Source organism: Gopherus flavomarginatus, chromosome 9 (assembly GCF_025201925.1).
Source record: "Gopherus flavomarginatus isolate rGopFla2 chromosome 9, rGopFla2.mat.asm, whole genome shotgun sequence".
In the NCBI taxonomy this organism is placed as follows: Eukaryota; Metazoa; Chordata; order Testudines; family Testudinidae; genus Gopherus; species Gopherus flavomarginatus.
The window spans coordinates 33,661,330-33,921,077 of record NC_066625.1 but is presented as its reverse complement, the minus strand read 5'-3'; the positions used below and the strand labels follow the sequence as shown (position 1 = coordinate 33,921,077).

The following is a 259,748-nucleotide window of genomic DNA, read 5'->3' as shown; positions in this document are numbered from 1 at the left end:
CTGTGTGTGTGTGTGAGAAAGGGTTGTTTATGTAACTGGGTGTAGAAAATCAGGGTTACAGCTACAAGCACCACAATAGTGGACTCCAAATTACCTCTGCCTAATTGCACAAATTCTCAAGAGTCTTTTTTCTGCAAAACATTCTCTCCTGCTCCCTTTGGGTATGTCTACATTGCAATAAAACCCCCCATGGCCCTGTGTCTCAGAGCCCAGGTCGATTAACTCAGGCTCATGGGGCTCGCGCTGTGTAGATGTTCAGGCTCACGCTGGAGCCTGAGCTCTGAAACCCCCTCACCTCATGGTGTTTTGAAGCCCAGGATTCAACCTGAGCCTAAACATCTCCACTAAAATTTTTAGCCCTGCAGCCCAAGCCCTGCGAGCCTGAGCCAGCTGACCCGGGTGATCCCTGGCCATGCTGTGGGTCTTTTATTGCAGTTTACACATACCTCGTATGGCAGTTGCATTTAGCTTCAAAGCTATTTCATGAAATATCATTGGAAATACACAAAATTGAGAGATCCATGCAAATTCATGTTTTTTGTCTACCCCTGCCAAAGCTATATCGAGAGGCCATTATGATTATTTATATATATATTACCTAGGAGCCCTAGTCATGGACCAGGTCTCCATTGTGCTAGGCGCTGTACAGACACATCTATAACCCATGCGTCAGAACAGTATTCATAGAATCATAGACTTTAAGGTCAGAAGGGACCATTATGATCATCTACTCTGACCTCCTGCACAACACAAGCCACAGAATCTCACTCACCCACTCCTGTATCAAACCCCTAATCTATGTCTGAGCTATTGAAGTCCTCAAATCATAATTTAAAGACTTCAAGGTACAGAGAATCCTCCAGCAAGTGACCTGTGCCCCATGCTGCAGAGGAAGGCGAAAAACCCCCAGGGCCTCTGCCAATTTGCCCTGGAGGAAAATTCCTTCCCGACCCCAAATATGGTGATCAGCTAAACCCTGTGCATGTGTTCAAGACTCACCAGTCAGACACCCAGGAAAGAATTCTCTGTAGTAACTCGGATCCCCCCCCATTTAACATCCCATCACAAGCCATTGGGCATATTTACCGCTAGTAGTCAAAGACCAATCTCATTATACCATCCCCTCCATAAGCTTATCAAGCTTAATCTTGAAGCCAGAGATGTGTTTTGCCCCCACTACTTCCCTTGGAAGGCTGTTCCAGAAATACAGAGTTAATCTTCATGGGCCACAATCTCTACAAGTCACAAGCAAATAATGAAAGTGTCGTGATATCACAGTGCCTGAAGTCACTGCACCTCTGACCTCTCCATGACCTCATCGGGTAGGCACTGTAAACCCAGGTCTGTGGGCTCCATGCTTGTGGACTTGGTGTTTCCAAGCACTTGAGCATCTACACTACACTGGAAATCCAGATTTACAATTGCTGAACCCAGATCTCATAGCCATGCTAACTCAGCCATACTGCACTGCATAGCCCTTCTGACTTAGGTCTGTGGCTTGACCTGCATCCACACTGCAGAATGACAGGGCTCCGACCGACTCAGCAAGACTTGGGCTGTGACCCACTCTCCTCGCAGGATCTGCAGGCCTGAGTCCAAAGGGGTTCCTGGCCTGATTCCAACTGATTTGTGTGTGAATGAAAGTGATCCTTAGACTCAGGTTTGAGACCGAGGCCAGGTTTACAGGGCAGTATAGACATACCAACTGAGGCCACCCCACTTAGGTCTCAGGCCTCAAGCTGCCATCGTTCTCAGGGTACAGTCCTGTATTTCTCTCCTCCTAGATGGGGCTGGAATTCCTCCTGCAAATTCATTTAGCAAGTCTGAGTTTAGTTCAGCTCCTGCCACCCTGTTACCTAAGGGGTAATGGCACAGTTAACCAGTGACTAGCCAGCTCTCACAAGGCAAAGTACTATTTATTCAGGACAAAAGCATTTCAGAGAAAACATATTTTAAAAACCAGAAACAGCTTATACACAGGCTTGGCTTATAAGCTAACACCCAACTTCCACATGGAGGGCCTGAAAGCAACAAAATACTTTGAACCCTTCCCACAGGGTCTGTCCCTCTTGGTCAAACCCTATAAAAAACGGATGAAATCCAAATTCTCACTATAGTTACTTCTATTTGATTTACATCACTCTCAGTCTGTCAAAGCATCCCTTGAGAGAAAATCCACTCCTGGTTGTAGCTGTTGCCTAGTCTATGCCATATTGTGTTGATCTGGCTCTGAGGAGATGGCCCTTGATGAAATAAATTTCTTTGATGCTCTTTCTATTTAGATTTAAATTATGAACAAGATCAAGATTTTTCCACATAAGAGATTCATTGCACACACAGAGCAATACACTCTCCTTGAAGACTAAACCCTAATGGCTTAGTTATTACAAACCTTGATGTCTTGCTATTGGAAGACACATGATAAATTTCTATCTGAACCATAGGAATAGTTTGATTTCTATATTTGGAAGAGTGGAGGGCTTACTACTATTAATAATAGCTATAGGTCTAATTTCTGGATTTACTGATTGTTAGTGATACTTAAATTACAGTGTACTTGAAGTCACAAATACAGTTTATGTTCATTATTTAATCACCCTTAATTTTTTCTTTTAATTTAATTATTTGACGTTTACCAGCTACCTCTTAAAAATCAACATTATCATAAAAACTAATTCTTGAATAAACAGAACTGAGCAGTTTCATGTAACTATGAATCGTGTCTCCCTGGTTTTAGAGATACACAAACATTGTTATAATATAGAAATACTGTATTTACCTTAATGTGGATGCAATCGTATTTCCCTTCAGTTAGCATAAATGCCCAATGTTTCCTGGAATCAACTTTGCAGTTAAATTGGCTTCTGTGTGAAGAAGAGCCAGTGAAAAAAATCTTTCTTCCCCCATGGTTGAATGAAATCAGTTTCTAATCTGTCTGTTAGGGTTCCCTCCCCACGCTGAACTCTGGGGTACAGATGTGGGGACCTGCATGAAAGACCCTCTAAGCTTATATTCCACCAGCTTAGGTTAAAATTTCCCCAGAGTTCAGAGTAGGGAGGGAACCCTGACATGGTGGCAGAGGTGGGATGCTATGAGATAGTTAACAGCTCGCAGGCGCTCTTGGACCGTAAATGGCCCATCCCACGACACTTCCATCTTATGGGCCGGGAGTGCCTTCAAGACCATGACCGAGTCTCCTACTTTGAAGGAACGCTCTCTGGCATGTTTATCATACCAGGCTTTTTCCTCTTCCCGAGCATCTTTTAGGTTTTCTCTAGCTAGGACTAAAGAGTCTCGGAGGGAGTTTTGCAGGTTGTTTACAAAGTCCAGAGTGTTAGTTCCTGGAGAAGGCGTAAACCTCTCCCATTGCTGCTTCAACAGTTGTAATGGCCCCTTAACCTCATGGCCATACACAAGTTCAAATGGTGAAAACCCTAAACTGGGATGTGGTACAGCCCTGTAGCAAAGAGCAACTGCTGCAACACTAGGTCCCAATCACTGGAGTGCTCATTTACAAATGTATGTATCATGGCCCCCAAAGTTCCATTAAACTTCTCCACCAGGCCATTTGTTTGATGGTGGTAAGGGGTGGCAACCAAGTGGTTCTCCCCATATGCTTCCCAAAGGCTTTTCATGGTCCCTACCTGGAAATTAGTTCCCGAATCCATACGGATGTTGGTAGAGGCAACCTACCGTGGCAAAAATGTCTATTAGTGCATGGCTTATGCTTTTGGCCTTGGTGTTGCTTAGAGCTACTGCTTCTGGCCATAGGGTGGCAAAATCCAAGGAAGTCAGTATGCACTGCTTTCCTCTGGGTGTCTTTTTTGGAAAAGGACCCAGAATATCCACAGCTACTTGATGAAATGAAACCTCAATTATGGAGAGTGGCTGGAGAGGGGCTTCGGCCAGGTCTTGCGATTTTCCCAGTCTTTGGCGCACCTCACAAGACCAGACATAGGTAGAAACGTCCTTGCCCATTCCCTCCCAGTGGAGGGACTTCCCCAAATGGTCTTTGGTCTTGTCCACCCCAGCATGGCCACTAGGATGATCATGGGCTAAGCTCAAGAGCTTTACCCGGTACTTAGTTGGAACTACCAGCTCTCTTTGAGGATGCCAGTCTTCCTACTGCCCACCAGAAAGAGTTTCCTTATATAAAAGTCCTCTTTCTACAACAAACTGGGATTGATTAGAAGAGCTGAGAGGTGGTGGGTTGCTCCGTGCCGCCATCCAAGCTCCCTGGAGGCTTTCATCTGCTTCCTGCTCTGCCTGGAATTGTTCCCTTGATGCTGGAGACATCAGTTCCTCACTGGCTTGTGGACCTGGGCTTGGTCCCTTTGGAAGCAATGTAGGTGATGGGCTGTTTCTGTTGACTGTGAACCACTCTCTGCTGGTGCACTGCATTGTATTTCAGGCTCCGGCTGAGCCTCTTGTGTAGGTTTATCTGCTGCTGCCAGTGCAGACTCGGTGGTGACCTCTGGCGTTGGAGTTGTAGATGGGATTGCAAGCACTGGATTTAGTGCTGGCAATGGTTCTGGTGCTGGTTGCTCCGCCAGTTCCGGTTCTGGGATTGGTTTTTGGTTGGGTCTCTGCAACTGGATCCACTACTGCTGTCGCAGACGTTGGCATGGGGTCCGGTTCCACCACCTCAGTCTCAGTCTCCGGTAATACAGACGGGGCCCTTGTAGAAGGCTTAGGAACGGAGCTAGATGTAAAGGCTTGCTTAGCCTGGCTGCAGATGACCATTCCCACGTCTTGGCTAGCTTCACATGGTTGGCCAAGTCTTCCCCCAGCAGCATGGGAATGGAATAATCATCATAGACTGCAAAAGTCCACATTCCTGACCAGCCCTTGTACTGGACAGGCAACTTGGCTATAAGCAAGTTTAAAGAGTTTGACATGAAGGGTTGAATCATCACTTGGGCCTCTGGGTTGATGAATTTGGGGTCCACTGAGGATTGGTGGATAGCTGATACCTGTACTCCAGTGTCCCTCCAGGCGGTAACCTTCTTCCCACCCACACTCACAGTTTCCCACTCGCTCTGAGGGTATCTGGGAGGCAACTGGGCCTGAGGACTTTTGATGTGATTCCAGTGTAATGAACTGCAATCTGTTTGGGTTCTTGGGGCAGTTGGCCTTCACATGCCCCAGCACATTACATTTAAAACATCGCCCAGCTGACTGGTCACTGGGGCGAGGTGAGTTGCTGGAGACTGGGGTGGTGGGACGATAAGGTGCTTGGGATTTTCCTTGGAATGTAGGTGGGGCCTTGAGTTGCCACCGGTGGTAGGGTATTGTTTAAGGTTGCCCCTTCTGATATCGGCTCCAACTGCTACTAGTTTTTTTCTTTTCCGCCACGTCCACCTATTTGGTTCCAATCTCCCCCCACCTTGATTACAGTTTGGGGCTTCCCATCTAGGATGTCCCTTTCTATTTCCTCTGGAACATCCTCTAAGAACTGTTCCATTTGCATTAGGAAGCACAGATCTCCAGAGATTTAAGACTTGCTCCTGATATCCAGGCATCCCAATTTTTTACAGTGTGGTAGGCATCTCAGGAAAATCCCACATCTGGTTTCTACCTTAGGACTCTGAACCGACAACAGGCATGGTCAGGTGTTAGCCCCATTCTAATTCTGGCCTTTTTTAAAAAAAGTTTGTAGCTGTTCATGTGTTCCTTAGGCATTTCAGCTGCCACCTCTGCTAAGGGTCCACTGAGCTGCGGCCTCAGCTCCACTATATACTGGTCTATAGAGATGCTGTAGCCAAGGCAGGCCCCTTCGAAATTTTCTAAGAAGGCCTCTGTATCATCGCCTACCTTGTAGGTGGGGAATTTTTTGGAGTGGGGAGCGATACCTGGAGAAGGATTGTAAGGGTTATCTGGTAGACCCAGCTTAGCCCTTTCCAGATCTAAGCACTTCAACTCTAACTCCATATCCAAGCATTTTGCCTCCATATCCATCTCTAAGCATTTCACCTCCAAGCATCTCCTCCACTTCCAACTCCAAGTGCTTTAAGGACATATAACTTTCATGTTCTTTCTGTCTCTCTTCAGCTTCCAATCTGGCTAATTCTAGTTTCTTTTGGACCTCACTTTCCGTCATCCTAGCCTTCCTGCACTTAGTCTAGCCTAATCCGAGAGCTAGAAAGAAAAAAAAAAAACACCTTGTGAATTCCCTTGCTGTAATTTAACTCCTCTGCCTCCAGGCAAAGAAAAAAAAACTCCAGCTGCTCTCAGCCAAAAAAAAAAAAATCCCTGGTTTTCAATCAGCCAAAAGAAAAAATATTTTTAAAATCCTGAGGTCTGTGCTTCTGATTCAGAATGATCCCACCACACTGCCACCATGTCAGAGTTCTCTCCCTACTCTGAACTCTGGGATACAGATGTGGGGACCCACATGAAAGACTCCCTAAGCTTACTTCTGCCAGCTTAGGTTAAAAACTTCCCCAAGGCACAAATACTTTCCTTGTCCTTGGACGGTATTGCTGCCACCACCAAGTGAGTTAGACAAAGATTCAGGAAAAGGACCACTTGGAGCCCTATCCCCCCCCCAAAAGAATCCCCCAATCCCCTTCACCCACTTTCCTGGGGGGCACCAACTGTTAGGTTAACAAGGTGAGCGCAGACCAAATCCCTGGTTTTTAGAACACTGAAAATCAATCAGGTTCTTAAAATAAGAATTTTATTTAAAAAAAAAAAAAGTAAAAGAATCACACATGCAAAATCAGGATGGAAGATAACTTTACAGAGTAAATAAAAAGATTTAAAACCCAGAGGATTCCCCTCAGAATCTGCTTCCCAGTTACAAAACAAGAATAAAATTACCTTTTAGAATAGGGAAAATTCACAAGCTAAAACAAAAGGTAATCTAACGCATTTCCTTGTTATTACTTACCATTTGTAATCTTAGATGCTTATTTCAGGTAGGGTTTTAGGAGATGATTTTTTTCCCTGCCCTAGTCCCTCTCTGTCTCGAGAGAAAACAACAAAGAGAGCACAAACAAAAACCTCCCCCACAGATTTGAAAGGATCTTCTTCTCTTATTGGTCCTTTTGGTCAGGTGCCAACCAGTCATTTGAGCTTCTTAACCCCTTACAGGTAAAGGAGGGATTTTATGCTACCCTTAGTAGTATGTTTATGACAGTCTCATTGCAGAAAAGCTTCGTTCCAATGTGGCTGTCCTGACAGGTAATGTGGCAGCTAACTGAATGTGTTGGTAATAGTTTTGGGTACGTAATCTGAGACATTTCTTCTTGAAGTCTTTGAAAGGTAAGCGGAGATTCCGTATTGGTATGAATGTCCATTTCTCCAGCTGCAAGGTGAGGATTTATATTGAGTGGGTCTGCATATTTCTGCAAGAGTGGATGAATGCCATTTTTTCACACCTTAAATACTGTGTCACCTGCTTCAGGAATTTCTTTTGATTCTTTTGAGAATCATCTCTTTAACTGCAATGATGACATCCAAAACAGGAAGGTACAACTGCTGATGCCACCTGTTTTTTTCAGGTGCAGTTACAGTCTTAGGCATTTCACGTGCATTTATTGCTTCTTATACATGCTCTCTTTGACCCAACGTTATTGGGACAATGAAGTCCCTAAGAGCTGCTAAGGCTTTTACTACTCTTTTGCTTTTTGGCGAGTGAAGCATGTCTTCATCTGGCACTGCACTGTTATGGTCTTGACAGTATTCTGTAATTTCTTTCCACATTTCATTCCAGCCTTCTTCACCTCTGCGTTTCTCAAAGTACACTTTCGTTTTCTCTGTGATAGGTGAAGCTTTTGCAAGTGTGATGTCGATACCTTGAAGTCCTTTGTGAGTAATATGATCTTTCATAATATGCTGAAAGATAAGCAAGCATGCAATAAATGAAACTCCAGGCATGTGATGATAAAGGCTGTTGGCTCCCACAGACCTCTTTTTGCCTTGTTCACTCAGATCTTGTAGACACTGCATGATGGCAGTGTGTTGTGATTTTTTTTTCTGCAAACACACTTCTCCACTTACATGCCAAACACATATCACTAGGCTGCATGATCTCTTGATGTTTAAGACCCAAAGCTGTGTGCATGTCAAGAAAATTCTGGTGATTGTTTGGCTCCATAAAGACTGGATACAATTTCTCAAGTACATTTAAAAAGCCCACAGCACTATGACATAAGATTGTGCAACCATCGGCACATTCTGCAACCCACTCATCTCCAAAGCTGTCTTTATGGCAGTATAGATGCTATTTGCATTTTGGGAAGATGAACAATTGATAAAAGCATAGGAACCTTTCTTTAATCTCTAGGTTTTCTGCATATCTGATGCAAACTGAAAGATCCTCTGTCTTAACTAACCCAGCTTCATCTGCAATTATGGGGGTGGGGGTGTCGGGGGTGGTAAACCGTCTTATTCCCTGCCTGTACAATTTCTTTGCAAACCAAATCTGCACAAATCTGCAGCACTTTGTTTTGAAAGTTATTTTGTAATTAAAATAACTTGCCTGCATTTTCTTTAAAGTTTCATCATACTTTGAAAACAAATCATAAACTTCATGGAAATTCCCTTTCAATTTAGATTCCTTTCCCTCATCATGCCCTCAAAACGGTAAACCAAGTTTCGAACGTAACTTGACACTATCACAAGCCTTAGTAAAATAATCCCAGTTTCTCTCAACAGTACTTTTGTGGCTTGCCAAAAGCTTGACTGCTACTGATCCAGTTTCTTCACTATGTTTGAAGCACTTCACACGAACCTGGGAAACAGCATGTTTAAATGATTTTTCAGAGATTTTTCTTCCAGTCTTGCACACCTTTTTTGATAAATGAACCATCCACATAGCCTGTTTCAGAGTAGATGTGATGGCAGGGAAAGCAGAATACACCATTTTGTTGAACATAATATTCAACCCAAGGAAATTTGTTGTAATGGAAAACTGAAAAAGAATGGTTGTGTTTCCCAAACAATCTCAGAAAATCAGGCAAATGTGGTTGATTAGGCCCATTGCTTTTTCCTCCAAGATCTGTAGGAACAGTTACACTTCTCATGCCATCTTTAGTAGTACCTATGCTGAGAGAACCTGTACTCACTGCACCCAAAGATTCAAGATCCAGAACTGAGGAAGATGGTGGCAGGGCCTGGCCTGGAGATGTTGTAAAATCCTGCTGTGAATCAGCTACCAGAGGTTCAACAGTCACTTTCACAAAACAATTCCAAATATCCATTTTCGTTTTTTCTTGGTTTTTAGATAGGTCTGGAATCGCAGGTGTGTGGAAAATGATGGGGTTTTAAAAAAATTTGAATTGTAAACTACTGAAAAATAAAGCAACATATACAGTTTGAGGGTGGAGGGAAACTCCCTTTCAGGCCCCCCACAATCTCCACCCCTGGTCTGAACTATCCATTTCTTCTTTTGGGGGATTTATGTCACAGTATTAAGATTATTATAGTGACTGCTCTCCCAAAGGCCACAGAATGGTTTGTGATATCTTAGATTGTAAATTCTTTGTGGCAGAGCCTGTATCCTCAAACACATTTGTACAGGCACCCTGACCTGTGTGCTATCGCAATATCAATATTAAATAACAATCTATGATTGTTCTAACAATTGAATAACTTTCTGAACATTTCCCTTTTTAGCTGAAAGTTTCCATGCTTGCTTTCTGCTGGAAGGTGATTTAAAAGCAAATCGTGAGCAAAATCCCTTCCGCCATTTTGAAATAGTGCAAACATCTAAATTTTCCCAGGGGATAACTCAAAGATATAAAAACTGTGAAACTTCAAACTGGCCAGGTAAATTGGCCTTCATAAGCAATAAGTACTTTCCTACAGAGAACAAAGTTGGGAAGCCTTGAAAAAGAGTGAGTGCAGAACTGACTGACTAGATTTGGGCAGTGGGAAGTAGAATTGCTTGGATGTAAGCGCTGAGTTGATCATGAGCAGAACTGTAGCAGGAAGGTTGGATAACCAGCTGGTGTAGTGGTCAGGTTGTGGCTTTATGGTTTCTGCCAGCCTAGTCATCCCAGAGGAGCCCCCAGCTGCATCCTTCATCGCCCCACATGCTCTCTGTGACAGTCTGTACCTTGGGGGAGCGCTCTCTAACCCTCATATTCCTCATTTATATATGATTGTAATCTTGCATGTAAAGCAGGCCATGTGAGGTATCAAGGGAAAGGTTATGATCTGCTGAAAGTCATTTTTCTATCCATATATGTATATCATTAATGCACGTGAAGTTATGAGAATTGTATTGTATGGTTGTCACTAAGGCCACATCTACACTGCAAAGTTACAGCACTGGCAGTTACAGTGCTGCTCAGAGAGCACTGAAGGAAAACTGTTGTGTATTCACCCTGGCAGCTGCCTGCACAATAGCGTGTTCACGCTTGCAGCACTTCTGGCGCTATTTGGAGCGGTGCACTCTTGGCAGCTATCCCATGGAGCACCTCTTTCTCTTTTGCCGCTAAGTCTTGTGGGAAGGTGGAAGGGGTTGTGGGGCATCCTGGGTTCTGTCCCAATGCCCCATGATGCATTGCTTCGCATCCCAGTAATCACTGTGCTTCCCTCCACATTTGTTGCCATCTTTCAATGGTTTGTGTACTGCATGCCCTGCCCTGCCTCTTTCTGGCTGCAGGAACGGATCCCAAGCTGTTGACAAGAATGCTGTTCACACTTACCAACGCGTCATGAGTGGCAGTGGAGTTATTCCTTAAACTACAATGGCAAGAGGAGTGTGACATTGATCTCGCCACACGTAGTAGCTATGATACCAAAATGCTTATGGCATTCACGAAGGTACTGACCACAGTGGAACGCCGCTTTTGGGCTCGGGAAATAAGCACTGAGTGGTGAGATCACATCATGATGCATGTCTGGGATGACAAGCAGTGGCTGCAGAACTTTTGCATGAGGAAAGCCACAGTCATGAGACTGTGTGATGAGCTCGCCCCATCCCTGTGGGCGCAAGGACACAAGAATGAGAGCTGTCCTGTCTCTGGAGAAGCGTGTGATGATTGCACTGTGGAAGCTGGCTACTCGAGACTGCTACTGATCGGTTGTTAGCCAGTTCAAAGTTGACCATTGGAGTCGTGTTGATGCAAGTGTGCAGGGCAATTAATCACATCTTCCTCCAAAAGACCATGACTCTGGGCAACGAGCGTGACAGTGTGGATGGCTTTCCACAAATGGGCTTCCCTAACTGCAGAGAAGTGATAGATGGCATACTCATTCCAATTCTGGCGCAGACCACCTAGCACATTAATCACAATGAGTATTTCTCTGTGGTTCTCCATGCACTTGTGGATCACCGTGGGCATTTCACAGACCTTAATGCAGACTGGTCCAGAAAGGTGCATGACACACACATCTTTTGGAACACTGGCCTGTTCAAGAAGCTGCAAGCAGGGACTTTCTTCCCAGACCAGAAGATCACTGTAGTGGAAGTCGAAATGCCCATTGTGATCCCAGGAGACCCTGCCTACCCCTTAATGCCGTGGCTCATGAAGCCATACCCAGGGCAACTTGACAGCAACAAGGAGCGGTTCAACAACAGGCTGAGCAAGTGGAGAATGCCTGTGGAGTGTGCATTTAGCCGTTTAAAAGCCTGCTGGTGATGCCTGTATGGGAAGCTGGACATGACCAATGACATTATTCCTATGCTTATAGCTGCATGCTGTATGCTCCATAATGTTTATGAAGGGAAGGGTGAAAGCTCCACTCAGGGCTGAACCACAGAGGCTCAATGCCTGGAGGCTGAGTTTGGACAGCCAGAGACCAGGGCTATTAGAGGGGCACAGCACAGGGCCATAAGGACCAGGGATGCCTTGAGGCAGCAATTTGAAGCTGAAAGCCACCAGTATTTGTTGCTATGCTTGGGATTGCAGTGCTTGTAATGTTAGGAGGTGATTGGTGCACATGATGCAAGAAGGGGCCTTAACATAACTGTATGTTGCTTTGCAGTGCTCTTTTTGCTTTTACTTAACAGAATAAAGATTGCTTTCAAACAAACAATTCTTTTATTGAAAGACAACAACCAGAGAAGAGAGTCAAACGAAAAAAATTCATCAGCAGGGAGGGGGGAACGGGAGGTCTCAAAAGGAGGAGGGGTCCCAGGATGGCTACAGATTTGTGGATGTCCAGGGATCTTACCCAACCTCCTTCTTTGGAGTACGATGCAGTGGGTGCTGTACTTCAGTAGGGCCAAACTGCAGATGGATGGGTGTTGAGTGCAGTGGGTGTTGGGAGTCCACACTGCTGGACTGTGGGGAGGGAGGAGTAGAATGCTGCAAGTAGAGAGCGGAGCCAGGAGGTTGATAAGAGTGTGCTGGTGGTGTAGGGAGGGCACATGGGAAAATCATTTTGTGATAGTAGCTTCAGGGAAGGGTGGGTGCAGAGCTGCTTGGTTTCAAGAGCTAGTATCACCTGGAGCATGTCTGCTTGGTGCTCCATAACTGTTGAGAGCTGCTTTCTGGCTTCTTTCTGGGGTGCCATGTTCTTCTTTCATTCCCTCCTCTCGCTGTCCCACCACTCCTTCAATTCCTTTTTCTTGGCAGCAGAGTGCATCATAACCTCATGCAGAAAGTCCTCCTTCATTCTTCTTGGACACTTTCTAATTCTTTGCAACTGTTCTGCTGCCGATAAGGTAGGCTGGCCTCCCAAGGTCATGTCTGTGAAGTTTAAATGCAACATTTTACAGAAGCAGTATTTTTTGCAACACAGACACCACAGTTTCAGTGCTTTAAAACACAGCCAGTACTCACACACCTGTCACTAACTGGCTGACCCCAGGCAAGCACACATAAGCCAGAACACCCCCAAAATGATCAATAGCTGCAGGGACAGGGTAAATCACTATTCCCAGACCCTGCTGGACACTAGGCATGTGGCTCTTGGGCACTTGGGGAGAACTAGGTAGGGTAGGCCTGATAATAATTCCTGTCCCCACACTTTCCACAGGAGGTTATCATTATGGAAGATATCCTGCCGCTAAGGGTGAGCAGGGAATCAAAGGAGGGTCTTCTCCAAGCCTGCAGCTTCCACCCTGGCCCCTATGCAGCTCGCCTGTGTGCAACTATGGTCCTTCCCCCTCCTCCCACCCCATGATGGCACAGTGGCACGGAAAAGTTACCATTAATGGGGCAAGAAACAAAGCAGCTTTGCTGAGGAACCTGTGGGAGCAGATTGCCCAGTATCTCCATGAATGTTTCCTGGAGATCAATGAGGGAGATTCATGTGAAGTGAGGGAGATTCATGTGAAGTGAGGGAGTCTATCAACAGCCTGTTCCACCACTCAAACTAGGCATGAGGTGGGAGACAAGCCTGCTTTCTACAACCCTCCTGCCCCCAACAACTCGCTTCAGCAATTCCCAAAATCAGATCTACTTACCAGGGGCCTCCTCTCCTGTTTGCGCGTCACCAATATCCAACGGCTGTAACTGGCTAGGCGCCTATGGGGTAGAAAAGATCTCCTGACTGCATGCATGTCTGGCCTCCGCGTCATCCTCTGCCTCTGGTTCCCCCTCCCACTTTTCATCCAAGATTGCCTCCTCCTGGCTCGGTCCACTCTCAACTGCCAATGAAGCTATCAAGGTATCCACAGGGGACTTCGCAGTGGAGGCAGTGGCGTAGCCAGGTTCTAACATCAGGGGAAGCGAACACATAAAAAAGGTGCCACCCATCACCGTATCAAATTACTAGTTACATACCTTTTAAATTTGTTATACATATTCATTTTGTACTTAAAATAAAAACACAAGAATATTGTTTTATAAATACGTGTGTTATTTTGAATTTAAAATATAAAAAAAGGTTTACAGTATTGTATATAAAATCAGAACATAATAAAACATGTTCTGATTTTATATACAATACTGTAAACCTTTTTTAATATTTTAAATACAAAATAATACACATACTTATAAAACATCATTCTTGTGTGGCCCCTGAAAGCAGGCAGCACACAGGAGCAAGGCAGGGGAGGCACAGTCCCCCGCATGAGAGAGACAGTCAGACAGAGGTGGGCAGGGTCTGTTGGGGGTTCGCATTGGGGAGAGGGGGTAGGGGGCTGCACTGGGAGACTCTCCAACGCAGCACCTAGCCATGCTGGCTCTGTGCATCATGAGGCCATTCGGGAAGAAGGAGGCAGCGAGAGAGAGGCCAAGGAGGAGGTGCCCTTCCCCTCCCAGCTGGATCTGTGAGTCCCTGATCTCGCAGAGTCTCAGTGCTGCAGGCACCCAGCCCCCAGCAGTGCAAGCTAGAGGGGCTGATACAGAGAAGTCAGGACCAGTCAGAGCACTTCTCATGTCATCATGAAAACTCGCTCCTGGAAAGCTGGGTGAGGTAATATGGAGGGGTGCAGGTAAATATATATCAAGGTGGATGAAGTAATATATTTTTTATTGGATCAGCTTCTGTTGGTGAGAGAGACATGCTTTTGAGCTTTCACAGAACTCTTCTTCAGAAAGAAGAAAGAACTCCATGAAAGCTCCAAAGCTTGTCTGTCTCTCTGTCACCAACAAAAGTTGCTCCAATAAAAGATATCACCTCACCCACCTTGTGGCTCTAATTTCCTAGGAACAACAGGGCTACACCAACCCAGCATACAAAAATGCAAGATTCACATGAACAGCAGAGTGACCACCATCACACTAGGACACTATTTTCACGATTCATCTTAGCATAATGTCATCATCACACCAAGGCAGTAGCACTATCAGCACTAGCACAATGGGATCCACACAGCAGGATAGTAGTGTCAGTTTAGATCTCAGTCTGTGAATCCATCCCCACTAAACTAAGTCCAAAGTTTCAGCTAAACACAAGGGCACCTGCAAATAGCTGTATTAACAGCAGGATCTACACTGGCACAACAGGAGGAGTTGCTCCCAAGCCCAGTGCAAGGCAATATGGGATCCAGGCACCAGGTCCTTAGAACCAGAATTTGTACTCACAGGAGAGTGGGATGAAATTAGAGAAGTTACAGAAGGCAACTCCCAAGAAACAAGGCATTGACCAAATGGCTGGGTGGATGTTAAACAACCCTCACAAGCCATTGTGTGCAGCGAGTGAATGGCAATTAGTAACTTAATAACCACCATCACCAGAGAATTACTCAACCGTGGGACTCAGCAGTGCCTGCCCCTCCTCCCAACATGATCACAAGCCCTTCCCTTAGGAGACAATTCAGGTTTCTCCTGATAGGAGAGGGAAAATCAGGCTACCTCTCCCTGCCCCCCAACATGGTGCCTGGACTTGTGTTTGCCAGAGCACATGGACTAAACTAAACATACATACTACAACAGCAGATAGTTCGTTCAAGCCTTTCCTTGGGAGACAATTCCATCCACACCCCCAAGGCAGAGATTGTACTGCTCTGAAGATTTCCCCTGATAGTCTCAGTTTTCCTCTCCTACCCCCCACCCCATCCCTTCCCCACTGCCTCTTCCCTTCCACCCCTCACCCCCAAGAGACAGTCACCCAGATGCCAGGGAGGGGGAACCAAGCACACTACATGGCCACTGTCTCTGAGAGGCAGGCATCTCTGTCTGGGCAGGAAGGGCAAGTAGGGACACCCCACCCCACAGGAGACATGCCTTACCCCCCTCCAACAATGCCTGTTCTGGTCCAGCTGCCCAGGTGCAGGGGATGTTTTTGGAGATGCCTCTGGCTGAGCCCCCTGCCCCCCACCATGCAGATGGCCATCCCACCAGCAGCCAGGTGCTGGATCTCACAGCCACCTGGGGGGTTTCCAGTTCCCCCCCACAAACCACAAGAAAGACCCCCTTTGAAATACACTTACCAGCTGCTGCTACTGGCTGCCTTTAGTTGGGTGAGAGGTTAGCAGCTGCTGCTGCAGAGCCAGAGAAAGCACACTTGCTACAGTGCCACAAGAAGCAGGTAGGAGAAGGAGGTGGGGTCTCTCAGCTGCTCAGCCCCTTGCTCCAGGAGCGGTTCCCCTCGCTGATTAGCTGGTGGCCAAAAACCAGCTAAACAGTGAGCACTTGCCCCCACCAAACAGCTGATGGCTTGTGGGCCCCATAAACTGTTGACAGGTGGGTGGGTGCCCCTGCCCCTTATAGGGGCATGCCCTGACTGACCGCCTTCTTCCCCAAGGCCCCAGCCTCTCCTCTTCCCCAGGAGCCCAGCTTGCTGGAGTTCAATTCTTTCCCCCTCCCCTCACTAATTAGCTGTCCGTCTCCCTCCTGCTGGGAGATAGCTAATCAGCGAGGCAGGGTTTATGCAGCACACTAGGGGAAGCCAGCAAAGCCTGCCTGCAGGAGCCCAGCTTGCTGGAGCTCAGTTCTTCCCCTCCCCTCTCTGCCCTGGAATCAGTTGTCTCTCTCCTGCTGGGAGACACAGCTGATCGGCCGGGGCGGGGTATGCAGGAAGCTGGGCAGGCCAAGCTTCAGAGCGGAGCATGGGCCCCGCCACTGGCGCCATGGTAACCATGCCTAAGGCGGGACTTTTTTGAAAATATATTGAGGGGAAGCAGCTGCTTCCCCTGCACCCCACTAGCTACGCCACTGAGTGGAGGTAGGGTCGCCACAGAGTATTGCATCCAGCTCTTTGTAGAACTGGCAGCTCATGGGTGCAGCACCAGAGCAGTGGTTTTTCTCCCATGCCTTGTGGTAGGCATTCTGCAGCTCCTTCACTTTTACCCTACACTGCAATGTGCCCCTGTCATGGCCCTTTTCTATCATGCATCTAGAAATCTGTCCATAGGTATCATAATTCCTACGGCTGGAGCGCAGCTGGGACTGCACAGTCTCCTCTCCCCAAATGCGAATGAGGTCCAGCAGCTCAGCATTGCTCCAAGCGGGGGATCACCTGGTCCGTGGAGCAGGCATGGCCATCTGGAAAGATGCACTGACACCACTGCATGCATCACTGAGCAAATAGGAAGGGGACTTTCAAATTTGCAAAGGAATGTATGGAGTGGGGCTGACAGTTGGTCACCTGAGGGCAGGGCAGTAGAGTTCAAACTGATGGCCAGAGAGATGAGAACAGGCATTGTGGGACACCTCATGGAGGCCAATTGCAGCACTGTAATCGCCCCAGTTTCTACACTGGGACAACAGAACTGTAGCTACAGTGCAGAAAGCTCTATGCCTCTTGTCGAGGTGGGTTTTTTTAGAGCGCTGCGTCTGCACAGTTTCTGCGCACTAAAGGCATGGCTACACTTGCAGATGTAGAGCACTGTGAGTTAAACCTGCCTTTGGAGACCACAGTAGGGAAAGTGCTGCAGTCTGTGCACACTGACAGCTGCTTGCGCACTGGTGTGGCCATATTTGCGGCACTTGCAGCGGCATTGGGAGTGGTGCATTATGGGCAGCTATCCCAGAGAGCATCTCTTCCCATTCTGGCACTGTGGCTTGTGAGAAGGGGGCGGGGCATTCTGGGTCCTGTCCCAAAGCCCTTTGATGCATCAGTTCGCATCCCAGCATTCTCTATGCTTCCATCCACATTTGGCCCTATCTTTCAACATTTTTTGTACTGTATGCACTGTCTTCCCTTTCTGTCTGCGGGAATGGAGCCCGAACTGCTGAGGAGAATGCTGACAAGTCTCGCCAGCAAGTCACATTTGGCAGTCGAGTTATTCCTTGGGATCCAAAGTAACAGTGAGGGCTCCAACGATGATATTGACTGGAGTAACGCATACGACATGAGTTTGCTTGTGGCATTCGTGGACATGCTCACCACCATGGAACACCACTTTTGGGCTCAGGAAACAAGCACTGAATGGTGGGATCACATCATCATGCAAGTCTGGGATGATGAGCAGTGGCTGCAAAACTTTCGGATGAGAAAAGCCACTTTCATGGGACTGTGTGAGAGCTCGCCCCCACCCCATGGCGCAAGGACACGAGATTGAGAGCTGTCCTGTTGGTGGAGAAGCGAGTGGCTATGGTAATCTGGAAGCTGGCAACTCCAGACAGCTACCAATCGGTCGCTAACCAGTTTGGAGTGGGAAAGTCGACTGTTGGAATCGTGTTGATGCAAGTTTGCAGGGCCATTAATCACATCCTGCTCAGAAGAACCATGACTCTGTGTAACGTGCAGAACATTGTGGATGGCTTTCCACAAATGGGTTTCCCTAACTGCGGAGGAGCTATAGATGGCACGCATATTCCAATTCTGGCACCAGCCCACCTAACCTCAGAGTATGTTAAACGGAAGGGGTATTTCTCTATGGTTCTCCAAGTGCTTGTGGATCACCGTGGGCATTTCATTGACATTAACGCAGGTTGGCCCAGAAAGGTGCATGATGCACGCATCTTTTGGAACACTGGCCTGTTCAGGAAGCTGCAAGCCGGGACTTTTTTCCCAGACCAGAAGATCACCATAGGGGAAGTCGAAATGCCCATTTTGATCCTTGGAGACCCTGCTTACCTTTTAATGCCGTGGCTCATGAAACCCTACACAGGGAGCCTTGACAGCAGCAAGGAGTGGTTCAACAACAGGCTGAGCCGGTGCAGAATGAATGACTGTGGAGTGTGGCTGTTTAAAGGGCCGCTGGCACACTTTGTATGGGAAGCTAGACCTGGCCAATAACAGCATCTCCATGGTTGTATCCGCATGCTGTACCCTCCATAACATTTGTGAAGGGAAGTGTGAATGTGAGTGGACTCAGCCCTGTGGCGCCTCCTGCTGGTCTCTCAGGGAATTAGCTTGATTTCCAGCCCGGAGCGCCCTCTGCAAGCCAGTGAGCCACCACTGCTTGGCCCTCATGTCCCTCTATGGACTCCAGTGCCCTGTTAGCTGGTGTGCTGCCCCCTGGCAGTAATCTCTTTCCCTCAGGGTCTCCCCCCTAGGTAATCCCCACCCATTATCCCCAACTTGCCTCAGTATAAGGCTACTGCCAGACATCGTCTAGCCCCCACACCCTGGGGCAGACTGCAGTATCAGCCTGCTCATCATTGGCAAGGTTGGGTTTGAACCTGCTGCCTTTGCCTAACCCTGGGCTGCCCTCTCCAACCTCCAGTACCTGTTGGCCTTGTGCTGGGCCGCAGCCTAGAGCTTTCCAGGCTGGAACTCCTCAGCCTCTCCCCAGCCCGGCTTCACTCAGGTACCCTGTCTCTAGCTCCCTGCAGCCAGGCCCTTCTCCCTCTACAGGAAGAGGGAGACTGTTTGGGCTCCTGGCTCACAGCCTTTTTATAAAGGCCAGCTGTGGCCTGATTGCAGCGTGGCCCAGCTGTGGCCTGATTGGGGCGTGGCCCAGCTGTGGCCTGATTGGGGCGTGGCCCAGCTGTGGCCTGATTGCGGCGTGGCCCAGCTGTGGCTTCTTCCCCAATCAGCCCAGCTTTTAGAGCTGCAGCCCTCTCCAGGGTTGCTTTTTAAACCCCTCAGGGCAGGAGCGGGTAACCACCCCGCTACAGTGAACAATTCACTCAGACATGGAACTAGGAAATTCAACACCTGGAGGCTGAATTTGAACAGCCAGAGAGTAGAGCTATTAGAGGCCCAGTGTGGGGCTGCAAGGATTAGGGATGCCTTGAGGGAGCAATTTGAGGCTGAAAGCCACCAGTAATGTCTGGTGCCCTGCACGGGAGTGAAGTGCAGTGGTTCCAATGTTAGTAGGAAACTGTGTTTCCTACGCTGACTTGCAGTGCCTGTTTCTTTCCTGGGCTAAGGTGTCTTTTACTTTATGCAATAATAAAGAATGTTTTCAGAGCCAAAAAATCCATTAATTGAACAGAAATTCATTTACTGAAAAGAAACACAACTGCTTGGGAAACAGAAAGGGCAAGGGGGTGGGTAGGGAACGGTACAAACACAGATTTGTGTATATCCTGTTATAATACTCATTCTTCCTCTCTGGAGTGCTGTGCAATGAGTGCTGCACTTCAGGATGACTATACTGCATGGTGACGGGAGTTGATTATAGGGTAAGGATTGTAGTTTTCAGGGCTGCGTGGTGAAGCTACCGGTGCTGGAGGCAGCTGGTGGTGGTAAAAACCTGAATGTTGGGGAAAGTGGGTTGGAGGTGAAATGGGAGCACAAGGGAAAAAGTTTTGGGACAAGGGCTGCAGGCGGTGGCAGGAGCAGTAATGCTCCACCTGCATGGCTACGAGCACCTGGATAGAGTCTGCGTGACGCTCCATTATGCTTATCAGCCAGTCAGTGCTTTTCTGCAGGAGCACAGTGCTTTTGTGCTGTGCTCCTCGTTCTGCTAGCAGATCCTCCTGTCACTCTTCTGCCACTCCTGCACTTTTTGATTTTCATTACTTGAATGCTGCATTACTTCATGCAACATGTCTTCCTTGCTTCTATGTGGCCTTGTCATAAACAGATAGCTAAGGGTTAATGTCTCTTACACCTGGAAAGAAGTAACCTGAAACACCTGACCAGAGGACCAATCAGGAAACCAGACTTTTTCAAATCTGGGTGGAGGGAAGTTTGTGTCTGAGTTCTTTGTCTTCTGCCTGTACGCTCTCTCGGCTATGAGAGGATTTCTATCTCCTGCCTTTCTAATCTTCTGTTTCCCAGTTGTAAGTACAAAAGATCAGATAGTGATTTATATGGTTTTTTTGTATTTACATGTGTGTAGTTGCTGGAGTGTTTTGAATTGTATTCTTTTTGAATAAGGCTGTTTATTCATATTTCTTTTAAGCAATTGACCCTGTATTTGTCACCTTAATACAGAGAGACCATTTTTATGTATTTTTCTTTCTTTTTACATAAAGCTTTCTTTTAAGACCTGTTGGAGTTTTTCTTTAGTGGGGAACTCCAGGGAATTGAGTCTGTGCTCACCAGGGAATTGGTGGGAGGAAGAAGTCAGGGGGAAATCTGTGTGTGTTAGATTTACTAGCCTGACTTTGCATTCCCTCTGGGTGAAGAGGGAAGCACTTCTGTTTCCAGGACTGGAAATAGGGAGGGAACACCTGGAGGGGGGGAAGGGAAATGGTTTATTCCCCTTTGTTGTGAGACTCAAGGGATTTGGGTCTTGGGGTCCCCATGGAAGGTTTTTGGGGGGACCAGAGTGCCCCAAAACACTCTAATTTTTTGGGTGGTGGCAGCTTTACCAGGTCCAAGCTGGTAACTAAGCTTGGAGGTTTTCATGCTAATCCCCATATTTTGGATGCTAAGGTCCAAATCTGGGACTAGGTTATGACATGGTGGCAGCATTTGTGGGAAAGATAGAATCCAGAAGCCAGTAGGAATATTATATTTTTCTTTTCTCTGCTAGGGGCTTTTAAGCAGAGACAGTTTGATTTTAAAAGGAACCAGAGAGATTTTTTTTCTCTGCTCTCTCTTGCAGTTGTGGCTTGCATATTAAGCAAGGAACCATTAAGGAGCTATTACGGGTCTTTTGTCAGACAATAGCACTCCCATTAGGGGGCAATTACCAGCACTATACACATGCAAATAAAGTGGTTTTTCTGGTTTACTTTACATTTAAAAGATTAGCTAGAGGAAGAAAGGGAAAAAGGCACTGTTGCTAGGCAGACCCCAGGAGGCAACAGAGAACCTGCAGTTCATACAACAAACACCAGAGGCCACCCCAACACAAGAAAACAGGAATCATGACTTCCAAGGAAAAAAGGGAGGCAGAAGAACAATTCAAAGAAGCTGAACACAGGCGACAACTGGAAATAAAACAAAAAGAGATGGAACTAAGAGAAAGAGAGGCAGCCTACAAAAGAGAACAAGCAGCCAGAGAGGCAGCCTACAAAAGAGAGCAAGAAGCCAAAGATGCAGACCACCAAAAACAGCTGGAACTCCAGAGGGAAGCCCACCGACAGGCCATGGAATTAGAAAAGGCTAAGCAAAACACAGCCAACCCTAACAACCCTGCGCCAATGATTGTTCCACAGCACAGGAAATTTCCCACCTACAAGGCAGGTGATGACACTGAGGCCTTCTTAGAAAATTTTGAAAGAGCCTGTCTTGGGTACCGCATCTCTGAAGACCAGTACATGGTAGAATTGAGGCCACAGCTCAGTGGACCTTTAGCAGAGGTGGCAGCTGAAATGCCTAAGGAGAACATGAACGACTATAAACTTTTTCAAACCAAGGCCAGATACAGAATGGGGATAACCCCGGATCATGCCTGTCGGTGTTTCAGAACCCAAAAGTGGAAACCAGATGTGTCATTTCCCAAACACGCCTACTATGTTGGGAAAAATTATGAGGCCTGGATATCAGGACACAATGTTAAATCCTTGGAAGAACTGCACCTCCTCATACAAATGGAGCAGTTCTTGGATGGTGTTCCTGAGGACATAACATGGTACATACAAGATGGAAAACCCAAAAATCTCACCAAGGCGGGGGAGATTGGAGCCAGATGGATGGAAGTGGCAGAAAGCAAGAAAGCTACTGTCAAGGGGAACGAATACCCCAGGGGGCACACCGACCATAAACCCTACAACCAGGGACAGCCAAAGACCCCACATACAACCCAAGTAAAGCCACAGACGCCCTATTCTTCCACCTCACCAGTCTCCAGTAATTCACCTCGACCCAGTGACCCATCAGATGGAAGATGCTTTAAGTGTAATGAACTGGGACATATCAAGGCCAACTGCCCAAAGACCGCCAACCGAGTGCAGTTCATTACACCACCATCAAACCAAAGATCCCCAGGCCCAGATGCCTCTCAAATACCCTTGGAGCGAAGGGAAAATTTGAGAGTGGGTGGAAAGAAGGTTACTGCGTGGAGAGACACGGGGGCACAAGTGTCAGCTATCCACCAATCCTTCTTAGACCCCAAATTCATCAACCCAAAGGCCCAAGTGACAATTTACCCCTTCATGTCACAAGCTGTAGACTTGCCTACAGCTAAACTGCCTGTCCAGTACAAAGGCTGGTCAGGAATGTGGAATTTTGCAGTCTATGACAACTATCCCATCCCCATGCTACTGGGGGAAGACTTGGCCAACCAAGTGAAACGGGCCAAGAGAGTGGGAATGGTTACACGCAGCCAAACCAGGCAAGCTTCCAGACCCATTCCTGTTCCTGAGCCATCCACAAACGCCCCATCTGTGTTACCAGAGACCCAGACAGAGGTAGTGGACCCGCATTCCATGCCAACCACTGAAACAGCCACAGCACCTCCGGTCCCAGGCCCGGAACTGGAACAGCAACCAGCACCAGCAAGTGCAACCACATCTTCAAACTCAACGCCAGAGGGCGTCAGCGAGCCAGAACTGGCAGAAGCAACAGATAGCCATATCCAAAAGTCTCAGCCAGAGCCTGAAATACCCTCAGGTGCGCCAGCGGAGAGCGGTTCACCAGCAACGGAAACAACCCCATCACCTACATCGCTTCCAGAGGGACCAAGCCCAAGTCCACAGTCTGAGGAAGAACTGGTGACCCCAGCCTCAAGGGAACAGTTCCAGACTGAGAAGGAAGCAGATGACAGCCTGCAGAAAGCTTGGGCGGCGGCATGGAGCACCCCACCGCCTCTCAGCTCTTCTAATCGATCCCGGTTTGTTATAGACCAAGGACTTCTATACAAGGAGATTCTTTCTGGTGGACACTGGGAAGAATGGCAGCCACAAAAACAGTTGGTGGTTCCAACTAAGTACCGGGGGAAGCTCTTAAGCTTAGCCCATGATCATCCCAGTGGCCATGCTGGGGTGAACAGAACCAAGGACCGGTTGGGGAAGTCCTTCCACTGGGAGGGGATGGGCAAAAATGTTGCCAAGTATGTCTGGTCTTGTGAAGTATGCCAAAGAGTGGGAAAACCCCAAGACCAGGTCAAGGCCCCTCTCCAGCCACTCCCCATAATTGAGGTCCCATTTCAGCGAGTAGCTGTGGATATTCTGGGTCCTGTCCCAAAAAAGACACCCAGAGGAAAGCAGTACGTACTGACTTTCGTGGACTTTGCTACCCGATGGCCGGAAGCTGTAGCTCTAGGCAACACCAGGGCTAACACTGTGTGCCTGGCCCTAACAGATATTTTTGCCAGGGTAGGTTGGCCCTCCGACATCCTTACAGATTCAGGATCTAATTTCCTGGCAGTGATCTTGCAAAAACTCTGGGAAACTCATGAGGTGAACCCCTTGGTTGCCACCCCGTACCACCATCAAACCAATGGCCTGGTGGAAAGGTTTAATGGAACTTTGGGGGCCATGATATGTAAATTTGTCAACGAACACTCCAATAATTGGGACCTAGTGTTGCAGCAGTTGCTGTTTGCCTACAGGGCTGTACCACATCCCAGTTTAGGGTTTTCACCGTTTGAACTTGTGTATGGTCACAAGGTTAAGGGGCCATTACAGTTAGTGAAGCAGCAATGGAAGGGGTTTACGCCTTCTCCAGAAACTAACATTCTGGACTTTGTAAGCAACCTACAAAGCATCCTCCGACACTCTTTAGCCCTTGCTAAAGAGAACCTAAAGGATGCTCAGGAAGAGCAAAAGGCCTGATATGACAGACATGCCAGAGAACGTTCCTTCAAGGTAGGAGACCAGGTTATGGTCTTGAAGGCGCAACAGGCCCATAAGATGGAAGCATCATGGGAAGGGCCATTCACGGTCCAAGAGCGCCTGGGAACTGTGAACTACCTGATAGCATTTCCCAATTCCTCACTAAAGCCCAGAGTGTACCATGTTAATTCTCTCAAGCCTTTCTATTCCAGAGACTTACAGGTTTGTAAGTTTACAGTCCAGGGAGATGATGCTGAGTGGCCTCACGGTGTCTACTACGATGGGAAAAAAGACGGTGGCGTGGAAGAGGTGAACCTCTCAACCACCCTGGAATGTCTGCAGCGGCGACAAATCAAGGAGCTGTGCACTAGTTTCGCCCATGTTCTCAGCCACCCCAGGACAGACTGAACAGGCATACCACTCCATTGACACAGGTAATGCTCACCCCATTAGAACCCCACCCTACCGGATGTCTCCTCATGCCCAAGCTGCTATAGAACGGGAGATCCAGAACATGCTACAGATGGGTATAATCTGCTCACCTACCAGTGCATGGGCATCTCCAGTGGTTCTGGTACCCAAACCAGATGGGGAAATATGCTTTTGTGTGGACTACCGTAAGCTAAATGCGGTAACTCGTCCGGACAACTATCCAATGCCACGCACCGATGACCTATTGGAGAAGTTGGGATGTGCCCAGTTCATCTCTACAATAGACTTAACCAAGGGGTACTGGCAAGTACCGCTAGATGAACCTGCCAAGGACAGGTCAGCATTCGTCACCCATGCGGGGGTGTATGAATTTAATGTCCTTCCTTTCGGCCTTCGAAATGCACCCGCCACCTTCCAGAGGCTGGTAGATGGTCTACTAGCAGGACTGGGAGAATATGCAGTTGCCTACCTTGATGATGTGGCCATTTTTTCAGACTCCTGGCCCGAACACCTAATACACCTGGAAAAGGTCTTTGAGCGCATCAGGCAGACTGGACTAACTGTTAAGGCCAAAAAGTGTCAAATAGGCCAAAACAGAGTGACTTACCTGGGGCACCAGGTAAGGTCAAGGAGCCATAAACCCCCTACAGGCCAAGGTGGATGCTATCCAAAAGTGGCCTGTCCCAAAGTCAAAGAAACAGGCTCAATCCTTCTTAGGCTTGGCCGGGTACTACAGGTGATTTGTACCACACTACAGCCAAATCGCTGCCCCACTGACCGACCTGACCAAAAAGACCCAGCCAAATGCAGTCAAGTGGACTGATGAGTGTCAAAAGGCCTTTACCCAACTTAAGGCAACGCTCATGTCTGACCCTGTGCTCAGGGCCCCGAACTTTGACAAGCCATTCCTAGTAACCACGGATGCATCTGAGCGTGGTATAGGAGCAGTTCTCATGCAGGAAGCAACGGATCACAACTTCCATCCTGTCGTGTTTCTCAGCAAGAAACTGTCTGAGAGGGAAAGTCACTGGTCAGTCAGTGAAAAGGAATGCTATGCCATTGTGTACGCCCTGGAAAAGCTACGCCCATATGTTTGGGGACGGCGGTTCCAGCTACAAACTGACCATGCTGCACTAAAGTGGCTTCATACTGCCAAGGGGAACAACAAGAAATTTCTTCGTTGGAGTTTAGCTCTCCAAGATTTTGATTTTCAAATTCAGCACATCTCAGGAGCTTCTAACAAAGTAGCTGATGCACTCTCCCATGAGAGTTTCCCAGAATCCAGTAGTTAAAAAGTGTTCTTAAAATGTAGAAGTCTGTTAGTTATATACTTAGTGGTATATGTAAAGGTGCATGTGTTGTATTAATCTGTTATTTTAAAGTTCTAGGAGGAAATCGCCGCCAGTGAGCTTCCCCATTGTCTGCAATTTGGGGGGCATGTCATAAACAGATAGCTAAGGGTTAATGTCTCTTACACCTGGAAAGAAGTAACCTGAAACACCTGACCAGAGGACCAATCAGGAAACCAGACTTTTTCAAATCTGGGTGGAGGGAAGTTTGTGTCTGAGTTCTTTGTCTTCTGCCTGTACGCTCTCTCAGCTATGAGAGGATTTCTATCTCCTGCCTTTCTAATCTTCTGTTTCCCAGTTGTAAGTACAAAAGATCAGATAGTGATTTATATGGTTTTTTTTGTATTTACATGTGTGTAGTTGCTGGAGTGTTTTGAATTGTATTCTTTTTGAATAAGGCTGTTTATTCATATTTCTTTTAAGCAATTGACCCTGTATTTGTCACCTTAATACAGAGAGACCATTTTTATGTATTTTTCTTTCTTTTTACATAAAGCTTTCTTTTAAGACCTGTTGGAGTTTTTCTTTAGTGGGGAACTCCAGGGAATTGAGTCTGTGCTCACCAGGGAATTGGTGGGAGGAAGAAGTCAGGGGGAAATCTGTGTGTGTTAGATTTACTAGCCTGACTTTGCATTCCCTCTGGGTGAAGAGGGAAGCACTTCTGTTTCCAGGACTGGAAATAGGGAGGGAACACCTGGAGGGGGGGAAGGGAAATGGTTTATTCCCCTTTGTTGTGAGACTCAAGGGATTTGGGTCTTGGGGTCCCCATGGAAGGTTTTTGGGGGGACCAGAGTGCCCCAAAACACTCTAATTTTTTGGGTGGTGGCAGCTTTACCAGGTCCAAGCTGGTAACTAAGCTTGGAGGTTTTCATGCTAACCCCCATATTTTGGATGCTAAGGTCCAAATCTGGGACTAGGTTATGACAGGCCTCTTTCTGATTCTTTGGAGTCTTTCGGCCAGTGATAACATGGACGGCTGAGATCTCAAGGTTGCATCTGTAAAGGCAAAATCCAACCCTTAACAGAGGCAGCATTGTTCGCACCAGACAGAGCAATGATTCCCTTGTACTTAAGAGCAAGTACAGTCTACTCAGTAACATAATTTGCCCATTCCAAAGTGAGTGCACATAAACCCACGGGAGCTCCAAAATGGTGAGCAAGCACAGAGTCAAGTGTGACTGATTGTTTCACAGCTGTACTGTCCTCTGGCTTTCTGTGCCATGGGGAGAGCCAACAGTGGCAGGGGGCCCCTATACAGAACACTGTCCCCATATTTTCCACAGGAGTTAATCCTGGAAGATGTCTCACTGCTGAGGGTCTTCTACTGCAATGCAGCTTCTGCCCTGGCCCATATGCAGCTTGCCTGTGTGCAGCAGTGCTTCCCCCACCCCTCATGGCACAGTAGCATGGACAAGTTAGCCTTACTGGGACAAGGACCACAGTGGCTCTCCCGAGAAACCTGCGCAAGCGCATTGCCCAAGTTCTGGATGAGACCTTTGAAGAGATTACAGAGGCCTATTACCACGATGTGCGAGAGCCCATCAATGCCCTATCTAGGCATGCATGCAGCCCTAATCCACCTCGCCCCAAGAGCCCACACCGAATAACTTCCTTCCCAAAATAAAAGCCGCTTACCGGGAACCTCCTCTGGTGTTTGTCCTTCCTCAATCACTGGCTGCCAAATCTAGCTACCTTCCTCCTGGCTTGAGAACAGCTGCTGAGTGCATGCATCTAGGGATGCCGGGGGTGTCTTCCTCCACCTCAGCACCCTCACTCCCGCTTTCCTCCTCCTCCTCCTCCTGCCTTGTTGAACTGGGCTCTGAAGTGTCCATGGTGGTACTCGGAGTGGAGGTGAGGTCGCCCCCAAGTATCGCTTCCAACTCTTTGTAGAAACGGCAGGTCACGGGGGCAGCACCAGAGCAGTTTGCCTCGCAGGCTTTGCAGTAGGCATTCCACATCTCCTTCACTTTAATCCTGCACTGCAGTGCATCCCAGTCATGGCCCCTTTCCATCATGTCCCTTGATATCTGCCTGAAGGTATCATAATTCCTACGGCTGGAGCACAGCTGGGGCTGGACAACTTTCTCCCCCTAAACACTGATGAGGTCCAGCACGTCACCATTGCTCAATACTGGGGATCGCCTGGTGCGTGGAGGCATGGTCACCTGGAAAGATTCACTGAGAATGCTCCACACCTGGCTGAGCAAACAAGAAGGGGTTTTTCAAAAGTCCCAGAGAATTTAAGGGCGGGTCTGACGGTTGGTCACCTGAAGGCAGGGCAGTAGAGTTCAAAGTGATGACCAGAATGGCTAGAACAGGCATTGTGGGACACTTCTGGAGGCCAATCAGAGTGCATTAACAGGACAGGTCGTCCACACTGGCACCACGGCGCTCCAGCTGGGGCGCAGCAAACTTTATTCCACTTGCTGAGGTGGAGTACCAGGAACGCTGTAGCCACGGAGTCAGAGCACTCTACGTACCTTGCCAGTGTGAACAGGGAGTGAGCTAGTGTGCACAGGTCTCCTTTATTGCACACTAACTTGCAAATGTAGCCAAGCCCTAAGTGACTTGGCAGTGTGTACGCCTCGGGAGTTACAGCGCTCAAAGTTGCTTTACTGCGCACAAACTTGCCAATGTAGATGGGGCCTAAAACATGCTGTAAGTTAGGGGATGAGCCAGATATTAGCCCCAGAGAGATAACAGCAAGGAAAGTAACCAACACCCTGGCGGGGTGTCAAACAACCCCCTCAACAGCCATCGTCCAGCAAGGGAGCTACAATTCGATGACACACCTGTATGAAGCCACACCAGGGGAATTGCTCAAACTTTCCTGGGGACTCAACAATGCCCACAAAACATGCCTGGACTTGTGTTCTACAATCACATGGTTCTGAGAGTATAAAACAGAACATGGGGAGGGGGCATGGTTGGTCTTTCTCCTGCCCCCACCTGTGCAACAAACAACAAGGACACTGAAGACTTGAGACTCCAACAGAGGAGACTGGCCAGATTTCAAGAGTGAAATCTGTGTACTATGAACTGTAATATCCAATGGGCTGAGAAAATCTGCTTAATCTAGATATTGCCCAGTATAATGGGGCTGAGAGTTTAGATCGTGTGCTTACATTTTATTTTATTTTGATAACCATCTCTGACTTTTGGCCTATCACTTAAAATCTATCTTTTATAGTAAATAAATTTGTTTAACTGTTTATCTTTACCAGTGAGTTTGCCTGAAGTGTGTGGCAAATCTGCAAATTTTGCAAAGGCTGCTATATGTCCACTTTCCATTGATGAAGTGGTGAACCAATTAATAAATTTGCGCTGCTTGTCTTGAACTGTGCAACACGGTATATTCCTGAGATACAGTGCTGGGAGCTGGGGGGATTTGGCTTGTCCCTTTCCCTGGCCCACCCACTCCACCAGCTCCTGACATAGGGCCCTAAGGGTCTATCAGAACATCCAGCCCACTTATTGAGTTGCCCAAATTACGTTTTCCCTGTGTTACTTCCTAACAGCCTGGTGCTCCTCAATTTGGGATATGGTCGCTGGCTTAGCAGGCTCTTCTCAGTCTCTATGTTCAATCAATCAATCTCTTTTAGGGCTTTCAGCTCCCAAAGGGTGGAATGAGAGAAATCCAAGTCCCTGCTGCTAGAACAGCCTGTGCAAAGCCGTTGCCACTCCTGACACAACTCTCAGCATCAGCCTTCCCTCCTGGTGCCACATGCACCTCATTCCCCACTTTTCCTGGGCTACCAGTGTCCCTTTAAACTGTTCTTCTGTTGGGAACATGCACTGCACCTGTTGAGAGGTGGGGCCTCCCTAGCCCAGTAGTGCTTTACTCCCAGCCCTGCTTCAGTGTGGGGCTTATAGACCCCATCACACACACACACCATCGGATTTGGAGTCACTGGGTCTGCCTGTTTCAGCAGTAACCCCTCCCCTCCAGACCTGTCCCATAAAAATAAGTCTGCATTTTTATTATCTTGACTGACTTGATGCTGTACTTCAAAGCAATATAGTTGCAGGGATAAATATCACTGCATGACTCAGGCATGGTGGTCCTTCCTGGATGGTAGCCATCGGAGGGGCACGTGATCCATCACTAGCTGGAATGGTCTGCCCACAGTTAGTAATGTAAGGCCTCCACAGCCCCTTTTACCACTAAAGCCTCCTTCTCTATCACCACATAGGTGGATTTCAGGGAAACAGATTCCTGCTAAGATATAGGATAGAATGTTCCTCTCCTCACACTTCCTGCCACAGTGCGGCTCCAACACCAATGTCCAATGTGTCTGTAAAATAAAAGGTTTTGAAACATCAGAGTGAAATAAAATATGTTCCTGACCAGCCTTTTTTAATGCCCTGAAGGCCTCGTTGCAGGCTTCGGTCCACTGGATCTTCCTCTCTTAGCATCATTTACTAGGTCTGTTATGGGTATGGCTATCGTGGCAAAGCTGGGTTTGAACTGACTACTAGCCCCAGGAGGTGACCTACTTGTTTCTTTATAGAGAGGATCAGGCATTTTGCCCAGCTTTTACCTTCCCATCTAAGGTGTAACTGTCCCCCACCCACCATATATCCCAGGTAGTTCACTTCACAGTTGTCTAATTGACATGTCGCCTGCTTAGCTGTCAGCTTGGTCTCTTGGAGTGCCTGTAGGGCCGTTGTGAGGTGTTTGTGAGGTCGTCCAGGTCCTGCTGTAGATGATGATCTCATTGATATACAGCTCCATACTGACTATGTGGGTGCAATACTGTGACATACCGGGGTCCAATCTAGACCAGTCAGGGGTTGCGTCACCCCTGTCCTTGAGTGCCTTATAATACCTTGCTGATAGTATTTCTCACATGGGCTGCTCACAAAGAGCCTTCTAGCATGCAGGTCCCACCCTGAGTGTCTGTGTGCAGCTGCAGCCTGCCAGCCACTCTTGGATTACACGCTGGCTCTCAGCGGCCTTAGTTGTACTGTAGGGTGACCCCAGCACACTCCTGGTCCTGGGTTTCCCTCCAGCAATGTATGTCTTCTACTGGCCAGCCCTCTCCTGGACAGTCTAACTATAATAAGTCTGTTAGACTTTTAAGGGAATAATACATCAGTTTACCACCTTAAATGGAGTTACCCAGACATTTTAACTTAAACACTCTGGATTAGTTAAAAACAAGTTTATTAACTACAAAGAGAGAGATTTTAAGTGAGTACAAGCAATGAGGCATAAGAATCAGAAATGGTTACAAGAAAAATAAAGATAAAATGCTTCCTAGTCCCTAACTAAAACTATATTAGATTTAAAGCAAAGTCTCCCACCATGTGCTTCCAAAAGCATTACTGACCAAACTCTTCAGGTCAGGACTCCTCCCCCAGAGTCCAACAGCTGCTTCTTTTGTCTTCTCAGGTGCATAGAGTGAGATGGACAGGAAGAGAGAGGAAGGATCTCTTGGAGTGTTTTTCCCTCTTTTTTATAGTTTCAGTCCCTCTTTGAAAAGCATTTCTAGCTGAGAACCATGAGATGGGGGGCTGGTGGAGGAAGGAGACCTCATGCTGTTTCTCTGCTAAGACGCAGATCTCTTTGACCTTCCCCACTTCCTTGCCAAAGAATGGCCTCTTGATAAGTGACAGCTCATCAGCTTTGTTGACAGCTGGCTGGGGTGTCAGCTTGCCCTTTGTCTTTGAGAAACTGGTTTAGCCTCTCCCCAGACTTATCTGGGAAATACACATCAGTCATGATTTCAGCTTATATTCATAACTTTACACTTAACGTTGCTACATGTATTATACCATGATGTTACTGATCAGCAAATTATGAGTTTTTAAATTATATCTCACAAGACATGCCTTGTACAAAGATTACAATAGTGAGTAAGCTGTGAATACAGGAGTTCATTCCATCACAAATACCTTATCCATTAACCTCTGGAACATAACCACTACCCCATGCAGACCAGAGGGCATGGTTCTAAACTGGAATAAGCTCAGAGGCACATAGCAGGCCATCTTCTCCCTAAATTCAGGGGCAAGGGGAATCAGACAATACCCCTTGGTTAGACTGAAGGTGGATATGTATCTGGAAACTCCCAGCCACTCCAGAAATTAATAGACTTGCTGCGTGGGATAGCCGTCTAATTTGGATATTGCATTCACTTTTCAAAAGTCTATGCCGAACCGTGATGAGTCATCCCATTCGGGCATGAGCACTATCGGACTTCACCACTCACTGTGTGACTCCTCAATGACCCTCCTGGCCAACATGTTTTGTAGCTCCCATATTTTTCTGGGTAATGGTCTCATACTTTCACGCACTTTCTGGCTGGGTTCAGTCCCTATATGAGGAATACTGAGTGCATCTACCATGGCGTCTCTGAAAACACGCAGGGTAAGAAGCTGATGAGTTTGTGTATCTTCTGTTCCTGTTTTGATCACAAACCTTCCCTAATTGATACAGTCCCCCTAGCAGGAGTGCCACGCAGTCTCCCAGTTGGAGTTCTCTGATACGGGTGCCCTTGTTATAGTACTTCTGGTCATGTTGCACCTTCAACAAGTTCTCCTTTGAAAACTCACTCAAGGATGTTAGGTTGTCTCTTAATCGTATTTCATACTGCGCTGAGTTAATGGACTGTGACTCCTGTCCTTCCAATGTTTCGCAAATCAGATCTAATATTCCCAGGGGTTGTTGCCCATATAGTAACTCAAATGGGGGAAATCCCATAGAAGCTTGGGGAACTACCCAGATGGAGAACAGAAAGGATGGGAGGTTAGAGTTGATCCCAGTAACGAATATAGGAGGCCACGAATGTCTTCAGCATCTTTTACAAAGTTTTATTAAAATGCTTCACCAGCCTGTCAGTCTTTGCATGAAAGCCCTAAGAAAACCCATTTATCTTGAGCAAATTGCATAGTTCCTTCATTAGCTATGACATAAAATTGGTTCCCTGGTCAGTGATATTTCTTTAGGAATCCCCACCCAGGCAAATACTTTCATCAGTTTGGCGATGATGGCTGCCACCTTTGTGGAGTGGAGGGGCATTGACTCAGAGTAGCATGTAGTGTAGTCCATTGATCACTAAGATATATTGGTGCCCTGCTGTGCTTTTAATCAATCCCTATTAATCAATCCCTACCCTTTTGAATGGGGTCCCTACCATGGGAAAGGGTACTAGAGAGGTCTTAGGGACCTGCCTTAGCCTTGCCAGCTGACATTTTGGGACATGAAGCACACGTCCTGCACTTGCTTGTGGACACCTTTTTTCAGTTTTTTTTCCTGCCCAAGATGTCCTCCGCTTGAGCCTCTTGTGTCTTCTGTTCGTCCCTCTTTCCCCTCCGGGGACACCCCTTCTCCTAATCCCAGTAGTTCCCAGAAGAACTTCCAGTCTCACCAATTATCATGGGGTAAGCTAAATTCGGGGCCACTCCTATGCAAGTAGTAGCTGAGGGGTTCTGTATCAATAACTGGCAGTGGTGCAAGTAGAATTCATTTCTTACCGGTGTGCTGCAGCAACTAACGGGGGCACATGATCTCCTCACATCACCCCACCCTGCCCCTAACCCAGAGCCCCGCACTCTCCTCCTCCCCTCCCCTTCCATCCCACGTTACCCCCGGGGAGGGAGGAGGCTCTGTCCTCCTCCTACTGTGTCGGAGACTTCTGAACCGCAGGGCTCTCCAGAACCTCAGCAGCAAAAGGAGAACTTGGGTCCAATGGGAGCCCCACGCTGGAAGCTCCTCTGGTGCAGCTGTACTGGTACTGCCCCCAGCCCTGTTCTCCAGCAGGGCTGCCTACAGATCTCAGACAGGAGATGCTAGATGCAGCTGTGTGCAAGGGCTGGGGGAGGTATAGCCACGCTGGAGGAGCTGCTGACGTGGGGCTGCCTGGTGGCCCCACATTCTGTTCCTCCTGTGTCTTTCCAGTATGGCATACACCCTACAGGCTATAAATATCTAACTGGTGTGGCGTACTGGACCGTACTGCCCTACTTGCACCATTGATAACTGGACTTGCCTTATGAGTATGGATGTACATCCCCATGGATGTATATGGTGGTCAAAGGTTCTCCATGACCCCTGGCCAGGTGTTCTCTGACAATTGTCTGACTATAGTCCAGGTCTACTAAGCCTTGGACCCTGATCCCATTATCCTGTACCAGAACCACCAGTTTCTCCAAACCCCTCTGGTGGGCTCTGGATTCCACTACCCAGACCTGTCTGTAGCTGCAGTCCATATATGGGCAATCTCATTGGAAGTGATCCAGCTGACCGTAGGTGAAGCATTTGCCTGACTGGGAAGGTGCTTCAATTGTTTGGGCTCCCCCTTGCATGGTGTTCCCATGGGTGGGGCCCTCAGGCCATGCTGGAACCGCCCTCCTAGCCTCTCTCTCCATGGATAAACTCCTGTGGTCAGTCTCTGCTCAGTTGGTCCCATCCCTTTTGGAGTGGCAGCCAGGCTCCCCTTGTACTTCCCCTCCTTGCTTCCCTCCCCCCTCCCCCCGGTCACCTGAGTTGGCCAGCGTTGAGTTGAGTCCCCTTCTGGTGTTTTGCAGGCAGGCCTGTTGATCACCAAATGGTTCTCAGTCAACATCACTGCTTCCAACAGGGTCTTCAGTCGATATTGTATTACTCACCTCCAAATGGGAGGATCTGGAGGAATTGCTCTAACATGATCTTCCCCACCACCTGTATTGCTGTCTTTTCCTTGGGCTGGAGCCACTGTCAGAAGCATTCCTTTAGGATCTGTGCTAATGCCCTAGGTCAGACACCAGGAGCAGATGTCTCTCATTGAAATCTCTAGTGATGAGCCTCGTTGGAGATGCCAAAAGCATCCAACATGGCTGCCTTGAGAATAACCCTGTGCCACTGCAGTTTCTAGGTTCCAGTATATGGCCTGCACCGTCCCTGTTATGTATGGAGCAATCAGGACCACCCAGCTCTCCACTGGCCAACAGGCTGCCATAGTGACTCTCTTGAATGTCACCAGGAAGGCTTCAGGCTTGTCATCTGGTCCATTTTTGTCAGCTTCAGGGAAGGCTGGGAACTTGGTAGTCGTTCTTCCCAGGCACATTAGATGGCACTGTCTAGAGTTGCAGTTGTGTCACCACCCTGCTGCTGTTGCTGCTCCCTTTGTTGTGTAGCCAACTCCTGAATAAGTTTTTGCTGCTGCTACTCTTGTTGCAGGGCCTGTTGTTGTTTCACCAACTGCAACAGCAATGGGTTTGCTGCTGCTGTTGATTCTCAACATCCCATTTTAACAATTTGTCCAGTCCCACCTCTACAAGTTATTTTTTAAAGGTCTCTTTCATACCAAAGAACCTAAAATGCCTGCATTCTCTACCAGTGATGTAGTAGGAAGGGGCAATGACCAGTTGGCCTAAGATCAGGCTGTGGCCTTATGGTTTCTGCTGGTCTAGTTGCCCAGAGGAAGCCTGATTGCAGCCTTGATCACCGCTGTGTGCTCTGATTGCTTACCCAGAGTTTTTGTCACTGCAGAGGAATGGGGGCAAGGGGCATGGTAGGGGAGCCCAGGACCACCCACTCCACCGAGTCCCAACCCAGGGCCCTAGGGGTTCATCAAAGCATCCAGCCCATCCCAAATCCAGTTATCCCAAATTATGTTTTCCCCTCAGTCACTTCCTACCAGTCGGGAGCTCCTCAGTTTGGGCAAGGGTCACTGGTTTAGCAGGCTCTCCTTAGCCTCCTAGTATCTTGTTCAATGAATCAAACTCTTTCAGTACCAGGCTACTTTTAAATCTGTTATTGAATGTCCAGGGAGATTGAAGTGTTCTCATACTGGCTTTTGTATGTTACCGTTCCTGATGTCTGATTTGTGTCCATTTATTCTTTTACGTAGAGACTGTCTGGTTTGGCCAATGTACATGGCAGAGGGGCATTGCTAGCACATGATGGCATATATCACATTAGTAGATGTGCAGGTGAAGGAGCCCCTGACGGTGTGGCTGATGTGGTTCATTACAAAAGCCATTAGGAGAATACTTCAATCTCTCTGGACATTCAATAACAGATTTAAAAGTAGCCATCCTTCAACAAAAAGAACTTCAAAAACAGACTTCAAAGAGAAACTGCAGAGCTACAAATCATTTGCAAACTTAATACCATTAATTTGGGCTTAAATAGGGACTGGGAGTGGCTGGCTCATTACAAAAGCAATTTTCTCTCTCTTGGTATTGACACCTGTCATAAACAGATAGCTAAGGGTTAACGTCTCTTACACCTGGAAAGAAGTACCTGAAACACCTGACCAGAGGACCAATCAGGAAACCAGACTTTTTCAGATCTGGGTGGAGGGAAGTTTGTGTGTGAGTCCTTTGTTCTTTGGTCTTCTGCCTATCTCCCTCTCGGCTATGGGAAGGATTTCTGTTTCCTGCTTTCTAATCTTCTGTTTCCAAGTTGTAAGTACAAATATAGTAAGGCAGTAAGGGTTCTATTGTTTTTCTTTTGTATTTACATGGGTATAGTTGCTGGATTGTATTCTTTTTAAATAAGGCTGTTTATTCATATTTCTTTTAAGCAATTGACCCTGTATTTGTCACCTTAATACAAAGAGACCATTTTTTATGTATTTTTCTTTCTTTTTACATAAAGCTTTCTTTTTAAGACCTGTTGAAGTTTTTCTTTAGTGGGGAACTCCAGGGAATTGAGTCTGTGCTCACCAGGAAATTGGTGGGAGGAAGAAGTCAGGGGGAAATCTGTGTGTGCTAGATTTACTAGCCTGACTTTGCATTCCCTCTGGGTGAGGGGGGAAGAGAAATTAGCTCTCGGTACTTCTGTTTTCCAAGGCTGGAAACGGGGAGGGTGAAATCCCTCTGTTTAGATTCACGGAGCTTGTTTCTGTGTATCTCTCCAGGAACACCTGGAGGGGGGAAGGGAAAAGATTTATTTCCTTTTGTTGTGAGACTCAAGGGATTTGGGTCTTGGGGTCCCCAGGGAAGGTTTGGGGGGACCAGAGTGCCCCAAAACACTCTACTTTTTTGGGTGGTGGCAGCTTTACCAGGTCCAAACTGGTAACTAAGCTTGGAGGTTTTCATGCTAACCCCCATATTTTGGACGCTAAGGTCCAAATCTGGGACTAGGTTTTGACAACACCTCCTCATCAATTTTGGGGAGTGCACCACATCCACCCTGACTGAACTGGCCTTTTCAACACTGGTTCTCCACTTGTAAGGTAACTCTCTTCTCTTCATGTGCCAATATGCCTGTATCTGTAATTTTCACTCCATGCAGCTGAAGAAATGGGTTTTTTTTACCCACAAAAGCTTATGTCCAAATAAATCTGTTAATCTCTTTTAGGGCTTTCAGCTTCTAACAGGGGTCAGCAGAAATCCAGGTCCCTGCCGCTAGAGCAGCCTTCACAAACTTGTTGCCATTCCTGACACAATTCTCAGCATCTGCCTTGTTTCCTGGTGCTACATGCATCATTCCTCCCCTTTCCCAGGGCTACGAGTGTCCTTTTAACTGTTCTTCTACCGGGAACATACCAGTATCTGTTGAGGGGCAGGGCCTCTCTAGCTCACTAATGCTCTACTCCCAGCCCTGGTTCAGTGTGGGGCCTGTAGACCCTGTCTCAAGAACTGATTTATTAGACATATTTATGGAAATTAAATAAATATGGGTTTTAGGGAAAGAGGGGCAAAGCAAGTATTTGTCAAGGTCTCCTTCTCACTCTTCCTCCAGACCATATGAATGAGAGCTGAAATTCATGAATAACAGAGACACTAACTCTGGCCATTCCCCAGACAGCTCTGGGACATGCGGTATGTGGCAGTGGGAAGATTTTAATGGTTGATTTGTGTGTGCATAAGGGAAGCTGAGGAAGAAATGAGGGCTCTTTCCTCACTAACTGCTTTACCTCCAGCTGGTTTAAGAAAACTTAAATATCATAATATCCAGAATAATGTAAAATACCCGCTACCTCGATATAACGCCACCCGATATGAATTTGGACATAACATGGTAAAGCAGTGCTCCGGGGTGGGAGGGCTGCACACTCCGGTGGATCAAAGCAAGTTCAATATAACACGGTTTCACCTACAACGCGGTAAGATTTTTTTGGCTCCCAAGGACAGCATTATATTGAGGTGGAGGTGTATAATTAAAATATAAGTGTAGAACACATAAAATACACATCATTAGCCAACCAATGGAATTCAGTCTTGTAGGAGATAATCAATGTGCATAATGAGGATGGTGTTTTTTGTAAATACTTAATTTTTTTATAAAAACCATCCCGATGTGTAGGAAGAATAGTAAATATGGCAGGCAACCTGCTTGGCTTAACAGTGTAATCCTTGCTGACCTTAAACACAAAAAAGAAGCTTACAAGAAGTGGAAGCTTGGACAAATGACCAGAGAGGAGTATAAAAATATTGCTCAGGCATGCAGGACTGAAATCAGGAAGGCCAAATCACACTTGGAGTTGCAGCTAGCAAGAGATGTTAAGAGTAACAAGAAAGGTTTCTTCAGGTATGTTAGCAACAAGAAGAAAGTCAAGGAAAGTGTGGGCCCCTTACTGAAAGGGGGAGGCAACCTAGTGACAGAGGATATGGAAAAAGCTAATGTACTCAATGCTTTTTTTGCCTCTGTCTTCACAAACAAGGTCAGCTCCCAGACTGCTGCACTGGGCAGCACAGTATGGGGAGAAGGTGACCAGCCCTCTGTAGAGAAAGAAGTGGTTAGGGACTATTTAGAAAAACTGGACGAGCACAAGTCCATGGGGCCGGATGCGTTGCATCCGAGAGTGCTAAAGGAGTTAGCAGATGTGTTTGCGGAGCCATTGGCCATTATCTTTGAAAACTCATGGCAAATGGGGGAGGTCCTGGATGACTGGAAAAAGGCTAATGTAGTGCCCATCTTTAAAAAAGGGAAGGAGGAGGATCCGGGGAACTACAGGCCAGTCAACCTCACCTCAGTCCCTGGAAAAATCACGGAGCAAGTCCTCAAGGAATCAATTCTGAAGCACTTAGAGCAGAGGAAGGTGATCAGGAACAGTCAGCATGGATTCACCAAGGGCAAGTCATGCCTGACTAACCTAATTGCCTTCTATGAGGAGATAACTGGCTCTGTGGATGAGGGGAAAGCAGTGGATGTGTTATTCCTTGACTTTAGCAAAGCTTTTGACACGATCTCCCACAGTATTCTTGCCAGCAAGTTAAAGAAGTATGGGCTGGATGATTGGACTAGAAGGTGGATAGAAAGCTGGCTAGATCGTCGGGCTCAACAGGTAGTGATCAATGGCTCCATGTCTAGTTGGCAACTTGTTTCAAGTGCAGTGCCCCAAGGGTCGGTCCTGCGGCCGGTTTGGTTCAATATCTTCATTAATGATCTGGAGGATGGCATGGACTGCACTCTCAACAACTTTGCAGATGACACTAAACTTGGAGGAGTGGTAGATACGCTGGAGGGTAGGGATAAGATACAGAGGGACCTAGACAAATTAGAGGACTGGACCAAAAGAAACCCAATGAGGTTCAACAAGGACAAGTGCAGAGTCCTGCACTTAGGACAGAAGAATCCCATGCACTGTTACAGTCTAGGGACCGAATGGCTAGGAAGCAGTTCTGCAGAAAAGGACCTAGGGGTTACAGTGGACGAGAAGCTGGATATGAGTCAACAGTGTGCCATTGTTGCCAAGAAGGCTGATGGCATTTTGGGCTGTATAAGTAGAGGCATTGCCAGCAGATCGAGGGATGTGATCATTCCCCTCTATTCGACATTGGTGAGGCCTCATCTGGAGTACTGTGTCCAGTTTTGGGCCCCATACTACAAGAGGGATGTGGAAAAAATTGGAGAGAGTCCAGCAGAGGGCAACAAAAATGATTAGGGGGCTGAAGCACATGATTTATGAGGAGAGGCTGAGGGAACTAGGATTGTTTAGTCTGCAGAAGAGAAGGATGAGGGGGGATTTGATAGCTGCTTTCAACTACCTGAAAGGGGGTTCCAAAGAGGATGGATCTAGACTGTTCTCAATGGTACCCGATGACAGAACAAGAAGTAATGGTCTCAAGTAGCAGTGGGGGAGGTTTAGGCTGGCTATTAGGAAAAACTTTTTCACTCAGAGAGTGGTGAAGCACTGGAATGGGTTACCTAGGGAGGTGGTGGAATCTCCTTCCTCAGAGATTTTTAAGGTCAGGCTTGACAAAGCCCTGGCTGGGATTATTTAGTTGGGAATTGGTCCTGATTTGAGCAGGGGGTTGGACTAGATGACCTCCTGAGATCCCTTCCAACCCTAATATTCTATGATTCTATGACTAACAAAAACATCTGTAGCTCTGCAAACCAAGGTGCCAATGCTACAAAGACTTATGGTATGTAAATTGTTGCAGGATTGGGGCCTAAATAAAAATAATACAATCTCATGCTTCAGAGAATAAATTGATAATTTGAGAGGATTAATTAGGATTTCTTCCCCAGTTCATACAACCTTGCACATTGGTGCATCCCAGCTATGGTTAATACTTGATAGTTCAGACAAAGCGGAACAAAATGTAAACAAATTATGATGCATCTGGCCAAATGTACAATAGTGAACATTTGCAGTAAACTTGCTTTGACCTTTATGGTAATGATTTTACACCCCAAAGCGTGAGACCTTATTACTCCTGTCTTATACATAATTTATCATACAAAAATATTATTTTTGGCCTTAAAATTATCCAGCTGCTTTTTAAATCCAGCTATAGTATTTAACTTTCTGATCCCCTCCAGAAGCAATTTTCAGAGGCAAATTACACACTGTGCAAAAATGTTGTTTTTTTTTTAATTTGGTTTTAAATTTTCCTGCCATTAATGTCATATTATGAGACATCATAAAAAGAGGGATTGATAATTTTTTTTCTAAACTTCAACATTGTAAGTGGAGTGCACCAATTAAGTCTCTTTAACTTTTCTTTTCCAGTTGATATAATCCCAGTTTTTCCAGTAACATATGTTACCATAACTATAATCATCCATCTTGCCTTTCTCTGGATCCTTTCAATTTCAGCTATATCTTCTATAAAATGAAGTAATAATAATAATTATTACTATTAGTAGTAGTAGACTACAGGCCCCCATCAGTATAGGGCGGGGGGCTCATTGTGCTAGGTGCTGTACAAATACATAATGAATACTGGATGAATGGGCTATAAGGTGGATAGAAAGCTGGCTAGATCATCAGGCTCAACAGGTAGTGACCAATGGCTCCATGCCTAGCTGGCAGCCGGTATCAAGCGGAGTGCCCCAAGGGTCAGTCCTGGGGCCGGTTTTGTTCAATATCTTCATTAATGATCTGGAGGATGGCATGGACTGCACCCTCAGCAAGTTTGCAGATGACACTAAACTGGGAGGAGTTTAAACTGGGAGGATACGCTGGAGGGAGGGATAGGATACAGAGAGACCTAGACAAATTAGAGGATTGGGCCAAAAGAAATCTGATGAGGTTCAACAAGGATAAGTGCAGAGTCCTGTACTTGGGACGGAAGAATCCCATGCAATGGGACCAAGTGGCTAGGCAGCAGTTCTGCAAAAAAGGACCTAGGGGTTACAGTAGACGAGAAGCTGGATATGAGTCAATAGTGTGCCATTGTTGCCAAGAAGACTAATGGCATTTTGAGCTGTATAAGTAGGAGCATTGCCAGCAGATTGAGGGACATGATCAATCCCCTCTATTCAGCATTGGTGAGGCCTCATCTGTAGTACTGTGTCCAGTTTTGGGCCCCACACTACAAGGAGGATGTGGAAAAAATTGGAAAGAGTCCAGCGGAGGGCAACAAAAATGATTAGGGGACTGGAGCACATGATTTATGAGGAGAGGCTGAGGGAACTGGGATTCTTTAGTCTGCAGAAGAGAAGAATGAAGGGGGGTTTTGATAGCTGCTTTCAACTACCTGAAAGGGGGTTCCAAAGAGGATGGATCTAGAATGTTCTCAGTGGTACCAGATGATAAAACAAGGAGTAATGGTCTCAAGTTGCAGTGGGGGAAGGTTTAGGTTGGATATTAGGAAAAACTTTTTCACTAGAAGGGTGGTGAAGCACTGGAATGGGTTACCTAGGGAGGTGGTGGAATCTCCTTTCTTAGAGGTTTTTAAGAGAGCTGATAGGTAAGATCCCATGGGAATCAAGACTGAGGGGAAAAACAACTGAGGAGAGTTGGCAGTTTTTCAAAGGGACACCATTAAGGGCCCAAAAGCAAGCTATTCCGACGGTTAGGAAAGATAGAAAATGTGGCAAAAGACCACCTTGGCTTAACCACGAGATCTTGCGTGACCTACAAAATAAAAAGGCGTCATATAAAAAATGGAAACTAGGTCAGATTACAAAGGACGAATATAGGCAAATAACACAGGAATGCAGAGGCAAGATTAGAAAGGCAAAGGCACAAAATGAGCTCAAACTAGTTTTGGGAATAAAGGGAAAAAAGAAGACTTTTTATCAATACATTAGAAGCAAGAGGAAGACCAAGGACAGGGTAGGCCCACTGCTCAGTGAGGAGGGGGAAACAGTAACGGGAGACTTGGAAATGGCCGAAATGCTTAATGACTTCTTTGTTTCGGTCTTCACTGAGAAGTCTGAAGGAATGTCTAATATAGTGAATGTTTACGAGAAGAGGGTAGGTTTAGAAGATAAAATAAAAAAAGAGCAAGTAAAAAATCACTTAGAAAAGTTAGATGCCTGCAAGTCACCAGGGCCTGATGAAATGCATCCTAGAATACTCAAGGAGTTAATAGAGGAGGTATCTGAGCCTCTAGCTATTATCTTTGGGAAATCATGGGAGACGGGGGAGATTCCAGAAGACTGGAAAAGGGCAAATATAGTGCCCTTCTATAAAAAGGGAAATAAAAACAACCCAGGAAACTATAGACCAGTTAGTTTAACTTCTGTGCCAGGGAAGATAATGGAGCAAGTAATTAAAGAAATCATCTGCAAACACTTGGAAGGCGGTAAGGTGATAGGGAATAGGCAGCATGGATTTGTAAAGAACAAATCGTATCAAACTAATCTGATAGCATTCTTTGATAGGATAACGAGCCTTATGGATAAGGGAGAAGCGGTGGATATGATATACCTAGACTTTAGTAAGGCATTTGATACGGTCTCGCATGATATTCTTATAGATAAACTAGGAAAGTACAATTTAGATGGGGCTACTATAAGGTGGGTGCATAACTGGCTGGATAATCGTACTCAGAGAGTAGTTATTAATGGCTCCCAATCCTGCTGGAAAGGTATAACAAGTGGGGTTCCGCAGGGGTCTGTTTTGGGACCGGCTCTGTTCAATATCTTCATCAACGATTTAGATGTTGGCATAGAAAGTACACTTATTAAGTTTGCAGATGATACCAAACTGGGAGGGATTGCAACTGCTTTGGAGGACAGGGTCAAAATTCAAAATGATCTGGACAAATTGGAGAAATGGTCTGAGGTAAACAGGATGAAGTTCAATAAAGACAAATGCAAAGTGCTCCACTTTGAAAGGAACAATCAGTTTCACACATACAGAATGGGAAGAGACTGTCTAGGAAGGAGTATGGCAGAAGGAGATCTAGGGGTCATAGTGGACAACAAGCTTAATATGAGTCAACAGTGTGATACTGTTGCAAAAAAAGCAAACGTGATTCTGGGATGCATTAACAGGTGTGTGGTAAACAAGACACGAGAAGTCATTCTTCCGCTTTACTCTGCGCTGGTTAGGCCTCAACTGGAGTATTGTGTCCAGTTCTGGGCACCGCATTTCAAGAAAGATGTGGAGAAATTGGAGAGGGTCCAGAGAAGAGCAACGAGAATGATTAAAGGTCTTGAGAACATGACCTACGAAGGAAGGCTGAAACAATTGGGTTTGTTTAGTTTGGAAAAGAGAAGACTGAGAGGGGTCATGATAGCAGTTTTCAGGTATCTAAAAGGGTGTCATCAGGAGGAGGGAGAAAACTTGTTCACCTTAGCCTCCAATGATAGAACAAGAAGCAATGGGCTTAAACTGCAGCAAGGGAGATTTAGGTTGGACATTAGGAAAAAGTTCCTAACTGTCAGGGTAGTTAAACACTGGAACAGATTGCCTAGGGAAGTTGTGGAATCTCCAACTCTGGACATATTTAAGAGTAGGTTAGATAAATGTCTATTAGGGATGGTCTAGACAGTATTTGGTCCTGCCATGAGGGCAGGGGACTGGACTCGATGACCTCTCGAGGTCCCTTCCAGTCCTAGAGTCTATGAGTCTATGAGTCTATAAGGTCAGGCTTGACAAAGCCCTGGCTGGGATGATTTAGTTGGGGATTAGATCCTGCTTTGAGCAGGGGGTTGGACTAGATGACCTCCTGAGGTACCTTCCAACACTGATATTCTATGATAATTGAAGGCAGTTCCTTTAAGAGTTTAAAATCTAAGGCTATAATCCATGTGGGTAAAAATCAATAGGGATCCATGCAGGTTACTTGGATTGTAAACTGTCTGGGTAAGGACCTATCTTTTTGTTCATAGAATCATAGAATCGTAGAATATCAGGGTTGCAATATCAGGTTGTTCTGCATGTATAGCACCTACCTCGAGGATTATGATATGTTCCACATATTTTGCTATCCTTTTCACAATGTATCCAAATATCACTTTGATTTTCTAACTGCTTCTGTGCTTTGGAGAAACATCTTCATGGAGCTATATCAGAATGACTCCGGAGCTACTATGCCACTGCGATAACCACTATCTTTGCTGAAACACCAGGGATTGAACAACGGTCCCTTAAAGTTAAAAGCACAAGCTGCTATGCTTGAGCAGAAGAACCAAAGCTTTATACCTATGGTCTTTAACAACTCATATCCTCTGCAGATTGGCACAGAGCAGGACCTCTAACACACATACACCAGTGGGTTACCCCACCACCACTTGCAAATCCATATGATATCTACACACAAGTTTTATCATCATCTTTTGAATCAGAATATATTGGCAAAAACAATGAAGAGTCCTTTTGGCACCTTAGAGACTAACAAATTTATTTGGGCATAAGCTTTGGTGGGCTAAAACCCACTTAATCAGATACATATATTGGGTTAGTACTAGAGGCAGGATGCTGTGAACTGCTGTAATTGACTCTGGTAAATCCTTTGTTTTCAAGACCATTGACCACACCTGGTGGAAATGAGAGAACGCTAGGGTAAGGATTGACCAAAGCCATGGTGCAAAATTCACTGACTGGGCATTATGAAAAATAGCAAAAGTCGTAGGGGAGTTGAGGATACCGCAGTCCCATTTCACTTCTGACAAACAGTATGCCCCAATTTCTCTCCTAGCTGCTGAATCCTTCTTCTTTCCTTCTTTCATTTATTTATTTTGTTAAAACTAGATTGCAAGTTGTTTAGGACAGGGACTGTGTCTTCAGGAGTATTTGTGCCAATATGCAGAGGTGATGCGATGGGTGTGCACACATTGCATGGAACAGCAAGGGGGTGCACAGGTAGATTGGTGTTGTGGAGAGGCTGTCTGGCGTGTACACATGCTGTGGAATGGCAGCATGAGGCTGAAAAGGTGGGTGTGCAAGAACTGCAGTGAAGCAGCATGATAGATATGTGAGCAAGTGTTGCGTGGAGGTCTGGATGCTGCAGGGATTGGGTATATGTGGATGGAGAGCATCATATAGACATTTTGGTACCATAGGGAGGCAGCCTGGGAGCTGTGGGTGGACACCATGGGGAAGTCATGGAGTGGGCACAGGCTGGTGCTGTGGGAAGGTATGGACACCACAGAGAGGCTGCATGAGGTGGCATTATGGAGAAAACAGTATGGGGAGCATGGGGGGGCATTATGAGGTGGAAGAGAGTATGGGTGAATGTTGCTAAGAGGTTTGTGTGCTGTGGGTAGGCAGCATGGTGGATTGTGCACCATATCACACCAGTGAGATGGGGTGTGGGCACCATGGAGATGTAGCCTGTGGGCAAGAGATTTGGCTCTACAGCAGGGGTGGGCAAACTACGGCCCGCGAGCTGGATCCGGCCCCTCAGGGAGCCTGCCCTGGTGCCGGTGTGTGCCGCTGCCACCCCAGAGCGGCTTGAGATAAGCAGGGCTAGACCCTGAATCCCTCCTGTACCCCGACCCCCAACTCCCTGCCCTAAGCCCCTGCCTGCACCTCACACCCCAACTCCCTGCCCTGAGCCCCCTCATACACCCCACACTCCTCCTGCACCCTGCCCTTAGCTCCCTGCTGCATCCTGCACCCCTCATGCACCCCAACCCCCTACCCTGAGCCCCAGCCATACCCTGCACCCCTGCCCTGAACCCCCTCCTGCACTCTGCACTGCAACCCCCTTCCCTGAGCTCCCTCATACACTCCACACCTCTCCTCTGCCCCAATCCCTTGCCCTGAGCCCCTTCCCACACACCGCACCCCTTCCTACATCCCACACTCCCTCCCACACCCTAACTCCCTACCCTGGCCCTGCATACTATTTCCCCGCCCAGATGTGGCACTTGGCCCAAAAAGTTTGGTCACCCCTGCTCTACAGGAAGGTAGCATGTGAAGGATATGGGCAGATACGGCAATGAAGAGGCAGTGTTGTGGCCTATTGCACTAGTATTATAGGTGAGTAGCATGGTGCACAGGCTTGTACTCCAGGTCTCCCAAGGCAACAAAAGTCCAGCTTGATGTTCTTTGTAAATGTTGGTGAGTGCTGCACTCTGTTGTACCAGTGCTATGGGTCCGTGGGAGTGTGTTGGCACGGGGAGAGTATGCGCTGCCCTGATGGGGACACGAGTGGCAAGCTGGGAGAGGAGGCAGGAGTGCTCTCTCTGAGAAGACTATGGGGTGGATGCCGCCCCCTGTTGCACTGGTCCTACAGAAGGCAGGCACACAGGGTGGGGTCAGGGGCAGTGCAGGGAGGTAGTCTTTGAGGGGTGCATATGCTTGGTGGGTGCTGTTGCAGCAGTGGGACAGCAGAGTGCCCATCCTATGTGGCTCCAGGTGATAGGCCCCTGGGTAATTTAGTAGGAGCCAGATGGGAGGGATTAATTTGCATGTTTATTTACATACAATTGCATCCTTTCCTCCCACAGCCAGAAGCCCCTTGGCAACTCAGGCTCAGTTCGGCTCTTTCCGGCAGCACTCGTGTCTTTACGGGAGCGGCGGAGAGGGGCGTGCCCGTGCGCGGTGACGCAAAACGCAGGCCCCGCCCCCGCCCCGCCCCCATGGTCCCTGGAAAAGAGAAGAGAAAAAAAAACTTTTTTTTTTAATTGAGGAATCAACAGCCGCCATCTTGTCGCGGAGCCGGAGCGCGGCGCGGGCGGGAGCGGGGCCGGGCCAGGCCGGGCCAGGGCAGCGGGGCCGCCCGCCGGGGCACGGGCAGCCGCACGGAGCGCCGCGGAGGGGCAGACGGGCTCGGCCAGCGGGGCAGCGCCAGCCGGGGGGCGAGCCGGGCGCCGCCGCCGGGACCAGGAGCAGTGGCCGCCGCGGCCGCCGCGCTGCGCTCATTGTTTTTCTTGCCGGCGGTGGCGGCTGCTCCTGGGCGGGCGGGGGTCGAGGGGCCGAGCGAGGGCCCGGCGCGGGGCCGGGGCGAGTCCCCCGCTCGGAGGGGAGGGGACGGGGCGAGGAGGAGCGGGGTGGGGGGGCGCTGTGCTCCCTGAGTGACTGACTGAGCCGCCATCCGGGCACCTCCTCGCTCGGCAGGGAGGGGGAGCGGCCGGGAGGAGCGAGCCAGGCAGGGAGGGGGCGCTGGGCTCTCTCCCCACCCCGCCCCGAGCCCTCCTCCCTGCGGCCTGCTGCGGCGGCGGCCCGGCCCGGGCATGGGGCAGCGGGGGCCGCCGCCGGCCGAGCACTGAGCGGCGCTGTTGCTCGGCCGAGTTTTCCCGGGCGCTCAGCGCGGAGTCTCAGCTGGCGGCTGCCCGAGGCCGGGAGCGCAGAATCTGGGCGGCCCCGGCGGGCGGCGCGGGGCTGGAGCTGTGACCGCCGAGCCAGCTACCATGGCGGAGAACTTACTGGACGGGCCGCCCAACCCGAAGCGAGCCAAGCTCAACTCGCCGGGCTTCTCCGCCAGCGACAGCACAGGTGAGAGGGCCGGGGGCAGAGGGGGGCGGGTGGGTCGGTAGCCCAGCGCTGGAGCTCGCAGCTCCACTTCCTCGGAACCGGGCAGGGGGCGACTTCATGGGGGTCGCTTATACACCAGAGCCGCCGGCTCCTGGGGGTGCGCCAGGCATTCCCCAGGTGCAGACCCTGCTACGAGATCGGGAGAAACGCGCTTCCTCGCGGAACCGGCCGGGTGACTCACACTTAGCGGGGTCCCCGCCCCCCTGCCAGCTGACAGAGCCGACAGGGCAAGAGCGGAGGCTGCCCTAGTCGGAGAGCCACAGCCTGCAGCTGACTCCCGGGGCTCTTCCAGCTGAGCTCCATGGTCGCTGGGTCGGACCCTGTGTGTAGCTTCAGCCCCTAACCTTAGATCTATAAACAGCGAGGGGCTCTAGGGCGTAGTAAGAGCTGACTGAAACGAGGGGGGTTGTTCCAGCCTCACCTTGCGCTTGTTTGTGCCTGAGAAACAAGTGTAAGTTAACGATAGAGCCAACCAGAACTTCAGAATTTCTGTGTTTGTCTCAGACTGAGGCAACATCTTCAACGGCTTTGTTGGTTTCTCAGGTAAACGGACATTCAGACAGATTTATTCCTGCATAGCCTGTGCATGTATAACTTCGTCAAAACCGCATAGTTACTCAGTGTGATGGAATAGCTCCTGTCTGTTCAGAAATGTGGTATAAACATGTGGGAATAAGTGTGAAGTGCTTCGGAGAAGTAGGTGTTTTTCGTTCACAGTAACTGCTTTCAAAAAAGTTTTGGCTTTGGACAATAGTGTGTGTTTTTTTTTCCCACAGCATATGATATCGTTTTTAAACACATTGGGGCAGAGTATTTTATGGGCTGTCAAATTTCCTCCCTTAAAATATAATTCTGTGCAGTACACATGCATTTCTTTTGTGTGTGCATCCAGTTTCATCCTTGAATGTATTATCATGCCCGTTCTTAACTAAAAGCTAGGTTTAATAAATGATCAGCTCAGTCTGCTCTGAGCAATTTTTGTTAAAAAAAAAATTGCATATCTTCTTAAGCATTTCACTTGTATGGTACATTATCTTGTATATATGAAACCCCCCACTAGTTTTGTAATGTTTACACATTAATGTGGGGTAAATTTGACAGTGGGTTGTCTTTCAGCCACCTTTACTTTTCTCTGAGCCTTTCACATAACAGGTGGGGAGCAGAGGAACACTTGAAAAAGAAAATGTACAAAAATTGGCTGAAGAACTCTAGGTCAGGTGTAGTACTTAGCCATTTTAAGTCTTTTTTTTGGAACTGATGAGTTGACAGTGAATGACAGTACACTGCTGTGAAATGCACCATGTAAACTAAAAAAATTGAAATAACTTTTTCTAAGTTTTCAGTCACAATCTTTCAGTTGTAACAATAATAGGTAAAATATTTGAAACTGAATTTTGAAGGTGATAATTTTGGATGTTTTAATTTTAAAGAGAAACTATGTGCTAATTTTGCAAACTTACTTATGCATGTGGGTAGTCTCTGAACGAAATCACTCCGGTAGAAGAAGTTAAGCATGTGCAAAAGTGTTTGTGGAGTTAGGGCCTTGGTCAAGGGAAAAATGACAGTGACAGAGCAAGTACTACATGTCTGACAAATAGGAATATCTTAGTAGGCACAATGTCTGAAATAACTTTAAAGATAAAAATTAAAATTAAAAAAGTTGCAGGTAGCATTGGTTTTGTTGTTGATCTTAAGTATCTTGAAAGTGCTTTTTCCAATTGAATGTTTTTATATGTATTGCCACTGCTAGTAAGCAAAAAAATTGTTAGGGTTCTTATGTAAAATATTACTCAAAACTCTGAACTTCAAGTGGGATCTTCCTGCCTGTTGGTTTAATAATAAAGTTGTGTTGCAACTGTGAAAGTTGCCTTTAGCCAGTTGCTCTGATTGATAGGTTTGAGTGATGTGCCCTCAAAAGCAGCAGGCTGTATATTTACTATTGAATGACGAATAAAGCCCCAGTCCTGGAAATGCTTACAGACATGCTTAATTTTACTCTAGTGAGTAGTCCCATTGCAGGTTTAGACTAAATATTTAATGAAAATACCATTATTTATAGCTAAATTCTTCCTTGTTTCTCTTTCACATGCTGCTTTCTGTAGCAGTTAGTAGATTTAAGCAGCCCGTTTTTCCTTGAGATTAGAATATGTAGAATTTTGGTTCTTTCCATTTATTCTAGGGTGCTGTAAGAACTGTTTGAGGCAAATCTTCCTTAGTGTATTGGAGTAATGTTTGTGTGATTGAAGTTAGAAATGTTGTGAACTTTTTTGTTAATGTCATAGTTCTATAAATTTTAAAATTACACTTTGATGTAGCATTTTATTGACAGTAGAAAATCAAGATATATTGATAGAATTAATACAGTGTATATGGCATAAGTCAGTATATTAGTTGGATTACTCAGGTGCTTGTGTTCTTACAACAGCAACACAGTACACTAATCAAAGCTAGTTACTGGGAATACAGCTAGCTGCCCACTAATTGCCAAGTTTCATCCGTATAACTAAGCTAATTAGTAAAATATCCACAGGAAAGGGTTTTCATTTATCTACCTAACCAGGAGGAAGGATCAGTGCATTTTTGTTTCTGTATAATTATTTCTTTCTTAAATACTAAGTGACTTTCTTGTTGCACAACTTTAAGCCTTTAACTCTCGTTTCATCTCGTATTTCATAACACCTAAGTTGCAATGTCTTTAAAAATATTTAATGTAAAAAGTAGGTTTATGGTAACTTGGTTATTGCAGTCTGTTAATTTTAATCTTTGAGGGCCATAATCATTTAGTATGTTGTCAGTATTCACATTTTGGCATGATGTACAGTAAACCATCCAGATTTTTAAATTAACATCTCTGGAGCCAATGCATGCTGTGTGAGCACTGATGATATATTAATTAAAGATGCAGCAAAATGGGCATTCCTTAAGATGCCTAAAAGCACCAATATAATGTGGCTGCTGTGATTTTTTTTTTTTAAACTACTGTATACTATGGTGCAAACAAGGGAATGCGTCTGTATTTGTTAAATGCCTTGCAGACTTCGAGTGCAGTAGAAATATATTATTTTCCAGAACTAACAATTACAGTCATTCAGATTGTTTGTTTTATTTTATAATCTTTAACATTTTAAATGTTTATAAAATAAAACACTCACATGATTTAGGGAAGTTAGGATGGCTCAAGTGAGTTAAGTTGCAGTTTCAACATTGAATTGCCTGGTGTTTTTTTTAGAACTTCAAATTATGTACTGATTAAGAATTGTCTGTTTCTTAAACATCCAAACAAGTAGTTGTGACAATTAATGAAGTTTTGTGACTGTCCAGTGTATAAATTTTAAACATAAATATTTTAGTATATTTCAAATTGTTTAAAATAGAAAAAAATTGACCTTGTTATGAATGAATTTGCATAATTTTAAATTTACTAGCTGTATTTCCTACTCATTTTTTTAAACTAAAACACTTTTAAGAAGTGAAACTATACATGTATACACATTTTACTTAGACCTTTTTTTTTCTGCGCTGTACCCAAGAAATATGGATATGCACTTCAGGTATCATTTCTTTCAGTTTAAAAGAAGTTAGTTTAATAAAAATCATCCAGCTTTTAAGGCCCTGGAATCTTTAAGATAATACCTTCTATTTAAACTAAACCAGATTATGGGAGTAAATATTCATATACCTAACTGTGAATTCATATGACTTTACAAAGTGGTTTAAACCTAACTCCTTTTTATGCCATGTGAACATTTGTGTGGGTGTGTATGCTTTAAAAGCATTAACTGTTACGCACAGCTAATAAAATTTGCTTCTATGAAACTTATTGCCTGTATGATCAAATGTGCAAACACAAAAGGTCACTTGTACAAGACTTTTTCTTGGATTTACATTCATGTACAGTCCCAGCAGTAGTTCGCACATTTGAATTCTGATGAGAAAAAATTATGAAATAAATGCTTCGGGGGGGAGGTACAGCTGAAGAACAAATGCTTTATATTGTGTTTTTAAATTGTTCTATAGAATGTATTACATTCATTTGCAACACATTGTATTCCATTATCCTGAAAACTTTTTCCATGGCACTTAAAGCATAAAATAAAGCTCAGTCTTTTGCAGGTATATTGGTTCTTAAGGCTGGCCAGGTATATGTATAGTGGTGGGGAGCAGGGGAGGGAATCATGAAAGGAGGCATGTTTAAGTGGGTTGAGCTGAGTGGTTGTTTTTGTGTGTTTTTTTTTAAAATGATTTTATCGTGTCAAAAAGTTTCTTCCCTGTGGACCTATAGAACTCAGTGCCATAAGATATAATTCAGACGAAGAGCTCAGTAGGATTCAAAAATGGATTATGTGTTTGGATGAGAACACCCAGAGTTACACTAGATAGGATGATAAAATATAAATAAGATAAAAACTTATGCATTGGGATATAAGGAAAACATACTAACAGCATGATGTTCAGAAGAGAAATCCCACTTGGCATCTTATTCCAAAATTATCCATTATGGGGTTTCTTGCACTGTCCTGTAAAGCATATGATGATAACTCGTGTCAGAGGTAGGATACTAAATGGATTACAGGTCTGATCTTGCATGGAAATTCATATGGAAGGTATTCTGTGCTTTGCATTGTTAATTTGGAATTCATTTTAAAATTATATTTTGAATTCTAATTGTACATGTGCCCAGAAGTTTATCAATGTGTGCATTTTTTATGGTTTTATAAATTTCAGGATAAATTCTGCCTTGTGCTGTGCTGTGGAACAGGCACATTACTCATGTGTAATCCTCTGCAGAACATAGACAGAAATCTAGGGCAGGAGTTCTCAAACTGGGGGTTGTGAGGTTGTTCCATGGGGGGTCACGAACTGTCAGCCTTCACCCCAAACCTCGCTTTGCCTCAAGCATTTATAATAGTGTTAAATACATAAAGTGTTTTAAATGTATGGGGGGGGGGGGAGGTTGCACTCAGAAGCTTGCTATGTGAAAGGAATCACCAGTAAAAATATTTGAGATCCACTGATCTAGGGGTTGTGCATGAGGAGGCACACTTTGCTGCACCTTTGAGGTCTCCTGCTATCTGTTAGGGTAATTCTTGAAGTTTTTTTTGTAGAGGTGATTCAATTTCTATTCCTGCTGTAGTTTCCTGTCTTGGTCATAACCCTGTGTCTATACTATCACAGTTATTTCCACAGCAATCAGTGGGATGTATCAAACAGAATATTATGACTTCAGATGAAGAATAAGCGGCCAGAAGAGATGAACTATTAAACAATAATCTTGTTTTCATGGAAATGTCTCTAATAATAAAATGTGAAGAAAGATGCATAAAAAAATCTTGCTACGTAAGCAGAATTTTGTTTTTATGAAACATCAGCAGACGAAATTCAGATTATGGCCCTGTGCAGTGAAATAACTGGGACAGCTTAGGAATCTGACTTATTCTCCTTTACTTGGTTTACACTTTCAATGTGAAAAACTTCTGTTAATTCATTCAGGTTACAAGCATCATAGACTGTGCAAAAACTGTATAGCAACCAGAAGAGAACTGGCTTCAGAGTGTCACATATCAGAGGGGTAGCCGTGTTAGTCTGGATCTGTAAAAGTGGCAAAGAGTTCTGTGGCACCTTACAGAGTAACAAACGTTTTGGAGCATTCGACGAAGTGGGTATTCACCCGCAAAAGCTCATGCTCCAATACATTTGTTAGTCTATAAGGTGCCACAGAACTCTTTGCTGCTGGTAGTCGTGTTAGTTTGTATCAGCAAAAACAATGAGGAGTCCTCCTTGGTTTTGCAGAAGAGAACTGTCATCTTGATTATTACAGCAAATTTCTAAATATTAAATTCTGAACCAGATGTAATTAATACAATCTGTCAGTACTCCACTTCATCTTGCATTTACCTTCTCCTTTGACACACAAGAAAAATAAGTTCCTACTCCAAAATTTAAACTGCTTGGTAAATACAATGTACACTTCTAGTGCAATAACTTTTCAGTATTCATATAATAAAATAACAGGTGTATAAGCATAGTATCAAGTATGACCTGGTGAGAATTCCCAGAGTAAGTCCGATACAGTAACTCCTCACTTAACGTTGTAGTTATGTTCCTAAAAAATGCAACTTTAAGCAAAACGATGTTAAGTGAATCCAATTTCCCCATAAGAATTAATGTAAATGGAGAGTGGTGTTTAGGTTCCAGGGAAATGTTTCTTTGCCAGACAAAAGTTGTTATATGCAATTTAATACAGGTATTTAACAGCCTGGCAGCGCCCCATCAGCTCCTCTACTCCCCACCCCCCAGCGCCTCCCACTCGTCGGTGAACCCCAGGGATCAGTGCCTTCCCCCTGCTCTCCCCACCTCCTGCCCGGGGCAATCAGCTGTCTTGTGGTATTCAGGAGGCTTGGGGGAGGAGTGAGGATGCGGCGCTGCGGGGCAGGAACGGCATAGGGGAGCTGCCAGCTGTGGACAAAGCAGGTGTCCAAATGACATTATAGGGAGCATTGCACATCTTTAAACTACCATGTTCTGTAATAGAGCAGGGATGTAACATCGAAAGAACATTAAACAAGAGGATGTTAAGTGGGGAGTTACTGTATAGCAAAATGAACTGTTTTGTCAGAGAGGTGAAAGGCCTACATCATCCCCACCAATCACATCGGTAGAAATAATATAGTTCTTATCTGTTAAAAGCATATTTGATGTAACATTTTGGGGCAGCAGCCTTCTCTTGCGCAATGAGAAGGAAGTTGGAGCATCGTAGGTCAGGATACATTTTTCTGCCATATATAAGCAGGCATCTCACTATTTCAGGAGTTACCATTATTCATAATGATAAATTGGAGTGTGTTCACTTTCTGCTTTTGTGTACTCTTATGGAATAAAGCTATGAGTAAATACAAAACTAGGATCTTGTAAATACTGAATTTGAATCTATTCTGTAGTAGCAACAGCCCCCCCCCCCCCCCCCCGCAATTTCAGAGATACAGTTCAAAGATGTACAGAACCTTTGTATGGTTATACAGGATAAGAGCCAATGAGGGGCTGACCATCTTGATGGTGCTGACTAGCCTCAACTCATTGAAGTCAATGAGACTTGAGACTACTTGGCTTCTTGCAGGTTCAGGAGCATAGTGCTTTACACAGGTTTGACTGTCATTCTGGTACGATGATGTTGATATTTTTATGCAGCACATTGAAAGTTGAAGGTTTTTTACAGTAAAATGTATAAAATCACTGTTTCCAAATGTGCGCTTGTGATCTCTTCCTTATGTATATTTGGTATATGCTTCAGTGCTGTATGCTTTTGCACAGGCTCTCAAAGCTAAATTGCCAAGCAAAGAAAAAAGTGCCCTTCAGGGATTTAGAATTTAACATAAAAATACAACATTTGAGGCCACATTTATACAGCCTAAAGGAGCAGTAAAGAACATAAGTTTTGTTTCATTGTTAATTTTTACAGTGTGTCATGGGTTTGCTGGTTTATAATGTTGCTTAAAATTATCCTTTATAGTAGGTTACGGTAACAATGATTAAATTACATCTAAATATGTGTATTGTATATCTACTTTAAGAAGACAGTTTGTGGGAGAGACTTTCAGCCCTCGTCCAGACTAACCCGCGGCATCGGCGGGTTAAAATCGATTGCTCGGGGATCGATATATCGCGTCTAGTCTGGACGCGGTGTATCGATCCCCGAGCGCGCTTACATCGATTCCGGAACTCCATCAATCCGAACGGAGTTCCGGAATCGACACGGAGAGCCGCGGACATCGATGCAGCGCCGTCCAGACTGGTGAGTACCTCGATTTTAGAAATTCGACTTCAGCTACGTTATTCACGTAGCTGAAGTTGCGTATCTAAAATCGATTTTAATTCCTAGTCTGGACGTGGCCTTAGAATATAATGTGTATATATAATAAGGGTATAGTTTCATTAAATTGATGTATCCTTTTAGATGAAGGAATGTAAACCCCACATTTTCTTGAATGGAAATAAATGCTTTAGGAGCTTTTGTGATTCAAAGGGAGATAAGAGCAGGTAGACTTTTCACCCCTTTAATGTTGCCAGTTGCTGAAAAAATAATTTGAAGCTAATTTAAAAACACAGTAAACAGTAACTATTGTGCTACATGTCTGACGTTTAACAGTAATTTTACAGTTATGCAGCACAACAAATATTTGCCTGGCAAGAGAATTTCCTCCCCTTGAGTTAGTATCTGCTCATTCTTCAGAGGTAGGTTTTGTCTCCTTCACTACACTATGGCCATGGCTACACCTACAGCTGTACAGCGCTGGGAGTTACAGCTGTCTTCGTACAGCTGTGTAGGGAAAGCGCTGCAGTGTGGCCATACTGACAACTACCAGCGCTGCAGTGTGGCCACATTTGCAGCATTTGCAGCGCTGTTGGGAGTGGTGCTTTGTGGGCAGCTATCCCACAGAGCACCTCATCCCATTTTGGCGCCGTGGGTTGTGGGAAGGGGACGGACAGGTGCGGGTCATTCCGCTTCCTGTCGCAACGCCCCGTGGCGCATTGCTTCACATCCCAGCAGTCACAGTTTTTCCGTCCACATTTGGCGCCATTGTGAGTTTCCCAACGGTTTCTGTGCAGCGCGATTTCTGTGGAAAATGGAGCCCGAGCTGCTGAGGACTTTGCTGATGACTGTCGCCTGCACATCACGTTTGACAGTTGAGCTATTCCTTCAGCTCCAAAGTGATAGTGAGAAGTCCGACGATGATATCGAGTCACCTGACGCATGTGACACTAAATTGCTTGTGGCATTCACGGAAATGCTCAGCGCTGTGGAATGCCGCTTTTGGGCTTGGGAAACAAGCACTGAGTGGTGGGATCACATCGTCATGGAAGTCTGGGATGATGAGTAGTGGCTGCAAAACTTTTGGATGAGAAAAGCCACTTTCATGGGACTGTGTGAGGAGCTCGCCCCCACACTGCGGCGCAAGGACACGAGATTGAGAGCTGCCCTGCCGGTAGAGAAGCGGGTGGCTATTGCAATCTGGAAGCTGGCAACTCCAAACAGCTACCGATCGTTCGCGAACCAGTTTGGAGTGGGAAAGTCGACCGTTGGAATTGTGTTGATGCAAGTTTGCAGCTCCATTAATCGCATCCTGCTAAGAAGAACCATGACTCTGGGGAACGTGCAGGACATTGTGGATGGCTTTGCACAAATGAGTTTCCCTAACTGTGGAGGCGCGATAGATGGGACACACATTCCTATTCTGGCACCACACCACCTGGCATCTGAGCACATTAATCGGAACGGGTATTTCTCTATGGTTCTACAGGCGCTTGTGGATCACCGTGGGCATTTCATTGACATTAACACAGGCTGGCCTGGAAAGGTGCATGATGCACGCATCTTTCGGAACAGTGGCCTGTTCAGGAAGATGCAGGCCGGGACTTTTTTCCCAGACTGGAAGATCACAGTAGGGGACGTCGAAATGCCCATTGTGATCCTTGGAGACCCCGCTTACCCATTAATGCCTTGGCTCATGAAACCATATACAGGGAAGCTTGACAGGAGCAAGGACCGGTTCAACTACAGGCTGAGCTGGTGCAGAATGATGTGGAGTGTGCTTTTGACCATTTAAAAGGGCGCTGGAGATTTCTGTATGGGAAGCTAGACTTGGGGGAAAGCAGCATCCCTGCACTTACATCCGCTTGTTGTACCCTCCATAATATTTGTGAAGGGAAGGGTGAAACATTCAGTCAGGAATGGACCTCCGAGGTTCAACGCCGGGAGGCTGAGTTTGCACGACCAGAGAGCAGGGCTACTAGAGAGGCCCAGCACAGGGCTGCAAGGATTAGGGATGCCTTGAGGGAGGAGTTTGAGGCTGAAAACCAACAGTAATGTTTGGTGCCTTGCACGGGAGTGAAGTGCAGTGGTTACAATAGTAGGAATCTCTCTTTCCTAAAATGATTTGCAATGCATGTTTCTTTCCTGGGCTATGGTATCTTTCACTTTCTGCAATAATAAAGACTGTTTTCAAAGACAAGAATTCATTTATTGAAAAGAAAATAACTTTCTTGACAGACACACAACATTTTGGGAACCTAAAATGGGAGGGGGTGGGGTGGTGAACTGTACAGTCACAGGTTTGAATATGTCCTGTCTGGAGTGCTGTGCAATGACTGGTGCACTTCAGGATGAAAATACTGCATGGTAATGGGGGTTGAGTGCAGAGGGTAAGGGTTGTAGTTCTCAGGGCTGGTTGGTGAACTTACAGGTGTTGAGGGCAGCTGGTGGTGGTAAGAACCTGGATGCTGGGGAAGGGGATTTGGAGCTGACATTGGGGCACAAGGGAAAGAGCTTTGGGACGGGGGTGGGCCGGCACGGTAGTGCTCTGCCTGCATGGCTAGGAGTGACTGGATACAATCCGTTTGGCGCGCTAGGATGCTTATCAGCTGCTTTGTGCTTTTCTTCTTAGACGCTGCGTTTCTCTGGCGGAGCCTGCTTTCCCTTTGTCTCCAGTCCTGCAGTTTTTTACTCTCTCTGGCGGAGTGATCCATAACTGCTTTAAGCATGTCGTCTTTTCTTTTTCGCTGCTTCTTCCTGAGGTTTTGTAGCCTCTGCCCAGTGGATGATACGGGCAGTGCAGTAGTCAAGGACACTGTTCGAAAGACAAAAATGACAACAGTTAAAACAGGACACAGGCAGCATTGTTTATAATCTCACCCAGACAGTTATTCCCACACAGTGAAGGAGTTTACAGTCTTCACTTTAGCATACTTTTCCCATACCAAACAGAGTGCAGCTAACCCACAGGAGGCAGGAAATGGTGAGTAAGGGGGAATGATTGCTTCAGGGATGTGCAGGGTTTTCTGTGCGTTGGGGAAAGCAAAATGCTGCAGGAGGCACCTACACTGAGCACACTCCCAACATTTTCTATAGGAGTTAATCCTGGAAGATATCTCGCTGCTGCGGGTCACCTGGAAAGAGCGGGAGGGTCTTCTACAGCAATGCGGATTCCGCCCTGGCCCCTGTGCAGCCCCCACCCCTCGCGGCACAGTGGCACGGACACGTTAGCCTGACTGGGACAAGGACCACAGTGGCTCTCCCTATAAACTTGCACAAGCGCATTGCCCACACTCTGGCAGAAACTTTTGAAGAGATTACTGAGGCCGATTACTGCAACGTGATAGACCACATCAGTGGGCTATTCCACATCTAGGCAGGCATGCATGCATGCAGCCCTAACCCCCGCTCCTCTCCCGAAACATTTGCATCCTGAAACTAAAAGCTGCTTACCGGGAACCCGCTCCTCTGCTTGTCCTTCACCAACTAGTTCCAGCTGCTGCGACTGGCTACCTTCCTTCTGGCTTGAGAAGAGCTCCTGGCTGCATGCCTCCTGGGACTCCGGGGTGTCTCCCCTCACTCTCCGCTTCCTCCCCCCCTTCCCCCTCCTCTAACCTACCCTCCCTCCCCCGCTCTGAAGTGTCCATCGTGGTCGTCGGATTGGCAGTGGGGTCACCCCCAAGTATTGCGTCCAGCTCCTTGTAAAAACGGCAGGTCGTGGGGGCAGCACCTGAGTGGCGGTTTTCCTCGTGGGCTTTGCAATAGGCACTCCGCAGCTCCTTTACTTTAACACTGCACTGCACTGCGTCCTGGTCATGGCCCCTTTCCAGCATGGCCCTTGAGATCTGCCCATAGGTATCGTAATTCCTATGGCTGGAGCGCAGCTGTGACTGCACAGCTTCCTCACCCCAAACACTGATGAGGTCCAGCAACTTGCCATTGCTCCATGCTGGGGCTCATTTGGCGCGTGGAGGCATGGTCACCTGGAAAGATTCACTGATTGATTGTACTCCACATCTGGCTGAGCAAACAGGAAGGGGATTTTTAAAATTTGTGGGGCATTTAAAGGGCGGGTCACCTGAGGCCAGGGCAGTAGAGTGCAAACTGATGAGCAGAGTGGCTGAACAGGCATTATGGGATACCTCTGAATACCTCGGAGGCCAATTACAGCGCTTTTGTTGGCTACACTTGCGGAGCAGCGCTGCATCACCAGCGCTGCAATCCTTATACCCCAAGCAGAGCAGGAGTACAGCCAGCGCTGCAGTCAGGGAGATGCAGCGCTGTATGTGCCTTGCAAGTGTGAACGGTGAGTAAGTTGCAGCGCTGGTGGTGGGTTTACAGCGCTGCAACTCTCCAGTGTAGCCAAGGCCAAAGTGGAGGCTGCAGAGCTGTCAGTTTGTGGAGGCTAAACCAAAGGGACTCGCCTGTTGACTTTTTGTCCCATACAGTTTGTGCATTTCATGCTCCTTTCAGTAAGAATCAGCTTTTAATTTTAAGCATTCTTTTCTCATAATTCCACCTTTTTTAGAGGAACAGAATCAACTTAAATTTTATGTGTGAAAATGTTTTACCTGCTGTTACAAGCAAGGCTGAAAAAATACGTTCGCTGTGTCACTTGTGGTGAGACAGGAAGCTTTCCTAGGTGAGTAATAAATTTTGAGATTTCATTTTAAAACCCTGAAATTTCTAGTCTTTATGGTTGTAAAGATAATCTTACACTAAGTTTATGTTTGGAACTAATAGTGTGTCTTTCTGGTCAGTGGACAGATAGCTTCAGTGCCCTTTCTGCTGTTCAGAGCTTTTGCAAGCTACAGCAAATAAAAAATTGGACATGTTTTTTGGCTGTAGCTTTTCGGAATCCAGTGGGCAGCTTGATGTGACAAAAATCACATCAGTTTTGCTGCTGCTTTTGAAATATGAGCAATAGCAGAGGGAGGATCTGGAATTACTCACTGCACCCAGGGGGACTGAGAGGATCTGAGTGGTGAAGGTACCCCTCTAGCAGCAGCCAGAGAAGGGATGGAGCTGTGGAGAATGCACATCTCTCGGCAGCAGGAGGCTCTTTGGTGTCAGAGGGAAGCAGAGCAAGTGTGCTGCTTTTACCTTTCAGCTGTTAGATAAAGTTTTTGTGGAATCCAGTTGAGACACCTAATCAGAAGTTGATTTGAAAGATTACTTCCTACTCCAATGATGAGTCTATGGCAAGCATCTTGATAGGAATTCCACTGCTATCTTCTTTCTGGCAGCTCGAGGTAGGGGAAGGTTGGTTTCTCACCTGGGCATTCCCCCAGTTTTTCATTTTTACTTCTGGCTGTTAACTGTGAATGTGTTACGGGGAGCCTGGAAGGAGAGAGAAGTTAGAAAAATCTAGTAGACAGACATTTTGGGGAGATGAGACAGTCTGGGATACAGTTCATAGAGGGTGAGAATTAAGAGGAAATACATTGAAGACCATTCAGGAAAAGATACATTAAAGAGGTGTGAAGCCAAAAGGGAAAGATAATGTGGAAAAAAGCAATAGATTTATAGAAAGTTATGTTTAAAAAAAGATTAAATAGAAAGTTGACTGCCTCGTTAGTTTAAATATAGCGTACACCAATTGTATTGTTTGGGATGTGGCTTCTGGACTTATTGGAGTGAAGGGTTTTTTTTAACCCTGACTGGTATTCTTAAACCTCAGGCTAGTACATGTCAGATACATTTTTGAAGTAGCAAATGTGACCCTTTATATTGTAAGTGAAAGTTTATAGAAAAAAACATTTTATTTAAATCTTTCAATTATTTTACTTTGTGCAATCAGTTTCAATATTTGAGGAGTGAGTCAGTTCCTCCTTTGTTCGGGTTTTTCACACAGCAGCCAGGGACAGGGCAAAAGATTTTTAAAAATAGGAAAATGTTGGCCCTAAAACTACTTTTAACTCAAATTTGGAGGTTAACTACATTTTGAGTTGGCAGTGTCCTTTTTATCTCTAACCATTTACACCACACATCTCCACTTTTATTCAAAGATCTGAGTGCCGTTCCTCTTGTCTGGAACACCACTGTGCTGCTAGAAGAGAAGATGGCAGAATAAAAGGAGACCATCCCTGCCCAAAGTTCTAAGTCACCCTCTCTATTATATTGGAGGGATTGCAGGGAGACTGTTCTGTGCTCATGGCCTCGCTCTGTTTGTGGCCTTCTTCTCAGTAGGCTCCCTAATAAGCTGGATTCTTTTGGAAAGATGGGCCTATTCATGGTATCAGTTTTATTTCTCTAGAGTAACCATAGAAGAGAGCCTTGGTAACTGATGCACTGTTCAGATATGGACAAACCATATTCTGTCTTTCCACCTGATCCCCAATTCAAGAAGGGTGTTCAGAAGTTCAAGTGCAAAGGAGTCTGGATAGTTATCCAGTCATCTCTTCTGTTATGCAGGCTGTGGCTTACCAGATTCCATTTTCAAGATAAATACTACTTTTGGATGCAGTCATTTTTACACAGTTTTTTCAGGGAAAAAAATCCACTAACCAGGTATATCCCAAGAATAGGAAAAAATTCACATTCTTCTGTAGAAAAGCCAGGAGCTTTCAGGAAAAAAATCAAATCAGTTGTTTTTTTTAATTTGTTCATTTTCTTTCTCATAAAAAACCAACCTTCCACACAAACTTCCTTGTGGCTGGACTTTACAAAAACTGGACAAGCCGTTTACAACACACACTTTGCTTCCCTACAAAGGAAAAAGGACACTAAACTATCTAAACTACTACACGCCACAAGGGGCCACGACAGTGGTTCCCTTAACCTACCCAGCAATATTGTTAATCTTTTCAGCTATTCTCTTAGCCCAGCAAAAGAGTGTGTCCTATCTTAGGGCCTCTCCTTCTGCCCCTCCACCCCCACGAACATGATACAGTTCTGTGGTGACCTAGAATCCTATTTTTGACGTCTCTGACTCAAGGAATATTTCCAACGCACCTCTGAACAACACACTAACGCACAGAGCCCTTCCTACCAACACTACAAAAAGGAGGATTTTGGGTGGCCTCCTTCCAAAGGTCGAAACAACAGACTGGACTTCTACATAGAGTGCTTCCGCTGACGTGCACGGGCTGAAATTGTGGGAAAGCAGCATCCCTTGCTGTGTAACCTCAGCTGTGCAGAACACAGTGCCATCCACAGCCTCAGAAACAACTCTGACATTATAATCAAAAAGTTTGACAAAGGAGGTGCTGCCATCATCATGGACAGGTTGGAATATGAATGAAAGGCTGCTAGGCAGCTCTCTAACACCACATCCTACAAGCCATTACCCTCTGATCCCACTGAGGGTTACCAAAAGAAATTACATCATCTGCTCAAGAAACTTCCTGAAAAAGCACAAGAGCAATCTGCACGGACACCCCTAGAACTGCAATAGGGTATTCTATCTGCTACCCAAGATCCATAAACCTGGAAATTCTGGACGCCCCATTATCTGAGGCATTGGCACCCTGACAACAGGATAGTCTGGCTATGTAGACTCCCTCCTCAGGCCCTACGCTACTAGCACTCCTAGCTATCTTCTAAACACTACTGACTTCCTGAGGAAACTACAGTCCATTGGTGATCTTCCAGAAAACACCATCCTAGACACTGTGGATGTAGAAGCCCTCTACACCAACATTCTGCACAAAGATGGAGTAGAAGCCGTCAGGAACAGTATCCCCGATAATGTCACAGCAAACCTTGTGACTGAACTTTTATGACTTTGTCTTCACCCATAACTATTTCACATTTGGGGACAACATATACCTTCAAATCAGCAGCACTGCTATGGGTACCGGCATGGCCCCACAGTATGCCAACATTTTTATGGCTGACTCAGAACGCTTCCTCAGCTCTCGTCCCCTAACGCCCCTGCTCTACTTGCACTACATTGATGACATCTTCATCATTTGGACCCATGGAAAAGAAGCCCTTGAGGAATTCCACCATGGTTTCAACAATTTCCACCCCAGCATCAGCCTCAGCTTGGACTAGTCCACACAAGAAGTCCACTTCCTGGACACTACAGTGCTAATAAGCGATGGTCCCATAAACACCACCCTATACCGGAAGCCTACTGACTGCTATACTTACCTACATGCCTCCAACTTTCATCCAGACCACACCACACGATCCATTGTCCACAGCCAAGCTCTACGATACAATCACATTTGCTCCAACCTCTCAGATAGAGATCTTGTAGGTGTTTGTCTCTATCAAGCATTCTTACAACTACAATACCCACCTGCTGAAGTGAAAAAACAGATTGACAGAGCCAGACGAGTACCCAGAAGTCACCTACTATAGGACAGACCCAACAAAGAAAGTAACAGAACGCCACTAGCCGCCCCCTTCAACCTCCAACTAAAACCTCTCCAGTGCATCATCAAGGATCTACAACCTATCCTGAAGGACGATCCATCACTCTCACAGGTCTTGGGAGACAGGCCAGTCCTTGCTTGCAGACAGCCTCCCAACCTGAAGCAAATACTCACCAGCAACCACACAACAAAAACACTAACCCAGGAACCTATCCTTGCAACAAAGCCTGTTGCCAACTCTGTCCATGTATCTATTCAGGGGACACCATCATAGGACCTAATCCCATGAGCCATGCTATCAGAGGCTCGTTCACCTGCACATCTGCCAATGTGATATATGCCATCATGTGCCAACAGTGCCCCTCAGCCATGTACATTGGCCAAACCGGACAGTCTCTGTGCAGAAGAATGTCTGAATTATAACATTAAAAAACCAGTCAGAGAACACTTTAGTCTTCCTGGTCACTCGATTACAGACCTAAAAGTCACAATATTACAACAAAAAAACTTCAAAAACAGACTCCACTGAGAGACTGCTAAATTGGAATTAATTTGGAAAATGGACACCATTAAATTAGGCTTGAATAGAGGCTGGGAGTGGATGGGTCATTACACGACGTAAAACTATTTCCCCATGTTTATTCCCCCCCCCCCCAACACTGTTCCTCATACCTTCTTATCAACTTCTGCAAATGGACCATTTTGATTACCACTACAAAAAGTTTTTTTCTCTTCTCCTGGTAATAGCTCACCTTAACTGATCACTCTCATTAGAGTGTGTATGGTAACACCCATTGTTTCATGTTCTCTGTGTGTATATATATCTTCCTACTGAATTTTCCACTGCATGCATCCGATGAAGTGGGTTTTAGCCCACCTAAACTTATGCTCAAATAAATGTGTTTGTCTCTAAGGTGCCACAAGAACTCCTGTTCTTTTTGCGGATACAGACTAACACGGCTGCTGCTCTGAAACTGTTCATTTTCTTTGAACGGCTACTACACTCATTCCTTTAAATGCACATGGTCTGTATGTGTATCTGTTATATAATTTTGATACTGGAAATAGGCTCTAATATTTTTGTGAGTGAAATTTTAACTGTTCTAAAAGGTTGAGTGTTGAGGACCAAAATGTGCTTATGCCTGTTAGGAAACAATAAGACAGTTTTATTAAACTGGGAGCCTAGAGGTAATGGGAATGGGACAGACTGGAGAGAGCAGAATGGGTAGTGGATTTCTGTTTATCTTGGAAATCCAACGTTGACACAGATCAGTGGAAGGTTATGCGGTAAAATCTGAAATGCCCCACCCTGATTTTGGTAGTTTCACCTGCCTGTTATGCTAAATAGCATCAAATGAACAATTAAAAAAAAAAGCAGTCTAAGTATTTTTCTCAGAATATAATCTTCCAGGAAGATCTAAGCTTGTATATCCACTAAATACTGCATATGGAAAAACAGGAAAAAATAAACAAAGAGCTAAAGAATCAACTGTGAAATTAATGGATGGTGGTTGGTTGAACACAAGAAATGACCTGATAGTAGTAGTAAGTAATAGTAAGTGTTCATACAAGGGAAAATGTGTCCCTTCTAAATGCTATTGATTCTCTCTCCCAGAAGAAAATGGCAGCGGAAGTGTCCAAGCTGCTGAAGATGCCATCCAAGAATGGAGAAAAAAGTATGATGTCTTTTTCTTTTTCTTCTCAGAAAAGATACAAACAAAAAATGGAAATAGATTAGAGAACTTTTCCAGTGCAGCCATCCAAACATCTAATGCATGAGTATTCCATACACTATTTACTACTGTCGCCACAAGGCTTTATACCTAATGTACAGTGTGGGAGCTTTGTCTCTGTAACAGCCATCAGGTCCAAGATTACAAGATTTACCCCAGGCATGAAATATATCATGATTTTTCCAGACTTTTATTGCTTTAACCCCAATCCCAGAATCCTTTGTAGGATTAGGGTTGAGGTGCCTTGGATGGATATTGAATGGAGCGAATCATAGAAGATTAGGGTTGGAAGAGACCTTAGGAGGTCATATAGTCCAACCCGCTGCTCAAAGCAGGACCAACCCCAACTAAATCATCCCAGCCAGGGCGTTGTCAAGCTGGTTCTTAAAAACCTCTAAAGGTGGAGATTCCACAGCCTCCTAGTGAAATAGTTTTTCTAGTATCCAACCTAGACTTCCTCCACAGAGTGCTTCAGCTTCTTGCCCCTTCCCTTCTGTCCATCCCTTCTGCACTGCTTGCTTCAAGGACGCATAATTGTAAAATGGCATGAAACCATTTGAGTGATTTGATGGGGGTGAGATGGGGTGCAAGTGGTCCAAAGTAGCTGACTCTTTTTTCCATTTTAAACATACTTCCCTGGATCAGTGTGTGGGTTGTGATTTTTGTTTGTTTTTTAAAGGGGAGGGAGTCATTAAGTGGCATTGGGGGAGGCATGGCAGAATGAGCTAGCAGAGCTTCTACTTCCCTCTCATTTCACTTTCCCTTAGAACTTAGTAACTGCTGGGGTTTTGGCAAATTTAGCATTGTCTGTTGCCCCTTGGAGGCACAATCTCAGTTTGAGACATGCTGATCTAGATGTATGAAGTACCTTAATCTCTATCAAAGACTGTCTTTCCCTCACCCCACTAATCGCGTCAGCACTGCTCGCTATATACCACCTGTTAAGGATAGGAGCACTAATCTGAGAGACTTTCCTTATCTTAGTTTCCTCAAACTAGTCTGTTGCTCCACCAACCTTCCCTGAAGCCAAGGACCTTAACTGTTCTTTATTTACATTTATCTTTCTAGGGTCGTTAGTCTTAAGAGACACTTTGCTTGCATTTACCATAATTTTAGTATGGGTTTTAGCTTTGAGAGTGCCGTATTTTAGACAGGAGTCAGTGAGACAGGAGCCAGCCTGTGCCGCCACCTTGTAGGGCCACCCAGAGGATTCGGGGGCCTGGGGCAAAGCAATTTTGGGGGCCCCTTCCATAAAAAAAAGTTCCAATACTATAGAATACTATATTCTCGTGAGGGCCCCGGGCCTGGGGCAAATTGCCCCACTTGCCCCCCACTCTGGGCAGCCCTGCCTTCATGACAGCTCTGCTGCTTCCTAGTGACTGAACTGGAGGATCAGCAGTCTCTAGTTCTGTAACAAGGAAGAAACATTTTTGTTTTCAGTAAGTATGGAATAGAGTAAACTTAAAAAAAGAAACTGATGTCTTTGTAAAAAGAAAAGGCAACCCTTACTGATTATTGGGAGTGAAGGGAAGCAAGCTATTCTCCAAACACTGAAGTTAATTCTTTCTGAATTTAAGGTAGTTGGATTATTTTCAGTCTCATACACAATGTGACATACCAGTACCTAAATTTGGTTACACAAATGGCAAGAATGTTAATTTTAAACTGACCTCATAAAACAGCCCCAAATAATTAACTAAACATTAACATGTAGAGACAGAGATGTGGCCATCGTATTCTGTCTGGGTATTGATTTATTACTTCACTGCTTTTTCTGATTAGATTACAATTTGAATTTAAAAGGTTGTTTCAATTAATTTTTTCAAAAATATAAAAGCAGTTGTACATTTAACTTTCATAAAGTTAAATTAAAAAATACAAAAGAGAAAATAATTAGCTTTAGAAAGTGTTTGTATAAATTCTCTGTAGTTTAGGATATGTCTTCTCTGAATATGTGACAGCTGTGCTGCTCTCGCATTTCATTGTAGACACTACCTATCCCGGGGGAAGGGTTCTCCTGTCAGCATAGATAGTCCACCTCCCCAAGAGATGGTGGAATTCTTTTGTTGACCAAGCACTGTCTTCACCTGGGGTTAGGTCGATATAGTTGTCTGTCTCGGGGGTGGATTTTTCACGTCCCTGAGAGATATAGCTGTGCTGATGTAAGATCCCAGCGTAGACCATCCCTTAGTCTAGAAAAACACTACTTTATACAAGGTCAGTGTTGCAAAGAAAAACTTGGTAGTAAGTAGTTTATCTCTGAATGTCAGGTTCATTATAGGCTGCTATTGAAAATACTAAGTGTTGGTAGCAATTACTGATGTGTCTTTGTGGTTATGTGCTCTAGATGTAGGATCCTTTTCTTTTGGTGATCAGAAGGTTTTGGATTCATCACAAAAACCTGTGGTTCCTCAAAAATGAGATTCTAGCAGTATCCACCAAAATCATGAGATGGGCTTAAAAATCGTGATATTTTACAGATTGAATTTTGAGTCTGTAGGGTGCACTTGGGTTACAGTTGTAAACTGTTCTGCGCAATGAAGGGACAGAAACTTCTTGTATATTAAAGCTGAAATTCTCACTGAATCACATTCCTGTAAGGGCTGGGGCTCCTAAGAAAAACACCAAATATTGTGACATTTGTGATTAAAATTGCAAGAGTTGGCAACACTGATTTTTCTTCTGGTATGTCTTCACTGCAGAGTTAGCCTGGGCTCTTACTTGGGTGTTGGCCCTTACCACTCTCTCATTCTCTTCCCCCGCCCCCCATCAGAGTTAAGAGGTGCTTGGAAGTTTGAAAACTGGGCTAGCTGGCACAGCTGAGGTTGTGGGTTAGGGCTGGTCCACACTAGGGGGGGGAAATCGATCTTAGATACGCAACTTCAGTGACGTGAATAACGTAGCTGAAGTCGAATATCTAAGATCGAATTACTCACCCGTCCAGGCGGCGCGGGATCGATGTCCGCGGCTCTCCATGTCAATTCCGGAACTCCGTTGGGGTTGATGGAGTTCCGGAATCGATATAAGCACGCTCGGGGATCGATATATCGCGTCTAGATTAGACGCGATATATCGATCCCCGAGCAATTGATTTTAACCCGCCGATACGGTGGGTAGTCTGGACGTACCCTTAGAGTGTGAGTTCTGCTTTCACTCAAGTTGATAACCTCCCTGCTTTGAAGTGAGCGCAGAGGCTAAATCAGTTGATTGTAGATAGTGCTTCAGTGCCTTCCAACATTTCCCTCTGTGCCTGGAAGGGCTGACAGAATATCCCACAATTCATTGAGAAAGAACCATAGAGCTTACTGCAGCCCAGAGAACTGTGGGATGCCCCCCAGAAAGTCTAGCAATGTACAAGGAAGCGTGCAGCACCAGTGAGGACACAGTAACTTGGACAGGGTTTTGCAAGGTGACTGTTCACACCCGGCAGGCTAATGGAGGTATTCAGACCTGGATGCTGATCACTCAGGCTAACTGACTGATGTGAAGACCTGCATTTTTTGGATTTAGAACCAAGAAGTTTTACTTCAGTCTCTTGATAACTGCTGACAGTCCTTGGATTTGAAAATGACAGACATTATAGAAACAAAAGTTCGAATGTAAACAATTGTTTGAGATTAAGGAGTTTTTTTGGGGCGGGGGGCGGGGAGTGAGTGTGTTCATCTAACCTGAGAATTGGGTCACTTACTCAGCCATTTTGTCAAGGAGAATTTTTTTATAGCTGCTGAGATAATCACTTGCTTTTATGGATTTGTAGCAAAAGTGCACCTGCAAACTTGTGTTCTATTGCATTTTATAACTATTTTAAAATAGATCTGGTATGTTGATGGGTTTTTTTAGTGAACACAGCACTACTGACTGAAATATAAAAACAGGAAATGGAATCATTATCTTAATGGGAGTTGAATACTGAATGTTTACAGATCTACGGTGTTAAGCTTTATGTTTATTTTTTCTTACATGCTTGCTTTTGATTGTCAATAAGACACTAATTCCATTGTTTAGGATAATTTGTCTCATTTTGCAGGGCATCAGGAATGGATAATATCTTTTTAGGTGTTCAGCGGATGTCTTCTGTTGCATTTTCTTATCTTTTATATCATGTTTATAAAGATTCTTCCAGTCCTTATGGTGTGTGAGTACTTGACTCTCAGGTCTCCCAAGAGCATGCACAGTGAGCAAGGAAGATGAAGCTTACGGTACTTACATTATGCTTTCCATCTGTTGGTATCCGAGCTTTGCAGAGCATCATTATCCTCATTTTGTGAATGGAGAAACTGGTTATGTCTGCACTACACAGACTGTACTGGCATAGCTATGCTGTTGTACACCTGAAGTGTAAATACGCCCTATACTGACCAAAAGCTTTTTTTCTGTCCGTTGTAGGAACACCACTTCCCCAAATGAAGTTAGCTGAGTTGATGGAAGCCATCTTTTGTCAGCATCGCTGTATCTACACTGGAGGATGTGTCAGCATAGCTGTGTTGGTCAGTGATACATTTTTTTCACTCTCCTGACCAACATAGTTGTGTAATTTTTCAGTGTAGAGGAGGCCTTAGTTACAGAGAAGTTAGTAGCTAAAACTTCCAAATTTGGGTGCCTACAGGTTATACCTAAGCCCATATAAAGGCATCTAAATAAATGGGAATTGCAGATGCTCAGCAGCATTGAAAACTAAGTCATTTATTTAGTTGCTTAAGTATAGATTTGTGTCTAGCTTTTTGGCACCCAAGAAAATTTTGGCCTTACTGACTTGCTGAAGACCATGGTTAAGGCTGTGATTTTGTCACGGAGGTTACTGGAAGTCATGGAATCCATGACTTTCAAAGCTCTCCGTGACTTCAGCCTGTGAGGCTGGGAGCTGCAGGGTCCTGTTGCCACCTGCCGCGGTAGTAAGCTATGAGGTACTCAGCTGCCACGGCAGCTCCCCGACCACTGCAGCGGCAGCAGAGGTGCCCCGGCAGCTCCCTGACCACTGTGGTGGCGGTGGCGGCAGGGGTGCCCCCACAACCCCCTGCTACCACATATGGGCAGGGGGACACTAGCAGCTCCCCTCTACAGCAGCGACAGGGAGGCCCCAGGAACTCTGAGCCCCCACAGGGAATAGGGGCCCCCGAACTCCCAACCACTCGCAGCTGCCCCAGTCCCTTCCCGGATTATCATGGATATTTTTAGTAAAAGTCAGGGACAGGTCACAGGCTTCCATGAATTTTTCTTTGTTGCCTCTGACCTGTCCCGACTTCTTCTAAGAATATCCATGACAAAATCTTAGCCTTAACCATGGTTGGTGGCAGTGACTGTTCCCTTTTTCCCCTCTGCCCTGTTTTTCAAATCAAGTGAAAGTAAAAGCCAAAACAGCATCTTATGTTGTCTTTTCCCATTCTCCTTCTGTTTTCATCTCCTTTTTATTTCTCTTTTTATTCCTCAAGTATGTAGCATCAGCAATTTTATAAGCTGGGCTTTAAAATAATGTATACTTCGCTAACATTTGGGAAGTTTGGCTGGGCAAGTGCCATTATCCTCTTCAGCATCTACATTTTCGTTAGAAAGGAAAAAAAACCTTGTAGCCCTTATGGTTTTGATGGTAAGCTTCAAACATGGGCCCGGTATAAACTGATGTGTTGTTGACTTCCTGTGGCTGCGGACAGATGGCTTCATTAGAACTGGAAAAAGTATAGAGAAGGGCAACAAAAATGATTATGGGTATGGAACCCATATGAAGAGAGATTAAAAAGACTGCAACTGTTCATCTTCGAAAAGAGACTACTAAGGGGGATAGATATGACAAAGGTCTATAAAATCATTAATCATGTGAAGAAAGCAAATAAGGAAGTGTTATTTACCCCTTCATATAATTTCATTGGGCAACCCCTGGTTCATGGGTTACCCAATGAAATTAAAAGTGAAATACTCCTTCACACAATGCACAGTCAACCTATGGAAACTCACTTTCAGGGGATTTTGTGAACCTCAAAAATATATTGGGGCTAAAAAAAAAAAATTAGATAAGTTCATGGAGGATAGTTACATGAGTGGCCGTTAGCCAAGATGATCAGGGATGCAACCTCATTCTCTGGGTGTCCCTAAACCTCTGATTGCAGGAAACTGGGATTGGATGGCGGTATATGGATCATTCAGTAATAGCCCTGTTCAGAAGAAATTAACAGAAGTATTGGCCTCTGTTGGAGGACAAGACACTGGGGTAGATAACTCTGCAGGCTGTGGCCCACCAAGCTCCCCTCCAGCATGCCTCATCCCTGCTCTTCTGCTTACCTCCAGGCACTTCCCTGCTGCCAAACAGCTGTGCTTAGCACTTTCCAGGAGAGCTAGGGGAGGAGCGGGGGAGCTGCGTGCTCAGGGGAGGAGGCGGGGAGGGGTGGGGATTGGGGAAGGGATTGGAATAGGGGCAGTGAAGGGGCGGAGTTGGGATGGGAACTTTGGGGAAGGGGTTGAAATGAGGGCGGGGAAGGGGTGGGAAGAGGCATGGCAGGGGCAGGGCCTCATGGAAGGGGTGGGGAGAGTATCAGAGATGCGGTCTTTGGGCCAATGTACTGGTCCTCACGTGGCCCTTATGGTGATCTGAGTTTGAGATCCCTGCCCTAGCTGGCTCATATGTATAAGTACCTTCGCAGGGAGAAAATACTAGATACTAACAGGTCCTTGTCTCTAGCAGAGTAATGGCTGGAAGCAGAAGCCAGGCAAATTTAAACTAGAAGTAAGGCCCATGTTCTTAACAATGCGTGATTAACCGTTGGAACAAGTTACTAAGATAAGTGGTAGAGTCTCTGTCTCTTCATATCTTCAAATCAAGACTGGATACATTTCTGGAAGACATGTTTTAGCCAGTCAAACACAAATTATTGGGCGCAGTATATGGGTAACTGTGTGAAATATAATGGCCTGTGATGTATGGGAGGTTTGACTAGATGATCTAATGGTCCCTTCTGGTTCTAAATTCCATCTGTGAAAATGACTCTCATTTTTTTTTGTAATCCAAATAAGTTCTACAATACAGGGTTTGTTCTTAAAACCGTGGTTTTCAATCTTTTTTCATTTGTGGACCCCTAAACATTTTTGAATGGAGGTGCATAACCCTTTGGAAATCTTAGACATAGTCTGTGGACCCCCAAGGTCTGTGCAGCACAGTTTGAAACCCACTGTTCTAGAATATGAATTATGTGCCTCCCTCAATGACAAACTGCTGACCTGATGGATACATATGCCCTGTGCTAAAATGTTTCATTTAATAAAAACCTGTCTGTTAACATTCATAACTAATAGTATTGGGAAGGGACCATTTTGGTAAAGGGGTATGTGCAGAAAGGAGGGTGGTAATCTGGGGAAGGGGAACTGAGTTAAGGTTAAGATTGTAGTATGTGGTAGTGGTAAAGTGGGTGGGGGAATAGAGGTTGAGTACTATTAGGCTTTGTGTTTTTCCACTTCCTTTTGGAATTATGTCACTTGTGTAGCAACCTTAATTATTGCATAATTAATTCTTGTGTGTAAGCTTATTGGCATAGGCCAGTTTTTTATGAAGCTAGTATTCTAATGTGTATAGACATCAGAGTGATTTATTTTAAACTTGTAAGCATCTAGAACTGTATATAGTTATTTAAATAATCAAGATACATAAATTAAAATTATGGGGAAATTCCTCTTCAAGTGACAGCTCCTAGTAATGTTGGACATATACAAAGTCAACTATTCATTTATTCAGAATACCCAAATCAGTACATGAGTATGTTGGTTTAATAATTAAAAAAATAGCTCTGGTTTAATATGAAAGTGAAATGGCTGAACAATGAAGGCCCTTTTCCAATTGTGAAATCACTCTTAAAGCAAGATGGGAATTGTTTTACAGTTTGACGTTGGGGGGGTTGTCCCCTTTTATCATTATTTTATATAATATGGTCACTATCTGCAGGAATATTCTTATGGCCATTTAAATAAAAACCCGAAATAGTGGGTATTTTTGAAGGTATTAGCACATTAACTTTGAAAATACTAGTATGAGGAAAATAATGTAGTTCTTCTGTATAATGTTTTTGGCATGATTCATCCTTCACATACTCTAGTTATTTGATATTGAAAAATGTTGATGAGGGCATTTTTAAAAGGTCCTTTTAAGTTAGGACATAGAATGATAGGACTGGAAGGGACCTTGACAGTTCATCTAGTCTTATCTCTTGTACTCCTGGCAGGAGTGAGTATTATCTAGACCATCCCTGACAGTTGTTTGTCTAATCTGCTCTAAAAATCTCTAAAGATGGAGATTCCACAACCTCCCTGCGCAGTTTACTCCAATGCTTAACCACCTTGGCAGAATGTTTTTTCTAACATCCAACCTAAACCTCCCTTGCTGCAATTTAAGCCCATTGCTTTTGTTCTATCCTAAGCAGTTATGAAAAACAATTTTCTCCCTCTTCCTTGTAACAACCTTTTATGTACTTGAAAACTGTTATGATATCCCCTCTCAGTTTTCTCTTCTCCAGATCAAACAAACCCAGTTTTTTCAGTCTTCCCTCATACGTCACGTTTTCTAGACCTTTAATCATTTTTGTTGCTCTTCTTTGGACATTCTCCAGTTTGTCTGCATCTTTCCTGAAATGTGGTGCCCAGAATGGACATAATATTCCAGTTGAGGCCTAATCAGCACAGAGTAGAGCAGAATAATTGCTTTTTGTGTCTTGCTTTCAACACTACTACTTATACATCCCAGAGTGATGTTTGCTTTTTTGCAACACTGTAACACTGTTGACTCATATTTAGCCTGTGGTCCACTATGACCCCCAGATCCGTTTCTGCAGTACTCCTTCCTAGGCAGTCATTTCCCATTTTGTATGTGTGGAACTGATTGCTCCTTCCTAAATGGAGTACTTTGCATTTGTCTTTATTGAATTTCATCCTATTTACTTCAGACCATTTCTCCGGTTTGTCCAGATCATTTCGAATTTTAATCCTATCCTCCCAAGCACTTGCAACCCCTTCCAGTTTGATGTTGTCCACGTACTTTATGTGTGTGCTTTCTATGCCATTATCTAAATCATTGATGAAGATACTGAGCAGAACTGGACCCAGAACTGATCCCTGCGGGACCTCATTCGTTATGTCCTGCCAGCATGACTGTGAACCACTGATAACTACTCTCTGGGAACAGTTTTCCAACCAGTTTTGCACCCATCTTAGAGTAGCTCCATCTAGGTTGCATTTCCTTTGTTTGTTTATGAGAGAGTCGTGCAAGACAGTATCAAAAGCTTTGCTAAAGTCAAGATATACCACGTCTACCACTCCTCACCCCCATCCACAAGGCTTGTTACCCATCAAAGAAAGCTATCAGGTTGATTTGACACAGTTTGTTCTTAGCAAATCCATGCTGACTGTTACTTATCACCTTATTATCTTCCACATGTTTGAAAATTGATTGCTTAATTATTTGCTCCATTATCTTTCTGGGTGCAGAAGTTAACCTGCTCTGTAATTCCCTGGGTTGTCCTTATTTTCTTTTTGTAGATGGTCATTATATTTGGTCTTTTCCAGTCATCTGGAATATCTCCAGTCTTCCATGACTTTTCAAAGGCCTGGTCTACAATATGTGTTCAAACCGAATTTAGCAGCTTTAAACCGACTTAACCCTGCACCTGTCCACACAACAGGCCCTTTATATCGATATAAAGAGCTCTTTAAACCGATTTCTATACTCTTCTACGACGAGAGGAGTAGCGCTGAAATCGGTATTGCCATGTCTGGTTAGGGTTCGTGTGGCCGCAAATCGACAGTATTGGCCTCCGGGCGGTATCCCGCAGTGCACCATTGTGACCGCTCTGGAAAGCAATCTGAACTTGGATGCACTGGCCAGGTAGACAGGAAAAGCTCCGCAAACTTTTGAATTTCATTTCCTGTTTGCCCAGCGTGGAGCTCTGATCAGCACGGGTGGCGATGCAGTCCCAAATCCAAAAAGAGCTCCAGCATGGACTGTATGGGAGATACTGGATCTGATCGCTGTATGGGGAGACAAATCTGTTCTATCAGAGCTCCGTTACAGAAGACGAAATGCCAAAGCATTTGAAAAAATCTCCAGGCTATGCTAGACAGAGGCCACAGCAGGGACTCAGCACAGTGCTGTGTGACAAGTGTAATGGAAAGCCAAAGAATCAGATGGACACTCATGGAGGGAGAGAGGGGTTACTGAGGACTCCAGCTATCCCACAGTCCCCGAAAAGCATTTGCATTCTTGGCTGAGCTCCCAATGCCTGAAGAGTCAAAAACATTTCCCAGGTGTTTCAGGGAATATGTCGTCAATTTACGCCCGTTTCCACCCCCCACGGAGAGAAAAGAGGGAAAAAAAGTTTCTCGCCTTTTTTCAGTGTCACCCTATATCTACTGCATGCTGCTGGTAGATGGGGTGCTGCAGTGCTGAACACCAGCATCCCCTTCCTGGTGGCAAACATACAATATGACTGCTATCCATCGTCGTCATCAGCCCCGTGAGTGCTCCTGGCTGGCCTCGGTGAGATCAGCTGGGGGCACCTGGGTAAAAATGAGTGACTCCCAGTCATTCCCGGCAGATGGTACAGAACGACTGGTAACCGTCTTCATCATAGCAGCTGGAGGCTGAGCTCCATCAGCCCCCGCCCCCCTTTCATATTTAAAGAAAAGATTTTGTACTGCCTGGACTATCATAGCAGCTGAAGGCTTCCTCCCCTGATTTTATCTCACTAAAAAGTCAGTGTTTCTTATTCCTGGATTCTTTATTACTTCATCACACAAATCGGGGGACACTGTCACGGTAGCCCAGGAGGGTTGGGAGAGGAGGGAAGCAACGGGTGGGGTTGCTGCAGGGGCACCCTCTAGAATGGCATGCAGCTCATTTCTGCAGGATCTCTGGGGCTCTGACATGGAGCGGCTGTGCCCTCTGGTTCTCTAGTACATTTGCCCCATATTCTAGGCAGGACTGACTCTGTTTTTAGACAAAACATAAAGAAGGGTATGACCCGGGGAGTCATTCCCATTTTTGTCCATGCGCCCCCGGCCGAACTCAGCGATGCCAGCCAGGAGCACCCATGACAGCAGCAGACGGTACAAAATGACTGATAAATGTCATCTCATCGCCAATTTACAATGGCATGGCAGACGGTGCAATAGGGATGGTAACCGTCTCTGCTACCTTGCAAAGGCAAATGAATGCTGCTGTGTAGCACTGCAGTACTGCGTCTGTCAGCAGTATCCAGTACACATACAGTGACAATGACAAAAGGCAAAACGGGCTTCATGGTTGCTATCCTATGGTGTCTGCCAGGGCAATCCAGGGAAAAAGGGCGTGAAATGATTGTCTGCCGTTTGCTTTCACGGAGGAAGGCTTGAGTGACGATATTTACCCAGAATCACCCGCAACATTGTTTTTGCATTGGGATCTCAACCCAGAATTCCAATGGGTGGGGGAGACTGCGGGAACTATGGGATAGCTACGGGATAGCTAACCACAGTGCAACGCTCTACAAATCGACGCTAGCTTCGGACCATGGACGCACACCGCCCGATTAATAGGCTTAGTGTGGCCGCGTGCACTTGACTTTATACAATCTGTTTTATAAAACCGGTTTATGTAAAATCGGAATAATCCCGTAGTGTACACATACCCAAAGATAATTGCTAATGGCTCAGATATCTCCTCAGTCAGCTCCTTGAATATTCTACGATGTATTTCATCAGGCCCTGGTGACTTGAAGACATCTACTTTGTCTAAGTAATTTTCACCTTGTTCTTTCCCTATTTTAGCCTCTTCTGATCCAACCTCATTTTCACTGGTATTCACTATGTTAGCTGCCCAGTCACCACCAACCTTCTTGGTGAAAACTGAAACAAAGAAGTCATTTAGCACCTCTGCCATTTCCACATTTTCTGTTTATTATTGTTCTCCCCTTCCCCCCTCTGCCTCCCAATTGCGTAACAGGCCTACTCTGTCAATGGTCGTCTTCTTGCTTTTAATGTATTTGTAGACTGTTTTCTTGTTACCCTTATTTCTCTAGCTAGTTTGATCTCATTTTGTGCCTTAGCCTTTCTAATCTTGTCCCTACATACTTGTGTTATTTCCTTATATTCATCCTTTGTAATTTGACCTAGTTTCCACTTTTTGTAGGACTCTTGATTTATAGATCATTGAAGATCTCCTGGTTAAGCCAAGGTGGTCTCTTGCCATACTTCCTATCTTTCCTACCCAATGGGATAGTTTTCTCTTGTGCCCTTAATAATGTCTCTTTGAAAAACTGCCAGCTGTCTTCAATTGTTTTTCTCCTTAGACTTGCTTTCCATGGGATCTTGCCTACAAACTCCCTGAGTTTGCTAAAGTCTGCCTTCTTAAAATCCATTCTTTATTTTGCTGTTCTCCCTCCTACCATTCCTTAGAATCATGAACTCATCATTTCGTGATCACTTTCACCCAAGCTGCCTTCCACTTTCAAATTCTCAACCAGTTCTTCCCTACTTTTTTAAATCAAATCTAGAACAGCCTCTCTCCTAGTAGCTTTCTCCACCTTCTGAAATAAAAAATTGTGTCTAGTACATTCCAAGAACTTGTTGGATGATCTGCACCCTGCTGTGTTGTTTTTCTCAACAGATGTCTGAGTAGTTGAAGTCCCCCATTATCACCAAGTGCTATGTTTTGGATGATTTTGTGTCTTATTTAAAACAGGGTGGATTTTATTTCAATCAGTAGTCAGGAAGACTTGGTTTAATCATGGATTTCTACATAAAAGTGCATTCTTGTTGGTTGTTATAACCTTAATATATTTTCTTCACAACTCAGAGATAGATGTAGGTTTCATTTTTAGAAGGTACACCATTATACATTTTCAGAGTGATTTATTTTGAAAACTTTTCAGATTACTTTTACAGCTATATGCGAAAATGAATGATTGTTTGGTTATATCATTTACCAAAGGTAATTGAAGCAGATATTCATGAAGTCATTGGGAGGTGAACTTTCTCCAATTCAACAGGTTAATCATTAATATTTGGAGACTTTTCTTGCCATGCGTGTATTAGGAGGAGAACATCACCCAACAGACATTGAAATTGTTTTATTTAACTAAAACAGCAATATTATATGTTTGCTGTTGAAGAAAAAAAATCCAGAATAATATTTTAGCAAAACAAGCATATGAATTTTTGAATTTAGTTAAACATTCAAGTTATTTAAAATAGGTTTGTTTTTTCAAAATTTGTTTTTAACTAAAATAGTTAAATGAATTATTTAAAAAAACAAAAAACAAAAATTAAATTGACTATGTCAGCCAGGTCAACATGAGAAACTTAAAATACTGGCTTCTGCAGCTAAATCAGTTGCCTTCACCTTCATTTTCCTGTTTGTAATCTGGAAACGAAAAACAAGCTTTCTGCATTTTCAGGTCCCACATGATTTCTCAGTTTGGAATGAATTAATCCAAAGAGAGAGAATATTCTTTCTACACCGGCAGAAGAAGCTACTGCTGTTAAAAGTGAGATTATCACTTCAACGGTCTCTGAATCCAAGTGCTTAAGTGACTTCCACCAGTTCACTGGTGTGACTTTCTTTAAATCATCAGCAAACATATATTTCTTGGAAGTTTCACCCTTAGCTCTGAAGTTTATTATCGTTGGCATTATGGAGGGGTGATTGCTGGATGTCCATGTCATAGCCAACTCCTCTTCTTCAGCAGTTAAGGTTTGACCCTGGTACCGAGTATTGAGAATATTTGCAAGAAACTGAGCTGGAGATAATGCTTATTCCATTCCTTTTTTTAATGCTTGTAATTTAACTCTGTCTTTGCATATTTCTCTTTTTTAGATCTCACTCAATTCCTTCCAAATTTCAACAGCATCAGCAATAAAACAGCTATTTCCCTGCATTTTGTTGAAGGCTATGGAAATAAGTTTCAGGGTACTCAGCATGTTTTCAACATTTCTCTTAAGCCCAATGCTGAGAACTTTGGCCGTGACAGTGCTATCTATTTTTTCATGATTTTGTTCACAAATTGTCATCAGATTAGATTAGTTCTTGATATAGTGCTCAAAACAGTCCACTACTGAGTTCCATTGCATGTCTTGTGGGAGAGTTAGCTTGATTCCTCCCACTTTTTTCAGAGCAGCTGCTGCAGAGTGGTTTTAACAGAAGTATTTTGCAATTTCAACAACATTAGCCTTTATTTCTGGAATGCTGAAGTCTTTGGCTAGGAAGTGCATCAAATGAGCATTACAACCATATGTTGTTAGCTTGGGATTCTCTCGGAAATAGTTTCTTCTCATCTTGGATACATTTGCAGCATTGTCTGTGACCAAGCTGCATATTAGACATTGGAATTTTTTTCACAGTTTGTTATAGCTTTTACTGCCACTTCTTGTAAGTATTCTGCTGTGTGTGCATTTCCTGATGTATCAATTGTTTCTGTAAGGAAGACATTCCCTTCTTCAGTTGTCACACAAGCACATACAACAGGATCATTGTGGACATTGCTCCACCCATCAAGACTCAGGTTAACAATTTTACCCTCTAGACCTGTTGCACACTGCTCAATTTCTCTTTCATATGCTTTATCAAGCAATTTGCCTGCGACATCTGCTCTGTTGGGTGGACTGTATCCTGGTCTTACTTCACTAACATGGTTCAGTCATTGTGGCTTTTCAGTCATATGGAAAGGAGAGTTTGTTGCATAAACAACTGAGCAATTTTTTCATCAATTACCTCTTTTTGGAATCTGCTGGTTCTTATCACAAACTTATCTATGGTTGTTTGTGGATGATGGAGATTATTTTTTTTTCCTTTTTGCTACAGGTGATATACTGTGGTTATGTGACATACATGAAGTGATTTGAAACACTGTCATTGGCAGATAGGTCTGAAACTATAGAAAATGATGGTGATCTTGAAGATGGATAGTTTCCGAATCCTGTATGTTGAGGATGGATTCTCCTAAACAAAATAAGTCAATGCAGTTATTTAATTATTATTATTACCATACTGCTCATTTAGTATTACTCATTGAGTTCACTGACACTCAGTACTACTATAAAGGTGAAATTGTAAAAGGAAGATCTGCCTATTTCAGCTATTTATATTTTATCATAGTTGCTGCCGTTAGAAGTTTTCCCTTCTAATGAGTGAATGGTATGGTAGATTTCAAATCAATGAAGGCTATGCTCGGAAAGACCTCAAGACTTCTGGAATATGCTGCTCCTGTCCCTCCCTTCTCACATTTATTTCCAGATTTCTTCTCCTCGTCCAAATCTATTCCATCTACAACAATCTTCTATTCATTGAACTTTTTGAAACTTTGCACTTTTGAGAGAGGTAAGGGATTGACTCTGTGTACACAAATTTGCAGGGGGACAGTAGGGTTGAGGTCTGTTGTTTCTCATCTCTCTCTCTATTTAAAAACACTTTTTTTGCTCTTAACAAGCATGTTATCTCTGGAGACACAAATCCACAGTTTGAGAACTGCAAAACTAAGCATCTCTGATGGTATCTTCTAGATTGAGCACTGAGTCCTATTTAGTAGATAGAAAGTTTAACCTAAATAATCTATCCAGAAGTCCCTGGAACCCCATAAGATTGGGTCCTGAATCCATGAACTACTATAACTCATTTACAAAACTTTTCTTAAACATTACATGAATATATTGTCTCATACTATAGTTTATAATCCCTATTCCATAATGAGATATCTTTGAGCTATAATATATCTTAATTAAAACTATCTTTAGATAGGTTTTTTCCTCAAAAAGCATTTTATCAAAGAAATCCAATATTTTGATTTAAAAAAAATACTCATTTTTATCCACTCTCGTTTAAAAAAAGCCTCAATCCCCTCTTCTTCCTGGTTAAGTTGTCTGCAGTAGACACCTACCATGATATCACCCATGTTTTTTTACCTCTTTTATCTTTATCCAGATACTTTCAACAAGTCTGTCTCCTATTTCCATTTCAACCTCAGTCCAAGTGTATACATTTTTAATAAGGCAATACCTCCTCCCTTTTTTTTGCTGTACCCTTCTATACCAGCATTCCAGCCATGCATATTCTGCCAGGTCAGTCTGTGATGCCAGCTGTGTCATAGCTGTGTTAATTTACTAGCATTTTGTGTTCTTCCTGATTATTCACCATACTTCTTGCATTAGTATACGCATATTTAAGATACTGATTTGATTCGCACCCTCTCCCCCTCCCCATTCTGTCATTTTTCTCCTTTATCCCTGTTATAACAGTCCATGCTCCTCCCAAATTCCAAATCTTCTCCCAGGCCTCCATGTTTTTGACTTACCTGTTGACTTTGGTCACCTGCCCCGTCCATACCTAGTTTAAAGTCCTCACTAGGTTAGCCAGTCTGTATCCAAATATGCTCTTCCCCTTCCTTGATAGGTGGACCCCATCTTTGCTTAGCAGTCTTTTTCTTCCTGGGACAGCATCCTGTGGTCAAGGTAGCTGAAGTCCTCCTGGCAACACTATCCTCACAGCCAGGCATTCACCTCCATGATATAGCAGGTTCTGCCTGGGCCCCTACCCTGGACTGGAAGGATCGAAGAGAACATCACCTGCGCTTTCAGCTCCTTTACCCTTACTCTCAGAGCCCTGTAGTCACGTCTGATCTGCTGAGGGTCATACCTCACAGTATCATTAGTGCTCACATGGATGAGTAGCATCGGGTAGTAGGCAGAGGGCTGGATGATCCTCGACAATCCCTCTGTAGCATCTCAGATACAGGACCCTGGCAGGCAGTTTACCTCCTGGGATGCCATGTCAGGATGACAAATAGGTGCCTCTGTCCCCCTCAGAAGAGAGTCACCAACCACCACTATCCTACGTTTCCTTCTGGGAGTGGTGGCTGCGATCCTCCCAGCCTTGGGGGTACATGGCTGCTTCTCCTCCACCTTTGTGAGTAGTTTCTCATCGCTTGTTGCCAGGGCAGCATATCTGTTTTCCATCACCATGGTAGGTGGGTGGGTTGGAAGTATAGGTGGAGCACTGCCTGGTGCCAGAAGTAACCAACTGCTGGTGTTCTCCCTGTGACAGAACCATATCATCCTCCCCTGGTGGTGTGACAGCAATCCTCTGTAGCTGGATAGCTTCCTCAGCGTTGGATGTCTCCATGTGAAATCTCCACATAATCTTCATGAATTTGAGTTCTTAAGCTGCGAGCCCTATTGTAGGACAGTGCTGTGCTTAGAATGTGTCAGATGGAACAGCATTTATATTGTAATATACTTTACTGGCCTAACTGTAGAAGTGATGGGGTGTGTGTGTGTGTGTGAGAGATATATTTTTTTAATTTTTGTTTTGGGGTGGGGGGGGTGTCAGATGTATGTATTAGGAAGTGACTGGCTTAGACGTTAAGGTCAGAAGGGACCATTATGACCTTCTAGTTTGACCTGCACAACACAGGCCACAGAATCTCACCCACCCACTCCTGTAACAAACCCCTGGCCTATGTCTGAGCTATTGAAGTCCTCAATTTGTGGTTTAAAGACTTAAAGGTGCAGAGAATCCTCCAGCAAGTGACCTGTGCCCCACATTGCAGAGGAAGGCAAAAAAAACCCCAGGGCCTCTGCCAATCTGCCCTGGAGGAAAATTCCTTCCCGACCCCAAATATGGCGATCAGCTAAACCCTGAGCATGTGTTCAAGACTCATTAGCCAGACACCCAGGAAAGAATTCTCTGTAGTAACTCAGATCCCACCCCATTTAACATCCCATCACAAGCCATTGGGCATATTTACCGCTAATAGTCAAAGATCAATTAATTGCCAAAATTAGGCTATCCCATCATACCATCCCTTCCATAAACTTAGGCTTGAAGCCAGATGTGTCTTTTGCCTCCATTGCTCCCTTTGGAAGGCTATTCCAGAACTTCACTCCTCTGATGGTTAGAAACCTTCATCTAATTTCAAGTCTAAACTTCAGTTTATATCCCTTTGTTCTTGTGTCCACTTTGGTACTGAGCTTAAATAATTCCTCTCTCTCTCCCTGGTATTTATCCCTCTGATATATTTATAGAGAGCAATCATATCTCTCCACAACCTTCTTTTGATTAGGCTAAAGAAGCCAAGCTCTTCAAGTCTCCTTTCATAAGACAGGTTTTCCATTCCTCAGATCATCCTAGTAACTCTTTTCTATACCTGTTCTAGTTTGAATTCATCTTCTTAAACATGGGAGACCAGAACTGTACACAATATTCCAGATGAGGTCTCACCAGTGCCTTGTGTAACAGTACTAACACCTCCTTATCTCTGCTGGAAGTACTTGGCTTGATGCATCCCAAGACTGCATTAGCTTTTTTCACAGCCATATCACATTGGTGGTTCATAGTCATCCTGTGATCAACCAATACTTCGAGGTCCTTCTCCTCCTTTGTTACTTCCAACTGATGCATTCCCAGTTTATAACAAAAATTCTTGTTATTAATCCCTAAATGCATGACCTTGCACTTTTCACTAGTAAATTTCATCCTATTACTATTACTCCAGTTTACAAGGTCATCCAGATCTTCCTGTAGGATATCCCAGTCCCTATCTGTATTGGCAATGCTCCCAGCTTCGTGTCATCCACAAACTTTATTAGCATATTTCCACTTTTTGTGCCAAGGTCAATAATAAAAAGATTGGTCTCAAAACCGATCCCTGAGGAACTCCACTAGTAACCTCCTTCCAGTAACCTCCTGACAGTTCACCTTTCAGTATGACCCATTGTAGTCTCTCCTTTAACCAGTTCCTTATCCACCTTTTCAGTTTTCATATTGAGCCCCATCTTTTCCAGTTTAGCTAATAATTCCCCATGCGGAACCGTATCAAATGCGTTACTAGGCAGACTTGAATAAAGGGAAGACTTACATGAAGAGCAGTTTAGTTTGCCAGTTATCTCCTGTTCCATGCTGAATTTGCAAATGTTTGAGGAAGCTAACATTGTTAAACGTATTTTCTTTTGTTTGATGCTGTAGTGAAGTCATAACTGATGTTTTGCAAAACAACAGCAACAAAAATTTAGGACAAATATGTACGTTTAGTGGGGAGTACTTCCACTTAATCTGCCTTACAGAGTTTGTCACTTTGCATACTTTTCAGTGCAGATGCACTTCCCATATGAAAACAATCTATAATTACTGGTGCATCTGCAGTCATTCTTTCTCTGTGGAGATATTGGTGGATATTAATGTATAATATTGTCGTAAAATAAGGCATACATTCTTGGATTTGTGTTAACCTATAATGTCTCTTGTTATGGTTAAAATACAGCTATTTGAACAAATAGACTACAGTCACTTTTGTCTGTTCAGCGTATTTGGTGTCTTATGTAAATTTCTGTTTAACTTGTAGATTTTGGATCTCTGTTTGACTTGGAAAATGATCTTCCTGATGAGCTGATCCCCAATGGAGAGTTAAGCCTTCTAAACAGCAGTGGGAATCTTGTTCCAGATGCAGCTTCCAAACACAAACAACTTTCTGAACTTCTAAGGGGAAACGGTAGCTCTACCCTAAATCCTGGAATTGGAAATGTGAACTCAAATAGCCCTGTCCAGCAGGGAGTTGGTAGCCAAGTCCAAGGGCAATCCAACAGTGCTAACATTAGTAATCTGGGTGCTATGGGTAAGAGCCCTTTAAACCAGGGAGACTCTTCTGCCTCAAGCCTTGCAAAGCAGGCAGCCAGCACTTCTGGACCTACCACACCTACATCACAAGCACTGAACTCTCAAGCACAAAAGCAAGTGGGGATGGTGACAAGCAGCCCTGCAACATCACAGACTGGACCTGGGATATGTATGAATGCTAATTTCAGTCAGACTCACCAGGGTCTTCTCAACAGTAACTCTGGCCACAATTTAATGAATCAGCCCCAGCAAGGACAAGGGCAGGTAATGAATGGATCTCTTGGGGCAGCTGGAAGAGGAAGGGGAGCGGGAATGCAATATTCTGCCCCTTCCATGCAAGGGAATGCAGGCAGTGTGCTGGCAGAGACTTTAACCCAAGCATCACCACAGATGGCTGGTCACACAGGCCTGAACACAGCACAGACAGGAGCAATGGCAAAAGTATGTACCTATAACTTCTATCTGTCTAGATGCATGTTTTTCCTCCAGGTATCTGAGAAACTGATTTTAGTAACTGATAGAAATTCAGGTGCCTTGAAAGTATTTTCGTTTTTTCAGTTTTTATTAGGTGTAAATTAGATATTCCTGGTTCATGTAAAACTAAGATACAAGACTTTTTGTAGTGATTAGTGTAATTTAACTGACTGTGCTAAAGATCCTAAACAGATCACAGCTCTGAGCGGAAGAGGAAACTTTGTGCTTAAGTAATCTATTTATCATGTGAAAATTTTAAAGGTTTCATGCTTACAGTAGGATGTGTTAATTTAAAGAAAATTGGGTTTTGAAGTTACATAGAATTTATAGTCTTAGGTTAATTTTAAAATGTATCAAGTCTTTTCAGCAATTAATGTTTCACTGTTTAAAAAAGATTCTGATTCGACTCTGATTCTCTTATAGCTCATTGCATTCCATTGTGTGTAGTAAGAAAAATAAGAGGAAAAAAAATGCATCGTGAATTCTGCACTTATCAGTTTCAGGCATTAGGATGTTCTGAAATTGAGACAATAAAAACAGTGCTTTTCATTGTACCATCATAAATGAAAATGTCTGTTTAGAATCTCTAAACTAGGACAAAATCTTGCTAGTAAGTTATTGGAAGAGAAGAATTTAGTGGTCCAAAAAAGAGAAAAGGTAACTTGCTGGCCATTTCTGTATGCTTCACTCTAGCAAACAGAAGAAGTGTATATTTAAATCTAAGCAGGTTTAGTACTGATAAAGACGCTGGACTGACAGACTTGCAGATATGTACCTGTTTACAGAAAAATTACAGAATAATCAAACTTCTCCATACTGCCATGTCAGTGTGATTCCACTGAAGACTTTGGCTTCTTTGCTTAAAGACAGGTACCAGTTAGCAGAATTATAGTGACCGTTTTTGTGATGCAGATATCCTGTCTGTCAGAGGGCTATGAGACCATCAGAGATGGTACAAGTGTGTGACTGGCAAGTCACCCATTTATAGCTTCCTTTTTCCTCTCTCCCCCTACAGCTGAAGAGCAGAATCAGAGTTTTTGTATTTATTGTGTTTATTGATCTGGTCTATAACAAATCTCCTATTGATGGGTGGGGAAAAGTCATGTTTCACAAGTTAAGCAAAACTGCTATTGTCAGTCTTCTTTCATACAGGAATCTCAGGGACCCCACTTTTGTATTTTGTTGCTGTAGTTACGACTTTGAGATATTGGAAAAGTGTAAAAGTCGTGCTAGTTTTGGAGACTGACATCCTATTCAGCCACTGAACACTGAAAAAGACAGGTTCAATTTCCATTCCCACTCAGTTCTTTACACTTCTGCTGAAACGGCAAACAAGAATGCATTGAGTAGTTTGGTAATGTAGCTACATATCCCCTTGGGTTCTGTTCTGAAGACTGTTCATTTCATATTGGCCACTAGGCTAAACATGACATGGGAAGAGCATGTTTTCTGTGTGAAGTCTAGTCTACCAGCCACTTCACTCCTTCAGCAGCTAGGAGTGCAGAGCTTTCCAGTAGGGAATTTCCCTGGACCCTGTCTGAGGGTTGGGGATTATTTTAGTATCACTCTTGGCTGCAGTGTGTTAAATTTTGTTGGTTCGTTGCTGACAGAAGTTGGGGCACAAATTCTTCTCTTCCCTGTTGGGGGATGATTTTCTTTATTTTAAAGAAGGGAAGCTTAAAGGTCTAAACAGATTGGCAGCATGATGTAAAGCTGAGCACACTGATCAGTCTATGGACCTAAACATTTAAATGTGCTTTGTATAAAGATTAACTGCTATAATTACAGGAAAAGAATGGTTATTGGGAGGTAACTAGAGAAAGGAGTAGGTGATTATTTTCAGTAACTAGATTTGTTTTTCTCTGAAATGTGTGGAAACGGAATGAAAATATCTAATTATTTGGCTTATTTCCATTTTTTAAAAAGTAATCCATTGGAGCAGGTTTCTTTAGCTTCTACACATGTGTGCGTTATGTAGGTTATAACTCACTTGTATGCACTTAAGGTGAAATGGGGCAGAGGTCCTTACGTGGGCCCTCTGCCTGGGGTTAATTTTACTAGTTTTAGCTAAGGATTACTTATCTTCCTACTGTATTTTCCACTGCATGCATCTGATGTTTAAGCTCAAATAAATTTGTTAGTCTCTAAGGGGCCACAAGTACTCCTCATTCTTTTTGCTGATACAGACTAACACAGCTACCACTCTGAAACCTGTCACCATGCAAGGCACTGCACTTAGCTGTATGAAGTGGAAATCCATGAACTTAATGAAAAAACTTGTAAAGATACAGACAGACATCCTCTTCCTTTCCAAATGAAAACAGATGGACATCATACCAAAAGGACTGAAGGTAAAAAATCCATTACAATCTACATACCATACAGACTATGCTGACGGATTATGGCTCTCACTCTCAGAGAAACCACAGAACCACCTGATCAACATCCTATACATCAAATGGAGAGATCAAGAATGAGCTCACAAAACTGGATACTCTCATAAAAAAACAACCTTCCACACAAACTTCCTTGTGGCTGGACTTTACAAAAATTAGACAAGCCATTTACAACACACACTTTGCTTCTCTACCAAGGAAAAAGGACACTAAACTATCTGAACTACTACATGCCACATGGGGCCACGACAGTGGTTCCCTTAACCCACCCAACAATATTGTTAATCCATCCAGTTATACTCTGAACCCAGCAGAAGAATCTATCTTATCTCGGGGCCTCTCCTTCTGTCCCTCCACCCCCACGAACATGATACAGTTCTGTGGTGATCTAGAATCTTACTTTCGATGTCTCTGACTCAAAGAATATTTCCAGCATACTAACCCACAGAAACCTTCCTACCAACACTACAAAAAGAAGGATTCTGGGTGGACTCCTCCCGAAGGTCGAAACAACAGATTGGACTTCTACATAGAGTGCTTCCGCTGACGTGCACGGGCTGAAATTGTGGGAAAGCAGCATCACTTGCCGTGTAACCTCAGCCATGCAGAACACAACGCCATCCACAGCCTCAGGAACAACTCTGACATCATAATCAAAGAGGCTGACAAAGGAGGTGCCGTCATCATCATGAACAGGTCGGAATATGAACGAGAGGCTACTAGGCAGCTCTCCAACACCACATTCTACAGACCTTTACCCTCTGATCCCACTGAGAGTTACCAAAAGAAACTACACTATCTGTTCAAGAAACTCCCTGAAAAAGCACAAGAACAAATCTGCACAGACACACCCCTAGACCCCGATCAGGGGTATTCTGTCTGTTACCCAAGATCCATAAACCTGGAAATCCTGGACACTCCATCTCAAGCATTGGCACCCTGACAGCAGGATTGTCTGGCTATGTAGACTTTCTCCTTAGGCCCTACGTTACCAACACTCCTAGCTATCTTCTAGACACTGCTGACTTCCTGAGGAAACTACAGTCCATTGGTGATCTTCCAGAAAACACCATCCTAGAACTATAGATGTAGAAGCCCTCTACACCATATTCCGCTCAAAGATGGACTACAAGCCGTCAGGAACTGTATCCCCAATAATGTCACGGCAGAGCTGGGGGCTGAAGAATAAATGGACACAAATCAGATGTCAAGAATTATAACATTCAAAAACCCATAGGAGAACACTTCAGCCTCACTGGTCACTCAATTACAGACCTCAAAGTCGCAATACTCCAACAAAAAAATCTTCAGAAACAGACTCCAACAAGAAACTGCTGAATTGGAATTAATTTGCAAACTGGTCACCATTAAATTAGGTTTTACTCTGTGTAATGACCCATCCACTCCCAGTCTTTATTCAAGCCTATTTCCCCATGCTAATTTATTCCCCTACTGTTATTCCACCTTCTTGTCCACTGTTTGAAATGGGCCATCCTGATTATCACTAGAAACATTTTTTTTCTCCTGATAATAGCCCATCTTAATTGATTACTCTAGTCATAGCTAGTAGGGCAACACCCATTTTTTCATGTCCTCTGTGTATATATATCTTCCTACTGTATTTTCCACTGCATGCATCCAGTGAAGTGGGTTTTAGCTCACAAAAGCTTATGCTCAAATTGTTAGTTTCTAAGTTGCCACAAGTACTCCTGTTCTTTTTATCAAGCTGAATGGAGGTCATGTGACTTCTGCTTTTTTATTCTGTGATGCCATTTTATTTTTCTTTTTTTCAAAAGAATTTATCAGTGACATACATTTCAAACAGTCAGGAAGACAAGTTCTCTACTGCAGAGACCTTACAATCTGTGGCCCTGATCTCGCAATGCATTGAGTTCTAAACTGAGTATGTGGAAAAGTGTGGTTTGCTTAGTGCAGCAAAAAGAAGGCTGAGAGATTGACTTCTCTGGATAAATACATTAGGGGGTAAATACTAGGGAGGGTGAAGAGCTGTTTAAGCTGAAGGATACTGTTGGTACAAGAACAAATTACTATAAATTAGCCATGAACAAATTCAGGCTGGAAATAGAAGGAGGCCATCAGAGGGGTCAGGTTCTGGAATAGCCTGCCAATAGGAATTGTGGTGGCAAACAGCTTTTTTAGTTTTAAGAAGAGCTGGACAAATTTAGTGTGGTTGTATGACAGGTTGCTTGTGATGGTTGGGGGCAGGGCTCAACAGCGCTGGACTCACTTCTGGCTTATGTCTTATGTTCCTAAAAGCTCATGCTTCAGGGTTTCAGCCAGATTTCTGCAGGGGTCAGAAAGATTAGCACTTTCCTCTTTCCCCCTGGGGGAAAAAATAGTATTCTAGTGTTTTTTAACCCCTTCCTCTGAGAGCATAGGGAAGGCCACGGATGGAGGGGAAGGCCAGGGCTCTGAGATGTCACTGAGCATTCTCTCTGATGCTTGCCTGGCTGATTCTTATATGCTCAGGATCTGACTGATTGCAATATGTGAGGCCAGGAAGGAATTTTAGATTAGTAGTGACCTTGAGGAGGGGTTTGCATGTAGTTGTGGGTCACTTGCCAGGGTTATCTGGGTATATCTTAATCATTTCTCTGCCGTTGTGGGGACCTCTGGCATTGGTGCACCTTGGTTCCTTGGGGGCCTTGGTACCTACTGTGGCACATAATATTGAAGCTTCTTATGGGCTGTTCGACTTTGGTCTAATTTTGGTTGTTGGATTTAGGGTGTAGGTGCTCGGTGGTATTGGTGGCCTGTGCTACATGGGAGGTCAGACTACATGATGTGGTGGTCCCTTCTGGCCTTACACTCTTTGATTCTATGAGAAAGACCTGGACCTAATTGTGGTTTAGTTTTAGAAAAACAAAGCAAATGTTAGGTTGCATAAGGAAATGGAAAATAATACTGAAAATATAATACCATTATCTAAATTAGTGGTGTGCCCTCACATAGAATAAATACTGTGTTCAGTTCTGATCATCCTGTCTCAAATAAGAAGTTATGGCAGAGAGTGAATTCAGAGGTGCATGGTGAGAATAGTTAAAGGCACAGAAACATTTCCATGTGGAAAGTGGAAAGATTGGGTCTGTTAACCATAGAGGACGTGAATAAAAGAGGACAGGATCAAAGTGTATAATACTGGGTTACAGTGAAGGTAAATCAGGCACTAATACTCGTACCCTTGAAAGAAAAGAACTAGGAGAACTACAGCAAAATTGAAAAAAGGAATTTCAAGCATTGCACAACTAGCCCTGTGGAACTCATTTGTCACTTGATATGTGTGACATTTTCATTAGCCTTCCTCTTTATTATCCACATTTTAATCTTCAATTGTTCGTTTATTAAGACAATAAAACACAGTAAGCTGTTTCTGCATCCTAAGTATACTAATTCAGAACTGATGGTTCTCCTTTGAGTGATTATGAATCTATACGTTCCACCGTAGGCATATGTGTACCCAGTACAGTCAAGTTGGAGACTTTTGCCAACAGTACAGCTGGATTGCACATATGCTCCTACCCTCCTCATGCACAGAGCAGGAGACGTGGCTGCTGCCTCCCTCTCAGTTCCTTCTTACCACCTGTGGTGGGAGTTGGAGCTTCCTGTCACTCGTGAGCCTTGGTTAACCAGTTTAGAAAGAGAAATTCTCATTTGGTATTTAGTTATAGTATTAGTTGGTTTTGGACTTTTTTGGTATGCAGTAATCCCTTGAATTTAAACAATGTGCCATGTGTTATCCTTATCACTGGTAGACATAATAGTTACCTGATTTGTTTTGGTGAGGGATCTATGAGGGACAAATGCCATCTCTGTACCATGCCCCCCATGAGAATGAAAAAACAGGAATGTCTGCCTTAAGGTTCATCATCTTGAAAAAATGACATGTCCCTCCTCAGGGCCTGACCCTCACCACGAGAAAGCAGAGAGCTCCTCTACGAGGAGTGCCCTATTTGGTTCCCACTGCTTTAAAGCCTCCTTTGAATGAGGAATGTAGATCTTCCTCCTCTCCTACAGCTTCCTCAGAGTGCTCAAAGCCTTCTGAGGCTGATGGGCCATGCTCCTTGTCTCTCAGAAAAGCACAAAAATAGTCCTCTGGTACAGTCAGTCTTGTCGTAAGCAACACACTCACCAGTAGTCTGAGGTGGCACTGTCAAATACGGATCCAGTGGGGCTGCCAAACATATTTCACAAAGACAATGTTTCTCTTAGGCATAAAGTTGGGGTCTGGCCTAAGGTTATATCTGCGTTCCACTTCAGTCAGACCATTCATCTTCTGGTATGTGTTCCAAAACCTTGCTCTAGTAAAGTCATTGAGAAGTTTCCTACTTTGGATGTTGGAGGGCTATATATATGTGATCCACAAAAGTTTTTTAGGTTATCTCCTAGACTCTTTGTAGGCTCATTCTACCCCAAACTTTTTAGTTGTTCGGCAAATGAACAGTCAAGGAAGTTGTTCCCCAAGTCTATGCTGAAATACAGGGAATTTAAGAGACTGGATTTATATAGTGAAAGGCCTATACTACTGAGAGCCTTCAAATGAGGGTGTCATACTATCAGGCTTTATTGTTTAAGTATTCCTTTATTAATTGGTCACGAATTTTCTGTATTCACAAACCAGTTGTCAGAGGATTATAAAGAGCGGTTCTTGATCATTGCCTCTGAAGGTCACTTCACTGCCTGGACATCTCTCGAAGGCTATCAGTGCATCTAACGTGGCTTTATCTTCAGTGGTGACAGGCATCTCAAAGAAGTGTTCTTCTTCATTGCAGGCCACCAGCATCCAAAAGGAACTATGGATTTGCTATTTGAGGGCACTAAGTTGTTTTTTCAGAAGACCAGTGATGCCATGCGCATGTTAAGAGTCCCATATAACTTTTCATGCTCTGGGAGTTTATACCCTAGTGATGAACACGACAAGCACAGCATAGACATTGCTACTATTCAAGACTTCAGGATGTCTCTAGATGGAGAGATAAACCTCCTATACATCACCTGTCAGCTCTGTCCCCAGCAGGTCATTCTCCTAGATCTGGGCTTCATTAGGGTCATCTTGTCATCACAGTTGTGGACAGCATACAGACTATGAATCATCTAAAAAAATTCGACATCTCCCTTCATCCCCCAGTTTGGAAATCATCTATCTTTCTTTTACAGTGAAAGGACAGCAATGCTTTTTGACAGTTGGGATCTCAGCACTGTGCAGGAGGGAAATGTTATCTAGTTCACTTCCGTCCTCTTCCCAAACCCCGCTTCCCATCCCTTTTCTGGGACCCATTTCACAAGGCTATATTAATGTTAAGAGACTTTTAGTCTCTCTTTGATCAGAGAGCAATAGCAGAAATTACTTACCAACACAGAGGGAAAGGGTTTTATTCTCGTTATTTCCTGATTCCCCAAAAGGGAAGCTGTCTTTGGCTCCTCCTAGATATAAGAAAGTTGAACATATCAAGAAAATCAAGTTCAGTGGTTACCCTTGCATCTATTATTCCATCCATAGTGATGAGGGATTGGTATGCTGCCTTCAATCCTGGCCACAGAAAGTATCTTCGATACGTAGTAGGGAATGTGCACTACCAGTACATGGTTCTGCTCTTTGTTGAAAGAAGTAAAGGGGAACTGATTACAGACCAGCGTGTATATCGCTGCATTTCTGACTTTATCAAGCTCTGTTATAATCTAGCAAATATTCTTCCTTCTAGAATAACGATCCATTCTGCAAGGGCTCATTCCAGTTCATCGGCCTTCTTGAATAACATACTGATGTGGACGTTGGCAAGGGAGCAGTGTGGTCATTGGTACATACTTTCTCCAGACACTGTTATCACTCATGCTTTCCTGGGCAATGCCAATTTTGGCAAGTCAGTGCTACAGTCTCTCCTCATGTAATCCCTGTAAGGGAATAGCTGATGAGTCACCTTCACTAGAATGTATTTGTGCACTATCAGTTGAAGGATTGAACATTGGTTTCTTTCCTGTTCCGTAACTACAGTTCTTTGAGATTGCTCTGCATACATACATTATACAACTGTCTCACCATCCCCCTAGTTCAGGTATTAGACGGCTGGGTGAAGGAACAGGGAGGCAGCAGCTATGCCCCTTTATGCCCTTTGCTCACTGCACAGGGACGCGTTTGTCTCCTAGTGTTACTGCTGGCAAAAGTCTCCAACTTGAGTTCATTGGGTGCACATAAACCTACACTGGAACGTATATGTGCACAGCACATCTCAAAGAGCAGTTACCATACAGGGAAGTAACCATTTTTTTGCACCTTAGCTTTTAGTTTTGAGGGCCTTTCAGGATTGCTCTGCTCTGATCACCTCTCTTTCCATTTTTCTTCTCACTGGTGTCAGTCACAGTAGTTCATTCCATGTTAATGGAGCTTTTTTGGTTTTTCTTTTTCTCATCATCTCAATGATAGAGGGGAAAATTTGAGAAAGTTCACAGAGGCACTTTCTCCCTGTTTTGAAGCTGAAACTTCTTCTGAACACCAGTGGGAGTTGGATTGGCATTTACATTGAACTACATCACTGTGCCCTTGGGATCACACATGTCCTGTCCATCCACATTAATGTGTCCTGAATTCTCCTAAGATCTTGGAGGATAAAGCTTGCCTTTGAGTCAGGACTAGAAATGCGCATGGTGAGTGATCTGACAGTAGGCTTCCAGACCTTTGAGAGAAGCACATTTTTTTTCCCATGCTCTTCACTCCTTGGCTATTCAGTCCCAGGAAGATGTAGCCAAATTAAAAGGATATTGGAAAAGAGCAACAAAAATGTCTAGGCAGTTACAAAGGGATTTACTTACATGGGACAAATATAAGCAAGATGTGCAGAGAATGGCTAAACAGTTTTAACACCTAGCAGTCAATCAATATACTGGAAGAGTATCAGCACCAAGAGTAAATATTTAGATACAACTAGAGCTAATGTGTTGAACATCAGAAAAAAATTCATCACATGAGATCTGTTAGGCTGGGAGATACTGTCCCAAGTGCAGTGGTTGGAAAGCATTATCACTTGGACCACTTTAAAATAGACAAAACGAAGCGCTATAAATATATGGTAAGGAACAATCTTGTAGTCTCCGTGGAATGACCTAGATTAACTAGTATTCTTCTATGAATAGTGTCCCTGTGGGTGCTCCACTGTAGGTGTATCTGCGCCTCTAATCGGAGAATTTAGGTAACTGTGTCCGTTCAGCCCACACATGCACTCTCCCTCCCTGCTGGTCTGCCTCCAGGCTATCTAGTACCGCGCAGGCGAACCTCCCTAAGTTTTTTCTTGTCCGCCTTTGGCCAGGCACCGAGTAAGTAGTCCCTTCCTTCTTGGCATTGATAAGTGCTTAGTAGAAGCAGTAAATGTTCTTAGACTTTCCATTTTTCCTTTTAAAAAATATTTTTCTTTCACGTTTCCTGCCCTTGTTCAGGGAGGATCACTTCACAGGCATTTAGTAGTTGAATTAAGTTTTTCAGTTCTTCAAATTAAAAAAACAAAAACCACACCTTTCACGTTTCCCTGCCTTTTGGGGGTGATTTCCCCAGGAGAGGCATATCTGGTTCCCCTGGCTTCAAGGAGTGCCTCTCTTGCAATGAGGCAATCCCAATAACAAACAGATACTTTCATTGTGTCTGGTGCCTGGAGGACACGCACATTCTTTCTGCCAGAAGCTAAAGGCAAGATCTCATATGAACTCGGAGCTGAAATTAAACTACTCCTAATGGAGGGTGCTCTTCAGCCGCTGACTGAACCTAGTTCTCCAGGACAAAGATTGTCTATAGAGCCTTCAACATCCAGAGGGGTAGAGTTGTGAAAGAAATTGTCTGGTTCACCTCTCGTCCCCTCTCCCCCGCAAAGCCTCCAGAAAAAGGGCTCCAAGCCCTCAAGCTTGAGTCCTTGGCCAGCCAGAGGGGATCCCTGGTGGCCACCTCGGTACTGATGGCTCTGAAGCACAGTACCCAGAAAAATCAGGGAACTGCCTGTATGAGCTCTGCGGCACTGCCTAAGGACCTGATGGGCACAGGTGTGGAGGCAGTGTCACCACCTCCCAGAGATAAAGACAGAGACCGAGCAGTCTCTAAAAGATCAGCACAGACAAAACCATCTTTGTTCAGAGTGTGGCAAAACACCCTCATCGTAGGGTTCCTCCCGTAAACAACTTGTGATACCAACGAGTTGACACCGACACTCAACAATACCGAGTGTATCAACAGTACTGCAAGAGTTCTGTTCTTGAGGGAGCTGGCAGTCACCGAAGAACCAGAATCCCCACTACTTGGCACTAGAGCCCTGGTTCCAAGCATGTCTCGGTCCTCTGACCATTTACCCAGTGCCCCAGTCAGCACCACCCTTCTCCAGCGAGGAATCTGTCATCTTGGTCACTTTCCATCTTTCCCTGTTCTCTCAGAGTGTCCCACCATTGCAACATCACGGACCTCCCCAACCGTTCCCTTATGCCAACCTTCCATCAGGTACAGTCCTCCGTGAGCGCCACTGCTACCATTTCTCCCCTTTTCCCCCGTGGCCATATTGGGATCCGTGGGTTACGTATGGATTTGTACCTTGCGAGCATCCATTATCTCTCAAAGAATCCATCAGGCGGTCTCTACAGCTTCAGTGTCCAGGCTCCCAGAGCCTGAGGAAGAAACTTTTGAAGGGCAGGAGGCCAGACTTTGAAGTGGAGACTACCCCACCAGCAAACTTCCTACTCACCATATGAGGCTGTGGTGCCCCCTCCTTCATTACTAGCTGATGACTTGAGGCTGTTTCAGGACCTTACCAAGAGGGTGGCAGTTGAGCTTCAAATTCCTGTACAGGTTGTGATAGATAATGTTTTCACCTCTTAGCTCAGAGAGCCAAGAAGCTTAACGAGGTGCTCCTGGATCCTTCCAAGGTTATCTGGCAGACACCATTTTCCATTGCACCAACGTGCAAGAGCTGACAAGAAGTACTGTGTCCCTGCTAAAGAGGCAGACTTCCTCTCTATGTATCCTCAACCTAACTTTATTGTTGTGGATGCATAATGCACAGGGAGAACAATATCTTGCCAAATCAACTTCATATGATAGACTGAAAGATGCTAGACCTGTATGGGAGGAAGGCGTATATGTCGGTGACCTTACAATTCAGGCTGTCGAACTACAAGCTGTAATGGCTAAGAAGGAATACATAAATTATGGGAAACTCAACACATTTATTGACTGCTTGCCCGAGGTGCAAAAAGAACAATATCGGGCCATTGTTAAAGAGGGTAAGTTAGTAGCTAGAATAGTGCTACAGAAGGCCCTAGATGCTGCGGATATGGCGACCTGATCAGTCTTGAAGGCAATGGTAATGGGACAAGCATCCTAGCTACACCTTTCCAAGGAAGTGCAGAGTGCAGATGATGGTTGAGGACTTCCTGCTTGAAGGGCCCAAACTCTTTGCCAATAAGACTGATGTGTCACTTCACATGTTAAAGGACTTCAGGGCCATGTTCTGCTCCCTGGGAATCTACACAGTGGGACAGAAGAGAAAATATGGTTAACAACCTCCTCACAGATCCCAAACACCTGAGTTCCCACTGTCAAAGTAGTAGTACGAGTCACAGCATAAGGCCCCGGATGCAAGAGGAAACAGTCAGCCACTCAGTTTTCGACCTCTCAACCCTCATCCTCTAAATATCAGTTTTGATGCTTTAGTTGAGGCCCTGAACATCAGCAGCCATTTTTGCAAGGGATGGTTATCTATGGACCTTCCATGTCCCTTTGGAAGTTGCCTTACCCTCTTCTACAGAGTTAGGAGAACATCAACTTTGACAAATGGGTCTTGGAGATTTTTTCAAAGGGTTACTCCATCCACCTCAGATCCCTCCCCCAAACCCACCTTCCAACCCTATCCCTCTTCAGGGACCCTTTTAACTTGAGTCTACTTCATCAGAAAATAGATCTGCTATGCCTAGGGCCATAGAACCAGTCCCTGTTCGTCTGTATTTCCCAATCCCCCAGGTGAACGGATGTTAGAGACCCATACTAGATCTGAGGGCATTGAACAAATACATGAAGTTCAAGAAAGTCACGCAAATAGCCATTATTCCAACTCTGGAGCAAGGAGATTGGTTTTTGGCCCTGATCGTCTTCCATTTAAATCTAGCCATCTCGCAGTAGGTTCCTCCAGTTTCCTTTGGGCAGGACCATTGTCAGTATAGAGTGCTCCCATCCACACCCAGGGTATTCTCCAAGGTTGTCTTCATAGTGGCACAACTGCAAACATTGGGTATTGTTATCTATCCATATGTGGAAGACTGGGCTCTTTGGTCAAGGATGCCTTGTATATAGGCCACCCAGATGACTATGCGCATATTTGCACAATGGTCTACAGCTCAATACTCAGAAATTGATCTTCACCCCGATACACTTGGAGTTCTTTGGGGCCGAGCTCGATGCAGTACAAGCAAGAGCATTTTTCTCTCCACATAGATTGGCCACTCATGACTCTCATAGAAACAGTCCAAGCCAGCCCACAAACATTGGCCAGGAATTGTCTGCGACTTCTTGAACACGTGGCAGTCTGCACTTTTGTGACTCCACACATCTAGTTGTTGAAGAAATGTTTGTAGATGTGGCTCAGATCTGTCTGCTCCCTGAGCAGAAATGCCCTGGATTGGTGGAAGTAGCCTTCCAGTGTCCATGTGGGTATTCCATTCATACAACCCCACCAATGCTGACCGTAACACTAGACACCTCCCTGAGAGGTTGGGGAGCCCCTCTTAAATGACCACGAAGTCCAGGGCAAGTAGTCTTCCTCAGAAGCAGCACTCCATATCAACTTCTTGAAACGAAGAGCTGTCAGAAATGCCTGCACACATTCTCTCTCCCATTCATCAGGGATATTCACACAAAAGTCATGACACAGTATAACCTGCATGTTTTACATAAATCACAAAGGGGGCGCCAGATCACCCTCCCTTTGTGCAGAAGTGATAAAACTTTAGAATTGGTGTATCCGCCACAGCGTGTTCATGTCAGCCGCTTGCCTGCCAGGGATACACAAATCCGACAGTCTTTCGGAATTTCTCCCACGGTCATGAATGGGAAACGAATCCTGCAATTCTTCATGACATTCAACCTCACAATAGATCTCTTTGCCACTTACTGCTCCCTATTACACCTATCCATGAAGATGGCATTTCTGGTGGCCATTACTTAGCTCGAAGGATAGGGGAGAAGATGGCATTGATGGCACGCCTGCTATTCATGGTCTTCTTTAAGGACAAAGTCACCATGAGGCCACACCTCAAGTTCCTCCTCAGGGTAACCTCATCTTTCCATGAGACCTGGCAAATTCATCTCTCTGTATTTTTTCCAAAACTACATCATGCCAGTAGGGAGGCCACACTACATATGCTGGATGTTAGGAGGGCCCTAGCATTCTACTTGGACAGGACTAAGGATTTTAGGAAATCTCCCAGACTTTTCCTTTCAGTCGTGCAAAAATCCAAGGGCTCCACAATATCACCCCACAGACTCTCCAAATGGTTCTCCAGTTGTATTAATCATTGTTACTATGTTTGGAACCTGCAACCCCCTTCAGGAATCCACACATACTCCACAAGATCCATTTCCACTTCGATCGCATTTTTTAAAGATGTCCCCATCTCTGAAATCTTCAGGGCAGCAACTTAGGCCTCTGCCCATACTTTCGCAGAATACTACGCGTTTACCTATGACTCAGCCTGTGATACCGTCTTTGGCTCCACAGTGTTATCGTCAATAATTGACTCAATTCCAAAGTTCTAGCCCTCCATGGGGGATACTGCTGTGACATCACCTTTAGTGGAGCTCCCATAGGGATCCTACTCAAAGACGTTATTCACCTTGTGCAGTAATGATGGTTCTTCAAGTTGTGTCCCCCTGTGGGTGCTCCACGACGTGCCCCCCTCCCTTCTGCTTTGGAGTTCTCAACAAGGGACTCTGTGGTAGCAAAGGAACTGAAGGCAGTGCTAGATAGCCTCGAGGCAGGCCATGAGGGAGGGAGAGCGCATGTGCAGGATGAACGGACACTGCCACCTGAATTCTCCGATTAGAGGCACAGATGCACCTATAGTGGAGCACCTATAGGGACACTTCCTCTTCTTCTCCATTCCTAATTTTTCTATTCCTCCAGAGTTTATAGAGCCTTGACACCTAGAGTCAAATTTAATTCTAAGGACTTGGCCTACTTTTCTAAGCTACTAGCAAAAGTATATCGTTTTAACTCAGAACAAACCCTGAAACCTCCTACACGCACACCCCCTCAGTCTTTCCAGTTGACAGACCAGTGGGTACATCTATTTCGTCTGTCTGGAATCTCTGTATTCCAAACTTTCTTCTTCACTGTGTATGTGAGCTTCTGCAAGATGCCTGGAGCTAAACAGCCTCTTAAAAGGCATCTTTGCCAAGGAAAACCCAGCAGTCACATCAGATACTAGCAACTCTTCCCTTTGTGTGGTGAGCAGTTTTACACCTAAATAATCCAAAGATGAGAAAATTGATAGGGTAGTCAGTCTGTTCAGACATCCAGTGGGCTCTGCTAAAATGAGACAGACTTGGTTATGTTGGATTAATCAAGAAGGGTCATTCTATAATATCACCTAGCAACAAGCAATCCTCATGTTTCACAGAATGCTCTTTGCACCTCCTCAGCACGTACTCTAGTTCTAATGGTGACTTAAAACAAGGCTCAATGCTTGGATTTAAAGAGTCTTCTGTTGCTAAATTGTGTTTGCAGCTCTTCTGCCCTACATAATTTTTTGGAGCAGGACCTGAGTTTACTCAGCCAATTTCTCCTGCTGGCTTTATAAGGTAGTTGAATGTATTCAAGACCCAAGGATCAGAATAATTGATGGATCAAAAATGAAGGAAATGCCGAAGGTCTGAGATTCCTTCTCTCCTTCCTCACCTGCTTTTGTGGCATGTTCCTTTTGCCCCATGTGCACCACTGTTGCTTCTTCTGTGGGTCAGCCTTGGGTTCTCTCCCTGGGCTGGCTTTTAACAGCTGTAAAACCTGACGTTGTCTCTCATTTAAACAGCTCTTGGTTTTAGATGAGGAGCTCTGCCTCTTAAACTTGCCCAGGCAAACCGCTTAAGGTTCTGAGACCTCACAGAAGACTTGGACAGTATTCTACCTGTGTCTCAGTAAGATTTTCAGCAGACCCAGCCCTCAGTCATCCTAGCACCTTTGAATTTCTTCAAATAGCTTGCTGTCTTAGAAACAGTCCTGGTCTACCAGACCTTGTCCCAAAAAGGGAAATGCCTCAAGAAGAGTGGCAGCCAGCTCACTTTCTTGTCTCCTACAAGGCAGACACTGAGCTGCTCGATTATTCAGTTCACCTTAAAAATAAAACCCTTCCTCATAGCCTTAAACTAAAGATGACGCACAGACTTCTTCACCCTTGTTTTCTTTCTGGTACCTGGAGAAAATCAGACTTCAAATGGGCCTTTCTGGAGTGAAGCAAGCTATCATCAGGGCCAAGTTTATACCAGTTACGACTAGGAAAGTCAGTCAGGTTCCCCACAAGATTCTTTTCTGCCTCTCAGACAAACCTAGGACCAGCTCAGAAAATTTCCGACATAGTGGACGGAGGAGTGCCCTCAAAACCATAGTGGACTGGAAGAAAGCTCATTTTCCCTCCCTGGCCTGTGTAGTTTCCACGTGCAGAGCCCTTTAAATAGCCTTCCCCATGTTTCATCTATAGCTTGAGAGGTTTCTTAAGGGCATAGCAAACCTCTTTCCACAACCCAGGCTTCCCACTCCCTAGTGGGATCTCAATCTAGGCTTAAAAGGACTGATTAGACCGCCACTTGTTCACTAACTCACCTTTCCGTGTAGACGGTGTTCCTCATTGCTATCACCTCTGCCAGAAATGTAGGGGAGATAATGGTTTTGATGGAGCATCCCCCTTTTCATGTGTTCTTCCCTGACAAGGGCACACTTACACCACATCCAAAGTTCACTCCCAAGGTGACTTCTGCATTTCACATTAATCAGCTTATTTAGCTTCCAGCCTTTTATCCCAAACCCAATGGGGATAACAGGGAAGCCATCCTCTATACGCTCGATGTGAGAATAGTCTTGCCTTCTATTTGGACAGGGCGAGGGCTTTCAGGAAATCTGAGATTTTTTCTCTCCATTGCACATTGGTCAAAAGGTACAGTGATCTCAATTCAGACACTCTCTAAGTGGGTCTACACTGTATTAAACTCTGTTACTAATTGCATAATGTAGCACTCCCATCTTCAGTATGATGCGTTCTATGAGATTGGTCCCCTCTTCCATCACCTTCTCCAAGAAATCTGCAGAGTGGCTACCTGGGCATCTGCTCATACCTTTGCAGAACACTGTGCCATCCTGGGGGATTTGGCTGCAGTCTCCAAATATGGTGCCACAATACTATCATCTATATCAGCTCTGAAGATCCAGCCTCCAGTGCTGAGTACGGCTCGGGAGTCGCCTACAGCAGAGCACCCACAGGGACGCTGCTTGAAGAAGAGGAAGTTACTCATCTTGTGCAGTTGTGATGATTCTTCAAGATATGTCTCTATGGGTGCTCCAGGACCTACCCTCCTCCCTTTACTTCGACATTCTAGTAGTTGACTCTGAGGTAGAGAAGGAACTGAGAAGCGCATGCTGGCTAGTCTCATGGCAGGTGAGGAGCAGCGCAAGCATGGGCGGGATGGACTTCAACCAGAGTTCTCCAGTCAGCAGCTTGGAATTCTGTAAAAAGAACCACATTTTTCTCCACCTCTCTGAAGAAGGCATATTATTCAAATAGGGACACATTCTGATGGTGGACAACTAGGAAGGCTGTTACTATGGAGTTTTCCAGGGGGGCTGTTCCTTTGGAGCTTTCCAGAGGTCCATAAGGTTGAAGGCGCACTCAATACTTCTTTTATTTTTTTAACTGAGGTGAAGTGGCATCTTCTGTCAGTTTTTCAAGATGCTTTTCCCAGTAAGACTGGATGCTTTCTGGAGGTTATGGTTTAGTCAAACATGAGTGTTTGGGCTCAGTACAAGGAGTAGGTGGATGAAATAGTATGGTCTGGCCTTAAAATCTGTGACTTTATAAACCACCACACTCCCCCTTCTGATCTTATTCATATTTTGAAATTTATTTTTGTCATCAATAACTACCTGAGGAAGCTGACACAGGTTACAGCAAAAATCTTAAAAAAAAAAAACAAAAAAACCCACACTTTAAAAAATATATATACACCCCCATTATAATCCTAAAAATGCAAACATCCTCCTGAATCAGTACCCTAAACACTCTAAAGGAGTATTGCCCAGTTCACTTCAAAATTAACCCTGGCTTTACTGGTCACTGAAAGAACTCATGTAGTTAACAGTTTAGTTTTCCAATGTAATATGTGAGATCTAGATACATATTGCTTCAACAAAATAGATATTTGGATGAAGAAATCTATGGGTTGCAGCACAAGCAAGGTTGTTTGATTATTTTTTTTTTAATTTTTTCTTTCTCTTTCCTTTCCTTCTTTATATGTTTTTTTGTTTGAGGCTTGGTCAGTTGAGATCAAAATTGGTCTAAAGGTGTGTCGGGTTTTTTCCCCCACTTTGAACTTTAGAGTACAAATGTGGGGACCTGCATGAACACTTCTAAGCCTAATTACTAGCTTAGATCTGGTAACACTGCCACCAGCCAGAAATTCAGTGTCTGGCGCACTCCCTGTCCCTCCCCCGCCCCAAACTTTCCCCTCCCTGGGTTGCCTTGAGAGGCTTCACCAATTCCCTAGTGAACACAGGTCCAAACCCCTTGGATCTTAAAACGAGGAGGAATTAACCATCCCCCCCTCCTTTTCCCCCACCAGTCCCTGGTGAGTCCAGACCCAGTCCCCTTGGATCTTAAAACGAGGAAAAATCAATCAGGTTCTTAAAAAAAAAAAAAGAAAAAGCTTTTAATTAAAGAAAGAAAAGGTAAAAATCATCTCTGTAAAATCAGGATGGAAAATACTTTACAGGGTACTCAGATTCATATAGCCCAAAGGAAACCCCCTCTAGCCTTAGATTCAAAGTTACAGCAAACAGAGGTAAAAATCCTTCCAGTAAAAAGAAACATTTACAGGTTGAGAAAACAAACATAAGACTAACACGCCTTGCCTAGCTGATTAGTTACAAGTTTGAAACATGAGAGACTGATTTAGAAAGATTTGGAGAGCCTGGATGTATGTCTGGTCCCTCTTAGTCCCAAGAGCGAACAACGAACAAAACAAAAAGCACAAACAAAGACTTCCCTCCACCAAGATTTGAAAGTATCTTGTGCCCCTATTGGTCCTCTGGTCAGGTGTCAGCCAGGTTTACTGAGCTTCTTAACCCTTTACAGGTAAAAGAGACATTAACCCTTAACCATCTGTTTATGACAAGGTGCAGAAAGAGAAATGTAACGTGATTGGATTTCTGTTTTCTCTGTACCAATTCAAAATAATCCTATCCCTTATTTATTGTGAGACTTATCATAAGCCAATTCAGTTGTAAGTCACAATATAACAGGGTGGATAAAAATCAATTATATTTAAAATATATATTTAAAAATTTTAAATATTTTTTTAAATTAAAAAAACCTTGTTGAAAATTTAATTTGAAATTGAGACACTAAATTTAGGCGTTTACACAGGCTAATTTCTTAAAATCATGTATATAAATTTTACTGCATCAGTGAGCACTCTTCAAATTTTAATGAGTTAAAAGATACTGCTTTTTAACTATATAAAGAACAAAAGGAAAAACATCTTTAACTTATGAGGTCAAGTCAGACTTTATAAATGCCACAATGTCATGTATTGCGTTAAGTATCTATTTTTGGTTTTGACGGTGGAGGGAAGTGGTGGTTATTTACATTTTTCTAAATGTAAGTACTTTCAGTTTCTGTTTCACAGAAAAGCTTTTGCTTTAATTTTAGTTTCAATTTAGCTAACAGGTGCAGAGAATATTTTCTTCATTTGGACTAGTTTCATTCAAAGTTGAGAAAGTGATTAATAGTTGAGAAATCAGGAAAGCTTCAAATCTGTGATTTAAAATGAGGTGAGACAGGATATCTACTAATTCTAAAACACAAAGGACGTAGGGCCAGATTTTCAAAGGTATTTAGGTACCAAAATACCTGTGAAAATCTGGCCCATAATGACCAAACCAATCCCTCATTTTTCTGTTATCTACAGCTTGAGTTTGCTTTTCATCGATTCCAAATTTTTGTCCAAATGAGCTTGATACCATATCAGAGGGTTTTTTTTTAAAATTATCTTGCAGTCTTAAATGCATCACCCACCATTTTCTAGTATGAATTATTTTTTAAAATTCAGAATTTGAGTAAATGAGTGTGCTGAACTATAAAATTGCTTAAATAAATACTGCATCCTCCTGGTTAGCAAAAAGTACCTAATGTGATGAAAAGGTTTGTTTTTTAGTTGCAGATCAACATGTTTTATTGGTTACAGCAGCCAATGAGAGTGAATCTTTATTTAGGAAAATAACTGAAGTTTTTATATTAAATGAGATTAAAATCAATTATTCAAATCAAGGTTTCCTACTCGCTGATTTAAATCATGGTGATGTTGGTGATCGCTGATGTAAATCAGTTCATCCTGTGGTGCACGAGTTCAGTTTTGTTGGATTTTAAAATTGTTACTCTTAAGTGCATATTGTAGTAGAGAGAGAGTTTCTAAGAGTGTGGACTGAAGGAAAGGGAGAGCTTTGAGTAGGAGAGTAATCTTAGAATGCACCAAAATTGTGTGGTTAGTGTCTACCAAGGAGGAATAACCAATCCAGCCTTTTAAAATTGATGTACAGAGAGGCAGAAATAGAATTGTTACTTCCTAGTTAGACTTTGTGGTAAATAGAACGGTAGATAATACACTATCAATATTTTTATAAGAAAATAAGTAATGTAACTGCACGTAATTGTTCAACTGGTGATGTTTTGACATCATGCTAATTTTAGGCAAACTGAAGAAATGTGGAAAGAATTAACTGTTCTGAGGATCAAGAAGCCTCTGATTTCCTCTTACATGGGTAACATTTTCATTGAAAATGTAGTTATGGCATTTGTCTTGTATGTCTTAAGGAGTGTACAGTACTGAACACTGTTGATGCAGAAATACAATATGTTCCCTGTTTAAGCACCTTTCCCAGTTAAATGGTGTCTTGTCTGGTAACAGATTTAAACCTAATGACACTTGCTGATTGCTGCTTAATGGAGACATCTTGGGGAGGCGGGAGGGGGAGGGAAGTGTTTCCTAGATTTTCTGTATGTTCCAGTCATGCGATGGTGGTATTTGATCCTCCAATAGCTTTCAATCCATGTATATCTGTGAAATTTACATAGTGTCTGAATTGCTTTATCATTGACTTCCTGTTAATTTGCTTCTACCACTCCAACTGTGACTATATCTTCACTCTTTGTTAAGCAAGAGGTAAGCAGTCAGGGGGCAGGTTAACCTGTGGTAGTCTTAACTTGCAATAGTGCAACTACATTACTGTGCTATATATTGCTGCGACAAGTAAAACAGTTATCTGGGCATGTATCTCAAGCTTCGCAGTGCTACAGCTCACTGCACCAATCTGTGCTTACATTTGCATGGACAACTTGTCTGCTCACTGTGGGGGTTGTGAGAGGAAATGACCTACACCAGTAAAATTTAATTTCCTGGCATGTTCTCTCCAGGAATCTCTCTGTCTCACTGTATGTATGCGAGGAAACCATTTGAGATTACGTTATGTTCCTTCCCCACGGACAGAGTCTTCTTTCTGCCCTGTCTTTGCGTGGGCTGTCTCCTCCCTCCCCTCACTTTTAAAAGAGTCCTCTATTATAGGCAGTAGGGATATAAATACAGTTTAAAAATAACTGTGTAACTTATTAAAATCTGTAGGTTAAACGGTTAACCATTAAGCAGTTCACATGGGCAGGGGACTCGGGGTGCAGATTTTACGCAGGGTCCCAGCTGCTGGGGTCCTACGTGCCTGGGGCCAGCAGTGGAATTTAATCCTTAACCGAAACCAATAAGACTGCTTATTAGTTAACCGGTTAAACTTTTACGTCCCTAATAAGCAGCAGCTTCATCACTGCTGTACGTGTATCTTGGGTTTTTCCCACCCTCTGGTAGGAATTGTGTATTATGCAGTACTCAACTGCCTCAGTTTCCCCACACTGAGGGATGTGTGTGAAGCTGGAGAAATTGCAAACTGCAAGTAGGAAGCTGAGCAGAGGCAGGTTGATAGTCAACTTCTAGTTAAGGGGTTTATGAGAAGGGATTGGAGGACCATCAGATCTCAATTGTTGAGATGGCCCGTGGTTGTACGTCTTCACTGCAGTTACCTCAGGGTAGCAATATGTACTGACAGCTACCTGCCCTATAGTTCAGGGAGGGAGTGTTGGCTACTGTGCTGTGATTCTGACAGAGGTGTGCGCAAACATGGAGCGTGTTAAGGGCAAAACCTTTGGTTGAGCCTGAGTTAAATCTGCTGTGAAGACCAGCCCTGTATGTACTGGACTGCCAAACTGGGTGTCTAAGCTACCCTACTTCTGTCAGTGATAAGGAGCAGGTCCAATTCCTATCCCAGTGCAAATAGTACCTCTTCTCAACTCCACAGGACAGTCTAATAACATTATAGACTTGCCAAAACTCTGCAGCTCTCTGCTGAAAGTGTCCTTTCATCTAATCTTTAATTCTTGTTCATTGGGGCAAAAGTCAAATTGGGACACCGTCATTAAGATCTTATTGTAGTGGAGAAGTATTTTTGTGTTTAGTGTACTTACATACAGAAACACATAAGACATGAGAATTGATTGGGTGATTTTGTAATGGAGCTAAAACATTTTAAAGTGAAATTCTATTCTAAAATGTTGTGTAAGAATGATCAGTTCTTACTCCACAGATCGGTTTCCTGTAGATACTAATAAGATTAGGTGACTTGTAGTGACAAATGAGTTTTTAGTACTTTTTCGCTTGTTACTCTTTTTGGAACCAGCATAGCTGAAAGACAGTGAGCTGGATCCTATTTTTTGTGCAACAGAATTGTTTACTAAATTCCAGTTATGCTTGTGCATACCCACTGAAGACAGTAGTGGTGGTAATTGAGTACGCAATCTGAGTGTAATAGTTTGCACAGGTGTGTCCTAAGTACAGTTTGGCTTGCATAGTATTTATTAGAAGTAATCCGTAAGAGAGTAACCTATCTTGTTACTTGTAAAATGAGCACACTTAATCTGGAAAGTCAGATAGTAAACCAAAAATGACCTTTTTAGAATCTTTCAAAGTAGAACTACACTTTAAATGGTAGTTTACTGCAGTGGTTCTCAACCTTTTTCTTTCTGAATCCCCCCTCCCCCTCACCCCCAACATGCTATTAAAAACTCCATGGCCTAGCTGTGCCACAACAACTGTTTTTCTGTATGTGAAAGCCAGGGCTGGCCTTACGGGGTAGCAAGCAAGGCGATTGCTCAGGCTTTGGCCAGCCCTGGGTGGTGGGGCTTGGGGCCCCGGGCTTCAGTCCCATGCAGTGGGGCTTTGGCTTTCTGCCTTGGGCCCCAGCGAGTCTAATATTGGCCCTGCTTGGCAGACCCCCTTAAACGTGCTCACAACCCCCCGAGGAGTCCCCGGACCCCTGGTGGAGAACTGCTCATCTACTGGAAATTGCAGTAGTTTAATGTGAATCATTCACAAATGAGAGCTTTGTCACTAATTGCGAATCAGATTGGATTTGTTTTGCAGTATTACTAGAAATATGAATATGAATGTGGTTCCCAAATTCTTTAATCTTAAATAGTCCACACGTGGCAGAAGTGTAGTTCTGATTTTTCAGGCTTACCAGTCATTATTCCTGAATACCTTTCTGCTGCTGTTCAGCTTCTAATTTTTTTTACCCTTTAGTGGTATGAATCAGATGCTGAGGAGGGGGAACATATATGAATTTAAATGTTAATCAGTAGAAATTAGGAAGTGCATGGGTAGCTGAATGTCAGGAACAAGTAGCTTTATCGTAAGTTTTTTCTAATAAAGTATAATCACTTATAAATTCTGTTATACAGTAGCACTTTTCTGCCAAGACATTTTAGCATCTTGAAAGATTTCTGTTTGCTTGTTTCTGGTAGTTGGCAACAAAGTGTGAACCTGTACAGAATGGTGTAATTAGAAACAGGTTTGAAGAGATGTCAAGGCAGCCAGCATAATGGTGTATAGGTTGAATGCTAGTAGCTCAGTTCCTTGGAAAGTAATGATATTTGCCAATAGACTAAAGTTTCAAAACCACTGTGTATAGTGTGCTACAGCAGAGTCAACTGAAATGGGCTGCGTGTGGGATGGAGGAAGGAGTACATTTAGCAGAAATATTTCAACAAATTCAAAAACACTGTCCCATATGTATTTTTAACAGTCTTATTTCTGTCTTCTGAATTTTCGGTGTGGCTATTTTTGAGAATTTAATTTGAATTTTTATTTCAAAAATTGGAAAACATTCTAGTTTTGAAAATAATCCCATGCAACTAAGATGACCAATCAGAGGTTACATACTGATGAAGTGAAAAATGGAAATAGAAGAAATATTTTAAGTAACAACAAGCAGGCTAAATTTGACAAACTTTAAATAGGAAAACATAGATTTAAAAAGAAAACCTTGCTCTTAAAAAAAGAAATCTGACTGGCTCTAGTCTAGAGTAACATAATTGTTGGATTTTTACTGTTCAACACTATAAGGAAAAGATAAATGCTAAAATTGTCATGGACCTTCTCTTCCCTTGCCTCTCAGGCCAGGTCCACACTACAGTGTTAAATCGATTTAAACAGCGTTAAATCAATTTAACGCTGTACCCGTCCACACTACAAGGCACTTAAAATCGATTAGTGTGGACGGAAATCGAAGTTATTGGTCCCATTCTTTTACTGATCTACCTAGAGTGCACCGCTCCGGAAATCGATGGTAGCCTGGGACCATGGACGCACACCACCGAAGTAATGTGCCCTAATGTGGATGCGTAAAATCGATTTTATAAAATCTGTTTTATAAAATCGATTTTATTTCGATTTTACTCTGTAGTGTGGACGTGGCCTCAGAGTCACTCTGAGGAAATAATCATCCTTACATGTTGATTTGGTTAGCAAATCTCAATTCTTTGTCTGGTTGGTGTTGACAGGCAGTTTTGACTATTGTGAGAAATGTACATTGTCAGGTTTTCGTGAATGTTGTTGGATGAATTTTCTTTTTTCCTTTCCTCCTCCTTTCAGCCAAACAAATTCCCCTTTTTTAAATTCTTGAGATGAAAAAATGACACACAAAATGCTACACTCTAGCTTACAAAAAAAATTCTCACTGCTGTGGGTTCGCAATATATCTTGTGTTCTGAAGAGCATGAAGATCTGAAATACTTTGTAGAATTGTATTGCTTGAACAGGTAGCAATTTAAATATTATTTGTACTGTCTGTATTTATAGGGTTGCCTCAAAGGCAAAGTCATCTACATAGCAGTACATCCAAAGAGTCATATATGCCACATTTCTGAATATGCATTCCATATATACTAAAGTTACAAAATGAAGTTAAGATAAAGTAGATGCTTAGCAGCCATCACTGTGATTTTTCTATTTTGGAATGTTTGTTTAGATGTTTGAAGTTGCTACTAAATAAGAACCACATACTTTACTGTGAAATGGCTTTAGTAGCTCCCCTTGGATAGTGCACATCACAATACCAAGGATGAAGCACATGAGAGCTGAGCATTCTTGGTTAAGAGGCTCTGGCTGTGGAATGAAGTTTTAGAGGAGATTAGGCAAATCTGGAGTCTGGGCGTCTTTTGCAAATGTTGCAAATCCTCCTCCTTGGACAAAGTATTTCCACTATAACCAGAATAACACTCACAGTACTAACTCCCCCTTCCACCTGCCCATTTACCCCGCTCCCCCAAACAAATCAACCAAACAAAATCATAAGTGCTACCACAAGTGTAGCTTGTATGCTCTTAAAGAGAGGAGCCAGAGAGTAGGTCATTACAGCTTACTTACTGTTAAAATGTGGGCCCTAGGTTAAAATGTGTTTGTGTATGATGCCATGAGGTAACTGTGTAAGCTATTATGAGCAATCCTCAGCATGCGTAACTAATTTGCTCCTGCAGTTTGTTGCATTTTCAGTGTTCATTTTAAACAAGACCGTCAATGTAGAAGCTTTTGAAAAGCCACAGAGTAGGTCTTTTGTCAGCTCCATATGGATTGTTACATCCTCATTATTGCTTTTCAGATATTTGCATAGAATGACTGTAAAAACAATGTATTGTCTCTAGTTTCAGTGTCTTCAAAAGACACACATACTTTTGTTAGACCATTTAAAAATATTCACATTAATAAACTTATAAAATTACACATTTAGTATAATATTTCTTGGTGTTTCTGATTAGGAACAGCTGTAATGACAGCAAGGTACTAGTTTTGTGTGATATGGCTGTTTTGAGTAACCTGTAAGGGTGATGTCTTGTGTAATTCTTTGTGTGGACTTCTCCATTATTTTCTCTTGCATTTGATCTACTGCTCTGGATTGAAATAATTCTGAGGACATTTCTGTCCTATCCATCTTGAATAAAGGCTTTTTGTTTATATTTGGAAATGTAATCTCCCCGTTACGACATACTTGCTGAACCTGTCCATGACTCCTGTAGCATATTTACCTCTGCTAAGGAGAATAGGTACTTCCTCTTCTGCTCCAAGATTCCTTTGCTCAAGGTAATGGATTTTCTCCCTCCCCTCCTCTCCCTTCCCGCCCACCTAATTGAAGACATTTTTAACTTCCCCCGTTATCTCTTCTTTTCAGACACTTGTTCATCAGAGGAAATGCTGCTGAAACTATCTGATCTGTCATATGGCTCAAACACTCAAGAATGGGCAGTGGGCAAATTGTGCAGGATGAAAGAAAGTTATTTTCCTTCATATAGTAATTGATCTAGAGGTACTGCCTGTCTTCCCCCTCTGTTAAGGTGGTTGAGTCTTGACATGCAACCATCTATTTTTTCTCTACCTATCTTCAAAACATCCTTAAGAGCTTTAAACTTGATTTGGACTTCCAGAATTGCTGATTGTAAGTGGATTTGGCAGTGTCTTCGCATTCTTAGATTGTCTCCTTTCAGGGCCTGTTGGACATATGTGGAAAGGGCTGTCAGGAAGACATTTGATATAGAAGTTACAGAAACAGGCCTGGCATTGTTGTTCTGTGTTTTCAGAGCTACTGTCCAGTGCCTTACAGAAATGTAGCTAGCCAGAAGCCTGTGCCTGACTTGTTGACTGAGGACAAACTGTAGATCCTAGTTGGGAAAATCATCTTCATTAGGATCCCAAGTTTCCTTTGGAATATTTTGATATGACGAAGAAGTTTGTCAGGATACACGAGAAAGCTGTGGTATAGGAAAAAAAAAAATCTCTAAATAATCCACAAATAGATTAGCACATGAGGGTACCATACTAGTACCCATGGGGGCTTCTTTTAAGGTAAAACTTCAAATCTGATTATTTTTTTAAAATATCATTTAGATTAAATTGAAATGTTCACCTATTGTATTGGTCATTTAAAAATGATTAAATACTTTAATGCCATGAGCATGAAGTATAAAGGGTCTTTACATCTAAAGTAGCCAAACACTATTTCTTAAGACTATTAGTAACAGATAATATATTTTTTAATCCCTAAGAAGTGTTGGTAATGATAGAAAATACTTTGTAGACTGGAGAAAGTAATGTGTACAAAACAGGAGGATTACAAGTTCTTGAATCAAGAAATACCAAGTTTCCTCATCAAACCATTTCTAAAACTCCTATTCAAAATACTAAGTCTTTCATATGAGATCCATATTTTAATTTTTAAAAATGCTGACTTAATATTACTATTGTATGTATTGTGGTAGCTCCTAGAGATCTAGACTAGGTTGGGTCCTCATTGTGCTAGGCACTGTACACAGAATAGTATTGGATGAAACTCCTATTTTATCATCTATTACAAGAATAGGAGCCCTTTGTCTGCAGGTTGAGTTATGATAGCGTGACAGGGTGAAGGTCTGAGGCCTGCCTGCCTGTAACATGATTCAGCAAGGGTTTAAAGGAAGGGGTGTTCCACCTTTCCAGTCAGGGGGAGTTGCAAAGGGAAAGGGCTCTTGGCCCCGACAGTCTGTTTTGGTCAGGGAAATAGCTTAGTTCTCTGTTACTTTTGAGTTTTGTATTCGAAGAATAAACTGTGCCCTGAGGCACAGGCCTGAAGGAGACATAGACATGACTCTGGTCCTTTCCTGGGCTAGTGAGGGAGCTCACTTACCCACATTCTGCACCACAGATATGTTAGTTGCCACAGCCTGAAGGTAGAAATGGATCCTGAAGTGCCATTGATGTCTGGGGGAACACGATCACTAGCAGCTCTTGGCACAACAACAGTAACAGTACAGACAGCTGCAGCAATAATGGTTGTAATTGCAGCAACATAAGTTCCAACAGAAACAGGAAAGCAAGTAGCGGTGACTTCAACTACTGGATCAGGATGACTGGGACTCATAATTTTGGTGTGATGCCTCAGTTACCCTTCAATGGGGTAGGTGGGATTTCTCACTAATATGGGGCCAGAGGACAATCATGATGCCTTCTAGAAGATCTGTGAACTGGTGTCAGCTGCCTACTGATGGGCCCAAGAAATGTGGACCATCAAAATTGCCCCCTACTTCACAGGGGGAGTTCCAGGCATATTGTGCTATGGGTAGGATCTCAGCAAAGCACCATGGAGAGCTGGAAGCAAGGAAGGATTTCTGTGCTGGTTAAGACAGGAACAGTTTGTCCCAGAATCTTTGTCTTGAGCAGTATCTCAACAACTGTTGGATTTTTGCTCTTAGTGGCTGAAGTTGGATATATGGTCCCCAGAGGAAATCAAGGAGGTGATGGCACTGAAGCAGTTTTTCAGCTCTCACCAGCAGGGCCCAAAGAGTGGACCTGCCATCATGCCTGAATGAGGTGGCAGTGTGCCTCACGGAGAATTTGCTGGAGGCAGAACTGGACTTCAGGGCTATTGAAAGATTTCTGAGCAGGATCAGTGGTGGCTGGTTTTATGGGGGTGGCCCAGGATTACAAGGCTTCCTCCAGGAAGGGTTCTTCTGGTCCACAGGGCCTGATTATGATGCCTAAGGAGGTTGAGACCCAAGTTAGCCCTCAGTGTTAGGCCTGGGGTAAAGACTGGAGAAGAGAGACATATGGTGAGAGCATTCCTGTCAAAGAGAAGGTGGGGGGTGAGAAGCTACATGATTGGGTAGTCCCCTACTTTGCTTCCTCCGTGGGCAGGAAGGCTGAGAGTACTAGTATTGCCCTAGTATGGAATGTAATTATGCCCAAGTGTGTGACTCTCTGAAACCCGAGGTGATCCACATGGTCCAAAAGTTATGAAGTTCCAGTCATAGTGATGGGAACAGAGGTGTTTGTGGAGGAACAGCTGATAACCTCTGAGACTCTTTGGCTATATGTAGGCTGCATCAAGAGGAACATCTTGTCCTATATCATGATCAAAGTTAGGTTGTCTGTGGGAGGCTGGAATACAGAAATGAGAATAGCCATAGTAGACCTTGTAGCCAACCTAGTGGTATTGGGCTGGACCTGGTGCCCCATAACCACTTTCTTAAAGGAAGCAGTTGGGATAGACGCAGAGATAGTGTCAACACTCAAGGGGCGAATTAGCCAGAAGAGAGATTTCTCTTCTCTGGTTCTGAACTCTGCAGTCCTTGGCCCAAGTTTCAAGGGCATCCTCTTTGTGCTCGGAGTGAGGCTCTTGGGAGACCAAGGGGCCACAGGGAAAAGTTGGGAAAGTCACAGCGGTGTTATGTAATCTGGACCTTATGGGATGCCCCTTTAAGCACTGGACTTCTCAGGTCCCTGCTCAGGCAGGTGCTCAGTCCATCGCTAGCAGGCCTGATTTTATTCAAAGTGAGAGGGATGGTGCAGTGTTCAGGTGTCTGTGAGGACTGGCTAGGGTGAATGGGGTACTTTCAGTGCTGAATGGGATTCTCAGTACACCCCCCACTTTTGAGCTCGAGGGGGGCATCCTGATAAGAGTGGTCCAGGATATTCAGACAGGAATATGACAAACTCATCCTTGTCCCCAAACCATACCAGAGAAGGGTATCGTACCTAGTACATGATGTATGGTGGGCAGGCCATTGACAGGGAGAGGAGACCCAGGAGCGGGTGCTGGCTTGAATCAAGGCCTGCCCATAAAGGGCGGTAAGGGGAAGACCCTGCTGGAATCTCCAGTCCCCACTATAAAACAAGTGAAATCTTTCCTTTGGTTAGGAGGGATATTACTGCCACTTTGCCAAGTTTTCCACAGTAACTGCTCACTTAATGAACTTCCTGCACACGAAGGCACCCTACAAGATACATTGGTCTCTAGCTTGTGCAGATCCTTTTGGGGGCAATCAGATGGATCCTCTGCAGTGAATTGATTCTGCAGCTCTTGATTTCTGCACATCAAGACAGGATACTTTCATGGATACTCCTTCATGGAGAGGACAGCTGCTCGGTGATCAAGAGAGTGTTTAGTAGTAAAAAGGGCTTGTGATAGATTAGATGATCTAATGGTCCCGTCTGGCCTTAAACTCAGAATTTGAATTTATCCTACAGACAAATGCCTCTGAGGTCTGTCTACACTACAGAGTGAAGTCAAAATAAGGTGGCTTACACTGACGTAATAACTCAACCTCCACGAGAGGCATAGGGCTTATGTCGGTATAGTTAAGGTAATGCAGTGTCTGTGTAGACACTTCATTACTTACTTTGGCTGTTGGCTGTCTTGTCGATTTCACAGCTCCATGCTGGAGCTGTGAAATTGACAAGACAGCCAGGCAACTAGAACCTGGCTGCCTTGAGCTTCCTACTCCTAACCGGGCTCCTGCCTGCAGGCTCCCTGCTCAGGGAGCCAAGAAGCACAGGTGGCTGGAAGGAGGGTAGCGTGGACATCAGCCAGTGCAGTAATTACAGCAGTGGATATTGGTTGACCTAACACAGAGCTGTAGTGTCGATGTGCCCTGAGCAGAGGCTTGAGGCCATTCTGTCACAGGTCCTAGATGAAGGCAAAAACATCTGGTGTTAGCTCAGTACAGAACTCATTTCTGGAGAGGACAGTTGCTTGGTGGTCAAGAGAGTGTTTAGTGGTAAAATGGGCAGTTAGGACCTTAGAGTATTACATCCTTGGAGCACCTTTTACTCTGATAATCAGCCACACCGCTCTGAAATGGCTGCAGTCTGAGGAGGAGGCCAGTGCCAGGCTGACAAGCTGGTGTCTAGCTCTGCATCACTGTGTTTTCACAGTACACCACAGGTCTGATGCAATCTATGTAAATGTGGATTTCTTCTCCCAGGAAGGGTGAAGCTTGTTGGACAGAGTGTTTTGGACCCAGTCTTGGACAGAGATGAGTGTGTGAGATATAGAGTGAAACAGCCAAAAAAGGGTTGAGAGGTCACGTAATTTAGTGTTGGTTTAAAGGAAGGTGCATGCCCCTTTTCAGTGTGAAGTTCATTAAATCACCAATTTTAATCTTGTTTTCTTGTACTTTTCAATTGTTTTCTTAAAAAAAAAAATAATAAATTGATTCTCACTGGTAACTCTTAGCACTGGTTGAGTAATTATACATGACCTTTACGCTAGATTTGCTAATAAGGAGGCTACATAATATGCATACAGATTTAAGTAAGTATGTATGGCTTACATATAATAGCTTATTTAGAGCCTGAATTTTTACTTTTTTTATTGTTAGAAAATGGTGCAATTCTTATAAGAATTTTTTAGTTGGAATTTGTGTCAAGCCATACTTAGTTTTATTAACTAAAAACATCTTAAATGTACTAGATACATTTAAAGTTTGTCAAAACATACTTTGCATTTAAAACTAACTGATGTATTAAAGGAATCATTATCTGTAACTAAGTGAACTGCTTGTTTTTGGTCATCGTGTCCTGGACTTTAGAGCTATTAGAGCTCATCTTCTTGCACCTAATTAGAAGAGGAAAACAAGTTTTCCTGCTTTTTCATTGTGCAAATGGGTTTCTTAAATTCAAATCAACTAGTCATTGAACTGAATTAGTTGATTTTAAAATTTGGGCAGCAAACATGTACTGCTTAATATATTTAATTTAAATAGCTCGAATTGACCAAGTTGTCAACCACACTTTAGGTGTAGAAGGAAGTTGTCTGCGATAGAGTACAGGGTAATGCTGTAAAGCTCCCAAAAACTGATGTAAAGAACTTGACAAAGCTCTGGATCCAGAGAGGAAGCCAGGGAATGGACTGAGGGAGGAGAGTTTCATGGTTGTAATGAAGCAAGAGGTGATAGTTTCTGGCTGCTGCAGGGTTTTGGATAGAAGGGAAGAGAGATCAGAAAGAGAGAGGGTGGCCAGAGTGGACGTGATTATAGTAGTAGAGATGAGTTGAAAGCCAAGATGTGGAATAGAGTTTTAGCAGTTGAGGGAAATTCTGATTTTAGTCAGATAATAAAAAATGGAGAAGTTGGACTTGGTAAGAGTTTGGATATGTCAGCCTAGTGAAAGAGGAGGCAAAAATGATACATCTTTCAGTCTTGCTGAGACAAGCATAGTCCATTTTATCTTTTTTTCCTCTCAAGCCCACTTCTCTTTTCCCCCTTTTCCAAAGTGTCTCAAGAAGTATTTTGACATACCAAACCATATTAATCTCTTAGCATCTAATGTGTGCCTAAAGTGTACCAGTCTCCTTATATCAAACCCAATGTGGTATTCGTTAGTGCTCTGGGACATAAAATAGGTTTTGTATGGGTCATAATTTTCATACCATGCCAATTCCCCACTGGTGTCCAGAGAATGATCCTTACTGTATTGATGGGGAGGGAGAGGAATAGCTCAGTGGTTTGAGCATTGGCCTGCTAAACCCAGGGTTGTGAGTTCAGTCCTTGAGGGGGTCGTTGGGGGATTGGTCCTGCTTTGAGCAGGGGGTTGGACTAGATGATCTCTTGAGGTCCCTTCCAACCCTAATAATCTATAATTCTATGCCATAGTAGGAGACTTAGCACAAAACGAATATGAATCTAAAAAAAGATGTTTTTCTAACTGTGAGCCAGGCACGTTCCCTGGAGAATCAGAGAGTTGTTCTGGGTTCTCTACTTCCCACCCACCATAGTAAAGATTCTGGTGGTCAGATTATGCCTGTGGTGATACCTGTGCATCTTCATTGGGTTTTCACAGGTGTAACTGACAATAAAAATAATTTAGTGAACAGTTTTGATACACAGGGAATGGAATTTGGCTGGCACTGCAGAATTAGACATTACTAAACTTGTCAGTAATTCAGCAGCTCTGACCCTGAATATAAAAAGATGGTGATACCTTTTCCACAGATTTTTTTTTACGGTAAGCTGTACTTTAAGATACACACTAACCTACCAGTAAGTTGCAGCAGCATGCACAGCATTCCCTCCAAGCACTTGCATCCCTGGTCTCTGTAACTTTTACATTCATGTAATTTACACCACCCATGAGTATGGCTTACTGAGTTTTACTGAGCAATGGAATAACTATTATGAAAGCAAACAGGCAGTGATGCAGCAGTAGATGCAGAGTGATGCAGAAGAAAGACTAGGATAGAGAATTTGTTTTAACAAAGGTGGGAGTGGGTGAGACAGGCCACACAAAGAATGGAGTGAGGAGAGAATTTAAGATTGAACTCTCAGAGACTTATGGGGCCAGAAGGGAGACATAGAGCCATGAAAGGAGACTGAAAAAGAATTAAGGTACAAGGATGTAATAGAGTTGCAAAAGGGCAAGAAAGGGAGGTTCTCAAGAAAAAGGGGATGGTCCACAGCATTGAGTAAAGAAAATCTGGTTTGTGGGAGTTTTTTGGTGACCTTAGTGCTGGTAGTTTCAGATAGAGAGGGATGAGTGGAAGCCAGATTGAAGTTCAAGAGGAGCCGTAACCTGTGAAGCAGATCTGTACCCCCAGATGGTAAATCCAGGGAAGACTTTGCCTATTAATTGTAGATATTGCTGCCTTTTGAGAAGCAAACTTGCCAAACTCCTTGAAAAAACTCAGTTCTTCATGATTGGACCGAGAGTTTCACATTGCAGTATATATACTATCACCGTATGTAGTGGAAAAACTCTGTTACACTTTTTATCTTGTTTTTGGTGATCTGTAATTAAAAAGTATGATTTTTCTGAACTACTAACTCTCCAGAAATTTGAGACATATGAAAAAGCAGATCTGTTGAGAATGGTGGTTATTTTTTGTTGCTCACAGGTATGTGGGTTGAGGAAGCGCAGTGCTGAATTGGAACAATCTGGGTTTCATTCACTTTAATGCTGTTGGTTTCGCAGTCTGAAAAATAAGCAAAAATACTGTAGAGATTTTGCATTTTAGATTCTGAATAAATTTGCAAGCTTGTTTTGAGATTTAACAAGCCAGGATTAATTGACAAACTTTTTGAAATGGTTAACTACTTTAAAATCTTCAAATACATAACTAGGAAGCACAGAATTACCCCATATTTTTGTTGTGTGAAAGTGCTTGGCCTTAGGTGGGTCCTCTAGGTTCCTGCCTTCGTTGCTTTTTTTCATCTTTCTTGTTCATATTGGTGTTACCTGCTTGGCCAAGAAAAAGTGAAACGAGTTCTCTCCAAAGCAGTTACTGTCATTCTGTAGTTGCTGGAGGAGTTGTTGTAAGAAGATTATGAACTGCACTTCTTTTTGGACCCAGAGTACTGCCTCTGTAGCGTTGCTGACTCTAGAAGATCCATTCTGATTCTGACCTGCTATCTGGCACCAGGTTGCTCTGCTACTGAAAAAAACACACCATGCTGGTCTTCCCTTTGTTTGTTTGAAATTAGTTTTTAAACATGATGGCAAAATGCAAAAAATAAATAAATAAAAATTGAATTATATTATGTCCATTCCTTTGTCTCTGGAAATCATAATATAGTTGCTAATATGTATTCTTTGTGTGGCTTTGACTAAAGCGGTAATGGTACAATTATTTTATGATAAGTCTGTAGACAGTAAAATACAACTATATATTCCTGACAAACTACTGTTGCATATGTCCCCTTTCCCAACTTTGGCTTTATTTTGTACTCTCTATTTTTATTGGAGGAAAAACGTGACTTTTAGACTGAAATATAAGAGAAGAAAAGAAATTTTCACCTCTTCTGAGTTTTTTTTTCTGTTTTTCTACTACCTTTGAAGAACTTCCACCATAAAAATGAAGTCTTATGGTAGTCTTTAAATTTTAATAGCAGTTTAAATAAATGTTTTAAGCCAATTCTCATAACATTAGCTTCCAGTGTTATAGAGAATGTTGTTCCTCTTACTAGTCCCAGACTGAGTAATGATTTTCTTTGTTCTAAGGTACATTAATACATATCTGTTAATGCACAATTTGACTTTTTGCTTAGGTAGAAGGCAGGTATAAGGGGTTTGAAAATTTTTGTCCCTTTATAATGGTCTCCTTCCTGGTAGTTTGAAAGGCTATTTTCTGCATGGTAGTAAAACATTTGTTTTAATTTTGAAGCAATGATAATTAAAATCAAAGTGTGAAAGTAACGGTGATATACCAAGTACTCAGGTTAAGAAATTCCAAACGTTAAGTTTGCTCCAGCAATGCTGAATTTGGCAAGTTTATATCTGAAACATGACATAGTAAGCTTCACATTGTAAAGGACAGAAGAATTGGAAATTATGGGTGGTGCATGTGATACTATAGGTTAATAGCACACCACTTTCCATTTTAAAACAGTTTTTTTCAGTTGCTTATAACTTGGCCAGACTTAAACTACTTGGGCTCACATTTTCTATTCTAGGTTTCTACCTGAGATAGGTCTTTTAAAAAAGTTTTCAGCTAAAACAGATTGCCATTTCTGAGAGGGAGGTTTTGGGAAAAAATAGTTTTGCCTGTGTTTAAAAAATATCTTAAAATAGTTATATTTGCGGCTCCATGTTTTGGAGCAGAGACTTGAAATTTGGCAGGGGGCATATTGGTTTTGTGTCAAAGATGTGCCTTTTGCTGTCCCTCTGAAAATTCACTCAAAGTTGGCGAAGTTCAGGGTGGATTTGATTTAAATCACTAGTCAGGAAGACTCAATTTAATCGTGGGTTTCTACATAAAAGTGCATTCTTGTTATTTATAACTTTAATACATATTCACAACTCAGAGATAGATGTAGATTTCGTTTTTAGAAGGTCATACTATACATTATTAAAGTGATTTTTTGGAAAACTTTTCAGATTACTTTTACAGCTATATGAGAAAATGAATGATTGTTTGGTTATTTCATTTACCAAAGGTAATTGAAGCCTATATTTATGAAATCATTGGGAAGTGAACTGTCGCCAATTCAACAGGTTAATCATTAATATTTGGAGGATTTTCTTGCCATGCTGTATTAGAAGGAGAACATCAGCCGACAGACATTTAAATTGTTTTATTTAACTAAAACATGTTATATATTCTGGATTTTTTTCCTTCAACAGCAAACATATAATATTTTAACAAAACAAGCATATGAATTTTTGAATTTAGTTAAACATTCAAGTTTTTTAAAATCAGGTTTGTTTTTGTTAAAATTGTTTTTAACTAAAATAATTAAATGAAATATTCTTTAAAAAAAAATTAAATCGACTGTCAGCCAGGTCAACATGAGAAACTTAAAATATTGCCTTCTGTAGCTAATTCAGTTGTCTTCACTTTCATTTTCCTGTTTGTTCTTAATCTGGAAAAGAAGAACAAACTTTCCTGCTTTTTCAGGTCCCAAATGATTTCTCAATTTGGAATGAATTAGTCTAAAGGAAGAAAATATTTTTTCTACACTGGCAGAAGAAGCTACTGCTGTTGAGTGAGATTATCACTTCAGCAGTCTCTGAATTACGGTGACCAGACAGCAAATGTGAAAAATCGGGATGGGGGTAAGGGGTAATAGGAGCCTGTATAAGAAAAAGCCTCCAAAATCGGGACTGTCCCTATAAAATCGGGACACCTGGACACCCTACTCTGAATCCAAGTGCTTAAGTGACTTCCACCAGTTCACTGGTGTGACTTTCTTTAAAACATCATCAGCAAACATATATCTCTTGAACGTTTCACCCTTAGCTCTGAAGTTTATTATAGTTGGCATTATGGAGGGATGATTGCTGGATGCCCATGTCATAGCCAACTCCTCTTCTTGAGCAGTTAAGGTTTGACCCTGGTACAGAGTATTGAGAATATTTGCAAGAAAACGAGCTGGAGATAGTGCTTGTCTCATTCGTTTTTTTAATACTTGTAATTTAACTCTCTCATTGTATATTTCTCTTTTTAAGCTCTCACTCAGTTCCTTCCAAATTTCAACAGCATCAGCAATAGAACAGCTATTTCCCTGCATTTTGTTGAAGGCCACAGAAATAGGCTTCAGGGTACTCAGCATGTGTTCAACATTTCCCTTAAGCCCAATGTTGAGAACTTTGGCTGTGACAGTGCCATCTATTTTTTTACAGTTCTGTTCACAAACTGTCATCAAATTAGGCCAGTTCTTGATATAGGGCTCAAAACAGTCCACTACTGAGTTCTATTGCACATCTTGTGGGAGAGTTAGCTTGATTTCTCCCACTTTTTTCAGAGCAGCTGCTGCAGAATGGTTGTTATGGAACCTAAATAATCTATACAGAAGCCCCTGAACCCCATAAGATTAGTTCCCTAATCTATGAACTATTGGAACTCATTTACAAAACTTTTTTTATACATTACATGAATATATTGTCTCATACTATAGAATTAGAATGTATAATCCCTATTTCGTGATGAGATATCTTTGCGCTATAATGTATCTTAATTAAAACTCTGTTTAGATAGGTGTTTTCCTCAAATGCATTTTATCAAAAAAAAAATCACACATTGATTTTTATCCACCCTGGCTAAGTTAGAAGCCTTTGAAATATCTTGGTGCACATGCTCAGTAAAGATTTGTTGCTCTTAGAGTGCTTGCTCATGTAAGGTGTGTGTGCTCACCACATGCACTGGTGCCAGAAATTTTTCCCTTAGTGGTATCCGAAAGGGACTGGCTCTGGCACCCTCTGGAGTGGTGCGCATATGTATCAGGATAAGGGACACCGCCAGCTCCCCCCCCTCCTTCAGTTACTTCTTACCACCAGTGACAGTGCTGCAACATGTTGAGAAGGAAAGCTTGCCAAGGCAACTGTGCCTAGTTGTGAATTCTCTTATATATAGTTCTTAGATAGTTTGTGTAGTGTATTAGTTCCCTTCAGTGTATGTTAGAAATAGTTAGTCCCCTGTGGGACTTAACCTAGGAATGGGCCATGCCCCGGTTCCCAGGCTTTAAGCCTTGGGACTGCTGCAGAAAACCTATTCCAGTCAGTGATTCTCCATCAAAGCTGTCTGAAGTGTTTCGGGGAGACCCACTTGAGCTACTAGTGTCACATTTGTAAGAGTTTCAAGCCATGTACCAAACAGTAGTGAGACATTTAATGTAGAGCGTTCCTTATGGAGTCAGCCCTCGCAGCGGTCTCGGATCTGGCTCAGTTCTGCTCCAAGGACACAGCTTCAGTGCAGAGCATGCCACCAGCCTCCGACTGGCACCAATCCCCATGCCTGGTACCGGCTAAAAAAGCAGAGACAGGCCAGGAAAGGGCATTCTCCTACATCTCATAAAGGGAAGGAGAGAGGCCAGGAAAGGGCATTCTCCTACATCTCATAAAGGGAAGGAGAGAGGCCAGGAAAGGGCATTCTCCTACATCTCATAAAGGGAAGGAGAGAGGCCAGGAAAGGGCATTCTCCTGCATCTCATAAAGGGAGGGCAGATCTCCTCCGGCTGGTGGCCAGGCTTCAGCACCTGTTCAGCTGTCAAGCCCACTTTGTGACCCATCTGCCACCCTGGGAAGGGGTAGAGGCATGTGGCAATGCTGTCCACGCCGGAGGCCTTTTAAGCTGCTATGGACATATTGTCTCTTCTGGTGCTGCCCACCCAAGCCAGCGAGGTGCCCAGTTTGAGGGATAAACCCACTCTGGGGTCTTTCCAGCAGTCCCCATAGGTACGGCACCATTTCCCGACTCGGGGAGTGCCTCGCCAGTGCTCACCAGAGTAACACCGCCAATTTACCTGTCAGAGTTCCTGGCTTTGTTCCCTGGACTCTATGCAGTGTTCCCTGGGATCCCAGCATCGTTCACTGGCTGTGTGGTGCAGACCTGTGGAGGCGTGTTGCCAGTCCTGGAGTCTCGGCACTGGTCCCTGAAGTGGTTGGGTTGATCTCCAAGCTCATGGCATCGCTCCAGAGGTCCAGATGCCTGTCCTCAGAGTCACATCACTGGTCTCTGGTACAGATCCCCATGGGCAAGGCGTCGATCCCCTGAGCCAGGACACTGATCCTCTTGCTTCCTATCCACGGAGTGACTCCACTCTCAAAGCATAAGTCATTGATTGCTGGGGTACTGTTGCTGATCCACCGAATGCTGTCACCAGAGGCATGACATGAGGAGTTGTCTTCCTGGTGCAGGTCACTGGTGGAAACTCACAGAGCAGGCCGATGGGATTGGGGTAGACAGGCGGCTTCGGTACCGTCCTGGTCCCCTAGATGATTCTCTCCCTCCTCAGGCTCAGAGAGTGAGGAGGGAGTTCTACTGGCAGGCCAGGGCTACCCACTGGGGGCGTCGGCGTTCCCATCAGGACCACACCAGTGCCCACATGGCCCCAAGGTTAATGACTGGCTCCCTGGCAGCTATGGAACCCCTAGGGTTTCCCCAGCCATCACAGAGACACTGATCAGTCTCAGGGGCATCTGAGAAATGGTCAGTGACAGTCTCCTGCAATAGCGGGACCTTCCCATGCCATCCCCCAGGATGATATAAAAGCCTACCAGAAGCTTCTTAAGAGGATGGCTTTGAACCTGGAGTTAGAGGACTTGGCAGAGCCCTCCAACTCTGTTTGATATGTTAATTGGAGCAGCCCTCTCCAGGGTGGCATTGCCCATCCATAAAGGCGTGGTAAAGCTGATCAAAACCTTGTGGCAAACTCCCTTTTCCCTATTTCCTGTTTCCACGTGGGCAGAGAGGAAGTATTACATCACCGCTAAGGGATTTGAATACCTATATACACACACCACTCCTAGCTCACTGATGGTGTTGGCAGCCAATGAGTGTGATAGATAGGGCCAACCAGGATCGACCCCTAAGAATAAGAAGGTGAAGAGGCTCGATCTCTTTGGCAGAAAAATGTATACGATGGCCCAGCTTCCAGTTAAGAGTGCCAATCATCGGGCCCTACTTGGCTGCTACAACTTTAACATTTGGCAGTCCATGGCCACGTTTGTGGATTTGCTGCCAGAGGAGCTCTGAAAGGAGTTTCTGGCTGTTCTGCTGAGGTCAGAGCTGTGGCCAGGGCATCCCTCCAAGTGGCCTCAGATGCAGCGGACTCCGCGGCCCGGACCATGGCTTCGGCCCTTTCCATAAGTCGTGTATCCTGGGTGAAGTCTTCGGGCCTGTGGGTGAAGGTTCAGCAGTCCATCCAGGACCTCCCTTTTAATGGCCTGGCAAGTTACAAGGCCTGAAAAGACTCTAGGGTTATCTTGTACTCACTGGGCCTTTACATGCTAGCTCCTGTGAGAAAAAGCAGTTCCAGCCACAGCACTCCCACAGGTTCGGGGATCAGTCCCGAACAGAGTCTGTCGGCAGGACCAACAGCTCGTCTGAGCTCTACCTGCAACCAGCGGGGTGATAAGCAGGCATTTTGAGGGTGCTCTCCAGGGTGACTTTCCAGCCTGTGACCTGGATCCAGCATCCCTATTTTTTCCCCAACCATTTGTCTCCCTTCCTGGGCCTCTATAACGTCAGACCAGTGGGTCCTCAGCACAGTAATGGAGGGGGAGGGGTGCACCTTCCAGTTTATTCCTACTTCTCTCTTCTACTGCCCCTCCCGGTCCCTCTTCAGGGACCCTTCTCAAGAGCATCTGCTCGCTCAGGAAGTGTAGGGCCTTCTGTGAGTGGGAGCTGTGGAGGAAATCTCTCTTCACTTAAGGGGGAAAGGATTTTACTCCCATTATTTTTTGATCCCAAAGACCAATGGGGATACATCCCATCCTCGATCTGCAGAGCCTAACAAGTATCTCAAAAAGCTGAAGTTCCGCATGGTCTCCCTGGCCTCCATCATTGTCTCCCTGGCCTCCATCATTCCTTCCCTGGATCTGGAAGACTGGTACGCTGCCCTCAACGTGAAAGGCGCTTACTTTCACATATTGATCTTTCATGGACACAGGGGGTTCCTATGTTTCATAGTTGGGACCCCACCACCAATTCACAGTGCTCCCCTTTGGCTTAGCAATGGCGTCACGGGTGTTTACGAAGTGCATGTTGGTGTTGGCAGCCTACCTCGGATGTCGGGGTATTCAGATCTATCCCTGTCTCGATGACTGGCTCATCAAGGGTCGGTCCAGGTCCAGCACAGTATTGAGACGTTGCGAGCCACTTGTCAAGCTCTAGGCCTGTTGATAAATGAACACATATCAACGTTGGTTCCGGTTCAAAGGATAGAGTTTATCAGAGCAGTCCTTGACTCTATCTTAGCCAGAGCCTTCCTTCCAGAGGTCAGGTTCAGGGCAATGTCAGATCTGATTCCTAAAGTCACGGCCACGCGCTCAGCACTGTCTCAAATTATTGGGGCACATGGCCCACATGCATGTACGTGGTTCGGTACACGAGACTCAAACTACACCCTCCAGATGTGGCTGGTGTTGGTCTACTCCCCGGCCAGGCATCACCTGGACATGCTCCCCGTGATCCCACCACGGGTACTTACTTCCCTGCAATGGTGGTCCAACTTGGTGGTGATGTTGGAAGGTGTGCCATTTGCAAGCCTGTGACCCATGATCTCCCTGATATCGGATGCAGCCAACCTCAGATGGGGAGCGCATCTTGGTACACTGCGAACGCAGGGCTATCGTTAGGAGAGGAGCTCACATTTTACATAAACATCAGGGAGCTCAGAGCCATCCGTCTAGCTTGCGTGGTGTTATTTCCTCACCTAGCCGGTTGTGGAAGGTTGCATTCCTTGTAGCTATTACCTCGGCGAGACATATCTCCAAAATTAAAGTCCTTATTTGGGAGCCCCCTTACATAGTATTCTACAAAGACATGGGTCCAACTGCGGCCCCATCCAGCCTTCCTGCCAAAGGTGGTGTCATACTTCCATGTCAACCAGGATCTCTTCCTCTTGGTGTTCTGTCCGAAGCCCCTCATGACCAATGAGGAGAGGTGGCAGCACGCTCTAGATGTCAGGCACACCCTGTCATTCTACCAGGAGCGCACCAAGCCCTTCTGCAGATCAGATCAGCTTTTTTATTGCAATAGCTGACAGGATGGAAGGGCCTTCCGGTGTTCTCCCAGAGGATTTCAGATTAGATCACCACCTGTGTCCATACTCGTTACAAGTTGGTGCAGGCTGTGCCTCCACCGATACTGAAGACTCACTTGACTAGGGTTCAGGTGTCTTCGGCTGCCTTCCTGGTGCACGTCCCAATCCAGGACATCTGCAGGGCCGCAATGTGATCTTCCGTACTCACATGATGCGTTACACCATCACCCAGCAAGCCAGGGGTGATGCTGGATTTGGCAGAGCTGTGTTGCAATCAACATGTCCATGAACTCCTACCCACCGCCACTTGTACTACTTGGGAGTCACCTACAATAGAATGGACATGAGCAAGCACTCAAAGAAGAAAAGACGGTTACCTTTCGTAACTGTTCTTTGAGATGTTTTGCTCATGTTCATTCCATGACCTACCCTCCTTCCTCTCTGTTGGAGTTTCTGGCAAGAAAGAACTGAGGGAGGGGGGAGCCGGTGGTGCCCTTATACTGGCACATACATGTGCCACTCAAGAGGGTGCCAAAGCCAGTCCCCTGCAGATACCACTGAGGGAAAAACTTCTGGTACAATGCATGTGGCGAGCACACACAACTACAATGGAATGGACATGAACGACGAGTCTTGAAGAGCAACAGTTACGAAAGGTAACAGTCTTTTAGAGTTTGGCACCTAATTTCTCTGAAGATTGTCTGTAGTCAGCAGGCTCTTTTTTCCTTCACAGCTCCTGTATGGCTACTGAAATGTGCATGGCTTCTTTCCCCCTGCTGCCCCCCCGAACCTCACAGAGTGACTGAGCATACTCCATCCTGGGGCTGCAGGGGCTGAACAAGACTTCCCCTGCAATTACTCCTTCAGGCTGCTGTGGCACAGAGAGCACCAGAACTGAGAGAAGAGAGACAGTCCTCTACTCTCAAAACTCCCTCTGCTGGCACAATTTTTTCCTGCTGAAAAAAATAGTCTTTAATTACATGATTACACACTATCATAATGCATTTGCACCGGGAGCACAAATTAAGGCTGGAGAGGCAGCCTTAAATATGCCGTTTCCTAATTTGAGTGCTTGACTTTGCAACCTTAACGTTCTCCTAGTTTAGCTTGTTTTGAATGGACATTCTATGTAGAATATGGCTAAGTTAATGTTCCTGAAGCAACCTTAACTTTTAGAGTGTTCTGATCTGAATGCTTGTTCACTCTGGTGACTGTACGGCCTCCTAGGAAAGTCTGTGTTCGATCTATTGCTCTGGATAAAAGTAATGTGTGTTCTTGTCCTGTAAAGTTGAATTGCAGTCTGAGTGTCTACTTTTTATTTATTTTAATACTGTAATAACTTCTCCATCTGGACTGCTCTCTGAACTAACCCCACTGTTTTTTGCCTCAGAGGAGGAGAGTCAATGTGTTTTTTTTTTTCCTTGTTCCATGTAAGGTCCTTTTCCAAGGAATTCTCTTGTTCTAATAAACTAGTTCCCTTTATTTTTCTCCAGAGAAGAGAAGATTCCGAACTGTGATAGATTCCCTTCAAATGAGATCTGACCACTCTGTGTAGTGCAAAAGGACTGGAATCTGGTTGCAAATGACCAGTAGGGAATTCAGAGTGGTCGGAGCTGTGTGCTGGCATAAGCTCCTATGAATGTCTCCTTTGCCAGCTACATAAAAGCAAGTAGTGTTGCAGAATTGGGAGATGCTTAATGGACCCTTTGCCTGTGGTTTAACTTAAAGTAGCCTCTCACTGAGGAGAGGGCCAGTGTTGATCACCCTACAGAATCAGGGAGCCATAACCAGCTCTGACAGCCCTTCCTCACCTGTACTGAGTTCACAGTCAGGGGGCTCTTACACTTGTAAGCCCAAACACAGTTCTTCTCAGGTAGGGAGACTATGCCTTTTTGATTGGTGCTTGGCCGCGTGCTAAACAGGCGGCTCTTGCTTTCCTCTGGCCCAGCCCCCTAACCAATCAACTATACTAATGCAGCACCTTAGAGTTGGGAAAGGCTTGCGAGACTTCCTGCCCAGTAACTCTGTCCATGCTGAGTGCTTCATAGCTGGCTGGCTAGGTGACTGTTTTACTCCCTTCCCCTAATGACAGTAAGGTATGCATGGAGAGGTGCAAAGCTGAGTCAGTGATCTGTTTAATTTGTCATCCAGTTACTAAGTACAGAACACCTAGCATTTGCTTCCTGTTTCTTGTTTTAAGCATATTCAGCAGTGCTAGAGGGAGGGAGAGGGAGAGAATCCTGCTCAGTAGCATCCACTGGGAAAGGCAGAAAGCTGACCTGACCTTGAAGACGGATAACTTTCTCCCTTTAAAGCCTTCCCTCACTTTTTCCTCCTATTGCCAGAGGTGATTCTGTAGGAGGGTAAAGAACCAGGGCATGGGAACGCTAGAGTGTGTGTGTGGGAGGAAGGGCAAATGAGATCAATGGAAAGGGAAACTGGAGGTTGTTAAATATTTAAAATCTGGATCTTCAAATGTTTGAATTTACACATATGTAAGACTTTTGAAAAGTGATGATGGGGATGTGTATAGAATTCCTCCCCCGATAAGAAAGTTGTTTTCTTGACTTGTCACACTGATTTGCTGTCATGGATTTTATAAAGCTAGTGATAGAAAAGAGGGATTAAATTATCTTGCTCTTTCCCTGCCAAAGGAATAAATTCCCTACAGTATATTTAAGTGATTTTCTCCAGTGTAGTTCTGAATGACTCCAGTGATAGGGCTTCCACCATTTCTCTTGAGAGACTCTTCCACAAGCAAATAGATCTTATGGATAGACAATGTTTGTTACTCATACAAGGGAAATTTTGTGTTCTGCTGGCTATTGTTACATTTATTTGTTTTTTGTAATTTATGGCAAGGGTGCAAAGAAGCTGAGACAGGTGTCCTTTTTACATTTTTGTGTTAATCTAAATAAACACATTCTACTTCGCTTTTTTTCTGTTTCATGTTTATAGTTCTTGTTAAACTCCCCATGTGTGAACCTAACAATTCCTCTCTTGTACTACAGTAGAAATCCTCCTAAGTCCTTGTACGTTTTTGCCAATGGTATATAAAAGAATACACTCATATTAAACTTGGCTGCTATAAATACAAGAGAAAATAAGCAATCTCCACACTTCATAATCAGGCCCCTCCCGTCTTCCATCCCCATTTCATCCTTGTTTGGAAGACAAACTCATAACCTTTAAAAAATGTTATTTATGGCTATCAATTAAATATCTCATAAATTGATTGCTTATGTAAACTTATACTCAGAATTTCTTATTGGGTTAGTATGCCATATCTGATGTAAAGTAGGGTTTCTGGTAAAATTTCAAAATGTTTCAACAAATAAAAGAATAAAAAATTACTATGTACTCCTTTATTTCCCCATGTGCAATTTGTGTACAGAGTTGCATCTCCTGCACAAAAGAGCACACACAAAAGTTATCTGCTTTGGGGGTCTGTTTTGTCAATGCGTTATTGGAAAGAGTAACTCTTTTCCTTCAGAGTTTTATTATGCTTTTATAAATTGTACTGCAACAAATAAGGTTGACACAAAGGGCATATGAATAGAACCAGGTGTCCAAATTTTATTGCCTGATCAGATAACTTAGAGACGAATGAGTGACCCCACAATGTCAGGGGGAGGGTTTTTTAGCTGTATGGATTAAAGAATATGAAGATGGATACTTACATCTGCTTTTATTATATTAAAAATGTTTGTAGATAAATAAAAGTTAATAGTAATATATTTGTTTCTATTCCAGATGGGAATGACAGGTAACACTAGTCCCTTCGGGCAGCCCTTTAGTCAAGCTGGAGGGCAGCAGATGGGAGCTACAGGCGTGAACCCTCAGTTACCAAACAAGCCAGGCATGGCAAATAATTTGCCTCCCTTTCCTACTGACATCAAGAGTACTTCAGTTACCAGTGTGCCAAATATGGTAAGTTGCATTTAACTCATGTCATTTTCCCCTTCCTTGTTATGCATCTTCAAAATATATTCCAAGTCCTAATGAATAAAGTTATGTCTAGTAAAAACTGAATTCACATCATACTAGTTTAGATTTTAATGAACGATATTGAAAACTCATGAATCTGATTTTTTTTCCTCAGTGGCATTGGTCAGCAAAATGTTAAAGGTGAATTGTAAAACAAAAATGAGGTAAGTTCCAAATATGTAAAGTGTGCTCGCTATCCAGCCTGTAGTGAGCATGAAAGACAGAAATAAGTCTAACAGGATGCTGGGCTCGATGGACCATTGGTCTGACCTGGTTTGGCTACTCTTATGTAACTAGCATCCACCCTCTCAATAGCTTTTCACCTCAGAAACTGGTACTTTTTGTTTCATTGAAGATATCGCAGAATTCATTGTTCTCTGGTATCACAGACAGTAGGAATTGCATGGGTTCCTCTGAGACAGTATTACTTTCTGTCATATCTCCAGTAAACTGGGAAATAATCAAGAAGGTGGGGTGGGGCTTTAGAAACTTATATAAAATTTCTTTCTGTGCTCAGTAACCCCCATTATTAGTTACCAGGAGCATTTAGTAAAAAGTTCTGTCCTTAAAAGGGGACACTACGAACTTGCATTTTTTGAAATATTTTCTTTGAGTACCCCTAAATAGTATGCTCTGCATTTTTAAAAATTATTAAAACTAAAATTAAGGGGGGAGCTGTCTCTGTTCCCTGCTGATGTTCAGAATTGAGCGTATCTAAGAGCAACATCACTGACTGTGCTCAGGCGTGCACCTTTCCTTTTCTTTTCGTGCACACTATCACCTGCTGCCTCTTCAGTCTTACACTTTCAGCTACAGCAGAAGTAAAGGTGAGTCTGTAGTTTGGGGAAGGATTTGCACACTCAAAGAAACAGTGAAACTGAATTCACTAAATGCTGTCAAATGCACCCAGCAAACTGAAAAATAGAAGATATTTTCCTTTAATCTTAGGGATTCTTTATAAAAATATTGCTACAAAATTTTCAATTTGAGAACCTCCCTCTACATCAGTGTTCATTTTTGTTTTGCAGATCACCTTTAAGAAAAAGCTTCTTTACCAAAATAATCAGCTCCTTCCTAATTTTTTCTAGCTATTAGAATGCTGCTATAAAGGCAACACTGGATTGTGGCATCGCTGAATGAAGGCACAGCTGATTAGAGAGGAGGAGGAGCTTTTTTAATACAATTTTGGAACTCAAAGCAAAAGGAGAAACAGGATGGAAAACAATCAATTACAACAGTTTTTCCTAAAATGATTACTGAAAAATTTGTTGAGCTTTATAAATCAAGTCATCCTTAAAGTTATAAGAGAAGTCGGCCAATTCAGTTCTTTATACTGTTTGGTATGTAATCATAAGGCTACTTCTAGAATAAGTTTCAGTGGTTCTCAAACTGTGGGTCGGGATCCCAAAGTGGGTTGTGATCCCATTTTAATGGGGTTGCCAGGGCTGGCTTAGACTTGCTGGGGTCCAGGGCCAAAGCCCAAGCCCCATCACCTGAGGCCAAAACCTGAGGATTTCTGCCCTGCGTGTTGGGATTCAGGTTACAGGCCCCCCTGCCTGGGGCTGAAACCCTTGTGCTTCAGCTTTGCCAACCCCCTCTTGCCCACGGCATTGGGGCTTGGGCGGGCTCAAGCTTTGGTCCCTTCTCCTTCTCCCTTCTCTTTTATTGTCAGAAGGGGATCACGGTGCAATGAAGTTTGAGAACCTCTGAGTTAGGTAACTAGAAACTTGTTTATATTGGTGGTGAACTTATGGTAAGGTCCAGTATCTTAGATTGTGGTATCGTTACTTCATAAACTGTGTTTTCACATTTATTACTGCAAAGTTAAAGTGCCCTATTGTGCTTAAAATTTATCTAACTGTGCCTGCTGTCATCTTACTGTTAGTAAGAGATGCCACTTCCATCCACAGTCTTGACAAAAGACTGAGAGCAAGTGCATTTTGACCACTGTATTGTATTTTAAATGAGAGTTGTGTTTTAAAAATGCCATTATAAAATGAAATGCCCTTTTCATACAGATTTTTAGAATTTCACTGTGGTATTGGTCACCTTTTAGAACATTGAAGCAACAAATTTGCTTTGCAAGGTTCAGCCATGGTTTCTGAAACATTACTGAACTTACTTTGATCCTCTCTGCACTTGCCATTTAAACTTCACACTGGTTCACCTCATCTGCATTTTCAGCAATGGGTAAATTTTCTAATAATATAGACAAAGTTTGTGTGTACACAGTTGTGCAGTAAATTAATTCTCCAGGTATGCTGTATTATTTGTCACAAAGGGTTGTATTTGGTTTTAACCTTGTACACTGAGTCCCAAAATAGATGCGAGAAATGTTGTGTTATGTAAGTTCTATCTGCGCCACTACAAGTGTGTGTAAATTCCTAAAACAGCTAAAGTTTTGTTTTACATACAAAGTGGACTGTTCGCTGATAGAGTGAATACTGTCTCTAGTATCATTTTGGCTCTGATATGGGAAGTCCACTGTTGAATGCTCTCATGTTTCCGCTGTGCAAAACAAATGACTTTTAGTTAGTGCAAATTGCTTGTGAGAATAGTTCTTGTTAGTATACTTTTTTAAAAATATAATTTACTTTGGAAATTGTGGATGTTTAGAATATTGTAAGTTTGCAGTTTCATGTGATATTTTCTGTGCTTGCTGCTTCACAAAGTAAAATTAAAATATCACTACTTGCTTTAGTATCTCTCAATGTATTAAGAATAATGTAATTGAATTGCTGGTATAGTTTCTATGGAAACTACGAATTCAGTTACGTTTTATGCTCTTAAACATGATACCAGTTACTGTAGAAACTGATAAAGCCTCTCCATGAGATGCAAATTACTTACTGTTGGTTGACACTAGAAACATTGCCATTCTTTAGCAAAAGCATTGATGCACAGATTTCATCCTTGTCTTCTGGATAACTCTCTTAAATCTAGCAGGAATTTCAGGAATCCTTGCTTTAGGCTGTGTCTGAAAAGAAATGTGAATGGGCAGGAGAGGATATAAATCTCAGTCTTCCAGGTCTTAGTCCCATCCAGTTGTCAGAGGAGTGCTCCTTCATCTCTTGTTTACATTGTCTTAAAAATCTATATTTTGGTGGTGTGTTTATAGAAGGGGGCTGCTTGACACCTGGTAAAGTCAGGACCTTGTTTATAATTCAATTATGAAGCCATTTGCACAGCTGCATAATTCCTTTTTGAAACTTCAGTTTAATGCTATAGAATCTAAATACTTCTACGGGCAGTTGGGTTCTGGAAATTATCCGTCAGGGATACTCCATAGAATTTCGCTCTTTTCTGCTTCACAAACTCCCTTCCTGGTCCCACATTGAGGACCACTCTCATGAGGTGATTCTTCAACATGAGGTAGAATCCCTTTTGCACTGAGGGGCAATAGAGCGTATCCCACCTCATCATGGGACGGGGATCTACTCCCTGTATTTTCAATTTCCAAAAAAGACAGAGGGTGGAGTCTCATCCTGACCTTTGGCAATTCAACATCTTTATTTGAAAGCTGAAATTCTGGTTATAGTGGCATTGGTAATCTCTTCCCTTCAGGAAAGGATGTGGTTCACAGCTCTTGACACAAAGGACATGTATTTCCACAGGGACCTTAATCCATCACACAGGAAGTTCCTGCATTTTACGTTTGGCCAGGAACTGTTTCAGGCCCTCCCTTTTAGGCTCACTACAGCACCCAGAACATTTACGAAGGTTTCCTCTGTGGTAGCAGCCCAGATGAAGCACCAGGGCTTGTTTCCATACCTAGATGACTGACTACTGGTAGACCACGCTCGTTAGGTGGTCAGGTCAGCGACAAGGCTTCTCGTACAACTTCTATCAGCCATAGATGTTTGCATAAACAAAGAAAAGTCCTTTTTGTTACCCACAAGGACAATAAATTTCATGGGGGCGACATTGGACTTAGTTTCTGCAAGAGCATTTCGCCCCACAGACAGGATTCATAAAATAACCAATGTGATTTCATGCGTTACCTGCAGACTACAAACTACAGTGCACAGGTATCTTTCACTGTTAAGCTCAGGGCCGCATGCACTTACATGATTCTGTTTGTCAGACTCCACTTGTGGTGTCTGCAAGCTTGGCTCCATTCAATCTGCCAACTGAACAAGGACCACATTAATCCCAAGGTGACTGTTTCCACCAGAGTTAGCACCTCCTTCATTTGTTGGTCATGGTGTGCGTTCCCATGGGATGCTCACTGTACAACCACATTGGTCAGGGTACCTGGACCTCATGAGAGAACAGGCTACATACAAACATACTGGAAATGAGATCAGTCTGCCTTGCTTGCAAAGCCTCCCTTCCACTCATATGCTTATTCCGTGTACAGATAATGTTGGACAGCATCACCATGGTGGTATATATCAACCAACAGGGAGGAGCAAAATCTCATTTCCTCGCCTGGAAGCTATCAGACTTTGAAACTGGTGTGTCAGGAAGCACATCACGATACAGGCCGCCTATATCCCCAGTATTCACAACTCCCTTGCAGACAGACTAAGCAGAAGCTTCTTGGCAGACTGTGAATGGGAGGTTCATGACAATCCTAAGTGAGATACTTACACAGTGGGGTACTCCAATCCTAAGTGAGTAAATGAGATACTTACACAGTGGGGTACTCCAATATTTGAATCCCAGGCTAACAGAAAGCTCCCCTTATTTTGTTCCAGAGGAGCCGTGGGTTGTGACTCCCAAGGCAAGGCTCTTTTACTGCCTTGGACAAATGGCCTCAGATATGCCTTTCCTCCCATTTTCCTTCTTGTACAAGTTGTGGGGAAGAGATCTCATGACAGAACCAGTATCATTCTCCTAGCAGCCTACTGGGCCAAACAGTTCTGGTTCATGGAACTTCTAAAGATGTCTGCCTGCCCACCCACGAATCAGGGTTCGCCCATTCCCAGATCTCCTAACCCAGGATGGGGCGAGGGGAAATAAAGCAACCCAATCTGGGCTCACTCCACCTCATGATCTAGTGTTTGGATGGGTGTCAGAAATAGAATGCTCATGGGATCACCCTTAGTTCTCAGCAAGTACACCTAGCAGTGATTAGTGCCTTCCTCCCTCCAGGATGGTCCATCTTTACTCACCCTGCTTCAGCACAATTTGTGAAAGGCCTGATCAGGACCTTCTCAGTAGTGTTTAATCTTACACATCAATGAGGCCTTAACCTTGTCCTGTGGACACTCTCAGGTCTGCCCTTTGAACCCATGGCAACGTGTGCCATGACCAGCCTATCTATGAAGGTGGCTTTTTGAGGCTGTCATTTCTGCTAGGAAGGTCAGGAAGCTTGGAGCCATCATGGTGGATCCTCCTTATACAGTGTTTCACAAAGAAAAGGTTTCTCTTCAACTATACCCTGGATTTCTCCCTCAAATTGTTTGAGTTCCACCTCAATGAAATTATATTTACCTGTATTGTTCCCAAAACCCCACATTTCCTCTGAAGAGAAGAGACCCCACTCCCTTGATGTCTGGCATGCCCTGACATTCTACCTGAAAAGCGCCAAACCTATTAGGAAATTACCTGAAACTTTTTGTTGCCATAGCAAAGAGATTGTATCGGCAAGCCAGAATCTCCCAGAGGATTTCTAAGTGGGTTTTGGGATGCATCTTGGAGTTCTATAAGATAGCAAAAATTCCTTTCCCTGGGACTGTCACAACTCATTCCACACAAGTAGACATGATGTGGAGGCAGCTTGTATCTGATGTCCTGCTACAAGGAGACTACCTGGAGTTCTAGCCCCATGTTTGCAACACACTACACTCTAGTTCATGCCTCAGTTGCAGATGGGATCGGAAATGCAATGCCTCAGACAGCGATGGGATCAGAAGTATTGCAAGCATCTTTGTTACCAGCTTCCTCCCACCCACCTCCAGTCTGAACAGGGCTTACCAGTCGCCCCCATGTGGAATACACATAATTAGTAGCACTCAAAGTGGAGGTTACTTACTCTACTGTAGCTTCTTCGAGATGTGTAGTCCCTATCTGTATTCTACTACCCACCCTTTGTCCCATCTCCTTTGGATGCTGTTGAGTTTGGGGTAAGAAGAGGAACTGGAGGGGCATCAACCTGCACTGCTTCTTCTACCCTCGGTTGGGAGCACAATGAGAGCTACTGTGCATGTGCGGGCCTATGGACTCTGCTTTGAAGAATTTCTAGATTTGGGCACGTGGTGCACATGCGCATACCCACATATGTGGTTTCTATCTGAATTCCACATTTTGAAATAACCTCCACTTTCAGTGACTGTCCTAGTATCACATAGGAACTGTGTGGCAGAGGTAGGGATAGAATATAGTTCTTCTTTGAGTGGTTGTTCATGTCCATTCAAAGTAGGTGTGCGCGTATTGTGTGCACGCCAGCTGGAAGATTTTCCCTAGCAGTGTCCGTAGTGTCGACCCGGGCGCCCCCTGGAGTGGCGCCACTATGGCGCCCTTTAAAGGGGCTTGCAGACCCTCCACCCCCTCAGTTCCTTCTTACCGCTGGTGACGGCTAGCTGGAACTTCTCTTGCATAGCAAGTTGGCAGTGTCCTCTCCTTACTATTTAGTCCGTGTATTCAGTCATATTATAATTAGTTAGATAGATCTTTGTATATAATTTTTCATAGTTGGGGGATACCGCCCCCCAGAGTCTTTATTGCTCGCTGGGGCATGCCCGGGTCCCCTGGGTTCAAACTCTGCAAGGACTGTGGGAAATTCATGCCCAAGAGTGACCTGCACTCTGCATGTTTGAGGTGCCTCGGAGAGAGTCACCAAAAGGACCGGTGCTCTATCTGTAGAGGCTTCCACCCGTGAACTCTTAAGGACAGGGCTCAAAGACTTAGAGTCCTCCTGATGGAGGCGGTCCTGCGACCACCCTCGGACCCAGAACCGTCTGAGGCGGGGCCCAGCATGTTGTCCTTAGTGCGGAGTGCCCCGGCACCGACATCAGGACTTAGGGCCCAGCCCAAGTCGTCAAAAACCTGACACCGGACGGAGTCGGGTCATAGGAAGTCGGCCACAGTGCGGCACCGCTCACCTTCGCCTGTGCCCGCCAAGAGAGAGAAGCCGGTAAGGGATCGGTCACCCCACCAGGATCCGAAGTCCACACCGTCCGCGGGTGTAAGCGGACAGGCTGGGCAACAGCCCTCCACGGTTCAGTCGACTCCTGCACCACAGAGAGGGCGGTCGAGTCCAGACCAGCCTAACTCCCTGGACCACAGCGGAGACATATGTCCCCCGTCGATGCCGGAGGCGTTCAAGGCGGCCTCAGACCTAATGGGCCTCCCGGCACCGGCCTCCCCGCATCGTAGGGAGTTGCCTACTGTGGTCCCTCCACCAGTACAGTCTAGAGGCAAGCCAGCCATGCTATCGCCTCCCTCCCCGCACCGTGCTGTGAAGGCAGCACCGGACCAGAGGAGAGGCTCCCCCCAGATCCTCGTACTCAGAGACCTCAGACTCAGAGGCAGACTCCTATCACTCCAGCCAGTCACGGAGCAGGAGATCGGTTTTGGGGGTGAGCCACCAACGTTACCCGCAGTGGCAGCAACAATGGCAGCCGCCCTCGCAGTGGCCGTTTTGGACTCCCTAGGCCTACCATCAGTCGGTAGGCCAGGCATTTGGCCCTCGGTCATGGTCAGCTTCGATGTCCTCGACGTCGGTGGCCCAGACGCAGCTGCCTCCCCCACCGTCGCCGGGCAGGAGTGTGCCATTGTCAAGTTCAGCACCCCCTAACCGGGCAGCGACACTGGCAGCGGCTCCAGTTCGGGCTCCGCCGGCACCACATGATACACCAAGTCGCTCACTGGTGACCCCTGTACCGGCCGCAGTGCCACATTTAGACTCGGAACCGGCACCGCAACCTCAGTACCACGTGCCGCAGGACCCCGAGGGGCCGCATGCACCGGAGGAAGGGCCACTCCATGTGATCTCCTCGTCGTCCTCCCCGGACGAGGCAGTCTCGGGCACGGTTGCAGCACCGGCCCTAGAGGACACTCAAATCCTCCAACAGTTGCTTCGGTGAGCAGCTCAAAGCCTCACAATCCAAGCGGAGGAGATTGAGGTGGACGTGGACCCTGTAGTGGACATTCTGGCCCCCTCAGGGCCATCCAGGGTGGCCCTCCCGCTGATAAAGACTATAGCGGATATGTCCCGCACCCTGTAGCAAACACCAGCCTCATTGGCCCCCACTGCCAAGAGGACGGAGTGGCACTACTTCGTCCCTTCTAAAAAGAATGAACACCTGTACATCCACCCTCCCCCTGACTCCCTGGTAGTAGACGAGGCTAACCAGTGGAGGAGGACAAACTGATCTCTCGAGCCTCCCTCCAGGCCGCCTTAAATGCGACGGACTCAGCCTCTTGCACCCTGGCCATGGCACTGGTCATGCGGCAGGGAGCCTGGCTCCAGGTCTCAGACCTGCCCTGTGAGGTCCAGCAGACAATTCAAGACCTCCCCTTCGAAGGGCAGATGCTATTTTTGGAGAAAACGGACAAACGTTTCCATAGCTTAAAGGACTCAAGGGCCACACTTCGCTCGCTGGGCTTGCATACCTCCGCGACCCAGCGCAGACAATTTTAGGCCTCAGACGGCCCCTCGCACATACCAGCCACAGACTCGCCAGGATCTGGGGCACAGGCGGGGCAGAAATGGCAGGAGTCGTCACCAGCGCCACCCCTCCGGCCAGGTGTCTAGCCAATCCAGACCACTATCTGGACCTAGACCCCTTATTTGATGATATGGTCGAGGACGACCTACCGATAGAGACTCTGGATCCTTCCAACCCTACCTTTGGGTCACATCTGTCCCACTTCTACAGTGCCTGGTCCCGAATTACATCGGACAAATGGGTGCTCCGCACAGTAGAGAGGGGATATTCTGTCCAGTTCTCCTCCCTTCTGCCCCACCAACCCCCCTCCCCATCCCTCTTCAGGGACTCTTCTCACAAGCAACTTCTAATTCAAGAAGTGAAGTCCCTCACAGAGGCAGGGGCAGTGAAGGAAGTCCCGCAGGAGCTCAGGGGCAAAGGCTTCTATTCCCGGTATTTCCTAATACCGAAGGCAAAAGGGGACTTGAGACCCATCCTAGACTTGCAGCAGGTGAACAAGATTGTGCCAAAACTCAAGTTCCGCACGGTCCCTGTGTCCTTGTTCTTCCCCTCCCTGGATCCAGGAGATTGGTATGCTGCCCTCGACTTAAAGGATGCCTATTTCCACATTGCCATAATTCCACGGCACCGTTGGTACCTCAGATTCGTTGTGACCGACATCTATCTGCAGTTCACGGTGCTCCCATTCGGCCTGTCAGCTGCTCCCAGCGTCTTCACAAAGTGCATGTTGGTAGTGGGGGCCTTCCTGCGCAGGCTGGGCATCCAGGTATTCCCCTAGCTGGATGACTGGCTCACAGAGTGCCACTCCAAGGAGCAGATAGAGACCCAGGTATTGTTCATCAGGCGGACCTTTCTCGATCTTGGCCTCCTCCTGAATGAAACCAAATCCACCCTGTCTCCGATGCAACAAATAGAGTTCATAGGAGCGGGTCTGGACTCCACCCACGCCAAAGTGTACCTGCCAGAGTCCAGGTTCCGTGCAATTTCTGAACTCATCCTTGGACTGCACCGTGCCCCGGTTACCATGATGCCAGTTTGCCTCCGGCTGTTGGGCCACGTGATGGCGTGCACCTATGTGGTGGTCCATGTCAGACTCTGGCTTCACCCGCTGCAGTCCTGGTTGGCAACAGTTTATCGTCCAGTCAGGGACCCCCTGAACTCAGTGGTGTCCGTTCCCTGCTTGGTGCTGAGCTTGCTACGGTGGTGGCTTGACCCACGGGAAGTCTGCATGGGTGTCCTCTTTGCTGCCCCGCAACCCTTCCTCCCCCTGGTGACGGATGCCTCGGATTGAGGTTGGGGAGCGCACCTGGGATGCCTCAAGACACAGGGCTTGTGGTTACCGGAGGACCTCGAGTTGCGTATCAATATCAGGGAGCTGAGAGCAGTCCGCCTGGCGTATTTGACCTTCCTGTCTGGCCTGGCAGGCAGGTGTGTTTCAGTCCTTTTGGACAACACGGCGGCAGTTTTTTATATCAACAAACAGGAGGGTGCACGCTCCTCTCCCCTCTGCAGAAAAGCCCTCGCGCTGTGGGATTTCTGCGTTCACAATGCCACTCAGCTGACAGCGTTCTATCTTCTGGGGGAGCAGAACGGTTTGGTGGACACCCTCAGCAGCTCATTCCAGGGTCACAAGTGGCCCCTCCGATGGGATGTGGTGCGCTCAATTTTCCAGCTCTGGGGCTTTCCCCAGTTAGACCTGTTTGCTTCAAGGGAAAACAGGAAGTGCCGACGGTTTTGCTTCCTCCTGGGCTGCAGTCGGGGGTCTCTGTCAGACGCCTTCCTACAGACATGGGAGGACAGTCTGCTCTATATCTTCCCTCCGATCCCCCTGGTACACAGGGTGCTTTTAAAGATTCGCAGGGATCATGCCAGGTGAATCCTGATAGTTCCGACATGGCTGCGCAAGCATCGGTACACGTCACTCCTGCACATGTCAGTTCAGGCGCCCCTGACGCTGCCCCTACTCCTGGACTTGATCACACAGGACCGGGGCTCCCTCCACCATCCGAACCTTGAGTCCCTTCACCTCACAGCCTGGATGTTCCATGGCTGAACCCGGTGGAGTTGCAGTGTTCCCAGCAGGTCAGACAGGTGCTGCTAGGTAGCAGGAAACCATCCACCAGGGCCAGCTACCTGGCTACATGGAAGCGCTTCTATATGGTCAGGTCAGCGGGGTCACCAGTTCCCGCTGTCCTTGTCTGTTTGCTTCACCTAAGACAACTGGGCCTCTCCATTTCCTCCATTCGCGTTCACTTGGCGACCCATATCCGCTTTTCATCTGGGAGAGGAGGAGTGCCTCGGTGTTTGCGAACCTGCTAGTTGGACGTTTCCTCAAGGGTATGGACAGGCTCTTCCCTCATGTGCATCAGCCGACCCCTGCTTGGGACCTGAATCTGGTCCTCTCGGGGCCTCCCTTTGAGCCTCTGGCTTCGTGCTCCCTGCTGTACCTATCATATAAAACCACCTTCCTGGTGGCGATCACCTCGGCCCGACGGGAGTCGGAGCTTCGAGCGTTAACGTCAGAGCCCTCGTACACAGTTTTCTACAAGGACAAGGTCCAACTTAGACCTCATCTGGCTTTCCTACCCAAGTTCGTTTTGCAGTTCCACATAGGCCAAGATATCTTTCTCCTGGTGTTTTATCTGAAACCACACACCTCCAGCGAAGAGCGGAGGCTACGCTCCCTGGATGTCCGCAGGGCCTTGGCTTTTTACATAGAGCATACCAAGCTGTTCAGACGCTCAACCCAGCTCTTCGTCGCAGTGGCAGCAAGGATGAAGGGGCTCCCGGTCTCCTCTCAGCGAATCTCTTTGTGGATCGCGACCTGCATCCGGGAATACTACTGCATAGCTAAGACCCCTGTCCCTCCGGTCACGGCCCACTCCACTAGGGCGCAGGCCTCCTCTGCAACTTTCCTGGCTCAGGTTCCGACTCAGGAGATTTGTGGAGCGGCCACGTGGTCCTCCATCCACACGTTCTCGTCTCACTATGCCATCACGCACCAGGCAAGGGATGACGCAGCCTTCGGGCGTACAGTTCTCCAGTCAGAAGTGATCTCCGACTCCTAAGGTTAGGCTTGTGAGTCATGTGGACATGAACAACCACTCGAAGAAAAAATGATTACCCACCTTTTAGTAACTGTTGTTCTTTGAGATGTGTTGTTCATGTCCATTCCAACACCCACCTTCCTGCCCCTCTGTTGGAGTGCCAGCAAGAAGGAACTGAGGGGGTGGAGGGTCGGCGGGCCCCTTTATAGGGCGCTGTGGTGGCGCCACTCCAGGGGTCGCCCGGGCCGACCCTACGGACGCTGCTAGGGAAAATCTTCCAGCTGGCGTGCACTTGGCACGTGCACACCTACTTTGAATGGACATGAACAACATATCTCGAAGAACAACAGTTACTAAAAGGTGGGTAATCGTTTTTTCTTCAGGCAGGCATTCAGTTGCCTTAAGTATGAGAGACCATCCTTTCTCTTTCTTTATTCACTACATATCTTGAAACTTCTGCAACAAATGAGTCAGGAGTCCTACAAGCAACAGCCTCATTCACTGTACTACTTTGATTTCTCAGAGCGTGGTCTGTCCTGTAAACTGATTGATTGAAACAGGAATTCTATGGAAATAGTAGTATGTTATCATATAGCTAAAAACTATGTCATGATGCAAACACATAAGGGAGCAAATTAAGGTGGCACAGGAAACCATAGTACTGGCATTTCCTAATTTTTGAGCACTTGATTTTCCAATCTTAATGTCCTTTTAATGTAGTTTGTGTGTAATTTCCTAGCTTTATAAAAAACAAATTCCTTCATGTGGAATCATCATAACTTCAACTGGGTATCAGCAGAGTTAGAACCTTTAGATCCACAGCCTAGACCTCCAAATTCATGTTAATAGCCCTGCCCTTAAAAGACAGCTTTCTTTTGATAGTGAAAGTTGTTCTTTGAAGGATTAAGGATTATTGCATTGCTTCCAAAGCCTACCTTAGAAGAGGTCTAGATAACCTAAGGGTGGAATCCAGCAGGAATGAATCCAGGGAGACTGTAGCCTGCTGTTCAGGAAAAAGGGGTGAAGCCACTTGAGGAAGAAAGCAAGCTTTATCAAGGTTGACTTCTTTCAGTGCCAAAGAGGTAACAAGGAGACCCGTTACATTTTAAATGGTCAGCCTTAGGGTAAAAGGGTCTAGGCACAGAGTCTTAGCATCAGGACAAGCTAAGGAACTTTTTCTCTTCCTGGGTGCAAACAATATCGGAGCAGTGGATACTGGAGCTACATCCATTGTTCTCAATAATGGCACTGGATTGATAGAGATGTATATTATGAAAATATCTTTTTGCATGTAAGGAACAAAAAGTATCTTTTTAATAGCTCTTTTTCAGAAATGTTGGGGGAGATAACCAGCTGTAATTAACTGATATAAGCATTGTATAACCTCTCGTCACACTATGTAGATTCCAGCAGTGAGAGCTATCTGAGTATCCAGAACCCCAGAGGGAGAGCCTGAAGCCTCTCATGACTGTCACAGAATACAATCAGAATTGTTTTCAGTGCAGAGATTTTGGGGTTGAATAGTTACTGGGAAAAAGGGAATTCCCTCAAACCTCAACTTCAAAGAATGCTGCAAACATGGTGATAGACCTTATTGAGATTTAGCATGATTTTAGTTGTCTTTGTTTTAGAGTTGTAATGGTGGATCAAGCATCATGACTCATGCTTCTATTGGGGATATTGAGGTGTGATTCCACCCTATATTATTAAAAGAAGGAATTAAGCAACATTCTGCGAGTTATGGCATTCACAGCACTGTGCAACTGAGCTACATGAGTTTTTGTGACCACCCTTTATTTGTCAGACTGTTTTGCAAACCCCAGCACATTGGCTATAAGACTGAGTAACAGAGTGCCTTTTTGCATTTTTTCTATCAGGCTGACCCAATTTTTTCAGTGCATCCATTTCTGCATGAATCAAGGCTTAGGAGTATTTTCTTCAAGGAATCACAGATACATCTATAATGTTCTCAGTGGGCTGGTTAGACAATGATTGATATGCCTGGGGGTTTGGCTACTGTACATTACAAATACAAGTTTAGATTTTACAATTACTCTTCTGACCAGCAGATGGAGTTCAAGAATATTAATTAAAGAGCTAATATAACCATCCAGTCCTTAGCTTTCTCAGTTGTTTTCTCTAATGTGAATTGGAGCAGCTCTTCTCCTTCTGGTTTAACAGTTTGTCAGAATGTTATATAGCATACTTAGTCTGCTGAATCTCTGCATTTGATCTTGCATGTTCCTCTATGCTCGCTCTCAATAAACACGGTTGTTTCTTTTCGTTTTGCATAATGTAGTGATTTTGGTAGAAGAAATGATGAAATTGAGAAGGTTTCACCCTGCCTGTAGGGGAGTATATAAAGAGCTCAAATAATTTTAGATGTTGTCTACAAAAAGTTTCTGTGGCTCAGCTCAATTTTCAGTAGTATTTTAAAGCAACTATAATTTAACAAAATATCTTCCCAGTAATTGAGTTTTCTGTCATGCAGTGAAATTAAGCAATGTGTAATCCTGACTATTATAACCAACTGAGCAAAAGCTGCCAGTGAAAAGTTGTGACTAAGAGGACTAATGTGATTCTTGGATGTACAAATGGGACTATCAGGTTAGGAGTAGGGAGGGAAACGTGGAATTTCCTTTGAGTGCTGGTCCTGGTGTGTATTCCACAAATTAAATATGAGAGTGCACCATGCACCTAAGACCAGAAAATCTTGCAAGTAGCTTCCATTGGTCCACAGCTGCATATTGGATTTCCTTGTGCTCAGCACTGAGACTATAAGGGGAGGTGTGAATCGGCCATCTCTTCAGTTTCTTTTCACTGCTGTCTGGCCTGAGTCTGAATCCTCAGCCCGGAGCTATTCTCTCATTGTCTTAATCTCTCTAAATATAATTGTAAATGATGTTAGTGTTTTCATAGTATTCTTATAGTTAGTGTAGCTTTGTTTTTCCCCACCCCAGGGACCATCTCTCTTACGTTTTGAGAGTAGGACTGTGCCCAGAATCACATGATTTAAAAACTATCTTGTGTTCTTGCTCCTTCTCAGTCAGCAACTACCAACAGTACTGCCTTTACTGCTTTACTTCCCACCCCAGACCTGACAGGGATAAGAGCTCTGACTGAGGAGGTACCTCATGGAGAAAGCCATGAGACCCAGTCAGATTCATGCCAGGAGATGCCCCTATACAACTGCTACAGTCCTCGAGCAGCGTACCTCCAAGCATGAGTTCTGAAGCAGAGGCTGGATCAGATAAATCTACCCATTATCCATCCATGAGCCAGAGTTTGCTTCCACTGGTACCAGTAGTACCTCTGATGGAGATAGATCCAGCTGCCTTGTTGGCTGAATCCAATGTCCAGGACAAACTACCATCTCCCAGAGAGGTTAGTCCAGACAGGTTTTTTGAGAGTTTCCTGGACCCATCCTCCATGCAAGTAGGATTACTCTCCAAGGGATCATGGATACCTCGTGCCTTCCCCCACACCAAACCAATGTTCAACCCTTCATACCGGCCCTATTGCAGTCCTTGGAATCTTTATACATCACAGCTTGGATCTGTGCATTCTAGCAGAGTGCCACATTGTCCCTCTCCTCCTAGGCAATTAGAGTGGTATAGCATACACTTGTACTGTACTCTACCCTTAAAAGGGCTGAGAAACATTACTTTCATACCTGCAAAAGGGGAAGAATTCTTGTTCACCTTCTCTGCCCCCAAATCCCTAGTAGTACAAGCAGCCACAGATGAATCCAGGTAGCAACACCCTAAAGCCATCCCTGTGGACAAGGGAGTGAAAGGCCTGGATCTTCTGAGGAGGAAGGTATTCACATCCACTAGCATTCAGTTCTCAGCATCTCTAACTACCAGTGCCTGTTAGCAAAATATGACTTTATGAACTACTTGAAGTTCCTGGAGTTCAAAGACAAACTCCCCCAGGAGGACAGGGCCCAATTCCAAACCCTTGTTAAGGAAGGTAGCCTCTGTGCAGCTTGCAATAAGATTTTAGCTGTGGACACATCTGATACCACAGTAGTAATGTAGTTTATTGTTTCACACTTTGGGGTTCCCCAGGGAGATTCAGAACACCATAGAGGTCTTTTCAGCAAGAAAATAGACAAGTCTTTGTGCTCATTAAAAGACTCCAGAACAGCCCTCCTCTTTCTGGGTATTCATGAGCCCCAAAGAAGCATCATCATAAACAGGTTTATAAGCAGAGACTCCTTTCACAGCCTTTCTATCACCAATAAGAATATGAACCACCACACAAGTATCAGAGTACAGATGACAAGGTATGCCAAACTATCCACCTTGGTGATAGCCAACCAACCTCAACCACCTGCTAAAAGCTATTTTTGACAGGATGCTTGAGAGCTGCCACCTTATGAGGCCATTCCCACCTGTTTCTGTAGTCCATTTTGGTGGCTTTGTGAGGGGGAGAGATAGCTCAGTGATTTGAGCATCAGCCTGCTAAACCCAGGGTTGTGAGTTCAATCCTTGAGGGGGCCACTTAGGGATATGGGGCAAAAATCTGACTGGGGATTGGTCCTGCTTTGAACAGGGGTTTGGACTAGATGACCTTCTGAGGTCCCTTCCAACCCTAGTCTTCTATGATTCTATACCTTGCCCTCAACTGGAGGGCTATAACAGTGGACCTGTGAGTCCTAGATACCATCCAGTCTGGCTACACAATCAACTTTGTTTACCCACCTCCTCCCATGAGGAGACCCTTCAGCAGGAGGTGGAATTTTTCCTTGAATGAGGAGCTATAGACAAAGTGCCATATCAGCATCAAGGGAAAGAGTTTTATTGTATTTCTTAGTTCCCAAGAAAAAGGGAGGACGGAGGCCCATTCTTGACATCATTTTTATTCTCAAACTAAAATTCTGCATGGTTATGCTGGCATCAATAATTCTCTCCTTGGAGAAGGACCCATGGTTTGCAGCTCTTGACGTGAAAAATGATTCTTGTCAAATGGACCCACTGACCGATCCCTCAAAGGATTCCTGAGGTTTCTGGTGCGGCAGGAGCACTGCCAGTTCAGAGTACCACAGTACAGGCTGGCAACGGCATCCAGGGTCTTCATGAATGTTGTCTTAATGTTAGTAGCACACATGAGAGAAAATGGCTACACCATCTTCTTTCACTTGGACCACTGGCTTCAAACAGGCAGATGCCCATCGGAAGTTCAGTCAGCAACCTTATCCTTGCTCTACTTCCCGGCATCCTTGGAATCTGCGTATACATGGAAAAATCTATTCTGACTCCTGTGTAGCTCATAGAGTTTATAGTGGTGACCCTGGATTCAACTGCAGCCAGTTCCTATCTCCCTGCAAACAGATTCCATGCCATGAACAGTTTGATAAGACACTCACAGACGTTGAGCAACAGTGTGGATCTGTCTCTTTCTTTGGCCACATGGCCTCCTGAATGTGTGTAATGCCATTAGATACTAAAGCTGTCAGTTTGAGAGTAGATACAGAGTGCTGTCCTTGCTGAGGATGAAGGCATCAAAATTTTAACAGGAGAGGCAGAAATACTTTTCACTATAAAGAATCTAGCAACAGCAGGTTACTTTTCCAGGTTGGCTAAATGTTATCAAGATAGGAATAATCTCTGACTTTTGAAAATGGGTGACTAAATCTATATTTAGACTCTTAAATAACTGTCTTGTTTCCAAGTGATGAGCACACTCTTCTCTCGTTGAAATCAAGTTTCACCTGTTTTATCTTACACATTAATGCTGATCTCAGTTACATTTATGTGGAAATTTACTTGATAACATATGAAAACAAAATGTTTTCTCATAGTCACAGATGCAAACCCAGGTACAGCAGGTGGGCATTGTACCAACACAAGCAATGGCAGCTGGACCAACAGCAGATCCTGAGAAACGCAAACTGATACAGCAGCAACTGGTTCTACTGCTTCATGCCCACAAATGTCAGAGACGAGAGCAAGCAAATGGAGAGGTGCGAGCCTGTGCTCTCCCACACTGTCGAACCATGAAGAATGTCCTCAACCACATGACACATTGTCAAGCTGGGAAAGCCTGTCAAGGTAAGAGCAAATTTTTCAGACGGTCAATAGAAGAGTTCTTTACTACTCTCAGTGGGTTTTTTCTCTGCTGTTTTTGCCAGCTGACAGTGACTTTTTCCCCTGGCATAAAAGTCCCTTTCTTTAAATATCTGCTACGCCTTTTTGCCTTTTTCCTCTTCCGGTGTTGCCACTTGTTACCGCCATCATACAGTTGTTCTTATCAGAAAGAATAAAATATTTAGTCTTTCAAGGTCACTGTTGATACTATTTTACTCCTGAAAGAGTAGCATGTTTCACTTCTCCCATTACAGATCAAGGATGTCACATCTGCAGCGTACCTGATCTCTGCTAGCTTAGCATGTGGAAGCCATTAGATTGTTGTTGAACTAGTTTCCTTCATTTCAGAGCAGCTGAACTAGTTTTCTGCATCTCAGAGCAGCATACTTATTAATGTACTTTCCAGAGAAAGAGGTGTTCATTATTTGTTCAAGTCCTGATATTTTGTTGAGTTGTATTTGGGATTTTGGTGTTTATAGCACTATTTAGTAAAGAAAATTGAGGGTATTGGAAATGGAATGAGTTTATTCAGAGACATAAAACCAGATTTAAAGCTAAATTTTATTGCTTCACTTTTTTGATAGTTGCTCATTGTGCATCTTCACGACAAATCATCTCTCACTGGAAGAATTGTACTCGGCATGATTGTCCTGTGTGCCTCCCTTTGAAAAATGCCAGTGACAAAAGAAACCAACAACGTAAGTGATCATTTCTATTTTTCAGCTACTGTACAAACGTTAGAATAACATAGATAAAACAGACTGAATCAAATATACAGTACTATGTAGGACTTTGAGTTATAGTGGTTTGATAAACTCATTTGCTGTATATGATATTCTGTTATAAAAATACATTTGGGCTGTCCCCTTTTTGGTCATTATATTCAAATCATTACTTTGAATACTTGATTTGTGACAAAGGGAAATTCCCAGTCCAGAAAGACAACATCCATTTTGCCAAGACAGGACAACTTCTAGCTGTCATTTTGTATTAAGGTAGGTCATTCAAATTATTAGTGGGTCTAGTTTATTATTCCCATAAATTGTGCGATTCATTATCTGCGCACAGATGGCACTTGAGACGAAGTAAGATTCGTTCCTATGTTTCATAATATCAGAAATAATTTCAAGTCTGGTCCTTAGCCAAGGGTGCCATTGATCAATGTAGGACAAACACATTTGCATAAATGGAAACACGTTTGTGGAGAGGCAGGTCCCATGCATGTGTCCCAGCGATTAATCCTAAGAAGTAAAACTGCATTGTATTGTGTATTTACCCTAAAGAAACGGACTGAATGGCTGAAATTCTAGTAAACCTTCTTGCGAACTCCACCATAATAATTTGTGAACTCCACCATAATAGCTTAATATTACAGTTAGGTAATATTTATTTTTCAACTTAGGGTCTTTTGTGGGGGTGTCCTCGAAGCAGATAATTGTTGAAATTATATTGGTGGGTTTTAAAGGGTTGCTGGGCAGGATTAAAATAAACGGAGATAGAAGATCTAATAGTGTGCATGCTACAGTCTGTTAAATGGTATCACACAAAAAGTAAATTTGAAAAGGCTATAAAAGAAAAGTCTCAAGTCATCGAGGGAGGTGGTGGGAAATAACTAAGGGTCAGGGAAGAACTGCATAGTTGAGTAGTTGTACTTTGAAAGAGCTCTACTTAGTTCTGCTTTAGGCTGAGATCACAAGGAAAGTGAGGCAAGCTAATAAGCCATGTAAGAAAGAGGTGGAAGAGTTTCACTGAAGGCAAAGGGAGTTAAGACTGGAAAGAAGCTACCAAAAAAGTGATTCTACCATTCTCTTATGTTTACGTTAGCTTAGGTTAAAAAATTCCTGCGCAAGTTACTCAGATTTGGAACATCTTGATAAATTTGGACCAAGTTGATACATTTAAACAGTAATAAGTCACCAGGACAGTTGGCATTCACCCAAGAGTTCTAAAGGAGCTCAGATATGAAATTGCAGAACTAACAACTGTGGTATGTAAGCTATCTCTTAAATCAGCCTCTGGTATCAGATGACTGGAGGATAGCTAATTTGTCACCAATTTTTTAAAAAGGCTCCAGAGGCGATCCTGGCAATTATGTGCTGGTAAGCCTAACTTCAGTACCACGCAAATTGATTGAAACTATAGTAAAGAACAGAATGATCAGACAGAAAGATTAACACAGTTTGTTGGGGAAGAGTCAACATGGTTTTTGTAAAGGGAAATCATGCCTCACAAATCTATTAGAATTCTTTGAAGAGGTCAACAAGTCTGTGGACAAGGGTGATTCAATGGATATAGTGTACTTGGACTTTCAGAAAGCTGTTGACAAGATCCCTCACCGAAGGCTCTTAGGCAAAGTAAGCAGTCATGGGATAACAGGAAAGGTCCTCTCGTGGATCATAACTAGTTAAAAGATAGGATGCAAAGGGTAGAAATAAATAGTCAGTTTTTGGAATGGAGAGAGGTAAATAGTGATGTCCCCCAGGAATCTGTACTGGGGCAAGTGCTGTTCAACATATTCCTAAATGATCTGGAAAAAGAGGTGAACAGTGAGGTGGCAAAGCTTGCAGATGATACAAAATTACTCAAGATAGTTAAGTCAAGTCCACAAAGACTTACAAAGGGATCTCTCACAACTGAGTGACTGGGCAATATTGATAAATGCAAAATAATGCCCATTGGGCAATGTAATATACTCAGGAAAAAGATCTTGGAATCATTGTGAATAACACATCTACTCAATGTGCAGCAGCAGTCAAACAAACTAACCGAATATTAGGAACCTTTAGGAAAGGGATAGATAATAAGACAGAAAATATCATAGTGTCGCTATATAAATGCATGGTATGCTCACATCTTGAATATTACATACAGTTCTGGTCACCTCATCTCAAAGATATATTAAAATTGGGAAAAGATACAGAGAAGGACAACAAAAATGATTAGGGGGTTGGAACGTCTGGAGAGGTTAAAAAGACTGGAACTATTCAGCTTTGAAAATAAACTACTAAGGGGGGATGTGATAGAGGTCTATAAAATTATGAATGATGTGGAGAAAGTGAATAAGGAAGTGTTATTTACCCCTTCATATAACACAAGAAGCAGGGGGTCACTCAATGAAATGAATAGGCAGCAGGTTTAAAACAAACAAAAGGAAGTACTTCTTCACACGACGTATAGTCAACCTGTGGAACTTGTTGCCAGGGGATGTTGTGAAGGCCAAAATAATAACATGGTTCAAAAAGAGCTAGATAAGTTCTAGGAGGATAGACCACTCAATGGCTATTAGCCAAGATGGTCATGGATGCAAAACTGTGTTCTGGGTGTCCCTAGCCTCTGACTACCAGAAGTTCAGAGTGGATTACAGGGAGTTGATCACTCAATAATTGCCTGCTCTGTTCATTCCCTCTGAAGCACCTGATATTGGCCACTGCTGGAAGACTGGTTAGTGGGCCAGATGGATGATTGGTCTGACCCAGTTAGGCCATTCCTATGAATAGATAATATAAATTAATGAGTTTTGAGGAATATAATTAGCCCTTTTATGCTGACTGTTGCTAGTTTTACTAGTCTCCTCCCTGGTCTCACATTCTTTTAGGCATGGCTAATTGCTAGTGATTCATTTCTGCGATAACTGATTTTTGAGGCATTTGCTGATAGTTTTAATTTAAAAAATAGCAGCTTTAATGTCTGATCAAATCCGGTGAGAAATCCATTCACAGCATTTGCTCTCAAGTTACTAACTACAGAGTTTCTAGCAGTCATAATGCAGGTGTTATCATGGTGATCTTCTAATTTAAGTCACTGCAGAATACTTGGCTGTGCATTGTTCATACATTCATTGTTTTGTCACTTGTGTGATTTATCAAACCAGTAAAAGCACTTGAATTAAAATAAATGTTACGTAAAAAGCAGTCTTTTTGTTATTAGATCTCTGAGTAAGATGTATTGGCTTGGATGCAACAGAAAGATGGAGGGTAACTGCAGAATTTTCCTTTTTTTCTTGGAAGAGGAAGGCAATGCAAATCTCAGATCCTACCTCCTTTTCCTCAATTTGTTCGTAATTCAACACTACTCACCATTAGTACTTACTGCCTAACAGTGCACTGATGTGCAAAATTCTTCAATCTGAAATGCATGTCTAAGTGATACGCATGACTTCTCGTGGCTTGTACAAAGCTAAAAAAATTAAGTTTGTGAATATTTACATTTTATTTATTTAGATTTAGAACACAAAGGCGCACCTGTCTCACGCTTTAGGCCCTCTTAATGTAATATTAAAATTCAGTTAAATTAATGAGGTGCATCTGAAAATTGGCACATTGTTTACATCCTCAGGTATCATGTTGCTAAACATTGGTGTGCTGGTTCACAACATCCCAAATTAAATTATGCTTGCTTTTAGATGTGATTGCTTGTCACATCTCCCGTAATTGTTAAAAATGTCCATGGCAGAAAATGATGGAAAAAACTGAAAAAGAAAGGAATGGAAAGAGCAGTAACTTTTACTTCTCTATCAAGTTGTGATGCAAACAGGGTAATGTTTCAGGATCAGGATAGCCATCTGGTGAGCCATGAGAGTACTAGAATCTGTAGCCCTGTTACATTATCTGTCTTAAAATTTGAACTTTGAATCCCTGTTGCATCTGTGCTGGGCTTTTATGTGGCTCCATCTTCTGAATTTTTGAGTCTGTGCTTCCCAATTTTGGAGCATGCTGGATCAGTCACACCTCACTGGTATCTGGAACAGTTCAAACTCCTTTTGAGTTCTAGAGGATCATTTTGAAGCAGAGATGCTATATACAAATACAGCACAGATGCATGTTGGTTCTCAGAACTATCTTTTAAAGATAGGGAAGGGGCAGCTTAAAGGGGGAAAGAGCACAAAACGTAGGAAGATCTGGTGGATACCTCCTCCCTGTAACAACCACCTCACACTTGCTGATCCCCAAGATTCTGAAATCTTCTTATACCCTGTAGTAACTCATGTTCCAGCCAGACACTCCCCCATTTCATTAACCTTTCTCACTCCTGGGACAAATGCATCTACCTAGCCTCCAACCCCAATTCCCAAGATCTTCATGATCCACTGTAGCAGATTTTCTAAAATCTTTACACCTGTGCATGTGTAAACCTTTTCATTTCTGGAACCCTCTATATTGCTGCAAGAATCCAGTGCCTCACATGCTTATCAAATGAGTGGTGTTAAGCTATATCTTTTTAGGGTATCTTACTGAAGTCTCTGAATGTTTTGGATTTTCTACAAGGAATGTATGTATCTGATTTCAACTACATCCTTGATATAAAATGTAATCTTAAGTACCCTTATATACTCGTTCATAAGCCGAATTTTTTTAGTAAAAAAGGGAAGCACCAGAGACGGGAGTTGGATTATGAATGGGTACAGAAAGGGAGAAGTGGGACAGAGCCCCTCCCCCCAACAAAGAGGGCAAGGAGAGGCAGCACAGCCAACAGAGCCAGAAGGGAAGAGATGAGGCCAGAGTCTCTCCACTTCTGGCCACGCTGCTCTCCCCCCAGTCTCTGAAGCAGCTGCGGGACTGGCAGGCTGCAGATGTGCCGCTCGGCCCTGCCCCCCAGAGCAGGCTGTGGTCGCACTGCCCGGCCTGCTGGAGTACGCTGTAGCTGTGCCGCCTGGTCCAGCCCGCTGGAACATGCTGCGGCTGCGCCACCCAGTCTGGCCCGCCACGCTGCTGAGCCTGCTGAAGCAGCTCCAGCGAGGCAAGAGACATCCTCCCCAGCTAAGGTGGGAAGGGATGGGATGGGGAGAGTCTGGGGGTCCCGGGCTAGGGGTGGGGGTCATGTAGGGGGTGGTCACAGGGGTTACTCCCCTGACTCCCAGCTCTGCGCGCGTGCACACACCCAAAAATAAGTTTCCCCACTAGTTGTGTTCCCAGCCTGTCAGTGTAAGCAGCTGGCACACTGGGACACTGTTTACTTAGGTTTTACCTCCGTGCCTGCAGCTGCTCAAGGTAAACAAACCATCTCGGCCCACCAGTGGCTTATCCTAATGGCCCAGGAGCCAAAGTTTGCTGACCCCTGAATTATAGGATCGGCTTATGAAGAGGTTATAAAAAATTTCCATTTTTACTTATCCATCTTGGGGGTGGGGAGAGTCGGCTTGTAAACGAACCGGCTTGTGATTGAGTATATATGGTTACTTATTTTTATTATTAGAGGTAGCACCACCTATTATTACAGTTGTATGACACTTCCTCTTATAAGACCCTGTTTTCAGTTGCTTATCCTTTGAAAAACTTTTAGCCATTTGGACTAAAGTTTTCCATGCCAAGTGTCTGTGTCAGCTTGAGCTTTTTTTGGAAAATTTCAGATAAAATGGTTAAGAAATTTCCAAGAATGAGGCTAGGGAAAATTGCATTGCTGTGCCCATATTTAAAAAAAAAAATCTTGACCTTTTGGACATGTCTGGTGCCTCCATGCTTTGAAGTAGGGGCTTAATTTGGCAAGGGGATGTTAAAGAGATGACTACTTCTGTCCCTTGAAAATTTGTGCACATTTGGACTAGCTTACGAACCTATGAAAAATTGCAATTCACACAGTCTCAGCAGAGACTTCGTTGATTTTTAGCAGTTAAATCTCTGAAGATTCTGTACTCACTAAGCCTACATGAGCCTCACTACTCCTAGTGTTGCCCAACCTCACATACGCCATCCCTACAGAGCAACTGAGGACTCTGCATCCCCTCACAACTCCTACATGTGATTTGATATTCACATGTGCCATCCTCATAGAGCGACTGTGCATGCTCCAGCCAAGGGCTGTGGGGACAAGAATACTTACCCTGTAATGAATGTTCCCAGTTTCTGTGGGCCAGGGTGGGGCCGGGCACCAGAACTGAAAGCAGAGACTCTGTATTTCCTGTACTCTCAATGATCCCATGCTGGCACTTAAGCATCATGTCTGAGGAGGAAATGGTGTGATTCAACTGCAAAGGGGACAAAAGTGAGGGTGAGGGAGAGAAGGGTGAGACAAGGAGTCTGGGACTGGAGTTTGGGGAGAGAAACTGTGACCAGAAGTTGGTGGGGAGGCTGTAGTGGAGGAGTGAGGAGTAGTCTGGGATTGCTTGGGCAGCAAAGCTGGGACTAAAAGCTGGGGGTGGAGAATGGAACTGGTTGGGCAAGGACTATGGGTTTGGAAGCCATGTGGTGGGAGTCTGGATCCTGCCTGCTTGAGGACGAAGACTGGGACTGGAAGCTAGGAGGAGACTTCGACTGTGAGCAAGTGTCATGGATATAGGTTGGAAGGTTTTTGTTTTTTAAATGAAGGAAAAAACCACTATTGCTGCAAGTTTTTTCTGCTTTGGTAAACATGCACGTAAGCTTGAAACTTTTGAAGTACACTGTCCTTCGAAACTGCATGCATGCTGCCTATATGCTAGTGTCCCACTATCTCAGGGCATATGAAGGGGCATAACCCCAACCACCACTCTCTTCTTCTTGACCATCATTAGCAACAATCTAGAAATGATGTCCATTGCTTCATTGTTAGTCCTCTTCTTTTCTTCTCCTTGGGAAAACTTTGCTTTTTCATTAAAATAGTTAATTATTATTAAAAACAGTGTTAGTTTTCCTCTGTTGAGTGTTTACGTTTTCTTTAGGTTCCATTGAGTTTCCTCAGCACTGATGTGGGTGCTCCTATATTGGTAGAAACTAAGACAGTAGGCTTCAAACAGTGCCTCTCGTGAGAATTTAACATCTCTCTTGGAGAACCACACAGGATGTCTTTGGTTTAAGAAACGGGCACCTTTCAGATTGGTGCTCAATTCATAAATCCATTTCTACTCACCTTTGTTACACCCAGGAGAGCTGACTCAGACTAAGCTTCTTAGACGAGGCCATGTGAGTATCTGTCTTAGGAGCAGAAATGCCAGCGGAATCCGGTCTGAGATCCTGGTCGCACTCAGCTGAGTCTGAATCTAGAAGAGTGTTCTGAGCCTAAAGACACTTTGGCATAGTTTGATCTGACTTATGCTTTCCAGACCCCAGTGCCAAAGATGAGGCATCTTCACAAATCCTGTTAACCTCACAATCCCATTCGCAGAAGCTCAGAATTGTGAACATGAAGGGATTGACTCCTCTTCCAGCTGCTGCCTCAGGTTCTGTGTTGAATTTTTGAGGCAGGCCTATAGAGTCTTCAGAAAACTGATGTCACTTGGTAGCTGGGCCCTTTAAAGGGAACTAAACTCAACTCCACCTGTGACACAATTTGCTTGCCTCTCCAGATGGAGAAAATGGGTAATGGCAGGTGACAGGCCTTTTGGGGAAGAGGTAAGAAAAGGCCTATGGAAGAGTCCTCTTCCTCTCCCCCCCCACCCCCCCCCAAAAAAAAGTGGGGAGAGACAGGTCTCTCCAGAGGATGATGGGAAACTGGACACAGAAGGGCTGGAAGAAGATCCTCCAAATCTAAGTCACCCAAATGCCCCTCTCTAGAGGAGTAGGCTTACCTAGTTTCCTACATGACTGAGGCACTCTAACTTACAGTAATGGAGAGTGAGACCCCCATGATATTCCTCCTCCAGAGATGACTCCCTTTCAGTTCACCTTTCTATCATAAAGATAGTCAAGATAGATTGTGCTGATCTACATGCTTCTACAACAATCCCAAGGTCATTTCGGAAGCTGTACAAGCTGGAATTCTCCTTCTATAAGATCTGTGATTTTCAGCTGAAAATGGGCCAAACCATTTCTTCTCACAGCTTGCCCTCAAATCCGGTGTCTCCCTTAAGAATCCATTTGAAAGGAAAGTGAAGAACTCTGTCAGATACACCTAGAAGCTAGGTTGCCCAGATTTATAGCACAGTTGACATCTTTGCATTGCAAGAAATGGGCCAGTAGATTTTTTTTTTTTGAGAGTTCTAATATGCTTTTCTCTTTTAAGATTCTCTCTCTCCTCTCCATTGACTGCACATGCATTAGGCAGCTGGTTTGGTCTTGAACCTAAAATCAGTACTTCAAAGCAAGAGAGTCTCATATTGTGTAGGACTGAAACTTGTTTCTCTAATTTGGCTCTTCAGACGATAGGAAAGCCCAAGTTTATTTAAACTAAAATGTGTGTGTGGATATATATATATATCATATTTCATTTACTTGCATGAAAGATGCCTTCTATTGCTGTATCAATCTCATTTGGACTTTTTTCTCTTACCTCATTAATCCCACACTCCACCTCCCTTTTTTATTGTATCTTTTTAATTTTTTAGCCCTTCTTGGGTCTCCAGCTGGTGGAATCCAGAATTCAATTGGCTCTGTTGGAACGGGCCAGCAGAGTACTCCTTCATTAAGTAATCCTAATCCGATTGACCCCAGCTCCATGCAGCGAGCCTATGCTGCTCTTGGACTACCATATGGCAACCAGCCACAGACACAGTTGCAGCCGCAGGTACAAGGCCAACAACCAGCACAGCCTCAAGCTCACCAGCAAATGAGGACCATAAATCCACTAGGTAGGTGAAGAAAATAGCAGTAGAAATGTGTTCTGTAATAATAAACTTAATTGCAGCCTAATCCAGAAAATGAGGAAAGTTCAGGCATACTGATATGATTGCATATAGATAATGACTTTTTTGTTTAGATTGAGTAATGAAACAAAATTTTATCTTTAAGCATACGTTCATTCAATCTGTTAGAAAAGTAGGAAGTTCAGTTTATGCCAGATATAGCTGATGATAGCTACTTTCGGAAAAGTATGATTAGCAGTTAAACATATCACAGATTTTGTTGTTGCTCATAGTGCTGTTTGTATTTAGGCATAATTCCTTATGGATTTTATCTTGTTTAATAAAGCATGTAAATCACCCATATTAAGATTGTTCCGCTTCAGCAGATACTAGATAGACTGAGTCAATATGATGGATAAATTGTCAGCACTGTTATGTTCTCTCTTGTGGTTATGTAAGCTCATCTCAGATCTCATGACTTTAGAATTTTAACTGTCAGTTTTATAATGAAAACAAGTGTGCCAAAAATTATAGTATTTCTAATTTCCGTTGATGAGTAGTTTATTTCAGGAAATGCCACAAGAATTAGATGTTCATGCACACGTGTTTATCATATATAACAAAAAAAAAAAGTTTATTTCTCATTTCTTAACCAAGATCAAAATGCCATTTATGTGACATTTATTATCAAAATTCTGAAGTAATACCTAAGGACACCAGTTTTGTTTCATTTTTTCCCAAAGGAGCTAACCAGATGAACCTTTCTGCAGGAGGGATAACAACAGACCAGCAAGCTAGTTTAATCTCAGAAACTACTCTTCCAACATCCCTGGGGACAACGAAGTAATGCACGCATTTTATATTCTTGCTATTTTAAAGATTTGTTTGCATAGAGTGTAAGTTTTTAAATGAAGAATATGCATTGTGCGATATGATTTTATCGTCGTATCTTCTGTTGTAACAATTAATGCTGCTCTTTGGCCACACGCTTTCCCACCCCCATTGCCATTTCAAACCTGCACAGCTCCCAGCACAATTTTTCTTCAAACTTTTGACTTGAAAATGCATTTCTAAAAGTAGAAAATTTTATTCTTCTTTGAGTGCTTGCTCATATCCATTCCAATTAGGTGTGCGTGCGCTGCGTGCACGTTCGTCGGAAGATTTTTACCCTAGCAACACCCGGCGGGTCGGCAGGGCGCCCCCTGGTGTGGTGCCGCTATGGCACCGGATATATACCCCTGCCGACCCATCCGCTCCTCAGTTCCTTCTTACCGCCCGTGTCGGTCGTTGGAACAGAGGAGCGTGGCTTAGCTGATCTCCACTTCCCTAGCTATTCACCGTTCTAGTACTTATTGTGTATATATAGTTGTATAGTTATAGTTGTAGTTTATACTTTATTAACCTTTATTAACGTAGTTAGTGTATATACTTAGAGGGTTGGGGATTAGCCCCTTCCCCTCTCCCAGTGCCCAGGCCCATGCCTGGTTCACCGGGCTTCAAACCGTGCTCGGCCTGCCGCCGGCCGATGCCAACGGGAGACCCTCACGACTCCTGCCTGAAGTGCCTGGGGGAATCCCGTCTCACAGATAAGTGCCGGATTTGCAAATCATTTAAGCCGCGGACAAAAAAGGAGCGAGACTTTCGCCTTAAGCAGCTCCTAATGGAGGCGGCCCTCACTCCTCCAGCCTCGGCACTGAGTGCCGCACAGTCCGCACCGGGGAGAAGTGCCTCGTCGGCACCGGAGAGTGCCGGCACCGCCAAGACGCCCTGGCACCAGCCGGCACCGGCACAGAAGACAGCCCGGCACTGCTCCCTCTCCCCACGTGCCAAGAAGGCCAAGGCTCCTGTGGCTCTGTCATAAACAGATAGCTAAGGGTTAATGTCTCTTTCACCTGAAGCACCTGACCAGAGGACCAATCAGGAAACCGGATTTTTTCAACTTTGGGTGGAGGGAATTGAGTGTCTAAGGTCTTTGTTTTCCGTCTGCCTGCCTTCTCTGAGCTTTGGAGAAGTAGCTCTACTTTCTAGTCTTCTGTTTCTAAGTGTAAGGACAAAGAGATCAGATAGTAAGTTCTATGGTTTTCTTTTCTTTGGTATTTGCATGAATATAAGTGCTGGAGTGCTTTGATTTGTATTCTTTTTGAATAAGGCTGTTTATTCAATATTCTTTTAAGAAATTGCCCTGTATTGTGTCATCTTAATACAGAGAGACTATTTGTATTTTTTCTTTCTTTTTTTATATAAAGCTTTCTTTTAAGACCTGTTGGAGTTTTTCTTTACTGCAGGGAAATTGAGTCTGTACTCACCAGGGAATTGGTGGGAGGAAGAAATCAGGGGAGATCTGTGTGTGTTGAAGTGGCTAGCCTGATTTTGCATTCCCTCTGGGTGAAGAGGAAAGTACTTTTTGTTTCCAGGATTGGGAACAGAGAGGGAGATTCACTCTGTTTGGATTCACAGAGCTTGTGTCTGTGTATCTCTCCAGGAGCATCTGGAGGGGGGAAGGGAAAAAGGATTATTTCCCTTTGTTGTGAGACTCAAGGGATTTGGGTCTTGGGGTCCCCAGGGAAGGTTTTTCAGAGGGACCAGAGTGCCCCAAAACACTCTAATTTTTTGGGTGGTGGCAGCAGGTACCAGGTCCAAGCTGGTAACTAAGCTTGGAGGTTTTCATGCTAACCCCCAGATTTTGGACGCTAAGGTCCAAATCTGGGACTAAGGTTATTACAGGCTCCAATACCCGCGCCGCAGTCAGAGCATCAGCCAAGACCGAGTCGCCCAGCACCAACAATTGCCGCAGCACCAGCGATCCCGGCACCATTGATTCCGGCCATGCAAGAGCCGTCAAGTCTGGTGCGTGACAGCTCCCCGGCACATGCCTCGGTAGAGCTTCTCGTTCCCACCACGCCAGAGACCTTTTCAACGGTGAGGGAACTCATTGCTCTAACAGAGCCACCCTCCCTCAACTCCCGGCACCGCCGGTACGGGTTGTTGCGTCAGTGGGGAAGCCGGCCCTGGTCAGGCCACCTTCCATCGATGCCGCAGGCAGGCACCACTCGAGGTCTTGCCAGCGTTCCCGATCTCGCCGCCGGTTCCGGTCCAGGCACCGCTCGCAGTCCCGGTACCGGTCCCCTTCTCGGTACTGGTTGTACTTGCGGCACCGCTCAAGATCCCACTCCCCGCACCGGTACTCTAGACGGTGATCCAGCTCCCGGCACTGTTCTCGCCGCAGCCGCTCTCACCACCGAGCTTCACGATCCCGGTCGACCTCCCGGCACTGCACTGGTCGCAGGTCCCGGTCAACCTCTGGGCACCGGTACGACTCCCGGTACTGCTCTCCGGCACGGCACGATGTACTGTACCCTGCGCATGGGGCCCCTCCTCACGTGCATTCTGCTCCGCCATGGCCATCCCGGCACCCATCTGAGTCTTCGCACGCTGACAGCGCCGTGTATGGGGACTCAGACCCGCAGAACCGTCTCCTTCAGGAGGCTCAGGGCATGGAACAAGCACCTCAGTGGTCCTTCTGGACGCCTTGGGCATATCATCAGGCCCAAGGCGAGCCTGCAGTACCATCTCGTTCCGCCCTGTCGGAACACCGAGCACCAGAGGCCACTGTTAGCCGCCATCCTCCAGCGGGTACAGACGACTCGGCTCTGGGGCCGGACCCTCGGGTGTTCCCGGACCCTGATGTTCCTCAAGAACAGGAGTCACTGCATGATCCAGTCATGCCGGGTCTGTCTTCCTCTTCATCACCAGACGAGGCAGTGGCTGGTACCAACTCATCAGGCCCGCCCCCGATTGACCTCCGAGCCCACGAGGACCTTCTAAGGCGAGTCGCCTTAAATATCAACCTCCAGGTGGAGGAGGTCCCAGAGGTGGAGGACCCGGTCATAGACATATTGTCGGCAGATGCGCCAACTCGCGTGGCTTTGCCATTCATACGGTCTATCCAAGCCAAAGCAGACACCATTTGGCAATCTCCGGCGTCTATCCCTCCTACGGCCAGAGGCGTGGAAAGGAAGTACATGGTATCCTCTAAAGAGTACGAATATTTATATACTCATCCTCCACCATGCTCTCTGGTCGTTCAATCTGTGAATGAGAGAGAGCTCCATGGCCAACAAGCTCCTGCCTCAAAATCGCGGGAGGCTATAAGGATGGATCTATTGGGGCGTAAAGTCTACTCCACCGGACGCCTCCAACTGCGAGTGGCCAACCAACAGGCCCTACTCAGCAGATACAATTATAACACCTGGCAGTCGGTGGGTAAATTCGTTGAACTGGTTCCACAGGACTCCTGCCCAGAATTCCAAGCCCTTCTGGAGGAGGGGAAGAAAGTGGCACGGACTTCCCTGCAGGCCTTGCTCGACGCTGCTGATTCGGCTGCCAGAACTGTGACCTCGGGCATTACAATGAGGAGAATATCATGGTTGCAGGTCTTGGGTCTACCTCCCAAACTGCAACACACTATTCAGGACCTTCCGTTTGAGGGACAGGGCCTTTTCTCTCAGAAAACGGACCCTAGACTCCAGAGTCTCAAAGACAATCGAGTCATAATGCGTTCCCTCGGGATGCATACTCCGCAAACCCAAAGACGGTCCTTCTGTACCCAGCCTCAGCGCCCTTATCCCCCGCCCAGGCCACGAGAAGACTTTAACAGGAGCCGTGGTCACGGGAACCGCAGGAGACAATCAGGTTCCCAAGGGGGCCAGAATAACGCTCCCGCCAAACCATCTTCGGGACCAAAATCGAAATTTTGAAGGTGCGCCCGAGAGCAGAGCACCAGTCCTTTCCCAGGATCCTCTTCAGTTCTCCAACCGCCTTTCCTCCTTCCTCCCTGCGTGGGCCCAATTAACCTCAGACCGTTGGGTCCTACGCACGGTGGAATTTGGATACCGCCTTCAATTTGTTTCACCCCCTCCCTCTCACCCGCCCTCCCCGTCCCTCTTCAGGGACCCCTCTCACGAGCAATTCATCTGGCAGGAGATTCGCACGGTCCTCTCAATTGGAGCTATAGAGGAGGTGCCGGAGGAGTTCAGGGGCAACGGATTTTACTCCCGATATTTCCTAATTCCCAAGGCAAAAGGAGGTCTCCGTCCCATCCTAGACCTGCGCGGTCTCAACGTCTTTCTGAAGAAGTTGAAGCTCCGCATGGTGTCATTGGGGACCATCATCCCATCCTTGGATCCCGGAGACTGGTACACTGCTCTCGACATGAAGGATGCATACTTTCACATCTCAATTTACCCTCCGTGCAGACAGTACCTACGGTTTATGGTGCACCACCAGCATTTTCAATTTGCGGTTCTTCCGTTTGGCCTCTCCACCGCCCAGCGCGTGTTTACAAAGTGCATGGCGGTAGTGGCTGCCTTTCTCCGTCGTCGGCGCATAAGCGTCTTTCCTTACCTAGACGACTGGCTGGTTCGCGGGACATCCGAGGCCCAAGTCACCAGAGATATGGCTGCCATCCCGAGCCTATTCGAGCGATTGGGCCTCATGATCAATCTAGAGAAGTCCACTCTGGTGCCCACTCAAAGAATAGAATTCATTGGGGCCATTCTAGACTCCAAGCTCGCAACAGGCTCCCTTCCGTTACCCCGGTTTCGGACGCTAGTCTCGGCCATAGAAAGCCTTCAAACTTTCCCGATGACCTCGGCCCGTACCTGCCTCAGCCTTCTCGGTCACATGGCTGCGTGCACTTCTGTAACCAAGCACGCCAAACTACGCCTGCGTCCCCTCCAAGCCTGGCTTGCCTCAATTTACCGCCCAGGCAGGGACTCCATAGATATGGTCGTCACCGTTCCTCAAACCGTCTTAGGCTCCCTCAACTGGTGGCTAACGCCTTCCCTGGTGTGCGCAGGGATGCCGTTCCAACTGAGACAACCCTCAGTGTCCCTAACAATGGACGCCTCATCTCTTGGCTGGGGGGCACATCTAGGCCATCGCCGCACGCAAGACCTCTGGTCAGCTCAAGAGCTGTCCTTGCACATAAACGTCCGGGAGCTGAGAGCAGTCAGCCTCGCCTGCCAGACGTTCCAACAACATCTACAGGGCCGTTGTGTTCTAGTGCTTACGGACAACACAACAGCAATGCACTACGTCAACAAGCAGGGCGGGACTCAATCCTCCCCCCTTTGTCAGGAGGCGATCCAACTGTGGGAATTTTGTATAGCCCACTCTATAGACCTTGTAGCGTCCTTCCTCCCAGGAGTCCGGAATACTCTGGCAGACCATCTCAGCAGATCCTTTCTCGCCCACGAGTGGTCGGTTCGCCCGGACATTGTTCACTCCATCTTCCAGAAGTGGAGCTTTCCCCACATAGACCTGTTCGCTTCCCGCAACAACAGAAAGTGTCAGAGGTTCTGCTCCTTCCAGGGTCTCGCCCTGGGCTCAATATCGGATGCCTTCCTAATCTCTTGGGCGAACCACCTGCTTTATGCCTTTCCACCCTTCCCGATGGTGCACAGGGTTCTCGTAAAGCTTTGCAGGGACATGGCTCGACTGATTTTGATAGCCCCTGCGTGGCCCCGGCAACACTGGTACACCACGTTACTGGACCACTCGATAACTGACCCGATCCCCCCTGCCCCTCCATCAGGACCTGATAACGCAGGACCACAGCAGGCTTCTCCACCCAGACCTGCAGTCCCTCCACTTGACGGCTTGGCTCCTGCATGGTTAACCCGATCGGAATTACACTGCTCTGCCCCAGTACAAGAGATACTCCTGGGTAGCAGGAAACCCTCTACCCGGTCTACTTACTTAGCCAGGTGGAAACGATTCTCTTGCTGGTGTCACACACTGGATGCTGCACCTATGGAGGTTTCCATCCCCACTATTTTGGATTACCTCTGGCATCTCAAACAACAGGGCCTTGCAATCTCATCCTTGCGAGTACACTTAGCAGCTATCTCTACTTTCCACCCCGGTGAAGGCGTTTACTCCGTCTTCTCCCACCCGGTGGTTTCGAGGTTCCTCAAAGGCCTGGAGCGTCTATTTCCTATTGTGCGACGCCTCGCTCCTTCCTGGGACCTCTATTTAGTTCTAACAAAACTTACATCCCCCCCGTTCGAGCCATTGGCAACCTGCTCACTCTTATATTTGTCATGGAAGACTGCCTTCCTGGTAGCCATTACATTGGCTAGGAGAGTCTCTGAGCTTCGGGCTCTGATGGTGGACCCACCATACACGGTGTTCCACAAGGACAAGGTCGAGCTACGCCCACATCCAGCATTCCTCCCTAAAGTAGTCTCGGCCTTTCATCTCAACCAGGACATATTCCTCCCGATCTTCTTCCCCAAACCGCACGCATCATGTACGGAGCAGAAGTTACATTCGCTTGATGTCCGTAGGGCACTCGCCTTCTATATTGACCGTACGAGGCCCTTCCGCAAAACGCCCCAACTTTTTGTTGCAGTGGCAGACCGGATGAAAGGCCAGGCCATCTCTACCCAGAGGATTTCGTCCTGGATAACAGCATGCATTCGGGCGTGCTACGATCTAGCTCACGCCTCTCCGGGTCGTATTACCGCACATTCGACCAGTGCTCAGGCCTCATCGGCCGCCCTCTTAGCTCAAGTACCTATTTAGTAGATATGCCGAGCAGCTACATGGTCTTCGGTACACACCTTTACCTCCTATTATGCCCTGGTCCAACAATCCAGAGACGATGCAGCCTTCGGCTTAGCAGTCTTGCATTCTGCAGTTTCTCACTCCGACCCCTCCGCCTAGTTAAGGCTTGGGATTCACCTAATTGGAATGGATATGAGCAAGCACTCGAAGAAGAAAAGATGGTTACTCACCTTTTGTAACTGTTGTTCTTCGAGATGTGTTGCTCATATCCATTCCAAAACCCGCCCTCCTTCTCCACTGTCGGAGTAGCTGGCAAGAAGGAACTGAGGAGCGGACGGATCAGCAGGGGTATATATCCGGTGCCATAGCGGCGCCACACCAGGGGGCACCCTGCCGACCCGCCGGGTGTTGCTAGGGTAAAAATCTTCCGACGAACGTGCACGTGGCGTGCGCACACCTAATTGGAATGGATATGAGCAACACATCTCGAACAACAGTTACAAAGGTGAATAACCTCTTTTCTTTTATGTACTTGTTCCGTATACTTAACAGCTATGTTTCTATATCTCATAGATTTCCTGTCTTTTAATCTTTGTTCCAATATCTCACAACACCTAAACAGTTTTAAAAGAATTAAATTAATGAGCCTCTTGACAATGGCAAGTAGCATCAATGAAACCTCTGAAGTGGTAGCAGTTTCCTTTTCTGCCCTCAAATTCCATGATTTCATTGCTTTTTATATTGCAGTTTGATGTCTTCACAGTTTCATTTTAAAATCTTTGTAACTGTGGCTGTCAGTGAAGAAAATTGTTCTAAAAATAATTCTTCTGTTTCATATATGAAATGGGCAGTTGTGTTCCACACTATAACATTCCCTTGTTTGTCTTTCATTTCAGTCCACTAATGAATGATGGCACAAATTCTGGCAATGTTGGAAACCTCAGCTCATTGCCAACAGCTGCACCTCCTTCCAGTACGGGGGTCAGGAAAGCATGGCATGAACATGTCACTCAAGACCTACGCAATCACTTAGTCCATAAACTGTAAGTATTTACCATGATGGGAGACTTTTTCTTAAATATTTACATTCCTTGATTAGTGACTTGCTGTATGGAAGTGTCTGAGTTGGGAAATTGTGGAAACCACATGAGTGGATTTTGATGTTACCAATTGAAATATCATTAATTAATGAAGTTTGATGTATTCATCAAACCAGCAAAGAGTCCTGTGGCACCTTATAGACTAACAGACGTTTTGGAGCATGAGCTTTTGTGGGTGAATACCCACTTTGTCGGATGCATATAGTGGAAATTTCCAGGGGCAGGTATATATATGCAAGCAAGAAGCAGGCTAGAGATAATGAGATTCACTCACGAAAGCTCGTGCTCCAAAACATTTGTTAGTCTATAAGGTGCCACAGGACTCTTTGCTGCTTTTACAGATCCAGACTGACACGGCTACCCCTCTGATACTCATCAAACCAGTGGCTCAAGACATTGGTAATGGGATTATTATAGCAACTGAAAAGTGAGCACCTGGTAGTTGAAGGCCTACGTGATTTTGTGGTCTGGGTTCAGTTCGTGTTGGAGAAATGTACACACCATAAAAACCACCATCACAGTTTGCAGTGATGGGTGCCCTGCAGGAAATCTCAGCAGATGACCCTTAGAGATTGAGCTACCTTCTTAACCCTATTATCTCTCCAGCTCAGGTTTCAGGTTCTGAGGACAGTGCTAGCAAATATCCATTGCCTCCGCCCTTGCTGTATCTGTTTTGTAAATAAAGGACTTCATTCACTTGCATTGACAGTCTAAATGCATTTCACCATTACTAAATTCACTTAAATAATTGTGGGGGAGCGGTTGGACAGTGTTTCTCTTAAATAGTGTTAATGTATGTTGTGTATACAAAGTTTAACGATTGTAAAGAATTATAAATGTACATTTAAAGAGATGGATTTTATGTTTTTTTCCCTGTAGCGTCCAAGCCATCTTTCCCACTCCTGACCCAGCAGCACTGAAGGATCGCCGCATGGAAAACTTGGTGGCTTATGCCAGGAAAGTGGAAGGGGATATGTATGAATCTGCTAACAGTAGGGTATGTTACCTCATTGCAGACATTCACTGCACTTTAGTGAATTGTTCATATTTTAAATCTGACATGTACAATGAAACCTGCTAAAAACCTTTCTTTTCATTTCACTACACGGCAGAAAATCTCCCAATGCTTTCAGTGTATATTACCTTGTTTTATAGCAGAAAACCTAACAAGCTCAACTGCATAGGTGGTTTTTGCAGTCCTTATTATCATACCCCATTCATCCACCAAACAAGGTCATTACTGGGAGGATCTTCCTATCTGCAGAGAGGAAGCAGGCCCTCTAAATCAGGGTTTCTCAGCCTATGGGTGAAGACCCAAAATTAAGTGGCCAGAATGTTTTGGGGATCACATGACAGCTCCTGTGGCTCCTATCCCACAGGGCTGGCTTCCCTGTGCCGAGCTTTGCAACCTCTAGGGTCCCAGCACCACTCAGATTTTGCCCAGCCATCGTGATGATGGGGGTCCAGGTAGGCCAAATTTGAATGAGTGGCGCTGCAACCCCATGAGCCAGGTGATAACTCTACCAACAAAAGTTTGGTCCAGTTGGGGGCAGAGCCAAACCTGAGCAGTGCTTCAACCCCGGAGGTTGCAACACCTGAAGTGGAGAGCCAAGCCCAGCCAACCCCACAGCATAGGAGCTGCAGGAGCCACCATTTTGTGGGGGTGAGTTCTTGGCAGGACTCAACCCCCCCCCAGAGGGCAGGATCTGACTGAAACCACCCCAGGGCATGATCATAACCAGGGTTAGGTGAGTGGGACAACAGAGACCTGGGGTGACTTAGGCCAGCCCCATACTGCAGGGCTTGGGGAGGAAGTGCTGCCTCCACCCCCTGACTCATCTCAGTGAGCCATCGAGCCTCTCTAGGTTGTACGGGGTGCAACCAAAAAATTGGGGTAATGTGACCCCACCACCACCACGTTCCTCCTCTGATAGGGGGCACAGCTATGCTTACTTGCCGCAGGCGTTAAAATGTCCAGTTACTGGCTCTGCCCCAGGGCCTCCACCCCCAGACTATTTACTAGGTTGCGACAGGCCATAAACATTTACAAATGGGTTCTGAACCCAAAAAGATTGAGAACCAGTGCTCTGAATAAATGTAAGAGCATAAAAACTTCCTGTATATCTCAAAGTAGTGCTAAAATGTTCCAGTATTCTCTTTCAAGAATTGTGGAAATTGATCCTCGCTCTTTGGATGTCTCCCTCTAGCAAACTAGTTGAGAAGCTTCCACAAGCCATATGTGCTGGGACCACTCCCTCTACTTTAATTTTTGGGTGTAGGCCCAACTGCACTTCAGGTTCTTGGGATTGCTTGAAGGTGCATTGGGCTTTGAGTGCGCAGCTCAGCATCCTTGATAGTTCCCTGGCTGGCTTTGTCCTTCCTTTTCCCTTTTGTTTTGACATCTCTTATTTGTAAATAATTATTTTTAAGGGCTTTTCTCTGTCCATGCCATTGAAGACATCATTCTGCTGGATCCTAGCCCTATTAGGCTGCTTACCCTTCCCCTGTTTGCAGCCTTGTTAGGATTTCTGAGGTAGCATTGACTCAACCACCATCATGGCTGAGGTGGCTAAGAAAACTAGCTTTAATCTGTGTGCTTCATAAGATGCTGTGACATCAGTTATCAATACTTATCTGTGGTGCCTGGAAGAAGGTCATAACAAGGACTTCAGTCTTCCTCACTTTCTCTGAACCCATAAAAATCTGGATAGTTTTTGGAGGTGGGGGAACTCGGTCTGGTTGACCTGAGGTACTGAGCATCTGGTTTCAATGTTGGGCATGGGGTGAAAGCCACTTATTCAGGCCTGCCAGAGCAGTATAAATGTGTCCAGCAACGGCAACCATCAATGAGAAATCTTACCAGACTGGGATCCCTAAGCCCATGCCTAAGGAGAAAGATGCTAAACAGCTGGTTCTCCTGGGACATGACCCATGTTGTTGTTGCTGCTGTTTCTCAGCTGCACTCCAGTTGAGAATTGCCAGCTTCCAGGCAGTAATAGCAAAGTATGGGCTCGCTATCTGGGATGAAAAAATGCATTTCTTGGATCAGCTCCCTGAAGTGTAGAAGTGTCAGGACAAATGACCTGCAGCTAGCCTGGTTACCTGTTATCAGCCAGTTTAGGTGCCACTGGGTCCCACTTGAGCTACCTGATTGACCAAACCAGCCCAGTTGGCCGAGGGCATCAACAGATGTGCTTTTAAGACCACTAGCAGCAGAAGGGCGCTGGCTGCTCAAAGCATTTGCCCACAGCTTCAATAGCTCTTGTGCCTGCTTGTTCCCAGCCTTGCCTCGCTCCAGATATACTCTACTCGAACATCTGATGGACTCTGACCCTTGGTTCTGTTGCCTGAGCTCTGACTCCAGCTGTGACTTTGGGCTCCAATTCCTGACTACCAACTCTTGCTCTAACCACTAGGCATGGCTGCCCACATCCTAGTTCCTGACAAGATCCAATGCAAGTCTTGTGGCAGATGGTGTCCAGACACACACTGTGGACATCCATCTAATGCTTCTGCCAGATCAGTGCAATGGCAGGGTTCTGATGCTCTTCTTAGCCAAAGAGCCACTGGTCAGACACAAATGGAAGACTTTCCATGTGAGAATCCTGATGTCTTTTAGAATAGAGGGAGAAAATGAAGGATTCCCAGGCAAACCTCAGATCGCTTGTTCTCTACATTCTGTCAGTAAGACAGAAATTCACTAATTTCTTCCCAACCTTTGGGCCAGATACTGATTCAGAGGCACTCTTTTTTTTTTTTTCAGGCGGTGGTCCAAGCATTCTTACGAGAGATCCCATTGGGGAATTCATCTGCTGCATTTAGTTCCAGTAAAAAAAAAATTAAAAGGGACTCTGTATAGTCCTTTTTGTGGATTTTTACCTTTCTCCTCTGAGGACCATCCATTCCACTCTGTGACAACAGAAGTAGAATAATGTGATGGGTCCTAAGAACAGATCATGCCATCCTGTTCCACTCTGGCATTACTCTCCCATCTTCTCTGCCACACATTCTTTTTCAGGAATTATCATGAAAGTGCTATGGGAACCATAGAGTGAGTCCCTCACCCATACGGGGGAAACAGGCTCTACACCAGTTATTTTCTGATACCCAAAAGAGCAAAATGATTGTACCTCCCATAATGGATCTGAGGTAAAATATTGCAAAAGCTGAAGTTCCATATGTTGTCATTAGTCTCTATTGTACCTTTAAGTCCATAGGATTGGTTTGCTGTTCTGTACTTGAAGGATGCCCACTTCCCCTTCTCTATCCATCCAGCTCCTGGGAAGAATCTACAGATTTAGAGGCAAGGAGGATTTGGGGAATCACTACCACTACTCACAACAGTGTTGTTTGAGTTACTTTGATTTCTGTAGAAAACCACAAGTCTCTGCCTATGGTGGCTGTTTTCTTCAAACATTTAAGACTCCCTTATTTAGATGCTTGGCTTTTGAAAAAAGTTTTTGCCTATTCAGGAAGTCCTCCAGCCCCTGTGACTTCTCAGACTATAAGATTTACTTTCAACCCACAAGAGAGAGAGTTAATTGGAACCCCGAGAGAATCCTTGAAGGTTTTCTCTCCAGAGGACAGATTCCATACCATGAGTATTATCTGAGATCACAGTGTTGGCAAAACATATAATTCTTCCTTGTGTCAGTTGGGCGCATGGCTTTTTTGCATCTAGGTGATATTTTATGTCAGTTTGTGTCTGAGATCTGTGCAGGGCTATCTGCAAAAAATATCATCCCTATCTTGACACATGCATAGCTCAAGAGGAATCAAGACTTGGTGCTGTGGTGGACTATGGAGGAATATCCTTGTCAGGGAGTTTCCTTGTCACCTCCTTTGCAAACTGATGCAACCCTCTCCCCTTCCCCAATACACTCTGTACCCAAACTGTGTCTTGAAGACCCCTAACCCCATCTCCTTCAGCAATATGGAATTGGGAAAGGAGAAGCTGCCAGGACAGAGCCAGACTGAGACTCAAGATGGCAGGCATAAGTTCAGAAGCAGTTTAAATATACTTTCTGATATAGATGTGATCACGCTATGCATTTTACAATGACTCTGAGCATTCTTTTCACTCCGCTGGCTGACTTGACTGCTCAAGTTCCTTCCTTCAGTCATTTCCTTTCATCCTCCCTTCACGTACCTTTCATGCTCTTCCCCTTTTCCTTTGTTTCTCTTTCTAGCTAATCCCCTTCTGCCATCTCTTCTCACATGCTCTTTCATTTTTATATATGAAATTTAAAAAAAAAGCAGAAATGCACCCAAAATTTTAAAATATACAAAATAAACAGGGCTGTCAAGTGATTAAAAAAAGTAATCACAATTAATCGTGTGATTGAAAAAAGTTTATCATGCTATTAATAGAATACCATTTATTTAAATATTGTTGATGTTTTCTACATTTTCAAATATATTGATTTAATTACAACACAATCCAAAGTGTACATTATTTGTATTAAATGTTTGCACTGTAAAAAACAAAGGAAATAGTATTTTTCAATTCACCTAATACAAGTACTGTCGTGCAATATCTTTATCGTGAAAGTTGAACTTACAAATGTAGAATTATGTATGAAAAAACCCTGCATTCAGAAATAAAACTGTATAAAACTTTAGCGCTACAAGTCCGTCCATTCAGTCCTACTTCTTGTTCAGTCAATTGGTAAGACAAACAAGTTTGTTTACATTTATGGGAGATAATACTACCTACTTCTTAATTACAGTGTCACCTGAAAGTGAGAACAGGCGTTTGCCTGGCACTATTGTAGCTGGCATCACAAAGTATCTACATATCAGATGCATTAAAATTCATATGTCCCCTGATGCTTCAATCACCATTCCAGAGGACATGCATCCATGCTGATGACGAGTTCTGCTCAAAATGATCCAAAGCAGTGTGGACCGACGCATATTCATTTTCATCATCTGAGTCAGATGCCACCAGCAGAAGGTTGATTTTCTTTTTTGGTGATTTGGGTTCGTAGTTTCTGTATCAGTGTGTTGCTCTTTTAAGACTTCTGAAAACATGCTCCACACCTCATCCCATTCAGATTTTGGAAGGTACTTCAGATTCTTAAATCTTGGGTGGAGTGCTGTAGCTGTCTTAAAAATTTCACATTGGTATCTTCTTCGCGTTTTATCAAATTTGCAGTGAAAGTGTTCTTGAAGTGAACATGTTCTAGGTCATCATCCGAGACTGCTGTAACATGAAATATATGGCAGAATGTGGTTAAAACAGAGCAGGAGGCATACAGTTCTCCAGCAAGGAGTTCAGTCACAAATTTAATTAAGGTGTTATTTTTTTAACAAGCATCATCAGCATGGAAGCATGTCTTCTGGAACGATGGCCGAAACATGAAGAGGCATATGAATTTTTAGCATATCTGGCATGTAAATATCTTTTGACGCTAGCTACAGCAGTGCCATGCAAACACCTGTTCTCACTTTCAGGTGACATTGTAATTAAGAAGTGTGGGCAGCATTATCTCCCGTAAATGTAAACAAACTTGTTTCTCTTAGCGATTAGCTGAACAAGAAGTAGGACTGAGTAGACTTGTAGGCTCTAAAGATTTACATTGTTTTGGTTTGGGTGCAGTTATGTAACAAAAAAAATGCATTTGTAAGTTGCACTTTTGTGATAAAGACATTGCACTACAGTACTTAATGAGGTGAATTAAAAATACTGTTTCTTTTACTATTTTTACAGTGCAAATATTTGTAATAAAAAATAATATACTGTGCGCACTGTACACTTTGTATTCTGTGTTGTAATTGAAATATATTTTAAAATTTAGGAAAACATCAAAAATATTTAAATAATTTCAATTTGTATTCTGTTTAACAGTGCGATTAATCGCAATTAATTTTTTTAACCATGATTAATTTTTTTGAGTTCCTCACACAAGTTAACTGCGATTTAATCCACAGCCCTAAAAAAAAAAATAACCATGAAACTAATATGGATATCTGCAAACCAATACTCTGTTCACTCTGCTTGTGTGTTATATCCCTTTCTCCCACCCTTTTTGTCTTCTCTATTTAGAACATAAGTTCTTTCATGTAAGAGTGATCTTACTCTGTACTGTGACTAGAACAGGGGGACCCCAGTCACTGCTTCTTGAATACCAATAATATTGGTAGGAATATTCAGACATCTTTTGAATGGGCTGGCATGTCCATCTTGATAATGACACTCTTCAAGGCTTGTGGGCTCCATAGGGCACGATGATACATATCTTATGAGTCTAAGAATTATTCATCTAGCCTATGAGGCTTTCTCCCTGTCACCAGTTCCAAATTATTTATTCATTAATTGTGTTGTGTTAATATAAAAAAAAAATACATGAGAAAGATGGTCTTTTCCCTGAAAAGCTTACTCTTTATTAAACCTGCCCATGCCACAGTGCTGTATTACACTAACCAGCATGGAGGATGTATGGCTCATCAGCCTTGACAAGAAGCTGCATTGATTTTGAAGTGTAGTATTATTCACCACCAAATTCTACTGTGGCACCCTGTCTGCCAGGAGAGGACAATGAGTCAGCAGACTTTGAGCTGAATGTACACTCTGTAGCCCTTAGAGGCTCTCAGGGATTCATTCCTGCATTCTCTTTTCTGTGAAAGGGCATACCCCAGTTAGATAGTTATATCATCAATGAAAATGCCTCATGTCTGGTTCTGTTCCAGAGTGAGCAAGATCCATCTTCTCTGAATAACACTTCTCTCTTGGATTGGAGTCCAGAATATTTTTGTGAATTCTCTCCATTCTCAGTAATTTTGACGGCCATCTGGAAAGTCAGAATAGGGCCAGCATGCTATTAAATGGCCCCAGCGTGGGCACTGGCAATTTCATTTCCCCGGTATCCTGGAACTGATGTCAGAACCAGAAAACTTGCTTCACAGTTTACCAGACTTCTCGTCTGTGAATCAGGGCAGAATTTTGCACCTGGATTAGAAATCTTTCAGTCTCATCACTTAGCTTCTGGATTGCTGGGGCACAGAAGTACAGAAGATTCTGTTGGAAGCGAGGAATCTTTGATCAGGGAAACCTACTTGATGAAGTGGAAGAGATTCTCTAAGGCGTCACAGAGGACCATAGACTCAAGACAGTCATCCACACCTTTAATTTTGGATAATCTCCATCAAACAGCCATATTCCCATTTCAGATGGTACAAGATGGGCCTTTGAATAACACTGCAATTAATGGCAAAAATGAAATCTGTTTTAAATGAATCATGAGAGCCCTTCCATCTTTTTGCCTGAGGGTTCTTCTCTATTCCCTAGAAAGGTGCAGGGCATTAGTTTTGTTTTCACAGAACACAGGCAGTTCTGCAAGTTAGATTCAATCATTCTTAATACTAAGCAAAAAAAAAAGGAAATGGAACCTCTGAAGTGCGGTATTTGACACTAGGTGAGAGCAATCCATATCATATCATATAAGCATACAAAAAATCCAAAAAACTCTCCAGGAAGCATGAGCACTATGTTCCTTGCAGTCTATGCAGCTGTCATGCATCTGTGAACACAAAATCATCTAATGTTACAAGCAGGGTAGCAATATATTCATTTGTTGACTCATTCGACACCCTTAACAAAGTGGATGTTTCCTCATCTGCAGATGCAGTGTGTTTGGTTTCCTGATCCCCTAGGTTGCTGTTTCTCACTAATTCTTTAATTCTCTCCCTTCCCATGTGTCTCTGATGCTTCCCAGTAGTGACTCTGGATTGGTAGAGTCAATTGTGTTGTGTTAATGTAAATAAAAAGACAGTTTTATTCTTTTCTTATAACTTGATCTTTTCATAAGACTAAGATACATCTGCCTTTCTTCTGCAGATCTTTGCAGATGAGCAGCTCTTATCTTTAGTGACTGTGGATAGGTGTGTTATGAAAATACCAACTTTTAAATAAGGATAAAAAATGTCCCATTGGAGAGTAAATTGTATCTTCATATTGCTTTCTCTGCCAGAAAGTGGCAGGCATCCTACAACAGTCCTTTTCATAAAAACCTATATGTAATGATTTACAGGGGCCTATTCTTTGGAAGGCAGACAAGATGGACAGTCAGTCTGTAAACTAAACTTCCCTTCTTGTGTTTTTTTTCCAAAAGCTTCACTGTTACTCTCCACTTAAGAATTACAAGGAATCTCATCTCCATATATTTGTGACAAGAAATGTAATTCTTGTTCAAATAGGCAGCTCTTTATCTGCAAGAGAATGTAAATGACACACTAGTCAGGTGAATTAGTTTTACCGTGTATTGTATTTTTTTGTAATACTGAATATTATCTTTCTCCTTCATAGGATGAATACTATCATTTGTTAGCAGAGAAAATCTATAAGATACAAAAGGAACTAGAAGAGAAACGGAGGTCTCGTTTACATAAACAAGGGATCTTGGGTAACCAGCCAGCCTTACAGACCCCAGGGGCTCAGCCACCTGGTATCCCACAGGTGGCTGCTGCCATGGGCCAGGCACAGCCTGTGAGACCTCCCAGTAAGTACTTGCATATGGATTAGATGAGTAGGGGCAGGGGAGATGGAAGAAGAGAGTGGGAGAGTTTTTTACATTTTGTTTGTTGAATTTAACTATTTCTGCTGTGCAGTGTCAAGGTTGGCTGAAGTGTCATTGTGCTTTTATACTATTTCTGAATTTAAAAGAAAACAAGAAATTTTTTTCTTTGACCATTCTTTTAATTCTGTTACAGACGGACCTATGTCCATGCCAAATGTGCCTATGAGTCGTATGCAGGTCTCTCAAGGTATTTAACTTTTTTCCTTCAGTACATTGCTTTTTTGATTCAAAATATAGCTTTTCTAGGTTGCTTTTCTTCTATGTTTTCCTTTCATGTTGTTTATAACTTTAAGGGGAAAGGGGTGTGTGTGTGTGTGTGTGTGTGTGTGTGTGTGAGAGAGAGAGACTTGCTCCCCCTTTCTTCTTTTATTTTTCATATTCACTGTAACAAAGTGTAATACTTTCTGGAGTGACTCATAACCATGAGTGTCAACCTAAGGGCAGACTTTCAAGAAGCTGGATGAAAACCTCAAACTGTTTGTATAATTAGATTTCACCAGACCAGTAACAATTGTGAACTCCTAACACACTGTAACAGTCTGACTATGGAGTCATTGATAGTCTCTTTAGGCATTCCATTTTATCTTGCCACCCAGGCAAGCTTGACTTTTTGATAAATGGTCACTTTACACCAAAAATCACAACAATATTCAGATTATTCGCAGTCCCAAAGGACCAGTCACTTATCCCAAGTAAGTTGTATTCAAATCTCAAACCAAAGACAGCTTGTAGCCAGCCAGTCCTGTAACAAACAAAAAGGTTTATGAACTAAGAAGACAAATGAATTATTTATAAGGCTGAAGCAGATAAACATACACACAAATGAGGTACAGTCTTAAATTCAAAAAGTAATAGAAGCTTCGTTAATAAGCAAGCTATTATGTCCTTTAGGGCTAACCCAAGCCTAGCAGCTTGGGGATCTCTTGCTTATATTTAGGAGTCTATGCCCCTAAGAGTTCAGATAGCAAAAAGATACTAGGATCTCCTTAACAGGTATCTTTATTCCCTTCCAATGGCATTCAAGCTGTGATGGGACACAGGCTTGTGGGGAAGCAATCAACAGTTTTTTGTCCACAATGGCTCATCTGATTTGTGTAGACCTTCCTTTGTTGGGGAGCAGATAACACCCCTTGTGGTAAACTAGGATTTCACACGTTAATGCTTCTCTCCTGACTGTGAGGAATTTACAGTCTAAGCAAACACTTTTACTGTAACAAAGCAAATATATAAACATTAACATGTAACATGGGATACAGATATAAGTAGGATTAATACATGCAGCATCCTGTAGTCATTCCACAGTCTAAACGCAAACATGGTATTCAATTCTAATACCTGTTTTAATAATACTAACACACAGGTAAGCCAGACTGGTTTCCAGCTGTGCATTTGTCAGTGTTCAGTGAGTCTTAGGGGCCTTGGCATGAGCTCGCATCTGGACTGCCAGCATCACAGACTTTACCAGGCTTTATCACAGTGACATCTCAAGGGCTAGCAAGACGTGTCCAATAGTTTCTCCACAACAGGGATAATGTCTGCATAGGGTTAGAGAGTAATTTAGCACCTGTGAGAAAGGAAGGGAATCAGCAGAGTACCCTCACTTAATTTATCAATCAGTGAGAAATGTGCTAAATCATTTTCGTTTTCAGTTCTTCTTTGTCAGATAATCCTGTTAGCCCAGAAAATACTTGTAAACTGGGAGTTTTCTCATTAATTGGTTATTCCCATGCACATTCTAGAGGAATGCAGTAACCTTGCTCCAGCTGCTTTTTCTTGAAGTACTGAAAGTTGAGATGTTTCATCTTCCTAAGTAGTAGTTCAGGTTTTATTTGCTTCATGAATTAATGTTTGTTATGGAATCTAGTAAGCTGAAACCTGTATCACAACCCTTTGTAGCTATGATGTGGTGCTCTCTGTTTAATGACACATCTAGCATTTTATCTATTTTGGGTAGGAAAAGAAAAGTTCTTTGAACAGGCACATGTATATCTGTAAATATTATTGAGCGTATGATAAATGTATGCCTGTTACCAATGTATGGTTTGTGGGGTGTGTTTTTAAGGAGGAGAATGGTGGGGAGAGGGACTGCTACCTTTGTTTTGGTAGTTGCTGGTTGTGGTATTATTTTGGTTTATACTTTGACTTGTCTTAGGGCAGTGTGCTTGCCTTCAATGTGTCCTTTATATGGCTTACTTTGAGAATTACTTACAGTGAAACCTGAATAAGAGACAACCCTTTTTATGCAACTCCTGTCTTATGTACCCCTCCCCTGCAAATTTTCCTAAAAGTATTGAGTATAGTACTACTTTGCTTTTAAAGAGCATCACCTCCATTTGTTTGCCCCTTGAGTGGTTGTTTAAGACAAGTTTCAATGTTGGTTTTCCTTAAACTTTTCTCCCTGTCCAGCATGTCTTTGTTAGTGACCATTTTGCAGTAAGAAACACTATTGACTTTTTTAATGTGAAGAATGGTGGTTGCTCTTCTGACAGCTCAAGGCAGAATTGTAATCAATTGCATATAATTACGCACCTCACGTGCTCTCCAACAGTGTGTGTGGGCAATGCTTTTTACCATAACTGATTTGAATTATGATACTGTAGGCTGGTGACTGTACTAAATGTAAGTGCTTGATGACTTCCTAATGAGCTGTTTTGGGGGTGCATTTTGCAGGAATGAATCAGTTTAACCCCATGTCCCTAGGGAATGTACAGATGCCACAGGCACCCATGGGACCCCGTGCAGCTTCTCCAATGAACCATCCTGTACAAATGAACAACATGAGCTCTGTTCCAGCGGTTTGTATTTGCTTTCCTCAAGTTCTTATTATAGTTTAATTCCACTTAAGAATTTCCTTAGTTTTTATAACAAAGATGCTCTGAGAAAAGCCATATTCATCCTAGTGTGGAAAATTCATGTGTGTGCTAGTCATAGAATGTCAGGATTGGAAGGGACCTCAGGAGATCATCTAGTCCAATCCCATACTCAAAGCAGGACCAATCGCCCGACAGGTTTTTGTCCCAGATCCCTAAATGGCCCCCTCCAAAGATTGAACTCACAACCCTAGGTTTAGCAGGCCAATGCTCAAACCACTGAGCTGTCCCCCACAGTTCATTTGAATTTCATGCTAATTAGCTTCAAGGGAATTTCTTTAATCTTTGCTATCCTACAGTTCTTGTTTATTTTCAACATTTAAATTTGACATATAGAACATAAATACTTAAGATGGGAGGAGGACATCAGTGGTATAACAGTAACTAGTGTTTTCTGGGAGAAAGTAGCTTGGTACTTCCAAGTACTATAGCCAACCAGTGTATAAATCCATGGTACCATTTAAAACCTTGATTTCATTTTTTTTTTTCCAGAAAATTAAGAGTTCCAGCATATTACTCTTCTGTGTTAGCCCAAAGAACAGAATTATAGAATTTAGCATTCTGAATATAGCTTTAGTATTTTTCCACTTTGAGTAGCTCGTTAAATGTTGAGGCAATGCTGACATCATACATGTGTACAAAACTCCCTTTGATTTATGAGGTCAGTATTTTTGCTCAGACCTCATGGCTAATTGTCTAGTTTGTTTTTCCTTTATGGCTAACCAATTAATTTCTTTCTACACAACTAATTTATTTAATAACTGATATTTTTGTTTTTAAATACTAGATGGCAATGTCTCCTTCACGAATGCCTCAGCCACAAAACATGATGGGAGCACATTCCAGTACTATGATGGGTCAGGCTCCTACCCAAAACCAGTTCCTCCCTCAGAATCAGTTCCCATCATCAAGCGGGGCTCTGAACGTGAACAATGTAGGCATGGGTCAATCGACAACCCAGACAGGAGTTTCACAGGTAGAATTCATTTTCTGAAGTATGGATTATCTTAGTCTAATTTAATGGGCGGCCACACTCAGCCCCCAACAACAGAAGTTAATTTATGGTGTATGATTGTGCTATTTTCAGTGTTCACCCCGTTGTATCTGAGTCATCCATATGCTCCTATTTTTTTTCTTTGTATGCAGACTTTATTTCAAATTTCAAATTATGGACTGCAAAAAAGTATGTAATCAAAGCAGCCCTCTTAGAATTATTTTTTAAATTAGTTACATCTGAATGGGAAACTATTATCTATCACCAGTTGTCTTCCATGTTACTACAGAAAGTCAGTCAAATTATTGTTCAGTAGCTGAACACTTCTGCATTTGTCTTTTTAAAAAAATAAAAACATCCACCCTCCTGGAGAAAGTCTTGAATCCATGATGGATAGAAAAACAGTATCCCTCCAAAAGGTATTTATAAGGCAATATAAAAGCATTTTAACAATTTGACATTTTACTGCCTATAATTCATTCATATTTCTTTAGATTGTTTTATTTAGATTTATACAAATACTTAAAAATACTTGTATGAAGATTCTCTTCCCTGATTCTCCCTCCACCCATTCTAGTTTGTTTGTTTGCAGCATTTAGTAAAATATATAACCTTAAAACATATGCATATACACCATGTCATTTATATAGTACTATTTCAATTTTATAATGTTGCTGGACTTTGAAAGGTGGATCCACAATCTTTTTGAATATCCAAAATAGTCAAGTCAGGGTAAAAACAGGTACATGTTCAGGTGTATTGTGTATAGTAAACACAAGGGATACAATTCTGAGATGCCCTCCTGACCAGTGTAGCTCAGTAGGTGCAGCCTAGGTTGTGGGGAGCTTTAAGCCACTTTGTGTCCTCTGAATCCTTGCCCCTACCCAGTCCATGGCACAACTTAGCTCTTGAATGGCTGCCTATGGGGAGTGCTATCTGGGTTCCATCTCCTTTATGCTAATAGAACAATATAAAAGGAACAAAAGCTATTGAAAATATTTGGTGATTTTATGTGGTCAGAACCTGTGCATTTGAGACAGCAACCCTGTGTTTATTGTCAATAAACAAAATATTAAAAATGTATGGTGATCTAAACTGCTACTCTTGTAAGGCATTTAATGCTCTTATAATGTCCAAGTAAATATGACTCAATTTTGGAGCAGCATGGATACATTAAGAACTCTCTTTTTATAGCAGGGGCAGGTTCCCAGTGCTGCTATTCCGAACTCCATGAGTATGCTAGGACCACAGAATGGTCAGCTATCATGTCCACCAGCGACCCAGCCACCTCTACATCAAACTGCACCTCCTGTATCCAGTGCAGCTGGCAAGCCACCTATCCAACTCCAAACTCCACCTGGAATGACTCCTCCTCAGCCAGCAGCACCTACTCAGCCATCCACACCAGTCTCATCTTCAGGACAGACTCCTACACCAACACCTGGCTCTGTTCCAAATGCAACACAGACACAGAGCACACCTACAGGACAAACTGCAGCACAGGCTCAAGTTACACCACAACCTCAGACTCCAGTACAACCCCAGTCTGTGCCAACCCCACAACCATCTCAGCAACAACCAACATCTGTGCAGGCACAACCTCCTGGCACTCCAGTAAGTATCAGCTAGTTTATTCGATCCAAATGGAACAGAAACCTAAATATTCAATAATGAATTTTCCCCTGTACTGTGCCATAGAATTACAGATTGCAGAATCCTTATTCCATAGCAACAGTAGCTTCTGTTTTGTCTTGGAAGATATATTTTAGAATAGGTATATATTTATATATTTTGATCCATATGCAAACAAAATGCATTCATCCAAATGTTCTCAACAGTCATGTTAGTTGTGATTTCAAATAGTAGAATTAAAAATACTACAGAATGTTTCTGCAGCTGTGCGTGGGAAGCTTGTACATAATCTGCCTGTGCTATGTTTGGCTCTAGTCAGGATCATTAGTCTTTCACCTTCATGATCATTAAATTCACACACAGTTTTTAAAGATGGGTAGAAAGAGACTGCATGGTAATCAGTGTGTACTATCCACCGTACAGTTGCTTTATCAACAGAAGATGCTAATGCATCAGATGATAAACTCATTCCCTGACTTTACTCTGTGTAACTCGAGATCTGTGTTCTGGTATCCAGAGTTTGGTTTTAGTGAGTATCAGACCCAGGAGTGGTATTATTTCAGGTGATCCTTTTCTGTATAATTTTGTACTATTCCTCTTAGCAAGAAAAATTAATATTTCTATATATTTCCTCAATATTCTGATTTTTGTACCTTTTTCATCAGCTATCCCAGGCAGCAGCTAGTATTGATAACAGGGTGCCCACCCCCGGCTCAGTTGTCAGTGCCGATATCAACTCCCAGCAACTGGGACCTGATGCACCAATGCTAGAAAGCAAACCAGAGGTTAAAAATGAAGAAGCTGAGCCAGAACCTTGTGAAACACAAGTGGAACCTAAGACTGAGGTAAGTGAAATTCCTTCACAGTTAAATAGCGCAATAATGTATAGGAGCTAAGATACGATGAGTGTGAATCAGTGAGCCAAGATGACAAGAGAAAATATTAATGGAAAACTCTGATTTTCACTCTGGTGGAAGCCCTGTGTATCATGCTTTATTGTATATCAAGCTACTGATAGAATTTGTAGTTTGAGACATTATATGTGTAGTCTCATCTCATCTTTTCCTTTCTTAAGCTGGAGGAGGATTTACAAGGATCTTACCAAGTGAAAGAAGAAATAGATGTGGCAGAGCCAAAACAGGAGCCAATGGAGGTAGAAGAAAAGAAACTTGATATCAAGGTAGAACCTAAAGAGGAAGAAGAGAGTGGTACTAATGGCACCACTTCACAATCTACATCACCATCTCAGCCCCGTAAAAAGAGTATGTATATAGAAATGAGAGTCCTTGCTATAGTTTTTTTTGGTTTTCTGTCTCTTGCAATCTTTAAGCCAACCAGAAGGTCCCTCTGTTTGCACATATGCACTAACACCACAAATGGGGGGCTGAGACAGTGAGTTAATGTGCTAGCCGTTTTCCTCTTGAAAAGCAGGACTCTTACCTTTTCTTGGATCACAAGTGAAAATTAAGGTTTCGATATCCTGATTTCCACTTAACATTACTGTCAATGATAACATCAGTTTGGCTTTTTCACAATAACCAGTCTCTGTGCAGAAGGGCCAAAGCCAGGATAGTTAGGGATTGGTTTCAGTTCAGGACTGAAGTGAATTGTAGCTTAATTAGGTAGGTAGGTGTTGTATGCATGTATCTGACTTTGGCCAGTGCTATTTCAAGAGGACTGAATTCATTTAGAACATTTTCCTGCAGAGGTCCTCTAAGTCCTGTGAATTCTTTCCAGATTCTGTTTTCACTTCATCCCTGCTGTCCAAGACCTCTTGTTGTGGTGACATCCTCCAGCCAGAAGACAATGTGGAAGTAGCTCCCTCCATAACCTCTCCTTGATTTAGCCAGAAGAATTATTGGTGAATCATGGGATACGCCCCTTCCCTCCAGAGGCTGTGTGCACAGCGTCCATATTGTCATTAGCCCTTGTTGGCCTGAGAATTAGGGACAGAACTCAGTTCCTGAATTTTAATTTTTTTACCGTTAGACTGGTATACTGGCCCTAAAACTTTTAAAAGGAAAAAGACCCAGTGCAGTTGCCTTGAGAATGCCATCACTTTAAAAGTGTGATGGCCCAAAGCCTGTTCCACAGAAGTTTCCATGATGGTGACCACCAATCTTATCAAGTCAGTCTACAGAATTAGTTTTTGGATATGGTTAGTTTGAACGTAAATTGTTCGTACCTATCTACTATATTTTCCTCTTTATTTCAAAGGAGAAAAGTAATATTACAGATTTTAGGAATTACTGTTTCCCTTAGATAAAGCTTTGTTTTTTGGGGTTTTTTTGTTTTTAAAAACCTGTATTTGCATGCATCGAGTGTTTGGTTTCTAAGGGTACGTCTACACTATGAAATTAGGTCGATTTTGTAGAAGTCAATTTTATACCATCGATTGTGTGTCCCCACTACGTGCATTAAATCAGCAGAGTACATCCTCACTACCGTGGCTATCATCGATTTACGTACGCAGCGGTGCACTGGGGGTAGCTATTCCACAGTTCGCACAGTCTCTGCTGCCCATTGGAATTCTGGGTTAAGCTCCCAGTGCCTAATGGGACAAAAATATTGTTGCAGGTGGTTTGGGGTACATGTCATCAGTCGCCCCTTCCTCCGTGAAAGCAATGGCAGACAATCATTTCGCGCCTTTTTTCCTGGGTTACCTGTGCAGACGTCATAACATGGCACGCATGGAGCCCACTCAGCTCACTGTCCCTGCTGCTGTTGTGGGAAAGTCTACTGTTGGGGCTGCTGTGATCCAAGTAGCCAATGCAATCATTGACATTCTGTTATCAAGGGTAGTGGCTCTGGGAAATGTGCGGGCCTTTTTAAATTTTAGGTGCATCATATTCCTGTCCTTTGTCACTGGTGAATAAGTCTTGCAGCCATACATTCCAGTCCAGTCGGCACTATAACACCCCATAACACTTCCGTGGTTGACACATGTAATAGCTCCAGGGCTTTTGCTCTTTTGCCTTGGCTAAGGTACCTTGCCCTACCAGGACCTCCAAGCATTTGACACAGAAGCACCTACAGCAGCTGTCATTGCTACACAGCAGCAGCTCCTTGCCTTTGCAGCAGATGGTGCAGTAGGACTGGTACCCGTCCTCATCATACATGTAGAAGAGCTCCAGAAATCAATCCCTGCAAGTCTGGCAAAGGCCCCCCTCAAACAGCGGGTGGAATGTGGCTGGGTTTTTTCTCCCGCATGATAAACAACTGTCTTCAAGGCTCCTGTTGTTGTTTGTGACTTTCTGAAACCATTTGCTCTCTGCTCTGGTCCTCCTCCACCCGCTCCTTGCTGTTGTTGCAGAAGTTAGTCTTTAGCCGCTTGGCCAGGGGTTCTGGGAACGTCTTCTCTGCCCGGCTCCTAGCAATCTCCAGGGCATGGTGTATGGCTTGTCGATAGGAGACCAGCTTATTAAACATGGACTAGTTGAAATGCTACCTAAAAGCCATCAGAACTGCCAGCTTATCTGCTGAAACCTCGAAGAACTTCCCATCCCCAAACCATTGCACCCAGTGCATTCCAGAGATTGCCTGACGTTTGGACGTGACTCTGTAGGAGACGATGATTGCAGGCCACCAGGAGAAGCCCTTGATCTTCCCTCACACCAGCTCCCCAATTCCAAAATCTTTCCCATCCTAGCATTCCACCACTTCCCCTGCAACTCTGCTCTTCTGCTCCCCAGCGATGAGCCCGGGAGATCCATTCTGGTCCTCCTGGGTGCTGCTGGCAAACGTGGTATTGCTGCTTTGGGGGGACTCCTTCTAAGTGAGGTCAATTGGGCGCCTGGACAGACATGGCTGTCCTCCTCTTAGAGCACCGAATGGGAGTCAGAGACTCCAGGTCATTCTCTTCTTTAAGTTTTGTCTCATGGAGATTCAGTCCTGCCTGGAATATCATGCGAGCTGGAGGCTTCTGCCTCAGGCTGCTCTCCCAGCCGGCAGCAGCACGTGGTCGCACCTACCCCTTGCTCCCATGGCTCATGAAGCCTGGACAGTAGTAAGAAGCAGTTCAACTATAGGCTGAGCAAGTGCAGAGTGGTGGTAGAATGTGCCTTTGGACGTTTAAAAGCTCGCTGGCGCTGTTGTCTGATGTCTGATTTTGAGCAGCCAGACACACCAGGGCAATTAGCAGAACACAGCAAGGCATGCTGCGCATCAGAGAGACTTTGAAAACCAGCTTAATGACTGGCCAGGCTTCGGTGTGATAGTTGTGTGTGTTTCTCTTTGATGCAAACCTGCCACCTTTGTTGATTTGAATCCCCTGTAAGCCAACCAACCTCCCCCCTTCGAAATAAAGTAACTATTGTTTTGAAACCATGCATTCTTTATTAATTTAAAAAAAAATGAGATGACGGACAAGGTAGCCTGAATGGGGTAGGGTAGGAGGGAAGGCCACATTTCTTATTGTGGCCACACAAAAAATCAAACTGTTTGAATGACAGCCTTCTGTTGCTTGAGCCATCCTCTGCAGTGGAGTGGCTGGGTGCCCAGAGCCACCTCTCTTCTCCCCTGCCACTCCTCCCTCACGCGCATTCTTGGGTATCTGGGTGAGGAGGCTATGGAACATGGGGAGGCAGTTATACAATGGATGCAGCAGGGGTCTGTGCTCTTGTTTGCTTTCCTGGAGCTCCAACAGGTGCTTCATCATGTACGTTTGCTCCCCTATTAGCCTCAGCATCGCATCCTGCCTCCACTCTTCACGCTCACTTAATTCTTTCCTGGCCTCTGCCGCTGAATGCCTCCATGCATTAAGCTGTGCCATATCTGTGTGGGAGGACTGCATGAGCTCAGAAGACATGTCATCGCGAGTGCATTTTTTTTTCTGCCTTCTAATCTGCGATAACCTCAGGGACGGAGATGTTTCCACGCTCTACGATTCTGGGGGGACTGCATGATCACCTGTGCTGCTGAGTTCGCCACGTTGACCAAACAGGAAATGAAATTCAAAAGTTCCCTGGACTTTTCCTGTGTACCTGGCTAGTCCATGGGAATTCAAAGTGCTGTCCAGAGCGGTCACAGTGGAGCACTCTGGGATAGCTCCTGGAGACCAGTACTGTCTATTTGCATCTGCACTACCCCAAATTCGACCCAGCAAGGTCGATCTTAGTGCTACTCCCCTCGTCGGGGAGGAGTACAGAAGTTGATTTTAAGAGCCCTTTAGGTCGACGGAATGGGGTTGGTTCTGTGGATGCAGTCATTTTTAAATCGACCTAACGCGGCTAAATTCGACCTAACCCCGTAGGTCACGAGAAGACACGAGAAGTCATTCTTCCGCTTTACTCTGCGCTGGTTAGGCCTCAACTGGAGTACTGTGTCCAGTTTTGGGCACCGCATTTCAAGAAAGATGTGGAGAAATTGGAGAGGGTCCAGAGAAGAGCAACAAGAATGATTAAAGGTCTTGAGAACATGACCTATGAAGGAAGGCTGAAGGAATTGGGTTTGTTTAGTTTGGAAAAGAGAAGACTGAGAGGGGACATGATAGCAGTTTTCAGGTATCTAAAAGGGTGTCATCAGGAGGAGGGAGAAAACTTGTTCACCTTAGCCTCCAATGATAGAACAAGAAGCAATGGGCTTAAACTGCAGCAAGGGAGATTTAGGTTGGACATTAGGAAAAAGTTCCTAACTGTCAGGGTAGTTAAACACTGGAATAGATTGCCTAGGGAAGTTGTGGAATCTCCATCTCTGGAGATATTTAAGAGTAGGTTAGATAAATGTTTATTAGGGATGGTCTAGACAGTATTTGGTCCTGCCATGAGGGCAGGGGACTGGACTTAATGACCTCTCGAGGTCCCTTCCAGTCCTAGAGTCTATGAGTCTGAGTATAGACCAGGACTAAGAAATAAAATAAGTTTTTTTGAGTGATGGTCCCTGTTGTATTCCACTGAGGGTTATACACATGCGCCATGCATCTGGAGCCAGAGATTTTCAAAGTAGTAATGTCCATTAGTCTCCACATGCACTTTTGCTCTGCCTCATGGTTTCATCCAAGGCAGTAGTGGGCGGGGCAAACCATCTGTGCCCTTAGTTCCTTCTTACCACCACATGGTTTGAGTCGGAGCTTCTGATGTTCTCTTTTCCCTTGCGATATTTTTTTTTTAAATCACAGAAAAAAGATTGTTTTATTTTTGTATATAGTTAGTTTTTATTGGTTTTTTACTGTAAATTTTAGGATTAAGGAATTTCAGGGACTCCATTTTTTGCCATTTCTTGCCTCTCTCCCTTGACCACTCACCCCCCACACCCCTAGCACTTGGGTACTGAATTGTGCCAACAATATCAAGGTTCAAGATCTGCATCTTGTGCCCTCACTCATTCTCAATCAGCAATGAGCACGAGTGCTGCCTTTACTGCTTGAGAGAAGCCCACATTTCATCCTGGTCCAGTATCTGCCGCTCCTTCCCAAGCTGTACCTGGGAAGATTGGGCTCTCTGTCTCAAGAAGCACCTCATGGTGATCACCATGAGGCTGCAGTTGGATCCAGGCTGGGAACACTCCCCCACCCACCACACATCGGCCTGAGCAATCCAGGTGTGTGCCTGCTACCACAGAGACCCAGTCCAGTTCCCCTGGTACCACTGCTATAGACCCCGTGCTAGGGCCTAGTCGTGAGGCAAGGAAGCATGCGCATAAGCATGGCAGTAAGTCCTCCTCTAGGCCGAAGAAGGATGTTGCACCTTCCACGAGTTCAAGCCATGGAGAAATTGCGCATTTCAGCGCACAAGAGCGACAAGAAGCCGCATAGACCACAGGATCTGCTGGTTCTGTCCACTGAGCGAGATACACCTTCCAGTTCTGCACCGCCAAAGACAAAGGAACCTTCGGTTCTGAGGCAGTCCTCCATTCCGGCCTCAGCTCTCGTTCAGACTGCAGAGCACATGCCATTGAAACCAGGCAGATTTGAGATTGTACCCGAGCCTCGTGAACTCTTTGCTCTGGAAAAGGTGAGGTCTCCACAGCTTACACTCCAGTCACCTCCTGGGGATGTGTACTCTCCCACCTTGGACCTACCTCCTTCAGCTCATGTTCCTGCCTGCTCTCTTCCAGCTCATGTGGTTCCTGTGGTGCCGTCATTAGAACAAGGCTCTGACGTCTTGGAATCAGAGGCTCAGACATAGCACAGGCCCACCCCTCCCATACTGTTGATACAACTATCCAAAGGCTCTGACAACTCAGTGACAGTACCTTCCCTTTCCATAGCAAAGTACCCTGCTCCTTGGTATCTACCACAGCAAATGAAGGATCCTCCTTTGGGCCCTACTGGGTGTCCTGGCCTCAGTATACACCTTCAGAGCCTTCCTATTCAGCATGAGAGGAGTGCCCCATCTCCCCTCTTTGATAGTCATCGAGTAGGTGTTCAGAACCAGTGTTGGAGGCTGAATCGCTTAGCCTGGCTCCGGCACTGCCGGAAACTCAGTGATTCCCTTCATCATCCCCAGATGCTGTGGTGTCATCAGCTCCCTCATCGCCTCTGGATGATTACTGTCAATTCCAAGAACTGTTACGCAGAGTGGCTGATGCTTGCCATGTTCCACTGGAGGAAGTGCAGGACAAACATCATCAGCTTCTTGACATCATACATGCCTTGCTGCCGATCAGAGTGGCCCTAGTAATCAACAATGCCATTCTTCAGCTGGCCTGAACTGTTTGACGCACTCTGGCTGTTTGCGCACCCACCCCAAAGGGGGACGAGAAGAGGTATTATATATTGGCAAAGGGGTGTATGTTTGTTTTTCCCCACACGCACCCTAATTCCCTCGTGATACAGGCAGTGATGAAGTGGGTCAGGCAGCAACACCTATACACCACCCCAGCAAATGAAGTGGGTAAGTGACTGGACATTCTGAGTCACAAGGTTTTTTCTTGGCTGGTCTTCCAGTTTTGGATTTCTAACTACCTGGCACAATTAGCTAAATATGACTTGCTTACTTACGGCTGTTGGCAGACTTTGCAGACAAGCTTCCCCCAACAGCATTGTGCCGCCTTCCTAACTATCTTGGAGAGAGGCAAACTGGTCGCAAGGACAATGCTCCTGGCCGTGGTGGATGTGGCATATATCTCTTCATGCACAATGGCCACCGTACTGCAAAGGGAGCAATAGAACCTGTTCCTACAACCTATCAGGCCACAGGGTTTTATTCCTCCTGTTTTCTAGAACCCAGAAAAAAGGGCCGATGGTGACCAAACTTACACCTCCATCTCAGTTACTTCATACGCAAGCCAAAGTTTTGTATGGTTACCTTTAGAGACCATCGTATCTTCACTGGAAGAGGCATGTGGTCTGTGACTCTCACTGTGCAGGAAGCCTATTTTCACATATACCTCCATCCTACCCACAGAAGGTTCTTGAGATACAAGAAGCCTTGACATTTCCAATTCAGGATTCTACCATTCGAACTCACTGTTGCTCCCTGAGTGTTCACCAAAGTGTTCTCTGTGGTGACGGCCCACCTCTGGTATCAGGGATTTCCTATATTCCCATATCTTGATGACTGGCTGCTAGCAATGCGATCCAAAGGGGAGGCTCAAGCCTTGATCTCCATGCTGCTCCTACTCCTACTCCTCCCTGAGGCGTGAGCATAAACCTAGAAGAATTGACTTTGGATCCCCCACAGTCCCTAGAATTCATTGGGACATGCATCAATGCAGTCTCAGCACAAGCCTATCTACTGGTGGACAGGTTCCAGGTAATTCAAGAGCTGATTCCTAAAGTGATTGCCAGCCATCTTATTCCATTCAGAACTTTCCTTTCCCTCCTTGGACACATGGCAGCCTGTCCATACATTACCGCTTTTGTTCATCTTTGCTTTTGCTGCCTGCAGCTGTGGCTCCAAAGGGCCTGTTCTTCCACGCACCATACCATGGACCTCATCTTAACAGTCCCACCCAAGGATCTTTGCTCCCTCCACTGGTGAATGGACCCGGGTCAGGTCAGCAATCGGATACTCTTCCTCCCTTTCTCTCCAAGCATGACGATCATCATGGATATGTCATTCACCAGCTGGGGTGCCCACATGGGCGAGTATATGACACAGGGGACTTCCACGCAGGAATCCCAGTTGCACATCAACATTGTGGAGCTTCGGACGGTGCAGAGGACACGTCGCGCGTTTCTCCCATTCGTTCTGTCCTGTGACATACTCATGTTAGACAACACCACAACTGTTTATTACATCAACAAACAAAGGGGCATGCAGTCACCAGCGCTTTGTGCAAAAGCGATTAATCTGTGGGATTGAAGCATCGCCCACAAAATCCTGTTGTCAGCAGCCTGTATTCTAGGGACTCAGAACATGATTGTAGACTCTGAGCAGGCAATTCATGGCTGACCCTGAATGGGAACTCCATGACACCACAGTCAGTGACGTTTTCACCCGATGAAGGACTCCAACCACAGGCCTCTTTTCCTCCTATATCAACAACAAATTCATCCAGTATTGCTCCAGAGGAGGCCTCTGTGCCCATTCCCAAGGAGATCCCCATATCATCTGCTGGTCGGACCAGACCGACTATACTTTTCCCCTGCTACCGCTACTGGCATGTGTCCTCCATAAAATCAGGTGGGAGAGGGCCACAGTTATTCTAATCACACCATTTTGGCTTTGCCAGTACTGGTTTCCCCTCCTTCTCTGCATGTCAGCATGTTTTCCCCCACTTCCACTGCCAGCATTCCCGGAACTGCTCATGCAATACAGCAGCAGGATCAGACATCCTAATCCACAGACACTTCATGTCAGAGTTTGGTTTTTGGATAGGTATCTTTGCTAGAATGGGAATGTTCGTTGGCAGTACAAGACATCCTCTCAAGTCCATGAGGCATTCCTATCAAGCTAAGTGGAAACATTTCACTTCCTGCCCCAACAGAGGGGCCAAGCCCTTGAGAATGTGAATATTCCCCTTATTTTGGACTACATTCTGTCCCTGAAGGCATCCTTGCTCTTAATTCCATCAAGGTGCACATGGCAACTATTAGTGCTTTCCACCCCCCATGGAAGGACACTCTGTGTTTATGCATCCATTGACTAGCGGGTTTTGGAAGGGACTCCTTTAGACCTATCCACCCATTCAACGTATCGCCCCCACAGTGGGACCTCAACCTCATCCTTTTGACCTTAATGAATTCGCCCTTTGAACCTTCAGCCTCATGGCTCTGTCTCTCCTTTCCATGTAGGTCACCTTCCCGGTTGCTGTTACTTTTGTGAGAAGGGTAAGCGAACTGGGGGCCATAATGGTGGACCCCCATTTTACCACGTTCTATAGAACAAGGTTTCTTTGCATATGCACCCCAACTTTCTGCCAAAGGTCATATTCAGTTTTTACCTTAGTCAACCGGTAACACTTACCTGCTTTTCTTCCCCAAACCTTGCGCCTTGGCAGAGAAGTGTTCCTTCACTCCCTCAACATCTGCAGGGCCTTGGCCTTCTACCTGCAGAGAACGAGATCATTCAGGAAGTCCCCTTGACTATTTATCATAACAGAAAGTTTTAAGGGATAGGCGATATCCACTCAGAGGATTAACTGGTTTCAGGGTGCATTATGCTCTGCTATTGGTTATTGGGACTGTCTCTACCCCTTGGTGTGAGCCCACTCCACAAGAGCGTAAGCATCAATTATATCCGTGTTTCAAGATACATATGTTCAAAAGCAGTGTAAGGCGGCCACATGGAGTTCGGTACATACTTTTTCTTCACATTACGCCTTGAAACGAGATTCTGCAATGAATGCCCCATTCCACAGAGCTGTTGTCCAGTCATCGGTTCAGTTATCTCCTCACGTACTCCTCCTCAGGACTAGGTACTGCTTGTTAATCACCCTCAGTGGAATACAGTATGGACTATCACTCAAAAAAGAAGAGGTAGTTACTTACCTATAACTGCAGGTTCTTTGAGATGAATTGTTCCTGTTTGTATTCCAGTCACATCCTCCTTCACTTATGCTGTGGATTTTTTTTGAATTGTGGTGGTGAAGGAACTGAGGGCCTAGTTGGTCCGCCAGGCCCTTTATTTCTGCCTCAGACAAAACCATGAGGTGGAGCAAGATGTACTCACGGACCAACCAACACTCCTGCTTTCAAAATCTCCAGCTCTGGACATGTGGAGTATGCGTGTTACCCTCGGTGGAATACAGATAGGGACCACTCATCTTGAAGAACCTCCAGTTACAGGTAACTAACAGGTACTTACTACCATGATTCTTCTTCAGTGGTTTGTTGTCCACTTCTTCACGTGAATGCTGTTGCAGGCTCTGGTGTAGAAAAACCATTCCCTCAAGCCAGAAAAAACACCACCTAATTATGCTCCAAAAAGCAGCAATGAAAGTTAAATGTGAAAGTTTTAGGCCTGTTTTGAAGAGAGAACCTCATGGCTTTGTGGAAGTAGGGAAGCTAATTCAGAGTATGTGTGATTCTCCATGGAGGCCAAACAGAACTGGCAGGGTTTCAAGAGTGGCCCAGTTAACCCTCAGTGATTGATATATCTTCTGTGGATTGAAGGCAGGATGACAAGAAGGAAAAGCCCACTGTAGCAGTAATGAACTTAATTATGACAGAGAATTATCTCCCATCACTCACGCAAATTGCTGTGTAATCCACTCAGATTAGTCTGTACATGTGTAATTTGATTATTATACCTGGATGAGCAGCATAAGTGGATTATTCTGCATACTGTAATCATGAACCTTTTCAAATATTTAAGTTATTAAAGCAGCAGTATGAACCTTAATCGCTCACTACCAGTAGTTAGACACTCATGCTACAATGCATAGTTATATATTGCCAAATGCTAGCTACTAATGGTAATATTTATTACTGGGACTTCTGGTACATAATTGCTGCATTCCAAGTTACTGTAGAGAATGCTTTAGTAATCAGATTATAAGGGAAGGAAGGAAAGGAGTCTCAACAGAAACTTCTGTACCCAATTAAAGAAGCTGCACTGATTGCAGCTACAATATTGTCACTTGATTTACTGTTGGTATTGTTAATAAAAAATAAGTAAACTGGTGGCAGAACAGATGGGTTGGTAAGATACTGTATAACATTTTGTTATATGCAGTTAACTGTATTTTATTCTTCCATGCTTCTTGGGTGCTTGATGTAATTCCATATAAATACAAAATGAAGGTTAAGCAAAGAACTCTGAAAAAATACCAAAGTTGAGATTGTAAGCGAAACCTTCCCACTGTCCATCATGTGTATGCATTATAATATCGTATATAATTTCAGTGTAACATTATTTCCCAATCACAACATATAAACTTTTTCCCTAAAATCTCACAAAAACTATTACATGATGTAATAACAAATTTCATTGTCAGAATGGTCTAGAATATCTTTATTGACAAATTCTGTAATGTCTTCCCTCTAACCAAGTATTCTAGTAACTTAGTCCTAGCCACGTATTATACATTTTCTTTTCAAACAGCAGCAAAGCTTACCTTAACTGGAAATGTGATTTATTTATGCCAGTACATTTTAACTATTACTCTGTTAATGGTTATGCATTAACATTAAGCTGTGGCTTATTGTGTACTTTTCACTTAAAATGACTTTCATGGATTGGTTAGAATGCATGCTGATACACAGTACCACAAGACCTATAATTATAGAAAAATATGGCATTTCCTGGTTAAATTCTGAAGCATGCAACTGTAATGCTCCCTTAATGTAACTGCTCTTATGAAATTTCTATTTAAAAAAAAAAAAACCACACATGAAAAGGCTGAAGCTCTGCTCAGGTACCAAAAGTCTACCTTTGGTCAGAGACCAAGCATGGAAAATTTCAGCCCAAGTAGAGGGACTTAAGGAAGGTTAAGAATGACTGAAAACAGCTCTCATTATAAAATGACCAAAAGTTATTTTGCAGGCTCTTCACAAAGCCTGCGTTACAAATGAGGGCAACCTCTCCCATATCTATTTTCTCTAAAAATGAGGTTTGCCTATATCATCATCAACAACAATTATCGGTTAAGTACTAACATTATATCGTAAATTGTTTTAGAGGGAGTCCTGGTTGAAGTCTTTCAGGGGAAAACTCTTAGGGTACATGTAAGGGTTCGATGTATCAGGGATCGATTTATCGCATCTCGTCTGGATGCGATAAATCAATCCGCTAATCGTCGCCCGTACTCCACCTCGGCAGGAGGAGTAAGCGCAGTCGACGGGCACCACAGCAGTTGACTTGCCGCCGTGAGGACGACCATGTAAGTTGAACTAAGATACTTTGAGTTCAGCTATGCAAATAGTGTAGCTGAAGTGTCGTATCTTAGTTCGAACAACCCAACCCAACCACCACCCCACCCTACCCCCGTGTAGACCAGCTCTTAGAGAAGATTAGAGCAGCATCCTTGAAATTACTGAAGACAATACTTTTGGTTCTCTATTTTCTTGTAATCTTTTCAGTAGAGGATCTTGTTGGGTGAGGGAAAGAAATAGCTGTGAGGCTTCTGAACAGCTGAAAAGAAGTGCTCCTTCAAGTCTACCTAGGAAGATTCCAGGGAGAGAGATCAAGCAGGCTTGAATTAATAAACATTCCAAACTGTCCTTGCTTTGTGAAGGAAGGCGGTGGAGAGAGGGGGACAGGGGAAAAAAAAAAGGTTCCCTTCCATGGTGTATTTGAAGGAGGGCAGAAAGTTGTTTCTTTCAGCCATCACACACCAAGACAAAATGGCGTATGTTGTGGTTTGATGCTAGCTTCTGTTCATCTTTCCCATATTCACAGGACTTTTTTCCTGAAAAGGAAAACCCAGAGCATAGTTTCTCAAAAAGGAAAACCCTATAAAAAGGAATTCTTCCACCTCTGGAGGAATCTGAACAGCATAGGAAGAAAAGAAGAAATCCCCTGCCCACAAGCATTCTTCGCCTTATTTTTCATACCTTAAGATGCTGAGGGTTCTGAAGATGAAACTAAAGAAGTTTTTTCCTCCTAAAACTTCGAAGGCTAAATTGTGAAACGATCGGTTACCTATATATTTTTTCGGGAAAGGCATAACAAGATCCAGTGTCTAGAAGCTGACGTGTTTAAAAAACAAAACAAAAAAACATTCAGACTGAAAATAAGATAAGATGCAGATTTTAACAGAGAGGGTAATTAAACATTAAAACAGCATAGTAAGGGATATGGTAAATTCTCCATCTTTTAGTCCTTTAAAGACTGGATATTTTTCTAAATGATATACTCTAGCTCAGCTACAGGTTAGTGGGTTCGATGGAGGAGAAATTCTATATCCCGTTATGCAGAAGGTCAGGCTAGATTATTATAGTGATCTCTTTTGGCCTTAAAATCTATTAAATGAAATAATCCAGAACCATTAAATTCCAAAGTATCCAAGACACACCACCAAGACTGTACAGCCAGTAGGAGATACTTTCTCTTTTCCTCTAAAAAGAAATTCTGCATCTCATTTCATTCGTTCCTTGGAAAATGCCACAAAATGTAAGTGGGAGTTTCTTAATAAAAGACTTTCTAAGCAATCTCAAGAGAACGTGGATCCCTTCAGAAGGAGAATTCCTGCATATGATACTAATGACTAGGAGAGTGAAATCAGCGTTCCATGAGGTCTGCAAGGTGCTGGCTGCAGCCCAAGTGTCTTGTAGCTTCCACCTGCTTTGCATGAATTATTTTTGTCTTGGCTGACAATTTCCAGGAGGAAGTGCCAAAAACAATCCAGGGAATTTAAATCAGTGTTTCAGAGGTTTCTTCAAGAGCAGCAGTTATTTAAGACTTCTTTCTGGATTCATTTCACTTCTGAAGACAGTTGCAATGGGCAGAAGGCACTGTTAGTTAAGATAATGAAAAACAGATTTACAAGTTAAACATCTCGTGTCAGGTTTCTAATATTTTTGGGTAAAGCTTCTCTGGAAGTTTCTTGTCAAAGTTATCAGTAAAGAAATCATTTACCTCTCCAAAGCAACAAGGCAGGGATTACAAATCCTTTCGCAAGAATAAAGGAATTCGTAATACTTGGAGTTCATCCTGTGTTCAGCTGGCTGAGCAGGAAGGAGGTGAATCCATGGAATGGAGTCTGTGCTAGTCAAGAAAGGCAATAGTTGGAACTTTTTACATCCAAACAAAACACTAAAAGCATGCTGTTCTTTTCCAGACATGCTTGCCTTAGGCCTGGTCTACGCTACGTGTTTAAACCGAATTTAGCAGCGTTAAACTGAATTAACCCTGCACCCGTCCACACAGCAAAGCCCTTTATATCGATATAAAGGGCTCTTTAAACCGATTTCTGTACTCCTCGATGAGAGGAGTAGCGCTGAAATCGGTATTGCCATGTCGGATTAAGGTTAGTGTGGCTGCAAATCGACGGTATTGGCCTCCCGGCAGTATCCCACAGTGCACCATTGTGACCGCTCTGGAAAGCAATCTGAACTCAGATGCACTGGCCAGGTTGACAGGAAGAGCCCCACGAACTTTTGAATTTCATTTCCTGTTTGCCCATCGTAGAGCTCTGATCAGAACAGGTGGCGATGCAGTCCCAAATCCAAAATGAGCTCCAGCATGGACCGTATGGGAGATACTGGATCAGATCGCTGTAGGGGGAGACAAATCTGTTCTATCAGAGCTCCGTTACAGAAGACGAAATGCCAAAGCATTTGAAAAAATCTTCAGGCTATGCTAGACAGAGGCCACAGCAAGGACTCAGCACAGTGCTGTGTGACAACTAATGGAAAGCCAAAGAATCAAATGGACGCTCATGGAGGAAGGGAGGGAGGACTTAGGACTCCAGCTATCCCACAGTCCCCGCAGTCTACAAAAAGCATTTGCTTTCTTGGCTGAGCTCCCAATGCCTGAAGGGTCAAAACCATTGTCTGGGGTGGTTCAGGGTATATCTTGTCAATTTACCCCCCCTCCCCCTCCCGAAAGAAAAGGGAAATAAAATCGTTTCTCGGTTTTTTCAATGTCACTGTATGTCTACTGCATGCTCCTGGTAGACGCGGTGCTGCGGCGCTGAACAGCAGCATCCCCTCCCGTTCCTTTCCTGATGGCAGATGGTACAAAATGGCGGAAAACCGTCCTCATCATCCTGTGAGTGCTCCTGGCTGGCCTTGGTGAGGTCGGCCAGGGGCGCCTGGGTAAAAATGGGAATGACTCCTGGTCATTCCCAGCAGATGGTACAAAAGGCTTGGGATCCGTCCTCATCATAGCAGTTGGAGGCTGAGCTCCATCAGCCCCCCCCCCCCCTTTCATGTCTAAAGAAAAGATTCTGTACTGCCTGGACTATCATAGCAGCGGGAGGCTGTGCTCCTCTCCTCCGCCACTCTTTAATGTCCTGCCTGGACTATCATAGCAGCTGGAGGGGCTGCCTCCCCCTCATTTTATCTCGCTAAAAAGTCAGTGTTTCTTATTCCTGCATTCCTTATTACTTCATCACACAAATGGGGGGACACTGCCATGGTAGCCCAGGAGGGTTGGGGAGGAGGGAAGCAATGGGTGGGGTTGTTGCAGGGGCACCCCCTAGAATGACATGCAGCTCCTCATTTCTGTGGATCTCTGGGGCTCTGACACGGAGCGGCTGTGCTCTCTGGTTTTCTAGTACACTTGCCCCATATTCTGGGCAGAACTGACTCTATTTTTAGACAAAACATAAAGAAGAAAATGACCCGGGGAGTCATTCCCATTTTTCTCCATGTGCCCCTGGCCAACCTCAACGAGGCCAGCCAGGAGCACCCATGACAGCAGCAGTCGGTACAAAAGGATTGATAACCATCATCACCAATTTCCAAATGCAAGCTGTGCAGAGTGACTGATAACCATCATCTCATCGCCAATTTACAATGGCAGACGGTGCAATAGGGATGGTAACCGTCTTTGCTACCTTGCAAAGGCAAATTAATGCTGCTGTGTAGCACTGCAGTACCGCCTCTGTCAGCAGCATCCAGTACACATACGGTGACAAAAGGCAAAACAGTCTCCATGGTTGCCATGCTATGGCGTCTGCAGGGCAATCCAAGGGGGGAAAAGCATGAAATGATTGTCTGCCGTTGCTTTCACGGAGGAAGGATTGAGTGACGACATTTACATCTACCTCTGCTTCTTTTCTTCAGTCCTCCAGGAGTGAGACATTTACTTAAAGGTTCCTTTTACCACCCAGAATCTGGGCTCCATTAATCCACTTGAATATTAAGAAGCAGCAATTAAAAAAAATAGTTACTCCAGTCTATGGTTATAAATACATTCCAGCTCTCGAGAAAGAAATCTACAAATTTGGATTTGTTTAATTTGGTTTCAGGTGGTGCTCGCTCATTGTGCTGGGCAGTGTATAAAAATGCAGAAAGAATGATTCCCTGTCCCAAAGAGTTTATATTCTGGCATAACAGATTTTAGGGGAAATTCAGTGCATGATGCAGAGCCAATCATACCAAGGTCAAATTCCAAATTTCCTACTGGATAGCTTGGGCCCAGTTCTCTGTTTCCCTACATTGTGTTTAGTCATCAATATCGGTGTCAAGATGGGGTCAAGTTCTATCAAATCACAATGACAGCGCTTGATGCCACTTTGCTGTATAAATTACAGTAATGTCAAGCTCCTGTCTTTGGGTCTGAAGGCCAACACTCTGTGCCGGCATACTTTGAAAATATCAAATATTTTAGGTGTGGACAAACTAACTAATCTCTCCACCTCAGGCAATTTCTGAGGACAAAAACCGTTAATAAGCCTTAGAAGGCTATACAGAGTAACCCCTCGAACTCTCCACCTGGATTTAAATGCCATAACAAAACTTCGTCTTGGACCTCTTCACCAAAAGTCTTCATCCTCAGCAACGCAGATTTTTAAGCTGTGTGGTGGTTTTCCTACACCCAACATTAATTCCTACGGTTAATGCGCATTTTTCACTGCTCTCAGGAGGAAGTCTTCCCTCCCTCCCTCCTTTTTGTCAAGGCTACGTTCATCCAAAATAATAAGTCTGATATATTTTGGATGTGCAAAGAGCCTCCATAATTTCAAGGTTTTTCAGAAAATCTCCTTTCTTGTCCTGTCAATCCACTGCTGAGAGCAAATCAGGGCATCAGAATCATCTGTTATTGGGTGGCTGAAACTGTGTATCAGGAAAGTGTAACTGATTTTGGAATACTGATACTGTTACTAAATCCTAATCAGAAATTTCTTATGCCACTTATCAAGCCATCTGGTTATTTGTCCATATTATAGACAATAAAACTTGGACATACAGTTTTCTGCAGATTTTAGTCCCTCCCTGCAGTTTTCTTTGCTGTAAGAATCTCAGTAGGGGTAACAGACATGGCTGTATTTGGGGGGCGGCGGGGAATTGTTCTTAACTGATTATCTTTTCTTTGACTAGCCAGGTGCTCTATTCCATCCTCATTAAAGTTATTGTTTTGTTAATCAGTTATGGCCAAATTTCCCCCTCTGCCTAGTTGAAAGATACCTTTCACAGGGTAAGATTGTTAATCTGCAGTCGTGAAGTTAATAAATATGTTGAAATTCTGGAAATACTCTCTGGCAAGGTTTCAAGAAAGGCAAAGCCAAACTGTCCTGGTGATTCAGGTCTAGTTCTGCCTCCGATCTGCACAGCAGAATGAAAAAAACACATTAGGAATAATGAACCTAGTTGTTTGGAGATGAGAAATTATTTGATGACAAAATTCTGTCTTAAAGTATATAGAATAGAGCAGTTTTAATATCTGAGGGAAATTCTTCTCTTTGTATTTTAATTGTGTTTGGGATTTTATTTCTTTTAAAACAGTCTTTAAACCTGAAGAGTTGCGCCAGGCTCTCATGCCTACCCTTGAAGCATTGTACCGGCAGGACCCAGAGTCCCTTCCTTTCAGACAGCCTGTGGATCCTCAGCTCCTAGGGATTCCAGTGAGTTAGCATTAAAAGCCTTCGTGGTATATGTATGTATGCATGTATGATATCTCATAATTCTTATTTTTGTAAATTCATTTAGCCTAATATCTTTGTGCTTGTTCAAGTTGTATTTGGCCATAGGAACATCAGCTGTGTGCCCTTAAAGTTTTCTCTCCTTGAGTTCCAATTAAGATTTAAGAATGAATGTCTGAATTTCCATGGGAACCAGAATGTACGAGTTGCTCTTCTTCGAGTAGTTACCTTATGGGTGCTCTGCTTTAGGTGCACATGGGCTTCTCAAGCCCCTTGATTGGAGACTCTCCATTAGCAGTGTCTGTTTGGCCCCCACCTGCTCTCTATATAACCTCGGGCCACCTATCAAGGATATATAGGGCTACACAGATGAAGCATCCTCAGTTCCTTCTTCACTGTCTTGACCTGAGATGGAGCTCTAGCATGTCTATCTCGTCCATTCTTCAGCGCGTTCTACATTTGTTCTTTTAGTAAGTTCAGTGTTTCTGGTCAGTGTTATTTGCTTTAGTATAGAATTGGTTAGATGATGATAAGAGGATTTACTTTTTCCTCTCCCTTTTTCAAACACTACCTCTCTTGTCCTGAGGCTGTCCCAGTCAGCAACCTTCACTCTTAGTGCATCTGCTACTTGAGAGAGTTCTGTATCTAGCAAAAGTGTAACTTTTGCTTAGCTCTCAAATCTAGAGTATGGAAGAATTGAGAGACCAAACTGAGACTTCTAGTGATGGAGCATTTCCTCCCTTCCACCTGCTATCAAGTCATGTCAGGAGACACATTCCCCCCTCCCCTGATACGTCTGTTTCCAGTCAGATCCAGTGCCCCTCCAACCTCAGCCCAGGTCTCCCCTAAGAAGGGGAAGACTCTGGAGGACTCAGATAAAGCTCCAAAGAAGAGACGTTCAGTCTCCCACCCCAAGGAGCCAGCTCCCAAAGGCCCCAATTGCATGCTAAGTCTGTGGTGCTGGAGGCCTTGACCTCTTGGCTTGGTACTGCGGAGGCAAAAGGCTCTTCCTCCAATACTGGTGGGGTGGGAGATCCTAGAGCATTTTGGCGAAGCATGGCTCTGGCAAGCCCCCAGTACCATCTGTGAAGGACAGGGAGGTGAAGTCTAGGATGCACACTCCTTTAGAATGGCATTGTCTGTCAGACTTACCATTTCATCAGTACTAGACTAATGAAAGCACCAAACACTTTCAGCCTCAGCACCAACATATTCCAAATTGACAGTACCATCAACCTCAGCTACTGCACAGTATCGATCCATTCAGTACCACAAACATTTACTCCGAGGACTTATCTCTTTTAGATAAGCCAGAGTCTCCGCTACTTCTGTGTGCCAAACAACTTGGTACCAAGATCCCGGTCTCCAGATTAACATTGTTTCCCAGTACCACAGGACTCTCCACCATTGAAGGAGATTGAGGGGAATGAAGGAAACATTGTCCGTCTCCCCTATCAGCGTAGTATTCCACTCAGCATCCATACAGGAACTTTTATCCTCATCCATGACAGGGGAGGTGGGATTAGTCCTGGGCACCATCTACTCTCCGGTATGGGGCCCCCCAGTTACTGTACTGGGATCCTTGAGTTGTGTCAGCAGCAATTTGCCAGACCTCTGGCTCTGTTGCACTGGGGGCCGGGGGTAGGGTTATACAGTTCTTTCTACTAAACCCCAAGCATGAGGAGATATTTAAAGAACAGGAGACTAGGGCTGATAAGGAGGGTGCCCATAAACTCTATTTTATCTTCCTATCTGGCTGAGGCAGTCATGTCTCCACCACCACTAATAGCCAACAATTTTAAACAATTCAGGGACCTTGTGAAGAGGGTGGCTGACACCCTTCAGATATCTCTTGAGGTCAAAGATTCGCAACACAAGCTGCTGGACATTTTGCATTTGGTAACACTCACCGAAGTAGCACTATCCATTAATTAAGCGCTCCTGGGATCCAACAAAGACTGACACACACCCTCTTGCCACTGTCCCAACAGTTTTGTAATTTGGTGGGTAAGAAATATTATGTTGCCCCTAGAGACCCAGAATTTGTTTTTGGAGCCTGATGGTGAATGCTGTAAATAAGTGGGCAAACAGCATTACTCGAGATCTACCCACTATAAAAAAAAAAAAAAAAGGCCAGAAGAAATTAGACTTTTTTGATTGACATATATTTCTTTGAGATGGGGCAACTAGAACTCCATACGCTGTTCAAGGTATGGGCATACCATGGATTTCTATTGTGGCATTATGATATTTTCTGTTGTCTTATTCTTTTCCTAATGGTTCTTAACATTGTTAGCTATTTTGACTGCTACTGCATATTGAGTGGATGTTTTCAGAGAACTATCCACAAAGACTCCAAGATCTTTCTTGAGGGGTAACAGCTAATTTAGACCCCATCATTTTGTATGTATAGTTGAGATTAAGTGGAGAATCCATAGGAAGAATGCTTGAAGAAGAATGTGTTGGTTACCCTGTGGAGTAACTGTGGTTCTTTAAGGTGTGTCCCCCTATGGGTGCTCTGCTGCCCACCCTCCATCCCCTCTGCTTGGAACTGTTCTTTGTTGAACATTTGGATAGAGGATGGTTTGCCTATGCAAACCTATGTACTCTGTGTGCGGCACATGATTGTGTAGCGTGCATGTGCTGGTTAGACAGACACTGCTAAATCTCTGATCAATGGATCAGGAGGTGCATGCGCACCTGAAGCAGAGCACCCATCACACATCTCAAAGAACTGTAGTTCTGCACAGGGTGAGTAACCTAACCTTTCCTTTCCTTAAACAAAATTATCCCATGTATAGTATCTGTTTTAAACACTGATTATTTTTTCTTCTGAAGACCTTCAGTCATCATTTGGATCTAGGAAAATGAAAGTTACAGCAGAGTAATTTGAGGAATGTATTCAGGTTTTATAGTACAATAAGATTTTTGGTGTTTTATAGTCACCGAATAAGACTGTAACATAAAATCGTGTCTCAAAAGCTGCATTTTTGCATCCCTCCAATACTGTAGAGTGAGACCACATCTAACCTAAAAAGTTAGGTTGACACAACTATGCCACTTGGTGATGTGAAAAATCCAGATGCTGAGCGACATAGTTAAGCTGACCTAACCTCTATTGTAGACCGTGCTAGATAGACAGAAAAATTCTTCTGTTGACCTAGCTACTGCCTCTCGAGTAAGTGGATTAACTGCAACAATGGGAGAGCCATCTTGTTGCTCTAGAGTGTCTACAATGAAGTGTTACACCAGTGCAGTTGTGCTCCTGTAGTAGGTAAAGTGTAAACATAGCATAAGTAGATGATGGCCTCATCGGATGACCATCTGGAATGTAGCCCAGTTGTGACAAGGCTAATGATGATTTTTAATAACATACTTTCTCCGCACCCTCTGATAACTCTACACACTTTGCAGAGTGCCTTACAACAAAATAAGAACTAATGCAGTATAATAAAAGATCAGCTTCTTCTTAAAGTACAACCACACAGAAACAAGTGAAGGGGGGTAATAAGTATAGGGTCAATAGTGATCATTCAACAAACACCTTTGAATGTGGGTGAATGAAGCTTCAAAATGTTCTTTTTTTTTTTTGTTTAAGTGATCATCTGCTGCCTTAGGTTCTGTGGTAGAAACTAAACAGCATGTTGAGTGCGTGCAGGTTCCCATCAGTTCAAGACTAGAAGAATAACTTTCAAATATAGCTAGGTCAAGCACCCATCACAGAACTTGACTTGTGAATTTGTCCATAGTGTAGTTTGAGCTTTTTATGACAGTGAAACTTGATGACTTAGTGATCTTTGGATCTTGGTTTTTATATTTTTGTTTTTAAATCTCTTGTTTCCCAAAATTCAAAGTTCCTTTGAGATCTATTAAAAGTTTGAACAACTTTAACAAAACAAGCACAGCAGTTTTCTCAAACTTGACCTCTTTTGAACTCTTAAAGCATCCTTTAAGTTGGCCTATGGATTCCAATTTTAAAGACTCAAGTGAAGACATTTGAAAAGAGCAATAGAATTGTGTTAGATCATGGATAAAAATTTTAAAAGCACCTCAGTAACTTAGGAGCCAAGTCCAGTTGTCTTACAGTGAAACTTTGGATGCTAAGTAATTTGGACAATTTTAAAATTTTAACCGTTGTCCATTATGATGGGTTCAGTTCATCTCTGTGTAGGGGGTCATTCTGTTCAAGGCCCAAACCCCGTTTAAACTCCAGGGAAGCCTCAAAATAAACTATTTTGCACATTCGTGGAGACATTTAATCCTTTTGGATGTGTTCAAAATAGTAGGAATTAGAAGTGCATCTTAAAAATAATGGATGATATTTCTTGTATTTTGAAGGACTACTTTGACATTGTGAAGAATCCTATGGACCTTTCCACCATTAAACGTAAATTGGATACTGGGCAATACCAAGAGCCGTGGCAGTATGTGGATGACGTTTGGCTAATGTTTAATAATGCCTGGCTTTACAATCGCAAGACTTCCAGGGTCTATAAGTTTTGCACTAAACTTGCAGAGGTCTTTGAACAAGAGATTGACCCTGTCATGCAGTCACTTGGATACTGTTGTGGACGCAAGGTATGTTTTTCAAGTTTATTATTGCTGAAAAACTAAGTAGTTTGATGAAGGTTAAAAAAAAAACTCGTTAGATACTTATTTTGAATAAAATTAAACTACTAGTTGGAATGGCTAGTAAAAATTAGACTACTATGTCAACATAGTAAGAAAGTGGTAAATATCTAAAGGATTCTAGCCAAATTTCTATCACTGGTGGTGATATCATTTTCAGTATGAAGTGTTGAAATATTTTGCTATTATACACAATCCCATATATTTTGCACCTTCTTCTGCAGATACAGGATTATATCCTAAGATGGAGTAAGCCATTTTTTGCTCCATTGAAATCAAGGGAGCTGAGCTGTTTTATTCCAGCTAAGGATCTATCCCCATCAATCCATATCCATTTGAATCTAATAAACACGTCTCAGTATATTACAATATACTTTTATAGCATGTTCACTACATTGCATATTCACAGTGTAAAATCACATTTTAAAGTTTTTTCGCTTTTGTTTTGCAGTATGAGTTTTCTCCGCAGACCTTGTGCTGCTATGGGAAGCAGCTGTGTACTATTCCCCGTGATGCTGCCTATTACAGTTACCAGAATAGGTACGACCAAAATTCCTGCATTAGCTGAGGAAACGAGATCCAATGAGTGACAAAACAAGTTTGTCTTTTTGTAGCCTAGCATATACTAAGCAGAATGATGATTAACGTCTCATTTCCTTTTTCTCTACTAAATCAGCAGAAAATAAGCCTATTGATTGTCCTTCTGTGTGCGGCCCTCTTGCAGATAAACCCTTTGGTTTTTTACATTGCAACTTATGGTACATGGTATTTGTGTTTGTCAGTGTATAGATTCTACACGGCACCACTTAACTGAAGTTGTTTGTATTTTTTCATGAAATTTGAAGCATGACAGGGAGAGGGGAAAAAAGGCAATTTAGGAGGACATATCTTTTTCCTTGAGAGAGTTCTGAATAAAAATGTGCAGACGTGTCTTCAAATCACTGTCAGAGAGATATATCAACTTAAAGGTTTATGTTGGAAAGAAAATGACTCTATGGATCACTCCAATTAATTTGTATCTGGGTATTTTTAATATGTTGGTGCACAAAATTAGAACCTGGAGAACTTGTTAGTAAAATGAAACTTCTTAATTCAACTCAGTTTCATGAAGAACTCTTCGTAATCTAAACAAAATTGAGGCTGTTCTATTGAATATTCATAGTAACTATGCAAATATAATGTTTTCTTTGAGCTTTCATGATAAGTTTGACTTCCGTAATAATACCCAGGGTGTCACGAGGAGCTGGAAGTCAAAATAAAGTTACTATTTAAAATACAGTCCTCTGGTTAATATAGGGGAGAATATATGATTCCATCCATGTTGGTGTTCTGTTTTATTAAACAGTGTTTGGAATTAATTTAAACATCAAAGTGACACAGCTCTATTATTTTTGATATTTTTCTCTCCCCCCACTCTTAGAAAATGCATTTACAGCAATTAAGTGCAGCTTCTATTTAGTGTAGTTTAATTCATCAGTGCTGCAGTGAGTAACTTCTGTTAAAAGAAGAAAGTAAAGTTAGCTTTTAGCTTCTTTTTAAAAAGGCTACTAAATATAAATTAGCTGTGGCTCTAAAAAACTGTAGGAGGAGACATTTTTCAGGTTATAATGTGAAACTTTTTCTTGCCAGAGATTTGACAAAGCCTGAGCCATGCCATCTTGGAGGTGTACTGCAGACTGCCTTTTAACTTAAGTTATGAAGTAAACATTGACAGTTACCACTTTTAAATTGGATCTCTCAGTTAGACCCTTCTCTGCACTAAGAAAATCATTTTGGCACTTTACAAAACTGTAGCATCCAACACAGATGAAGCAGTTCAGTCTTACAGACTAGATGGGACAAAACCACATTTTATCTTTATTCCTAAATTGCGCTACTGTCTCCTATTCTGCAGGGCTGTAGCATAATTAGGAATACACTCAAAACACCAGACCATATTTAACTGTCTGGCATTTTCATGTAGTAACCTGGTTCTGCAATACATTTGATTTTTCATTGTGTAGACATGTGACTCTTAGGGAGGAATGGATAATGTGGCACCTTTTTATGGGGCATTTTACCTTCCATGATGGACACATTATAAATATGTGCAGTAGTAATGTTTCACTAGTTTATTACTAAATACTTTGACTTTTTTTAACAAAAATGGATTGTCTGAAACACTTAAAAAAGATAAGGGATAAAATAGTTCTTTGTTTGAGATGTCATGGATTTATGATGGTGATGGAGCTGTTCACAAATGCTTTAATTTAGTAAAACAGGGAAGTAGCTTCTTAGATTATGGATTGGGCCTTACTGATCCTATGATCAGTCATTATTAATGTGTAGCAACTTTACCTGAAGACTTGCCTTGTAGATAGGTCGTGTGGATTTGTTTCGTCTGGCTTTATTTCAAAATTTTAAAAACATATAAAAGTACTGTAAGGCATGCAGCTCAACAGGTGGTGTTTTGCACTGACACACACTGATGTAAAAAGTGTGGTTTTTTTCCCACAACTGTTGAGAGGGAATAACTTATTTGTAAATACAAGATCTTGGGATAAGAATTTCAAACTGATCAGACATTTCCTTCTGATTCAACATCCAGCTATTTGAATGTCCTTTGTAAATAATGCTTTTTTTCAAGAGGTGATAGATCACTAGAATTGTTCTTTTAAATGCAAATTCAGTTGTTAGCATGCCAGATATATGGGATTGATAGAGCATGAATATATAATACTTTCATTGGGTGGGGGGGGGAGATTTTATTTGTTGACTAAGAAGTATAGTGCAGTCTCATTTCACTAGTAATTAAACAGATGGAGAGACAGTCTTTCCTCCAAAGACAAATAGACAAAAAAGACAAAGTGGGAGGGGAAACAGACACAGGAAGGGAATGTGACTTGTCTAGAGTCGCACAGCAGGTCAGGGTATGTCTACACTGCAAATAAAAACCTGAGGCTGGTCTGTGCCCACTGACTTGGGTTCCCAGAGTTCAGGCTGCAGCCTGAGCTCTGGGACCCTCCCACTTTACAGAGTCCTGGAGTCTGGAAGCCTACACTGCAGTTATTGTCCCTTAACCTGAGCCCCCAAGCCCTAGTCAGTTGGCACAGGCCAGCTGCAGGTGTCTAATTGTTGTGTAAACATACCTTCAGTGACAGAGCACGGTGTGGAACCTAGATCTGCAGAGTCCCAGTCCACTGGGGACTGTGTTCTGCTTGAATGAACAGCAGTTCAGTTAGTTGCTTTTCCTAACAGAATACAATTATGTACCAAGTCATTGAAAAACTATACTCTGCTGTGCTTATTCACAGTAACGGTTCCTTGTATAATTCCCTTACCAAAATCCTAGCTTTTCCCTAACCAAATAGTAAATTAGCATGAAACAAATTGTATGTTTCTAGCAAATCAGCATTAGGCTAAATATCCTTGTTTTTCAAATTGTGTAGTAGACATCATTACTGGGGCTTGTATTACTGTGTTATCTGAAGCCAGCATATCACAGATTAACTAAATCCTGACAAAGAATGCTTGGGCATTGTGAAACTCAGGCATTTCAGTTAAATAATGGCTAAAAAGTAATAAATCAATAGGAGAATTTGGTTTTCATCTAGTTAGTTCAAACCTGAGTTTTAAACTAAAGGAAATAGATTAATTGTTCTGGAAAATGTTTAATATTTGAGTACAAATTTGAAACTGTTGATATTATATATACAATCAATTCCAATGTGCAATTATTTACTTAAGGTATATATAAAGGAAAATTACCGAATTTCAGTCTGGAACTTTGAACCATTAGAGATGTATATAGAAAGATGTTTGAACCTTTCCTTGATTTGAGCCATTGAAATATAGCGCTGACTTTAATAAGAGGGATTCACAATTATCTAAACAGTCTGCATTTGAAAAGCTTTTCATTTTCAGTATGTTACAAGAACCACATTGCTTGTTTTTGTATGACTGGAGTAACCACAGTACTGTGTTCTTGCTGTAGATTTTAATCTTAGAATATTGACTGCATGCATGCAAAATTGTTATAGAAAACTCTGAAAGCTACAGGCAAGTCTCATTTCTTCTATGCAATTCCATATTCATAATAATGTGTCTATAAATAGAGTATCTGGGCAATCTGATTGTATAGCCCTTCAGAGTCTTTAGGTATCATTGTATTTCAGTTTTTTGTTTTCTCATTTTACTTATTTCATGGGACTCAATCCCTGTGAGTAGTTAACTCTACAGCTCTGATCCTGATCCAGCAAAACACTGCAGAATGTGCTTATCTTCATGCAAATGCATAAGTGCTTTGCTAGATTGGGGGTAGGAGTGCTCAGCATCTTGCAGCATAGAATCTAATGGTCACAGTATGAATAATGGAATGACTAGCCTGAGAGACTAATTGGATCAGTAAAATATGTAAATTTGTGTATTACTGCCTTCACTATTTGATTTAAGTAACAAGCAGTCTAGGGTTCCATCGTGGTTACCTATTGCTCAGTCTCATAAGTGTATCAGAATTAACAATTTCCAAAACTATCTGAATGCAAAAAAATTCAGTGGAGCCATGACAATTGATTTTTCTAGTTATAGCAGTACCTGTTTGGCCTGGGTGTTCAATTTGACTTGAAAATGAGCAGTCTTACTATAAAAATAAGAAGGGAGTTTGCTGTATCTGAGAAAATATTAGTATGTACACTCTCATACCCCAGTATTTATTATGTCCCAAGTGTCAGAAATAGGCAGAATTCACAAACAGAGTTCGTAGAAGTAGAGTATGTGTAATTAGTACTCTCTGCCAAAATGCTCTTCTGCTTAATTTAAAAATGTCTTTTGTTGCCTTTGGATTGTAGGGGATTAAGATAGACAAGTTAGGTCTTCTGCCCCGTCTGCATCATTCTGACAGCTCCAAAGTCCCTCCTTCATTTAGAAAAAAGGTGTATTTTTAACTTATGTTAAAATAATTCATATTAACTGATACACAGAAAATCCTACTGAAGGCAAGACAGTTGCTGTTTTAACCCATGTTAGCTGGTTGAGGTAAACTCTGGGAGAAAGTGTAGGCTCCAAGATTTGGGACCTTCAAATGGCTCCTTTGCAGCTCCATTCCTCAGCTGTATACAGTGCTTATTGGGCACCACTGAGGAGTTAAATTCAATTTGTTTGAATTTGGGTTGTTTCATAAATGCTTTAAAATGTACATCTTACTAGTAGCATAATGGTTAGTGCCAGTCACAAGAAGAAAGTTCCGTTCAGTACATTTCAGTAAGAGCCTGCAAATGACTTTGTTGTCTCCATGAAAATAAGCATTAGAAAGCTGTCGCCTGGATTGCAGTAGTGGGGGAAGGGAGGTATTTGAATGAATGCAGGGGCAAGCAACCCTATTTATTTCCATCCCATACATTGTTGGTTCAGTGTGGCATTCTGAGTCCTATTCTGATGCCTTTATGCTCATCGCTCTTACCTATAGATCTGGTGTTGAGTATTAAAATTGCATTTTACTGTGCTGCCATTGCTGCTTATACTCTCTTCTCACTCTTAAACCTTCATACAGCTTTTTTTATTTTGATGATCCTGTGTGGCTAGTTTTACTTTTTACGGTCGTGGCCTATGTTTGTTAACTTTGTTCATGTTTTAAGTCATACCCTTTCCAAACATTTAGGTTTTTTTCTTTTGTATTCTTTACAATTCTGACAACTTTGGTTCCAGTTCATCTGATACAAAAAAAAATCTGTGTAACTAGATTTTTTTTTTTCAAATGCAGATTGTATCTTTAAGTAGATCTCTGATTTACTCAACTTGGTTTACTAAATCACAGCAGTGTTTTTGCCGAGGTATCATGGATTGGCTGACAAGTTGGTCTAGTGACCCAAAATTGTAACCTGCTTCACATTCAATTTGCAAAGCTTCATTGCAGATCTTTAATGTACTACTTAAATATATTGTATGTATGTGCAATATATAAAAAGTTGTTCACATATATACATATATTACTTATATTTATATATAAATGGCTGGAAACTCTGACCCATAAGTGCATTTCTGTTAAATGTTTGTCTAGAGTATGGATTTGGTTTCATTTGTATTAAAATACAGTTAGCTGAGCAGTTGGTCACATTTCATTTTATAAACCAAATAACTTTTGAATCTGTAATATTTTTATAGTTTTTTCAACATTAGGATTATTTCTGCCTTTGCAGTTTTACTAATACACCACAATGCTTTTGGCAAATCTTCCCCTTTTTGTTACTCTGTGAAAATATTTTTCAGGCTTTTTGACGGGGTGTTCTTTTTCGAGGAAACTCAGTAATTCTTACGCCTGAAATTATACAGCATTTTCTCTAGCTAATGAAAATCAAATCCAAATTCTTAAATTTGAAGGATATACAAATGTAGCACTTAACAGCTACTTATAAATCATTCCAAAATTTTGAATTTGATTGACAACCTATTATTTGTTAGTACTGATGGCCTGTAATGTATAAAATGAGACCGAATGCTAATCTGTGCTTTGCCTTGGCTTTCTGCTCTGTGTTGTCTTGGTGTTTGCATCTTACCTCTTATGTCTGTGCTGTTTGTTCCCTTCCCTGTTCTCTAATCCTGCCCTTCCCTTCCTTCTGTTCCTTTTCATTGTCCACACTGACCCATCAATCAACCAACAACGCCCCCCCTTTCGTCGTGGTGATCTGCCCTGCTCTGATTGATGGCTCCGTTGCTTGGGTGGCTGTGTAATATGATGGACCAGTTCACCCAAATATGGCCTTCTTGCTGACAGGTATCACTTCTGTGAGAAGTGTTTCACTGAAATCCAGGGGGAGAATGTTACCCTGGGTGATGACCCTTCACAGCCTCAAACGTAAGTAATCATCATTCTTCTTAATGTTACATTTAAAATAATGGAAAAGAATTTTCAGTCATGATTTGGTTGTCTAAAATTGACCATTTACTGCTTTTAGGGTATACTAAGGGAAGGTGCATAGTTTCTTACTAGGAGAAGGTTTATATGGCTACAGATGATTTACTGTTGTTATAGTGTCAGACGATTATCAGTATTCCCTCTGTCTTCATTTCTTCTATTTGCCACACTCCTTGATAGCTGCCCACGTGCTAATGATTTCAGAGACTGCAGACACTAAAAAGTATAAAGAAAAAGCAAGTTTTAATGATTTATTAATCATTTGCATCTGCTGGTGAAACAGGGCAATACTGCTGGAAAGCCTGATCTGTTACGTTCTTGAAGCACTCATTTCATGAATGAATGCTAGAGCTTGTTTTCAGCTTGCCAGACTGGCTTGAAGTGAGGTGCAACAAGGCTTACAGTCAAGACCAGCTATTTTTGGAGAGAGCTTCTTTACTTACTGCAATTTTTGTAGGTTTTTTTGCATCTTGTATTGGATCTTACATTGTGTATATTTGCATAGTAATCGTAGTGCTTTTAGCTTAATACACAATTAACTAATTATGCTAACTGTGAAAAAATACATGCTAATATAAAAATGAGTGGAATTGCGTCGTCTAAACAAAATGTAAATTCCCCTGGTGTGCTTTCTTCTTCATACTTGAGATTTCAATCATTTGTTGCAATTCAAATAATCATAATAAGGTCTTAGCTTCATTTGATGTAATGCTGGCAATAGGAAAATTTCATGTTAACTCTTTCTCTTTAGAACAATCTCTAAAGATCAGTTTGAAAAGAAGAAAAATGATACACTAGATCCAGAGCCGTAAGTATTATGTCTTTTTTCTATTTAAAAAAATTAACCCGACTTTCTGACCGTCACTGTGTAGTTATTACAGCTTCCTTCTGTGGCCAGCATTTCAGAAACAGGAAATTATATAGCCAGAGCAATCTTCTTCCCCATCTCCACCCAAATAGGTAGCAGAATCTCTGTGTATAGAATTCTTAGCCCTTTGTATGGCAACTTTTAAACATATAATATTTGGGGGAAAGTGTGCCTTTAATATCTTGCACTTCTATAGAACTTTTCATTAAAATGGGGTCGCAACCCACTTTGGGGTCCCAACCCACAGTTTGAGAACCACTGAACTAGGTATTAGGATGAAAGTTACTCAAGTTTACTTTACTCAACCTGTGTTTGCAACAGTTAGTTGAAAACTAAAATAGATGGAGGTCATAGAATACCTGTGTGCAAGCAGAATTACCTACTGCAGTCAATAGGAAATTCATCTTAAATATGGATGACTGGTAGGACCCAGGGAAAGCATCTACAAAGTAAGAGTTTAGAGAGAGGACCATTCTCCTTCTCTTTTGGGCCCACAAAATTTTGACAATTCCTTTTTAACTTACGTGTATTATACACATTTTTAGGTCTTAAATATAATGGCAGAATATTTAGTTGGAGTTGGTCCTGCTTTGTGGACTAGATGACCTTCTGAGGTCCCTTCAATCCCTGATATTCTATGAATATATCCAGTTTCATTTTGGTGTGCTAATATTTGTCATTGGTCTATAAATTTGGCTTAAGGAGGTTACTGGCAAAATAAATATATTTATTTGATATTCAGCCACACAATCTTGTTTTATTGTTGAAAAGTAGCCTTCTGGAAGATTACCTGCCTAACGAGCTTTAACCTAGTTTTTGTAGTTTCATACTCTTTACCTCTAGGGAAATTAAAGTGGCTTTTTTTTCATTTTCTTCCAAGCTTTGTTGATTGCAAAGAATGTGGTCGGAAGATGCATCAGATTTGTGTGCTACATTATGATATTATTTGGCCTTCAGGGTAAGTAGCCTTAGATGGGTTTTAGCCTTTCTTCTGCAATTATAATGAAACTCTTAACTGTGTAGATCCTGTTGAGCTGTTGATTTACACAAAATAATCCTCTTTCAGGGACCACATATAAGGAGAGAAACCACCTGTAAATGAATTTGTAATTTGGTTGTTAGTAGCTCCTTTGCATATTCAAACTAAAATATGTAGAGAGAAACTTGTCCACAAACATTGTTTTCTCTTTATGGATTACTTACTGTTTGTAAAAGTTGGATAATGGTAGGTGATAAATATTAAAAGAAATATAAAATGAATGTGCAATATCAGTTACTCATTTGGTGGAATGAGTAAACCAACTCTAAAGCATCTAACGTTTTCTGAACTTGATATACTTAAATTGTTCCTAATCCATATTAAATGATGAGACGGTAGTTAGGGATGCAAGTCATTTTTTTCTAACTACTACAACGAAGAGTAAAAGTGTTTAATGATGGATTAAGCTACCTGGGGCTGTTTATACTTAAATTATCAGCAAAAATTTGTTCTTTTACAGCTTTGTCTGCGACAATTGTCTGAAGAAAACTGGTAGAACACGTAAAGAGAACAAATTCAGTGCTAAGAGTAAGTTTGTGTGATTTTTTATTATTCATATATTTTAGAATTTCTTCAACTTTTATCTTGCCTATGCTCCCACCCCAGTACCTTTCTTTACAAATCCCTAGTATATGTTAGGATTGCAGAGATCATCTCCCCCACCACTGGTGCAGCTTCACTAATGCTAGCGATATTAGGAATACTAGTGCAATAGTGTCTGCCATTATTTTACTCAGTGTCATGTAGACCTGCTCTACACAGGTCTCGATCATTAACACCTATGCCCTGGAGTTGCACCATGGATAGTGCATTGATGAGAGATTTCTCAAAGGCTAGTGTATGCAGAACTCAACGAACAGCACAGAATTCACTGTTAAGTGGAAGTGATTATATTGAATGGTGCTGAGAGCTGAACTTCTGATTTTGAGCAGGTTTTTTTATGGGGGGCAGTTCTTTCAAAAAATATAAATATAGTATTTCCGATGTATAAAATAAAGCAGAAACACAAAACTAAACACATAGATGACTGATTAAACTTAGACTAATTTCCATGTAACCTTAAAACAGAAATAAATGTCATTTGACATTTCTGTGCTCAGCAATCAACAAGAATTAAAATATATAAGTTGTGCAGACTCATACTGTTATAGTCCATGCACTTCTGGTATAATACAGGAATGTACATGATCAGTTGTTTTCTTTTACAGCTCTCTGTTTTTTGAATTAGTATAAAGTAATAGAAATTCTCAGTCTGAATAGACATCATATTTAGTTGTCACGTTTTTATGTCTAGAGTTTTTCTAAAATTCTAGTTTCGCATTTTTGTCATATTGTAGCTGAAATATTAATTAAAAAACAAAAGCTTTTAGGCACTTAAGGCAAAATGTTTTTCAGTCTGCTGTGCTAATCTTTATTGCAGATTGTGTACACATTAACTCCACAGAACACCAAGTGATATCAACAAAAGTTCCAAGTACAGTACGAGTGCTGAATATACAATAAGGACTAGCACTGCAGAATATGGCATTCATAGTGTAGAGTGAAATAACTAATTAAACGTTAAAAACCTAGGAAATTCAGAGTTAATTTAAACAAATGCAAACATTAGAAAGTATGGAAGGGCGTGCAGACAAACTTAACTTATTCCACTGTGATGATGCCAGCCTCCAAACTTTCTTCCTTTTTCTTTTCATATGAGGCCATTATTTGGAACACTGTAGTTTTATAATTAAGGGTTTGCAGAGTAGGCATACATTCCACATTGTATAAAGTGGTATTTTTGGATCTAGGACACTTTTGAAGAAGTTCAAGAAATTCACAGACTGAAGTGAACATCTCTTTAGTTTGTAAAAGCCAGAGTGCTGATCCAGTGATCACAACTCACTGTACTCCCGTCTTCCCTTTGTTACCTTTGTTCGTAAAGGCAGTCCATGCACAGACTTTTGTATACAAGTTGTAACTGTTCTTTGTCAACACGCTCATTTTTTCACTTTTTTCATGCATGTGCCATACATTCATGAGCTAGTCTTGGGAGATGTGTGTAAGTAATGCAATAATTCTTCTTTACTGATATTTCATTAATTGGTGGCATATGGAGTTTTAGGGTGGGATTTTCAAAATTTTCATTGGCCTAACTCAGCTTTTATTGATGTCAGTGGCAAATTTTACCGTTTACTGTAGTGGGAGCTGTTAGGCCAGTGCTGCGTGCTTTTGAAAATCCCACATATAAAGAAGATCGTGGAATGATGGCCTTCAGTATCTGTTTATCTACTCCAGATTTTAAGTACAGTTTTATTCTCTGGACATTTTATGACTATACAAACCCCAGCCATTGTAAGATTAAGAATAATGTATTCTGATGTTTGTGGTTGCTGTTGAGACTCACCTTTTTGGGTAGGTACGGTTGTTTTGGAGTTTATTCCCGTTTTCCTCCCTCAAGACATCACTGCAGAGGCAGAGTTAAGGTTGTCTGAGTGCATTTCTGTACTTGGAAATGTTTGGTTTCTTTTAAGTTCATTCATAACTTTGCGTTTCCTGGGTGGTGGTTGTTTTTTTTTTTTTTTGTTTGCTTTTTGTTTTTGTGTGACAGTATTCTTGTAAGATTTTTTTTTTACCCTTAGGTTGCTGATGCATTACCACCATCTTAATTTTAAGTGCAGTTTTCCTTGGTTTTTGTTACATTTTTGAAGTATATATGTTTCCTGGGCACCATGCTGGAGAGAAACTGGGACTCCCTGCATGCCTCCTAGAGGGGGTGTCTTGAAGTGGTGAGAGGACCCCACACACACTTCTCCTTTTGCCCCAACCCAGCAAGCCTTCTATTATTCTCTTCATCTGTCTGACAGGTATAGTTAGGCTCATAATCATCCTTGACAAGCCAAAGTTCCCCTGCTTGATTCCTACCTCTTGTTCTGCCTAATTTCCGTGTATTGCCGTCTTCAGTCCTCACATCTCACTTCCTCACACTTGGCCCTATTCTTTTCTTCTCTGATCTAAGAGGATTTCTTCAGCCCTCCAGTGCCATCAAAAATAGTAATAAACAGGCATGATACCTCTCAGCAAGGTGAAACTGAATTGTCTAATTTGATCCCTTCTTACTCTTCATAAGAGTTAAGTTTTCTAAATAATTTGTCTATAGAAGGTATTCTAGGGATTAAAAATACCTAATTCATGAATTCACAAAGAGCTGCATCTGTGTGCAAAGTTTAGAATTCTTAAAACCTACTATAACCTAAAACACGTGGGCCAAAAAAGCACAAGATGCCAGGGGACAATATAAAACACAGGTATTTTTATAAAATGGCATATAAAGATCTTTAATCCTGCACATTCCTCCTCATTTAATTTCTTACTCTATTTTAAGCATTCCAATTTGCAAAAAAACCATATTTTTTTAAATTATTTCTCCAATAAAAAGTTAGCTGTACACTGAAAGTAGGGCTAGATTAAACCTTAATTATGGAATTGTTATCAGGATAAAATTAACCCCAACACAGAGGCACTTGCAAGGTTCTTTGCATCACTTAAGTCCTTAATACCAGGCATTGTCATAGAAAGGACCTTGCACAGTCCAACTGCATGTGGGTGGCTTTTCAGAGGTCCTGGCCAGTATAGTGAGTAGCAAGAATATTCTGTGGAATCCAGTGGGGCTGGAACTATGGGTGCTCCCTCACCCCGTGGCTTGAAATAGTAATAACAAACACCAAATACATGGTTTCTATCATCAGCACCCCAACTGTAAAAATTGTTCCAGGACCCTTGAATCCCTACAAAAGCTGCAATGATGGCATAAGAAGAAACATAATGCTTCCATTCATATTTTATTGGACCCAGGGTTCCCAACAGCATTACTTAAAAGGGAGGCAGGAGAGAGCAGGGAAGTATATCTAATGAAAATATTATCTTAGAAATTAAAGAATTTTCAGTTTAAAAATGGTAAAATAGAAAAAAGAATATAATTTTTTTAGATTTAAAGTGGAAAAAAAAGTTATTTTTCATAGTTTAAATTAACTTCCACAGTTACTTAGCACATCTGAGGTCCAGACCTTTTCTCCTGTCTCTCGGCTGGGGATATTAATAAACTATATAAAAATTGCATGAAAAGAAACACACATTAAAGGAAAAGCAAGCTCTAAGTAATGAGAAATGAACAAGAAAGATTTGAATTGAGAGAGGAATGTATTTTGTTCTTTAGAAGTCATAGGTTCTAGCAGTTCAAAAGGTTTTTATTATGGTTTAAATCTGGAACATATTCCTATGTTTGGGAATTTATAAACGGATATTTGACATTTTATAGTTCACCATTTAAACTATATTAACTTGTAAAGCAGTGAATTACAAGTTATATTTACCACTCAGACCTAAACAAGTCTTCATATGCCTAGATGCTGAAAAGATCTCATAAATATCTGATTTTACATGCTATACAGTATGCTATGTTAACAGGGCACAATAATTAATACAGTGTCCTAAACAGCCTGATTTACTTGATTTTTGTGGTATTGTCTGACTGCTGGTATTTTAATAGTAGGTAAAGAGAGACAAATCCTGTATAAAACCAGACTTCAATTTAAGTTTGTACGGTAATGGTGGTAGTTTGATATAAAAATACAGTTTTTATTTAATCTTCTTTTTGAATTAATAATGTCTTTCTTCTCTCTGGCTGTTTTTTGCGTTGGTTTCATGACAAATATTTTCTTAAACCAGAGGCTTTCAAACTCTTATAGAGTGTGGATCATATTTTAATTGAAATTGCGCATTTAATTTAATATAAGTTTTGTTGGGGGATGGGGGGATAATTTTTACAGTTTCATTTTCTTTTTCAGTTCATCTTCCCTATCCCACTGTCTTGTTCCTCTCTCCTTTCCCTGATCTCTTGTAAAGATTGCCTGGCCATCTGGTTTCCTTCTGCCTGTGATGTTACTCTCCTGCTGGCAGCCCCCTGAAGTGGCTAGCAATCCTAGCACACTGGTGGCTTCAGTTCCTAAGGGCAGCTTCAGCATCTGTTCTTTCTCCCATTTCCCCCAATTTGTTTTAGTAGTGGCTCGTTCTAGAGAGGTAGAAACAAGGACGAGAAGATGAAAAGTCAGTTCTATGTAGACCACAAGTTAAGAACCACTAGCTTAAACAATAAAATTTGCAAATATTGTAAAAAAACAGGGCTTTAAAAATGCATTTGCCCACAGAAAGCTTTTCTGGGCAATTGCTGTCGACTTCTATAATATCCAAGCTTCTTTTTTTTTCTTTAATTTCAAACATTCCTGGTTGCGAAGATAAACTTCCAAATATAAATCTAATTTAACTGTTACAGTGTCATCTTCCTAAATATGTAGAACGATGGCTCCAGTATCTCTGTTGCTACTCAGAGCTCTGGTCAGTTTTCACCCTGCTGCAGTTTGGCAATCTTTTCAGTGTTCACTATGCCTGTTCAGAATCATTTGGTTATCTGAAAAACGGACAAGACTCAGATCAGTTTTACTTAGTTACTTCGGAGAATTATGATCAGCAATGGAGGAAGGATCTGGAACTGTGCAGTGGGGGAGACTTGTAAACTGATTAGGGAAGAGTAGACACTTCCCCATTCAGCACCTAGAAAACTTAAGGGAAGGACAGAGTAGTAGAGACAAACTTTCTCTTACAGAAAGCATTTGGCTAGTAGAAAGTAGAGGAATGAAGATCCCATGCCATCATCACAGCAATCAGGAGGCTCTGTTGAGGGAGAGACCAGAGAGAGAGTGTGCCACTTCTGCTTTAGGTTGAGCATTTCAGATTTGTCAGACACCAACTAGCAGGAAAAGATGGAGATCCTGAACAGCAGTTTGCATGCTCTTTCCCAGTGACTGGTTGGCTTCTCATCTGAGCATTGCTCTTAAAGAATGGTATTGGTATTTGGCTATTAGGAATAGTCCTCTTGTCATTTAAGTATCTGTTTAGATGTACCTATCCCTGTGTGTGAGGGGAGACTGAAATTGGTGAACTAGATTAGATAGGAATATTGCACAGAGAGAGAGATTTGGGGCAAAGAAGCGGGAGAAGGAGCATTCAGAGCTAGACAAATTAAGACTGGAAATAAGGCATAAATTTTTAACAGTGAGAGTCATTAACCATTGAAATAGCTTTCCAAGGGTTGTGGTGGATTCTCCATCCTTGACCATTTTTAAAACAAGATTGGATGTTTTTCTAAAAGATCTGCTTTCTGAATTATTTTGGGGAAGTTCTATGGCTCTTAGACAGGAAATCAGACTAGAATGATCGCAGTGGTACCTTGGGGCTTTGGAATCTATGAATCTAAATGTAAAACTAATCTTTACCCAGTCTTCTCTACAATACTACCCTTACTTTCATACTTATGTTTGAAAAGCCCAAACCAAACATGTTTCTTGCCAGCAGGGAAGGAACGAAAATAATCATTGTTGCTTATACCCAGAAAAAGCACTCTGATACTATGGTGATGGTATTCACATAAGAACCTAGACAGACAAAATATAGGGGAGACTGGTAAAGAACACAGTGTAGGGTTGGTCAGGGTGTCAGGAGGCAGACACCAAAATCATCTTGGAAAAAAGAAATCATGATCTGTAATAGGAAACCAAATTAAAACGGAACGAAACTATGGAGGAAAAAAGATATAACACAAGCAAGAAGCTTCGTGGACTGCTGGCAAAGTGGGCAACTTTGCATGGGAAGGGCTTTGCCTCCCACACTCATGGAGGAGGCGCTCGTGGTTGGGTTTGAGCTCCGCTAGGAGGGTTAAACCACCCTCGGCTGCATCAACCACTGTAATTTTGCCCCCAGCCAAGCTCCACACATGAAGACACATGCCCCACAGGCCATGTGGGTATCAGCCTTCGCCTCCTCAAGCCCGCTGGCTTGCAAGGCTTGATGAGTTTGGGGGCAGCGGCTGTGGGGAGTCTGGGGCAGCGTGGCACTCCATCCTGCAGAGCGGAACAAGTCGCAGGGTGGAGGCTAGCTCAGTCGCTCATTAAACTCACCAGTTGAGTTGGCTGCAGCACAGTGGGCAGGGGACGCCCCTGCTTGGCTCGGCGTTTTAATTGCTCTCCGCTGTATGTGACCCAGCCCTAGTAGCTCCGGATGGGCTGGGGAAGGGGCACCTCCCCCCTCCTGAGTGGCCTGTGATAACCTGCTGCGTGGCCATGTGACTGAGCGGGCACTTAGCCCAAAGGTACCCCAAGCTCTCAAGGTAGTAGGTGCCAGATATGTTTTTCAAGCTTTACTAAGGATTGTCTTGAAAAATAAGTTTAAAAACTCCTCAATAGCTTTTTATAATAACTATGAACTGTAGCTGAGAGCTAAAATACAGTAGCCTGTTAACAGAATAGTAACGGTTTTAGAGAAGTCAGAATGCATGGCTCTTAAGGATTATATTTTAGGGTAAATGAAGGATTGATAACATTGTAAAGAAACATAGCCATGCTTGGGTTGGCGTGGATGTTAGTAATCTCTTGCAAACATAGTTATGTTCTTGCTCTATACATCTGTTAATTTGGCCTTCTCCTTAATTTCCGTGCCTTACTGTGTAATAGCACAGAGTGATGAAATTACCTTGAAGGGAAGTGGGAATCACTTGGTAGAATTACCCATTGAAAGATGTTAAAATGAGGACAAAATAATTAGTAGAATTAATTACAACTGCTAGCTAAAAATATTCTGGATGCAATTAATTAGTTTCATATAATGGAACTGTGCACCTTTTTTCTATGTTCTTAAGATATAAACATTGCCAAAATAAAATACCACTTTTAAAGATTATCTGCAGGTGTAAACGTCAAAGCCCAATCCACTGTAATATGATTAGCGGAATGTCCCACATCATCGTTCAGCGTATTAGTATTAAAGTGGAAATGATAGTTTTTCTTTTATTGAGTTCCTCTGCAGTCAGCACGCAGTTTCCCATGTAGTGACATTCCAGTGTGTGCTGTGCTAATGTCCTAACCACAGAATCTCACTAGATTGTGGAGTTAGATTATCGAGGTGTTATGGAAGTGGTATGCTTACAGTTAATTTTTATATATTGTATATTTTTATATATTTTCATATGAAATAAAATCTTAGAATGTAAGTTCTGTAGGTAGGAATGGTGTCGTCTTTTGCATCATTATAACTGTCAGTGCACTCTTGGGTTTTAAAGTAATCTTCAGATGGGTATTCAGTTCCACTACAATGTGAATATCCCAGATGGTCAGTTATAAGAGACAACAGTCTTGCCTCCTCACTAGATGGCAACTGATTACAGTTATTATTTTGGCATGGAAGAAATTTTTAGTAAATTTCATTGCAGAGGTGAGGAGGGAAAAGAAGATAAGTCATGAAAAGGTCACCAGTTAATGTAATTTTTGCTGCATAAATGTGTATCATAGGAGTGCAGAATGGTGAGGCCCCTGCGGGGGATGGTGTTGGGGAAGATTGGAGAGTAAGCCCATCCTGCACTCACCCCACAGACTCCTGTCCCACAGAGTTGGGCCCTGCTCCAGGCATTGCAAACTGGCATATGGGGTTGCAGCACCACTCAGATTTGGCTTGTCCACCCATAGGAGATGGAGAGGTGGACAGGCCAAATGTGAGTAGCACTGTGACCTTGTGTCAGGTCACAACACCATTTGTTCTGGGGGCCTAATCAAATGTGTTTTTACAGCCGTTTTTGCAAGATTTCACTGACTTTTTATTCAAATTCACATTTCTGTGACCTCTGTGGCAAATCACGTAGCCCTACAGCTGATGAATAGTAGCTGCGAAGGACTGTGAATTAAATGTAGCAGGGTAAAATGGGTGACCATGAGAATGCATAAGTGAATTATGCCACCACTTTGATTTTAGGTATGGAGGAAATATGCTGATAAGACTAGAATAATTAAATACAACTTACTACTTGGCAAAATGTATGTAAAATTGTATAAATGATTTTAAAAAGCAATAGCAGTAAGCCCTACAACATAAGGTACTCTCGTTTTCACAATTTCACAATTTAAAAGACTTTCTTTAAAAGTAACGTTTTGAGAGACTTTATATTTTGAATTTATTAAAAATTGTAACTTTTTGTCTGTAGTATGTCTTTTCTATGAATAGTTTTTAAATGTTATGTTAAAAAAAAGCACCTGAATTAGTGGAGCAGGGGTATACTGTATGTGGACTTGAACCTTTAGGGGTTTCTTTGCCAGGGCAAATAACTATTAACACTCAGTATGTACATTTTTATAATTTATGTAGATTACTCAGACTAAAAAATCTGTTTTAAAAACAGTGAAAGATCCATTGAAGTCAGGAGGCTTTTTACATTTCTGTTGACTTGCTTTGCTTGAAAAGGTGTGACTGGGAGCCAGATTTATAAACTGATATAATCTTTCAAACTGCCAGATGAGTGTTTTTCTTACAAGAAAAGTTTTGCAGTATTTAAAAAAATCTCATACAAATTTTAAAATTACTATGAAAGCCTCCTTTATTAGTGCATTTAGAAAGTGTTTTTTCCCCTGAGGTGTGATTAGCCTACCTATAAGAGTTGTGTAAATTTAACTTTCGCTAAGAAGGTGACTTTTTATTTTGGCTGTAGAAGGTAACTAATTCTCATGCAATTAGTAAAGAAAACTGAAAGCATAATTCTAGGAGCAATGAGTCAGAAAGATCTCTCTGACACTGTGATTCAATCTAAGCTATGTTTTAGTTTCCTCAGACTTTTTATCACTACTTACTTGGTCTTTGATGTTTTTCCCCCTTAGGGCTTCAAACTACCCGTTTAGGAAATCATTTGGAAGATAGAGTAAACAAGTTTTTGCGGCGACAGAATCATCCTGAAGCTGGGGAAGTTTTTGTCAGAGTGGTAGCAAGTTCAGATAAGACAGTAGAAGTAAAACCAGGAATGAAATCCAGGTCAGTCCTTTTTTTTTATGGTAGCATTTTGAAGTATATATCTTGTGTAACTTTTTACCTACCTAGGTATAGTAGAACCTCACTAGTTTGCACTGATTTGGAGATACTTCATAAATTATCAGAGTTTGGTAATTGACAAGCAAGTGAACAAACATAATGAAGACAATACACTGTAAAATGTACTTTAATTTATTTTGGAAGTTGTATTTTAACTTTTACTTATGACACTGATATATTCTGTAGTATATTTTATAAAAATAATGTGATCTTAGATTATGCAGCATTGTTTTTACACTCGTTTTGTGCAGATTGTAGGATGCATAATTTAGTACAGTGCAGATTAATAAAGTTCTACTCTAGTAATATTTCATTAAGTATGTTGCCTTTCTGTATACATTGGCTTCTGGAAATGCTTTTATAGTAAATGGGCTGATTGATAAATGGGATGGTTTTTGAAAGGCTTTATCCATAAAAGTACTTAATTTTACTCCACAGATGGCAAAGTGTTGACTGCATTTCACTTAGTAACTTCAACGTGTTATAACTAATGTACCATTTATTTAGAGGCTGGCAGTTTCTTTGGACAATCTTGTACTTTGTGTTTGTACGTTCAATCATAAGTTAATTAATTGTATGGAAAAACTTTTGTCTCGAGGCTTTATGGAAACTGACCTTGCATTGCCATGATACCATTTTAATATGATTCTATACTCTGCCAGAACTGGTACTTAAATATTTCTGAAGAATTAAAGAATGTTGTAAAGATCTGTTTCGTTTTGATAGAATTTTAGTGTCCATTGATAGATTTCTTCCTTTCCTGCAGGTTTGTGGATTCTGGTGAAATGTCAGAGTCCTTCCCTTACCGAACCAAAGCTCTGTTTGCTTTCGAGGAGATAGATGGAGTGGATGTGTGCTTCTTTGGCATGCATGTGCAGGAGTATGGCTCTGACTGCCCACCTCCAAATACCAGGTACTTTTTCATTTCTCCAACAGTGACTGGTGCACATGGAGACTTTTAATACTTTAAATACAGGCTAGCTGCACATCCTTCCACATACTGAAATATTCATGGCATACACAGTCTTACTATAAAGTTAAGTGTGGTGAAGACTTTTCTACATCCAAAAAAAAAATTGACAGTCAAAATGTTAGGAAGTACATAAAATTCAAATCTGTCTACTTCCATGCTAGCATTTTCCCTGATTTCTCAATATCTTTGCCTGTTGTCTAAAAGGTGAAACACTAGCAATATTTCACTTTTATTTCAGCAGCTTTACATCATGTACTTTGACGTGTCTCTTTGGTCCGCGAAAAGTGCTCCTCCTCTTTGAAATCAGCTGCAGTCTTTATTTTCCAGGTCTCTGCCCAAAACAACCAAGTCCGTGGCCGTTGTAAAAGCTGAACACCAGCCTATGATATCTAATGTGGTTTGTATTTGAATAACATTTTTTGTTTTCTCCCTGATCCTAACAGGCGTGTGTACATATCGTATCTAGATAGTATTCATTTCTTCCGACCCCGCTGCCTCCGAACTGCCGTATATCATGAAATCCTTATTGGATATCTGGAGTATGTGAAGAAACTTGGGTGAGCAAAAGTTGTCTGAATTCTTTGCAAAGTGATGCTGTAATCCAATGTCATGTGAACAGTATGGTTATTCTGTGTAACTTTAATTAAAGAGTAGATTTCTCTCTTATTTTGATTTGTTTAAGATAATCTCTTACCTTCCTTCCACCATCTTCTCAAGAGTCTTATGAAACAGACACCTCTTGTCCCACAGTGGAGATTAGGGTTTGGATTTCTGCACCAGTGAGTGTATAGTGTTTTTCCCTCAATACTGGTAACGTTTTTCCTAAATTTCTCTTTCCCTTATTAGACTGAGAGAATCTCACTCCCTCCACCCACTAAACTGGTGAGAGAGGTGGATACTAAATAGCCCAGCAAAACCTAAGTTCCATGATTAGACCATGGGCCTTTGTATAGACACAAGCTATTACTGCCATAAAACTCCACAACATCTTTATAAGGAAGTAAGAAGTCTGAATCTATTTCTAAATGCGGTTGGGTTTATGTATAGAAAAGGCAAAGGAATTTAATTAAAATGCCAAATGAGTGTTAATTGAGGTGTTATTGGTTTTCACGTGTAACCTGCAGATATGTGACAGGTCACATTTGGGCCTGTCCGCCAAGTGAAGGAGATGACTATATTTTCCATTGCCATCCCCCTGATCAGAAAATACCAAAACCCAAACGCCTGCAAGAATGGTATAAGAAGATGTTGGACAAAGCATTTGCTGAGAGGATCATTCATGACTACAAGGTCTGTATACCTTTTACTGGCTGGATTGATTTTACAGTATTCATTATATCTAGGCTACTTACTACACTTCTTCAATATAAGGGAAGAGACAATGACTGTTCTGGTTAATGTTTTATAAACGTTTACATTTTTAGCCATTATCTTCCCTTGCTTACAGTTTTCTGCAACTTTCACCTCTGAGGCAACAGCCTTTTAGTCTTGGTCTCTGCCTGAATGGAAATTTTTTGTAAATATTTAAGCAAAACTAATTCAGCCAGGTTTGGCTAGAGAATGGGTGATAAATAAATATAAATATCTAGATATATAGCTATACAGTATATAATCAAGCCTATTTGAATAGCAGTGGTCCTGAGATGCCTGGAGTTGAAAGATGAGTTTTGGCATGGAAATAGCCTTTGTCAAGGAAAAGTGCTATGGAAGATGATGGCAAAAATTGGTTTTGATTTGACTAAGTTATGACTATTGAAAATCTCAGACTGAAGGTGCACAGTACATTTGAAAGGAGTTTTCTCACTGAGTTTGTCTGATGCTAAGGAAAGTTGTGCTGTTCACTCTTAATTAGCTAACTTTGCTGGGTGGTAAATGAAAGGCTCCATGATGCCCTTGTCACATTCATTGCTTATCTTGTAACGGAAAAGCTGTGCCACTTGTAAATTTGTACAGGAGATGTTCTTTCCTAGGGGTGTAGGACATGTGACTAACATTTAGCCTAATAGCCAGGTTTTTTGTCTTTCAAAAAATCTCTACTTTGAGAGAGAGTTCTCTTCTTTGAGTAATGGTCCCTATTGTATTCCACTGAGGGTTACAAAGGAGAAGGCTGCTAGAGAATCTGTTCTTTTCTGATCACACACATACTTTGTTTTGAAATAACTAAACATATGTATATATTGCTAGTAACTTTATAATCATTAGCTGTCCAGTTGTATTTGTGACAGTGTTTTAGAATATACTGTAAACTCTTCCATGTAGAACCAGTTCCTTTCCAAGTGTCCTACTGTGTATTAAAAAAGCTTTAAGCCATGTTAGTGCAGCAGGTTCTGCTATTGACTTCAGGCTTTTTTTTTTTTTTTGGTACTTCATTCAATCTTACCATTATGTGACACATTTAACAGGATATCTTCAAACAAGCAACTGAGGACAGGCTGACGAGTGCCAAGGAGCTGCCTTACTTTGAAGGTGATTTCTGGCCAAATGTGCTGGAAGAGAGCATTAAAGAGCTGGAACAGGAAGAGGAGGAAAGGAAGAAGGAGGAAAGTACAGCAGCTAGTGAAACAACAGAGGTAAGTTAACCTTTGGTACAATATTTGTCCCCCGATCAGAAGGTTGTCCACGCTGCTAATCTCAGCTAGAGCTCATACCCAATACTGATGATGCAATTCAGAACTAGAAGAAAAAATATTTTTTGTCTTTCAGTTGAGTTTTTAAGCCAATGTTCCCATCAGCTACATTTCTAGCTTCTTTCCAGATAAAAGTAAAAATTCTGTGGTACTTTTTAAATAGAGTAGTAAAAACTTCCATGTCACAGACGACGTTCCTACTTTCTTTTTAAATGCTTTCTAAAACCCAAGGATGTCTGTCAGCTATTTTGGATTGCATGATGACTGCCTGGTTTGCTTTACAGCCCTTTCACTGAATTTCTAAATTCAAACTACCTTAAAATATCTGAATATTTTGAAAGACACCTATTTGAAGCCTGAATTCTTCTTTCTATAGCAAGCCTATGCATGTCGATTTGCAGTGATAGGGGACTGAAATTCAAATATTAATACTGCTTATTACTAAAGTTTTTTCACTGACTTAGCCCAAGATTCTAGGTGGTGTAGTTTCCGCCAGTACCGAGCATGTTCCAGTCCACAGAATCATCAATGGCACCTGGGCGTTTACCTCTAGCTTCCCTATCAGCCCCACTCTATGCCAGCAGGGAGTCAGTGACCAGGATGACAACCTCCCTCTGGTCTCACACCATGCCCCATCATTACAACAACTGAGACCCTCCCATCCACTTTCTGATCCCCAGCCCTTCTGGTATGGCTACCTTTTGGTGCAGCCACTTCCTTCCATTCATCAGGCATACTCTCAAAAAAAAAAAAAAATCATGACAGATAACATTGTGAAATGTTCAGAGACCACCTTGGGACTGTCACCTGATGTGCTGAAATTACCTCTGAGCTTGTTTTCCGTGCCAGCTTGGGTCTCCAGAACCCTGCCTTGTTGAGCTGGACACACTAGCCTGCTGCAACACAGACTTGGGGTCTGGGCCGCGCCCCCCAAAGCTGCAGACTTTAACCAGAAACAGCTCAGCAGGTTATCTCGCCAACACCCATACACCTAGTTCCCAATGGGATCAAAACCCCAAATAAATCCATTTTACTCTTTATAAAGCTTATACAGGGTAAACTCATAAATTGTCCACCCTCTATAGCACTGATAGAGAGATGTGCACAGCTGTCTGCTCCCCCAGGTATTAATCACTTACTCTGGGTTCATTAATAAATAAAAGTGATTTTATTAAGTATAAAAAGTAGAATTTAAGTGATTTCAAGTAATAACAGACAGAACAAAGTAAGTCACCAAGCAAAATAAAGAAAAAAAAACCCACAAAATCTAAGCCTAATACATTAAGAAACTGATTACAGGTAATATCTTACCCTCAGAGATGTTCCAATAAGCTTCTTTCACAGACTAGACTCCTTCCTAGTCTGGGCCCAATCCTGGGCTCCACCTCCTTTTATAGCTTTGGCACAAGGCAGGAATCTTTTGTCTCTCTGGGTCCCCACCTCTCCTTCTAAATGGAAAAGTATCAGATTTAAGATGGATTCCAGCATCATGTTACACGGTCACATGTCCTGTAGACCCCAGCCTCCATTCTTCCTGGGCTGGCCTACACGTACACAGAAAGGTGTGAAAGTAAACAGAGCCATTTACAGTTCTTTGATTCTGAAGCACTCTTAATGGCTTCCACTTAACTTGTATTACTGATGTAAACATATTTATATCTTATTCTCCTAAATCCTGACACAGAAATAATACATACAAACAAATAGGATGAACACACTCAGTAGATTATAAGCTTTGTAATGATAGTTTACAAAAGACCTTTTGCATGAAGCATATTCCAGTTACATCATATTCACATTCATAAGTGTATTTTCGTAAAACATGTGGAGTGCAATGTAACAAACATAGAATGCATGTTTTACATAAATTGTCAGGGAGGCACCAGGTCACCCTCTCTTTTGCACAGAAGCACTAAAACTCCGGATTTGGTGCACTCCCACAGTGTACTCATATTCAGAGCCCCAGAACCTCAGGAGGACACTTAGGAGGAGCAGGAGGCCAGACTAGAAGAGGAGACTACATGACAAATATCTCCTCTTCCTCTCCGAATGAAGCAGTGATGCCCCTGGACATATGGCACACCTCCTCCTCTTCAAGAATTGCTCTCTCAAGCAACAAGGCGCTTTTAGATCATGCCTAGATTATCAAGCAGACACCAATCTCTGTTGCGCCAACATGTAAAAGGGCCAACAAGAAGTACTATGTGCTCCCAAAAGAGGCAAACATAACTGTATTGTGAATGCCATTAATTCACGAGGACAGCATCACCACACTAAATCGATGCCATATGACAGAGACTGTAAGAGGCTAGACTTATTTGGAAGGAAGGCATGCTCCTCAGCAACTCTGCAATTCAGGATTTCAAACTGCCAAACCTTAATGGCAAAGTACGACTGCATGAATTATGGAACACTCAGTGCCTTATTGACCACTTGCCAGAAGCACGAGAATAGTTTCAAGTCATCATACGTGAGGGCCAGCTGGTAATGAGAACATCACTACAGACCACACTGGATGTTGTGGATACAGTGGCTCGCTCAGTTTCGATGGTGATGGTAAGGAGCTGGGTTTCATAGTTGCATCTCTCAGGGCTGCCAAAGGAGTACAGATGATGGTTGAGGACCTCCTTGTCGAGGGCTCCAGACTCTTCGCTGTCAAGACTGATGCCTCACTTCATACTTTGAAGGATTCCTGAGCCGCGCTGCGCTCTCTAGGAACCTGCACATTGGGACAGAAAAGGAAATTCAATTCATAACCGACTCATAGATCCCGACCGCCCCAGTTTCTCCCACTGCTGTGAGCCCCAACGAAAGAGACCTAGAGCAAAAGCAGAAACCAGCAGCCCCTCAATCCTCAACATCCCAGCCCTTGACCCCAGTACACCAGGTTTAACACTTGGTCGAGGCCCTGAACAACCATTCCTTACAGCAACATCTGCAACACCTGGGTTTTCCACATCCTTTTGGATGTCACTGCTCTCTCTTCCTCAGGAATTGGGAAAACATCACTTCCAAAAAATGGGTCTTGGAGATCATTTCCAAGGGTTATTCTATCCACTTCAATTCTCTCCCTTCTCATTCCTCTAAAGGACCGTTTTCACGAGAGACTGCTATGTTAGGAAATAGATCACCTTCTATGACTAAGGGCCATAGAACCACTCCCTATACACTTCAGAGGCAAAGACTTTTATTCCAGATATTTCCTGATCCCCAAGAGAAAGGAATATTGGAGACACATAGGAGATCTAAGAGCACTAAACAGATGTGTGATGGTGCAAAAGATTCAAGATGATCATACTAGCGGCTGCTATTCTATTTCTGGAGCAGAGAGATTGGTTTTCAACCCTAACCTACAGGATTCCTACTTTCACATCTCAATCCTACTGTCCCATAGAAGATTCTTCCAATTTACCTTTGGGCAGGACCACTACCAGTACAGAGTACTTCCATTTGACCAGTCCTCTGCACCCAGGTGTATTCTCCAACGTCCTCTCCGTCGTAGTGGCACATCCATGAACATTATTTACCCATATCTGGACAAGGTTCGTTCATTTGAAGACACCCTATGAGCTACCCAAAGGACTATGCACATATTTGCACAACTGGGTCTACAACTCAATATCCAGAAATTGACCTTGACTTCAGTATAGTGTTTGGCATTTATAGGGGCCAAACGCAACACCATGCAGGCGAGAGCGTTCTTCCTGCAGCACAGTTTCGACGCTCTGACCAGTCTCATAGAGACAGCCAACAAATGTCAGCCAGAAATTGCCTCAGCTTCTTTGGCACATGGAAGCATACACGTTTGTGACATCTCATGCCCGACTACACATGGTGTGTCTACAGGCATGGTTCAGATCTGTTTACGCTCCAAACAAAGACAGGCTAAACAAACCGTTAGTGATACTCTCCAGGGTCAAACATTCCCTGGAATGGTGGAAATCCCTCTCCAAGGTCTGTGCATGGATCCCATTTGCGCAACACTCACCAATACTGATTCCACAGATACTGCAGCGTTCAGGGCAAATGGTCTCCCAAGGAAGCTGTACTCCACATCAACCTTTTGGAGGTAAGAGCTGTCAGAAATTCCTGCAAACATTCTCCCATTCATCAGGGATACTCTCACAAAAATTATGACAGACAACATAGCATGCGTGTTTTACATAAATTGTCAGGGAGTCGCCAGGTCATCGTCTCTTTTACATGGAAGCACTACAACTCTGGATTTAGTGCATTCTCCACAGTTTACTCATCTGAGCCATTAATATGAGCTCACAGGCTTTCCAAATAGGTCTCAAATTGCATTAACTGTTATCATGCCTGTAATCTGCTACCTCCATCAGGAATTTGCACACACTCCATGTGATCCATCTCCACCTCTGTTGCATTTGTTAAAGATATTTCCATCTCCGAAATCTACAGGGCAGTAACGTGGGCCTCTGCTCATACTTTCGCGGAACTCTATGTAATTACTTCAGACTCTGCTTCTGATGCCAGCTTCGGCTCATTGGTGTCATCAATAATAGACTCCATTCCAAAGCCCCAGCCCTCCTTAGGGGACACTACTGTGAAGTCATGTACAGTGGAGCACCCATAGGGAGATGTCCCCCTATCGGTACTCTGTGGCTCGCCCTCTTGCCCTCTGCTTTGGAGTTTGCAAGAAAGGGGCTCTGTTGTAGAGAAGGAACTGAGAGCGGTTCACCCACACAGCGCTACGTAGCCTAGTGGCAGAGCACAAGGGAAGGAGAGCACGTGTGCAGGCTGAACAGACACTGCTACCTAAAATCTGAAATCAGGGGTGCAGATACACCTACAGTAGAGCACCGATAGGGGGACACACCTTGAAGAACCATAGTTATTGCACAAGGTCAGTAACTTCCTCTTATTTTAAATGTAGTCCTTGTGAAAGCTGCTGGTCAATAATGCAAGTAGGTAATTAGTATTCATGTATTAATGTTTGATAATTACTTAATTTAGCTGACTCAATGTAACTTAGATTGAAGGAGGTAGTAGGAAACAAGTGATTGATTGGACAAGTTGAAAATCATTGTCATCAAAATGTGGCTACAGTAATTTTTAACTACAGGTCTTCCAACAGTTTCTCAACATAAATTTCCTTCAGGAGTAGTTTTTTCATTTTTAACACCTTCAAAATGGCAAAGATGAATCTGCACTAAAGACGGTCAGCAATATTAACAGAAAGTCAAAGATTTAAATTTGATTAAGTTGCAGGCACTTTAAATATAGCACAAAATGAACAATTTAAAGAAATGCTTGAAGCACTTCTCTGAACATGCAGTTTTGAACTCAGGTTCACTGCCTGATGTTGTAAGTGAAGAGAAGAGAAAAAACTTACGAGCCAAAAGAACCAACAGTTGCATTAATGCAAGATAGCTGGCTGAAAATGAGAAATGGTCTGATAAAGGCTATAAGCATCCATACCAGGGGGAAATGTGTTCCTACTTAATGCTAGTCTTTCTGTGTCTAGAACGAAAACATAATATTGTATCCAAGTTGCTGAAGATGTCAATCCAAGAATGGCAGAGAAGTGTAGCAGTGAAGACTTTGCCATTTTGGCTTAGAAAATGCAAACAGAATGAAAGAGTGCAGACATCCTAAACTTCTCAAATGCATTTATCCTAAACTTCTGTCACTATTTCAAATCTCATTGAGAAAGAAATTGCACCTAACAGGGATGTCAAAATTGTAGCCTCTTGATTTATTTATGTAGTTCATATGACATATTCAGATTGTCCAAAATCTTGAAGTTTCTACCTCATGTTTGTGAAGAGCAGCTTCCAAATGTGAGCTGAGCATAACTGATGCAATGGTGATTGTCTCAGTCTGCTGGCTGCCTGAAACCATGAATGAGAAGTGTGCATGCCCCAATGCCCTATTAATCTCTTTGAAGTGTCATCTCTGCAATCCAGTAATATTTCAGTGTCAAAATTGACTAGTTCAGTGCTGAGCATTTTAGCAAATAGACTGAGGGGAGAGAGCAGCAGTGAAGCCCACAGGGAATTTGGAATTAGGAGTTGTTGCAGAGAAGGAAATGCAGAGGGAACAACATAGGTAATACAGACAGGGAGGAGGGAAAGAAACGAAGAAAGAGGTTGGGGAAACAGAGCAGAGATAGCAGTGACCCCATAAAGAGAAGTGTATTTTCTCACTGAGTAATGTGAAATGCAAAAATAAGGTCCTGAATAAAAAACAAAATGAAAAAACCTAGAGAGTTTAGTTACTACATAAAAGCCATATTTGCCTCTTGATCTCTCTGCAAACTTTCCAGTGACAACATAGGCAATTGCTATGGATTGAAGGGAGTACGGAGTCCTAAATTTATATCAAGGACCATAATTTACGAGAATTTGGCACCCCTGCATAACACAATCCTCAGGTACGTGATGCAACCATGATGGTTGGCAGCCCCTGCCTTCCCACGGCTCCCCCCAGCTCATGTTCTCCACACACACTCACATGGGGAAAAGCTGCTCTAAATTCAGACAGCCACTTGAAGATTCACCACTCCCCTTGTGTTAGGAGGATTCATGAGTAGCTACTGTTGAATCTCTTCCCCCACCACCTTCCAAGGAACCTATGGCCTGCTGACACTTGGCTACCCTAATGCTCCCTTGGTACAGTTGGCACCCAGCACAAATGAGAGTCGCTCTCAGGCAGCTCTCATTTACCACAGGGACTATCCTGGTGCCTGGATGGTGCGGAAAGAGGGAAGTGCAAAAAGGCACCTTTACCCTCTCCTCCGCTCCAAGCTGCACTGAACAGTCCTTGGTTGCTGTTGAAGACAAGCCCTGTTTTTCTGCCTTTGCACTCAACAAACATAAATGTTATGTTGCACTGAGTTGGTGGAGGACTTAGATCCAAAAATACCAACATTTTACTTATCAAGGGCCTGTGTAGACAAGCACGAAATGTAGAAAAGCAATTGAAGGAAGTTTTGAAGAGCTTTGTCGGATTACAGGCTGATAACACCATCGCCATCTCAGAGGGAAATCGGGTTTGGTCTAATTGACAGCAAAGAGCTGGAACAGCACAAGGACAAAACCAAAAAAATATTTAAGGAAACTGTGGAATTAAAGGCTGATCCAGTACACCGAGGTCATAGTTTGTTCCCAAACTACAAAGAAGGGGCTGAAACATGGCTGATAGGATATAACCATGACTTTCCTTTCTCTCCTAGCCTGTAAGGGTGAAGAGTTAGATTTCTGCCCTGAACATATGTTTGCAAAGGAGGCTGAATCATTGTTGCATTAAAAATTTTGGAAGGAAAATAAAGGAATGCAGGACAGTTGAATTCAGAATGTGGTCAATTCTGAAAAGACCTGCACTTCTGTCTGATACCCATTAGCAGCACTAGTGTGTTTTTTTAATGCATTCACAAGGGCTTGGTCAAAATTTCAGTACAAGGTAGATGCTGAAAAAATGAATGAATTGATAAAAGAATATTGGTATCTAAAGGCAAAAGCAAGAGAGAGAATCCTAACTTGTTAGAAGAGTGGAGACTGTTTACTGAATTGCAAGCTTTTCAGTTTAGATGGTGATTGCCTTCATGTTTGAATAAATTGCTTACAAAGAATGTGTGTGTGTATTTCATTTCATAAACTTTTCATAGATACTTTTGAGCTGTGGAAATCACAACTCAGGGAGGGGTGTTTTGGGAGGTTTTTGACTTGGCGTTCATGTTTTAAAATAATTGTCAAGGGCCTCTGGTTCCAAAGAGAGGCAATTTTTTATTTGGCTGGTCTTATAAATCTAAACATAATCTGACCTGTAAATGGGCATAGAAAGTGCTTTAAAAATTATTATTCATACATAAAATTGATCCCTCAGTCAGCCGTGAAAATCCATATTGATGGGTTTTTAAAGGAAATTATTGTCCCTGTGCTTGCCTCTACCATTTAATACACAGTCATTACAGTCTGGTGTGTCACGGCATCTGCCTGGCATATGCCCTTGTTACAAAACTTCTATTGGAAAGAATTGTACATGCACAGTAGCCAATTTTCTGAATGAAACAATGTGTAGTCTTTTTAATTTTAAATCCCCCAGAACACTCATCCTTGTCTGCACATTGAGCCTCGGGGTGCACAGAATTTCAGAGAAATAAAGCTTTTAGAGCCCACAAAAGCATCTGAAATCCCAAAGCCGAGGCAATTTTGTTAAACTCCTAAAATATTGGTGTTGTGTAAAGAGCTGCTGGCAAGCTGTGAAAGGTGAAGTGTGCAAATCTTTCGCACACAAGTTATAATGAAAAGAAAACTGCATAAAATCCCAAATCCTTAAATGAATATATGTATTTAAATTACAAACACATTTATGTTACTTTAAATTGTTTGAAAATGATTTTTTTTCCCTTCCCTTCCCTGACAGGTTTTAAATTCATGCCTCCTATTTCTCCTGGAAGACTTGCTATGCCAACAGTAGTGTGGCTAATTTACATAAATTGGAACAAAGTCTCAGCCCTTGACAGCAAAGGGCTTGAGTGAAACAACAGTAAATGGAACAGAGTTTTACAAAGTTTAACATTCTTCCAACATATTTATTGCAGGGGAGCCAGAGTGACAGCAAGAATGCCAAGAAAAAGAACAACAAAAAAACCAACAAGAATAAGAGCAGCATCAGTAGAGCTAACAAAAAGAAACCCAGCATGCCAAATGTGTCCAATGATCTGTCCCAGAAACTCTATGCCACCATGGAAAAGCATAAAGAGGTACAGTCAGAAATACTGCTGAAATAGAAGATAACATTTTTTTAAAATCAGGCTTGACAATAGTTGAGTCAAAACAGGAAGGAACAATGCTTGTGACTGCAATTAGACTTTTATTTTTCTTTTACAGTACATATTGAAGTAGGTTACCTTTAACTGAATTAATTAGATCATACCATATCTGTGGTATGATATAAGCTTTGTTTCTCTATTTAAAAGCTTTTATTTCTAAAAGATGTTTTGGAGTTTTTATAACCCTAGTCATTTTTCCCATTTACTTGCAGGTCTTTTTTGTGATTCACTTACATGCTGGACCTGTAATAAACACCCTGCCTCCCATTGTGGACCCTGATCCATTACTTAGCTGTGATTTGATGGATGGGCGAGATGCCTTCCTTACCTTAGCAAGAGATAAGCACTGGGAGTTCTCCTCATTACGCCGATCCAAGTGGTCTACATTGTGCATGCTCGTAGAACTACATACTCAAGGGCAGGACCGTTTTGTCTATACATGCAATGAGTGCAAGCACCATGTGGAAACAAGGTGGCATTGTACTGTCTGTGAGGTATGTGCATATGTGTCTGACTCTTTTTTTTTTTTTCTTCTTTCTCTTTCCACTTCTCCTTCTAAATGTGCCTCCTTTTCCCGTAAGTTAAATGTTCTCCTGAGAACTGCCCATAGATCCAGAAACTAATTCTGAGCTAGGTGTGGGGATTTTCAGCATGGGTAAATTGTCATAACAGAGTAATTATTCATGCTGTGCAAGACGCAGGTTTACCTAACCCCTGCTGTAGACGCAGCTAGGGTGGATAGAAGAATTCTTTTGTCCGCTGAGCTATTCCTCTTGAGTATTGCTACCATGGAAAAAACCCCTTCTGTCACTGTAGTAGGTGTCCATGCTACAGCAGCATAGCTGCCACGCAGCGGTTGTGCTGCTGTGGCACCTGTAGTGTACACATAGTTTCAGTTCTTTCAGGTAAGTATATGCTTTAGCTTGAAGCTCCTCAATATGAACGTTTGTTTTGGGGATAAAATTTTGATTTAGGGGTAGTAACTAGTTTCTAATCTAACTGCTATAGGAGCAGCTAAATATACAGCTGTCAATTTCTGAATCTAAGGTAGGTTTAGCTTACTGTTAAACTCTGATTCTGAGCTAGGTTTAACTTGCTATTAAAGGATCTAGGACCTTTAGACTCATTGTACTGGTCTCTGAAGCTGGACTTCAGGAGACTGTCATGTCCTATCCCAGTGAGGCAACTGTAACTGATGGGGTGGAAACTTACTGTCTCATAATACCATCTGAAAAGGACAGAAGCAGGCAGGGCAGTTAGTTGCTGGGGATAATATCTGAGTAGCTTCTAAAGAGGTTACTTGCTCTAGAGTGACTTAACTGCAATATTTTCATAAATAGAATCATAGAGTTAGAAGGGACTGCAAGGATCATCTAGTCTAATCACCTACCAAGATGCAGGATTTGTTGTGTCTAAAGATTGAGAGAGCCTAGCGTCTCCTCTCTTGAGGTGGCACAGTTCCTACAGTCATAGCACTGGGTGTTGGGCTCTTCCAGAATTTGCCTTAGTTGGCATTGAGTGGAGCAAGACAGATCCCACCCTGCAAAAAAAGCCACAGAACAGTAAAGCCTAGTTTCATATCAAGAATATGTTGGCATAACCTCTTTAGCCCTTGTAGTATCAGGAGCTTTATGCTGTATTAAGATGCTGAAGTGAGTGGGTTTTTCTTTATTTTTAGGACTACGACCTTTGCATTAACTGCTACAACACTAAGAGCCACGACCACAAGATGGTTAAATGGGGCCTGGGTCTGGATGATGAGAGCAACAGCCAAGGAGAGCAACAATCAAAGAGCCCCCAGGAATCGCGTCGACTAAGCATCCAGCGCTGCATCCAGTCCTTGGTCCATGCCTGTCAGTGCCGCAATGCAAACTGCTCATTACCATCCTGCCAGAAAATGAAACGGGTTGTTCAGCATACCAAGGGCTGCAAACGCAAGACAAACGGTGGCTGTCCTGTGTGCAAACAGCTAATTGCTCTTTGCTGCTACCATGCCAAACACTGCCAAGAGAACAAATGCCCTGTGCCATTCTGTCTCAATATTAAACACAAGCTCCGGCAGCAGCAGATTCAGCACCGCCTCCAACAAGCTCAGTTAATGCGCCGAAGGATGGCTACCATGAACACCCGAAACGTGCCTCAGCAAAGTTTGCCTTCTCCTACCTCAGCAACGCCTGGTACTCCCACACAGCAGCCAAGTACGCCACAAACACCGCAGCCGCCTCCTCAACCCCAGCCCTCCCCTGTAAGTATATCACCAGCTGGCTTCCCCAGTGCAACAAGAACTCAACCCCCTACTACTGTTCCAACAGGAAAACCTACAAACCAGGTGGCAGCACCTCCGCCTCCTGCCCAGCCTCCCCCGGCGGCTGTGGAAGCAGCTCGGCAGATTGAGAGAGAAGCTGCCCAGCAGCAGCAGCAACTCTACAGGGTCAACACCATAAATAATGGTTTACCTCCTGGTCGTCCAGGAATAGTAAACCCAGCAGTGAGTTCAGTGAACCAGATGCAGCAGGTTGGCATGAATGTACCCCGGCCTAACCCCGTAAGTGGTCCAGTAATGTCCAACATGCAATCTGGACAATGGCAGTCATCTCCAATGCCACCGCAGCAAACAATGCAGCCGGGAATGCCGAGACCTGTTATGCCAATGCCGCCACAGCAAACTGTAGCTGGGCCAAGAATGCCAGGTGTGCAACAGCCACCACGCAGCATTGCACCGAATGCACTGCAGGACTTACTGCGGACCTTGAAATCACCTAGCTCTCCGCAGCAGCAACAGCAGGTTCTTAATATCCTCAAATCCAACCCTCAGCTGATGGCAGCTTTTATAAAGCAAAGAACAGCCAAATATGTGGCAAACCAGCCTGGGATGCAACCACAAGCAGGCATACAGCCTCAGCCTGGGATGCAGCAATCTCAGCCTGGGATGCAGCAGCAAGGTATGCACGCACAGCCTAGCTTGCAGACCATAAGTGCAATGCAAGCAGGAGTCCAGAGACCGAGTGTTCCTCCTCAGCAGCAGGGAATAGGTGGCATGAATCCCCAGGGGCAAGCGATAAACATTATGAACCCTGGTCACAATCCTGGCATGGCAAATATGAGTCCACAGTACAGAGAGATATTGAGGAGGCAGTTACTGCAGCAGCAGCAGCAGCAACAACAGCAGCAGCAGCAACAACAAGGTGGTGCTGGCATGGCAGGAGGGATGGCCGGGCATAATCAGTTTCAGCAGCCTCAAGGACCTGGAGGTTATCCTCAAGCCATGCAACAGCAACGAATGCAGCAGCATATATCAATACAGGGGGGGTCCATGGGACAGATGGCTCAGATGGGACAGCTGAATCAGATGGGCCAACCTGGCATGGGGGCAGATGGCACTTCCAACATTCAGCAAGCACTGCAGCAAAGGATTCTGCAACAGCAACAGATGAAACAGCAGATAGGGTCCCCAGGCCAGCCTAATCCCATGAGCCCCCAGCAGCATATGCTCTCAGGACAACCACAGGCATCTCATCTCCCCGGCCAGCAGATTGCCACATCCCTCAGCAGCCAGGTGCGATCTCCAGCACCTGTTCAATCTCCCCGGCCCCAATCCCAACCACCACATTCCAGCCCATCACCAAGGATACAGCCCCAACCGTCACCTCATCATGTCTCTCCCCAGACTGGTTCCCCCCACCCAGGACTTGCAGTTACTATGGCTAGCTCCATGGATCAGGGACACTTGGGCAACCCAGAACAGAGTGCAATGCTTCCACAGTTAAACACCCCAAACAGGAGTGCATTGTCTAACGAATTGTCTCTGGTTGGTGATACCACAGGAGACACACTAGAAAAATTTGTGGAGGGTTTGTAGCATTATGGGAGCATCACTTTTTTTCCTGTTGTGTTCTTGGACATTTTGTACTGAAAATTCAGACATATAGGTTGTTTTGAATCCTAGATGGAACTGCTGCTTCCTACACGTGGAAGAATGAATTGCTGTTTAAAAAAACAATACAAAGAATATATTTTTTGTTAAAGCCAGGCGGTTAAAATATCTGGTCTCTTTTTTGTGGGTTTTTTGTTTTTGTTTTTTGGGTTTTTATTTTTTTTGTTCCTGTTGACTCATACCTTTTTTTAATGGGAAAACAAGTTCATTATATTCATATTTTTATTTGTATTTTCAAGACTTTAAACATTTGTGTTTAAAAGCGAAGAAAAATAATATTCAGAAACTGTTTCCTGAAAAATGCAACATTATAATGTATCCCGATAACTTTGTGTTGCGGGAAGATTTTTTTCTATAGTGAACTCTGCAGGCATTTGAAGTATTACCCCTGGAAAAAATAGGAATTGACTCTTGCACACACACATTGGCTAATGCCAAAATCCTTGTCTTGCAGATGTAGAAATTGTTGCTTTGTTTCTCTGATAAAACTGGTTTTAGATGAAAAAAAAATAGGGATGATCACTCTTAGACCATGCTGATTTCAATAGAGAAGAAGCATTCTTTTCTTTCATTCTTTCTTCTATGTGAAACTTGAAATGAGGAATGCAATTCTAGTGTAAATCATGCAAGCTCTATAATTACTATAAATAAGAAAATCCAAGAAGATTCAATCACTGTATAGAATGGTAAAAAACAAAAAAACCTCATTTCTTACTTATATATCATATTGTTAAATAAACTGTGTGCAACAGACAAAAAGGGTGGTCCTTCTTGAATTCATGTACATGATATTAACACTTAGTGTTTGGGGTTTTTTGTTATGAAAATGCTGTTTTCAACATTGTATTTGGACTATGCATGTCTTTTTTCCATTGTATATAAAGTATTGCTTAAAATTGATATAAATTACTGAAGTTTTTAACATGTATTCTGTTCTTTAAAATCCATGTAAGAATGTTTAAGGTTTTTATTTATTTATATATTTTTTGGATCATGTTCTTTGTAAGACATGGCTATGAATATTCGCTCATTACACAGAAGCAGCCAGTGGCATTGAGAGGCGAGGCACAATACAAGGAGTACTGTCAGTAGCATGTCTGTTTTACCACACCCTTTATCGATTGTTTCCTTTTTGGGGAGAGGGAGAGGAAGATAATCTGTTCCCCATACATTTAATACTTACAGGCATTCATCCAGAAGGGTTAACTGGAATAAATTATTAATAGCTGTTGCTTTTTTAAAATGCATTGAATTTAGAGAAGGATCACCATTGGAAGAGAGAGAGAAAGTACTGAGTTAATTCTGGGCTAATTTATTTAGTCTGTAGAAAAAATATGAACATAATATGAACCTATTGACTTCAACACTATTTTTCTGCTGTTAACTCCAAGTCTAGATTTGAGGGTTTTCTGTGGAATAAAAATAACTAATCGTGTACGTGTTCCCTCTAATATGCTGTCATTATGCCCTGATGTTCATGGGCACAATCCACCACCCAGTAAATTACTTTCTTTCTGAATTTAAAACTGAGGAAACTCTCCAGGTTTAGGATGTGAAAGTTAAATCCACTGTTAGCCTAGGATTACAACACCTTAAATTTTAGTCATGTGGTTTATGTGAACTTCAAAGGGGATTTGCAGCAAATCCAGAAGAATACCCCCAACCCATGGTCTGATGTTGCTCCGGTTGGGAGCATCTGGCTTGCTTGGCTTTTTACATGAAGTTAGCACTTCCTCCAGTATTACATTTTTTTATTGGAACAGTGTTTTAAGGAAAAAAAGCAAATGTATTAACTTCTGGAAGTGGAAGAACTTTTTGCCCCATACTGTGAAAATAGTAGTGCATCATAGCACTGCTTAATCTTTTTTAAACTGTAGAGGGTCTCTGCTTAACTTCTTCTGCAAATCTAAACTGTTGTACCAACATCACCATCTTTGGACTCACCTTTCCGTGCAACTGTCTTCAGCAATCAAGATGTCAAAATTCTGGGCTGGAGTGAGGTCACTGAACACTAACCCAGAGCTTGTCCAAAGGAAATTGTTGTAAAAAGGATGGAAAGCCCTGATGCTGTGTCTCATGCTGTATACATAAAAGGAGAAAAATACTATATTTGTGATCAAAAAGAGGAAACTTGAAATGTGCTGGTGTTTCTAATAAAAGCTGGTAAAACTGCTTGAATTGAAGGATGGTTCCAATTGGCTAGTGCCCATTAGGATCAGCTGAGTCTGAACTAAGGTTTAGCTGACTGTATTGAGTCCCACTAGAGAGAGAGAGAGAGAGAGAGAGAGTGTGTGTGTGTGTGTGTGTGTGTGTGTGTAGAGAGAGGATTTTATTTTTAAAATCCATTAGCACTATTTCTAAAGCTGTATAGGGGAAACCTGAGGGAGACGGGGCTGCTTTCATGTAACAGTTCATCTGGCTTCCAGCTGTGGAAAGTGTGCAAGAAAGTCCTTATAGAAAACGGAGAAACATAATTAAGTTCTGATACCTCTGTTGAGAGAATGCTGCTAACACTGTAAGTATGGGGTGGGGGTGGGAGGGAGAGTCTAGATTGCACAGTACCACTATTCCTGATCCCATATACTTTGCAGCCATGCTGAATGCAGTGGCACATAATTTCTCTGGCATCTTCAAATACATTCAGAAATTAGACGTGGTTCTTCATGTTTCTTAGACAGAGACTTTAGAAGGCGTTAGATAAAAGGGTGAATTTTACAGGTGGGGAACAGGTGCTGTCCCACTTTGATAGTGGCAGAGCTAGGAACAGATCCTAAATTATAAGGTACCAGCTGCTTTGCTGCACACTGTTCTCTGCAGAGAGCTTTGACAGTCAGGATAGGCTTCCTCGAATTTCTTTTGACATGAAGTTCAGCATAACTTTAGATCTGGAATGTTTTTCAGTTTTGTCAAGCCCTGGATTTGAATGCGCTGCAGAGTTTTGTGCTGATAATAAACAATTGCCTTGTAGAAGCCTTGAGAAATCTAGGGCTTCTGCAACCTGAAGGCATGGGAGGCAGGTTTGAATCTTTTGGCACTGAGGTGATTAGGTCTTTTAGCTCCAAAGAAGGGATGCATCTCCTTTCTTTCCTGTCAAAGCCAGGAATCGCTTAATTATTTTTGAGCGGAAGGAGCCTAGAATTCTGAATTGTCTCTTGCAACAACTTGGTCCACTTGCCTCCTTGTCCTCCCTCTCTCCACCGTGCCGTCTCTCAGGGATGGATAGTCACATGTGCTGTGTGTTTCAACTTAAGTCAGCAGGGAAAAAGCAACGTTGAGTTAAGATGTCATCGTTATGATTGAGTCAACACCCAAGATGAATGAGAGCATCTCTCATCCCTTGCAAAGATACTGTTTCAAGCTGTTTACAGATTCAGGATAGCTCTGCACTAGTTCATGTTCACTTTGTTTTGGAAGGTTTTCTTGGCAATCTGAAGGGTTAGAAATTTTCTTTTAATGGGAGCTGCAACTGATTTTGCACCATAGGTTTCTGTGTATGGTCTGACTCAGCCCTGCAGCATACAGTCCATCTTGTGGTAGGAAGTAAGGAAGTTCTGATTTAGTACTGAGATTCAATTCTGCCTTTCCCTGCCCTGAAATGTACTAATAGCAATGTTAGTTTGAGGGCAGTACACTGTAATGATCAAACTGGAGCTCAAGTACCATTTTGGTAGTACCAAAATCAAGATAGCATAAATACTCAGCGCTGGAAACAGCCACTGGAGTGGAGGGCTGCACTGTATCTGATGTGATGTGTATATTATATTCATGATAATGCACATTAGAGATAATCAAGATGGATATGATAAGGGAAGGTACTTGAGAAAAAAAAATGTTATAGAAAACAAGAACTTGGAATGCAATGCTGTAGAATCATAGCGCATACATACTGTTCTGGGATGGATTAGAGATGAAGCAGGTAGTGATGACTACAGTAGCTTGCTCAGACATTTCTATCTTCAGTTTCTTTTAACTTTCCTGAATTTTCACCTTGTTTGAAATTTTCGATGCACTGCTTTCAGTTAGGAATCCATTTATTTATTTATTTTATTCTCTGTAAGGTTCACCCAGAACTTTTGAGCCATTCCCAAACATTGGCAGACTGGGAACAAATAATTCTACCAAACATTCTGCGGTTGCTTTCTGAACAGCTGATGGACACTTGAAATCTGGCTGAGCTGTAGTCCTTAGATCACACACACATGCCTTTCATGAATTTGGTAAAAAGTTGGTTTTGATTTACCTAAGTTGTAAGTGTTTAAAAATGTGCACGTGCACTGCTTTTGTTTAATAAAATGTCATCTGCCACTGTTCCATTGGCCCTGTCCAAGCAAAGTATGTAAGTTGAGTGGATGTTTCTGCTGTACAGATGTCTCAGTAGTCAATTAGCATTACACCCATGTACATAAGAAAGTTAAGAAGAATGTCAGTTTTAATGCATACAGGCTTATACAATATAATCTGTGGAACTGTATATTCCATAAGTTCTACTGAAGAGGCCTTTCCACAATGTATGGACTGGTGCAAAGGCTTAGACCTCTTATATTTCATATACTGTACAGTGTATCTAGTGCTTTATTGCAGTAATGCAAATAGCTGTATATGATGCATTTTTCTTAAAATAATACTAATAAAGACTAGGAAATCCCTTATAAAAATCATTCTAGTCAAAGAATATAAAGGTTGTAAAGTGAAGGAGGCAGCAGATAAAAAATTCCAATTTTTTTCCCATTAAATCTGCCCCTTGTGCGCATGAATTAGTGTCATCTTTAATTTCACTGTCATACTTTCCCCTTACAATCCTTTCTTCATTCAGTGTACAAGTTAGTACTTAGTGAGGCAACTGGTCAATATTTATATTTATCCATATTGTTAATTCAGTGACTTTGTTTCATCCACCACACACCTTCCACACACAGTCCTGAAGGGTCGTCTTTTGTTTTTCCCTTCAGAGGCTTTTCTGTAGTGCTCTGCACTGTCGTGTATCAGCCTCCTACAGCCATTAATGATTTATCCTCACTCAGGTCAGGAATTACCTCCATTTATTGGAAATTAAGTGACTTGCCCAGTGCCATGAAGGGAAAATCTGGCTGAGGTCACAGTAGAAACCACTGTTTCATGAGCCTCAGTCCAGTGGCTTAAGCACAAGACCAGCCTCATTCAATAAACGCCAACATCTGGAAGTGAGTGTGAGGCATTGGTGCTCTGGGTATGGCCCTTTTCATTACACAACCCTGGCTAATAGACGCACCAAGTGGCAGACAAGGGCACCTGCAGAAAAAACAGTGTAATTAAACACTATCTCCTGCATGTGCTCAAAGGAGCAGGGCAAAGGTTTCATGGGCACCATCAATGTTGGGGTTTCCTAACCTTTGGTTGCTTCACTTTACAATTCTACTCTTTAACCCTCCCACCCCCGTTAAATGGACTAGAGAAGGTTTCACATAACAGTAGGGAAGTTGTGCTGCTGCTCTATATCTTGGTGCTACTGCCTGTGCAGTGGAAGCACCTCTTGTCCCCATAGAATAAGCATATTTAAAAATTCAAAAAAGGACATTAAACTGTGAGTCAGAGTCTGACACGGAGAGGGACCCACTTAATATGCAGGCAGGAAAGGTGATGCAAGTGGCAGGCTGGGACGAGATCTCATGGCGATAAGTTATTCAAGTTAGATGCAAGTGACAAAACAAGAAGGCGTAACCCAAAACTGAACATGGAAAGAATGAAGAGATGGCCATACAAGCCTTAACAGTGAGAGCAACAAACTAGCAGGGAAGGAATGGGAGGTACTTCTCACGGGCTGTGCTCACCAGCTAGTCTGCAAGGGTGGTAATGAAAAATAACCCCTGGCTGGCCTAGCAAAAGATGATCACTCTGACCCAAGGCCCTACACTCCCCTCTTGTAGCATCAATGCATTGGATTGTTTAGAAGTTTCGTTGTTAGTTTTGGCCTTTGTTCCACACACAGTGCTGTACTTGGCTTTACAGAAATACCACGTCTAGGGGAAATCTTCCTATTCCAGTGCTGGAAAGCTGCCCTAACAGGGCGACTGGATTCCTCCAGACCTGGGGGAGATGTTGGCTGCTATAGTGATAGCACAGTTATTTGCTATGCTCTCTGTTAATCCTGGGCTGTTCTAATGGACCCCAGGCAGCAAGCTACAAACTAGCAGAGGCAGCAGCCATGGCCTCCACTTCAACTGCACCAAACGGAGTACTAGTACAGCCTATAATCCTTGTACCCAGTGTATGAAACATAACTGAATTCCCTATGGCTGCAAAGTTCCTGATTATCTGTAAAGAGAAAGGAAATAACTAGCTGTTTAAGCACAAAATCATAGAAATGTAGGGCTGGATGGAACCTGAAGAGAAAATCTTGTCCAGCCCCATGTGCTGAAGAGGATCAAGTAAACCTAGACCATCCCCAATCATTCTTTGTCCCACCTGTTCTTAAAACTTCTAGTGACGGCATTCCACAACCTCCCTTCCTATTCCACTGCTTAGTTAGCCGCCTAGTTTCCTAGTATCTAACCTAGATCTCCATTGCTGCAGATTAAGGTCATTACTTTTTCTCCTACCTTCAGTGGACATAGAAAGCAACTGATCATCGTCCTCATAATAGCTCTTAACATATTTGAAGAGTTTAGCAGCGCTGCGCGTCTCCCCCCCCCCCTTGTCTTTTCTCAAGACTAAGGGCCGTTCTATACTGAAAACTTACATGGGCATAACTCATTTCTCAGGGATGTGAAAAATCCACATCTTGTTGAGATGCAGCTATCCCAGCCTGATTCTTTTGTCAGCTGCCACCTCTCAGACAGGTGGATTAACTGCAGCAATGGTAGCATTTTAAGTGTAGACATACCCTATGCATGCCAAGTTTTTTTAACCCTTCCTTATAGGTCCTTTAGTTACTAAACATTTTGTCATTTTCATTGCTTTTCCCTGGACTCTCACCAGTTTTTCCACATCTTTCTGGTGCCCAGAACCAGACACACTGCCCAGCTGAGGCCTCACCAGGGCTGAGTAGACAATTATACTCCCGTGTCTTACATAGGACTCTCCTGTTCATATACCCTAGAATTTTAGCCTTTTTTGCAACTGCATCTCAGTATTGATTCATATTTAATTTGTGATCTACTATAACCCCCAGCCCTAGATCCTTTTTAGCAGTACACCACCTAGTGCATTATTCCCTATTTTGTATATTTTTCCTTCTATGTTTAGTACTTTAGTGAATTTCCTCTTGTTGAGTTCAGACCAATTTGTCAAGGTTGTTTTGAATTCTAATTCTGTCCTCCAAAGTGCTTCCAACCCCACCAAAGTAGGTGTCACCTGCAAATTTGATAAGCCTACTCTCCACTCCCTTATCCAAGACATTAATGAAAATATTGAGTAGTACCTGATCCAGGCGGACTCCTGTGGGATTACTAGATATGGATCCCCCAGTTTAACAGCAAACAATTGATAACTACTCTTTGAATACAGTCTTTCAACTAGTTTTGCACCCACTTTAGTGTAATTTCATCCAGACCACATTTCCCTAGTTTGCTTATGAGAATCTCATGTGGGACTGGGTCAAAAGCCTTATTCAAATCATGTTATATCACATCCACTGCTTCCCCCATCTACTAGGCCAGTAACCCTGTCAAAGATGGAAATTAGGTTGGTTTGGCATTAGCTTGACAAATGCATGCTGGCTATTCCTCATAATCCTTTTATCCTCCAGATGCTTACAAGCTGTTTGTTTAATAATTTGTTCCAGTATCTTTCCAGGTATCAAAGTTAGGCTGACTGGTCTATAATTCCCCGGGTCCTTGATGTTCATCTTTTTAAAAGATAGGCACTATGTGAGTTTTCAGATATATTTATAAAGGGTTCATTTTCTGGTCATCTCTTTCTGGAATTACCAGGTGCATTTGCAAGCTGTTTGGATTATACTACTTATGGATGGTCAGGGGCGTGATTCTTGGTTTCATCTAAATAGAGTGAGTACTTTATGATAGAGCAGTGGTTTTCAAGCTGTGGTTCACAAACCGCTGAGGGCTGCAGACTATATCTAAGATTTCCAAAGGGGTCTGCACCTCCATTTGAAAATTGTTAGGGGTCCGCAAATGAAGAAAAGATTGCAAACCACTGTGACAGGGACATAGGCAGGGAGGAACAGTGCAAGAGCGGGTTTTGTTTTTATTAATCAAATCTGAAAAACCAATAAACCCCACCCAACTAGAAACAATGGAGCAGCTCTAGTGCCATTGCATTAAGAAAGATGTCAGGCTAGTTGAGCAATCTGATTAGGTGTAGAGTTTTAGGTTCTCTGTAATTTGAATTTTGATTTATAACATTGAAAGACACGGTACACATCCTAGCTGTTTTTAATAAAATCAATAATGTCTACATCATCCCAAAGTGGCAAGGAAATACCTGGTAGAGCAAAATTTACGAGAGGTTCATTTTTCATATCAATTATTCAGCAGTGAACAAGCACGTAATTATTAATTGCGACATCAATTCCTCTTTCTAGCAACCAGCCTGTTAACCATAAAGACTAGAAAAACTCTGGCTATCGAAGGGATGGGATGCTCCAGTGGTAAGTCGCTGAGCCAGTGAGGGGGAAATGAGTTTGCGTGTGTATAGAAAAGCATGTAGAAAATTGCAGATAGTGAAGTGAAATACACAGTAAAGGAGGCCAACATGCACTGACCATAAGGCAAAAGCCTGGTGCTTTCCAGTGCGCCTATGTAAAGAAGATGAGATGGTTCATTCTTTGGAGCGATTCCCTTGTGACTGGGATATCAGGATTCATCTAATTGGGAATCTCTGGCCCTATTGGTGTTATCAGTGGAATGTTAGAGGTCAGGTATTCTACAGTGGAAACATTGGGCTGGGTACTCAGGCACACCAAGGATGTGGGATCGGGCACCCCTTCTGAGAAAGAGGAGGAACAAGGAACTGGCTAGAGACTATTCCCACAACAGAAGCCTGGCTGCTTACTTTGAAACCTCTCAAAATTAACTCATGATCTTTGTCCAGTTTCAAGGGGATAGATGCTAGGACAAAGGGTTGTCATAAAAATCACCCTCACAACTGGCATTAACTGGCTAATGAGAAACCAAGGGCAACTTCCAGCATGATGCCAAAATTGAACGGACCAAGTAGACTGAACTCCTGTGAGATAGCTCCTCTGGGTCATAGTATAGGTACATCACTGAGCTGATTTAGGGGAAACCTGCAATACCTGTTCTAGGACTTAAAGGCCTTGGGTCTTGGGGGCTGTCAGCTGGGCACCTTCCACTGTGGACTCCACCTATCTCTCATAGGTCAGATAGGCTGCTACATATTGGGGAGGGATAGCTCAGTGGTTTGAGCATTAACCTGCTAAACCCAAGGTTTGTGAGTTCAATCTTTCAGGGGACCATTTAGGGATCTGGAACAAAAATCTGGCCATTAGTCCAGCTTTGAGCAGGGAGTTGGACTAGATGATCTCTTGAGGTCCCTTCCAACCCTGATATTCTATGAATTCTTTCACTACCACTAAATTTACTTTTAAAAAATAGGGACAAATTCAATGTACAAACTTTGTTGGCACCAGACAAGTACTATCAAAATCATCAGCAAGAATCACCAATGATCAGTATTAACATTTCAATGGTCAATTACTGCATGAGGGACATTCATATTTTTCAGAGCTTTGGAGTTGGGTTACAGCCAAGATGCAAACAGTTGCACAATCCTGTCTCTGCCCCCGGCTCCCCCCACCCGTACAGCAGGTCATAATGGGAACTGTCTTTGCAACTGTCCACAACCTCATTAGCTTCTTGCTCTACTTAAGGCTCCTTTTAGACTAGGGACAAGCAGTGCAATGAAGCACGCTAGTGCATATTTGTCTATAAAAGGTTGTGTTATTCATTATTTCTGTTGTAGGTACATCTAGAGATCCAAACCAAGATCAGAGACCCATTGGGGTAGGTGCTAACACACACACTCCCTACCTCGGAGAACTCTCAGTCTAAACAAACAAGACAGACGAAGGGTGGGGACAGAGAGGTGAAGGCACTCAGCCAAGGTCACACAGTAGCTCAGTGGCAGACACAGAAGTCTGGTCTCCTGATTCCCAATCCAATGCCTGTTCACAAGACCAGGTTTGGTTTTTCACTTAAACCAGGAATCTCACCTTTGTGTGTCATCTGAAGACTGCAGTGTATCTTAACCAAGTTTACAGCATTTCATCAGTAAGTAAAGATTCAATTGAAAAGTCTCAGAAATTTTGCTTATTTATTGTTTAAAATTAATTAAAAATGGCATCTTTAAGAAAAAAAGTCTGTGGTATGTCACCATTTTCCTCTGGTTTGCTGTCGTTCGCATACAGACTAACACGGCTAACACTCTGCTGTGTCTGTGTTGCTCGACCACCAAGTGATTCTCCATTACAGCCCACCTGTCCCTTTGAGTTCACCTTTATCCCTCTTCCCTGAGGCACAGATCCTCTGCTGGTTTAAACTGTTCTCGCTCTATTGACTTCAATGGAGTGAGGATGATTTGCACCATATGAAGATCTGCCACTGACTGTCCATAATAACGTCTAAGTCTACTTCCACAGGGCCTCCTAAAGCTCAGTGCCTCCAGCAAACACAGACTACTCTTGGTGACAGGTTTCAGAGTAGCAGCCGTGTTAGTCTGTATCCGCAAAAAGAACAGGAGTACTTGTGGCACCTTAGAGACTAACAAATTTATTTAAGTAGAAGCTTTCGTGGGCTACTGCCCACTTCTTTGGATGCATAGACTGGAACATACAGCAAGAAGATATTTATACATACAGAGAACATGAAAAGGTGGAAATGCGTTAGCTGAATTTCATGTCATCCTGCTGCCAAATTCCTGGCAGGCGAAATTCATCCCTTGTGTAACTTGGCTGGTTTGTGTGCAAATCCATGTGGAGACTCACAATTTCATTTGAATTGACTTTAACAACTGTGCTTCATCAGCAGATTGCACAGACTCACTCTCCATTTCTGCCCCCATCTCATTAAAGAATGCTGCTCCCAATGCCACCATTCTTTCTTTCCGCATAGAGGAACAAGTGGGCACAGTTATCAGTCTCCAGGAAATCCCTTGAAAAAGAGGGCCCAGAAACAGCCACATTACCTCACAGGCCACCATGCTCCTTTGCTTTTCTTCTCCCTCCCCTGAACACCTCATGCAAGTTTAATCTCTCACCCCAGTTCTGACTCCCACTCCCTGCTACCTTCTGCATTGCCCACAGCATTGCTCCTGGATCACTAGAGGGCTGCTTTCTATTGCTCATTATTACCATCACCTGATCCTCATAACTGGCTCTCAGAAAAGCACAGTGCCCAGTTTAGAGCAGGAGAGACAATGGAACTTCAATTCACACAAAGCTCTGCTCTCGAGCCATAAAGAGCAGATCAGTGACACAGCACAATACCTTTTGTTTGAAGAAACCAACATTTCTCAAACTGGGATCCGTGGACCCCCAGGGGTCCATGAGGGTACTCCAGGGCCCCCACAGGCCTGCTGATCAACTCCTCCCCTTCCTTCCCAGTGCCTCCTGCCCATTGTAGAACAGCTGTTCCCTGGTGTGCAGGAGGCACTGGGAGGAAGGAAGGAGGAGTGGGGATGGGGCTCATTCAGGGGAGGGGTGGGAAGAGGAGGTGCAGGGGTGGGACCTTGGGAGAAGGGGTACAGTGGGGGTTGGGGCTGAGTGGGGGGCTTGGGAGGTTGATGAAAAATTTTAAATCAAAATGGGAGTCCTCGGGCTGCCAAAGTTTGAGAACTGCTGGACTAAATGGTTCTATATGGAATAATGTTACAAGATGTTAGGGCTGTGGGCTATGTCCCCCATTGTTAAGCAACTACTGGAAAGTTAGAGAGGGGACTGAACAGGACAACAGAACTACTGCCAGGAGCAGTGGATATCTCAGGGGACTGATTGTGGGCTATGGTGACTGGTGGCCTGTATGAACTAGACAGGAGAGTCCCAGCCTGCCCTACTTCCACTAAGACTTACCAGCTGTCAGTGCTAGTGCTAGCCCATTGGGGGCCCTAAGCAGAAATATCTCCCCCGCAACAAATACTAATAATTAATGGGGGGTGGGGCCTTGAGCTGCTTGGGGCCATAAGCAATTGCTTGATCTTAGTCTAGTTATGCCTAGTGCCCACTCTGCTAGCTGTGGAGGGGGTAAGCCCTTGAGGAGCAGTGGGAGCAGCTGTGTCTAATGGCTCTGGCCTAGCCCAATTCTCCCACACACAACCGCCACAGTAGGAGAGTGGATTATATGAGTGGGCACTTATTTAGAATGTTGCTGTAAGGATGAGAAGGGAAGAAACTGGTGGGTGGGAGGGGGATACTGCCATCTTACTCTCTGTGTGGATGAGACCCTCACATAGCAAGAGAAACTGGCTCCCTCTCCTGGTTGAGCCAACAGTGGGAGGCTGGATGGTGACTGGTGACAATAGCTCCCAGGCTGAGGCTGGGAGACTCATTAGGGAAGGAAGGACTTGTCTTTCACTAGAGCGGCTGAGTGGGTAGGGAAAGTATATATGATAGCGGATGAGAACCCCATGAATTACGGAGTTATATTCCTCTCCTGTTAGAGGGGAATGGTTTCATAAGAAGGTGGGACGAGTGTTATGGGAGGATGTGTACACTGAGCAGGTATCTTGTGTGTGAATTCCTTGAAGCATGAGAAGGTCATAGGTTTAGGAAGGGTTTAAACAAGGGGAGTTCAAGTTTAGGGTGAGTTGCTTTTTATTGCTGTGGAGGGATTAGCATTAGCCATTGAATAGAGATTGATATGGATTTTGTCCTGAAAATAACAATTGTTGCCTAACTTGGACTCTTTATTTGGGTGTCCAGTTGCATTGCGTGTGACTGCGAGGGTAGAACAATGCATGCTGGGGCCATCGATACTTGGGGTGGGATGACACTGTCTGCAGGCCTGGTCTTGGCTCAGGTATTGCTCACTGGGTATTTGGTGCTGCACAAACCAGATTGGGAGATGTTATTTTTTGCATCTGTTCTTACAAATCTAAATACATAAAATACATAATAAACCTACCAGCAGCTCAGACAGCACATTTGATGGCAGTTGCAGCAGAGAGATAAAGATTAAATAGGCCCTGGAGAATGGTGATCTCTCTGGGTCAGTGTAGAGGCACAGTGTGGCAGGGGGCAATGTGGGGAAGATTTGCATTGCTACAGCTCATGCTCTACTTGCTCGGTTGATAGAGGACTCAAGGGCTGTCAATCTGTCACCTTTAACCAGTGCTAAATTCACTATGAAATAAAAACAAAATAGGTGGAAATCTTCAAGGTGACCTTAGGAGAGACAAAAGCAGAGCCTTATGAAAATAGTGCTTATGCAGGAAGGTTAAGAAAATGCATTTAATTTTTTGTAAGAAAGAGGAGGCTTCAGCATGTTCCTAATGGTTTTTATAATAATGAAATAAATCGATCAAGTTTAGAGATAAATGTTTTTACCCTTTTACCTTGGTAGGAAGTTTAAAAACACCTTGTAAATAGGAAATTCTGGTAGAAAAACTTCACATGAAGCAAATTGGAGAGTGGGTATGTACATGGGACAGACGATCAAGGAAGGAGATTGAAGCAAAGAGTCAGATGATTTCAGAAGACATCTGAAGAAGGAAGTGATTGACAGCTATAGAAGGTGGAGCATTCCAACACCCTGGCTATTATGTATTGCTGCAATGGCCTCAATGGGTCAATGCAGCCAGGATGTACTTTCGGGCAGCCCGGATATACTCTGACCTGCATTGAGACTGAGCTGGTGCCAGCAGTTCTATATGTTTGTGTGGCTAAATTGTCCCCCTTCAGTGGCTGCACAGGGATTTGCACAACTGCAGAGAAGAATTTGACCCTCGCAGAGAGAGTCATTTTTATTCATGTATCAGAGGGGTAGCCGTGTTAGTCTGGATCTGTAAAAAGCGACAAAGAGTCCTGTGGCACCTTATAGACTAACAGAAGTATTGGAGCATAAGCTTTCGTGGGTGAATACATCATGTGGCTGATGAAGTGGGTATTCACTCACAAAAGCTTATGCTCCAATATGTCTGTTATTTTTACTCATATTATTTTTTTATTTTATTTTTTGTTTACACCCACTTGACTCAACTGTCTAAATAAACAGCTGGAAGAAAACCTCTTTTGCTAAAGATTCATCATCCTTCAATCCTTCAATTAAGTCTGAAGGCCTGATTCTTTGCTGCCTGAAACCTGATTTAGCATTTATACATGTCCAAAATGGGTGTCAAATGCTGCTGCAGGTGTGAGTCGAGAGTTTTCATTTTACACCAAACAGGTGTAAACAAATGGAGAACTGGTGCAAGGCATTGACAATCCAGCCTGGATGGCAGAAAATTAATGTCTGGCTCCCACAGAAATACTCAGGATTTATGGTGGATTTGACTGAGCATGAAACAAAGAGCAGGAGCTAAAAGCTATGGCTGTGATTGACTGACTAGAATGTTTTGGAGGAGAATCATGGCCAAGCCATGTGCCAAATATTTAATTCTAACAAAAAGCAAGGACTCTGAGGACTCAGCAAGACACCACGTCTATGTCTACCAATAATAAAGAAGTGACTTATAAATGAATAAGAATTGATGGTTATATTTTTGGAAGCAGAGCAAATTTAGGCAGTAAAGCTGACTCATAAAGTGGTAATGATTCTACAGAAGCGATTAATAGAACAGTATTTCAGTCACTGTGGAGATTCAACAGTTATTAACTTCATCTTACTAACCCTTCCTTGCCAAAAACTGGGCACTCTAGCCAAGGCAGAGAGCATGTTTCATGCTTCAAAGTCAGTAGCTGAACTAAGAAGTAGCTACAGAAATATAATTTTAATACAGAGCCGCTGATAAACTGTTTCCTAATGGCAGAATATAGCTCATTAACAGGACTGGACATCAGATCAAAATCTATAGCACGTCCTCTCCAAAGCTCTGGATTGCAGATATAAAATCATTTACTGAAGCACAAGAGGTGCAATTAGAAAAGTGCTGTTAAAAATAGTTCAGGAGGCGAGAGCCAGACGGTTCATCAATAAATATTCCACAGCTGATAGCTACTGTTAAACTCAAACAGCGTAAGAAAGGAGTAAATGGCCTCTGCAGAAGGAGTGCATTTCTACCATGAATAATGGCAACTTCAGCACAGCAGGAAGAGTACACATCACAGAGAAACCTTTCGAAGTGGGTTTTAGATGCTGATGCAATTTTTGCAGCATCTGAAATACTTGTGTAGAAATGTACATGGCTTCTTCACTCACTGACGTAGAAAAATCCAGACATTCTGCAAATACAGATCCAAGGCAGAAAATCAAGCACAATGGGGGACAGCAGACGAAGTCTGCAGGACAGCTTTTTTATATGGTGTCTTTCCTTTCAGGTGCAAATAACCCAGCAGGGAAAACATCTGATTTAGGCACCTGGAGATTTCTTAGCCCTCATAATTGTGACCTGCAGCCTTTTTCTGGGTTCACCATTGAGGCCATTTCACATTCCTCAGAGAAGGACCAGTTCACCTAATGCTAAATGAGAAAATGTCTGCCCAGCTGCTACCCTACAGAGTTGTGCTGCAACTTGTGATACCTAATGTGTATATATAGCAGAAATGGGAACATAAAAGATGAAGGTTAGGGAACACAGGAATTGGTGTACCGGATCAAACCAGTACTCTGTGCTGTTCAATATCCTGTCTCCCATAGTGGTGAGTACCAAATGCTTTAGAGAAAGGTGTAAATCATGCATAATGGACAATTATGCAATAACATACCTATGGGAGAAGCAATTTCCTCATCCCAGGCAGCTAGTGGTTGGTTTATGTCCTGAAGCATAAGTGTTTGTTTCTTATAAATATTAACCTAATATTTTCAAAGTCAACATCTAAACACCTCAATCCATAACCTGATTTTCAAATATACTAAGAACCCAGCAGCTCCTTTATATTGCAGTGTCTTCAGGCAGCCTCCAGTAGGTGCAGAAGCAGCAGTCACTAGTCAGGGAGGAACTCATCTGGCACTACCCTACTCCTAAAAGCAGACCAAGCCTCTTCTGCTCTGTAGGAGCCAAGTCTGGATGGGGGATACTCAGCTGACCTCTCTGGCCTTTTAGCTCCATCAGTTGGATTGGTGGGGGGGAGTAGATTGTGGTAGTATTCTCCAAAACACCAGCCACTTCTTGCACCAAAACAAAATGTCACTGACTATTTTGTGAAGATTTTCCCTGTGATCCTCTTTCTTGCCGCTCCCTGTGGTTGACCGACTCGACCACCAGGGAGTTGGAGCCAGGGTGGGTGTACAGGTATTCATGCCCCTTGCCAGGCACAAAATAATTGCATTGCATCCTCTTAGAGATGGTGGGCAAAGAAGCCGGGGTTTGCCATAAGGCATTTGAAATTTTTGCCACCCCTTCGTGGAGTGGAAGGGCCACCCCGCCTGGTACCGAGGCGGATAGGACATTGAAGAGAGAGTCTGAGGGCTCCTCCACCTCCTCGGCCTGAAGGCTGAGGCTTGATGCCACCCTTTTCAATAGTTCCTGGTGGGCTTTAGAGGCCTCCTGCAGAACAGATGGGGGAGGGGCTGTAATCCCCTCATCAGGAGAGGGTATGGAAGCAGGCACGGTACTTTGCGTGTCCACCGGAGGACCCACCACTTGGTTGTTCTCCGGGAATGGCACCGAAGATGCCTGTCCCACCGTCTCCTTTCTCGGAGGCTGGGGCAGGGAGGGCGATGGCCATTCCGAGGCTCTGGCCACCAAGCGAGCCCCCACGGGGTCTGCATCGGGGGGCCACGGGGCCCATTGATACTATGGCACCGGCCACGGATCCTGGTGCCAATGCACCTGCTGTGGCACTAGGGGAGCAGGTAGTTCAGCCTGACTGACCTATCCCACCAATCAACAACTATGAAGGGAGGCCAGGCTGGTGTACGACCTGCTGCTGTCCCTGGAGCAGGAGGCATGGCAGCGGTGGGAACGGGACACCCGGGGGCTACCTACCAGTTCACTCCAGGGATCCACCAGCAGTAAAGCTTCCCTTCTCCAAACGGTTGTGTGCTTTTCTCCCAGAGCGGTTGTGGCTGCCCTTGGACCGATGGGTCCTCAACCCCATCTCCCGGGGCTACACCCTCCAATTTACCTCTAACCCACCCAACCACCCTCCACCCCGTCCCTCCTGGGGGACCCCTATCACGAGGCCCTGCTCAAGCAGGAGGTGGGGCAGATCCTTGGCTTAGGAGCAGTGGAAGTGGTGCCTGCGGAATTCAAGCGCCAGGGGTACTACTCCTGCTATTTCCTTATCCCGCAGAATCACGTGGTGCTCCTCCTGTCCACGATGCCTTCCTCATGGACACCGCAGAGGCTATGGAACATGCAGCTGTATCTGCTGCATCCGATGCTGCCTGCAGGGCCAAAGGGGGGCCTGAACCAGTATATGGTAAAGCTCAAGTTCTGCATGGTCTCTCTGGCCTCCATCATCCCCTCCCTGGATTCTGGGGACTGGTACACCACCCTCAATCTGCAGGACACATACTTCCACATCCATATATTCAAGGGGCACAGGCACTTCCTCCGTTTCATGGCTGGGCAGGAACACTACCAATTTACGGTCCCCCCATTTGGCCTGTCCACTGATCCCAGGGTATTCACAAAGTGCATGCCTCTGGTGGTGGCCTACCTCAGACGTTGTGGGGTCCAGATCTTCCCCTATCTAGACGACTAGCTGGTCAAGGGCAGCTCCCAGTCACAGGTGTGGGATGACGTGGCGCTCCTCCTGTCCACATGCGCCACCCTGGGCCTGTTGGTGAATGACACCAAGTCCACATTAGTCCCGATATAGTGCATAGAGTTTATAGGAGCAGTCCTGGATGCCACGTCGACCAGGGCCTCCCTCCCACTGGACAGATTTGAGACCCTGAAAGGGCTCCTTGACAGAGTCACAAGGTTTCCCATGATGACAGCCAGAGTGTGTCTTTAACTTCTTGGTCACATGTTGGCGTGCACATATGTGGTTTGCCACACCAGACTCAGGATGAGGCCCCTCCAGCTCTGATTGGCCTCAGTGTTCTCCCAGGCCAGAGACAGAACGGACAGGGGCCTCACTGTGCCCGAGCCAGTGATCGCCTCCCTACAATGGTGGTCCTCCCCGGGGAACATGCTCCATGGGGTCCTGTTCAGGGGCAGACCCCTGTCAGTGGAGCTGGGTGTACAACTCTTTGGACCTGGGGTGGGGAGCCCATGTGGGGGACATTCAGACCCAAGGTTTGTGGTCTGCGCAGGACCTTGCC

At 43.5% G+C, this 259,748-nt stretch overlaps 1 protein-coding gene and 1 pseudogene across 6 annotated transcripts; one reads left to right on the top strand and one right to left on the bottom strand.

Moving 5' to 3' along the window:
- Nucleotides 1-47,924: 47,924 nt before the first annotated feature.
- Nucleotides 47,925-243,600, top strand: CREBBP (CREB binding protein). 6 transcript variants are annotated; one of them, XM_050968022.1, is made up of 31 exons: nt 47,925-48,141; nt 85,382-86,094; nt 131,673-131,849; nt 149,378-149,627; nt 150,248-150,361; nt 158,899-159,141; nt 159,879-159,978; nt 167,601-167,747; nt 168,684-168,801; nt 177,112-177,304; nt 177,516-177,569; nt 180,083-180,177; nt 181,040-181,228; nt 182,441-182,860; nt 183,544-183,723; nt 183,954-184,140; nt 201,597-201,715; nt 206,072-206,311; nt 206,814-206,902; nt 213,111-213,191; nt 214,003-214,059; nt 215,000-215,077; nt 215,619-215,686; nt 224,890-225,040; nt 225,864-226,010; nt 226,514-226,627; nt 227,195-227,360; nt 228,473-228,640; nt 237,264-237,425; nt 237,707-237,988; nt 239,173-243,600. In XM_050968022.1, exons 1-31 carry the CDS (start codon nt 48,057-48,059, stop codon nt 241,351-241,353), a joined length of 7,368 nt encoding a protein of 2,455 aa, XP_050823979.1. In that variant the 5' UTR covers nt 47,925-48,056; the 3' UTR covers nt 241,354-243,600. The 6 variants fall into 6 exon arrangements, with proteins under 6 accessions (XP_050823979.1, XP_050823978.1, XP_050823980.1 ...); XM_050968021.1 differs by having other exon boundaries at nt 180,053-180,177; XM_050968023.1 differs by lacking the exon at nt 131,673-131,849 and having other exon boundaries at nt 180,053-180,177.
- Nucleotides 185,256-188,753, bottom strand: LOC127058386 (DNA (cytosine-5)-methyltransferase 3B-like; annotated as a pseudogene).
- Nucleotides 243,601-259,748: the final 16,148 nt, after the last annotated feature.

What these genes read in the sequence shown, in the direction of transcription:
- CREBBP (XM_050968021.1), top strand. Translation starts at nt 48,057, where the DNA reads ATGGCGGAGAACTTACTGGACGGGCCGCCCAACCCGAAGCGAGCCAAG. An exon ending in ACATGAGCTCTGTTCCAGCG is followed by an intron (nt 180,178 to 181,039) that starts GTTTGTATTTGC and finishes TTTAAATACTAG; the next exon opens with ATGGCAATGTCTCCTTCACG. An exon ending in GAACAAATTCAGTGCTAAGA is followed by an intron (nt 215,687 to 224,889) that starts GTAAGTTTGTGT and finishes TTTCCCCCTTAG; the next exon opens with GGCTTCAAACTACCCGTTTA.